This window comes from Anopheles nili, chromosome 3 (assembly GCF_943737925.1).
Source record: "Anopheles nili chromosome 3, idAnoNiliSN_F5_01, whole genome shotgun sequence".
In the NCBI taxonomy this organism is placed as follows: domain Eukaryota; kingdom Metazoa; phylum Arthropoda; class Insecta; order Diptera; family Culicidae; genus Anopheles; species Anopheles nili.
In genome coordinates this window covers 21,665,001-21,893,653 of record NC_071292.1, presented here as the reverse complement: position 1 = coordinate 21,893,653, position 228,653 = coordinate 21,665,001, and the positions used below count along the sequence as shown (strand labels likewise).

General features: G+C 45.8%; 12 protein-coding genes and 7 non-coding genes across 19 annotated transcripts in view; 11 read left to right on the top strand and 8 right to left on the bottom strand.

Moving 5' to 3' along the window:
• The first annotated feature begins 13,259 nt into the window (after positions 1–13,259).
• LOC128722704 (polypeptide N-acetylgalactosaminyltransferase 5) lies at positions 13,260–53,923 on the top strand. Its single transcript, XM_053816380.1, has 10 exons — positions 13,260–13,451; positions 36,921–37,167; positions 43,245–43,374; positions 46,310–46,598; positions 46,752–46,948; positions 47,028–47,205; positions 47,404–47,584; positions 53,012–53,151; positions 53,397–53,630; positions 53,750–53,923. The coding sequence occupies exons 1-10, from the start codon at positions 13,260–13,262 to the stop codon at positions 53,921–53,923; spliced, it is 1,962 nt and encodes a 653-aa protein (XP_053672355.1).
• Positions 53,924–60,517: 6,594 nt separating this feature from the next.
• On the top strand, positions 60,518–61,270 carry LOC128724953 (transcription initiation factor TFIID subunit 10-like). The gene is made up of 3 exons (XM_053818674.1): positions 60,518–60,717; positions 60,797–60,861; positions 60,938–61,270. The coding sequence occupies exons 1-3, from the start codon at positions 60,595–60,597 to the stop codon at positions 61,167–61,169; spliced, it is 420 nt and encodes a 139-aa protein (XP_053674649.1). The 5' UTR covers positions 60,518–60,594; the 3' UTR covers positions 61,170–61,270.
• A 1,346-nt stretch (positions 61,271–62,616) lies between these two features.
• Positions 62,617–86,371, bottom strand: LOC128725126 (uncharacterized). Its single transcript, XM_053818847.1, has 6 exons — positions 86,282–86,371; positions 69,589–71,850; positions 68,715–69,000; positions 68,499–68,639; positions 68,174–68,396; positions 62,617–65,421 (listed from the first exon to the last, which is right to left on the bottom strand). Exons 2-6 carry the CDS (start codon positions 71,736–71,738, stop codon positions 63,422–63,424), a joined length of 4,800 nt encoding a protein of 1,599 aa, XP_053674822.1. The 5' UTR covers positions 71,739–71,850; positions 86,282–86,371; the 3' UTR covers positions 62,617–63,421.
• A 5,636-nt stretch (positions 86,372–92,007) lies between these two features.
• Trnac-gca (transfer RNA cysteine (anticodon GCA)) lies at positions 92,008–92,079 on the top strand. The gene has a single exon. It is a non-coding gene; the product is annotated as a tRNA-Cys (tRNA).
• Positions 92,080–92,903: 824 nt separating this feature from the next.
• LOC128723900 (forkhead box protein I1c-like) lies at positions 92,904–112,128 on the top strand. The gene is made up of 10 exons (XM_053817665.1): positions 92,904–92,988; positions 96,700–96,776; positions 108,008–108,068; positions 108,856–109,327; positions 109,393–109,498; positions 110,932–111,305; positions 111,389–111,467; positions 111,549–111,624; positions 111,875–111,955; positions 112,031–112,128. The coding sequence occupies exons 1-10, from the start codon at positions 92,904–92,906 to the stop codon at positions 112,126–112,128; spliced, it is 1,509 nt and encodes a 502-aa protein (XP_053673640.1).
• On the bottom strand, positions 100,275–100,346 carry Trnad-guc (transfer RNA aspartic acid (anticodon GUC)). The gene has a single exon. It is a non-coding gene; the product is annotated as a tRNA-Asp (tRNA).
• Positions 112,129–114,312: 2,184 nt separating the features above from the next.
• Positions 114,313–114,392, bottom strand: Trnal-uag (transfer RNA leucine (anticodon UAG)). The gene has a single exon. It is a non-coding gene; the product is annotated as a tRNA-Leu (tRNA).
• Positions 114,393–120,641: 6,249 nt separating this feature from the next.
• On the top strand, positions 120,642–123,279 carry LOC128725127 (glycine--tRNA ligase). The gene is made up of 4 exons (XM_053818848.1): positions 120,642–120,883; positions 120,967–122,647; positions 122,715–122,902; positions 122,974–123,279. The coding sequence occupies exons 1-4, from the start codon at positions 120,824–120,826 to the stop codon at positions 123,082–123,084; spliced, it is 2,040 nt and encodes a 679-aa protein (XP_053674823.1). The 5' UTR covers positions 120,642–120,823; the 3' UTR covers positions 123,085–123,279.
• A 183-nt stretch (positions 123,280–123,462) lies between these two features.
• Trnae-cuc (transfer RNA glutamic acid (anticodon CUC)) lies at positions 123,463–123,534 on the bottom strand. Its single transcript has one exon. It is a non-coding gene; the product is annotated as a tRNA-Glu (tRNA).
• A 420-nt stretch (positions 123,535–123,954) lies between these two features.
• Positions 123,955–125,396, bottom strand: LOC128725132 (short-chain specific acyl-CoA dehydrogenase, mitochondrial-like). Its single transcript, XM_053818853.1, has 2 exons — positions 125,305–125,396; positions 123,955–125,246 (listed from the first exon to the last, which is right to left on the bottom strand). The coding sequence occupies exons 1-2, from the start codon at positions 125,324–125,326 to the stop codon at positions 124,054–124,056; spliced, it is 1,215 nt and encodes a 404-aa protein (XP_053674828.1). The 5' UTR covers positions 125,327–125,396; the 3' UTR covers positions 123,955–124,053.
• A 471-nt stretch (positions 125,397–125,867) lies between these two features.
• Positions 125,868–128,079, top strand: LOC128725130 (probable ATP-dependent RNA helicase pitchoune). Its single transcript, XM_053818850.1, has 5 exons — positions 125,868–125,933; positions 126,033–126,155; positions 126,235–126,924; positions 126,998–127,299; positions 127,371–128,079. Exons 1-5 carry the CDS (start codon positions 125,870–125,872, stop codon positions 128,019–128,021), a joined length of 1,830 nt encoding a protein of 609 aa, XP_053674825.1. The 5' UTR covers positions 125,868–125,869; the 3' UTR covers positions 128,022–128,079.
• Positions 128,080–128,128: 49 nt separating this feature from the next.
• LOC128725133 (BLOC-1-related complex subunit 8 homolog) lies at positions 128,129–128,904 on the bottom strand. The gene is made up of 3 exons (XM_053818854.1): positions 128,847–128,904; positions 128,593–128,770; positions 128,129–128,536 (listed from the first exon to the last, which is right to left on the bottom strand). Exons 1-3 carry the CDS (start codon positions 128,902–128,904, stop codon positions 128,194–128,196), a joined length of 579 nt encoding a protein of 192 aa, XP_053674829.1. The 3' UTR covers positions 128,129–128,193.
• Positions 128,905–129,435: 531 nt separating this feature from the next.
• On the top strand, positions 129,436–131,643 carry LOC128725131 (COP9 signalosome complex subunit 2). Its single transcript, XM_053818851.1, has 4 exons — positions 129,436–129,492; positions 129,674–129,994; positions 130,054–130,868; positions 130,945–131,643. Exons 1-4 carry the CDS (start codon positions 129,436–129,438, stop codon positions 131,087–131,089), a joined length of 1,338 nt encoding a protein of 445 aa, XP_053674826.1. The 3' UTR covers positions 131,090–131,643.
• Positions 131,644–136,136: 4,493 nt separating this feature from the next.
• LOC128725129 (very long-chain-fatty-acid--CoA ligase bubblegum) lies at positions 136,137–148,832 on the top strand. Its single transcript, XM_053818849.1, has 9 exons — positions 136,137–136,295; positions 141,147–141,582; positions 141,659–141,869; positions 146,169–146,270; positions 146,349–146,749; positions 146,815–147,265; positions 147,344–147,613; positions 147,690–147,810; positions 147,883–148,832. The coding sequence occupies exons 2-9, from the start codon at positions 141,197–141,199 to the stop codon at positions 147,954–147,956; spliced, it is 2,016 nt and encodes a 671-aa protein (XP_053674824.1). The 5' UTR covers positions 136,137–136,295; positions 141,147–141,196; the 3' UTR covers positions 147,957–148,832.
• Positions 148,833–149,833: 1,001 nt separating this feature from the next.
• Positions 149,834–159,318, bottom strand: LOC128723899 (insulin-like growth factor-binding protein complex acid labile subunit). Its single transcript, XM_053817664.1, has 4 exons — positions 158,431–159,318; positions 157,771–158,328; positions 157,507–157,698; positions 149,834–150,126 (listed from the first exon to the last, which is right to left on the bottom strand). Exons 1-4 carry the CDS (start codon positions 159,316–159,318, stop codon positions 150,022–150,024), a joined length of 1,743 nt encoding a protein of 580 aa, XP_053673639.1. The 3' UTR covers positions 149,834–150,021.
• Trnah-gug (transfer RNA histidin (anticodon GUG)) lies at positions 156,702–156,773 on the top strand. Its single transcript has one exon. It is a non-coding gene; the product is annotated as a tRNA-His (tRNA).
• Positions 159,319–165,868: 6,550 nt separating the features above from the next.
• Trnae-cuc (transfer RNA glutamic acid (anticodon CUC)) lies at positions 165,869–165,940 on the bottom strand. Its single transcript has one exon. It is a non-coding gene; the product is annotated as a tRNA-Glu (tRNA).
• A 32,597-nt stretch (positions 165,941–198,537) lies between these two features.
• LOC128727539 (neuronal acetylcholine receptor subunit alpha-7-like) overlaps positions 198,538–228,653 on the top strand; it is a 47,589-nt gene continuing 17,473 nt past the window's right edge. Inside the window, exons 1-5 of the mRNA XM_053821461.1 lie at positions 198,538–198,688; positions 214,708–214,847; positions 218,961–219,005; positions 227,256–227,365; positions 228,098–228,278. Of these exons, the coding sequence (XP_053677436.1) occupies positions 198,538–198,688; positions 214,708–214,847; positions 218,961–219,005; positions 227,256–227,365; positions 228,098–228,278 (627 nt within the window). The remainder of the gene's footprint in view (positions 198,689–214,707; positions 214,848–218,960; positions 219,006–227,255; positions 227,366–228,097; positions 228,279–228,653) is intronic.
• Trnap-agg (transfer RNA proline (anticodon AGG)) lies at positions 200,567–200,638 on the top strand. Its single transcript has one exon. It is a non-coding gene; the product is annotated as a tRNA-Pro (tRNA).

The following is a 228,653-nucleotide window of genomic DNA, read 5'->3' as shown; positions in this document are numbered from 1 at the left end:
CAATACAAATACGGCTCTTCACCTTCAGTGACGCGAGTTGTCAATCGATCTGGTTTGCGCACGTCATTGACTCTCTTCGTCCAGCTCACCATAGTCCACCTTATTCCGCAAATAAACGTGTTTCGTTCGGGTTTGCGCACAACCGCCGTCGCGTGCGTGCGCGAATTAGCCAGCGTGGCTGCTGTGCTCATCGTCGGCGCTTTTTTTTTATTTGATGCTTAGTGTTAATGAACCAACAACCGCCGGCTTGGTAGTGGGGTAGTTTCAACGTGTCCGCTTGGCCAGTATTTGTTTGTTGCTGTTCGCAACCAACAGGTGATTAGGTGAACGTGGCGTTTGTTGAGAATTGTTTGCCTTTTTAGATTTCAATACAATTCTTCATGACCAGCGAACCGATAAGAACCGATAAGACATGTAGATAAAATGTGGAATCGTGGAGTCCACGAAGCGTTTTTTTAAACTATGACTCAACTATTAGTTCACACTGCTTGCGTGGACGAATGTTTTATTCCAGCGATCCAAACAGCACCACCACATATCGCGGTAGACACGTTCATTCACCAGCAGAACCGGTGGTACACGTAGTCAAAACCGGCTAGTCTCCCGGATTGTGGTAGTATTGGCCTGGCGATCGATTCAGTTGTGTTGGAACGGCCGTTTGACGTTTATGCTCAACCACCCTCCGGTGGCCGGTGAATTCATTTCGTTCGCACACGTGCTTTTTGCCAAGTTGTCGCGTGCGTTCGCATGAATTTTCCGCCATGCTTTTCCATTTCCCTTTCCAATGGGTCTTTTTTTACTGGTCCCAAAAATAAACTGAAACACGCGCGCAGAGTCGTCCTCAGCGTTATTTTTATTCTCTGTGGTATAATCTTTTCGAAAAACGCCACTTTGATGTAGATTTGTACGCATTTTGATCCCATAATCGGGGGTAGGTCGTTTGGGAGAGCTAATGGCACGGAATGGTATCGTTCGCGACCGGAGCAATCCGTTCTCGGCTGGAACGCACTCTAAGAAAGGGAGTGGATTTTCTTTTATCGCTGCTCCCTTGCCCAACGGGTGGCCCCTACGTGACGTTCGCTGACGAAAACATATGGTACGGTGGGGCGAACCAAGTACCTGGCTTGTCTGTTTGTGCATGCACTCTTGAAACCGGCTTCCTTCACCACGGGGAATGGTTTTGCGGTTAGAGCACCGAGGGGACACGTACCCGGGGAACCTGTTTCGAAAGTGTGCTGCGTCCGGATCGAACCCACCCGCGATACTGAAACAATGTTTGGCCAACTTTTGCCTACTTCTGCGAGCTTTTCTTTGGTCCAAAATGGTCGTTTCGCCATTTCGAAACGCGCCCAGCACCCGACCGTATTGTTTATTGCCCATTTTCCACCCAAGCCGCTGGTTCTGTCCTCCATCCGCAAACCGTAACGGTATTCAAATCCTTGACAATAAGCAAACAACCTACCACTCTCTGGGCGGTGGCTGATAAGAGAGCGAAAGTTTAAACGATGCAGAAGAAAATTGTACATCACATGATGTATGTGTTTATCTTTTAATGTTGGGACCTATAACAACACAGCACACAATCCGTGACACGCGCGCCTGGTTTATGTAGTAATGAAACCTGCTCTAGGAAAGGGACTTCTTTGTGCTTTGCATAGATGTGGGTAGCCCCTTAATAGCCATGGATAACTCGTACAACATTTTCTTATGTAGTATTTTTGCCATTTCAAAGAACGTTTCATAAATTGTGAATGCTTTTGTTGAGTATAACCTTTAAAATGTCAAAAGGCAGTTAGAGTAATGTTAACGTTTTTTTGTTTTACGTCTATGTGAAGGAAAAAAGCCAAAAGTCATATTAGATATATTTTTATCCAGTCTTAGAATATCGCTGAAGTTAAATCTCTCCCGTCAAGTGTGGAATGATTTATTTCGATAATCGAGCAACGATCGCGCAATGGCGACAGCTAGAGGAGGAGAATTTCGAAAGATCTGCACGTCTACCGTCTAGTCTTTCACCATCGAGAAGTGATCGATAGTAGTGCATTGTACTAATGATAATCTACGACCATCCTACTAACACCCGCAATCATACGTAACACCGGAGGAAAGAGAACGGATGAAGCGTATCATTTCGAAATGTGTTTTATTTGACAAGCGGTACTACTCGTGCTCGTACTGTTGGTGTTGCTGCAGATTTTGCTTAACTCCTTAGTGTCCAAGGGAAGTGTTTTAAGTCTAACCTTTCGATGTACGTTTATCATTGGACCATAAGTTTATTTGAACTTGGATGTAAATTATCATTGAAAAGATCCGAGATTATTTTTTTTATAGACAGAAATTAGTTCTGTGTTTTCAAAAAGTAGTATACCTAAAGTTGAAGCGTATACGTATTTTAATTATACGTGCAATAGCATACATTTTTTTGTTAGTTTTTGATTTTAAAATAAATTTGTGAACTAGTCAATACGATGATAATCTAATGTGTTTGCTTGAGTGCCCTTTTTCTTCCTTCCGAATTAACGTCCTTCGCAATGAAGGGTTAAAGTTCGTCTGAAAGGGCTCGAAAAGAAAATTCCTTGTCCGTTCGATATAGCCATAGCACCAATACACAAGTGCAACTGGTTATAAATTTTCCGCCCGCTACTTGCCTGCCCGGTCGATGATATGATGCCATCGAAAGCCGTGAAATTACGATACCACGATGACCCTTGCTAGGCGGCGACGGAAAGTGAGTCTAGTTTTCCGGAACGCGGACCAACACGATAGAGAATGATAGCGAGGGATGTGTGCGCTTGCGGGTGCTTAGACGCGGCGTCAAACCGTATGGGAGTGAAGATTCGTAGATCGTTAAGGGTAGGTGTTAAATGCGTACACGCTAGGCTTTTACGGTGGCATGTTTGCTACTTAGCAGCGGGCTTTTCCGCCTCGGGAATTCCCGTGCGGAAAGTGGAAACGTGCGCAATCGTTACCGTGCGTCATAAATCGCGCGAAAATATGACGCTCGTCAGTGGTACGGATACGGTGGCGATGCGCGTTCTTTCCCTTTGGAGCCGTGGGTGCTTGGACATTTATTTGTGGGATTTATAGTTTCCCAGCTCACGTTTCGTGGGGCGCGAAAATTTCGTGCCGTTTGTCCCATTCTTACGATTTGCTGGTGAAGCTAGCGAGCCTTCCGAATGTGCCCAGCAGATTGAAGATGAGCTTAAGTTTTTTCTTTGCTTTCTCGGAAAGCGAGAATTGGCATCATGTTCCGATAACGACGTTGGAGCAATGGATTCGATCCAAATTGATTGGTATTTCAGTGCAATCGCACCCTTCGCGATGATATATAGCAATGAACTGCGGTTACACGAGCTTTTTACACCAACGTTTCAACGTTCAATGGATGCCTTAATTGGGCTTTCAGTATCCTTGAGCCGCACATTCAGCGCAGATTGTGCTGATTGCATAGAGTTCTGTGTGTGTGTTGTTTAATTTCTGCTCGTGGCAAGAATATTAAAAATACATTTGTTAAAGTTAGGAAAGAGCTATATTGCTGCTTTATTGCGATAAGTTCAAGCCCTTTTCAGTAATAAAACCCTACTTTAACGTCATATTTAATTCAGCAGCGTTTAGAAACCCGTTGGGACGTTTTGCCACGTAGAAAATGTTTTAAAATTGTGGGTAAGGATGCCGAAACCTAAAACAAAAAATGGTTTTCGCATAGCATGCAGCATACTTGACATTATTCCCGTATCCGTGAATAAAAGTAAATGATATCGTTGATTGAGCGGTGGCACAGGTAACAAAATGAGAAATTTATCGATTTATCTGCACGGTCCATGAGCTACGAAAGGTCGAAGCATCTTTTGCTACCCTTTGCTACCCTGTGCTTCAAAAAGAAAATCTTCCTACGGGTGGGTTTGGGTTTTCGTCTTTGACGCATAAAGGTTTTTTTATCCTTCTGACCTGCTGACCTCCTTGGTATGCGACCATTGTCTTCTAAGGTTCCGATTTAGAGCTTTTGTTTTCTTTATCACAGAAGAAAAAGGATATTACTAATGGAACAACAACCCAGCTGATTTTACAGGCGCTTCAAGAAAGATAGCAATTTGTGCTTTGTCATCAACGTTATTGAAATAAAAATTAAAATATGTTAGGAATGTTTGGCTCTTATCGTGCTCAGTCCCTTGGATATATTGTGTGTTTTGGTCTGATTATCCTTGTAAAAAAGATTATTGAGCTTAGTGTTGGCCTATTTTTTGTTTTGATCGTTTCCAAAATATGACTTGCTTTTTATTTTGTTTTCTAATATATCGAAAAAAACTTTACTTAATCATGGTGATATAAATAATTTTCGGGTATTTTGAGGCATTTCTAGAAGCTACTGCCAGTTTAAAGAAAGTCAAGTTTGTTTTTCATGTTTATGTTTTAGTAATGCAGTATTCTATAGTATTATGTTTTAGCAATGTAGTTGCTATACTGTCGTTGTTGGCGTTGCATACGGTTGTTTTAAATTTCTTACCACATACAAATGGTCACCATCACAGTAAATTGGGCAATAAAATTAAGGAAATTGAACCCAAACAGCTTGAGTGATGTGAAAAAAAGAAATTCCTTTTGAAATGAACAATTTTAGATGATAAATGTAAAAAGAGTGGATAGTCTTTTGGAAACATATTTCGCATTCCTAATTTGTCGACATGATATGGAATTTTGATATTGCCGATAATTAAAGTTTGCAGGCTAGAAATTGTAGGAAAAAGAATTTATATAGATAAAGGTCGTTATCGATTTTGTTTTTATAACTTAAAGAACCGTCGTAGCATATGAACCCACTCGTACGAACACGTAACAGAGTAAACGCAGGGCGGCTTATGTTGGACAAAAGCCAATAAAATCGTGGTGGTTCTCTCGGTTTACGAGCAAGAATTTTAAGCATTCTTTCTTTCGCTATCCCAAGATTGTTTAACGATAATGCGTCCTCACACAATGCAAAAGGAAGCGTCGCTTTGCATAACAGCACCGAGCTGGCTCCGGCGGTTGACCAGCAACTGCGAAAAGAGCAGCATCCCTTTTTGCCACCGAATGCTGGCAGGATACGTAAGTCGCTGGCTTGGAATGAAGAAAAATAGTCGTTTATGCGTGTGTAGGCTTATGGTGCTGTTTGTTTAGGATGAAAGACAGTATAATTATTCCCCGCATGTATCCGCTGTAATTAATTTATGCCCAGCTGGGCGCATGGCGCTACGCATGGTGACACATAGGCATTCTGTCGCGTTTTGTCGTAATTAAGCCTCTAAGACGTCCCGGCAAGGCATGCACCGGTCCCGGGGCAGAGTTCTTAATCGCGCCGAGTGAACAACTTAAGAGCATTACTAATGCTAGTCATGCCATGCCGGGATCGGATTATACTGCGTTTGTGCGCGAGCATGAGTGTGTGGTGTTGCAAAAATGCGGCATTATGTGGAGAACGCGGTGCGGTTGGAAGTTAAAAATATGCATAACAAAAAAAAAACGACGAATGAAAATTCATCCACAGCCGCCTCACAATGGTGGTGGATGGAAAGTCAAACTGCTGTCATAGAAGAATATTTCGTAGGGCGCCCGCGTTGATATGGTGAGGATTTTTCAAATATGAACATTCCGTGCTTCCGGTGTTGTTCTTAGCTTTCCATCAGCGACCCGCCAAGCCCACGTGCGTTTCCTAGTAAATGTGTTTTCTTTTGTGTGACCTTTTTCTCTCTGAAGCGCTACACAGAGCGGCATTACATAGGATGGGAAGGATAAAAGGAAACTCTGCGTGAGCTGGGCAGTGATGTTTGCCGATAGTAGTTCACATTTGAAATTCAGCCGAACGCAGGCGTTGGTCTACACTCGGGAAAGTGATTTCGTTCCCCTTTTTAAAAGTGGAACGAACGCGTTTGTATTGTCCAATTTTTCCTTCGTTTCAACGTCCATCGTAAAGTCGCTTGTTTATTCCTCGCACACTCTCGTTTGCTGTGCACGGGCAGGAAACGTGAGCTTTTGGACGTTGTCCACGTGTGTTTTCGAATGATGGGTCACATGTCACGGCGGCACAACTGTAACTGGTTCTAGGGTCGGTTCGATTCTACTCTACGGATAGCTAGTTTATTTTTTTCCAAACTTTTCGCTCAAACAAACGCTCTGTTTTTCATCGTAACATCGTATTTTTAGCTATTGCTTGGTGTATTTTCTTTTCAAACATACGCAGCAATTATATAAAACTGTGTTGTTATATATTGCATGTTCGAAAGTCTATTACTAGTTTGGCGTAATTTTAGCACTTCAGTCGAGCATGTTATTTTGCTCACTGTTTCTTGAGTGTAAAATATCACGAACGTGATTGAGTGAGCAAATGCTCGAAACATAGGGCTAGCGGAGGCATTACATCTTTTCACAATGCTGCGAGACTATGCAATTCCGACACGTTCCGCCTTGAATTCTGGCCGAGGCGAGAAACACAACCCCCGTTGGCCTGTGGACGCCGTAATGGAACCGCCCGTTTTCCGTGCGTGTCATTCGTCTGTCCGAATTTTCCGAACCCCCAGCGTCCAACCGAAAGCTGGCGATCGTGCCAGTGTAAGCAGAAATTGGCGCAAGAATGAGAAGAATCGCCAACTAGCATGCTGCAGCTGCACACTAATCTGGCCCGTCCGACTGTTCACATGGCGTTCACACAGCAATCGCAAAATAAAAGAAAGTTTAACTGTTTCCATTTTCCGCATTCTTCTATTTATCTATCGTTCGGCTGCAGCAAAGCGGTAAGCTTCTCGCCGCAGAGCCGCCAGCTGGACAATTGCTGAAATTCACACAAAATATATTTCACCGGAACTGAAATGAACATATCGGCTAGAGGGCTTTGCTCCTTCCGCTTCCACTAGGTGCCACTTTTCCGATCCAACACCGTTTGCAATTTCAGCCCTTCACGGAGCCAGAAGATGGGTACGTTCGAATTTTCGATTTCCCAACTGCCGGTGCCTTCCGAAATGCACTTTAAGTGCAATGGGAGGGCAGCACCGTCGAGCAGCTGTAGTAATTTATTTGATTCCGAACGTAAGTAATATCGTTTCCGTGCCACAGTTCGAAAAGCTGGAGGGTAGCTGACCAAGCCTTTGGTTGTTTGGTAGCGGCGGGCGAGACCACCACGCGAACATCTGTTTCCAAGTGCGGATTGGCCAATTTTTCCCGTGGGAACTGATTAGATTTGCGAGTATGCCTCAATTTCGTGATCTTGCTTTTGGGGATGCAATACTAAAATGCAAGATCGAATAATAGATTTTATTAAAACTATTGCTTTGATATAAAACATCCGATAAAGTTTTTTTCAACAACAGGAATCTACATTCACTACATCTGTGGTACCATTATCACCAGGGTTTTACGATTTAAGTAACAATGTGTTACAGATGGGAATTATTTGCGATGCACTTCCACTGCACGGTAATCATAAAACTCCTGCTCTGCTGTGTGCCCGATAAGCCTCCTGGAAGGATGCTTCGTCATACGGCAATTTACAAACATTTCATATCAAGCAAAACACCGCAACGAAGAAGATAAGAGCGGCTTTACAATAAATAGGTTACCATTTCGCCTCGGCCCGGCTCCTTGCGCAGGTTGGGAACGGTTTGCATACCGGTATACATGCCTCTGGTTGTGGCGTTGGGTGTTAGTGAGCAAATAGATTGTCCGTGACGTTTATATTAAGCCGAGACTTCGTCCCGAAGGTGGAAGGAGGGAGCAATGCAACAGTTTCGAGATGAACTTTACCGGAATCTACAGATAGACGCCCGCTAAAACATACCTACACAAACGCGCACATAAATGTGTAATCATACGGATGTAAAGCTCTTCTGCTGGTCGGGTGTAAGGTGATGAAGGAGCTGTTTTAATTTACATACCGAAGTAGATGACACTGCCTACAGCCATTCTCGAAATCGCCGAACTGGCTGAAATGTGATTTCTGTGGCTCTTTTTTGCGCAAGGGGTGCTTTTTCCTTTCAGTAGTTTTTATTTTCATTCGTTGTAAATAGACTGATGGTGGAGAGGAAAAGTTGAATGAGGTCACGATAGTACAAGGTGATCGTGACAGTTTGAATAGAGCCAAGTATCACGTTCGTTATTAAAGCAACATGATACAATGTTGGCCTCGAATGATGTAATCAGAGTTCTGTGTTGGTTTTAAAGTTGACTGAGTAACACGTTTTTAAACAGTTTTTCGAACATTTTACACGACATTCCATGATAACACCAATGGGCACTATCGTTCAATACACGAACGTTGAAAAACAGCAAAAACGGTTGATTTAGTTTCGCTGTCTAATGTGCAATGTTGTGCCTGTAGTTTATTTATGCACTATATTTGAAGAGCTATTTTGATCGCACCGAATGCGCTTGTACGCTTGTACCGAATTTTGCGGAAAACTGCTTCAATTTAGTTCATGTAACAACGCGTTGTTACACATAATTCATGAACAAAGCTTGTCACCCACAGCTCCTTCCATCATTGGCGAATCGAAACACAAAATCTCATCACACGCACCGTTGGAGATAGGTCGGAAAATAGCAACTATATATGTTTTTGTTGTTCGGGACCTCCGGCCTTCTGGACTGTGTTCAGACTAGATGGTGTTACTCATGACATGGCGTGAAAGACAGAGATAGTAGTACGAAGCTTTTAGGGAACGGATATTCTGTTCTGTTTGTGATGAAATGGTCAAAAATTCCTTTCTTCAACCGAACTTGTTTATTAAGTGCTCTGTATTTTGAATACAGATTAAGGTTTCGTGGCAGGAATGGTCAAAGATATACGTATTAATGAACTATCCACCTAGCAGTAAAATTAGTAAACAGATCAGGAAAGTAATATTTGAATCGAGTAGCTTCATAATGTATGTAGGATTGTTGCAAAACGTTCTGCTAGTTAACGTTAACTGTTGATCAAGTTTGGTTTCGAAATTAATTTATTTAGATTAAAATCGTCACTTTTTTCCTTAATTCTTTTAATTCGTTGTCTTTTTCAAAAGAGGCACTAACTTTGACTGAGGTGTTTTTTTATGTGATTCATGTCATTATTATTATAGCAGGTGCTAAAAAACAACTCATTAAGTTCAGAGAGAAACAAACAAAAAAAACGAATACCTGCCGTGGCTCCCGCAGAAATGCATTCAATCTACTGTTGAGTCATTTTTTTCTTCGATGCTCATGGTTTATGTTGAAACTAGACGCTTACTGCCAGGTCTGTAACTATGCTCGCGCTCCAGTGGTCATGTATTTGCATAAAATTACAGCCGTCGCCGCGCGGCTTTTATTTAAATATCTTCAATCTCCTGAATAATCGCATCGCGTATCTGCGGCCGCTTTCCCGGTGTGCCATTCCGTTATTCGTTTTTCGCGATGGATGCTTTATGTGCTTCGCTGGGGCCGAAGCGTTTCCTCTGCCAAAAACTGTCCCCGAGCCTGCAGCTCTCTGTCTATCCCGGTGTTTGGCTAGGTTTGCATACGTACCGTTGAAACGGATGATTATTTTTTTTTCTTCCCTTCGGTGACCTACCTGCCCTAGATAGAACTATTTGCCTTACCGTTTGATGCTTTTTCGGTCGTAAAAACAACCCAGCTAGAGTTGCACATTTGCCGCGAGATGCATTTTCTCGGACCGTCCGTTGTTTGTACCCCTTTTCTCTCATCCCATTGGTCATGCTTTGCTTTTTTCCCTCTCGCAACCATTACAACCGGGTTCTTACGTTTAATGGCTTGGATTACGTTGGTCGTGTAACTCACCGGGAAAAGGTGGGTCGTAGTTTTCCTTCGTCAGGACCTTGGTGTGTGTGTGTGTGTCTGCTTTGGTGGATTTTTTTCCCATCCATTGTATAGAACAAAAAATATACTATGCACAATGTTCCGGTTCGTAACCGGTTGTTCCGTTCTGCGGGCACGAAAATCCTGCAAATTTGTTTCGCAAGCGAAAACGGTGTCTTTCATGGCATCCGGACCATAAATTAACCGTGCTTTTTAATGTGCTGTTCCGGAGGCATTGTAATGTTCGCGTTGCACTACGCGGGTGATTGAAAAACTGCACACTTCCTGTTCTTCATCATAGATGTAACAAAGAAAGGATGTAACGATGTGAAAGGAAAGTAAGAAATTTGTAATGCATTTTTGATATCAAATTTGCCAACAATTGCGGTGCAAATTGTTATGTTGTATTTTTTGTTACCAAAAAGTAATTTATGCATACTAATTGGTTATCAGTTTAGCTATTATGTTTCACGTAAATATGCTTTGATTAAAAACCTTAAGCTATTTGAAAGTTGCAAATGATTTATTACGGCAGTTAACTATGCTTTCACTCATTTTAAGGGGTTATAAATGGAGGCAAAAATGTAGTATTGTGAGAATATTCATCTAGGCAATCATTTTATTCGAACTATAATACATTTCATTTGTTTTGAATATGAGGAGTTTTACGTTTTTTCCGTGTTTAATTTTGACATTTCCTTTGTTTTTCTTGGTTCTGATTCGTACGTTCATTTGTAGCGTGCATTAATCAATGATTTGGAGCAACATAGACATACATAATTACGTAATTGTATTTAGCTTATTTAATGCAACAGATCCGTGGGGATAAAATGATACTGATTAAGACAAAAACACTTTCTTGATTAAATGTCCGTATTGACGTGAATTCTATTGTGGTTTTATGTCTCATTTCATTACAGATCAGCTTACACATCCTATTGGCGCTCGATAAACATCGTTGGAGAGAACAGAGAGAAAGAAAGTCAGCATAATGAAAATGCTCTCGTTTCCTGTTCGTGTTTTAGGCATTGAAACAAAAGTTTTCCGAAGCTCAGAGAAACAAAAAAGAAAAATCACCGCATTACCATCAACGTGTGGGCGATAATCATCACCATCATGATCATCATGACCGTCGTTACCACCATTGGCAGACATTAAACCGAGAGCAGCGTTGACCAACACAACGTGCAGGCGTTACGGCAAACCTCCACCGCTAATTATTCATCGGAAATGCATTAAAATTCATTCGGTAGCCACATGGTGCTCTTTACCCAATGTTTTGTGGGCTCCATGTGTCGAGCCACACGAGCCGGGAGAGGGCATATTCCACCACCAACGGTGGACTCCAAGTTGGACCGGTGTCGTAAATGTTTGGTCCCAGTAGGGTACCGGTCGAGGCTTAAGGAAGGCAAACTGGACTGTATGACAATCGGAAAAATAATTCACTCTCTTTGTATCATTCACCATTGTTTCAGTGCTGAGGCTGAGCTGGTTCTTTCAGCTGTGCAATACATTTTCCACTCCGGTGCATTGGCACACTAATGTAAACCATTCAGACTATCGTATAAGTACATCTTGCAATGAACAATTGTTGAAGAAAGCATACGTTACGATACTGCAAAATGGCCTATCGTATTTGCATGTTCTTCCTCAATACAGTACAACCTGGAAGAGTTTAAACATTTCAATACAGCTTTCTAATGTGAACTAGTATGCTCCAATTTAAATAAAATAATTTTTCGTTGTCTACAATCACGTTAACATATTGGAAGTCTCTAAGTTCATATATTTTATTATGCCAAGCATACGGAATCAATTAACCCGTTGGTGTGCTGTATTTCCATTTTATCTGTTCAATTACTGCCAAATAACAACGGTACAAACAAAGGTACTATGAACAATGATTATGACTTGAATGGCTTCTCGTAGCAGGAAATTTAATTGTTTTTCAATTAAAACTTGCATTTCAAAAGCCCCTATCGTTGGCCCCTATGGCATTTACTTATTTATCTCTTCATGGCTGTTAATTATGTCGAGCATAAACACACTAGCCAGAACATGGATACGCTGCATAAACAAAATAAATATCTTCCCAAAAACACTCTAGAGAATCCAGTCATTTTCCCCATGCTATGCTGGGTTCATTGTTTTAGTTTGATTTTCGTGGTAATTTATTAATGATTGCATCAATATCGCCCACTAGTGTTTGTGTGTGGTATGTCGAAGTTGTTTCCTACAATTTTTTAGTCCTTTTCGATTTTATAACATAAATATTGATTATTTATACATCGCAGTCATGCTTTCAGTCATTGATCTGGCTCGGAACCTTCGTTTCGAAGCATGCATTTTTTCGTATATGCATTGCATTTCCGCACGAGCTTTGCGTGCAATTTTTACATTGTCGTAAATGAATTCTCCGGAAGCAGCACGTTGGTTTAAATATTTGGTCGGATTGAAAGCAGAAGCATGCCTGCGTGAAAATTGCAACTACTTCGGTTTCGGTGATGTCTGCACCGCCGGTGAAAGCTGGTTTGCCGGTGTTGCTTTTGGAGTGCCTTGTGCTTGGCGATAAATATTTCATTTAGTTTGCAAACATTTAATTGCCTTCCGGGAAACGAGTTTACTTGTTATTATTTTTTTTTCATTTACTGATTAACTTACAGCAAACGCCGGTGCTCGAGTTGCATATCGCACCAAACGGGTGCAAAATATGTTTACTCACCTCTTCACACAGGTTCAGCATCGAATAGTTTCCTCCATGTCTGGCAAAAGTAGGAGGAAATTTTTCGATCAAGCTTTTCAGCTGTCCTTGCTGCGATGTTTTGCGTTTTAGTTTTTAATTGGGTTCAACTGCAATTGAATGCATTATTAGACGATTGGTTTTGATTGACTATATTAGCTCAAAAATGTGTTCCCTTCAATTCTTCTTGGGTGCATTGTATTGAAACAATTCGTAATTTAAGAATTTTACACGAGTTTTCTGATTTATAATAATTTTTCATTTGGCTGACGAACTGCATTTGTTTTTCAAACAGCATTCGTTTATTATTAGCGCTGCGAAAAAGTGATACGTATGGTTCATATCTAGCCATGTAGTGTGTGAATAAAAGTACGGAAAAGTGTCATTTGTGTTTACGTGTGCAGCTGATGCGGATAGTTTTCGCAGTCAAAATAATGCGTTCTTGTACTGATACATTCTGACAGAATCGTTGAAGAACAATTCATGCATTCCTCCTGCAACAGGAAGTTACATGCGAATCTAGTTCGATGTCATATTGCGTGGTAGCGAACAACGGCGGCCCTTTAATGCATGTGCTTGTGTAGTATCGCGAGTGTAAGTGTGTGTGCGCTTGAAGCGATCGTCGGTGCAATTGTATGTGCGCCTGTGCGTGAATTGTTGTGCCCCATTTCACCGCCTGGCGAGCAGGAGCGAATAGCCGGGAAATTTCCGAAAAATTAATATGTCCACCGTCAACCTCAGCAGAATGTTCCGGGGCAAGTTCCGCACGAACACCTGCCGGATCGTGGTGCTGACTTCGCTCGTATGGCTGCTAATCGATGTGATACTGATAGTGAAATACGCCGACTGCCCCAGCACGGGCAGCGGGTCCAGCTGGCTATGCAAGCGGAACGGGGCAGAGTACGATGCGGAAGTAAGTATTTTTAACATTATTGCACCAAATAGACCTGATGACGAATTGTTCTGTTTCATACTATGATATTGAAACCGTATTCTGATGGCATTCTGTGAAATGCTGAAAACATAATTCAATAAATGCTTGGGGTTTGGGTGACGGTGTCGTTTATGTGTACGCAGGTCTTCCATATACGATCCTTTCCATTTACTTCAAAGCGAAATCTGTGTGTTTATAAATCTCGCATTTTCACAGCAGGACCACAGAGGATAATTTATGTCGACACCTGTCAAAGGTCGGCCTTCGTGTCGACTAAGTGCGCATTGACAAGTGATGAAGGTAGCAGTAGCTAAGGGCTAGTTTCGCCTTTTCGATACTATATGGCATTTAAAACTTTTGTAGATTATACTTATACTATTCATATTTTTTTCTGACATAATCTAATCTGTAATATTCATGATTTACATGCTTTATATTAATTACATAGTTGTTTTAATTAAGTAATCTGTATATCAAATGAGCCGTCTATGTCAGAGAATGTATCGAAACGTGGTAATATAAAACGGTTCCAAAATTCTACGGAGTGAGTTTGAAGAGTAAGAATAACCTCTAGAGAAAGTGAATGAGAAAGAGAGAAAAGCACACACATTTTATCTTTCTCATTCAGAAGATATTATTGCGTTTTATCTTCGTTGGAAAAATGGATGTGATACTATCGATCACAGTACCTTTAGGACCGGAAAGGATCAAACTCGGGCTTGGACGAAAGAGGTAAGGCGGTAACGGCCACGAGATGTATTTTTAGGTCGGAACATCAGGATCCAATCGCTATCGGATGTTTGGTCCTTTTCGTTCTCGGCTTGCGGTTCCATTTGGCTGCTGTGAAAATTACATAAATCAATAACTAAACCCTTCTTTTCCCATCGTGCCGACACGATGCTGAGGCGGATGTTCTACGAGCAGCTATTGTCGAAGGTGGGGAGCTTGTACCGGTTGATTAATCTAGGAAAGTTTCAAATTGGATGGAGAGTAAACCATTGCATGGACGGACACGACCGAGTCGGGGATAGATAAGCAAATTTTTAACTCAATATTTAGAGTTTTGGGCTTCGTTGGTGTATGCTGGTAAGCTCTCAAGATCCATAGTCTCTGAGTGAGCTTCTGAGAGCGTTTGAATCGTTATATTGAAACTGGATGGAATAGAACGAATTTCTAGATGTTATGGATTGATGGCCTGTGATAAATACGATGTAGCTGTATATATTGTCGATTTTATTCACCGTTATAAAAGTTTTATAAAATGCTTTTTAGAAACTTATTATAAGTAATACAGGTTTGGAAACTTTTTCATCTTAAAAGTTTGCCAGATTTGCCAGCTATTTTTTCCCCACAAGAATGCATAACCTAGAAATCTAAAATACACAAATTCCGTAGCATCAATCTGAATTATATTAAAACCGAAAAAAAAGTCCATTTACTTTCTGCAGACAACGACTGCAGAAAGTTAATTTTCCTGGACCAGTCGAAGGATGGCATTTTTAATCGTCCACCGAACCAAACAGCTGCACACCAACTGTTACGCGTGGCCGGTGCTGTCGCTGCCGTCGTCGTAAAATCATCCTCTTGTGTTTAAGCGAGCCCAGAAAAAAAACGAGATGAAAAGAAATAATTTCGCACGAATACCACACGAAAACGTACTCGGGAAAGCTTGAGCCTTTAGACGAGATCGAGTGTCATAGAATAAAATCTCGTTGCGGTCACATCAGCCTGCGCATGTAATAATGCTGCTCTCCCTGCGACGTAACACGCGGGGGCGTTTGCAATAAATGATGATTCAGAAAGAGTTTGTGAGTGGCTGCGGTCGGACGAGAAGGGTAATACTTCACAAGAAGTCCCCGACTTCATTAGCATAAATTATGAGTGGGATGGTCGCACCAGTCGGGTTTCCTTCCAATGTTTTTCTTTGCAAATTTTTTTTTGTCGAAAAGATTTTCCCTTCGTTGTTTTGGCCATGAGCTTTTCTGTTGAGCAGGCTTCTGTTGGGAAGCCAGGAAGATGTTGCAAATGACATGCTTTAATTGTTTACGCTTCCTAGAAAAAATGTCTACACAAGAAGATCACTTGCGAGTTGTTTTTCCTTGTAATCTAAATGCAAAAGTATTTTCTAATAAATTAATAAATTAGATAATAAGTTCATATGTGCAGCATAACATGTTTACGGTTCACGTTATATTTAAATTTACAATGTTTTACTAACCAAAAGTAACTTTTTTTCATTTATTAAAACAAGTTTTGTTTAACTCTATATATTGTTAGAAATTATGTATATTGAACATTAAGTAACTTCCAGAAAGCTAGTTAGTTTAATTTATCATTGAATCGCGTATCATGTACAAATGATTTGCACGTACAGTAAAGTAGTTGCAAGTCCCGGGCTCATGCTCGCCATCGCACAATTGTGGGCCGTTATGGCACCTGCATCTACACCTACATCTGCACCTACAAGGATACGACTCATTCAAAAGGACACTCGAAAACGAACTGTTGCACAGAAAATGGTGCTGCTGACGTCGGAGTGCGTTTTGGCTCTGCTTTGCGCGGCCAGCGTAATCAAGTTATTGCGACTGCACTTGACGCAAAATGTAGCCTTCACCACCCCACCTACTGTAGTTGCTTTCTCTCGGGGTGGGCTCGGCTCGTCGGTTTTGCGTGCCTTGCAAGCGGCAAATAGAGACGCAAATGTTTTGCCGTTTAATTAGTGCGGAAATAAACGTACATAAACGCACATTGAATGCATAATTTCCCGAGTGCACGCCGTTGCGATTGTGAGCAGGAGTGGGATGTTACGTGCGTTCGCAGGAATCCCTGGCCAGTCCATCTCTCTGGCAATGGTGAGCCTTGTGTTTGGCTGCTGGCTGCTGATCGGACACGATGGCATCTTAGCTTTTAGAGTGTGTCGAAACAGGAAAATTTTCAACCGGTATGTCACGAGGGACGACGGCGACTGACAAGCGCAGTTGCAGTTGAAAGGTAGAATAGGTAGAAAAAATTTCTTTTCAAAACAGCGGTAGTGATGCTTCAACTCGCATGCTTTACCTACTGTGTTGCTACCAAAGGCGATGGCTAAAATGAATTTCAACGTGGACCACTATTATTAATACAAGGGTGGAGATTATGTTTCGAACACGGTATGCAACATTAAGGTATACGAATATGCTAATGGACTAGTTGGAGAGGTATGCAATGGTATATTTGTTGCTATTATTATTGCTTCGTGTTTACTTTTAATCGGGTTCGCTATTACAGAATACTATTGAAAATATGTCGGTATTTACCAGTTGACAAATCAAAGTTAATTCTTTAAAACGAATGGCTGCAACATTCCTTGACATTTTTGGAAATAAGATCGCATTAATCCTTTAATTATATTTTATCTCTCCATTTAAAACAAATGACAAGGGCCGTGATACGGAATCCCAACGGGAATTCGTAACGAATAAAGCAGCCCAAACTTGATGCGGCCTTTTCAAGACTGTGCCTGTTATCACAGCTAACTTTATGTCTTCTGGTCTATTGTGTCCTTGAGCAGGAAGTCTGCAGAAAATTGTGATCATATTTCAATAACGTTGGAATTACCCTCCATTACCTACAAAGGTAGTTAAATTGTAATCCACTGCACGGCACGAATTTCGGTATAAAAGGTGTATTAGGTGGTATTTATCTTTGTAATGTTTGTCGAAAGTGGATGGACAAAATGAATTACCCTCACCGCCGGTACACTCCTTTTCGTTCCATTTGAATATGGAAGCAACATTATGCTCGGTCGCGCCAAACTGTCAACCCATACCGGTGGGGCATAAATTTCAGCTTATAGGTGGCTGAGATAAAACGAAAGGCTCCCTACGGCCCCTGATCTCGCGCTACTCACCTCAAGAACAATCAAGCCACGAGCAGCAACAGTGGCATTCGCAAGAGACGGCAGCAAGTAAATTATGATAATTTTTCCGCTCGCCATATAAAAACGTATAACCCTGCGGGGGCAGTGCTGCCGCAGGACGTGGAAAGAGATTAAAAACGTAAGATACAGGGATGCAGACCGAAAGGCAAGCAGTTTTTTTTCCATGCTGGTTGTCCTTTGTACAACTGGGTTTGGTCAGGTGACTGGCAATCAAAATGAATCTCTACCACCATCTTTCTTTCATCGTTTACTGGAGGGGTTGCACAAGTACCGGGAAAATCACACGCAGAAAAACAGCCGAAGACACACTTTGAGTTTCTTAACAGCATGTCTGGCTTTTTGAATATTTTTGTTGCAAGCGAAATCAGGCTCCATTGCGTACTCCAGGATTCTACACCCTCGAATTGACGAGCGTGCCGCGAAGATGAAATGGAAAACTTAGTTTAATTCTCCAATGCTTTGTTGTGTGTATTCTTTTGTTCACTACCATCACACTACTGCTCGGATACGGGATGATTTTAAAATGTTTTTATTTTGTAGTTTATGGCTAATATCAGACCGTCCCTTGTATCATACGTGCTAGTCTTGAAAAGTGACTCAATAAAGCTTATCGATAAGCGTTGTTCGAATTTCTTTTATGGTGGCAATTTTTTTAAATTTATTGTTACTAAATTTAGTAACATTAATTTACTTTTTAAATTTGTTTGCGTTTATTTACACTAGCTTGTAATTTGCTGTTTACGTGTATACGAACACAAGTATGTCTCATTATAGGTATAGTATTTGATAAACTTGATGGAAGAGGATAACATTGACTCCGAATGGCGTCTTCTCGATCCATTACGTAATTACAAACGTTCCAAAAGGACACGGTGGCCGCCATACAGTGAAATTGTTATATATTTTGGGTCTTTAAATTTCTCCGGTCATTACATTCAAGTTCTTTTTTATGACCGGCCATAATCTAGCAAGGCGTGGCTGCGTGGTATATGATATCCGTTTATTTGGCAAGAAATAATTTTCATAAGAAATAAAACGATGGATTCCTCACCGAGAAGCCTAAAACTTATATCACTCGGCAATTGTCTAGTTTGTCTTTCGTTGATATGGCTTTTAGTGATAAGATTAATTTTATGTAATTCTTTTGCGATGCGATAGCAATAATCTTTAAATTCTCTTCGGTGCGCTAATCTTGAAAACCCACCGCGTTGTCTGGCTCGGACATACAACCCTCTAAAACAGCGTTGAAATTGATCGTAAATCAGGCCATCGATTGTGCGCCTGCGAGAAGAGCCATTTCGGTAGTAAAAACGCTTACGTTGCTCGCTTTGCCGGAGTCATTTTTATGCTCTGCCCGCGGAATGAGCTGGCGCTTGGTTTTAAATTGTAATGGCCCTCATAATGTCGGTGTACATCTGCGCGATAACGACAGCTTGGTATCGACGTGCAAATTGGATGTAGCAAAAATGCCCTAATGTTTTTTTTTTGCTTTTGCTGATAGGTCTGTTTTTGTAGTATTTATTCGAAGAAACCCTCTCAAAAACTGCAAAATTCATCCATTTCTATTATGCTTACAAATTTTTGTACGTTTGAAGATTGTTTTGCTGAAGGTTTTTGTTGTTTGTATCAAATACTAAGGTTTTTAGATTCTTAGACGTTTTCCCAAGTACAGTTCCCAAGTATTGCGGAACTTTTCTTAACGAGTATACGCAAGAAGTAAACACCTTTTGATTACTCGGAAAAAACGTGCACAACAACTCAATGTCGTTTATAGGTGCTTTTGCTTAATTGACAACACTTTTTTTTTAAATTGCTAACAGCGTTTATAATTACGCATTCCGAAACGTGCCATCGGCCTAACTCCAGCAAGAAGAAAAGCGATCCTTCGTGTTTCTTCCGTTCGATGAGAACAATCCAACACCGTCACGGTGTAGCCGGTTTTGACAAATTTACTCTGAAATATCGTTCGGGTGATTGTCAATTACCATCAACGGGTTGCAAATTGGATTTGCTTCATAAAGTTCATCTCGTTTTCTATTTCAACTCCCACTCGTCCTCGACTTTGGCTTGTGCGAGTTGGGCTTTGCAAGATGGTCAAAATGAGTGAAGTTTTCCATGCCTCAGCCGCGCTGAAAATTGGGCACAACATTTCCATCGGACGGCCCGAGACAAGGCTGACAGCGATGAAAACGGGACAGGACGGGGAAACAATGTTTCGTTTAATTTACCTTCTTTTCTTCTCTTGATTGCCTTCGCCGTTTAACTCCCTGTGCAACGTGGTAGCACCGGTAGAAGTGCCAGCGTTCAGTTCATTTCCCGCCAGATGTCACCAGTGATGGCGGCGGTGAGCCAGTGTAGCTGTTTTCAACGCGTTGGTTGCTAGGGGTAGCAAAAATTCAATCAAAACTTTTTCCCGACTCCATGTATCAGAGTCAGGCGTGAAGTGGAGAAGAAGATGACCATTAAGCGTGTGGACAAGCACTGGAATTTGACCATGGACGCCGAACCAGGATACCAAGTTAACCGGTCTCGCTTATCAAGACCTCCGAAACAGGAGCCTGTTTGCAACTTGTTTCGAGTCCTTGATTATGATGGAAATTGATTTTTTGTTCTTGTCAACCGATCCGGATGTGTTTTCAGCTCACTCAGCTTCAGAAAGCGTCTGTTGGCTTCCTGTTGCGAAGGGGAATGATATCTTATCTGCAGGACGTACACAAAATTCTCGCAGTTTTAGTTTTACGAACAATGACAAATTGTTGCTGTAAAAATTATTGAAACAATTAATTTGTCCACTTATAATTTTAATTTAATACCGATCGTTCTGACGTGTCATGATTTTCATCATAATAAACATAATTGAGAATGTTTGAAATGCTCTATTTCTATCTACAATTTCACCTGTGTTTTTGACTTCAATTTGTTACACTTCATTTTTGTTTATCTTTTCTATGACCAAGGTATATCATTCATGGAAATTAGTCGCAGTAGTTGTTGAAACATTGTTATTTTCATAGTTTTGTTTTGTATTATTTTACCAATTATGCATGGAAGCGAAATTAATCCCATGAATTATATTTATGTTTGTTATCAAGTTTTTTTTATTTCGTCCTGCCTTTTGACATTATTTTATTTTTTTTATCAGTTCTTTTAATTATAACGGATCAAGTAAAGCGAAAGTAAGGTAAATGATTTCGTAGCATTTATGTTCTTTTAGTTCGACCTTTTTGGTACATTTTGACAGTGTTCGAAACCAATAATTTTAAGCTAACCCATATAAACATATAAAATTGATGATAAATTGAATACTAAATCCAATCAAAATAATAGTTGGTATTTTTCGAGCCAATAGTATATATTCGGACAATTGTAGTTTTCGCTTTCAATAGATGTTTATCAAAGTATGCCAAAGATCGAATCAATCGAAGATTTCGTTAAAATGCCTCTGACCCATGGCATTAAAACACATAGCGGTGAACTATAATAACACTGGCAGTAATATAAAGTTCATTAATTTTAAAAGCTTTCACATCAACGATCATTCACATCTCACGTGGCAATGTTCCTTACACGAAGAAATAAAAATAAGTGGACAAAGCAAAGCTGTACTGTTTGATGGAAGTCTTTTTACAATGTTTGGCCTGGCGTGGCACCCGTCTCGCTAATGTTCCGTTCAATAAATTGTGAAGCCATAGCGAGGGTGAGTAGCGTAGAGGAAAATAAAATCGAATCGAAAAAAGAACAATCGGCTCCGCTCGAACGGTGGAGGATCGAATTATGGAAAACGAAATGGAAAATTGTATTGTTGAACCGCAGCCGCGAAAATTTTTCCACTCGCTTATACGCTTCTTCTATTCGATGACCGACAAGCATCATCATGATCGTTGATTATTCCACGGCATTAACTCGAATGACTTACGGCGCAGCCAGAAGAAGCACTTGCTCCAACGGGAAAGCGAAAATAGGAGAGGTTTCTGGTAGCTGTGGCCAGTAGCAGTAGCACCATTGTTATAAATCTTCCATCATTTTTCACTGGATTTTTCCAATTCCATAGTCGCACCTGATCGAACGAGATACTAAGGTGAATGATGAAAATGGATCATAAAAAGCTTTGAATGGTTACGCTTCAACGAAATTCAACATTGAACCGGTGTAATGAAAACAGTGCTTGAAAAGCTTGCTCGTTTTAAGTCGAGTTAAGCCATGCTAGAGTTAATTATTCCTTTTTTGTTTAAGTTTTGTTTTTGCTCACTATCTTAAAAATGCATATATTATAACAAATGGAATAGAAAACAGGGTAAAAAACTTAATATGGTAAAGATAAAAACTTAATACAAATGCATTATAAATTGACTTTCATCGAATATGAAATATGTAGCTACGTTTTTGTATTTATAATATTTTTTCCCTAATGAAAGTTGTAAATCATTGTTTATTGTTGGCCACTTGCCTTTGCGTTCCCACTTGCATCTCCCATTCTCCCGACCAAAATGTGTGCCACCAAATTTCAGATGCATTCAGAAATTTCATTTGTTTCCCTCAAAGTTCCTCATTGAAATAACAAATTAGTTTTCGTTCTCACCGTTCCAATCTGGAACGTAAAGTTAGGCCATGAAAAGGGCGTTTCTTTAAATGCCTGGCCCACTAGAAAAGCGGATAAACCAGACCAGGGGACCAGTCGGGACTGGAATCAAAGCGGCTAGTCGTTACTACCCGTGAACTGTAATTCTCATAGTAATTTTTTTAATATGATTTAGATTGCATTAGGCACAATCAATTCATAATTTTGCTAGATTAATCTGAAAATGATTGCATCCCCGTAGCGTGTCGTTTGGGAACTGTGAATTGCTACAAACATTTGGAATAGAAGAACTTCTTATTTTGTCATAGAATATCGTGCATATCTCCATTCGGTTATATGCAAACGAAACGCGAGTAGAAGGAGAAAGTGATTATTTCAACGTGTGATCTATGATCCGCGATAAATGAACCACTTTGTACGATACCTCACTGCGGATGCGAAAGTATATATGCGGCTGTATCCATCGCAATGCAATTACCGGCGAACGGTTGTTTAATTAACACCATTTCGCCTTTTGATGGCGTTTTGACGAAAGCATGAATGAGTGATGCATTTATGATGCGCTTTTCGCCACCGGCACTGTGTAGTGACTGTGCGGGTGTGAGCGATAAATATTTAATTGTAATTATAACAACAGTAGAACATTGTTAGAGTACTCACTCATACACTAGGCGCTACACATTTTAAGCAGATTTGCATTCGCTGTTGTTAGGCGTTTTAAATTGACGCGCACAGGAAAAAAATATTTAAAGTTCACGTTTAAGTTGTATTCACCGAACAATGCTGAAACGTGAACGTTTCGATTAAGACAAATTCACTTGCGTAAACATACCAGTCTGATTCATTCGAATGTGTTGGGTGGAGTTGATGAACTGGAATTATATGTCAAGAGCATACTCTCACATCACTTTTCAACGAGCAACGGGAAAAAACAATATGGCATTCGGTGGTTTTTATTACGTTTTTATAAAAAAAAAACACACACACAGTTTTTGTTGAAGTTTTTTGTCAAAGCGAATTATGTTTCCAAATGAGCGTACAAATTCCGGGGTTTTCACCACGTAACCGACACATTTTGTACTGACGTGTCTATTGTCAGGTTGGCATGATCTCAGCTTGGCTTGGCACTACAGTCGTTGCACCTGATTAAACACCTTTTCAGACTCAGCCCTAAATCGGGTCTAGAGTTTGGTACGTTGCGTCGCATTGTAATTCAGTACTGCTTGGTGAGAATTTGTGAGCCCTCCAGACAGCAGAATCGTCCATCCATTTTCTAGTGTCTTCGTGTGAAGCTAGTTGGTAACATGTTTCACCGTCGGTCCATCGTCCAGGGACTGCCCCTGCTACTGGTGACTTTCAGTTCGATCGGGGGCATTTTATCCGAAGATGTGAAACCATCCAAAGATGTTAAAAACATGCCAGAAATTGACATTTCGCCGATTGCGAATATGTTGGAAGGTCACATCGGCAAATTCAGGAGGCTGCGTGAAGATCTGAAGGCACTCCAAAACAGTAAGGACGCCCAGAACCCGATTGCGTTCTTCCGCGAAAGCATGCGCATTATGGAGGGCCTACAGTCGCTGGGTAAGGAATGGAAGGATATCGAAAAGCTGCATGATGATCCCAATCGGAAGTTCCAAGCCGTGCTGGATGAGATGGACCCGTTGTGTGCCCAGCGAAAACAGCGTGTGCCGTCCATGGAGAAGGGGTTGCGCTGCTTTTACACCAACATGGGCGGACAACCGTACTATCGCATTGGACCGCTTAAGCAAGAACAACTGAATACGGTTCCGTTCCGCGCAACGCTGTTTCGCGATTTTCTCACCCCGGAGGAGGTACGTAAGGTGGCCAAGAATCGTACCTTCGGACCGAATATATTGCGCCGCATGAAGTCGATCTGGCCGACAGTGCACAACGTGGCCGTTCGGGAAGTGAGGAAAAATGGATACAACGGTTCGAATTTGAAACTGTCTTCTCCCAGCATAATGGTCTATGTAAGCATATTCGGTCATGTTCAGCGTTTGGTTTGCTATGCCAGGACATTTTTTATGATACATTTCTATACCTGTTTCAGCTTGACACGTACGACAGTGCCGGCACGACACTGTTCCCTGGGGGAGAATTTACGGTGGCACCTACCAGCGGAAGTCTACTCTTGTCAACTGTGCATCCTTCGGTTTGCCCGTCCGCTAATACATTGCAAGTCATCACCAATTTTAGTATCATTTATAAAACGAAGACCAAATAAAACGTGTTAATTCCTTCATATTGAAATATTTTATATTGAGTTCACGTGTTCAAAGCACAATTGATGAAAATGTAAAATTTTATGATATATTTTCTATTCTGTTTCATATGAAAAATGGAAACGAGTCATGGCACTGTCAGTTGAAGCAATTGTCAACTTGGTGTGAAATATTTCATCTCCGCCGAGAATAGGCAAAACCATGCGCAATTTTGCCATACCGAATGTAGCATTTTCGAGCAGTAGCTTTTTTTTGAACAGTGATGTGTTGTGGCTGCTGAAGTAATATAAAAATTAGTTGAATTATTAAAACAAGCTTATAACTCGCGCTGAAGATAAAAAAAACCGGAAACATATCCATTGAATTTTAGTAAAAAGAAAAACTTCAAGCTGATCGACTCAATGCAATCACCTAATTCATCTATCCATTTCTCCCTATAATAATGTTGCATGAGGCTTCATCAAGATGAACATTCTTTCTTACTGTTCTCGGTTTGCTGCTTTATGACCCTGCATTTCGCTTTCATAAAATGCTCTCTCTTCAGTTTCAATTTGAATATCATCATCATATAACAGCAGCAACGACGAATCACCTTCGTCAAATTGGTACTCTTTGCTGCATCACGCCCGGTAGAAAGAATCATCCCTAATCCCATATCATGCGCGCACCTCCCGATTGACTTCCACACTAGCAAATTTTCCTTCATGGAATACTATTGGCGTTGGCTGGTTTTTCTTTCATTCCTCCTTGTAGAGTATCGTGTTGATTGGTTTGTTTTTCGACGTTTGATCCACCTGTGCCACGAGTCGGTATGATAAGGGAAGTTAGGATGAAAACGCTGCTTCATACATTTATGCTTTCATCAATCAAGAGTACCGTTTCGGGGCAAACAAATTTTATCAATTTGAAATGAAATAGAGTTCATGAAAGAATCGACGCAAATGCTGTTCGATTGTATTATTTTGCAAATATTTTATATCCTAGATGTCTGATATAATTTTACTTTCTGCAACAATTGCACATTAATTTAAAGAAACGACGCGGTCTGAGTATAATTATACCTGGCAGGAAAATGGGATATTCATGTACTACGCTTATTGACTGACTCGCTGACGATCGTCTGCTCTGGTGCATTTTTCTGTGCTGTTTTTTTTTCGTTCCTAATTCGTACATTTTTCCTAATTTGTTCTCCTAAACACAGTCTGTCAATCTACTTAATCCAATTGCTTTCTAACGCTCAAGCCACGTAAGTGTTCTTTTGCAGCGTAAAGGCCACGGAGCGCACGTAAAAGCTTTTCCATGCTTTAAACATTAAAATTTGATTTTAGACCATTTTTTCACAACACACTATCGTGAGCTTTATCATCATCAGCAGTTCACCGTGGAAAACCGGTGGTATGCGGTGTTTCATGAAAAATATATGCATTTTCCCTGTGTTAACAGAAGAAACACACATTGAGTGATTAGAAACATGCTGAGCGAAATAAGGTTGGTTTTTGCTAATTTACACTTGAACACGTCAAGTGGCCCTGCGTTAGCGGTTTGGCTGCGGAACCATTGCGCGCAGATTAGGGCCGCAGCAAATGAAAGAACCTCCATCCTTGTCTGTGTCACCGCCGACTGTTGGGGGTGGGAGGTTTGATGGGAGAAGGGTGGGTGGAGGCAAACACAAATTAAAGAGCAAAGCGATGTGGAAATTCATTTTTCCATTTCAGCTCAGCTCACACATACACTCCGCAGCGCTCGGGACAAGCAGAACGCAACTGCTAATGCGAACTCAGCCGCGAGGGCCGATGGGCTGCAAATGAATCCGGTGTGCTCGGGCATCCAACGTCAGGTGGCACGTACCAAGGCGGGCGGAATAAAACGTTTGCTTTTCCTCATTTCAATTTCTGACAATTTTCTCCACATTTAACACCGGAGCCGTCCGTTTCATGAAATGAACGCAGTGGCAGTGAGCTTTCGTACGGTGGTCGTCCGGCCGTCCGGGCATGGGTCGGGATCCCGGACGGATCGCTTTTCCGGAGCTATGGCCACTGAGCTAGGATGCCGAGACAACATGACAGTTTTTCCTTCACACGGGGGATCTTCAGCAGTATGGCGAATAATCGGCTTTTGCAAACATTTCCGTCGGTTCCGTCCCACGTCAAGCTGGGGCTTATTTTTCATCAGTAGCAGCAGCAGCGACTTTAGAACCCTATTTCTACCTCGCATACCGATGTGGTTATATTATTTACATGAATTTAACTAAAGCTAGTGCAACCGTTTTGCGTGTTTTTAAATAATATGTTTTATTTTTCAATCCATAACGGGTACAGTAGCGAAGGCCGTGTTTTTTTCTCATTCTGTTACGTTTAGCGTTGACCATGATGGATGATTTGAAGCAAAATTTATATTGTACTTTTGCAGTTATTACAATTTTTTTGGTTTCATATTTAGCATAGCTTTATTCATTTATCCTTTTTCTGAAATCAATACAATCAAAAGCCTATACGAGTTTTTTTTAATATATTTATAGCGAAATGCATACTTAAACTAGATGCCGTGCTTTAATTGTTGTGAAGCTAATCCTAAGATTAATCTTTCAATTTCCTTTAATCTACGTCTGAGAAATGACAAAAGTGATGTCAAATCGGTACAATGGATCAATTATCGCCTAATTTAATGCATAGCGGAATTAAAGGAAACATCTTAATGCTACTATATCGGTTACGTTAAGAAAAAAATGAAAGCCAACTCCAAAACTCCCATGAAACGTTGATAATAATTCCGTCCATCACCGTTAAACGGCTCAAAACGTTTGCCAGCCAATTTATCGCACGAACGGTTGCTTGGTAGCCGTTTAAAACGTTTTATTTGCATTGTACTGGGGCCACATGCTGTAACAATTTTATTTCAATTTCTTTCCTCATCGACGGCTAGTGGCTGGAGACGCCCTGAAGCGCGAGAGCTGCCGTGTTCATACGCCAAACCATTCATCTTTTTAAATAAAATTTATCACCATAAACTTCGAGCCTCAGCAGCGAAGCCGGTACAACACACGGTGGATTTTATTTGCTGCCGCAACCTCGTGCGGCTGTTCGTTTGCGATTCGCCATTTGTGCGAGAGTAAATTCTTCCCATCCACTGCCGCCAGTAGGCTGGCAGCACAGAGAGACGACGATACGGTGGTGGAAGATTTATTTCGTTCGATTTTCGTTTCATTCGACTATAAAAGCTTTCTTGCAACGCCGCAGCCGGAGGTGCGCGAGCGGCAGGGGAGTGTTTTGTGAGTGAAATGTGGCCGTGGAAAAGTGAAAAGTGTTTTGTCAGTTTCGCGCGAACGGTGCTTTTCCCCCGCCCGCAACCCCGTGAACAATTCAAATGTGATTTTAAATCGTGAAACGGCAAATAAATTTCTTAAGGGGAAGTGAGACACACCGCCCCGTCTTTAGGCGTAAACGCGACAATCTTATTTTATCGTCCACCGAGGCGCGTTCGACCTCGTGTTTTATTGTGACGCTCCTGGCGCAAGTATCAAAGAAAGCACGCCTGCTTGATGATGGTAGAAATAGCAAAGCCGACTTGAGCAGCATAATGCTGAAGCTGTTTATCAGTATTTCCAATGCCTTGGTTTGAGTAAAGGTCTTCGTTTGGCACTAAGTTATTGAAAACATTTGTCGCTTGCGTGCAGATTACATCCTCAACGGTATAGTGATAAAAAGACGCACAAAACTCCGCAATTATGCTTTGTATTTGTGTACACATTTCAACATAACTTTGGCCTTTTTTTGTATTTCCGCATTTTCTCTTTGTTTTTGTCTTTGAAGTACACATTTTGTGTCTCAAGTCTATTTTTATGTTCCCTCATTTAGCTTTTTCTTATTATGTACAGACTGTTTTGAAGCGTTAATCATTTCTCGAGCACAAAAAACAGGATGCAAATTAACTCGAGTTTTTTCTCTTTCAGATTGTTTTTGCTTTCTTTGCCATGCATTTGGTTGGCTTCATTATTTTTGCGCCTAATACCGTGGCAGGTGGAAATGACTTTACATTTCCCGGAACGTTGCCGAATGTTTCATTATTCGTTTTCATTATATTTTGAAGATTTTTCTGCTTACCTCACTGTGTTCTATGCTGCCATGTTAGCGATGCTATTTTTTAAAATGAACCAGCTTCTTAAATCATACAGTTTGTTTTTCACTGTGATGAGCGTGGTGAATTGGTTCTAAAAGTAATTTTATTTTTGGCTATTCTTTGTTAATTATATTTTTGGTTCAAGAAAATGCATTTCCATGTAAAGCGAGGGAAAAAAATTTCAAACAATACGAGCCTTATTCGATTCCTGAATCTGAACAATCTGAAAATAATTTCATCGAGCTCACTAGGTTGCAAGTGCTAAGCATACCGCGCTTAATAGTATATATTTTTGGCAGAAAATAGTTCTATCGCAGAAAGAACTCGAATCGTGTAGAAGTTTTTATCCAATTACTGAATTTCCTACCATTTTGCTGTCGTGAGCAGTAAATATGTATTTTCATTGAAAATACTGTGCTGAAATATTGATAAACACCCGATGAGTCGGTCCAAATTAATTAAAATTAAACACAAAGCTTCTATTCTGCTGCGGGGTCCCTGCTTTGCAGTTCTTGCTTAAAGCGTCTCATTTTCTCGTTTTCCTTCCAAGCACGATTAAGGCGCATTTTTGGGCAACTTTGTGTCCCGAAACCAGCTTCCGTTTCTTGAAGCTACCCTTGCCTAGCTCTCCATTCAGGAATACAATACATTAGAGCCTGTCACGGCGTAAGTCACGTCCTAATGATTTTTGGTTGATGTTTATTTGGTTAATTAATTAGTACATGGATGTTGCCAGAAAATTTACTCTCAGAGAGTGTTTAGAAGGACGAATTGTTCCTTTAGCAGGAGAAGCACCAGTATTTGAGCTAGCATAGCATTCTGTTAGTATACAATTTTATGGAACGTGATGGGATAAGAGTATCAATATCATCCAATAGTAAACTTAATCATGTACCGTATTTTCGATTCATTTTTTTTAACAATTAGTATATGAAAGCATTTTGAATACTATCATGTATAAAAATATCTTTAAGTATAAACAAGATTGGTTTATAAAAATAACTTAAACGTAAGAGACATTCCGGTGGCTGTTTTCAGAGCTCAATGGCCAACCCGCAGGGGAAAATGTAAACGAATTCAAAGCATGATGTAAAAGATCAATCACAAACATACTGTATCAGTTGCTATATTTTGCGGTAAACGGACGCCAGTCTGTTGCACCGAGAGTTTCAGTAGGTTAAGTAACGGTGTCAGGCGCTCGGGAAAGCAGATCAAAATCATAACGCATAACCTTGGCCGCCGCTAGTGGCTGCATGACGAATCACAACCCCTGTTGTGACACCGGTATATGTGTAACGGAATATCTGCACATGCAAGAATATTCACGGCCACTGTTACACGGGACGGACAAGTTCGCAGGCATAATAAGGCTGGTAATGGGAAGCAATGCAGTGCTGCATCGGCCCGGCATCTATTATACTCACTCACCGATGCAGCTTTTCCCACGAGTTTATTTGATGCTAAATTCTGTTACTCGCTCGCCGGTAGCATGGTTGTTTGCGTTTCTCTTGTCTTGCTTTACGAGAAAATATACGACTCAAATGCGGTGCAATTATGCTGTGATGAAGCATATGTGCCATGTACGTTGGGATAAACAGCAATTTTTAGATGCGCCTTACGATATTCATAATGCTTCGTTGAGTTTTTAGTTTGTGGCATAATGTTCACCACAATAAACTAGGACCAATGAATTGTCTGCTGTATTTATCCACTGGAGTGGTAAGAGCTAATGCTTACTATAAGCATATTTGTAATTTTGATTAAATGGATTTCTGAAGCAATGTTCTTCTAACTTATAAATCCGGCGAGTCAAAAGTACTTCTGATTAAATATAGTGTTAAATAATTTTTAAGGTTTCACATAAACAATAACTTCGTACTGAATGAGTATAAATAATATTTTATTTATTTTCAAAAGGCGTTATAAAAAGGAAAAATATTAAAACATCGTCAATATCGTTTAAGTATTCCTTTTGAACAAACAAACATTCCGTTAGGGTTATTTTATCGTATCGTGAAAATGGAGATAAAAATGCTCGTAATTTCCGGATTTTGTGCTGATCCTTTTTTGTGCATTCTTTCGTCCTGGAACATAATTTCGCATTAGCATTTGGCGTTCCGGTGGTGTGAAGCAAAAAATACAAACAAGAAAGGGATAATTCCCTAATGAGTGATAAAAAGCTGTATTTTATGCTTTGCTTTTCCATTTTTTCTATGTGAAAAAGAAAATTTCGGCATAAAAATGCAAGACGAAAACAAGCGCTTGAAAAGTCGTCCGACGAGTGAACGCGAGCTGATGCTCCCGATAGTAATGGGTGAAGTTTTGCTTGAATTAATGCTACCGTAGGGGATGATAATGCTGGTGCCCGATGCTCCAACATTTGCCGTGGTTAAGGCTACAATGGCTTTGCGGTTTCAAGTGCACACCCAGTGCCGCTTGAAGCTTTTCCCGGATCAGAAGCAGATAAAACAGGCTAGAACGCTCACTACGGTGGTAAAAATAAAAGCTACCGCATGCAACAGAGTTCCCGGTGTTTATTATACGGGAAGTATTTTCATGTTAACTTCTTGAAAAAGATTCCGTTCTGCATACACCGTCTGTGTGTTTGGGTGTTCTCAAATAATTTGAATAACAGCTCTTGATTTTCCATAATAAACATCATTAAAAAAACGATTCATATTTTAAGCTTCAACTCTCAGATAAAAAATTGTCTTCGATAGCAACTACCTCTCCGAGCACGGTAATTAATAGAGTTATAAAGTACGAGTGAGCGAACACTCAAACTAATTAATTGAAACATGCACGAAGATGCGCACCGAGATGGATGAATGTCCTGCCCGAGGGATTAATGCTGCGTATTCGCCTATCCATATTTACATGGATTGAAAAGCACAGAGCTGCACCGGTATGAAAGATCAATACGGAAATAAAAGGTCAATAACGAAATGTGTGCACGTGCCTCAACTGACGGAAAACGGAATCACGCATTCTGTGTTGAAAATATCCAATTTGCGATGGAGTGCAGCGCAAAACGCTTCCACCGGGAGATTGGCAAACATTTGCACACTTTTTGTTCCTGGTACTTCCAAAACGGCAGCATATTGCCGAGTGACGAATGTGAAGGTTTTCCGCGAAGCAAAAAAAAAGCTTCGATTTTTCGACGCTTTACCTTTGTTCCAGTGCATCCTTCATTTTTCAAACATAAGTCACTTGGGGAGTCGATGGTGAGGAAAAGAGAGTAAGCTGCTCTGTGTTTCCCAGCACAGAGATACCTTCCCACCGTGAGGCAACTGTATCATTGTCAATGTTGTGGTTTGATGACATACGAAGTGCTCGTTGCTCGGTTAAACAGCCCTGCAGTGGTGCATTATTCACCGAGGTGTACCGAGGCGCTGTTTATGAAGGCTTCTGAGCTCGGCACTGCACAGCAAAATGGTCTTTGTTTGAATTAAGCATTTCACAAAATTCAACCATTGTTTCGTATTTTGAAGTACTGAAAGCTGTAGAACTAAGAACATCCTGAATGTACAAGAAAAGATATTCCATATCATCCTGATGAAGATGCTGCAGTGTGAAGGGGAAATATTTAGAAGCTTTTAAAATATTACTTTAACAATTTATATGATATTAGCATATGAAGTTTTGGTTTTATTTATAGTTACTTTCATTACGCATTTAAATCAGTCATTTACAATTTAAATTTGCATATTCTCATTTATTTTATATGTTAAATTAAATATTTTCTCCTGTCGTCAAGTCGTTTCGTTAGTTCATTAATATTTGTTCTCGCTTGCTTAACTGCCAGGGAGAGTGTTACAGAAAATGAAAGGAAATCTATTATTTCCATTATCAAAATGCCATTAAAATGACAATTTTCTCTGCTCGCTCAACCATTATCGACGGTCTGTAACCAGCAATGGGACACTCCGGAAACGGACATTACACTTTCGTTTTAAGCTGCAGGTCATCCTGTACCGCTTCGGAGCAAAATCACAGGTTGCGTTAGCCTATTTCACTCGAAAGTGCATTAGGAACCGAAGAGAACCTCCCAGTTGGATGTGGCCCCGAGCACACTAGCACAGAGTAAATTAATTAATGAAGATTTACCGACCAATTGAGTTCGCTTGGAATTGTTGCGGAATCGTCCTTTACACCGAACGTCGATGCTCCCGGTCGTATCGTATGCAATGGAATTGTCGTCTAGCTCGTTCCCTGATGTTGATTAAGTACGGCACGGGTGAGACAACCCATGCGTTTCCTTTAACTGCTCTTTTCCCCAAGGCGACGGGTGGGCAGATATTTTTGAGCTTTTCCAATGTGACGTAGATTCCAGACCTACGATTGCCGTCTGAAGGGGCGTCATGCTGTGTGCTTTGCGTATGAAACAAGTCTCCCTATCCCATTACGAAGCGCTTCCCGCGGTCTCTGACTGGAACGTCGCCCAGGTCACAGATTGGATTTATTAAATCAGCACCGGCTCTCCCTTGGCGGAGGACGAAAGGATGCGTTAACGCTCGTTTTTCACGGTAGCTGTTGGCTAGCCTGTCTTGTTCGATGTGCGCAGTTTACACCGAGGGGCTAAGAAACGAGCTTTCGCATGTTTCGTTCCGGAGCTGCTGCGGATCATCGTCTTGTGATTTTGAATCGAAAGCAAAAGCACCAGAGACAAGTGTGAACATGACTACGGCTGTACATGAGACCAAATAGGGAATCTCCTTTGGTTAGCACTGCATTAAAACCAAGCTGTATTGCAACGTTTGTGTGGATGTACAATACACAGCCTTTTGCGTAGATGTGGCAACTGCACAAAGCTGTCCTTTTGTGATCGTAAAATTCAAATATTTTATGTATATTACAAATTCAAATATTATTAATACTTAAATAAAATTGATAATATTATTGTAAGCATAAATTGATTATTAATATATTAATAGATGAGTTTAAGTTACATGAGTACATGTTATAAAGCTTTGATAAAGCTTAGTAGTCAGTATCTCATAGAACATTTGCAAACCTCAGTAATACTCCCTAGCCAATTCCCAATGTTTAATTTCAATGGAATTAGGTGGAATTAAATTTCAGTTCGCCCATCATCAAGCATAATAAGCTCGGGAAGGTGCCGCTTAATGAAGGGTGTCCAAACAATCGATGCCCAAAAACGGCTTCCAAACAGGCAAGTCAATTTCCACAACTTCACACATCCACAAAAGCGAGCCATGCATTCAACTGCATTCGATGGTAAACGGTCAGAAAATCACTCACGCCGCTCTTCCATACACACCAATATAAACTTTTCCAGCCGGTGTTCATCGCGTCGAAAAATTAAATCAGCTAACCTTAATTAATAGATCTGCAACTGACGCAACGGAACCGTGGGTTGTGTTGGGGCTGATGATTTCGGGAATTTAATTTGTTTCCGCCCCCTATCAGCAATACCCTTCCACCCTCAGTTGATGGCAACTGATGATGGCCTTTAAGTTGACCCATTTTGTTCCACAAATCCCCGGTTCCGGTGGCGAGCGGGATGCAAATTCGAATGGCTAACAATGCAAGGGCCTGATTAAAGGATGTGATAAAACAAATTGCTCATTATGTCTGCAGGCCAGCTTTAGTGCAGCAGAATGAAATAGCCGCGAAGCCTACTTATAGGACATTTCGGGTTTTGTTGGTTCGAATGGGTTCGAGATCGGGCTGCCTGAATGAAAGGATCGATTGCCTTTGGTGTTGATTTCGTCATGCGTTTATTTAATCGATTCACCCACTACTCCGATAGGCCATTGCACTGCTTTAACAATCATCGCGAAATCTGACACTCATGGTTATAGAATCCTTTAACATCACTTGTTAAATGAATTAATAATTGTATCTAATTTATGATTGGTATACGATAGCTATTTTACCAGAATTAAATGCTTGCAGCTTTACTAATACTTGCGAAAGTGAGCTGATGATGTATTAAGCTACAATGGAAGCTATTATGAATTTTTTAAATGAAATTGATAATCGGTTTCAATATCGGGATGCTTAAAGAAACATGTCAAATTAAAGACATTTAAAGATCTGGTTTTTTTTTTCATCTTAAAGACATTTATTTTGCGACACTGTATGTTTTCCTATCAAGAAGAAAAACACTCCAGGTCACGAAAGTTATACACACATCCCGTTTTCTGTTAACACTGGAGAATTCGCTTGAGTATCTCGGCACCAAACAAGACACCATCATCCACTCCTTCAGCATGATGTCTCCGAGATCGTGCAGCGATGCAATTTTCGATACAATCGAATTTCTTCTACCGTCGTATGCGCTTCGGAATGCTTGATTTCCTTGATCATTGATTTATTTGCCGTAGGCTACAAAAAGCCGGTGGCGAATTCGAGGCGCCCCCTCTTCCCTCTGGCAATACCGCACGGTGGAAACGGGCGCACGTGCATGGGAAGAAACATATGGCTGTGCGAGCGCCGTGGAAAAGCCACGATGCAGGAATCTGGCAATAGTAACACACCAAATCGGAAACGCATAAGAAGAACAGAAGCGCGATTCTCCGTCGTGGCGAGGAAAATTAAATTTCCATGTGTTTGCTGAAGCTGAAGCGTAAGCCCTTCTCAAAAAGAAACCGAATGCCTGCCATTTGAGACAGGTGACTGCTTTGTGCGCAACTTGTATATCGGTTCGTGTTTTATTCTCTGAACTATTTCGTTATTCTCCAACAAAAGAATAAAATACGCGTTTTTTTTTTTGTCAATTGAATTCTGTCAACCGCCAGACATGTCTCAGTTTTTTCGTAAAAGCCAAAATTAAAATATCTCTTATTTGTAAATAGTTTCGTTCCTATCTCTAATAAATTTCTGTCAATTCTTGAAATTGCCAGCATCGTAAGGGGAGAGTTATGGACCGTGGAAAACACGGTCTATTTATTCGTTCGTTTTCTAAACATCAATCTTTTCCAGATAAAACAATCGAAATTTTCTTTGTAAACGAAACTGTCTTATCCATAACCAAGGTATTAATATGAAAAAAAAACCATTAGCTACCTTTCGTCCAAATTAAGGATGCATTCAAAACTTTTCCGATGTATCATGAATAACACAGAGCGAAAATTCGTAAAACAAATCTGGAAGCTTCTTAGCTATTCATAGCTCTTACCGTGAGCTTCCCCAAAGCCACCACGTCATGCACAGGAGCAGTTGTATCCACTTATCGCACCGCAAACTTCATAAACTATTCATTTATGCACTTTCGGTCTTTTTGGGAATTGAGAGGTAGTCTGGCTAGAATAGTGGCCAATAGTGCAAACATGCTACCTATTGTTGATGGAACCGCCATTGAGTACTAAACACCGCATGATGCTTCGAACATTCGGAACTCACAACAAAGATTATGCATCTCTGGATGCGTTTTCTTAAGCTGCCTTCCCTGCTTGCCTTTGTATTCGTGTAGAAATTATTCCGAAGCGGAAGTTAAGTACAAAAGCTTGTACGGCGTTCGCAAAGTTTTCCATGCGATTTCGTCGCTGGATTATTTATGCCGAACCGCAAACAGTAGCTTAGAATAAATACTAATGTAGCGAGTGAGAGATAGAAGGAAAGTAATAGAGAGAGAGAGAGAGAGAAATAAAGAAAGAGATAGAAAGGAAGAGTAAAGATGAGTTTTTGTTACTAACGTCCTTCACGCGTGTGCACTCGTTTATTAACCGTAACATCCTTCGGGGAGTTACGCGTGCTCGAATGTAAGGGTGAGCAAGTGGTGATATGTTTTATGCATTAGCTTCTAACAGATTTCCAACAAGCTTTGGTAAGATATCAGCAAAGACTTGCGGATGACTTTTAGCTTTAGCTAGATGGCTTTTCATTACACTTCCCGTGTTGCGCACTTGTATGGAAGTCCTTAAATGTCACTCGGTGGAAAGTTGATCCTGCAGCTCTTGAAATGTCAATATACGAAGCAATTTTTGAAATGAAATGTCAAACTGTATTTATGCTTCTATATCACTTCCTTACCATAAGCATGTTTTTACAGAAGTAAATAGAATTTGTCAAAGGTGTTTCCAGCTCCAGGACGCATCTGTCACGTTGGAAACTTTTAATTATTTCTTTTAATTTTTCTACCAATTTCCTCTTGCATTCCAAACTAACTCTATGGCCCATTCGCTACCGGACTTCGATAATGATGGTGCTGATGGCTGCTAACTTCCTTTCGTCACCTTTGCCTGATGTTCGCTGTGTCGAACGCGTAAAGTTTTTGAACGCATTTTTTTTTTGTCATCGAAAAGTTTATCCTACCTTTTAGATAGCAATATCTGCTACGCAGATATGCTCCTCGCTATAGTTGTTCATCATTGTACATATTTACACCACACAGTAACGTTTTTGTGAGAATGTTTATATAATTGATATAAACGCACAATTTGATGATAATCCTTGGGATATATTTTTAATTTGGTTATTTATTCTCCCCTTTAAATGTTGGATGGAGCGACAAATGGAACTTTTCCTATTACGCGCGGGACTATAAAAATCGCCCTCATCAACGTTGTGGTAGAACGTGCGCTAATGTGTCTGAATTTTTCATTTCCCTGTTCGATTTTCAGGTGCCTCATGCAGCCCGCCAGTCCCAGCAACAGCGGCGAGCGGCCGCCCCGGAGGACGACGATCCCATCGTGGACGTGGAGGAGATCGACACCAACTCGAACAACTTAGGTGACCCCGGTGGTTATGGCGGTGGTGGTGGCCACGACACCGACAGTTCAATGCCCCGCACGTATCGGCCACAGGAGCTGAAAAAGTGGCGTCCGGCGCCAACGGTGGGCGAAAACTATGGCCGACCTGGCGAAATGGGTAAGTTCCAAACGCGCTTTCGGACGCCGATCGGGTGTCGTTGTCGTGTGACGTTGGGGACTTAGGGACATACCGTGCTTCGGGCTATGACTGGGATGGGATAGCTTAACTTTTCGAACTCCCCAACGGGCCAACCGGATCGGTGGAAAACCATGAACCTAAGGTTGGACGGCGCGAGCGTTACTTCGACCGGGTGGTATCATATTAAATTTTCTCTCATTTTCCGTCGCTTCCAATCTCCGCTGTCGAGCTTCGGGAATGTTTTATTTATGCCATTTCTTGGCGGCAATTCATTATTAGCGATACTGTTGCCACTTCGTACACTTTTCCGTTTGATGTTTCGTTGAATGGAGGTTGTATTCATTAACCAGCCGTTCCTAATTTGCTGCCCTGCACCACTGTTGTCCGCCTGGGCGAGCTTTCCGGGGAGGTGGGGGAGGAAAAGTTTCGCGAGAATTATCTTCCCGAGCTTCGGTCGCGCGCGCTTCAACCGTACAGAGCACATGCGATATCCCCGGACTAGTTCCAGCCTTTACCGCACTCGCCCCGTACGCCAGAGGGAAGGCGAAGCACATTTTCCACTAGCGCCATCATGGAACCGGCGTCCACGACAAGGGTACGTTTGGACGCACGGCGCAACCGCACTTTGGGGGGGGGTTGGATTGAGGCCCGAAAATCGGTCGGTGGGTGGAAAAAGTTTTCCCATTAATTCCGTCTCTTAACGCGCTTCGTTGGGCTTTTGTTCCCTCTGTCTATGTGTGTGATTTTTTCTCCCTCTCTCTCTCTCTCTCTCTCTCTCTCTGGTGTTCACCGCTCCATCGACGGGTGAAGGGCGGAGATCGGTGGCCGCCTGTTGAACACCCAGCGGAAGCCATTGTCGTCGCCGCAGTGTCGATGATGAGCGCTCGCGTCCCAATAATGTCGGGCTAATTTTTCAACGATCCATTGTGTACGGCGGAAGTAACGGAACTGGATGGGTGGAAAAATCCCGCCTAGCGTGAAAAATATGCTTGTCCATTTCGGCACCCCTTCTCTCTTTCTCTCTCTCACACACACACATATACAAACCCACTTCCCGTCCGCCATAATCTGGAGTGGGGTGCACGTGTTTTGGGTGGAATGGAAAATCTTATAAATAAAAATGAATGTTTGTATGTATATATATATATATATATGTGCCTATGCGCGCGCTTCAATGGGGTTTCCACTGAACCGATTTGCATCAAACTTGGTACATAGGTGCATAATGGTCTCGGATTTAGGCGTTTGATTTTTATTTTTTTTTAGAGCCCCCCAAAAGGGGGGCTCCCATACAACCCCAATTCGCGAATATTCATTTAAAAATACAAATGATGCCCGATTAAGCTGAAATTTGGTACATAAATGTTTCATTACTTTAAACAAATACTGGCAAAATTTCAGCCTCCTCAATTAAGAACAAAGGGGGGCTCCCGTACAACCCCCCTTCAAAAAGTGAATATTATTCGCTTAAAATTATAGTCGTAGCCCGATTTTGTTGAAATTTGGTGCATAAACGTTTCATTACTAAAAACTAATACTCGCAAAATTTGAGCCATCTCAATGGGGAACAAAGGGGGGTCCCATCTAAACCCCCCATTCAAAAATGAATATTATCCGCTTAAAATTTTATATGACGCCTGATTTGGCTGAAATTTGGTACATAGATGTTATATTAGCTTAAATCAACCCCGGCAAAATTTTAGCCTCTTCAATGAAGAACAAAGGGGGGCTGTCATACAACCCCCCCCCCCACCCCCACCCCGTTTAACAAATCAGAAAATATCACTTTGAAGTACATATGTCGTCGAAATCAACTATAATTTTATCACTTAATACAAAGACTTTCTAAATTTCAGTTCTACAAGCGGATAACCAAATGGTTGTCCCTCTCCCTCTACCAAATACATAAAAAGTATTGAAAAATACACATGGCATCCAATTCGATTGAAACACGCTACAAATGCTTCTTCCTATTCATAACGCGACGAAGATTTATTTACGCCAGTGGGAAACAAAGGGAGGTTTCCAAAGAACCTCCTGTCTGTATTACCAAGAAAATAATTCGGTCATAGCAATAAAGCTTGGTCCGGATGATTTTAGGTGAGGATGATTCTGTTTACACAAAATTTTAAAAACAAGAGCTCCCATACGAGCTCTTCCTATTAGAGTATTGGAAAATATGGTCAAGCATGGCAATCATGTCTGATTTAAATGAATTGAGGCAAATTCTTAAAAATGTCAATATTTACTGGAAAATTAGAATGGAACGTTGCAGCTCTTTCGGTTGGAGACAATTTGGAGAGAGGTCATACAATACCTGTTCGGAATATTGAAAAAAAAAATGCCCAAAGTAACAAATATCGTCAAATTTAACAACAACTTTTCATGTACGCCTTAACACAGTCCATACAACAAGTTATAAAATATTATATTCTGCTATGCGGAAATGGGTGGATGGAAATCTAATTTATTGTTATGTTCAAATATCGCTCAATGATAAAAATGGTTTTTTGTTTATTCTTCTTTACAAGTGACTTTTACATTATGGTCGGGAAAGGAATTTCCATTATCAGAATAAAAGAAATTAACAAAAATGTAAAGTCGTCAACAAACAGTCCAGTTTCCTGCAACTTTTCTCTCTTCAAACATTTATTTAGACACTAAACTGGGCTTAGAAAGTCAACTCATTTTCTTCTCATGCATGTTTACATTTAAAAGTGTACAATATTTTGCAACACATAGCGCTATGTCGTTATTAAGTAAGATTCAGTTTTTAATTGTGTTGAGTAATGTGGTTGGAAATGTGGTTGGTGTAATAAATTTAAATATCGATTTCAGAGCGTAATGCTTACAAACATGAAATGAAGTTTTGAAAGAGAACAGCAATACAGATCAAATATAAAGGAAAATGGAAAACTGTTTCCAGGTAGCTTCAGTGACAAAATAAGAATAAGTGTTAGAAAAGTAGAAAGATTTTGAACGTCATACATGCTCAGGATGGAACAACATGCTACATTTCCTCATTGCTATGTAAATAAATTTATGTGACGGATCCAAGACAAATGATACTGTATAAAAAAGTATTTCCGAAAGAATTAAAGAGGAAAACACAAGGCATAAAAAATATGTTTTACTAATTTGATGACGTGCAAAATGCGAAAGATTATGAAGCTAAATGGAAGTTGTGAAACAACAAGAGTAGAAAGGATTTTATAAAAAAAATCCTTTTCTTGAAAAAATCCTTTTCTTGAAAAAATCCTTTTCTTCATAGCTAAGATGGTTAAAAGGCTCGATTTGTTATAAAACAGTGAACGATATTTTGAAAAAGCCAGGTACAACCAATTGGAAGGGATATGCCTAGAGGACCAGCGAGAGATGAATTGATTGAAATAGAAAACCTTCAAAGACGAAGCTAGGAATAACGTTTATAGAATGAATGCAACTAAATAAGAAAAAATAAAAAGGACATTAAAAATTGAATTACCCAAGCATACGTAAAATGCCCCTTTATTTTTCCTCAAACTACGTCGACCCGAATGAAATCGGGTTTATCAGCTAGTTGAAAATAAAGCTGCTCAATTTATCGACATTTTCATGACCGAACGACTGGAGTGGTAAATGGCTTTTATGTGAAGTGTACTGATGGGATATGCATTTTCTCTTCTTTTTCTTCTTCTTCCACTACTTATACTACTTTTTTTTTCGCTCCCTACATGTGCTTTATTAAAACGCGCACAAATTGGTATTGGTACTCAGCATTCACACAGCGGCTGGATGGTAAGCGGAATGCAATTTTCATGCGCCGGGGTATCTTTATGCGACATGTGTTGGATATCGAAATTAAGCCCATCGATCACGCGGGGCAGCCTATTGTGTGCTGGGCGTACAACAATGTACCCACCGCGAGCGAACTAATCGAAACCGGGAAGTATTTAATGAAATTGCCCGAAGCATGGAGTTTATGATCATGGGAATAATTTGCTCTAAACTGTGTGATGCACTTTTGTAACGTCGGTAATTAGAATGTTCTCTGTCCCGGTTTCGAGAGTCCGTGCCTAGTCAGCGCAGAAGCCGGTGCCGGAAAAAGTTTGCCCATGAAGGATGTACCAAATTTATTATCTTCCGCCAGCTAATACCACCAAGCTTTATCCGTTTGGCGTCGGAGTTTTGGGTGGTGGGAAAGCACACGAACGACCTCCACGAAGTCATTTGACGCGCTGTGTTTGTCGGGGACGCGCTGTGTTTGCGAGAAAGCCAGTTCCCCATGCTTGCAGCGAACTTCCCCCAATTTTTGTGTTTGTGCGCATTGTGCGTGAAGTGATAAAGTGATCATCATTTTATGGTGGAAGTTGTCCTTCGTTACGCCTCCGTTCTGTGCACCCTTCGCACGACATTTCCCGCTCAGTTTGGTAAATTCTCCCAAGCTTATGAGGCTCATCGTGCTGAGCGGCAGAGAATTAAGCTCGTTTTGTGTTTCCTCGGGTCGGGTTCTCATTTTACCGCCGGGAGGTAATGAATTTTCACACGTTTTAACTCCGCAATTCCCTCGTCATACACTCACACACCCACACGAAGGGTTCACCTTGCCCGATTATGAACGAAGCGAGCGGTGTGATGTGTCTAAAGTTTCGGCGCACATCTCACCACACGCGAACCATGGCTTGCACGTTCGATGATTGAAAATGTGAAAATTTCCGTCGACAAGCCATCGAAGAAGATGGCGAGCGCTAGGGGATGCTTTCGAATGGGAAAGGGTTTCCGGCGAACAAAACGCCCTTTCGTAGCCTTGTCCCAAGCGTTGTCCCAGTCGGGGAGCGTAGGGGAAGGTAATTGTGTAATGAAACGTGCTGTGAAGGGCTTCCTTGCTGGGGCTTCTTATAACATTATGGCGTGTCTTTGCGCCCGCAACGGAATCCTTTTCAGCTTTGTGCCCGAGCATCGCTCCGGGATGTTGAAGCGAGTTAAACAAATTTCCTCATACATTCCAGTTACGACGCTTGCCAGTTTTCCGTTAATGTGTTTCGTTCTTACTCTTCCACACTTCGCCCCACCGTGCACCATTTATCTATCGCTTGCCTCACCTGCTGAGCTTTTCGTTTCGCCGCGGTCGTAGGTGGCCGATGGGAGGGATGAAGCAAAAAAAAAAAAAGAAGAGGGAGCAGATTGATTAAGAGCATAATTTATCGCTCATCGCTTGCGGGCATTTGAACCTCTTCTAGAGCGACGTGGCCTCTTGCCACCCATGTACACCGCCACCGGCCCGGCCCGGTATGACCTCGTGTCAGCTAGGTCGTGGAAATTCTGAAGCAACAAATCCACCACCCAGCAGCAGCAAGCACCAGCTGCCACGGGCATTTTCGCTACGTCGATCAGCACGATCTGCTGCATGCTTTTTTCACCCCCATCTGGTTGGCTTCCCGTGGGGCTAAAATCAACATTCACCGCAAAACCTCAGCCCCGGCGGGGCGACCCCGGGAACGTCGTCGGTGCCAACATCGGGAGGAATTAATCTCCTTTTCGTGGCCTGGCCACGGTTCGGGGTTGGCGTCGGTGGTCGGTGTTATTCGATCGTACCCGAAATGTCATTAATCACTCGTTCCGTTGGTGGAGACGCGATTTCTTGTGCATGGTTTTCTTTTTTTTTGTGGCCTTTTGGTTCTTGTGGACACCACCCCGTTCGTGGGTGGGGAGGGGGACAGACGAAAGCTCTGGCAAATGGGAAAAAAGGACTCGCACCGGAACCGGAAAGGAAAGAATACATCGTTGAAAGCTTGCAGCAAGAAGCGATGCTTTACCGAACATGCGGTTCAGCACCTCACCGAAAGGGCGACCAAAAAAACATAGCCTTAATTTAAATCAAGTTTAGCGCCCTCTTTTCGCGCTCGGGGTTCATTCGGTTCGGTTCCTTCCCGCGTCACAAGCGCTTGTGATTGTCATTTTTCATTCACCGTCCGTATGATTCTTTTTTCATCTACTCCTCCGCATAGCGATTTCCCCACGTCAGCACTTTTATTGAAATTGTGTGTGTTTCCTTTCTGTTCGCTTCCGCTCCACAGGTAAACCGGTGAAAATTCCGTCTAACCAGCAGGAGCTGATGAAGGAAAAGTTCAAAGAGAATCAATTCAATCTCCTCGCCAGTGACATGATCTGGCTAAATCGATCGCTCACCGATGTGCGCCACCACGAGTAAGTATACGGCTGGGGCTGGGGCTGGGTGGTAAGTGGAAGGTAAAAGAGACGTATCAGCAACAACAAAAAAATAATAAAGGGCGGGAATTTAACTGCCAGTTAAAGGCGGCTCGTGTCGTGTAGCGGCTTTAATGTCATCGCTCGGTTAGCGCGCCGTCAGGACACGCCGTAGTGTAGCGAATGCGCGCTAAGCGCCGATTGGGGTTTTTATTTTATGCTTTGTTTGTCGGAGGCATTTGCCTTTCCGACGCGTAATAGATAAACCCCGGGAGCGATTTCGCGCATCATTAACCGACCACCGATCGATGATGGGTTTTGTTCATTAATCTTACATGATTTATGGCTGTGTTATGAGATTGCTTTCTAATTTCACCCCCCACAATCAAAGCGATGGCCATTTATCCGTTCCATCTGAAGCTTGCACCAATTTGGTTGCAAATATTTGTTCCCTTATTTTTGCAAATGAAAGTGCTTTTGTGCATAACCCCCCCGTGTGTGCCGCCTTGCTGTGGCTCTATAAATAATTGCTTAGGCTCGATAATTTATTGTGCATACCTTCGTGCCGGTGACATATTGGAAAATGGTATCGAACAACGCTCTTTCAAAAAATCCAATGCCGCCGTCGCATTCTTAGCACACGGAGGCGATTGCCCGCTCCGACGGTGTAAGCGATACATTCATCAATGGGATGGATCGATTGCGGAACATTCCGGGGCACGGTTTTGGTGGCGGTTTGCGAAATGAATAATGGCATATTGCAGGCAAATAATGGTATCCCATAAATGACAAATGCAAAACAGTGGCGGGCTCACCGGGAAACCCCACAACTCCGGAAAAGAGATGTTGAGACGTCTAATAACAATCGCCCTCGTGCTGATGCTGCTGCTGCTGCTGCTGCTGTGGAAGCAAATTTCCCACGAATGATCCATCCTTTTTGTGTCGCGGTCGTCCTGTTGCGGTTATCTGACCCCCGTACCCTTTGCGGGTTGCGAATTGCGAGGCTCGTATTCTTTTATTCCCTTCCGAAATAAGCATTTTCCCGCATGGGTCGGATTCCAAACGAAACGGCCAAGATACATGTTCGGTTCACCTCACACGAACGTGTTGTCTCCGGTCCCATGTGGAGGAGAAATGAAAGTTGCTCATCGATGGTTTCCTTTTTTTTGTTGTTGCTGCCTTCTCTCACTTCACCGTCGTTATCAAATAAAGCACTTGCTTCGTGCAGTCCCCACCGGCCGTAAATAGACCCGAATGGCAGGAAACTAGCTGGCAACCGCACATAACACACTAGCCGTACCTAGCCCTCTCGTTTTTTTTTGGTTCGGCTTGAGTCTGCGGGCTAGACTTTGAGCGGATTTCGCAAACCTGGTTAAAAACCTATCCATTATTCACGACGCCCAAAATTGGAAGAAGGTGCTGTTCGCGTGCGGAGCCCGTATGCCGGTGGAGCCGGTCGAAAGTGCGCACCTCAGCACAATAGACACCAGGATGCGGCATCCCGACGACATTTTGATGCTTGAGGGAGCCAACCCGGCCGGCCGGTTCGCGGGAAACGCCACAGCCACGTATCGTTCCCGTCACGAGAACACCATGCAGGCCGACTCTGCATGACGGCGGTATCGTGCTGCTCGCATGGCTCATTTTGATTGGCCGTCCTTTTTTTTTTGTTCGTTCATCATCCTTGTCTCGTGCATGCCTCGCCAGCTGGGCCCTCGGTCCGTCCCGGTCGTGGCAGTTTGTGGCATTAATTCTTGCCTACTTTCAAGTGCACTCTAAAGCTAGTGAGACGGCATGGAAGAAGGAAGCTAGTTCGTAAAGTTGACTTAACGAAGTCAATCTCTGGGTGTGCTCGCACCGTTCGGCAGCTCTGTGATGTGATACGTTCACGGCCGCATGCATATCTATCAACAACAGGTCCCAAGAGCATCAGCTGCTCCGACTTTATCCTGCTCCTGTTCATGATAAGTCGTTTGGGTGTTGAGTTGTGTTTAATTTTGGCTACCGTTCTAGTTCGCGTATCTCTAGGGGAAAATGCTGCCGAAAAAAAAGCCCCTCAACGCTGCACGTAGATTTACTCAAACTTCCGATTGCTCGAGGGCCTCGAGGGTCGCCTAAAATGTCGCCGTGTTTTGTTTGGTATCTTGTTCAGGTACCAGGAAAGAGTGCCAAATAACATGCGATACCCATTCACGAGGACGTCCGGCCGTAGCCGGGGTCTGTGCGATCCGACCGCTTGTGGCCGTACTACAGTGCAAACAGTGGACCGGACCTACCGACCGAAGGACGTGTCTTGGCTTTGCCGACGTTCTGTTTGCAAAGCGTAGTACCCTATCGGGGGCAGTTTCGTACGGCACGCTCACTCCCGGACCTGAAACGTCGCATTTCGGTTGGCAGTGGATCAGCATTTCGCAGCTATCTCGAGGGTTCGATCTGAACAGCCCGCAGCATTGACGAGTGTCCGGCGACGGTGGGGTTTATCCTCTGGTTCTAGTTACAAAACAGACGGTGAGCTGCGGATTTATGTATCGGATTGCTTCACCCGAAATGGGTTGGGAGCGGGTTTTGCTGCATGTTTGTGTCTTTCCTTTACGGCACGATGGTTTTTTCAGCTAGATTGGCGCATCAATTTGATGAATAAGCGTTCATTCAATTGCGAATGTTCAAAGACAGAAATAGCCTAGTTTTTATTCCGTAGAATCGCTCTATCTATGGAGATTGAAACATGTTTAATGAGTACACGGTGTTTTCCCGAAACTCGATAGAAAAGCATATCTTCTCACTGCTATAGGTAAAAATTAAAAACAGATATACAAGAGGCGTATAAAACTATAAACTGTAGTGCTCTTCCCAGCTCCTGTACATAAAAGCGACCAAATGCAAAAGCAACTGAAGTGCACGCATTTACTCATTTTATTCGTCCTTGTTCCGCCAGCTGCAAGAAGAAACACTACTCAGCGAAGCTGCCGACGACCTCCATAGTGATCGTGTTCCACAACGAAGCCTGGAGCACGCTGCTGCGTACGATATGGAGCGTGATAAATCGGTCGCCGCGGCCCCTGCTGAAGGAAATCATCCTAGTCGATGACGCGAGCGAGCGAGAACATTTAGGCCGCCAGCTGGAAGAGTACGTCCGCACGCTGCCCGTGCCCACGTTCGTCCTGCGGACCGGCAAACGGTCCGGTCTGATCCGTGCCAGACTGCTCGGTGCCAAGCACGTCAAGGTAAGCCCGGCAAAGAGGAAACACGAATCGAGAACACCCGATGAAAGTGTGCCAACTATTCTCCGGTGGTGTTGTGTGTGTGTGTGTGTTTTCTGTGAAAAAAAAAACATTCGTGCTAAATAATTCGACGCGTCCATCTTTTACCCATCCCAGGGGCAAGTGATCACTTTCCTGGATGCGCACTGTGAGTGCACGGAAGGCTGGCTGGAGCCGCTTTTGGCGCGCATCGTCCTCGACCGCAAGACAGTCGTTTGCCCCATCATCGACGTGATATCGGACGAAACGTTCGAGTACGTGACGGCGTCCGATCAAACGTGGGGTGGCTTCAACTGGAAGCTGAATTTCCGTTGGTAAGGCGGCATACTAGCTACGGGACAACGCTCCGCATCCGCGACAAATGGCATTAATGAAGGATCCGTGTCGTTGCAGGTACCGCGTGCCGGCCCGGGAAATGCAACGGCGTAATCACGACCGGACCGCGCCACTGCGGACACCGACCATGGCGGGTGGGTTGTTCTCGATCGATCGGGATTATTTCTACGAAATTGGCTCGTACGACGAGGGCATGGATATTTGGGGTGGCGAAAATCTGGAAATGTCCTTCCGGGTAAGTGCTTTCCACCGGCCAACCGGCTTTGCCCGTTGTTCCGTTCGTGATCTATTCCAGGTTGCAGCAGGTTCAGGAAGCATCCCGTCCAGAGCACGTGCGGCCTGCAGAATCGCGCTAGCATTAATTTTGCCGGCATCTTTAATTTTGTGCGACCGCTCTCGAGCAGATAATAATGTTGCTTGGTTTATCCGTCAGATATGGCAATGTGGTGGCATCCTTGAGATCGCCCCGTGCTCGCACGTGGGGCACGTGTTCCGCGACAAATCACCGTACACGTTCCCTGGTGGCGTGGCGAACATTGTGCTGAAAAACGCGGCCCGCGTCGCCGAGGTGTGGCTAGACGAGTGGAAAGAGTTTTACTATCAGATGAGTCCAGGTTTGGCAAACGTTTTGTGTTCTTTTAATTGTGCTAATTTTTAACCCCGAACTTTCATGATCAGCTGGGTATTTTTTTATCGTCTTACAATCTATTTCATCTCCTTCCGCTTCCTTTATACAAAACATATCCTACTCGTCCGGACGATTTTATCGTTTTACCTGCTCTTCTAACGTTACTTTATGCTTAAAACTACCCCATTGCAATTTCGCATACATGCAACGATTGCTCCAAAGAATATTTTTTACAACGAGTATATAAATACAATTTCTTGAAAAATTTTCCCTATGAAACTGAAATGTCGTTTCATCGACGGAATTTAAGGGAGGGATATGATATGATGTTTCCAGTATTGCATCGCTTTTACGGTGCATAAGCAAAACCTGCAAAAAATCTACGAAAATGTTTCTATTTTGCGACTATTTAGTGATGACTGGAACGACGAATAACTAACAAGAATGCCCTAGCCGCAACCAGTAGAATTCAAGTAACAAAACGTGTGCCTGCTTATCATTCGCCAAATAGTCTTCACCACCCGTAGCCGTGTGACAACTTTGGTTAACATGCTAAAACGATAGATAGATTGCGCTAACAGACCATAAGATTTCATGTAGGCTGTGTCCCTAGCCCAACGCTACTGGAATGGAATAGTATGCACTTCGCCATCGCGTCGTCAGCGGCGCGTCAAACTGCGCGTGAAAGTGAACAACAGCCGCTTAGCCGTACCAACTGTATTAACCACATCGTAAAACCCTATGAAATGTAGACTAACCTATTAACCGATTGGATTCGTTTCTTTTTTCTCTCTTTTTTCTTCCCCCTTTTGCATCCCGTGTGTGTTTGTGTGCGTGCGATATTGCTTCACCCTCTCCTTAAACTGCATTCGCGCCTATACGCGGGGCAAAAATAAAAAATACGCGTACGGTGTCTAATGAAACGAAAACTTATCTTGCGTAACATTAAATTTGAAAAAAAAAAAAACAACAATAAATCACCCGGAAATGCGACCAACCAACACGCTAAACCACCACCACCACCACTAACAAACATTGTTGCTATAACAACGGCGCCATAAAAATGCATAATCGACCGCCGCCGTGTACCGCTCGTGCTGCGCTTGGGTAAATCTCATCAACCTCAACCGACCCGTCCCGGCAACGTACCAACCAATCAATCGCATGCGAAATGGAAAATATTGTGCGCCGCATCGTCTACGCGGCTGGACGAAAATAAACAACATCCGGTCCCGGTCCCTGCCCGGTGCTCACCACCCGTGGGTGCAACGTTGGAACGCCGGTCGTCATCACTCGTCCTACGCACCCCGTTTGCTGTTGTGGTCCTTCGCTCGCGCGCGCGCGCTCCCTTTCCCACAGGTGTGGATGTGCGGTGGTACGCTGGAGATTGCGCCCTGCTCCCGTGTGGGCCACGTATTCCGGAAGTCAACGCCGTACTCGTTCCCGGGCGGCACCTCGCAGATAGTTAACAAAAACAATGCACGCCTGGCCGAAGTGTGGCTCGATGGTTGGAGTGAATTTTACTACAACATTAACCCAGGTTCTGACTCTCGTTTACCAATATGTTTAATCCGCTCGTCCTCGCTTCTCGTTCACTATTTTTTTTGTTGTCACGTTTGTCTCGGCGCACCCGCACATTATGTATTTTTTTTTTTGCTATTGTTTGTTAGTTTAAGCTAGAGAAATGCTGCTGCACCGGTCTTGTATGGCACGAATGTTATATCAACGAATGTTCGACCCCCCATTGTCACGATTATTTTATTTGGCTTATTGTGTTGGCATGTGTTTGCTTTTTCTTTCTTGGTGTATAGGCTTATGTAAAATGGCTTACTGTTAACATATGCTCGTGTTACTTCCGTAGTTCTTTAGTGGTGCGGGAATATTACTTCTAATTTTGACAAAATCTACACTCCCATACGGATGCTGAACACCTTTTGTGCTGGGATTATTGTTTGCCACTATTTTAAGCTTTTGCATTTCTTCAATCCGCGCATAAAACAAAACAAAACCCCGTTGCAATCGCAAGCCATGCAAAAGGTCGCATAGACAGGTGGCGTGTTTGCGTATTGCTTCTTTTACACATGGCATTCAAACCGTCACATTTTGCCTCAAAAATTCCCACATTCAGGTGATCCTGGCGCGTGCTCACAGGTTCGGTTTGTTTTGCCGCGCTGGCAAAGCACACGACCGCCACGAGGAGACAAAGGAGTGAGTGGGTGGATGGATGGCTTTTCCAGTCCAAAGGTTAGCAAGCGAAACAAAATAGCATAACATGGGTAATGTTGAAGGCGTTCGTCTAATTTCACGTCCCCGGTAGCGCTATGGTGTGCCGTGTGTCGTGGCAGGATTTGCCGAAGCTAGCCTGCCGTGTCCGCTCCGTGCACGATGACGTTCTCCACCTACACTCTCCCTCTACACTACCGTCCGTCTTCACCCCCCTGAGTGGGGGCGTGAGTGAGTGCTGTTTGCAGTGGAAACGTTCACCGACAGTATTTCACCGTTGCATCTGGCGGCACTAATTGACTTTTGCACTTGAGGAAGCAGAAGCAGTTGAGTATGTAAAGAATGCACAAATACAATGAGAGCTCAAACGGGCTTTCTGAGGAGAGCGAAAAGATGTGTGCGCTTCTGTGTGGGAATATTTAAACAAGCACACGGAAAGTGCAAACGTTTGTACCGTTGTTGAACGTTCGTATTGAGCGTCGTCCTTCCTAAGTCCTGTACGTGGGAGAAGGATGTGTGGCTTTCGAAGGCGTTGCCGTTCCCTTTGAGCTAACTCGTAGGCTTAGATTCGGGAACCACGAGAGGGACCACCGAAGTGGAACATCGTATTGACGAACGACACACAAAAAATGGTAGAATAAAAACAAACTCCACAACATCACGAATCGTACGGCACTCCCGGTGGGAATTTGCAATTGGCATTTACCTAGGGGGGAAAACGTTGAGCACAAAAAAAAAGCAAAACAACATACACACGAGCAAACACACATTTGTTCTTCATCCCATCCCATGAGCTCCGGGACGATGCTTTTTTTCGGTTCGATCGTGGGGCAAATCCACGTTGTTGGAGTTTGCAAATTTTCCGAATGCGTGTGACGTTTGTGAGAAAGTTCGGGCTGGCTGGCAGCAACGATGGAAATCTCGTTAAAAAACGTGTTGCGATTCGATGACAAAATTGTCACCGAGAACAAAAAAAAAAGGGAAAAAAAGAAAGCAGGAAAGCGATGCATATGGAGCAAAATGGCACAAAATGAAACCATTGCTTAGCAGCGCCTGACAACAGCACCGTCGAGTGGACTCTAGAATCAAATGTCGCTTTTGCATGCCACGCAAGCGATCAGAACTGGAGAGGGAACATGAACGAAAAGGGTAACACCGGCGGGGGATGTCCTTGAATTGGGGAAATTTTGCAACTCCAAAACCGTCAACAGATGTCACCGGAGATAGACGTACGGTGTCTGATGAATTTTGCCAAGCTTTCATAGACGATTAATACGTCAATCAGAAAGAAAAGCAAGATAATCCGTTAAGCGAAACTATAAACTATCGAATGTGGTATTGAAAAAAAAAAAACGAACTAATTGTGTCTGATTCGCCTAAGTTCTCTATGAACATATCGATGGAGACGCCTGGTCATTTGTGGATTATTGCATTAAACGATTACGTGATTTCGAGTTCCCAACAGAAAACGGGCATGTGTGCGCGTGTGACAATAGCAAAAGTTGAATCGAAATGTCGTGAATGTTTCATTATCCAATCGCTCATCGAAGAGCGTGCATTAAAAATGCATACAAAACTCAGTCTCGCTATGCGATGGAGACGCCTGGTGCGGCACGTGTACCCGTTCATGTGGTTCGGCATAACCTACCGTGCGCCTAATGGTCGTAAATTAATTCACCCAAATCTTTCTACTGTACACAAAGCACCCACCCTCTCGGTCCCCCATGGTAACACTAACGACCGAGTTCCTCGAGCTTCGGGAAAAGAGTGTAAAATACCGCTGATAGCCATCTGATGACGTTACGGGCCCGTCGGGCTGGTCGTCTTCACTGGGAGTATCGTCGTTTCCTTTTATCGGGTTAACAGGGTGTGGAGGTTTCGATTTTTCTTTACGCTTCAACCGAATCGCTCCCGGCCGCCCATCGCTCGTGCGCTCGATCCCGCGGATGGCTTCGAAATGGTTCGATCCATTCGCCACCGCTCGATGGTCCTTAGGAGTAATTGGATTTTCAAGCCAAATTGTATTTGATTGAGAGGTAACTTGACACAAGACGCACGGCTGCGTCCCATTCAGGTGTTGGGATACAAACTGTGAATAATTTATTTACTTTGGCATTTTACCCGCTACTTCGGGCTCGAGTTTTGAGGAAACCACCGGAGCTACAAAAGTGCCATTGAGCTGCCATTCCTAGAGCAGCCGTATTTTTTCGCTCCGCAAGCATAAAATGTGGTAACATTCAGATTTTTTGTTGTCGCCGTTTTTCTAACCATTCCGTCGTCTTGAGAGATTAAAACTAGAAGAATAATAGAAAATAAGATTATGATTCATCGATTTTCAATACGAAAGAATTTCGTTTCATTGTCATACTTAGCATTTATTTATTATTCGTGTACGAATGCAATTGCTTTAAACGCTATTTGTTTCTAAATCTGTTATGGTTTGCGTAAGTGTATATGTACATTTATTCATTGTCAGTTCAAAACTCAAATATTTCGTACACAAACAATTCCAAAAACGGGTATATTTTTTATCCTAAGTAATTAGTTAAATTGTCTTATATTTACTTTGGACGTTTATGGTTTAGTTCTTTTTACTGTACAAAGTTTATTGAAACATCTCGCTACAAAAAGTGTAAATTTCGTAGCATTTTGGTTTTGATTTTTTGTTGTTATGATGGTACGTTTTGCTTTTATACATTGACATAAAATCGTACGAAAATGACAATGTACGAAGCATCGAAAGATTTTTTTGTAATATATTCTATTGTACACAAATTTATCTTTTGTTTTTTAATAGAAACAATATAAGTGCTTCTTTGTACTTAAATATGTATGTACACATTTGTTGTATATTCGTTGTACACACCTGCTCCTTTCCCATTATCCTCCATTTGCTCCTAACTTTGCCTTATTCGCATTCGCTTATAACCACTCATCCCTGCAATTCGATTCATATCTACTCATCCCTGTTCATTTCCCTGTATCATGCATCCGCGAGCGTTTAACGCCATTACTGTAAACTTAAGCACCCACTCGTGAATTTTCATCGTGTATCATATTTAAACTTGCTTTATCTCTCTTTCATTTCCCTTTTTCTATCTCTCTTTCAACCCAATTAACCGAAGTAAACAAAAAACAAATAAAGAATGATCATACTAACCCGCTATCGTCTATTTCGCCGACACGCCAGGTGCCCGTAAAGCGTCCGCCGGGGACGTCAGTGAACGACGGGCCCTTCGAGAGCGGCTAAAGTGCAAGAGCTTCCGCTGGTACCTGGAAAACATCTACCCAGAAAGTCAGATGCCCCTGGACTACTATTTCCTCGGGGAGGTAAGTGTCTGCTGTCACATTAGGCTAGACGTGGGATGCGTTTCTTTCGCGTTCGTTCTTGTTTGAAAGTTTTATTGTGATATTTATGTCGTTTTTATGGCAAGTTAGGTCTAGTTTTTTTTTAATTTCGTATCCTATTTCTTAAAGGGTGTATTTCACGTTCTTAACTGTATGAAGGTAGAACAATTTGCCTTATGGAATGAAAACATTTGCTTGATCTAACGTGCTCCGGTTTTTTTTTTCAGATTCGTAACGTGGACGCCGAAAATTGTCTCGACACGATGGGGCGTAAGTCGAACGAAAAAATTGGCAGCAGTTACTGCCACGGGCTCGGTGGTAACCAGGTGTTCGCGTACACCAAGCGCCACCAGATCATGTCGGACGACAACTGTCTCGATGCATCGAATGCACTTGGACCGGTGAATCTGGTCCGCTGCCACGGAATGGGTGGCAATCAGGAGTGGATATACGATGAAGAGGTAAGACGAGCTCATGCACTATTTCAAAAAAAGCACTTCTGCATCTTTCTCTCTTTTCCCAACACCCGTAAGCGAAAGTTACGACCTTTACTAACCTTTTGTACGCTTACCGTTTGCAGGAAAAGACTATCAAACACGTCAACAGTGGCAACTGCTTAACGCGTCCCACCCGTGAGGACCCATCGACCCCACTGTTGCGACCGTGCAACTACTCCAAGGGCCAACAGTGGCTGATGCAGTCCAAGTTCAAGTGGCAAGCCCACCACGACAATCGCATCGGCGAGGACAGATAAGACGCACTGTCTCGTGTTCGATCCGGTGTCGCAACTGTCGGCGGCACACCCGACCAACGGCAAACCGGCCCGATCGAACGCCATACGAAACCATCGACGGTTGCAGATCCCCAGCAGTAGCCGGAAGGATCAACCGGTCGCGGTTGGTGAAAGAGCGTATCGTGTAAATTATAATGCTATGGAAGCTACCGGTGCACCCGTGACACGAGACTCGTTCTAGCCATTTGTGTCGATGTTCCTGCTGCAAACCGGGTACTTGAAGACAATGTATCATTAGACGAAGCCGGGCGTGTTTTGTAACGTACCGAGGAAAAGCAAACAAACAGAAGATCAACCAACTCCTCCTTCATTGCGAGGTTGGGTGTGTGTAATACGTGTCTGTCAGAATTCCATTTTTTTGTAGCATAATTTTATCGCATCAGCAAAACGGATATGTGTTCGGTTTACGGCGCACGTAAAGCTCATTTTTATGGTCCAATTTTATTGTTTTCCAGTTTTAATTTCTGTATGGCTTACTTGCTTGTTTTCAATGTAACTTTTGTTGTCGTTCGTAGATCCTAACTGGTGCTAAGTCAAGGTTTAGCACACCTCGTACATATTTTTATGCAAAATTAGCAACGTACGTGTTGCCCTACAAGCGGATGTTTTGCCTTACTAAGCGGACATTTTATGTGTGTGTTCTTTCTCTGCATAAATTGTGAGAAAACGAGGGCCCAAGCTCGATGCCTTCGCTAACATGCGTTGAGCTTTGACACCCGTGCCCGCCATGTGTAAAAAGATATTGTGTTAACTTCCTTCAAAGTATATGTTTTGCGGAAAAATTAAAAAAAACATTTGTTAGAGCATAATTTGATATTCAAAAGCCACACCAAACCGCCAAACAACCCAACCATGTTAGCGATACGTATTTTGAGATATTCAGTGATGTTGAATCGTTAGGGAAATATTATGAAGCACATTTCTAGAGGCGTAATGATCTGATCAGATAATTATTCGTTGCAATGTTAAACAAGCACAAAAGGGTTTACTCAATAATGAGCACATATCAGTCGGGAAAGAAAATCTGTGGCAAATTTAAGTTTAAAACAAATGTTCTGTTTATATCTGATTTCAAGCGCATACATGCAGCTGGCGCCAGTTGTACATCATGTGTTGCTTGTTGGCAATTGTTTTTATCAAGAGACACGCGTTTTCCCGATGTTTTTGTTAATTTTGCCGCCGTACATATGCGATTGGACGTACAAGCATGCTGGCACAAAGTGTCACTAGCCTGCCACCAATCGCAAAGATTACACATACAAATCGAAAAATTGGACCATTTGCATTTAGAAAATAGAAAATCGATGTTTCGGCGGCAATATACAGCAACCAGAACAAAACACTGCATAATGGAATTGTTCGTCCTAGCTCCGGAAACAATAAAAAAAACCATAAAACAGAAGAATATCCGCCGCTTAAACCGACCACTCACTCAACGTTGTAAGTAAAGCACTAGGACAAACGAAATAATATTGTATATAAATAAGCATAAAAGAATCGATGAGAAAGGCATACAGGCGACCGAGCGGAGTTAGAAAATACATCGCTACCAGCGAGAAATGATATCATTTATATGTAGTAGAGAGAATCCTTGAAAATAGCGTAAACTAAACACAGCAGGAAGTCATCAATTCTTGTTCAAATAGCAACTTTACCGTAGCAAGGGCAGCCGTGATCAACCGAATGTTAGGAATAGAGAAATGCTAACCTACCCTATGCGAATGAAATGAATGTGACGTGAAGAAACTTAGTAAAGTATGAAAGAGGCGTGGAAGAATGTGCAAATGAGATATAGGTATAAAATTTGTAAAAACAAAACACTATGTTGAAAGGCTCTTCATGAAAAGTAATGAGCAAAGTGCAACCATCGAAAAAGCACACCAAGTGGCGCACAATCGATTCTACTATGGATGTGGCATATGCGTATATGCGAATGACGCAAGGATCGCAAAAGACGCGAACAAGGAATTTTCCGCTCGATTGTGAACAAATCTATCGATGCTAAGACCGGGTTTATGCATCTTATATCAGCTCTTCCTCTGGTTTTTGTTTGTTGGTTAAACGCTAACTATACAAGGCTGTCACGATTTGGTTTTACTGTAGCCCTTTTGCGTTCTTTCGCAACGAGCAGTGTTTGCGGAAAAGCACAAAACTAAAAAACGCAAACACTCGTAGGCGAACTTTTTACCGAATTAAACGCATTCATATCTGTTATTGTACCAATCGTCTGGTGGATAAATTCTTCCGTTAATTGTTCTAGAAACTTTGCATTAAAAAATATTACTTTAAAAATGTATTATACGCGGATTATCCGTTGCAGGATCAGTAGCCGTCTTACGATAATTACGATAATGTGTTTGTACTTTTTGTTTTAACAACGTGAGTGTTTAGCGACACAAGTCAAACCCCAATAGCGCTAACGGACTGGATTTTGTATCGTTTTTAAAAAGCATCTCGCTCGCTCACTCGCTTTTACATGGTTTGTGCATTAGGTTTAGGCGTTTTATTTGTAAGCAACGATCGTGTTGCGTACGCTGCGCGCATAGAATACAGAGTCAGAGGGTGGCATTCGACGCCATCCGTGAAACAGAGCTTGCTTAGTGAGTATAGGTTTACTGCTTCCTCAGTTTTGCTTTTAATCCTACGATTTACTACTTCAGGGTGGCGGTGTGCAATTTATTAACGTAAGGGTACATTTGTTTTGCGACAGCAATTTCTATTTTATACATTTTTTCGTCCTCTGCCTAATTTGTCCTTACCGTGCATTACTAGTACTGCATCCTTCGTACTCTATGCTGTGTTTGTCGTATGTCGAGATTATGTTTCGGCAGCGTCACACTGGCATGACTTCTCTCGATCCTTTTAACCATAGTACATTTGTTTAATGTGTAAGAATTAAGGGCGAAGGTTATTGAAACCTGTCATACAATGAACTCGTCCTTTGCTCCCTTTCCCCAAACGATCGTTAAGTTGCCTTTCCATAACGAAGAAGATAGATACGAATTGTTTTTTAATGAATTGTTTACAACGCTCCTTCGTCAGTTCAGTATTAATGTATACAGATAGCATATCTCTATCCACGCATGCGCCCGCCTATTGGTTCAAGATCAGTTTTTTTACAAACACAGCACTGTCAGATACATTCCCCCTTAATTTGCGATCACAGATGGATGAAAAAGATCACAGAAGAAACGAGTTTTGGTGCTTTTTGTTTGTGCTAAGATCTGGTGTGAAGGGCAGTGGTGAGCAAAAAATCCCCCACACCACAGGTCAGGCTAGAGAACCGATCAATTTCTAATTCTTTAAACTCGGGTATTACTAAAACCGAATGGTTTATCGTTATTGTTTGCACATTTACAGCACCAACATTGGCTTTCTTTTCTAAACGACAAATAAACGGGCCCAACCCTTAAGAGTAGCATGGTTTTAAACGAGGTATAGAAGGACGAATGAACAGACCAACCAGCAGCGTTACAAACTGTGAAAACAATTGCGGCATATCATCCTAAAACACACGCTTATGCTACATCATCATGTGCGTCCGTTTGGTTGGTAGGAGGGAAACGGCAAGCCAACAAGAACCCGTTCCGAAGAATGATCAGATATATCAAGGACCTTTGCGAGATAACTCCAAAGCACACAGGACGATAAATGCGCGTTGATGAGGCTGCTGTGAGCACTATCGCTTTATATTTTCGACCGCCGTTTCGTTCAATTGCGAAATGGAATGGAAGTGTTATTTGTGAGGCGTTTTCCTTTCCCTACTGTTAGAATCGATTTACTTTATTGGTTTGTTTCAATGCAACGGAAACGATCGCGCTTCGTATCGTTGTTAAAATTACTACCCTTTTTCCACACGATAGCCAGCGGAGCTAACGGAATAAGAGAAAGGAATCCACCTCCTGCACACTAGATAAGGCAAAGGGATCAGCAAGTAAAACGTACGTCCAGGAATTTTGCAGAATGGTAGAAAAATAGCGCGCGCGAGAGAGAGAACAGAGAGAATAAAAGAAAAAGGAACGGCTATTAAATGCAACCCGATCGAAACAAGCATAGGTACCGAAATTATGTGCTGGAAATGCACTTGTGTGTTCCAGAGTGCGACTATTTTTTATTTACTACTATTATGTACGAGTCAAGCGAACGAGTAAAAAAAGGAAATGGAACAGTATCATCAGGAACGTACGTTTGCATTCGAAGAGAAGTGTGTTCGGTCGTGGAAAGAACCCCTAAAATGCGTGCGTTTTGAACTTTTTCAGCAATGCCACAGCTCGCTCCTGCTGCTTTCCATCCTGGGCAAGCACCAGCGCTTGGAGGTGCTTCAGCAGCTCGACTGCATTGCTGCCCCTCAGCTCGTCCCGTTTAATCAGCTCGTCCACCAGCGCCTCATAGCCAGCAACCGGTTCGTGTTTGAAGTGCACGGCTCCCAGAAATCGGATTGTAAAACCGGCGTCATAATAGTGCCCCGGTAGCTGCACTTTATCGACGATCGCACGGTACGGATCGGCACTGTACGTCATGAGCCTTCCAAAGTTTGCACTGGCCTTAGTCACCTGACCAGCGACGATGTTGTTCGCCACCAGCTGGATGAGGCTGTTCACGTTCTGCTGCCGCTGTTGCGCGAGTATATCCACGCTTTCGTTCAGCTTCTTCTCGATCTCCTTGATCTTGCGCTGCAGTTCGTTCAGCCTGAACCGGTGCTGTGAGTTGGATTGCTTTGTCAACTGCTCGAGTCGCAAGGCTAGATCACGCTTTCCCAGGACGTAGCGATTCTGCATCAGCTCGTACTCGCGTGCGTCGATTCCGACGAGGTTCCGCTTCATGTTGTGGTAGCTGGTTTGCAGTCTGCTCACGGAAAGGCGCAATCGATTGATTTCGTGCCTGCAACCGTCATCGGTTGTTGGTGGGTTGGTTGATTCTGCGTTGCCTTCCGTCTCGTCGAATTCTTCCGCGATCGGTGGTTGCTCAATCTCATCAAGTAGATCGAATATCGCGTCGAGCTCATCGATTGCCAGAGTGCATTTCCGTGCCGGTGGCTTTCGCTGATCATTTCTTGTCTGCTGGGATTCGACGGGTCCGATCAGTAGTGTTACACTCACCACGGCCAATGCAATTCGTATCCACGCTGCAAGGGCACGATCGATCCGTTTGGCAGGATGCATTGTGGAGACTCGGTTCTGAACACTCCGTTGTTACCGTTGATTTGGAGCCCTGGTACCTTCTCACTGACTACAATCCAGCGCGTGAAGGATGCTTTCGTGCTCTGCTGATAACGACACGATCGTGGGGAAGTACACTGTGTCTGGGGAAGTGTGGACGATTGATAACGAATGTCGATCGAGCTTGCAATCAAACCGATTGGAAAGAAATACTAATAAACTCATCATTGCATAAAATACAAACAATATTATAACAATATTAAAATGAAAATTCAAAGTAATCAAAAATAAAAAGTTCTAAATTATATTACACATTTTTGAAACGCGAATATTTAAAATATATTCTATGGTTTTCGAAAAATAAACAATGAAAAAAGATAAGAATCGTGGTATTTGTTTAAATTCACAATCGAAAATCAAAATCGTACTCAAAAGCGAGGTCCGAAATGCATCAAAACGAGATGCAAAGCGCAAAAATTATACTAGACGACGGCACTCGGATTGTGGGCAATAATATGAATCATAGCAGCTTCTCTCTCGCACGCGCGCTATCTCGTTTGCTCTGCACATTGCTATACGCTGACCTGTTGCGCTTTGCCCGGCGCGCGAGTGCAAGTGTACTCACCAGCGACCGACGGGTAGCCTGCTGCGTGTTCTGCGCTCCTGTTACAAATCGGAAGATTTTTGCTTCGTTTTGAAACGCGTTTTTCGACGCCGTCGGGCGTCGCCGCTCGCGATGCGATGAATTTGATCATGCGTGTGTTAGTTTGTATGGCATACAAACGCTTTCGGTCATAAAGGTCGGTCCTTTTTACTTTATATAATATATATTCAACGTAACAGCATATCTGTATGATAATTATTGATAAAAAAGCCGAAATAAGTCAATATTTTAGCTCATTATTGCAGTAATTCAACAGTTTGTGGCGTATTTCATTGGCTCGTTCAATGACTATGATCGGAAAACACAAAATATCACTAAAATCCTTTGGGTGATTTTACTTCGAAAATATTACCCATAACGTCATGAAAATAATGATTTAGAAGTAATTATACTTGAAGAAAATATGAATTACATACTATCCCCAGGAATTAATTAAACTCTTTGATATTCGCTACCCATTCCAAACATCGCCAATGGCCAAAACATCGCAAATGCAAGAGGTTCTTTTATGGATGTGATATCATTTAATTCAGCTTGAAAGATACTCTGATTTCTATATGTAACACTTACAAAATATTTTTCGGATATTTATTGGTTCGATTCATAAGAATTGAACACGATTTTTCCGGGAAAAATATATTTAAAGGCATCGGGAAATGAATGAAAACAAATCGCTTGGCAGCACTGCTTTTGGCAACGAATGTCAACATAGGACTAAACAAAACGGCTTGTTGAAAAAATACTACGTTTCGGTTGCTACGTACATTCTCCGAGTTTACAAGATAATTACTGAAGATTTGTTTGCAGAAATGGGTGATAACTTCGGAATTCATCGTGGCCCGGCCAAGAAGAATGTGGAAGCGGTGGAGGATCGCACCCAGGGCCAGATTCTGAGCGATTTCATGATGCAGCTCGAAGAATACACACCCACGGTAAGTTGGTTCCGGGAGTGAAATGGTTCTCCACACATAAAAGCATAAACCAGCTCACTCATCACTCACGTGTTTTCAGATTCCCGATGGAGTGACTTCTTACTATCTAAATTCGTCGGGTTTTGAGGGCGCAGATCCGAGAATGTAAGTAAAACAGCACCATCATAACATCCTGTCGAATCTTCCCAAAGCACCCTCCTAAAATGGCGACTCTTTGCAGCGTTCGCTTGATCTCCATCGCGGCCCAGAAGTTCGTTTCCGATGTGGCAAACGATGCGCTGCAGCACTGCAAGACTCGCACGAATAGTGCACCCAGTTCCGGACACGGTTCATCGAAAAATCAGAACCAGAAGTCGTCCAAGGACCGAAAGTACACACTCACGATGGAGGACTTGCAGCCGGCACTGAACGATTACGGTATAACCGTTCGCAAGGCGCACTACTTCGTGTAGACTTTGATTTAAACGTTTCCCGGCACACACTATAGAAGCAGTGTGGGGTCATGGTTTACTTTTACATTAACATTCTTGTATATTTATAAATTCCATAATGGAAAAATAATAAAAAAAAGTTATAAAAATTAACCCATAATTAACCCTTGATCGACAATCCGTCTTTTAATTATTGGAATCAATTCGGTGACGGTTAATTCAGCTGCCTAGCTCAATAGCTCGTTATCAATAAAAGAGTTTAAAGCCGATGAAACTCTGGGTCACTGCTGAACGTGTACTAGGAACATACCCACCTAAAATCAAGCCTCGGAACCTGCACAAAGGCAACAAAGCTTTCCATCGAACATGAGATTAAAGTTAAGTAAATTTCGTGATATATTTTCTCTTCTCTTGGATTTCTACAATTCTTGTCTCTTATAATTGCATTGTTTCTGTTACCACGTAGTCGACTGTTTCGTTTTTGTTGGTAAGGATACTCTCCTCCGCTCCTTGCTGATGTACGGCCTTGTCTGTGTGTATGATCCTGGATACTTGTTGCATTAAGGATGCGCATTTCCATTCGCTGTTGTGATTGTTGGTTACCATTTCCCTCGATTGCGCTTTTATTTGCTTCCTGTAACCGGCCAGAAACGGCGTGCCCATAGCAATCAAAGAGTAATGATAATTTTCAAACGTACTTTGCATAATCAATATGTGCTAGTAATAGATCAAATGTTTGCGTTCTCAACAGTGCTGGCTTCTGATTTAGGTTAATGTTTGCGTAATGTATATATATGTATATGTCGGTTTCCGTTGTTGCATCAACGTTTTGCGTATCTTTGCACCGAACGATTTGGCTGTACTCAATGAGCATTCGGTCGATGCGCTCCTGGTAAATTATTTGCCGTCTTGTCTATGAGTGTGTTTAAGGTTACTTGAAACATGTAGTTTTTTTTAGTAATTTCATTGTAACATCTGTTGCATTTCTGCATCGCATCGTAATCCCGTATGAAGTCTCAGATACCAGTTTTTTTTGTTTTGTAAAATGATATTGGATTAAGATTTTTGAACTGGTGCGCACGTGTTAGTTTGGTTGTATCTTCAGCAATTTGTTTTCCCTTATTTTTCGCTGCAAAAGAGCCATCGAATTTGGGTTTCTATTAAAGCATGGGAATGGTACTCTTCCATCCGTTAGTTCCAGTATTTGTTTAAATTTGTTAAAGTTTTCCCGATTGGATGACATTTTATCGTCTCGTTCTCTCTAATGATTTGTTTTGTTTCGTGTTCTTGTCTTCCGTGTGCTAAAATGAGCTCTAATTAATATGAAAAGTTCTAATACACATCTTCGTAACACATATACGATTTTTACTCTTATTCTCTTCTCTCCCGCCAAGACTGCTCCCTGCTTTTCTCCAACAGCTAAGTGTCCTACAGTGTTTACCCTGCTTCATTATCTAGCTTCCCTCCACAGACGGGCACCTATTCGATTCCGGAAGGATTACCGCGTCGCCCATCCCATATTTCTTTAAATCGTTCCATAAGGTTTGTATGTGTGTTTTATTCTACCTTATCCCAAGATCCCATTTGAAATTCTATCACTTTCGGCACACGCGTACACGAAACAACGGTACGCGGGCACAATTATCCCTCTCTTTTTTCCTATTTATCATAAACAGATATATAATGTGGGTATGTATATATGTAGAATCATAACCATAGTAATAATGATAGTATTATCTTTCATGTTCCACAACCCCGTGGGGCATATGTAGCTATAGTAGCAAGGGGAGCACAACAATACATTCACTGACGAAATTAACCTTGGCCTAGTCACCTATCGTTCCTCTCGACACTCAGCAAGCAGAATCGGGTTTTTTTTTTCGCAAATTTTGTTATTTTTTCAGTTCCGGTAAATCACACGAGACATACACAAAACACGAACGTGCAACAGGCGATTATGGTTTCAACAAGTTTAGCCGACCGTACGTTGTGTAAGGGCCAACATCAAACAGCGGCCCTGATTAGCGGTGACAAAGAATGATCCCAAGTCATTCGAACCATTAGTCGCGTTAGAAAACCCCGACAAGACTGCTCAGCAGGATGAGAAGATGGATGTGTAGGAAAGGATCAAGATCCTAGCATGCCACGTATGTATGTATTGTTGCCGCTCGGCTAACCACACGCGATACAGCTTTCTACAGCCGGGCGTTCATTCTGCTACGAATACTACTATTATTATTATTATTGATATTTGACTCGGTACGCGACGCTGGTTACGAAGATGATGGCGAGGACGCAGGGGACGATGAGAATGATTTTGCCGCGCCACCCATAGCGTCACATTCCTTGTTTTCTACCGCTAAGATCACATGTTTGCCACCGTGCGCTTTTGCGGTGACATCCACTCTGCCCGTTCCCGAAGCGTCCCCGCCAAGCGATCCCGATGCACTGGAGAACGCAGACGAAATAGAGGAACCACCCGAACCCGGGTGGTTGTTAGGGGAGTTCGACCGCGGTGGCACCGGTTCGCTCATCGACACCGTCCCGTTGGCCAACCCGGACGAACCCGGTAACACCGTACGGGAAGCAATCGCATTGTAGCATATCTCCGGCAGGCTGGTGCTCTGTTGAATGCGGTTTGTGCTGGAATCGAAGTGCAACTTGTGAATCTTCTTTACGGGCAGCAGAGTGGAACCACCCGTGCTTGCTCCTCCTCCACTGCCACTGGTTGGTACGATCGCGACCGTCGTTGGTGGTGATCCTGCTGGCGAGGATCCTGTACCATTCGCCGAGCTTCCAATCGTAACCACCGTGTTGGTTGCCGGTGTTGCGCTCACCGGAGAGTACCTTTGGCGTTGCAGGTGGTTACGGTGCTGCTGCTGGAAGCTGCCACTGCTAGCGTTTGTGCTGCAGCTGTTGTTCCGGCTGCTGCTACTGCTGCTACACAGATCGTACTCGTCGGTCGGAATGTTCCCGCCATGTGCCAATCCTACCATGCTTTGCGCTCCTGCTGGTCCTCCCCCACCAGTCGAGCTACTTCCCGCGCCATCAATGTTGTTGATGCTCTTGCTATTACTGCCACCGGCAGTGCGACGGTTTCGGCCAGCTACTCGACCTGCTTCCCCGCCACTACCACTACCGTTTCCCGTGCTGATCACCTCGTTCATGATGTCGATCTTCGAGTCGTAGATCAACTGGCGGATCTTCTGATTGTTATCCTGTATCATGTCCTCGAGTGAGTAGTGGTAATCATTATCCCCGACGTGCGATGGGACGACTGCAGTAGCTGCCACAGTCGGGCGATGATGCCTACGGCTAACCGCCCGTCCCGCCATCCATCCACTACCGCACGAGGCGTTGCCCAACATGCCGGTAAAGTAGTTGCTGTTGCTCACACCATTGTTCAGCTTGTTGATGTGGATGATTTTGTAGTGCGAATCGCGCGGATCTTGGCTTAGATTCTTCATCAGCAGCGTCTCGTATTCGCAGGCACTCGCGGATCCCGAGCCACCGCTTCCCGATCCAAGGCCGCTACCGCTGCTGCCACCGTTCATCTGCGCACCACTCTTGCAGCCGAGCAGGAGTTTCCTCTTGCGGCGATGCTTTCGATTGTTTTTAAGGCTATAGTTCTGATGATCGTCTTCGGCCGAGTCACCACCACCGTCTAGCGCGTCGTTGAAATGGAGCGGAACTCCCTCGAACCCGATACCACCGTTCCCGGAAGTGACGTCCGATCTTCGGGCGCCACCGATGTCGGTGAGAAGTTCGTCTTCGTTGGCGTACCCACCACTCAACCGGTTCGGCTGCTGGTGGCAGAGACGGTACTTGCCGAGGTGCTTGTCGTACATGAACCGCGTCGTTGGCTTAATGATGGGTTTGAGCGGAATGTCCGCGATGCCTCCGCCAATCGAACCAGGCCCAGTTAAGACGGACTTGAAGGACTTGGGCGTATCTCCGCTCGCAAGCAGTGCCGTCCCGAGATGAAGTTTTCCCGAGGGCAGTTCACCGTCGTCGTCATCGTCATCGCCGTCCACCAGCGGGGGCGGACCATTGATGTAGTTGATGTGGATAGGCGATATCTGCGGTTCGGGACTGGCGTGATCATCGTTGGGCGTGAAGTAAACTGATGCCTTGCTCTCGTCGACGCTCTTGGCGGAGAAGTTCTCCAAGTACTTCAGCGCGTAATCGGCACCAATCACTTTCGCCTGTGGGTTTTCGACGCCCTCCATCTGTGAAAGCTTCTCGATTTTCGCCTTCAAATACACCTCAAATCCTGTTGCCGCAACGTCAGCGCGAAGAGGAAGAGAAAGAGAAAAAAATAAACCAATGTTAGCGCATCCATGCTTCCAGTTGGACCACACCACAATATCTTCGTATATGATTCTTCGATTACTTGCACCGAGCACTCGTCAGCAGCGACCGGGCTATGAAATATAGAGCTATGGAATGATTTAATATTTTGTACATTGAAATAAAGTCCTCCACAAATGTGCCAATTGTTGTCGTCATTCTATGTGAATAGGTGCTCTAGGTATGAATATTTTCTTTAATATAAGTTTGTACCCAGTAATTTTAAAACGTTGTTATCCGCATGCTTCATATAGTAAACGATTCACTTTACACAAGTAGTTTTCTAGGCACATACTAGTTATAATTGTTTAACAAACAAAACAAAAATTTCTTGCAACTAAAAATTGGTATATTTTTTTAAAGTAGCCCCAATTTTGTAGAAATCCAAAAATATTTAACAATTAAAAAACCTACTTTTGTATGTATCTTTCTATAATTTTTTGTGTTGCCAATATTAAAACTTTTTTAAAAATAATATTTAAAACATTATTTGACAACATTTTTAAATTGGTAGTATTAGTATGATGTATAAATGAAAAATAATTACACATTTTATACAGTTACAGCTTTTGTTATCGAATTGATTACGTATAACCAGTAGAAAATTGAATAAGCGGAAGACATACGCATTTCATTCATCGTTCGAAAAGCATTAGTTCTCCAAGGAAGTCATTATGTAAAGTCGTAATGATATATATTTCCCCAACCATTTCACAATGAATACACAACCCGCAAATAACAAATTCTTTGGAAAAAAACTTTAACCTCGACCAGGACGACTTGAGGTAATACATCACCTGCCTGGTGCTGATGTGTCAAGCGGAGTTCAAGGATTTTTATCCACTATTCGAGTATGTATCTACGTAGCAAGCAAGGTTACGCCAGCAAGAATAACAAAAGGTACATCGATTGCTAGTGGGAGCAAAAGAGACACGAAACATACTTCGAACAAATGCAGTGACTCAGGCGCAAGCTTTACTCCTTTTCCATGTCCTTTTTCGTAAATGAAACTAGCATTTACCATTATTGCACCGGGGTCAAGGTTAATGGTTTCTGTTTTCGTAATCGAGCTGCTTATTGCGCCTTTCAAGTACCCGTGCGGGGCAGGGATAGTCCCGAACTGAGCGCACGTGGGGGAATTGACCGGGATACTTTTCTACAACAGACATAGTACATGCACATGTTCTTATGATGGCAATAACGTACGATACCCGTGAGAAGGTTTACCTTAGTTATTGTTTTTCTAGAGTACCGGTAACGATCGAGCACGGGACAATATTTACGAGTTGAGGACGTTTAGTTTGAAAAGGACACGCTTTCTGTCACTATCAAAAACAGCAACTAATGTGTCCTGTCAGGGGCATGAGGTTTTTTTCTTGTTCCGCCAACTGTACCTCGAGCACAGGGAAACAAGTCAACCATTGCAATAAAACGAAAATCTGTTTTTTCAATGTATAGGCACTATGATGGAAATGAAAGCGTTAATAAAAAGCATTTCAAGCCAAATGATTTAGTAACTGAGAGCGCATGTTAGGTCCGGTAAAGCGTTTGCCCAACAGCAAAATGTAATATATTATATACCGTAAGGAAGTATTGGAAAAACTATTACAAATAATTACATGATATAAGCGTTATACAAAAGCTTTCCCTTCATGCGTTATTGCCCGGTTCCGTAGAAGGTAAAACATAGATTAACATATAAAATATACTTAAGGACGCAGTACACAATCAACCCGCCCCCATCGACAGACATTTCATGTTGTCCCATTCGGGTAGAATATATGAAAAAAAGATGCAAAATAAAGAAGAAAAAAGATACCAAACAAATGCATCGCCGTACTTTACCATGAATCATCGTAAATTATTGTGCTCTAATCCACCATCAGTCACCGTCGTCGGTTCTTTGGAACGAGGACGACAATATCGGCGAGGATGCGGGACGGAATCGCTGTTCGTCGAGGATCGTTTCGGTTCGGCTGTCGTTTGTATTGCTGTTAAGCTATTATCCAGGGTATATGCGGAAAACCGCAACCCCATTGATGGTGTTCCCGTATCTATTTGCTTTATGGACACATAGTTTCCACCACATGCATTTTGATACTTGTAGTATAATATATCAAGCAAAAAGGAAAAATACATAACTGCATTCTACTTCATTTGTTCACGCTTTTGTCTGAAATCCTTTCAAGGATCAAAATATTGGCGAAAGGATTAGTTTTAACGAAAAATTCATTAGGAGGCTTTTAAAATTTGGTAATTTGGTCGTTCCTTCTCAGATCGTAATGTGAGCCTAGTTCGTAACGAACCCATCGTCACAGATCGCCAGATTAGTAGTAGCAATAGCGTAATAGCGACAGGGCACCGTGTCAGCCGATCGGACAATAAACATTCGGTTCCCAAGGTGCACACGTATGGTTGATTAAAAAAAGAAAGAAACAAAAAAAAAGAAATTCCATTCCATCCAACGATAGGATGCATCCGCACGTTGGAATGGGGAAGGGTTAATAAAACAAGAACAAACAAATAGGAATAAGAATACTACTGAACTATTCGTGAGCTAACTACAGTCTACTGGCTTCATAAAGCAGAGTTAAAACACTACAGCTAGCTACGCATAAGTTATCCTAGTAGCACTTTTCCCATGATTCGGTGTAAATCCGACGAACCATACTTACCATCGAAATCCTCATCTTCTTCGTTGCGACCGCGACAATTCTCGAAGTAGAAGCTGGGCAAATTTTCCAGAACCTTGTTTAGCGTCTGCTGTTGGTATTTGTAGCCTTCGCGTAACCGTAGTGCCTGGTGTGCACTGAATTTTCGTATCTTGTTACGCTGGAACACGTAGTTCTCTCGCACCCATGTCAGCTGGCTGGTGGAGTAGTCACGTACGCGGCGAACCTAGGGATCAAAATGATGACAAAGATCGTTCCCGGTGTGAAAAAGTCGTTTGATAAGGAATCACGTTCGGAGCCTGCGGTGAGCATGCAATTTGTTACCCACCTGATCGTAGTACTGATCTCGAAGCGTAGTAAGATGGTGTGTACCAATGTCACGAATTTCGCGTAAGTGTTTCGATTGGGTCGAGTAACTGCTCTGGATCCAATCGACCTGCTGCGCACAGTTGTCCTTGATACGATGAACCTACAAAATGGAACAGAGAGTGAGTAATGTGAAATCATCAGTCTACCAAACCTCTCAATCCCTGTCTACACTAACCTGTTGCGTGTAGTTATCACGCAGACGCTCCAGTTGTTGGCTCTTATAGTGTTCGATGTTATCGAGCATAGCATAGATCTGGCGCGCTTTGGAGGACGTTTTGTCGTTTTTGTAACAATAACTGCAACAATTCTGGCAGATGAGTTCGATAATGCGGAAGCGTATGAAAATACGCCGGATGCCTTGGAAGATGAGTGTAAGTGCCAGGAAGGACGCTGCCGAGATAGCACCAGTAATGATGCTACCAATCTTAACACGATAGAACACGATTGGATCGATGTAAAGACTACGGAACGTTAGATGAAATAGAAAAATTAAAAAAAAAATAACAATAATTAGTAGAAAGGGATCTCTCTTTTATAAAAGTGTTACTTATTTCATGTTTATTATTCATAGCAGAAGACTTCCACTTATCAAATTCAATAGTGAACGTAAAAAGATGGATGGTATCGACAAAACTGTCGTAACAGCATTGCTTTAGCAAACATTGGAGTTGGCAGCCATGCAATGCAGTAACTCGAGAAGCATGAGCAAAGTACCAATGCAAAGCTGCAATCGATAAGCCAACGAAGCCGTCAGATTATGGCCTTTATCAATGTAATGCACAGGTGAGCAGCATTCGTGATGCGCAAATAAATATTGCCCTCTACATCCTTTCACAATGAAAATTCAATTTCACTCCAAATAATAATTCTTTGCTAAATGAAGGATACTAACTGTTCAAAGTTACCAAGCTGTCATAATGTTGCCTTAAAAATGTGTTCGAAAAGACAACACTTGCCGGTGTGTTCTCTCTTTTATTTGCATCGTTAACCCCATGGGCACGAAGTTAATCGATGACCCAGATCCCAACCAATAAGCCTACAAAACTTACCGAATATCAGCCGTTACGTTGCCCATAATATTGATCGCGTAACACGTGTACAGCCCACTGTCACGTCGGGAAATGTTGTGAATTCGCAAAAAGCCATTCTCCAGCAGCGTTATGCCCATTCCTCCTACTTCATGCATCCCATCACCCGTCACGTTGTCCATCGTGAGCATCTGAAATTCGACAGCCTGCTGGTACTTTCTGCTACCCCCGTCCGGCCCGGAATCGTCATCCGAATCGAACAGCAGCGACTTTTGGTCCTGCTCCTGACTGTGGCGAAGAATCTCGTTCTTGGGCGTTATCCAGATGATGTCTGGTGGAGGATTTCCAGTAAACACACACTCCAGGACGGCGTCCGATTTGAGCAGATGCATCCTGCTCTCCGACGACCTCAGCAGCTCTGGCTTGAAGCAACTGATGTGCTGTAGCACGCGCACGATGTCACCCGGATAGCCGTTGCGGCACTTCAGCTCGGACAAACGAAGTAGATCGTAGATCTTCTGCGTGTTGTTCTCCGCCTGCAGCTCGTCGATCCAGCTCAGAATCCAGTACATGTGGCAATCACAACCGTAGTCGTTGTCGAGGAAGTTCGCATACTGCAGTTCGTGCAGCGTGCGAATCTGCTCCGGGATGTACATAATGTAGTTGCTACCGACGTCCAGATAGCGCAACCGGCGCAGCTCTCCGATCTCCTTCGGCAAGCTTGTCAGTCTATTGTTCGACAGCAGCAGCGTCTCCAGACTGGGCACGTTGCGGAACACACACGGTTCGATCTCTTTCAGTCGGGTGTTGTTACGTATGGACAGGTAGCGCAGGTTGCGCAGGACTTCTTTATTCACCGTGTGGTTGTTGCGCGAGACCCAGTTGCTCAGTGTTTCCAGGTTGGTAGCGTCGAGGTGCAACCGCACCAAGTTATACTGGTTTGCGAAGATCGAGTTCGGCAGCGAACGCATTAGGTTGTTGCTCAAGTCCAGCGAACGCAACGAGCGTAACGCCGAAAAAACCGTCGACGGAAGGATGTAGATCTGGTTCTGATTAACGTTCAGGTAGCGCAGTTCGTCAAGCGTATCGAACGCGTTACGATCGATGAAAACTAGCTTGTTGCTTGACAGATCGAGCGACTGCAACCGGCGCAACCCATACAGCGCATTTTTAGAGATCTTTTCGATAATGTTTCCGTTCAGGCGCAACACACGCAGCTGCTTGTTGAGCAGGAAGAAGTTATCCAGAAACGAAACGAGCATGTTGCTGGACAGATCCAACACCTCCAGCGAGCGCAGCTCTTTAAACACTTGAAACGGCACCACGTACAGCCGATTGTTTGCTAGGTGCAGCTCAGTAAGATTTCCCAGCCCAGCGAAACTGTTGCGCGGAAGATCATGGATCGTATTGTTCACGAGATTCAGCACTCGCAGCTTACCGAGCGGCCGGAACAAGTGCAGCGGCAGCTCGCTCAGCCGATTGCTGTGCAGGTCCAGCTCGATCAGATTCGGCAGATCGTAGAAAATATCACTCGTAAGATTGTGTAATTGATTCGCGGACAGCTGCAGCAGCTTTAGCCGCTCCAGTCTGCTAAAATAGTCTCTCCTTATCGTGCTAAGTAAATTTGCGCTTATGTCTAGTATCTGAAGGTTGCTGAACTTCCGATCATCCCGCGCGAAAGTTAGGGTCAGCTGATGTTCTGTCACATTGCTGTCCCGCCAGCGCACGATCTCCAGGTAGTTTTCGTTCTTGAGCGCCAGCAGATCGGCGGTCGGATTGAGCACCGGAACCCGCTCGAGCAGCATGCCCTTGTATGAGTTAACCGGCCGCAGGTACTCCTCGTTCACCGCCCGCAAGCTCGTGTCGGAGCAACTCAGCACCTTCAGAAAGCTATTTACATCTTCGGTGTCGTCATTGTAGGTTGGATAATCGGATAGGAGCGGCGATTCCGCCGTTGGCACCAGCGGTGTCAGATCGATCCGACGGTGGCCAACGCCGGCGTCGACGTCTATGTCGTCGGCGTCCGTTTCCGGGGCGGACAGCTGCGTCGCGAAGTAGCTTCCCGAGACGCTGCCGTACGAGGACGTTAGGGCACATTTTGTCTGATCCGTCACGCGTACAATGAGGAACAGCTGGGTTAATATCAAGACGACTTGCGTATGCAGATGCATCTTGATTGAAGTGGTAATAGTTTGCAGTAGGATTCGCTGTCGTAAAGATTACTCGAGAGTCGTTGAATCCATTGAGCTACAAGAAACCACTGAGGCATCTTTTAAATTATATCTGAGAGAACAAACGAGAAAGAAAAAGGAATAGTATCGGATTAGTTGTTGATTGAAGGATCAAGTAAGAACGGTTATAAATCATCGATGAGCTATTAAGAATACATGTCACTCCCATTGTATGTCCATGTCCCTGGATATGGTCATGAGCATGGGGTTTAAACTTATATAAATTCCGAATCAATATCTTTACATAAAGTTCTCAATACTGCACAAATAAGCTAGCCGTAAACGTTCCATCAAGGGACACACTCGCAAATTTATTCCAAAATACTGCAAGTTCATAAAACGACAAATAATGTACCCGAAACAAGCAAAAAAAAACACTTAAATTCAATTTCACATTCCACACTGTATGGATTTACTGTCGCGTCACGCACAAAATGGCAGACCCACAAAAAAAACAGACCACCCGCACAAAGTTCTCGAAGCTATACACATTAGTATTCAAATCGGACATTTCCGGCCGTGCGAAAGTGGCGGGTATTATTTCGTGCGGCTTTTCTTCCGCAAAGCATGGCACGAAAATTCATTCAGAGGAGCCTTAACGAGCAAATGGGTTCGGGGTGCTCGTAATGCGGGTCAAAGAGGTTCGTGCCGCTTTGTGTACGGTAAGGATTCTCCATTTGGAGGGTTTGGCTCTTTGGTGTGAAAAATGCTTGGCGTGCTTTGGGGCATAAACTATGGCGTTCGCCAAGTGCGTCCTGCGGTGTCATAAGGTATGCAAAATGAGACGATACGGATGTCAGCGGCTTGCTCTATACACTACACACGAGTACATAAGCCTGTCACAGGACATTGCGAGGGTAAGCTTCAATTATGTTGAATTAAAAGGGTTTGACAGTGTGGCAACCTGTCGTTTCACTAAAACATATCCTACCTACTGTATGAGGATCTAAAAAGAGCAACAGAAAAAAGAATGTCCATTTTAAGCTTCTTTGACGATCAAAAACAAAGCTATCAAATTTGTTACCTACAATTATATAGCATTTACTCACACTGGAAAATAATCTCACTTAATGAATTTTCCTAGGTCGTGTTATCATTCAATTATCTTTTCTTTTACATCAATATGAACAACGAAACTCCTTGTTCACAATAACTTGTTATGAATTCAGCCTACACTTTAGATCCCACTGTAAAATAACAAGCTTTAATGATAATGCATTATCTTCATGCATTTTATGAAAAGGAAAATGAACGTGGGACTGAGTTCAGAAGCGTACGAAGATGATAAACCTATCGTCGCGTTCAAACTATACATACGTAATGGCCATTAGTCTCCCTAACGATGGGTACGCATCAGCTTCGTTTCAACGGACGCTCCAAAACATAGATATGTCACAAGCGCTCTTGCTGCATCTGTACCAGAAATCAAATAAAATTCCGGGCTTATCAAGAACGGTCGGTGTCAATTTTATGACTGGCACATAATTGACTCATCTGTCACATCAGTCTGATCGTGGTTAATAAAATTCCATCTCCAAACACGGACCCGGTCCAGTGGGACTCATGATCTGCTCAAGCCACTCGCTCCAGAGCTGTTCAAATTGTCGACAGAAGTAACACAGCAGCAACCTTCCCGCGCTGTGGCGGAAAGCTCCCGAGGGGGAAGCAATGAATTTCAATTTAATACACGTCGACCACGCGTATTTCGCAATATTCGATTCGCACCGTTGCCTCGAGACAGAGAGACAGGGCGAAACATAATACCGGGCAATAGGAAACGAGTCAGCGTGATGCTCTGTCCTTCCGGGTGGATTTTTGCGGTCTTGTCGAGTGATATGTTTGCTCGAGCGATCTCATGCGCTCGGAAACCAGTAAATACTTTGGTAAGCAATTTTTATGCTTTATTTTTCACTGCACTATTCTCGCGATTACTTGGGCGAAATTTATGTTCGAGTTTATACAGCTCTACCGTCACCCGTCTATGGTTTTGGAGTTCAACGAACCAAAGCTCCGATGACAGGCAAAGAGGATCTATCGATCGATTTTATGTTTTATGTATGCCCACCATTCCACAGGACAAAGTCAAGAGAAGGTGAAAAGATTGTCCGATGCACGAAATTCCATGGTGTGAAGTTATCAAACCATTCCGTAGAATTGCCAGGCCGTGATGACCAGCAATGTTGCACGCACCTTTCATTCGTCCATCTTCACCGCAGCAAGTATTCGAGAAGGAAATCATCAGTCATTAGAGGCAAAATATTGGGCAGATAAACGTGCCACCGCATAACAAAAGACAAAATCGATCGAAACGATTTGTGTCGTTAATGATAGTTAGCAACAACAGACATGCATTAGTGTGATGAATTGAATTGGATGTATTATTCAGAAGGAGTCCACGTCACGACAAACACAAACATCATATTCTAATGTAAAGCAGCATTGGTGCGTTGAGTAAATTTAGTGTATATTTCAAAATGTTATGTTGAAAGAAAACTCATGATAAACGATATAGAGCCTAGCAATGATTCGACTAAAAGCAGAAGCCAACACTTTGAGGGGTGTGAAATATAAATATTTCTCTTAGTTCAATTAAAAAAAACGTTCCAATCGTTGTAATAACATTACGAGCAGTCTACAGTGATAATTTATTAGTTTATGATGGTTTCATGAATTGTGAATGCTAAATAAATTATCGATTTCATGTATATTTATGAGCTATTTCCTTAGTGATTGTGCCGTGACAAGAACAGTTCTATAAACTCTTTTTGTAGAAAATTCAAATTCAAAAGGGATATTCAAATAAAACAACAATTATACTGTTCATTTACATAGGTTAAGAATATTCAATTTTTAATATATATCGTTTCACACACACACACACACACACACACACATATATATATATATATATATATATATATATATATATATATATATATATATATATATATATATATATATATATATATATATTATATATATATATATATATATATATATATATATATATATATATATATATATAGATATATATATATATATATATATATATATATATATATATATATATATATATATATATATATATATATATATATATATATATATATATATATATATATATATTATATATATATATATATATATATATATATATATATATATATATAAAACTTATAGTATAGTAGAGAGTAAGTTCACGATCTCTTGATAAATAACAGTCCAATTTTCAAAAATATCGACACGGCATTGCCATATCACTTTAAAAAGAATATTTCTCACAAAATAACCTACACTAAACGGTAAATCAAACATCAAAAGAAAGCAATATCTCAACCATGCTACTAGCGCATGAAACATACGTATACCCCTCTCTATCCCAGTCATCTGCGATTGATTGATGCTCTACTTATTTCAAAGAGTGATGACGAACGATTACATCTGTGATGTGTTTTACAATTGAGCACGCAATTTTCTATGAAGTAATATCAATATTTTCACTTTGCGATTCAAAACGAATAGAGAACTATTTCAAAATGATGGATGTGTATATACTAAACTTTCGTTTGATCAAATTTATAATGCTTTCACATGAATTTACCATTTATATTGGAACAGCTATGATAGTAGAGAGACTACGAAAACAAAATGACTTCCATAGAACGACATTAAAACATCAATACATATTCCTCTGTTCCATTAAACTACTAAAGAATGCATTACAAAGTTGATATACATAAATCCGTGAATTCCAGGAAATATTGTTTACAATTTTTTGAATATAATATAATTGAAAGATATTAGGTTTGGATATTAAATAAAGTCATCTAACTATGTATTTAACTCTTAACTTTCTAATTTTATCATCTATTTAAATACTCGAATTATTTTTTTAAAATTTGTTACATTATTTTTATGCGAGAAAAACTACTTATTTCAATAGAATCTACAGTAATCCTTTACTGTTCATTGCTGCCATTCAAATACAACATACGTTCTGCTCCAGTTTTCCATTTGCCATTTAAGATTTCAATTGATCATCGTACACTCGTAACATACCTTATTTCATTTAAATGCCACTTAAATGTCGAAGCTACATCATATCAGAAGCGAATTCATCATATAAGCAAATCCAAAATAAAAAAGCAGACTACTTCTCCTATTTCTACTTCATTCTAACCTAAAAATGTTTTCTACTTTCTTCACAACTCTTAAACACATTCTTAAGACTTAAGAAAGCACGGAATTCCCAGTTATGATTTAGTTTAGATGTTACATTAAATGTGCATGCACGCTGAGAGCCGGATTAAATCTAGCGTCACATTAAATCAATTTCCGTGTGAAAATATTAATGCAGTTAGACTCGATTCAACCGGCTCGATTTCTGTTCCACCATTCCAATTATCAATTTGCGACGTGGATGAGAGGAGGAATATCTCCGGTCGAGGTCGAGGATAAATTAACGGAAATCATTTTCCAGATTGTGATAGGATACTATCCCGCAGAAAAGTGCCAGCTACCAGCAACCAGGCGTCTCCACGAGTCGACGCTAGCTTTTCGATACAGCAAACAACCGCAGAACCTGGTAGCCCGGAAACGGAAGCCAGCGGGATCATTTCCGCGGTTTCTTTAGCGCATCAAGGGAGAGAAACATTACTTTAGATTTCCGAACGGAAAAACGAAGAGTACATTGAACTTCAGTGGGTCTGACTTTAATGGTTTGAAATTTTCTACCTGTTATGCATCCTGAAATGTCGCTATCTACAAGCTGATTCAGTAAACTGCTTATTTACAAATTATATAAGCTTATAAAGCTTATATAACAAATCCGAATGTCTGTTATGGAACAACAGATCAAAATTTTTTTGATTGTCGCTACATAATATTAGACGAAACGTGACGATTAATGTGTTGTTCGCTACGCTACTAATCCCCTACCACTGAAACTGATAATTATCACAAGTTTCAAGCCCTTGAAATCGAACGCCACTTACTTGATAATGAGAATAGCTGGCGAAAACATTTTTACATTTCATTACTCGTACACAAGTTCGTGTCGACAAGATAAATGTAAACGTCTGCAGATATATTCTCTATAACCTTAAATTCAATGACAATAAATTAAAAACTTCATTTTTTATCATCATTTGCTACAAAACATCTTTCAATTAAATACTATGAAAACAAATTTTACATCATAAATATTGCAGTTGTAAGAAGCACTGGAACAATAAATTGATGAAATTAATCTCGCATAAACAATCATAACATCGCTAGAGAAAATGGAGGAAATAAATGCTGGAAGCCATAATAACAACTGCCATCAATATTTACTCAATAAAAGAGCACGCGTTGCATAACCCATTTTGTTTTATAATGCATTTCCGCTATAAAGATTTCTCGGGGGAACGCACCTTACAGTTTTTCTCATTGTCTCAGTTCGAGAATAAATGTACTATAAGACCTAAAAAAATATAAAGCTAAAGCTTGGCTTCCTATGTATAAACGTTGAAAATTGCATGCCACTTAGGATAAATTAACTTGGTTATTGGATCGAACGATTTCCAATGAAGATTGGAATGAATCTCTCTGAAGTATCAATAAATCAGATACCTTTGGGTCACTAACGAAAGTGGATGGACAATATAATTACGTCAAAAGATGCGAAGGAAAACGATTTCAAAATTTGCTAACACCATTAACTGAGCCTCATTAACTGAGATTATGTTTTGTTACTGATTTACATCAGTAGACGCATCATCGAGATTATTGATTCAATTTTCCATCTGCGCTCTACGGTATCAATAACATACCATGAAAAATATGATTGATGGCATGCCACGGAATGTAGTGTTGCAATTTATTTAATTTTTATATTTTTAAGCACATTTATCTACCGCTATTTTAATATAAGACATATAGATATATATTCCCCGTACATGTTAAAGCACCAAACCAAAACACACGCCAAACAAACTTAACCGTGACCCTCAAAAGTTAATGTAAAAAAAGCCAACCGTCCTCACTGCTCTGCACACAAGGACATGTATTTTTTCGTGCTCTTTTACGATGAGATTGTTTAGATTGATCTGGAATGCGCTTCCATCGCGCGGTTGTGTGAGTGTAAGCGATGGTAACCCTTGCAGCACTTCCCACACTTTTAGTGCAACTTTTATCACAAGGCACCGGGCGCCTCCATATTTCGATAGTGCGCATGATTCCACTGGCTTCACTTCTCGATCCTTCCGCAGTTTTTATTCTACCCACACCTTACACCCACGCAGTGTTTAAAGCTGAGCAATAGTGCAGCTTGCCCGCCCATGTCGATGTGAAACGTGGAACTGTGTAAGTGAATCGACCTGCATAAGACGCCGTTTCTACCATGCGCCATCCAAGGTTGCGAAGGTTTCCACGAAGTTTGTAGTCGCATGCACTCGCATAGGTCGATGCAATGTTCAATAAAAATCTAAAACAGAATCAATAACCGCTTTTGGCGCAAACGGAGACAAGCAACAGATTTAGTGTATTATTATTTTAATATTTTACTTATGGTTTTAAACGCAATCTTGATAAATCGATTCATTTAATGCATTGCGTAAAATGTATAAAATGTTTTTTACCGAAAAATCAATCTTCTGATTGAGCGGTATCGATTCGGTGGAGAAAGCGTGCAGGAAATAATCCTCTTACAGGCTCGCGACCACCTACGCTTCTACTAGACATTCAAAAACAATTCCTTTATTACGTCACTGCGACCTGCAGAAAATACAACGTAATAGTCTGTACTCGAGATAGAGAAAATATATACTTGAAATTCAGAAAAAGTGAAGAAAAAATATGAAAAATTATGTAATTTCACAAAAACAGTAAATAAAAATTAAAATCAAGTTGAAAATGAATGCACAAACAACGAAGAAATATTCAGAATGAAATTCGCCATAAACATCACACGTAAGTTTATTCTTGTTGTAGTTTAAAAAATAAAACTTTATGAAGTGGTAAAATTGATTTTTCTTCGCAATATTTAGTTGTATGAAATATAAACATGACATATGGTGATAGCATATGACATTCTTGCAAATATATAAAATCTGCCTCATTCCTTCACTTCCCAGGTTGTTTCCCCCTTGTCTCGATCATGTCACGTTTCATTTGCAGCATCAGCGACCCGTAAAGAAATGGTGACGACAGACTCACGGAATAAAGTAGACGTGAGAGCTTTCACCGTTGGTTGACTGAAAATAGATTCAACTGCGTCTATCTCGAACGGACCGAGTTTACCAACGGAAACATAATACGCTTCTTGTGCGACAACATATGAAAAACTCAACAAGGAACCAACGCAAAATGTTTGGATGACCAACGAAAAGCCAACTGTTTAGCAAAAACTGCTGGGTATTTGTTAGATGGAAACCTAAGCTTTTATTCTCTTCATTTGCTGGACATATTCCGAACGATCGTTAAATCCATTTAACAAGTTACGAAGGTAACTCAAATTATTACGGTACACGATGTGGATTGTTATAACATCTTCTCAACCGAGCAGGATTTCTGACATTTTAATGGCGCTGTTGCCACTCAGCTGGAAGTTCATCATTTCCACCATCATTGACGGTGGGCAGCCGGTACCACCCAGCCTGAAACGAAATTTCAGTTCTATTTTTACCTTGAAAGCCCAGAAAGAATACAACACAGGCTCCGGTACGATAAAAATGACACCTTTCAAGAACACCCAGCCGTCCGAGCGAGATGTTGCTGCGAGAGGAAATCTATTGCTCCGATCGTTTAACTAAATCGTAACATTTGCACACCAAGCTATAGCCGGCAGTCCATCGCACAGTTCTCGTACCATCCATGGTCACGTCTACGAATCTGTCACGCTTTGTCGGCAATTACGTGATTTGTTTTTTTTTTTCCTCTTATCCTATCTCTCACCGAGCAACGGATTATGATTTCTTGGAATCGGTGACACCTTTTTGGCGGTGAAGAGATTTTCTTCCATTTTGTGGCGAACAGAATATTATTCTGGAGGCAATGTTCGTGCAAATACATAAGGCAGGTGTTTACAATCAAAATTTTGCAATCATGTTCTTTAAACACAAGCAACGTTGTCTTGTTTTCTTCGATACAAATTCAACCAACCTAATGAAACCGTTTTCCCAAGGCATGCGACAAATTGATTGCGTCATTGCGTTTAATTACACACCATTTCTAACCAACATCATTAGTATCCGTTCTTCAAATAGATCACGTTCGCGAAATTCAAATACGCGTTCGAGAGATATCCCAACGATACAAATTCCGATCGGAGCAGCGAAATCGTCAATTGATGCTAAGTAAATATTGAAGCTCTCAAAGCAGCTGAAATCGCGCGAAACTAAAACTAAAGCAAACTCTTCAATGAAACTGCCAGAAGCAACGATACCAAACAAAGATATTTAGCCAGTTAATAGCTGTTTATAAATTTTTTTTTAAGAAAGCACTTAAGTAGTTATACGAATGTTTTATAAAGAAAAATGAATCAAACTCGGAACATTATGATAAGCTTGCTGAATAAGCCTCTGGACACATAATTTCATTTATGACTCGATGTACGCGGAACAATGCCGAAACATAATGCGCATAACTTATCACCGACGAACAGATCTTCAAAAGCCAGTGCGAAACGACAATCATTTCATCTCGCCTGTCACCTAAAAGCCGGTACGGTTCTTAGAGGCTTAATTTATTCTGTACCCATTTCTGCACCGCAACCGTCCGTTAGAGCAATATACATAAAAAAACGGAGCGATAGCACTTACTACGCTAATTTGAGGTAGCGTCAATTGCCTCATCATCATTATCTAGAACGCACATATTTCTCGAGGTTCGCAACCGCCATAATGGGCGGTCGAAAGCTAACAAAGTGGTGACAATTTCATCTTATCTATCAAGGGTGGGAGAAAATGAAGGTTGTGTAGAAACCCTCTCAACGATGGGGCACACTTTCAACAAAACTATTTGCGAATCGACAATGAGGCCGCACGCACACGAATTGCAAGCCACAGAGTGTTTCGGTGGACAGTACATTCGAAGAACAAATGGGACCCCGACACGCTAGAAGAAGATCCTGACGTCGGACGCGACACACGGGCGCAATTAAACCACGCACGTATCGCAATTGAAACACGCACTTGAGCTGCGTCACCGGGAAGGTAAGGAAGACAACAAAACGGTACCAAATTCGCAAACGCGTACGTGCCCTGTTTCACCCTTACTCGAGCGACCGCTCGGTGGTGTCACGTTATTTGCAGGCATCGTGACATTTCGTCGCCTCAGCCAACGAACATCGGCGCTGTAGAAAGGGCAAATAAACAAACTACCGAAATAAACAACACCTGTGTCCCTCGTACGCTCCCACGGTCCTCGGATACTCACAATGGTCACACCTCGTCCTTAAGCGCGAGTGTTTATTTTTATTGAACATCGGCCGAAACCGTTCTCTACCAATCGGCGCAAACTGTTGGGTGAATGCTTCGTCGGTGTGGTCAGCCAGGTCCACGGAAATGGTTCAAGCCCCCGGAAGACCAAACAACCGGCCGGCATTACGGTCGAGGTACGGCGATGATGGATGCGCTTCTCACCACGCATGGGTTGAATGAGTGAGGCGAGATCTAACGAGAGCGCGAACTTATTCGCGGCTCTTTCACGCGGATATCATCCTACAAAGAACAGACGGTGAAGCAACAAACACAACCCTCTCATGTATGGGAAGAGGATGCAATAAGTTGCCTACGTATGCTCGAGGCTGATGAGCACCGATCAAAACAACCCCGGAGAGTGCATTTTCAACGGAGCACTCTCAGCTGTGACGTTGATGTGATTGCATTTTGCTTCCACCCTACTGCGGGGATCGCGCGGAGGACATCAAGTCGTCTCCGGTGTTTCACTGGGAAGGGAGAAATAGCTGTAATAATAGCCCCTCGGTTGCAATCTCACTCCCGTCGACAATAGCGTCACGGATTGCATTTCCTGCGTCCCGACACCGGGTGCATCCGTGGCGTAATGCTGTTGGGAGTGCTTTGTTGCTGTTAGAAAATAATAGTACCCGAGTCGACAAGGAAGACAACCGAGCGCGTTTGACGGCAACTACTTCGCTCGCTATTATCCATTCGAGGCCACGATTAATCAGACGGCGGCGCCACTGGCGAGCGATTTCTCGCCCGTGAGGGCGGATAAAACACAAAGAAAAGGGAAACCATGTCGCTGTCGTTACACCCCCGGTGCCAACGAATGCACGACATTTTTCATAATCATTCGATAAGATGCTAGGCAATGAGAGCTGACATTGAAACGTAAACGTATTTTACGAGCCCGCAGGACTTTCTCAGACACAAGACATTTCTGCACCAATCAATATGGTGTGGATAGAAAAATATTTTATTTGTCAAGCTGCGGTATAAGTGAAAATTCACAATCATGCATTTGATAGAGCAATCCAACAACCTACAGAATATAATATCTTCTCATTGTTGTTAGATAGAAATTTTTATCTTTATTTTTGTTTGTAGCCAGCTTATCTAAGATCTATAACAATGAGATGCTGCAAATAATTTCTCCAAAGAACACACTCTTCAACGTCCTGGTTGGCTTTCAACAGCACCATTGTTAGCTAGAAATGCTCACAAACACCAGTAACGACGTTTATCGAGGCAAGACCTTGAAAAATGCGCTCTCACCTCCGGTATGTGACTGCTTCATGTGCTAGTATGTTCCAAAAAAAGCACATAACATTACATAATGCCTTTTCCACGTTGCAGGGGAAAAACGCTTCACATGGTCTCAAAAAAAGGCAGCGTTTTGGCAAGAAAGAAACCTGTGACGGCTTCAACTATCCTACACATATGCCCCAGTGCCGTTGATATTTTCCCAACACATTTCTTGCAGGTATATCCCTCTGGAACTCCAACAATCCACATGCCTTCAACATTCTTTCGGGCTTTCAAACTCTTACCTCAGTAGAAGAATGAAAACAAGTAACAAAAGCCAAAGGAAAGTTGAGAAGTTTGTGCAGGCATTAGACAACACGAACATTAGCTAATTGCCACCATATGAACTCATCAATTTATGTTACGTCAAGGTACGCGTGTTTATCGATTAAACTCACATACACGAGGGATGCCATTGTCCTTTTTTCATTGGCTGGCGAAATGCGTAACTTTCCCGTGAATGCAAGGTCATTAATTTTCAGCACATTTACTCGAAATTGCTCAAAATTGACGCAAACGGAGGCGGCTATATAATTTTTTCACACTCAAACGCAATACCGCAGGTAAAATTGGCGTCACAAACTGGCTTTTGTCGTGCGCTGCCCTTGAAGCTAATTAAGTTTGGCACACGGCAACAGAACCCCTCTAATACCGCTACTTGACAAATGGGATAGCGTATGCCGAGCATTTCACGAGGGATAGCACAACAAACCGGGGCCTTTCCGCGTTTCCAAACGCCTCTTCAGGCTGAAATCGGACAAGTGTTTCCACTTCCACTTAGCGACACAAGTATCGGTAGGGTTTTCAAAAGCCATTCAATACCCATCCACCATCCGATAGTACGCGATTCGGTTGTTGTGGATCGGGTTGTTGCTTACTAAACATTGTATTATCCTTCCAACTCATTGCAAAGAAAAATTTCGCGTCCACCAAACGTGTTAGCGTTTGAAGACTTTGTAAATTTGTTGTTAATTATCGCCCAGAATTGTTGACTGTGATAGTACCAAGAGCACATGATTCTCATAAAGTACAACGAATTGATAACATTTCTTTTCAGCTATTGGAAACCGATATGACGAAAACGTAAACTCCTCTAAAATTTATTGCAAGTAATTTCAAGACAGTTTTTATGACATGTATTAATTCTACTTTATTCGACGCACATAACATTGAACTATATGTTTTTACCGGTATGATGCTGATTGAAAGTGAATAAAATGTACGATGTAACGAAATAAGAGCAATCGTATATCAAGTTATATCTCATATTCGCTGGCGACGATCTCACCAACACGACGGTGATGCTTTCAATCTTTTCGCTGCCAACCGCGTGAATGTGTCGTAGTCTTTTGCCCGGGCTCTAATTGCGTGCATGCTCGCGTTTTTGCTGCGCATCATCATCATGTCCGGGCACCACAAGCATGTCGCTGCGCACATAGGTCAACGAGAGCCACCCGGCGTAAACAACGGCCAACGAAACGGGAAGCATGTGCTCAACATACATAAATAAGGGCGGAACTGACTTACTGATGGCACTGGAACGATCCCAGGTCATACAAAGTCAACGGCAGATAGTCCATCATGCGTGTAAGGCGCATGGTGATCCTACGTCAGTGAAGATCCGGGAACCGTTGTTGTTCTTATCAGTTGTTACCCCACCAGCTGGAGGTTTTATGCACAACCACGAAATGGTGGGATGAATTTATGTTGGAACCTATTTATGTTTCTTAACATCTCTTTCCCCAAAACAATACATGCAGGATCTAGTTTTTCGGAACAGACTGATGAACGTAATGAAATTTATCAAATTTGTGCCGTAAAAATGACTAGATAACTAAGCTGACAAATGGATGTGCTAAACGAGACACGAAGCGATCCCAGCATTAGATCCACATCATGGGCAGTAAACTGAAACACTCTCCAGTCAAACGAAAACCAAGAGAACGAATAGCTCTTCTATTTTCAGCTGCACTCATGGAAAGCACGTCAGTCAATAAAAATAACACTATACGTGTGACAAGCACTACGGCCATGCGGACCAAATAGTGCTCTCTTTTTTATCTTATCTGAATTCATAGTCTCGTGCGGCGATGAGCTGCAATCTAGATTTAAAGTGGCACGTACAAGACACAGTACATGCCTGGTTTTGCAGTCCTGTTCAAGTTTCTTTGTATGAACGGGAGTATACATTCTACGTCTACGTGCCTTCCTTTCCACTGTTGCTGCACCAGACGGACCAATTTCGTTTTATAAATGATGTTAGATGAAGTCAAATAGAGCCAATTATTCGGTCGGTTATCTTTTTTCCCACAGTCCATCGATGCGATTGCTCGCGTATTATGACGCAACAGCGATAGTGAACCGGTCAGGTGGAAATCACAGTTAAACGCACGATTGCCAATATCAAGATCAATCGAAAATGCGCCTGGCGATAAGATGGATCGTTGTTGTTTTAACAATTACCGGAACGACATTCGATTGAAACGTTTATTATGGCACGTCGTTTCGCTCATTATTATGGCGATAGATTTTAATTTGCTCTACCGCCGGTGCATTGTTAATTTACGTTTTGTTTAAGCAAATTTAAACAAACACCTGTTCAAATTGTACGGTTTCTGGTAGTAAATATGGAATGCTTTGTACATGGCGGCATCCATTGGTCCCAAAGAAAACCCCCTTGCAACTCCGGTGGGTAAAAGATGTGTCGATAGTCTGACTGCGTTGATAACAGCCCGTGTTGCTGTGTCTCCCCTTTAAGGGAAACTAATACGCTTACGAATGTTTGGACTGCGTGCATTTATACGATAACATAGCGCCGATCAAACTGGTCCACCGTAATAACAGGGTGGTGTAAGGCGGCGTCGATGTTTTCCCCACCATCACAAACTGCTGGCACAATCGGGGTCTAGTTTTTCCAACCATGACCGCCATGAAAGGGAAATAAATCGACGCGCACACGTGACACGCAAAACCACTGTCCTTCCTCGGGCTTCTTCATGAAACCCGCCTGCCCGTGTGCGTGTACTTACGCAGCGATGGGCAGCGGCTCATTACATACCGCGGAATTGAGACTATCGTGCGCTGGTGTGTACCGACCGAAGGAGAAGGGTCTCGGCCTATCGCATTACGGCCTGCTGTCTGTTTGAACGGAGTAGTGCGCTACCACTACTGGTGCCACTCCGGTAGTAAGATGGGTTTCGCCTTGCTGTGACCGTGGTTCGCAGCAACCGAAGCAGTGAGTTCTAAAAGTAAGCGACGAGGCCACGTGATCTCTCCGAAACTGCATCGTACGGTGCCACGGAGACGAACCGCTTACGGCATGCATATCGACTCGGCTGCGATGCAATCTGTGAACGCCTTTCCAGCATTGGCCGCTACAACATTATGCCAGCTTTATCCGAAAGGAATTTGAGGCCTCATATCTTGAACTCGTGCTTTTCGATTAAAATAAGACAAAAAAACACGCAGCCAGCGGCGCACAATTACAGCGTGCACCCATACCGTTCCGGTTCGCTGACCACGCTGAGCCGTTTTACTAATTTTCTCGGCATTTTCCGTCACACCGTCCTACCGGGCATTACCCGGGTGTTGGACAACGAGCCTAAAGTTGCCGGGTTTGATTGTTCCGTCACATGGACGACTAAACAATCGATGTTATGTCACTCAGTTGATCGACCTACTAATCGTACGAATCCAACAACAAAAAAACAGTCACACACACATCGATCTAGTTACCTGAGCTAAACGCCGTCTCCGTCGCAGACCTTCCACGCGACCACACTTTGGGTGCGTGGTTCTACTGCAGCGACGACCCGACCGTTGTCCCCAACGATGGGTAAGACAACGTCGACGATGCCGCGGACGAGTGCGCGGCCATATTTGATTCCGGTGGCTCCCTTGTCTTTTCGTTCACTCTTGTTGTTTTACACGCGGAAAACGAGAAATTCCGGACACGGTCGGAAGGACGGTTCTCGTCGCACGCTGATTCGATATGCTAACGGTGGTGGTAAGTAGAATTAGAATTATTGCGCAAATTGTTCACAACGCACTTTTAACAGCACTTGAATCACTCTGCCGTGTTGTCACGGCCCACGGTGCACTTTTCTTCGGGAACTCATTCCACAAGACCGTTGCTTGCCACAAAAATTCACCGATTACTTGATTTTCACTCTGTGCAACCAGAATGGGGAGGAAGAAAACATGATATTAAAAATACAACCACAAAGCGTGATCTGGATGCCACGGAAGACGCTTCCTAATCGCTCGTTATGCAAACACTCAACAGCTTTTTTGGGATAACGACACTGGAAATTAGAAAACTTTTCCCACAACCGTACAAGCTCTGGGAGGGGGAGAATATTTTTCTTCTGCAACACACAACCTGGCACTTCTTGTAACTGATGTGGTGGCTGCTTTGATGATGTTTTTCTTTTTCGTTCGAGACGTCAAAAATGCTGCTGCTGAAGTTATTTTCTCCGCGTTGCTTGACCCGGAGATAGCTGCCTGCTCACTCGCACTCACGTTTTTGCGCCCAGCCTGCCACTCGGTCCTTCTCTCTCTTTCTCCCTTAAAATACGCATTCTATTTTTCGTCCACACGCTCTCCACCCATTGGGGTGGCTGTTTGGAGAGAGGCAGCTTCACAAAATATAAACCGATTCTCAACGGGCAAAATCGCGGTCGAGCAGCGGTTGAGCAACGGTTGAGCAGGCGACTTTGCTCGACCGCGCGATCGGGAAAAACGAGCGCCTTCGTGCCTCTTCGGGTTGCTTTCGGTACGTTTTTTCTAGTTCGGTGGTTTTTCTTTCATTCGCCCTTCCCCGCATTCTAGAGAGATCGACCCGCTCTCTCTCTCCTTAAGCCAAACACATGCAGTTTTGGGTTATGCGTAGTGTTTACGTTTATTCATTTTCTTCCTGCATGGCTTACACACGTGAGGTTATTCCACAGGCTTGAATGCAACGGCGGCGTCATTGAGACGGCTTCAAATTTGCTAGGTAGTACGGTAGCACAACTGTAGCCCAGCGTTTGTAGATATCGTTCAGCGGCATTCGAATTGGCGGTATGCATCAGATTCCATCTTAGGCAGTCTTTTTAAACAGCATATGCGGCGAATAAATGATGTTGATTTTTTCCTCTCATCGCGTAGAAGCCAACATATAATCAGAAAACATGGATTAGTAGATGTAATCATATGTTTAAGAACAATGCTTATAAGCTTACCTGTGTAGTTTAACCCAGAAACGACAAGTCCTCAAGAACAACACTTTCACACTGCGGTGGTTGGTTTAGACTGAAAATTCTCTAAGTCCCCTTCGCTGGCGCGTCATTCAACCACCGAATGTGGAAGCACGCGCACACTCTGACAAAACAGCCTGCGCTGTTGCACACATGCAAACCAAAACGGGTCGAGCAATGAATTTATGCTCAACACATGCTCAATTTCCAGTTCGGCTAGCGTTGTGAAAGCGAGAAGCAGATAGGAGAGAGCTTTTGTCTCTTTCTGGCTACCAGAGATCTTCGCCAAAATGCTTCCTGGGTTGCTCAATTGCTTCTCTCCTAACTGGCGCACACGTCAATAAAGACAGCTGTGGAGCGAAAGGAAGAGAGCAAAAGATACGTAAAATGGTAACATAACCACCGCTCGGCAAAGCAATACCAGTGGAGAACCCATGGGTCGAATTTCGCAATGCAGAAAGGCAGAACCACTAAACCCACGAGACGGTTCCAGAATGCACGGGACGAATTTTTCGTACCGTTTCGTCAGGCTGCATGTGTGGCTGCATGCATGGCCAGGATGAAAATTTGAACGCACATTCCACCACAGGGAAGCTGATGGCGGAGTGTCTGCGTGAGCTGTTGTGTAATGCAGTTTCTCCAATGCCTCTTTCACGGCCGAGGCACGTCAGCAGCCCCAACCAAGTTGTCCCCTTCAATTTTCTCTCACTCACTGCGTTTCTGTACTGTTTAAAGCAAGGACACGCAGCGCGATGCTGACATCTAGGTACTTGCAGAGATCCACGTACCTAAAGAAACTGCAGGCCGTCACGCGTGTGATAACGCTATGCTCCCAATAAAAATCCTATCGATATGCAATGCTCAGAAACGATCCTTAACGCAGCACACTTTTTGCAACCATGAGGCAATAAATAACACACATTCGAGAAACGTCCTTCGCTACTATCACTGGGCGTTTGTTTGCTAACAACGCAAAAATCACTGGTTCATTACCCGTATCGCAAAGCCGTTTCCGTGGTTACATCGCTTACGGGAAGGTATTTGTTAACCGAGAGGAAAAAAGCACATAATACACGCAGCACTAATCCACGCTAGCTCATCGTATAGAGATAAAAAGCACAAACGTTGCAACCAATTAGATTACTTACATACAACGTGCGCCCCACGCGAGCAACGTCGTTAGCGTGACGATATTAAAGAGATTCTGACTACAAGAATCGTGACGGCCGAGGAAACCACAATTACACGAAAGAAATTTTTCACGAAAAGAAAAAGCGAACCGATATTTTGACATTAACATTATAGGGGTGGGTTTGACAGCTATTCACGCCAGCAACTGTCAGGGCTGAAAACAAATGCTTAAGCGACCACGATTGTCAATGAATAATTTTCAAAATTGCATTTTAAATCCTTTTAACAGATGAAATTTCAATAAAAACCATTAAATATCAAAAAACCATTTTCGTTGCAACTTCTAGATGCCAGGAAAAAAAAATAAATTGAGCAGTTCTCTTGTGCGGGTATTTTGTATCAACTAAGCCCTAACCTTAAGTTTTCTTTTCAGATTTGCAGCAGTCCTGAATATGTTGAATTATCTAAATAAAGTGAACAAAAACGTAGTATACTCTACTCATAAATATTTTTATTCAAGTCATTTAACAAGCGATTCTTAAATCCATTTGTCATTCATTGTAATTTAAGTGTTTCAAGTTTGTGCTTAACTGTGTGTTGCTTGTAGGTACGCCTTCCAAAATAATGGGCGGGGCTTAAACCGGAGCATGCGCTTAGAAAAAATGCACACAGGTGGAAATAATTTTCATTATCCTTAAATGAAATACGTTAAAGTTCATAATGATATGATCTGTATATTTACAATCGCAACCAAGACCACTTATTTTCAGAAACCCATCAAATCGCTTTTTCTATACCATTTGTGTGCCATAAATGGCAATTCCAGGGAATGGCGAACTGGTTTCGATTAATTCAGCCATGTTGCAGTTCTGCACTTCTGTGTGGTCAACGATGCAGTTATGGCCGAAACACGCACGATGCATGAAGACTGGATATAAAATGGGCGGAATTCAATAGGGGTTTTGTAGGTCGGGAGAGATGAAGAAAATTACTCAAGATTGAAATACGATAATCGAAGACAAATCGGAGTAATGTTTAGACTAGACATATACCATCGAGACTGGCAGACGGTGTGTGTTTGCTGCAACAGTCATTAGCACTGCCGGAATCAAATATCATGGCATACGTTTCGTCAAACTAGATCAATGATAACATAAGAGATGCACCGCATATTAAACTATCCACAACTAAATGGTATGTGTATGGCAAATTAGGCGAAATCGAGTACGACAAAGCTTTCAGAAAACAGTAAACGTTGTTTTTAGCTGCACACTACTGTTCGAAAAATTTACGCTGTGATATTATGACTTTATGCTGTTATAACACAAACATGTTTTTATTTCATTCAATATGATTCAAATATATTTATTTACCTGTCTTCTAGTCCCCACAATAAATATTGCATTTTTCTTATAGTATAAATGTTTTAATTTTAATTATATTTTATATAAAACTTGAAATTTCAATGTGTTCAAATGTCGCTGAGCTATCATGTATTTCAGCTAAATTTTAAGTACACACTTAGCAGTATAAAATTCATGTGAGCCCTTATCTCTTTTGATGTATATGGTTTAGATAGGAAGAGTATCTTGACGGCCTCGTAAAGCTTTATATAAATTTTATTTTAAAACAAGTAACAGAACACTTATTCTTCATTCGTCCGTTAGAGTGCTGGCGTCAATGACAAATGCAACTTTGCTACTTTTGGGGGTTAAAATAGTTTCTTTCTCACTGCCTCAAGGCTGAAGAGCCCTAAAATAATAGCAACCCTTGAAAAAGCTGCCAAATTTGAAAAAAATCTCAAAGCATGCTGTGGGGTCGTTGTGTAGGACGTTTCGTATATGGTGTTGCTTACATGCGCACTCAAAATTAAGATCAAAATATTTAAAAACACTTTGCAAACGATGCACTGCACAGTAAGAAAGAAATTATACATGCTTTCAAAATGTTTCCTATATTTCATCAGAGAAGCGCTCTCAGTGTTGTCTGCGCAGCGAACTGTAATGTAGTGTAAAAATTGGCTATATTTTACTGGAATATAATGTTTTTCCCGCCGAAACGGTCAGAAACGATTTTCCAAGGCCAGTTCGTTGAGGCTTGATCGTATTTCTGACACTCATAAAAACACATTCTGTTGAATAAACAACAACGACGCTTAGTTGAATTTTCTGGGAATTTTTATGCAGTACCAAAGCTTAAACTGGTTTTAATAGTAAGCAAATCATAAGTTTTTTGCTTTCATTTGTTTGATGTCCATGATATCAATGTGCAATCAAAACGTTTTCAATTGACCTGCGCACCCAAGAAGGGCTGATTTTTGCCTTCGTAGACAGAAATGTAGCGGCATAGGCTTACTTTGCCCTACCTCAACTCGATTCCATTCTCATTCCTTGCGAAAATGTTCGCATAGGGGCTTTGCTGTGCGCTAAGGCCTAAAATGTTATTATTATAGGTAAATGAAAACAAACCTCCGGCGGTTAATGTGGGGAAGTATGTCAATGGATTTGTGGGTCAATTGCTCAAAGAGTCTCAGCTGGAACACTTTCCAGTACCTTAGAAAACCTCCCCCTTCCACATTTTCTTGAAAGCAAATATAGCATACAAAATTTGAATGTTTTCATAAATCCATTGAATTGAACCTGTTGATTCACATGGCCAATTCAGTAGAATTATCATAATTTTACTTGCTAATATTTGCATCAAAGTAATAGATGCGTTGTAGTATTTTTAACACAAAAATTGAACAATTTTGTGATCACACTATTTAGGTCAAAAGATAGATCGATTACATCCGAAAACAGTGTGAGTAGCTATAACAAATAGTTGAAGAATTATATTTACGTGCAATCTTCGTTTCACTGTGATGTAACCATGATATAACCACACGTCGTTTTATTTGGGGGAGGATACGGTGGGGATTTTTATGCGACAACATGATTTGAAAAATTAGTATTAGGCGTACACTGTAAATAAGAACAACAAATTAAAATTGATTGAATTCGTAAACCTATATAAAAATAATGAAATAGTTGGGATAGAAACAAATCACAGCCGCAAACATTTGTTTGTGCAATAAAACCTGGTTTGCCTCATGGGGGTATAGCTCAGTGGTAGAGCATTCGACTGCAGATCGAGAGGTCCCCGGTTCAAACCCGGGTGCCCCCTCAGGGAAAACTTTTTTTCTTGCTATTAATATCCTTGTTGGAAAATTTAGTATACTTTTGTTTAAATGTTTGAATGGTGCATATACTTTGAAACTTTTGCAAACATTGCATTCATTTCATTTTACTGGAAGACAATAGTTCCTGGGAAATTGAAATGTTTGGGCTGTTTGACGCCAAAACTCATCCTTCAAAAGGCGTAATATATTAAACTATATTATCATAAAAGTTTGTATTAACAACTGAGGATATTGTCAATAGTCCCTCGTCGATATTCTGTTTTGATTTTAAACTGACTGCATATATAGCGTGATCACGATCGAGCCTGCCAACGCGTATCATATGCACAGGTATAGACGATGGGGGCTGCAAAGCGGCGCATGAGGTGGCGGAGGAGCACAAAAATGAAAAGCTGGTAACCCACTTTTTAAGCCGTACAGTCGCTGCGTGTCTAGTGTGGCAAATTCTAGCGTACCTAGGCGTTAGTGATGATTTTACTGCCACATGGTGGGCCAGGTGGGCAGCAAGCAAACCTGCGACAACCACAAGAAAATCGCGAAACCTGCCATTTTCTTCCGCTCGCAGCTGTTTAACGCCACCGTTGCCGCTCCCGTGGTTACTACCCTCGCAAGTCGCTGGGTTGTGCCGGGTCTGCATTTTCCAGCACCCCTGGGGCAAGCAGGGAAAAAGCTTCCTAGTTTCCTTCACCCTAGCCACCGCTGCAGGGCCGGTTTGGCAGAGTTTGTTTAAGACTTTGGACTGTGCGAACCTGGCAGGGCATGTCTGTGGCGGACGGACTCGGCATGTGACACCTACAAGAAATAGAACATGGCCAGTCATGCACCATCAGCAAACTTTGAGTGGCTAGCGTTCAAAATGCGGATCGATCGTGAATTCCGCCATGAAGGATATGGTATAAAATATGGTAAATTCGAATTTAAAATGGCAGGAAAATGCAGCACGTTTTAGGCAAAGCGATATGATAGAAATCTCTTCGTTCGTAAATGAAATCCGCAACGAATTAGCTTCGTTACAAGCATTATGATGAAGAAATTCATCTAACCCGGAATGATCCTGTATTGAGATTAGCCCCATATTGTGATAAATACCCATTCATTGATTCATTGATTAAGTTTAACAAGTCTGATCTATTAAGGATCAGAAGCAATTGGATACTCAAATCTACACCGGACCAAGGACACCCAGAATTCGAAAATTACTCTACCGATAGCATTGCCCAGCTCGCTACACTACGTCCTGTTCGGTGAGGAGCTAACAAATTCGAGGAAAGCTTAGAAAAAGGGGAAAATTCGCAAGCCAACGTGTGAGCCAGGAAAAAGAGTCACCCGCGCGCGCACTGCGTTTCCTTTGACTTTGCGCTTTCGCTCTCGCTCATTGCTTTTCTCTCTCTCTCTCTCTCATGTTCACTCACTGTTTCACTCGCTCGCTCCTTGCGCTCTCTCGCTCTTACTCGCTATCGAGCGGCCGCGGTTGGTAAAAGCGAAACAGCGAACGCGACCACCGCTGAGTAGGCTGGCAGTTTTCATTAAGTAAACAACACTCAGTGAGCGCAGCAGGGCTTCGTTCGTTCCGGCACCAGCAACAGCAGCAGCAGCAGCAGCTTCAGCAGGTTGGGATCTAGTTCTGCCACGGCGGATCGTACGTGGGTCGTTTTAAATTCCAACGGCACCGCATCGTGTGCTTTAAAGTTTGTACGAGTTACATGTGCAACACAGATATCATTTCCACCCACGTGGGTGCAGTGGAAAGTGAAGTACTAGAAAATTTAAATTTTTGGGCGCAGTGCTCATATCAGACGTGAAAATATTTATACGATCAGAAGGGGAAAGAAATTTCCACCTGTGAAATTTAATAGAAAATAGCGCCTGTGTGAAATGTGCTGCATGTAAACGGTGTTATATTTGAACTTCATCCTTACGCTTGCTCAATCCGCTTTCGTACCACCATATCGAACTGCAAATGCGGGTGAATCCGAAAAACGTGTCATAAGACTAGCAGTGCATTGAACAGACCTGTGGTGAAAATGCCAAATGGGCAGTAAACTTAACGCTATCGAAAATCGATGAAATTGGCTAACACAGCTAGTTCGACCATCGCGCGATCGAGTTTTCAGAGTGAATTCGTTAAAGTAAAGTGCGTGCAATTGCACTAATTGCACTACAAAATTAAAACCAATTTCCATCCTGTCAGTGCATTTTCGTGAGTGCAGCTTCAGTTCGCGGTTGGTGTACGAAGGGGTTGTACAAACATTTCGACCATACTCATCGGAAGTGAAATCGACTACAGTAAGTACTGAACACATTGTGCAACTAAATGGTATTAATTGTACGATGATGCTGCATTTATACCACCCATTTTGAGTGTGTTAATCTTACTCTCGTCAAAACGCTTGAATTTCATGCGAATTAACACCACGTCGTTCGCTTTTTTTGTTTCACTCTCGTTGCTATCTCCTACATAGTATCATTTTCTATTGAAAACTGCACCACCGCACGATGTGTGTGTGTGCGATTTATCGCCAACACCTTTTGTTCCCGCCATATGCACATCTGCAGTTGCACACGTACGGCGACGCATCGCGTAGGTACGAACCTCTGCAATGCACTTCTGCAGCGATTCTTTATCACGGTTGGCGTCCGGGTGCAGCCCTGATGCACTTGCCAGCCGCGTTTGTGACTCGGAAATGCGTCGTCAAAGGCGTTCGGTGGCCATGGTATCAAAGGGAGCACGGCTTGGCCCAAGAAGAAACTTGGCACGTGTTTCGGAATGCCATTTTGCGCACAGAAATTTGTGCTACCACAAAGGTCTGCTGGATCGCAAACGGTTTTGCATAATTTAAATCACGATCTGAGCTGAACACGATCAATTGAACAGACTGTCATAACCATCTTACGGTGGCTTACGGTAGCCCGTGCTGCTTAACCGGGGCGGTTGTTATTTGTTTTCAAATTATTAAAACACTTTAGCCCCAAAACAAACTCCGACGGATGGTTGGGCGTAATTTACGCGGTTCCTTGCGCCGGGCGATTAAACTCAGCGCGCCATCATCCTTAATCGATACGATTCCGTCCCGTTGATTTCTATACAAACAAATATCAATTACCGCTTGTCACAAAAACATCCACGCAAATCCCGTACGAGTATTACAATCCACAGAGTTCAACCAAACATTCGACCCGCCGGTATAGGGAAGATGCAGGCAGAAAGTCCCAAAGTTGATAAGAGCCACCAATCGGCAGGAAACTTTGACCGATCACAAAAAAGTGCCCTCCCCAAAAGGAAAGGAATTATGAAAAGCAAACAAACAAACAAATAAATGCCCCCGAAGGGAAAGGCGAACGAACGGAGATTTTTCTTCTCGTTTGATTTTGGGTTCCGCCTCAATTCGACGGAGCGTGCAAGGAATCATATTTTTTGTTGGTTTTGAGGGGCCATCTTTCAACAGTCATTCAAGCTTGATAATGATTCGCATGATATAGATGGGATGAAATGGAAGAGCTTGAATTCTAACGCATTCGTTTGCTTAAACAGCTTTCTAGAATGTGCAGGAGTTACGAGGGACACGAAGAAATTCAAGAGACTATTCCCATTCGAACGCTGGAATTACAATTTTCGCCGAAAAGCAATGATTGTACGAAAGAATACGCTTCATAGAAGAACGAACTGATAAAGCACGTCTCCAGAGCTTGAACACACAAAAGTAGGAAACCTGCTGAAGCCACTCACAGAGCTAATACATGCTCATGTAGATCGTTTCATTAATTTTGCACTACCTCTGTTCATTCCACTTTGGAAATTGATTTAACTTGGGCTTTAATTGATTGTGAGCTGTTTCGTTTCTGCCCAGGTCGCCAGTTTACGCCAGTAATTGCCAATTTGTGAATGCCCTTCGTTTCGATTTCACGTGCCCAGCAAATTGGGCATGCTAATGGTTGGTAATGAGATCATTGAGGAGTAAGTTTTCTTACTAGACGATTTAATCCAGCTCGTTGTGCTGGTTTAACATTGAATAGGGCTCTGACTAACCTGAGGGTAAAAAGCACCAGTCTTCGGTATTAATATCCCCTTCAATCACCAGGTCTGTTCGACGCAGATTTGGGAAAGAGCAAAGGTCTCTTTTTGCACAAGCGATCTTTTCCTTCCGGCGCTGAACAGCAGCGGTGCGTGTGGAAAAGTATTATGTTTCTCCGCCAGCAGCAAGGATCGCAAAAGGATACTTTTTCTCGCAATCGAATCTAATTAACCGTTTCATTCCGTTTTGGAATATTCATTTAAACTCTTCTCATGTAACAGGTGGCTTTCTTATCCCTTTGCTTTTTTTAGATTTGTTTGAAATCGTACTGTCTTTTTGACAAACTGTTTAATTGCATTTATTGCTGTATTTTCAGTTGAATAAAAACATATTTAAGTTATTTTTTTTTATTCGAAAAACATAAAATCTTTAATTCACGGACTTTAAATGCACTGACTCTTTCATTTTTTTTAATGGAGTACTGGGGTTTACTAGAATTCACTGGGATCTAACACGGGAAAAGACGGTACCCTGAAAGTTGAAGCACTTAAGCTCGATCTCAATTAACACACCTGTTTTCTCATTTTCCAGTGTTGGCGACAACCGCCAACAGCGACATGGCGCCGCCGGACGGGCCCATGCAATATGACACAAAATGGTCTCCGATGGTAAGTAATACTATATGCTTAATTAACTTTCAAATCGGTCAGTTAGCCCCATGATCCTTCTGGATAATGTATAGCAATGGAAAGCTCTATTTTTCTCCATGCTGTATGATAATTTTTGTCAACAAATTGTCATCCAGTACCCTAAAGAATGATCTTCGAAAAGATGCGCTTTTTGTCAAGTGCCTCATTGATTATAACACCATTTTGGGTGATTTGATTATGCGTCCTTCAACCCAACTACGAGAGTTTGCTTTGGTCACACCTATAATCCTTAAATCAAATTCCCGATTACGATGGATCTTGACATGGAAACGCCCGGAGAGCAGCAGCACCCTGTGTTCGCCCCGCCGGCAATTATTTAAATTTATTCGGATTGTTTATTTATTTGGTTTAATTTATGTTCACTTCCAAACTCACAACAAACAATCACGTGAAAATTTGCAAACAAAAACGCACCCCTCGTGGTGGAAGCGGAAGAAGTCGGTGGCCAGGAAGCAGGTCCCCGACACTCGGGCATTGCCGGGTTGTAAAGTGTTGTTATTTACTTGGACGCTTCTCAGCGGACCGGAATCTGTGAGCAGCGGGTAAGCTTGCGTCTCCATCCATCGCCGGTTGCTGATTGAGGCTCGTTTGAGGTTACTCACGATCACGTTTACGTGTGAGCTTGGAAGTGCTTGGAAGTAGGGATGATAAAACGCGTCACTTGCATAAATTGATAAACTCAAACTCGCAAACTCGTAAGAGTATCGCACAATATGCGTTTCGGTAAAGAGATGGTTTAATGTTCATATGTTTAAAGCCATAAGATGTCACAGACAAATTTAATTGGCTGTCTAAATAAGTTCATTTTTACCATCATTGAATATCCTTTTAATAGAAACAAATAGGAAAATGTAGCATTAAGCACCTGGACTGTCTAAATAAGTTCATTTTTACCATCATTGAATATCCTTTTAATAAAAAAATAATAAAATGTAGCATTGAACACCTGGTCTTATACGTAAAACTCCGTTGGAGCGGTTGATTTTACATGTAAAATTCCCTCATCCTTCCATTAACGCTGCAAACCCAAAAACAGCTCGTACCCTAATTAAAGCCACATTATCCTTCACCGACCAAGTGATCCTTCCAACCCACTCAACGCCCCCCCGGGCAGACAGCCAGGTTCCATTCCAGGTGTACATTTCACACCTGACGCCTGGGGCGCCGTGAACCACGTTACCATGGCACGTGTACATGGGTTCAGCCGCACGCGCAGATCCTTCGAACCGACCGAAAACCAGGAAACCCGATACACCAGGGCGCAACTACTCGGCACGCGCCGCACGCTCGAAAAAGGGATCACAGTTCGCCCGTTTTCCACCATCCGCGAGGAGCGCATTTTCCCGGCGGGGGAGGAAAGGTCCTATTGGCTCGGGTCGATTGGGCGGAACATTTTCATTAACCTATTACCATCGCTGGAGAAGGAGGTGATTTTTGTTTTTTTCGCCACAGATCCTTCGCGTCTGCCGCTTGCAAGGGCTCATATAAAAGAAAAGCAATGAAAAATCCACGATTCGAGGATAATTCGCAGGCGAAACCTGATCGTTCCACCCGCTAGGGGGGCAAAAAAGGCCCGATAAGGTCGGCTTTCGGGATAATGTCCCTTTGCCAGCGGGTCGGTGGAAGCAAAACGAGCGAAACCGGGAGGGCCATTTAAAATGTATAAAAATAACGTCATCTAAATTACATCATTAATTCCCACCCGACAACAATGCGGCCCCCATGCGTGCGATGCGTGTGCTCGCGCGAGTCGGACGTTGGCGTGAATTTAAGATATGTGTCACGCACGGTGAAGTGTGATAGCGACGAGGTGGGAGTTGGGGGAAATGTAGAACGAAAGACCTAATTCTGGTGTGGAGACGTGTGCGAGAGAGCAAGTGATGTGGACCGGCATATGTGTGCTGATGGTTTTTCCTTTTTTTGATTCGTTTGGGCAGATTTTTTGTAGTCGATGCAGACATGATGGTGGGTGGAAGGATCACGATGGTCACAGGAGCATGGGAGAAGGGAGAAGGAGCGTTCCTGCACAGGTGGCATCGGTAGACGGGGACCGGAAATTTATAGGATCGAAAAATTGAACGCCCTAGCCTCTGCACACGAGCACGCGTACTGCTTTTGCTCTTTTTTCTTTTTCTTTTTTTTGAGGTCTCTCTAAGGAAGGGAACTGTGAGGTGGCCTTATGGTGGCCTTTTCAAAACAATGTCATTGGGTAACCTAACCTATAAATATTGGTTTCCCTTCGCTCACCACTGCCACGCGTCGCACGCGCCAATGTGAAGCGGCTAAGTAAGCTAATTTCCGCCACAATTCATCGCCCGATCGTGCGTGCCGCAGCGAGAAGGGAAATGGTATTTGGGATTGTTTTTTTTTTCGCCTTTTCAATCATAATTTCTGCCACACGTTGCCCTGTTCTGCTCCCTAGGCTGTGGTATTTGTGTTTTGTTTGCACAAACGCGAGTGGCGCTTCGCTAAAAGCTTCGATTTCGGTGTGGGATGCTGTCGTGAAGGGAAAATGAAGCAACGCGTGAGATCACGGTGGGTTTTCGTGAACTCAACCTCCACGTGCTTTATTGTCAGTACGAAACGTCTAATAACGGGTCAAACTTTTTCCCTAATCCAAACCCTAAACAACAGGGAGGTTGATTTGGTCCCCAGAATGGTTTGGACGTATGTGCAAGGATCTCTGTGCCCGTGCAAGTGGGAAATTTCTCAGAACTCGTGCTAAACATACACACCCGCAGGGCGCGTTCATTATCCTCGACGGCATGATGGATCGAGCCAATCGACGGCGAGTTCAAACCGGGCGCACCCGGTGGAATTGAACCTGTTGGTGAATTGTAAAATTAAGTAGCCGTTTGGAGAGTAAATAAAAATTAGGCAATGATTTACGCACTCCCGCGCGCGTGAGTTTCCTTTTAACGCCGGGTGTCGGTAATCATAAATTTTCTTCGAGTTGTTGCGCGTTGTTATTGCTGCTGGCACTTTCGCTCTGGCAGGATCGCGGCCAAAAAAAATGGCCTAAAATTCGATGGACCCCCACGGGAGGAAAACCGGCCATTAAAACTAGCCGCGCTTCCTTAGACTGAGACGGCAAGTGAGTGAGGAAAGAAAGTGTGGGTCAGTAAATTGGGGGCCAGAGTTTACGATCGAGTTTTTCCCCCCTCTCCGCAACACAGCGGTTGACAAATGAGTTGCCGCACTAAAACCACGGAGCACACACACACACACGGGGGGGGATTATGGCTTTGCAGAGTCGTAATTTACACCCATTTACACCCGCCTGGGGCTAGCGAAAGTTTAATTCTAAACACATGTTTGACACGGCCGTTTAACACCGTGCTACAATGCGCGTTACGTCGATTAAACGAAGGGATGTTGCAAATGAATCAGTTGTGTGCGGAAAATGCGAAGAGTGATCAAAAAAATCGCTTGTGCGAAGAAGAAAAAAGTTTCCCTCTCCCCGACGGGGAATCGAACCCCGGTCTCCCGCGTGACAGGCGGGGATACTGACCACTATACTATCGAGGACCTTGCATGAGAGCTGCTTAAAGCTAAACAGAAACTGTGTTCCATAGTTAATGTGCATGGAAAACTAGTCACTTTGATTCCCACCTGCCTGTAGCAATTGACCAATGCTTGAATTGGCTTTTCCGATGTGGGATGGTCCAAAAACCGGTTGCCTCACCAAGTTTTATGGTGGGAGATATAAAACATGATTGACCGGCTCATGGTGCTCTACCAACGCCCTTCGGAATTCTGTCCAAAGGGGGCGTGTTCTTTTTGAAAAAGCGTTTTGCTCCTGTTTCCAGAATCCCTATCGCCATAGCTTCCATTGCACCTGTAATTTAAATCAATAAATTTTGACAATTCAACAATTACACGCGAGCCAAACAAAGGAATAATTAAAACATACAAATCAATTAAAAAGGGTTCAACAGTAGCAGCATCCGGGGTAATGTAATCTACAGAGACCGTGAACATATCGGCTCGTTGCTGCCGTTATTGCCCAACGGACAGATACGCGCTTTAATGGAACGTTACTTCAAATAAGCAGCATCATATCTCACGTAAACCGATTGAGAATAGCGTACCAGCATGCGCCGGAGCCAACCATCCTCAACCACACGGAGAGGCCTGCGAGTGGCCGGGGACTGGCTTTTGATAAATCGCTGCAGCTAAAATTAACACCCATTCTTCCGTGTCGTGTTTTTCCGGCCCAACTCCTCTCCCTGGTTACTCCCTGCATCGCAAAGCGCAGCTAAGCGGTGTCATCGGACACAATGTAAATGAGCCAAACGACGGCTATTAGTTCGCTGTCAGGGCGGCACCTTCACGCGACGTCCCTTAAGTTTTCCGCCCCGGGGTTTCCTCCGCGAACAATTGGAAACCGATCCGTCTCGCGCCCAGCGTGTCGGAAGTGGCCTGTGCACTCTTGCCTTCCGGAAGAGGACGAGCATACGGCGGCATCTAAAAGCGAGGAAAACTCGCAGAAGGTGGCACAAACCTTCGGTCGCCCCATTAGCTGCACGATCCGATCGAGCCGACAGGCGATCACACGCGCATACCAACGCAGTCGCATCCCAGGCAGCTCGGAAAACTCAGGGCATGGAGGTGTTTTTATGCGTGTGTGTGCGAGTGCGAGTGTGTTGCATGCTCTGCTGCTCTCGGAGTCCGAAGTGTCCGATCCGGCTCGATAGGCGACATTAGACTGCCATTTATTTTCGCCCGACTCGACCCGCGACCCGTCCAAGCCCCGTCCCGTCGCCCGTCCGAGGTCCCACTTTCGCAAGGACCCGCCAGAGGTCGCCTGGGTCGGGTGGGCCTCTTCACCGAAAACGCACCCAGCTGTTCCGAATATTTCAATGAGCACCACTTGGAACGGCGAGCCGGACGGGGCGAAAAACAAAAAAAAAATTGAAGAAGAAAGAATGCCTCTGCGGGCGATGTTTTCCAACTTCCTTGGAGGTTCCGTTCTCGTCCCTTGCGCCTCCCCCACGGTCGGGTGGGCGACTCCTACGCAGTAAAAATAGTGTCTCTACCGGCCCGAACCGTCATCGGTGTCGCTTCCGAGCGTGTCTGTCGTGTCTCACGGGGCTTTCGAGGGCGCCGTTTTCCAACCCGCGAACAAAAGTGTGTAATTTTCCGCGGTCCACTGGACAAGCCAGTCAGTCCCCCGAGAGAGACAGAGAGAGATGGGATGGAAAACTGTTCAAAAAGCTAGAAGAGAAGCAATCCTGCCCGTCACCGATGACGATCGCGCATCATGATGCCGTACATAATCGGGTGTCGTAAAATATGAAGTGATAATGTTTTCCGTAACCTTGTCATACACGGATACACCCTCGTGTAGCGCTTCAATCATGAACCCGCGGGCCCGGAGAGCGCTGGGAAGTGATCGATTTTCCCCCTGATTCAGCCAGCGCTGGTGTTGAACACGAGGGAAAACGTGTGTAATTTTAATAACCTCGCTGCGTGGTAAAATTTAAGCAGCTCTTGTGTGATGCGATCGCAGCGCCGTATTACTCCTTCCGATCGGTAATGGGCTCGCAGGAAGTTTTTTCAACCATTTCGTACCGCGTCCCGGTTCCGGTGGGTTTCTGCTGAACGGGTGATTTTCCACGATTTTCCAAGCGCCCAAACGGTGGAACAAATATCACTCCAAAAATGATGACGGAAATACGATCACCAGGCTGGTGGGGGAGGTGTCGTTAATTTTCAACAAATTAAAAAGTATTAAAACACCTCCCAACCACCGCACTCGCCTGGTTTTCAGTACCGTCAAGAAGAAAAGCCAAGAGGTGCCATAAAATCATCACCAGCTCGCTGCGAGAGGGCGCATGATGATCGTAATTCATCCACCGCTTGACGGGTGGCGTTAGCAGCGCGGCAAAGGATCGTTAGTGGAGCAGGCGGTTGGACATTCCTTAAATTAATAAACTTTAATAGCGCACGCGTGATAATTGATGCACTGAAGCGAGGAGACAAACGCCAACGGTTCCTCGCCAGCTTCCATTAAATGGCCGCCGGAGAGGGCTTTGGCCGCGTGTTCTCTTCGGTGTTACCTTTCGTTCGGAATCGAACCGCACAACCTGTCGACGCCATAAATAGCTATTAATAGGGCAGGGAGATAAAAGAAAAAGATCCCGAACACACACACAGTTTGTCATCGATTGCACATTCCGCGATGACAATTGTTTGTTATTTCTGCCGGCGCGCATGCGGCGTGAATCATACGCGTGCATTTTTCCTTCGCACATACGAACGCACATACGAACCGTTCCTTAGCCCGGAGACCCACCATTGCTTGGGGGATTAGTGCGGAAATGTAAAATCCCAAACGCAGCGACGGAAAGCCCGCCTTATCCCGTCTGTCACGGCCGCGTTTGGTGCGGTTTGGGTGGGTTTTGTCACTCCGTGGTCGCTCTTTCGGGGCCCTTGAAATAACCGGGACCCGTCTGCAGCTGCGGTGTCGATCGTTGCACCGGCTCGAATTTCCGGTACAGTTCGATGCAACGGCACGTCATTTGAGATTGGTTCCCGCAACCGAGAGAGAGAGAGAGTGAGAAAACGGATAGAAAAAGTGAAACAATTTGTCGCCACTTCGACATGGCTCAGTCACCAGTGGGAAGGGTTTTGCATTTTTTTCTCCCTCACGATAATTGCCTGCCCGCTCGCGCGTGTGTGTGTGTGTTTGAAAAAAGGCGAAAGAGTCCCCCCGGCCTGGAAGGATTTGTCACGGTCGATCGGAACGCTGCACCGTGGCCGTGGCCCGTTATCAGCGAAACACATCTCCTTCGAGCGCGAGGTAGCTCGATCGATTCGCTGCCGTTTGCGATAAGGACGACGGCGACGGAACTGCGTGGAAAATGCGTCACCGAGAGTAACTGCGCCGCGGAATTGGGCCACCAACAACCGGTTGTGGTCGCTCGTCGGGTTTGCGGGGCGAGAAGTTTTAATCGCTAGATGTAATTCCCATTTTACACCCGTGTCAGCGTGAAGAAACCAGTCGCATTCCTGATGAGTTCCATATTTTTTTTTCTTCATTTTTTGTGTTCCTTTTTGCGGCGACCCCTTTTGGAAGGACGTTTAGATAAGCGCGGTGCTCATGCGCGCTGGTAACAGGCAAACCGATAGGCAAAGGACTGGCTAATTTATGAACCTGCCAACCTGCACTACACTGCATAAAAGCGGGAAATGTCGTCCTCAAAACCGCGCACACCATTATCACGCGCGAACATCGTGTGCAATGTCAAATATGCCTAAACAAAAAAGACTCCACTCGTGGTGGGAAACGAAAACAAGCCTGTAAACGAGAGGCTAAAAGGATAGAGAAGAACAAAAAAAAACCACCAATAATCAACTCACCCACCTCGGCCACTTTTCCCTCCTGGCCGTTTTGTTTTCCGGGAACGTGCAGCATTTGGGTGTAAGATTTATGGCGTTGCTTTGCACTCTTAAATTAGAAATTGTACAACAAAATCGCCATAAAAATTGGCGACCACTCGAGCAAGCGAGAGGGGTCGGGAAAATAAAACGAGTTGCGGGGGGGGGGGGGTGGTTTATGTTTCCTTTATTTTGATTCCGCTCCGAGCGAGGGTGGCGTTTGCTTTTTGTTTTATCGAGCTGCGCCATATGAAATGAAAACAAAATTTCGGTCAGAAGGTCAGCTCCCACCACCCGTCGGTCATCCGGTTCGGTAATGCTTCCTAATTCCACCATCCCCGAAAAGGGCGCCCTTCGAAGGCGAAGGCGAGATCATGCCCCCTGCATGCATCTCCCTTTACGGCGGGCCGTGCCGCGATCGTTGTTATCAATCTAAATTATTTGACGGAAACAAATGTAAATATTTTCGTTCGCTGCACCGTAAAACAGTTCACCGCGCATCGTGTTAGCTCGTAATTTAGTGACACACTCGCTCTTTATTTTAGCTTCTCGCGGTCAACGGCCCGGCGCCAGCATTTTCCGCCTAAGTGTACCACGCCGGTGCGGGTTTGTCGATCAATCATGCAGGCGATTGGCGATTGAGCCGAAAAAATGGATTCCGTTTTTGTTTTCCCGGCCCGCGGGCTACGTTCTGGGCGGTTGCTTTCCGTAAACGAGAAATAGACAATTTTTCTTTTGAGTTTTGCAGTGTGATATAAGCTCGGTTGTAGAACATTAGCTTTCCATGTCCGCTGTGCCGATCGTCGCTCGCGTCCACACGTACGGCCCACAAAATCGATCTTCCGTCGTACACGTTGACGAAGCATCTCTCTCTCTCTCTCGTGTTCTTGGCTTTCCTTCAGATGAAAATGTCGGTCAAAAAATTACCCCACCATCGGCGTGATTAAGCGCCCGAATTAGCGCGGGAGCAGAATGTTTCCACCGAATCGACGGCCCCCGGATTGCCACGCCAAGTCACCGACGGCGAGCGAGGCCATTAATCACGGGCTAATGGATCAAAAAACCACGCTCGTCGGCATTTGTCGACAGCACCAGAGGCCAGGAATGCTTGATTTCGGTGCTCTGGTCCGTGGTGTGGGTGTGTGAGAGGGTTTGTGTTGCAATTGATGGGGTAAAAGGACATGATTTGCACGTATCTGAAAATATGTTATCGCACGAGTGGAATGGTAGATTTTCGGTACGTTTTTTACATCGACTCAGATGATTATTAACCCTAGTTCTTGCAACGTATTTCCGCAACGCACGGATGTAATGTGAGTAAAAGGATACAATACTCTTGCTAGGATTTTGCTGGAAAAAGAAAATGAAAAAGAAAAGAAAGATCGTTTTTTGATACGCCCTCATTTTCCTGCCTTTTTCATACCGGTTCTCAAATGAAGCAATGTGCAATGCGAGTCTCCATGCGGATCGGTTTGGTTGCTACCTCGGTGGTCGCGTGCTTGAAGCTTGAAGGCTCAAATGTTCCTGGAATAGCGAGAGGGCGCCCTAAGGCAAACTGAATGGAATGGCTCGTGGCATTTGGCATGTTCCATGCAGTTCTTATCCATCAACCCTTCGGCTCAGGTAGAAGAGCGTCTCAGGTGGACACATGGTGGATCACCTATCTGAACCCACTTCATTTTGCTGAACCACGCCACGTCAACAATCGCCGTGAGAAAGTAGAACACCACCCCGAACGGGCGAACCGCGTATTGTCGATCAACAATGAAAAATTAAACGACCCACCGCGGTACAATTAAATCTTTATCGCAACCCAACCATCAAGGACATCACACCGAAGCGTCGTGTCGTCGCGAAGCTTAAAAATTAATGCTACGAAAGATCGTGAAGTAAAAATAAATGACGCGATCGGGCGGCGAGTTTGCAAGCGAAAAATGGTTCAAGGAACCAACCGCAATGCGCACCCTTAGCTGCCATCTTCCATCCCGTCCGCCATCAGGGGGAGAAAGCCATCGAGAGAACAACAACAAACACCACCCGATGCCCGTGAAAAATGCACCCGAAATACGTGCGCTAATTTTTAATTGCAAAATAATTGTTTACCCCCCAAGGCGGGATGCAGTTCTGCACAGTGTGTGTGTGTGTGTATGGCTGGGTTTTTTTCCCCTTCAGCTCCGCTTAATGGCTGACCATGTCTAGGAGAGATAAAAACCGAAGGAAAAATGCCCCACCACACGCATTTAACCGCGTCCTGAGTGTCATTTACGATATGGCGTTTTTTTGGTCATGGGGAAAAATGAATTGGTTGCTGAGAATATTTTTAAATTCAACCAATACCGTGCGTGGGTTTTTCATTGTGACACGCTTCTGCGTTCATTTCGAGTGCTTGGCATTGCTAGCTTAATGTTAGAATAATTGCCCGGTGAGCCATCCTTTAGAGCGGGCTGGAGATAAACCGCGATCAGGGATTTCCATTGACGTAGTAATTCGAAGTTGTTTTCGGTTTCAAACATTTATCGAAGCAGCAAAGTCCTTTTCGTGCACTTTGCTCGCAGTACGCCACACAAAACGGCAGCGTACGATTCCGAGAAGCGATTAGAAACGACGAAGCAACGCGAAGAACCAATGAACTTCCGTGAAGGCACGTGCCTTTCAAACCATTTTCCAGCCGACCGACCACATCACAACAGATGCACGCCTGCAGCCTGCAGTTGCACTGGCGCAACCGATGACGACGATGATCGGCCCGAGGAACTCCCGGGGCGCTAAACTGGGCAGATGCAGGATGGTTTTTTTTTACCTCTCTTTCGCAAAATCGCGCACCGGCACGAAATCACGTTGGCCACTCGCGTCCAATTTTCTTCCGGTGGAAAATGGGCTACCAACGTGAGCACGCCGAGCGGGCACGCATGAAAAACTTCCCTGTCCCAGTCTGTGGATCGTGCAATCGGTTTGAATTACTCCAAGTGAATTAAGATCGACTTGTGTGCCGTTTCGATGACGATCGATCGCGGTATGCCGGCGGGCTGCCGGTGCGAAAGGAAAAAACAACAAACCAAACAAAGATCTTCGATCCGCGACCGCAAATGACCGACCACGGCCCGAGGTCCGATCCCGGTGGCCCCCGTAAATGGCCCCCATCGCGATTGGGAGTGATTTATGAGGGCGCGCAATTAAATCACACCGCCCGAAAGTCATTCTTCGGCCCGGTTCCTCGGTCCGATGGTCCTTCGCCAGCGCAGCACGCTCCGAGGCGCGATATTGATTTCTTTCTTTTCTTGCATGGCTCGCGCATTTTCCGCGACGGTCGGCGGCTCCATTTTGTTTTCGTGCAACGACTGAGCTTACTCCCGAGGGTGTGTGTGTGTGTGTGTGTATGGCAGATTCGCGCATCATCATCATCTTTGGTGTACTCAGTGCTCGGTGTGCTGAGTAGGCAACGGAGCATAATTTGCACCATCCGGTACCCGTGGCAACGCTTCTTCGACGGTTGCTAGATCTTTTTTCTTGAGAAGAAGGTGCAACAAGGCGTTTTGGTCACTAAACGGAATGCAGCAGCAAATAATAAAAAGGCTGTAGAAGCAGCATTTTTGCTGCTGTTAAGATGACTTGCATAATTTAAATGGAATTGAAGATTTTTTTTAAATTGATATGATGCAATGGTGCTGCTAAACGTTGTTCATAAATCGCACGGATTAAAATAGTGATTTTGCTGCAATAAATATTTGTTAAATCACCCCTTCATTTCTAAGAAATGTCTTTATTATCGCTCTAACTCGTCCGTATGATTTATTAACTCGTTACAGAACATCATCAGCATGCCGACCAAAATCAAGCAGGAGAACTTCAACGTGCTAAGTCACCTCGGTAAGTCCAATCCCCACAAAATTCCCATCCCTTCGTGAGCTTCCCGACAAAACCCTTCCACCGGGCGATTGGCGAATCCTCGACGAACCACAAATCTAGGTTTCTCGGACAACTCAGTCTCCTGGCGCTATCGCAAGCGCAGTAAAAGGACGCCACTGGTGTAGGCTAGCTAGCCGGCAGCTAAATAGACATAGAATTGCCATTGACACCAGTGGCGAGCTAAGTGGAGCATCTCGGAACTCGCGCATCGCGCATGGAGCGCAAAGAAAAGCGTAAGAAAATGATGCTATCAGCCTGCGCTGACCCGCGGTGAACTGTTTTCAATCGCTTATCAACACGTACGCTGGCGGGGTTGCTCTTTCGCCGAAGATGAGCCAGCCCTGCCAGCAGAATGAATCTGCGATCCGGCGAATGGGAAGCTGTTGCGTAAATGCCGTCGGGACGTAAGGACGTGGACCGTCGGGTGCATCTGGGTGTGCCACGGGGAGTGCACGCTCGTGCCGCCACATGTCCGGAACGATAGGGTATGATGGGGGGGGGGGGGGTTGAAGCTCAACGAAATAAGAAGAAAAAGAAAGCCCCTGGCTTCTCTGAACACGAGCCTGATCATCCTCGATGACTGGCAGCATCTCTCGCGAGCATCGACAAGGGAACAGCTATTCTGTAACAGTTCCAGCTCATGATAACAGGGAGCCCCTTCTTTTCAATTTTGGCAGTCACCCTCGTTACACTCTTGCAACCCACCCCCAGCCAACGAGTATGTTGCTAACAATGCGCTTTTTTACAGACGTTTACCACCCAATTGCGGTGTCTCTGCCAGCGTACGATCAGGTGAAGTCTTCATCACCCGCCTCCCTACAACAGCTGCCAACCGTGATCGAGCGGCTGCATGAGGAAACGGGCAGCTCCCCGGACCACCAGCACCACCCACAACACCATCAACAACAACACCAGCAACAGCAGCAGCAACAGCAGCAACTCCACCACAACATAGGCTCGTTGGTGTTATCCTCCAAACCGGCGGATGATCTACCGAGCAACAGTCTCGTACCGGATGATCTACGTGGTGGCCCAATGCCGGCGACTTTACCGCAACCAAACTCCACCAACAACTCCAGCAACGGCCAGAACAACAACAATAATAACAACAGTCACACCCCGAATCAGAATCAACCCAACGGCAACCAGAGTTCCTCGGGAGGTACCAGTAATGGTGGAGGATCTACGGTCAGCAATGGAAGCACAACTAACAGCAGCAGGTCAGTGGAAAGCAGCTGATCACCTGATGCTGATGTAACCTAACTAACACGCTGTCCTTCCTCAGTCTTTCCACGTATGATTGCAGTTCCACCACCAGCCCAACAGGTAGCCGGAACTCGAATGTTAAGCCACCGTACAGCTATGTGGCGTTGATTGCGATGGCGATACAGGTTAGTGGAGTTGATGCACCGAAAAGGGCAGATTAGAAGGGTTTAGAGTGGTGTTGAAAGTATCCGATCGTTTTGTGCTAGAGTGGGTTTTTCGTGTGGACAATGTTTCGTAACTCTTTCGCGATCTAAAGCACAACGTCCTGTCATAAACCACGCCGTGTCCGGACGTTGATTGTCGTTTGGTTGCATGACGAATGGGATCGCGACGATTACGCGCTAAGACGCGACCCAAAATGCAATCCATCTTACTTGCCAGCAGAAGCTTTTCCTTTCCTTTTTCCACCCGGTGCGCAAACGCCATTCTCCCCTGCGCAACCAACGGGGGTTGTGACAAATTTTCCGCCAAACCCGTTGAGCATCAGCATAAAAACGGGCGTTAGTAAACTGCACGATATGATTGATCGTATGCGCGTCCAAGGATCGGTGCGATATCACTTGCACCAACAAAAACACCGCTCCTTTGTGAACCATATCGTTGCAATTATGAGCAAAACGGCGCAAAAAGCATGAATCGTGAGGAAACAAAAAAAAAAGGCCGCACCATGAGACGTGATCGTGCGATGTGATCGCAATACGTCTTCACGGTCTTTCGTAAGACGCGTGAGTGTCAACCATCTATCCCCGGGCATCCATTACCATCAGGGTCTCTGGCTTTTCGTTCACTTCTCGCGAAGGTTGGCTTTTGGTTTCCCGGGCGAGGCACACCAATGGGATGCCCAATCAAGCTGTTTGAGTGATGGCTTCGGCCAGAAGTTATATCCTCCCCACGCCCGGTTCGTGTCCTGGGCAAGCGGCCGGGAAGCGGCACAATTTATAAATCGCACTTTAATCTCCGCCTGCCGACGTGCCGAGGAGGTGTTTCGGAAAATGAGCACGATTATTAACGCATATCGTAGTTTATATATATATCATCGAATGTCGGCACTGGCAGGCGTTTGCGCTTCACGTTCACGTTTCCGTTTGTGGGATGGGCAGGCGAAAAACCCGTGCGAGAAAAATAGAAACATTATAACAAATCTCCCGGCTTTTATATGCTGCCCGTGGGTTCTAATGGGAATGGGAAAGTGAGGGCGCTTAATTAATACGGGCCCCCTTCTCGACTTAAGCGAGCAATCTGTTACACGCCACCGCGAAGAAGCCGACTGTACTGAGCGAGGGCACGGAATGGAAAGAGGCACAACTCGGTGGCCCACGCATTTTCCGAGGGCAGCCAGGCAACGGTAACGTTTTTTTTCTTTCTCGCCGTGGGTGGACAATATTGAGCGCAATTAAAAACCCCAATCGAAGCGAGTCTCGAATTTACGCGAACACGTGGCAAACGTGGAAAGGATCGGCCGATCGGTAAACTCCATAATGGATGGCTAATCTGGATGCGGTTTGAACGTGTTTTGTTTTTTTTTTCTTCTTCTTTTCGCCCTATTCCACCCACCCAGAGCTCGCAGATGAAACGTGCGACGTTGAGCGAAATCTACGGTTACATCACCTCGCGGTTTCCGTACTACGAGAAGAACAAGAAAGGCTGGCAAAACTCGATCCGGCACAACCTCAGCCTGAACGAGTGCTTCGTGAAGATCCCGCGTGAGGGCGGTGGCGAACGAAAGGGCAACTACTGGACGCTGGATCCGCAGTACGAGGACATGTTCGAGAATGGGAACTACAAGCGCCGCCGGCGGATGAAGCGCCCGTACCGTACCGGGCATTATTCGAAGATGTTTGGTGACTCGTACGTGACCAATCCGGGCAATTTTGGTCATCGACCGGTGTTCGCGCAGAATCCGTACCAAACGTACCCACGGTACGATGCCGGGTAGGTAGCGGCGAGAGTGGTGGTTTACGTGGCGTGATAATAAGGGTGGCATTGCTTCCGGTTGCGATCTTTCCGTTGTGCAGGGCGCCCTGGATGCCGACGACCCAGCTTGGCAGCTATACGTCGTGTTCGACGCGAACGAACTACTCCTACTCGACACCGGTGAGTTAGCGCACGTCCGCTCAATGTGCCGCAGGTTGCCGCAATAGATATGATCCCCTTGTCAACCATTCCATTATCTAGTATAATTTTTCGCAGCTCCAGCAAACGGTGCAGCCTGTCACGATCAACACCTACGGGCCGTTGTCGAACAATTTAGGTGAGTGAGTGCCATTTTTAATGGAAATGGGAGTGGGAATTGTTACCATGGAAATTGGTTACTTTGATCCCAACCTAAGTAGGCCAAAGACCTATCTAAGGGATCAGGAAACCTCTTAAAGTACGTTTGAATGTCAAAAAGATCAGTATTGTCAATCTTCTGTAGATTTTTTTACTGGTTAACTGTTACTTAAGTATTTGTTTTTAACTCCCCTTAAAACTTGTTTCCTTCTGCTTCTGCTCTCCACCAGATACCTTCGCCGTGTCCGGCAGCACCACACCTCCCTGCGGACGTCGCTTCGAACCGCACTATCCCTACTGGGACACGACATGTAAGTACCTGTGCGGCTCCATTCTGACACCACACGTCAAGGATCTAACCATCACAGTCGACCCATCCCACACAGTGCCACTGCCGGTGGTGAAGGACGAACCGTCGAATCAGATGAGCGTCACCTCAACGCAGCAGAACACCTACCAGAAGTCCTACCTACCCCAGCCCTAACGGCAGCTATCCAACGTGGTCAACGCCTCAAGGATCGGGCAGGATTCAAGCGACAGGAGCATCGACGGCACCACCGGAAACTACATGCGTCACCTGTGGCAGCTGTCCACGTCCTACCGCCGGCGGGTGTTGTTGGCTGACAGTTTAAAGGACTTCTAAAGTGTGCCCTTTGGAGGACTCAGAAGGTCCTGTGTACAGTTTATCAATCAGCGCTACACGAGCGGTGAAACTTATCCCATTACACAACTGTATTCGATGTAAGCTGTATAAATTTGCTTCCATTTGCGTCTCCATCGCGTCCGCACAAGGATAAGCGGATAAGGATAAGTCGGTGCGGAACGCCCAGCGGGGTAAAAAAAAGGATTACACTCACGAACACTTCCGGTACGGGAAAATTAGATCATAAACCAAGTTTATAAGGCGCAAGGTGTAAGAGCCCAAAAACCCGCGAAAAAAAAAACAGGATAACTTCACGCAAGCAGGACCTCTGCTTTGGTTTTGTTTTCTTTCACTCTCTCTCTCTATCTCTCTGTCTTTTTTTTCTATTTATTGTACGCCAAAAGTCCTATTTTTAAACATTTCGCGATCGCAGGCTAGGCATGCTAAATTGGCCGTCCAGAAAAATTATCTCCCCCTCCCAAAAAAGCTCGATCGTCCTGGCAAAGTCCTGGGTCCGGGAGCGAGATTAGCTTAAAGGATCGAACCGCCACCGCCAGGCAGAAAGGCGGATCGCACCATTTCGTAGTGTAACAGCCACACGTGTGTGTGTGTGTGGAAAACGCTAGTTGTACAATAAACCACCTACCTTATTAAAAACCGATAACGAAGCACTTTACTTCACAATTGTTCCGGTGCGAGCTGGGCGTGCAAAGTATATCACAGGGATCCGCCTTGGGTCGTGGCGAGGTGCCCAACAAATATGTCAACGCATTCGTCGCATCAATCGACGGCGGTTTCGTGGAGCCGTGGGGGTGGTGGGTTGGTTTCCACCGGGGGAGGAGGCGATTAATTTCCGAAGAAATGATTATTAATCATAAAGCTGTCGGCCGGCTGTCGTCGGCAATTTTTGTCGCGGGTTTTTTTTTGTCTTCGCTCTCTCTCTCTCGCTCTCTCTTTCTGTTCTTTCGCCGTTCCCCTTTTCCCAGCAGCGCAATTCGACCTGCGCGAATCTGCGCCCCCATTGGGAGGGTTTTCTGAAGGCCCACCACCGTCGTATAGGGCGTTCATGGGCGCGAGGACACCGACCGGATCTTGCTGCTGTTGCTGGTGCTGCCTGGGTGAGATGAGAAATTGCACTTTAAGCGCTTTTGATCGTGACTGCGAACCACGGGTCGTGTTGGAACGCACGCGCAAATGGCGCAAAAAAAGGGCCAATTGACTCCCTTCTCTCTCTCTCTCTCCAGCATGCCCCTTCTCGTCCCAGAATTTATGGTTAGGAAAGTACGGGAAAAACTGCGGGCAGGCGTTCGGGGTTCCACAATCGATCTCGTGTTCGCGCAGCCGCTTCTCTCGCAGCATAATGTGTATATTTATGACGGCTTCTTCGCGGACCGTCGCAGGCAATTGGACACCGACAAATGAGAGCCGCCGGGCGCAGCATAAATATATTTATGTGAGTGTGTGGCGCGAGGGATGCTGCTACCGCTGCGTAACGGCTGAAGGTTTCCCGAGAGGGCGTGGAGGGGGGGGGGGTGCCCATTTTCGTCCTCGCGTTAAGTCATGATTTATGCGCGAAAGGGGTTTTGCCTCGGGGGATCAAATTTCACCTTACGGCCGGATCTTTGAGTGGCTCTTTTGCGTGTGAAGGCTGATGAAGACGTTTTGTTTCTCGATTTTTTCTTTTTCTTTCGTTGTACGTTTTTCACACTTGCGCACTCCCGAGGTGGCAATCGTGCCTATAGAAAAGCCCAGCAGCTGTACAAATGCATCGATTGTGGCAGTGGAAATGTACGAAGGATTATGCACGCGAGTAAATCAATGTTGCAAATGTAAGCGAGAGACTTGTGGGAAACCTTTATCATATATAAAATGTTGAGAAATTGTGTTAAAAGAAATTTGAGAGCTTAGCTATACTACTTTATTTTCTGTTCTCGTGGTAATTTAGCTAAAACATTATACAATAAAAAAAACTATTCAAAGGATATTGTGTGCATGCGGATAGATGCAAATCATAAAAAAGTATTTTGACAGCGGTGGGATTCGAACCCACGCCATTTCTGACTGGTGCCTAAAACCAGCGCCTTAGACCGCTCGGCCACGCTGCCCTCCGGGGCTGCGCAGTGTTCATTACTGTAGAGCTATAAGGGGTAATCAAGCGGTGTTTACATAATCATTACATTATCAGCATAAAATGCCCTTTCATGCATTTCATGTAAATCATGCATTTCGTTTACCTACCGTTTGATGTTCCCAGTCTTCCAAGTAGAATTAACGTAAATCATACCCTTACCAATGTTTTTTTGTTCATAAAAACGCTTCTTTTCACAACCCCTTTCTTGAGAAACGATCGCATTTTCATCAAATAAAGCTCCAGCAGCTAGGAAAACGTAGATTCTCCATCCGCTCTTGGTTACGAGTGCCCACAAATCATTCATCAATCGCAGTACAAAACCGTTCGCGATGGTAAGGGACGTTTTCTAAAGAAGAAAAAACAGACATATCACTAATTAAGCCTCATCATTTATTGTTTTGGAAAACGTTCACTACCCACCGGAAACGGGACCGAACGGATAACTACTTCCCACCAGGCGCACGGCAGCATATGCTCCCATTAGTCAAGATGCCCTCGCTGGATTTGCTCTAAGCGCGCTGGACCCATAATCACGCCGATATCGTATTCATTTTCGTACCAGTTTTCTCGCCTCCTACTGGCCTCTTTCGGAAAGGCCCTGTCCCGGTACCTCGAATGCACCTCCCCCATATCGAATTAACCCTCGCATGATGGATGGTAATGTGACAAATATTTAATAATATTTAAGTTGTTTGGTATTTTTACTCTCCGAGCCGAAAGGCAAAATAAACAAATTAGCTCTCTCGTCCCCCTTTACCCGTGCCGGTGCGCGTAACTGCACCGGCGATGCATTTTTGGTGCATTTTTCAGCATCCCTGTCGCGAGGCTTCCGACGGTAGATGAATTATCGTCCACCGTCAAAGCCGAGAAGCTACCAAGAATCCCTGTCTCACACGCGAAGGGTGGCTCACTACTTTTCAGGGCAATATTTCCCTCGGGAGGGAGAAAAAAGCCCGCTCAAATGGAATCACCCTCAAGCAAGCGGACGCGATCGCACGATGATGTACGATGCACTCTTGACTGCAGTCTCTTGCAGTCGATCGTACAAACCCTTGGAATATTTGGAGATTTTTCCCGAAACAAAAAGCCACTTTACCGCGTTCCCTGTGGCCCGTTCCGGTCGGTGCGGGTGCACGTTCCCAACAACCGCCCGGTGACGACAGCGTTTAACGCGCGTGAACACGTGTTTTCATAAATGCATGTAATTTATTTCCGTCCATCCGAGCCGAGAGGCGAGAGGTTGGGTTTTTGGAGGGTGGAAAAAAAATCCAAGCCCGAGAGGCGGTCGAGTGCCGATCCTCGTGGCCGGTTAGTGGAAATTTGCTTCCAACGAAACGATCACTTTTCTGTCCTTTAGTACGTGCAACAACCATCTTTATCTGATGCTATGAATAAACCATTTCTGAGTTGAGTGTAAGGATTCTAAAACCTCTTTCGGAACACTTCTACGATTAAATATTCATTTAATTCGAGAATATTGATCGCAATATCCTTGATTGATGCAATGAAAGGCTTGATCAGATAGCTATTGAAAGTACTCTCATTGTTTTAGGGCTACAACAGACATTCAAAATGGAGAATGAATAATTACAAAGTCAATACGGATGCCTCCAACCCTTACACGGAACCAGAACTAGCCTCGAAAAATGTAGTCTCTCCCGGACATTTTCGCGTCTTTCAATCCAACCGGCCATCGCCGGATGAAATCTCTTCCAACTGCGTGGCAAAGTGGAAACAACGTGATCTTGACCGACGAGGGACGGCACTCGCACGGGGGCCACGGTGATACCGATCCGGTGATAACCTTTCCGTGCTAAGGACGCCCCTGCTTCGCTCTTGCTCGATCGAGGCCCGTGGACGTGATATGCGTCATGTGGCGCTGGGTGGACGCTTTGCTTAGACGGAATTCAGCCGACCTCCGGCCCTGATAAGGGCTACGTTTATCGCACGGAGGCTCCGTCAGGTTTCCCTGGGCGGGGGGTCGTTGGTGTGATCGACACCAATTCCGTGGCAATAGGATCGGGAAGATCGATTCGCCAGAAAATGGCATGAGCCGTTGCAGTTGGTGGGTTGCATCAGACGTTCCTCGATCGGTTGAATGGCGAATTTCTTTATGGTGAAATTATTGCCCATCAACTTCTATAGGTTCCTGCAATGAATACATTTGAAAGGCTCCACAGCGTTGATCATTGATTACATCATTGTAATTAGAAAGCGCATGTTATCAACACAAGAAGTGTAAGGAGCTTCCTTCAAAATTTTAAACAACAACAGGTGTTTATGGGTGCTAATTACATTAATTAATTCCCCCATTAACAACCCCGGAACGATTTTCCCACTTTCAAATGATGCCGAGTGTTTACGCACTGCAGTATCAAATAAAACGCCGATGACAGTGTTTGCAACAGGATACCGGAAACGCATCACAATCGGAGTGCATAAACAAATCAGTCAACGGCTGCTGCAAGGCTGCTAATTACTGGAACTGCAACTGATGCAACCGGTCTGTGAGTGGGTGGGACGACCAGGCGACGGAAAGCTGCCATCAGGGAACACCCAAGTGATGTTCCTTGAACCACGTCCTGGTTGCAGCCCGGCAGGCTAATCTGCACTTGGCATCTGTATTTAGCAAAACATCTCAACCATCGCGATCGCGAACCAGTGTCCTATGGCGATCATAACAATCTCTCTCCCCGTGCAATCCCCGGGACGGCATCGAGCGTTGGGTAAAAAAGGAGAGCAAAATAAACTACGGCATAACAAGCCGTTAATTACCGGGCTCTAGAGCGGCTAGAAATTGAAGAAGGACGAGGCGGAGGAAATCAAACCATCATGCAGGGATGCAATTTGATTGGCGCGGTGCACTCGAATTGATCTTCTGATAAGAGCTTGGCATATGGGAATGGGCGCAGATAGCAGGATTTCCGAAGTCCAGTGCACTAGCTGCTTGAAATGCGTCATAACTGTTTAAACACGTGCCATTTGATTGGGCTGTGTTTTGACTTTTGAAAAAAAAAAACGGATAATCCAAATTAAAGTGTCACTATCCTGCTGCTGAAGGGTTTTTAGTTTTGCTTGAAAATTGAAATAAAGTCGTTTTTGTATTTTTCTTATTCGTTTTATATGCGATTTTACTTAAAGCTCACCATATGTGTAAAGAAAACGAATGAAGAAATACTCTGTTTGTCTTAAGACTTTTTCAATTTGTATCCTATATACAATCGAAACCAAAACGATCGTGTCGTGAGACAGTTTGCTTATAAAAATAACCCTTTCAAACGTATAATTTTTAAGCAAAATATTATGAAATATGCAGACATCACACCGCAATAAAATACCCTCTAGTCAACAAGAATCCCGTTGACACAAAAATAAACACTCCCAAAAACCGCTGGCCATCGTGGCCAAAACATTTATTTGTCCAGTCTTACCTAATCCTTCCCAATCCCGATGATGATGCTCAGACGATGGTCTACCTTGAGACTAGTGTGTCTTGCTTCGGTACTAAATCATGATTAACTAACCGGACGCTGCATCGAACGGAACATGCGAAACAAAATGCACCTGAGTGTTGACGAGATTATACACTGTGTTGTGCAGATTAGCTAAACGCAAATAATCAATCAAGCTAGACTGACACGGCATTTGTTAGAACTGCCCAGAGCTTTGAGGGCATTTCTAATAACTAAAGCTACAGATTACATTAACCAAAAGGACAACTTCATCGGTGGCGCGAACCAGCAACATACGGTTACCGTGAAGTCATAACAACGTCCCGTGCACCTTTCGGGAAGCGGTACGGATTGCGAGAAGCTGTACCAGTACCGAACCCGAAACACGTGCGAAGAGGAAAACAAAAAATATTAGTACCTAAACCTGTCACCAACCAGTCAATGGTGGGCTAAATTATGTTCGACTAAGCGCGCCCATCATCACCCAAATCTTCCGCCGCACATGCCACCCTTGCGAGACATCTCCGTGCGGTTTAGGCGACTCATTGCCACCGCCGAAACGCCGCGTGTTTGTAAATATTCCGTATTATGTTTGGTAAACTTTTTTGGCATGTTTACTAAGTTCGACCATTGCGCGCGTTGCAACGTCACCCATCGTTACCATGGCAGCGCGGCAGATTATGCTAACTAGAGTAGGTAGGTTCTCTTGGCTTAGAAGCCAGCTTTGAGAATCCTGGCGGCTGATGAATGGCTGAATCGAATTACCAAAAAACCGGCCCTTGTGGATCGATTTCGTTAAACAAAAAAATTACCAACAACAACAAAAAAACACTCCACACGCGATAAGTAATGGAGCCGTAAATTGAATGTTATTTGATTGTTGTTATTGTGGCGAAAAAATAAACGTAAATCACTTTCAGCTTCGCGATTCTTATCCACGCCTAACCTCTCCCGCGGTTGCTTACAAAACAGAGGGGCTCGAGCTGTTTACTACGCCATTCAAAAGTTGAACAAAAATATGTAATTATTATTATTTTTTTCTCTGTTACTATTTTCTTCTGCTGTGCGCTCCTTCGGGAAGGAACCCAGCCGTGTAGCGTGACCGCAGGGTGCGGAGATTGTATTTCGAGGCGAGTGTTATGTTTGTGTGTTTAAATGTCTACATATTTTGAAAAACATAAAATCCGCACAAACCGAACCAATTCCAAATCCAAACCCCAGCCACCACATCTTCGCCCAAGCTGCGAGATCCGGTAAAACTGGCTGCTGAAGCCGGGTAGCCCTCTGACAAATGTTTGTAAAATATTTCAGCTTTATTTTTTGTTTACTATGCTCTGCCCAGTCAGTTCCACGTCGGTGGTAGCAGTAGCTCGATGGTTTTTTTTTCTCTTTGTTTTCATTATTTGGACGATTATTGTTCCCTTTTTTGCTGTTCTTCTTTTTGTCAACCAAACTCATGTTGAGCAAGGTTATGGTTATGGTGGCTTAAAGATGATTTGCATGATTGAGTGGCTGCAAGTGCATCGGGTCGCTTTCCGTTCGATTCATCTTGTGAAGGTGGGAGGCAGGATTAGTGCTACCAGGCGTTCGAGTTGATTAACATACGTTGGGTGTGGTTTTAAAATCAATAAAAAAATTTCTGTTCTGCCTGTTACTTTAACAATAACAGCCTTCGACATATTCAGCTTAGCGAACAAAAGAATGCTGAAAATGAATTGTCCTTATAGGAGATTCCTATTCTTTTAACAAATAATTATTCTAATCTTTAAGATTCCCCTATGGTTATGCATTTGATGAGATAATAACTTGATTTAATACTAGATATAACTGTCGATGTATATGTCCGTAGAATGGAGTAGGCTCTAATTTATATACCTTAATGGCGTGTTAGACTTATAGTTCATCAAAAAAGTGATCAGTTTTGTGAAGTTCCTTATTATTTTCTTTTAAACTACATTAAGAAAATAACTGCTGTATTTGAAAAACATTTGAAACCTGACCAACAAAGCCCTGCAAAAATGTTTCGTTCTTGAGTTGCTTCAATACGATAGTTCTGTTAAGAGAAATGAAGAACGTTTAATTGATGATAAGAATATTATGTTTATGAGTTCAGCATCCTTGAAGGATGTTCGTTTATTAAAAAAAGGACGAAATGTGTTTCAGAAGGTATTCAAATTTAAATTTCAAATAGTAAGCCATTTGTGACAGCATATGTTGCCAGCATGATTTGACAGCACTACAGGGCCCTTCAAACGGTGCGAGATGTACACGAGATAATGAGTAATAATTTTCACAACTATGTATTCAAAAATAGGCATTAAATTAATTGTTTTGATTGAATTTCAACAATTGATTTAATCACAGTCAACTAGTTGGATGAATTTCAAAGAAAATTTGATAAAATCACACTTTATTTAAGGCGAGACATTCTCGTGCTGTCAACAACAAAAAACCTTCATGCGTAGAGAAACGTCATCAAAATAAAAAATACGAGTGCAAAATAGGAAAGCATGCCGGTGAAAAACTGCTGAAATAAATGTTCCGAATTCGTGATTAACGTGGCTTAAAGTGTGCCCCCAAACGTGGTTCCTCACGTCCGCTGCTGTTGGTGACAATTGTTCCAACGGATGGTGAAGGATTCTGTTCGTAAATGTCCACTCAGCTCTTTCTCAACTCCCTCAGTAGATTAGTGCCGAAAGGCAGTTCCCGAACAGTGCGCCATCTCTGCCAAGGACCCTATCCGGCCAGCGTCCGTGTCGTTGCTAGTTTGCACACACTATCCACATACCTCCAGCAACACGATCTTCACCGTAACGAGTGGAATCGTGCGGAACAACGGCGTTTGTACACGGTAGCAGCCAACCAACGTGACTCGACCAGCACCAAACCGTTCCATTGGGGATCGAACAAAAAACATCGAGACGTAAAGCTACGCCTGCAGCTGTTGGAAAATATGACTGATCCAAAGATTGAGGCCGAGCTGGCGCCTTTGCGCGAGGCCGTAAAAGAACAGGTATGCATACATTACGCACGAAGCGTTTGTTTGTTTGGCATGTTTTCTAATGATGCAACGTATTGGCTGCCTTGCGTTTGTAGGGTGATCTGGTGCGAAAGCTTAAGAGCGAAGGTGCTCCGGAAATTGACGTTAAGAAAGCGGTCAATGAGCTGAAGGCCCGGAAGAAGGTGCTCGAGGATCGCGAGTTGAGCCTAGCGCCACAGGTGGCCAGCTTTGACCGGGCGCGCATGGAAGATTTGCTCAAGCGGCGGTTCTTCTACGACCAAAGCTTTGCCATCTACGGTGGCATTACGGGCCAGTACGATTTCGGTCCGATGGGATGTGCGCTCAAGTCGAACATGATCAACACGTGGCGGCAGTTTTTCGTCCTCGAGGAGCAAATGCTCGAGGTGGACTGTTCGATTCTAACGCCCGAACCCGTCCTAAAGGCATCTGGCCACGTGGATCGTTTCGCGGATCTCATGACCAAGGACGTGAAGAACGGCGAGTGCTTCCGGTTGGATCATCTGATCAAGAATCACCTGGAGAAGTTGGCCGCTGCGAAGGACGCCACGGTGGAGCTGAAGGACGAGTGCGCCGACATCGTGATCAAGCTGGACGGTATGACGAAGGACGAGATGGCGGCCATCTTGCGCAAGTTCAACATGAAATCGCCTATTACTGGCAACGATCTGACGGAGCCGATCGAATTCAATCTGATGTTTGGCACGCAAATTGGCCCCACAGGCCTGGTGAAGGGCTTTCTGCGCCCCGAGACGGCCCAAGGCATCTTTGTGAACTTCAAGCGGTTGCTAGAGTTCAATCAGGGTCGGTTGCCGTTCGCAGCGGCACAAATCGGAAACAGCTTCCGTAACGAAATATCTCCCCGTTCCGGGTTGATTCGGGTGCGCGAGTTCACGATGTGCGAGATTGAGCATTTCTGCGATCCGCTTGCGAAGGACCACCCGAAGTTCGAGAACGTGGCCGACACGGTAATGACGCTGTACTCCGCCTGCAACCAGATGGACGGCAAGAGCGCCCAACAGATCCGGATCGGAGATGCCGTAGCCAGTGGGCTAGTTGCGAACGAAACGCTCGGCTACTTTATGGCGCGCATCCAGCTGTTCCTGCACCGTATCGGAATCCTGCCAGACAGGTTGCGTTTCCGACAGCACATGGGTAACGAGATGGCGCATTACGCGTGCGATTGCTGGGACGCGGAATGCCTGACGAGCTACGGATGGATCGAGTGTGTTGGCTGTGCTGATCGGTCAGCGTACGATCTCACGCAGCACACGAACGCAACGGGCGTGAAGCTGGTCGCGGAAAAGAAACTTCCGGCACCGAAGACAATCGAAGTGACGGAAGTTGTACCGAACAAGGCCGCCATCGGTAAGGCGTTCAAAAAGGATGCAAAGGCTATCACGGAGGCGCTCGCTAAGCTCAGCCTCGACGAGGTGGAAGGCATCGGGCGGAATCTGGGAGCGAGCGGAGAGCACACGCTCGCGGTTAATGGAGCCGAGGTGAAGCTTACCGGTGATCTGATCGCGGTAAAAACAAACTCGAAAACCGTCCACGTGGAGGAAATTACGCCCAGCGTGATAGAGCCCTCGTTTGGCATTGGACGAATTATGTACTCGCTGCTGGAGCACAGCTTCCGGATGCGCGAAGGGGATGAGCAGCGCAGCTACTTCTCGTTGCCGCCGGTGGTGGCTCCGCTCAAATGTTCCGTACTTCCGCTGAGTAATAATGCCGAGTTTGCTCCGTTCGTGAAGAAGATTTGTAAGTCACCCTCGAACAGAGTGCAGCAGAAATGTTTCATGTAAATTAACTTTTTCTTTTCTTCCAGCTTGCGCCCTTACGTCAGTGGATGTGTCGCATAAGGTGGACGATTCCAGTGGCTCGATCGGTCGTCGTTACGCACGCACGGACGAGATCGCCATCCCGTACGGCATCACGATCGACTTTGATACGCTCAAGGAACCGCACACGGTAACACTGCGTGAACGTGACTCGATGAAGCAAGTGCGCATTGGGGTAAGTTTGCTATATGGCCACCCTCTTTTGAAACCGACCCAGTTATCAATGATTTCGTTGTATGATTTCAGTTGGACGAGGTTGCAAACACTATCCGCGATCTAGCAACCGGTCGTGGCAGTTGGGAACAAGTTGAATTGAAGTATCCTAGGTTTGAGCAGCAGGAAGCATCGGCCAAGTAAACATCACTTGCACTTGGACATCGGAAGAAAGCGCAATGTTTGAAGCTAAAATGACATTAAAACTACTTGCCTTTGATCCAGTGATCAGTTTGCGCATCAACACTTATGCATTTTATGTAATGTTTGAGCTTTAGTTTGGCAACAGGCTTTTGTCAAGAAGTTGAAACAGTGAAACAATTGATTTGTTAGCATTTAACCTCAGAATAAAGTTACATCCGCGACGCTACAAATTGTGTTTGTAATAAATTATGAATTAAAGAAAGATTGTTTCCTTTAAATAATCGAAGAGATTCAAAATGAAATGATGTAAACTAAAAAGAAAGTTATAATAAACCTCCGATGAAAAAAAGAGGCTTCAGTGTATCAACAAAAAAGAGTTTCCCATACCGGGAATCGAACCCGGGCCTTCCGGGTGAGAGCCGGATATCCTAACCACTAGACAATATGGGACTGATGAAAATGCCTTCAGATAGCACGGTTTTGAATATTCTTAGAAATCTCTAATAACAGGACATTCAAATATATTTGGATAAATTAATAAAATGCTTAGCATTTACTTAACAGGCTCTACAACCGCCTCGAGGTTTTGACTACTGCAAAAGAAACTCGAAACGCTCATTTTCTTATGTTTCCGATCAATTATGCTGGTCTTTTAAGCAGACTCGTCAAAGCCATGACTCCATCGCAGATTGGAAATACCACGCATCCTGTGTCCACGTGGGTGACCGCGGTATGTACAAAAGGACTATATGATTTGGATCGTTAACATGACCAGCATTTTTTTAAAGAAACAAACGTCGTTCATTCGTATATTTGTATATTTTTACCATTCCTATGAGCTTTAAAAAGTAATCTAAAAATACACCCTTGAGTCTTTCAGACATTTCCTGTTAACCATATATGTAAAAATAATAAAGAGCACAATTGAATTGTGCTCGTCCGACAAAATATTCGGTTATACCGGTTATATCACTCCAGTTCTTTGATCGTCTGATCCGCAACGATCATCTTTTGAACGTCAGTTACTCCACCATATATTTCAGTAATACGTGCATCTCGGTACAATCGTTCAGCCGGCAAATTTTTCACATAGCCCATCCCACCAAGAATCTGCTGACAGCCATGAGCCGCGAACGTTGCCGTTTCTCCTGCTAGCCATTTGGCCATAGAACAGCTTTTCGTTGCACGTTGTCCGCGATCAATTTCACCAGCAGCTTTTCGAACTAGCAAGCGAGCCGTTTCAATTCTTATAGAAATCTCGGCTATTCTCGTACGCACGGCAGGAAGATCAATCAGGGTGCCACCGAATGCTGCACGATGATTCGCGTACTCTACAGCCGTCTCAAGAGCAGCTTGGCCTATTCCAATGGCTTGCGAAGCTATCCCGATTCGAGCACGATCGAGTTGTTCCATGGCAATTCGCATTCCGCCCCCAATCGAACCTAGAATGTTAGCTTCTGGTACACGCACATTGTCTAGTACCAAATCGCAAGTTGATGTTCCACGAATTCCTAGTTTATCCTGCGGTGGACCTCTATACAATCCATCTAAATTGCCATCATTGAAATCAATTAGAAATGCCGTAATCCCTTTGTGTCTTAGCGAAGAATCCACGGTGGCAAATACAATTCCCGCTACAGCTTCAATGCCAGATGTTACCCAAGCCTTCGTACCATTCAATATCCAACTGCCATTAGAATCTTTCTTCGCTGTCGTCGCCAAAGCAGCTACGTCAGAGCCCGCACCGGCTTCGCTGAGTGCGAATGCTCCGATGGTTTTACTATCGTATTTGTTAAAAAATCTCTCACGTTGTTCATCCGTACCAAGGCGATTCAACAGGTTGGCGTAAAGGCAGTTATGAATAGATACAATCGAACCAGTGCTTCCACATCCCCTAGAAAGTTCTTCCACGATGATTGATAACGAGAGCATATCCATCCCAGAGCCACCATAGTTTGGAGACACAGTCACCCTCATCAGTCCTAGTTTTGCCAGCTTGGCAATATGTTCCGCGGGAAACGTTCCATTGCGATCAATCGCACTTGCCGCCGGTTTCAATTCATGATCACTAAATCGCCGACATAGCTGTTGAATTTCCTTATGCTCCCGGGATAGCTCACAGACACTGAATTGGCGTGATAAGACCAAACGGGTTCCAGATGCTGTAAAAATAGATAATTCTTATCTGTTGCTGGTGGATAAACAAAAAATATACCTTACCAGTAGACAGCTTACGAAACATTGTAGGGGTAAAATCTCTTTATATCAAATATTTAAGCTAATTTCTATTGACATTCGTTACGAGTAAAGCCAATGCACTAAACTTTATGACCAATGCCCTTTGCATTTTAAACAAAAATGCAAATTGACCGTATTTTCGACACAGCACTTTGTGTTGCTCGTAGGATGCAACGTAATTTGTTTTGCTATTAAAAAAAATGAATACAAACTGTGTTGACGTACTTTTGCAGTGATGGTTGAGGTAATTTATCCAATAAATTTACAACTTTGAAAAGCCACACATTTGTAAAAGTTATTCCATATTTTTAAGCTAATTGATTAAATTAATATTCAATAAAATATATAAACTTAACCGTGAGCTCGACGTTTTAGATCCATGAATACGTATCTTTCATATTTTGACAACAGTCATTACAACTCAATATCAACATCAATTGTCAATGCTGGCGCACGTGTATGCGACTAGGTTCTCGAAAAACGTGTAAAATTGAGTGTATTTCTGAATAATTTATAGTATTAATTGTTGTTGCTTAAGATTTCCACCATGGGCAAGAAGAGTAAGGTGAAGATTCCTGCCGTGGTAAATGGAAATGCGAAAAACGGACATGGTAAGTGAGCTTCACCACGCTACCGGCTGTTGCTTACATGCGCTTTTGCTTTGCAACGCGTTTTTATGTAAATAATACTAATTTTCAATTTACCTCTAGCATCAGTAGAGGATTTAGACGATATCTACGAACAGGAGGAGCCCTCCTCCAAGGGAAAGCAAAATTTAAAGAAAAAAACTAAGAAACCTGTTCCAGTAACGAACGACTTGCAAAGTGGACGAGGTTTGTGGTTTTTTTATTTGGTGTGGCGTGATTGAAGCAACTTCAAGATCTGAGCATTGCATCTTATACTTGCTTTCAGGTGTAAAGCGTCCTCAAGAGGATACAGATGATGAGGAAGAAAATGAAGAACAAGCTTCGGATAGTGACCAGCTGGGCGATGAAGAGGAAACGCCAGAAGAACCTACTCCGCAAGTAACTAGCAATACGGCGTATGAGATTCTACTCGGTAATCGGGAGTTCAAATCTCTCGAAGGAAACGTATCGGACAACACTATGAAAGCGATTGCCGAAATGGGATTCACAAAAATGACGGAAATTCAGGCGAAAGCGATTCCGCCGCTACTAGAAGGTCGTGATTTGGTTGGATCGGCAAAAACTGGCAGCGGTAAAACATTGGCCTTCCTTATCCCGGCGGTCGAGTTGATTCATAAGCTGCGATTCAAGCCTCGAAATGGAGCTGGCATTATTATTATTTCGCCTACTCGCGAATTGGCCATGCAGATCTTTGGTGTGCTTAAAGAGCTCATGACCCACCATTGCCAGACGTATGGACTGCTCATGGGTGGTGCCAGCCGTCACACGGAGAACGAAAAGTTAGCCAAGGGAATCAATATCATTGTTGCAACGCCGGGACGTTTGTTGGATCATTTGAAATCAACGCCAAACTTTTTGTACAAGAACCTACAGTGTTTGATAATTGATGAGTGCGATCGCATCCTTGAGATAGGATTTGAAGAGGATTTGAAACAGATCATCAGCATTTTGCCAAGTATGTCAACAAATGCATGGTGCATGAAAAGGTTTGTGAAATGTATTAATTGTATTATTATGCTTTATTTTAGAAAAACGGCAAACCATGCTCTTTTCTGCCACACAATCATCCCGCATGGATGAGTTGGGAAGGTTGGCTTTGAAGTCGGAGCCGATCTATGTTGGCGTCGACGATAACAAGAAGGAAGCGACCGTAACCGGATTAGAACAGGGTTACATTGTATGTCCGTCGGAAAAGCGATTGCTGGTGCTGTTTACTTTCCTGAAAAAGAATCGCAAGAAGAAGGTCATGGTGTTCTTTTCCTCTTGTCTTTCGGTGAAGTTCCATCATGAGCTGTTCAACTACATCGATCTTCCGGTGATATCGATCCATGTACGTGTACATACAATTCAAGATATAGTACCAATGGTGACTTAATAAATTTTTCATGTTTATCTTTTTAGGGAAAGCAAAAGCAAGCGAAACGTACTTCGGTGTTCTTCCAGTTCTGTAACGCCGAGACGGGTATTTTATTGTGTACCGATGTTGCTGCGCGTGGGCTTGATATTCCGGCGGTAGACTGGATTGTTCAATACGATCCACCTAACGACACGAAGGAATACATTCACCGTGTGGGGCGAACGGCTCGTGGTGAAGACCTTTGTGGCCACGCGCTGCTGATGCTGCGTCCTGAAGAGCTTGGTTACTTGAAGTATCTGAAGCAAGCAAAGGTGCCGCTGAATGAGTTCGAGTTTTCGTGGAACAAAATAGCCGATATTCAATTGCAGCTGGAGAATCTGATGTCGAAGAACTACTTCCTCAATCAGTCGGGCAAGCTAGCGTTCAAGACATACGTTCGGGCGTATGAAGGACACCACATGAAAGACGTTTTTAACCTAAGTAACCTCGATCTGGTTCAGGTGGCGAAAAATTTCGGCTTTACGCAACCTCCGTATGTTGATTTTGGTAAGAGTTTCAAGTTGCATCATCCAGAACGCCGACCGGGTAATCGTGGCCAGGGATACCTGAAAACGCTCAATAAGGATAAAAAAGAAAAGTTGAACATTAAGCACATCAGCGATAGGAAGCAATTGAAAAAAATGAAAATCGAATGAACGTCGACGACAATTATCGGTGAATAAACTCATTTTATGTATGTGTTCTTGAATGGGAACAAAATCATAATACTTTATTGTTGCGTCTCTTTTCGAGATAGGGATAAACTAAAACATCACAGATTGGAATAAAAGGAACGTAATTTGACCTAGCGTTATGGTACATTTCGTTTCAGTGTAGCGTAGTGTATGATCTTTGCAATTCCGCAGGACCCCCTGTGGCATTCGACGTTCCCGGTGGATTATTGTTGATGTTGCTGTTTGAATTTCTCGCCTGTGACATCATATGCTCCACTCGGTTAGTCGTTTCTCGCACAACCCCAGACAGATCGGTCAGATCCGGTAAATCTAGCGTGATATGGGCCGAAAGCCTTTTGTACACGGAACTGTTCGTGTCTCGCTTGGGCCTCCTTGATTCGACATACTTTAGCTGTTGTTTGAGGAAGATGGCATTTTTCAACAGCTCTTGGACATTTTTCAAGGAAGTATCAGCTGCTTCAATGTCCTTGACGGCACTGTTGAAAAAATATCATAGATGAGTTTGAGACGGAATGTATACACTATTACTAACCTGATTGCATATTCCATATCGTAGCACTTTCCCTGCAAATCTTGTTGCAGTTGTACTACTTCCGCCCGACGGTCCACTATCAGCGGTATAACTTTCCGAACATGCTCTTGAATGCGATAGAACGCAAGGCTCGGTTCGTTGGCGACTATGTGCATGTTTTCCGATATTTTTTCGGTAGCTACGGTACAGATTGAAAAGCAATAATACCTCGTAAACCAATATTCTTCAATACATAATAAATGCCACAATCTTACTCTTTTTCACTTTTGCATGCAATTCGGGATCGTTTACAGAAGACATATTTCGATTCATAAAGGCAACCGAAATAACAGGGAAAATTGGTAGTATACCAAAAAACGATTTGTTTTATATTTACGTAAATATGACACCTAGATACGTAGGGAGATTTGTATACAAACAGAGAAGGGTGAGAGAACTGATATTCATTTAAAACAATTTCAATAAGATCATGTTATAGTTACATCAATATGGATTTCTTATGAATAAAATAATGTTTAAAAATCAATGTATACTGAGAAAATCTTATATTAGTATAAATTGTTTATGTTTATTTAATTAGAAGAATTTTCGTTTTAAGCATACCTACCCCCAAGCTCATAATGGGTGTCAAAATACAGCCCACAACACGGCTGTCACCGGTGACAATACCCCGCTGAAAACGAACGCGACTTTTCTCCTAACTTTTCCAAACCCACTTTTTCACCAAAGTACTGCTGAATTTCTGTACATTTGCGTTACCTTTACATCAGGCAAGGTTCAATAAAATCGAGGGCACTCTAGTACAGCGTGTAAAGGAGGTCTGTTAGAATATAGAGTCCAACTATGTCAGACATCGACGACGATTTCATGTGCGACGATGACGATGATGATTACGGATTGGTAAGTTCGGCAAAACCGATGCAATGTTATGATGAGGCCGGTCGAGTCGTTCTTTGTTCGTTATCGAGTAACCAGCGACCGTAAACATATCAGCATACTGGGAATATCTGGAAGTTTCGCTAGAAATAGCTAGATTCAGGCAATAATGTCGAAAGAATATCTTTTCTTTGGTCGCTTGCAGGAATATTCGGAAGACAGTAACTCGGAACCGGATGTGGATCTTGAAAACCAGTACTACAATAGCAAGGCACTGAAAGAGGAAGCTCCGCAAGATGCGCTGAAATCATTTCAAAAAGTGCTAGATCTGGAAAATGGCGAAAAAGGCGAATGGGGTTTCAAAGCCCTCAAACAAATGATCAAACTGAATTTTAAGCTGCAAAACTACCAAGAGATGATGGCGCGCTACAAACAACTGCTAACGTACATTAAGAGTGCCGTCACGAGGAATCATTCGGAGAAATCCATCAACTCAATTTTGGATTACATCTCGACATCGAAAAATGTAAGAACCGGCATTTGATGTCGTTGCACATGAAACTATCAATTTGAGAATTTTTTCAGATGGAACTACTTCAAAATTTTTACGAAACGACTCTAGAAGCATTGAAAGACGCCAAAAACGATCGATTGTGGTTCAAAACGAACACTAAACTTGGCAAGTTGTACTTCGATCGGAACGATTTCGGAAAGCTGCAGAAGATCCTAAAACAACTGCACCAATCGTGCCAGACCGACGATGGAGAGGATGATCTGAAAAAGGGGACACAGCTGCTTGAGATATACGCGCTTGAAATCCAAATGTACACAGTCCAAAAGAACAACAAAAAACTGAAGGCGTTGTACGAGCAATCGTTGCACATCAAATCGGCCATTCCGCATCCGCTGATTATGGGCGTGATTCGAGAGTGCGGTGGCAAGATGCATCTGCGTGAGGGGGAGTTTGAAAAAGCACACACGGATTTCTTCGAGGCTTTCAAGAACTACGATGAATCGGGATCCTCCCGGCGCACCACCTGCCTAAAGTATCTGGTGCTGGCAAACATGTTGATGAAGTCCGGCATCAATCCGTTTGATTCGCAGGAAGCGAAACCATACAAGAACGATCCGGAGATTCTTGCCATGACGAACCTGGTGATGGCGTACCAGAACAACGACATTATGGAGTTCGAGTCGATTTTACGCAACAACCGCAACAACATCATGGCCGATCAGTTCATACGCGAGCACATCGAGGATCTGTTACGAAACATTCGCACGCAGGTGTTGATAAAGCTGATCCGCCCGTACACGAAGATTACCATATCCTTCATTTCGAATGAGCTCAACATCGAACCGGCAGAAGTCGAAAGTTTGCTGGTGTCCTGCATATTAGATAAGTAAGGGATCTCCAGCTTTTTATAATGGTTTTTGACTTTCATACTTAAATTCCACCCCCATGTGATTGTTTTCTAGCACGATTCAAGGTCGCATTGATCAGGTGAACCAAGTCCTGGAACTCAGCAAAGAAGCACGATGTGGCGAACGGGATATCGCCATCGAGAAGCTCGCCACACAGATCAATTCTGTGCAGGCGGCTATCATCAATAAGATGGCCTGAAGTCAGGCTGATTGAATCGCCCTACCGATGACGATGATGATGTAAAAAATGGCCCAGCGTCGCTTAGAGCATCATTTAGAGGAGAGATCAACAGACGTGCGTTGGTTTCCGGCTGATGAAAACCGCGATCCGAGCACGAACGGAGAGCAAATATTTAAAGTGTTCAGCATAGTCGAGTGTCCACGAGGGTATATTGCTGCTCACGGTATACTGTGATCTCGGGTGAAATCGCCTCACGCATCGGATGTCGGAAGAAATCTCGTTGCGCCTCGTCGTTGACGTTTTCACGACAGCGGGCGGAGTGTTTTCCTTTTTTAATAGCAATCCGGCCTTGTAATGATTCATTGTTTTATTGATATTCATTTTCACCCGTGATCCAGAGCTATAGTTTGAGACAGAGAAGGGCAGAACGGTTTGAATGATTAATGGCACAACATACAGTTAAAGGGTGTGCAAAATTCACTGCTTCAGGTGATACGGCTACCCAATCACGCGACAACAGGGAGAATACGTGCATGTAAGCAGAACAATAATTGAGTAATAAACCCATGCGAATGCAGATTGTTACATAAATAGGCTTGCTCTCCATGCTGTTAATACATCCGATCAATTTTTCCTCTTGGCGGGCTCATGATCTCCAACCATTTTTTTAAAAATCAAGGTAGTTTTTGATCTTACTGCTTCTGAAAGTTAATGCATGAGTTTTGTCGTGATAAGTATGGCAACTACGTGAAGTGATGTAGGAGTAGAGTTTTTGTATAAAAATCATTCCATGCTGTTATCTAAAAACATTGAAACAGCCATATCATGTTCCACCTAAATTGCCAAATCGTTCATTAGGGCCGAATAAAAAGCTACTACAATCGCATGGGCTGATTTTTTGTTGCATTATCGAGCTCCGATGGTCAACGGTCGCACGAAAAAGGTCGCCAAAGTGCACCGGTCAGCATAATGGTTGAACGTGTCAAATTTATGGCTTAAAGCGATGCATCGTTGTTTTCATCGACATGCCGCTACACGATATGCCCGACCATAATTGCACATTAGGAAGTGTTCCGGCAACGTGTTGACAACGCGCCGAACGAGGCCAAGCGGTAGTGCATGTTATATTCCCTTGAACGATCGAGCACGCGCTAATGAGAGCCGGTGGAGTAGTTACCGGTTGTTTTTCGAAAAAGCTCGCACGTGTGTAAGTGTTTGCTAAAAACGGCAGCTTAAGTACATCGAACTTACAAAAGAAGAAGAAAAAAGTAAAGCAAAAAACGTACGCCTGTGAGAGGCTGCAGCATCCACGGCAGCGAGGAGGCGAACAAAACGTAACGAGAGCAAACAAGACGCCTGTGATTAGAAGAGAAGCGCGCGCGATCGAAGTAGCCAGACCCGGCTTGGCGCCCTCGAAGTGATCCAACGGACGCGCACACTTAGTCGATTCGCACAACCCGCCACGCACAGTTCGTTCCCGATTCGTGTACGGCCGTCCGGTCGCGAGTGCGTGTCACGTTTGAGTGCATTGAGCGATAAAAGCCGTTTCAGGAAGCCGACGCAGCAGTGTTAGGCGCGTGCTTAGAAAAAAACGCATGCAAATAGCAACAGAACTGTCGGGCTTTTGTGTGTGACGTGTGGGCTTGTGTGTACAAGTGTCCTTAATTTTTGTTTTGTAAGCTCCTTGAAGAGGTGTCCGTTTTCGGGAGGTGTGCTTGGCCACTAAATTCGTCCCAACACGCAGACTGATCGACGCTTCAGCTGATCGACGAAACGCTCATCGGCGTGGCTCGATCGCGATCGCGACACACCGTCAAAGGTGCTTGTTCATCTCGAAGGCCACGAGGTCGAACCGCGCGCCATAAAAATACAGGTAACGCTTTTGTGTAGGGCTCGCGAGCTAGAGTGAGAGTGGGATCGATAACGCGGTGGCTTCGAGTTAGATCGCGAGAGCGATAGAGCGACGGAAACGGAACCATTTTTAGGCTCTTGTTTTTTGTGAAGCCCACGTTAACGCGAGTTACGCGAGAGTGCGCGAGAGCGAATAGCATTAAAAAGCTCGATCGAGCGGAGGCTCATTCGATCGTTAGATCGATCGAAAGCTTGCGAGTGAACGGGACGACATCTCCTTCCTTTGTCTTTCTAATCTTATCGATGCTTCCTAATTACCTCGAGTTTAGAATATTCAGAATATTTGCGTTCGATCTTGGCGTCTGCCTTGACTGGACAGTTGGCCACGACGCGCAGCAGTTGAAGTGGCTCGAATGTTTGCAAATGCTAATGAACACGTTGCTTTCGGCAAATTAGATTTTAACATTCGGTCAAAGGTCGTTCGCTTCAACAAATTAGAGACAAAAACGGACGAAATACCTCTGAGAAGGCATGCTCATCCTCAACGTTTCTTACCGACTTATTGATTGCCTTTTTTCTTCTAATTTCTGGAACGCCCAGAAGTTCCTTAATTACTATTTTTACGACATTATTTTTTACACCTGCTACGCGTTTCAATCTTGGAGTCTGAACCCTTGTTTAGGTTATGTTTTTGAAGCACAATGTATAATTACATGAACGTCGACTCTTACCGTTTGTGCGTCACATTTGATAATTATTTAAATGCGCACGTGTTCGTAGATAACATGTGAAGTGAACGAAATTGATCGTGAAACCATATTGGACAGGCCCCCGGTAGACAAGACGCAGATTCCCATTGTTTTGGACAGATATCGCAACGGTCAACCGATCGGATGATTCGTTGTCGTAATTGCATGTTTTTGGGGTACTGATAAATAGTGTGTGTTAACCAAAAAAAAGCTACAATAACTGCGTATCAATTTCCACCCCAATTGGAATATCATCACATGCTGCGAGGATGTTGGATTAGAAACTAGGGTGGAAAATCAGGTCATCCTAGCGAATGTCGGTCAAAACTAGAAAGCGAATTGCGCTTTGCCATACAGTGTCCTTTTGCGGAGTCAAGTTCAAACAGTGCGATGATCTGGCGGTTTTGAGAGCAGCATTTTGTTTTTTGTTTTTGTTTTTTTTTGAGTATTCTTTTCTAAAATGCAGCTGATAAGCCTTACACACTTGAGGACCGTTTTCTAATCGCTCATAACCTTTGGCGCTAGGAGCAGGAAACCGAACATTGAACCGATCCTACTGTTGGGTAGCTGATCGAGGGAATGATCGTTGCTGAAGCCGAGATTGTCTTTGCAGCTGGTAGCAGAAAGTGACCATTCTTGCAGCTCATATTTTTTGATTATTTTCCAAAATAGGGTATTCATTTTATTAAGTTTACTAGGTTTTCATCATAATTTGCTCAACGAAATGTTACGTTTTCAAATCACTCACATGTTAACATAACACACCTGTTCCAAACACAGCAATGTAACCAAAGTTTTTTTTTTATTGAAAAAGCCATAAATTTAGAATGGAGCGATGTTGGTTATTATCTAGGAAAATATTCCCTTAGTTTGGGTCATTCGGTCGATGGGATTGATTAGAATTATCTTCAGCTTCGCAATAGTGCTTTGATGCGTGTGTGGGGGTCATAATTTATTATCTGATACGATTAATATCATAAATGTAAAAGAAGTTGAAAAAAGGGCCCGGGTTGGTGTCTATATATTGCCGAGGCATAGACGATCGATAGCTTAGTATTGATTTATCTTTTTTTTTATCGATGTACAATGTAGCCTGTTGACGCAATTCAGAGGGTATGAGCTCTGATAAGAACAAACCATAGACAATCGATCAGTATCTGGGTTGCAAGGGGGGTCCCACATCGAGAGACCTTTAGTTGTGGTGAACTCTTCTATCGGTGTGCCACGATTTCATACCCGTTGTGAAGAACATTATCAGAAACAGCATTAAAATGAGCATCTTACTAAAAGTATTTTGAAAGGACAAATAAGTCTGACTGATACTGATGAAGTCTGTCACTAGCCTTCTTATTTTTTTGGACAAACATCTGCAACTTATGTGACTATAAGTAAGTTAAGCTCTGTAATATATGTATCACTAATCTGCTAATTATGCGTCAATCTTGAACGTAATGCACCACAGCAGAGCAAAGGTGCAGAGAGCATCATGTTGAATGAAGGAAAAAAAGTGCCTCAGCTCATCATTTTCCAGCGTGTGATCGTAAATTTCACTCTTCACTGATTATGCCTCCGTGGTAAAAAAACGTATAAAAAAGCATCCGGGAAAGCATGAGAGCCTTCCAAATTTAACCTCGAGCGTGTGGAAAGAATCCTGACCAGGGACGAAAGCGGATGGTACTTTATTTTCGTTTTCTATGCCGGTTCGTGTGCGTTATCTGGCGTCTCGAATCCGGTGCAGCGATGGTACAGCTGCACGTTGTTGAGTGATGGTATTCCGCTTTTCGATGCCGGGTTTTTCTTTATCAGCAAACACCATCGACTAGTAAGGGCTGCTGCTACACACATGGCGCAAAGCAGCCAAGATGAGGCGATGATGGAGAGACGGAAGTTCGCACAGCTTAGTTTTCGGAGCGTGTTATCTCTGCTAAGCGAGGTTAAGCGAAGCCGTAGTTAAAATATCGCCAACTAATAGCCCTCGACCCTGGGGAGTTAATATTTACCCCTCTAATCGTCCTCTGGGAGTCCCGAGATGTAGTAAAACATGAAGAAAATACGCTCTCGGAGCTGCTGATTAAGAATCCACAGTTGCAACTGCTTACAGATCGAACTGTACGATGTACAAAAGAGTGTTGATTAAATTGAGAGAAACAAAAAAGAAAAAGCAAAAACACTCCAACCCAGATGGTTCATCAAAAATCGACTGAAAACGTCATCTCACGAATTGATTTCCCGATGCAAGGGTGGCGTGTTGGTGCTGCCCGTATCAGTGACCAAGGGTCGGATGGCGCAGGGCAGGTCGTGGAGGACGTAGCGGAGGCTATTGGTGATTAGATTACCCGATTCGAGCGGGCTCACGTCGCGGGAACATTCCGGGACACCGGACCCAGGATCGATGCCTTCGTGGCGGGATCGAGCCAGGACTGGTGTTTAGTTTCCCAGTGGCGTGCTCGTAGATCGCAGGTGTGGTGTGCTGTGGAGGCGTTGTCCGGTTGTGATTGAAGTGTCGGCTAGTTTGTGTCTTAGGTTGAGGACCGAGGCGAAATTTCACGTCCATCTTAAGTCGCTAGCCGAGCTTTGGTGGTGAGACTCGTGGCACTGCTCGGGACCTTTCACGTATCGGGCAAGTTAGTGTGATTGCTTTTCAGAAAAGGGGTTTTTGGGGGTTATAAGTGTTACGCAAGATCGCGCATTTGGGATGTACAAGATCATGGAAAACGCGTTCGTTTCATATATACACAGTATATCCCTTGAAATTCCATATTAAGCTTAAATTCAGGCTTAGTATATGGGTACTTACTATTAGTTTGAAAGCTGGAGCACTATAAAGGTAATAGAGTCTAGGCCAGCAGGTAATAGAGTTTCGTTTGATACGTGTGAAACCGATCATTTTTGTACAAATATATTTGGAGTACAATCTTGTTCTGGATCTGCTGTAATATAGCTGTTATATAAACGCTTTTCATGATTGAGTTGAGTAATACCGACTCTATTGTGGAGGACATTTCGCTTAACGGTTGAAATTATCGCTGCACACACGAAGGCTCGTCCCGTGAGATTCAGTCTCGGTAGCTGGCACAAGCAACACCTGCTCGCGTTCGATTGGGCAGGTTCAACATTATCGCTTATCAGCGGGTACGTTTCGATAGCGCTCATACAAGCGAGTTGCGCGCGAGATGCAGAGAGATGAAGTACTATCATTCGGTTGTTACGTAAACGACATCTTGCGCTTTCGACCAGATCACCAGTCAAAGGAGCAAAGTTCACAGTCCACAACCTTGATAGTAGAACACGATTTTCTTGGTCGCTCGAGTGCACTTTTGTTGCTAGACGATGATAATCGCACCGGTTTTTTTTCGAGATCCTCCATGGTCACGTCGTTGCAAAGTGAAATTTGGAAAGGATACAATTTTGGGGGGCCAAATTGAAGCTCAGTTTTAGGCGCACGCTTTGCTATTAATTAGCCATTAATGAGGGGGTATCAAACCGTCATTGATTGCGTTATCTGCTGCCTGTACCATTGACATTGACCGGTGGAGGGGTGTCGCTGATTGTTTCTTTTTTTTTCTCCATCTCTCTCACCCTCTCTCTGTTTGTGTTCCTTTAAGCTGTTGAGTGTTAACGCCTGTTGGACACAAGTACGACACGCTGGGGCCGTCGAAAATGACTGTTTTGATTATCGGGGCACGCATTTCGCAGGTGACTGGCACCGGTCGTTGAACAGCGACTAACGACTTATCGTACCGAGGGGCCTGGTGCAAGAGCGTGCCATGTCAACAGGGCGAGTTTATGAAAGCGCCGATTGGTGACGGATTTCCCAATTATTTATGAGCCCGCTGGTTGGCGATCCTTTCTCGCACAGTCACGGTGGATGGTGAGGCGAGTAGTGGGGCGTTTGCAATGCTTTTGTATCGTGTTGCATTTCCAAAGGGGAATTAGCTAATGCCTTTCAATTAGTTGAGTAAGCTCAGCACAAATTGTGTGCGGAAGTATTTTTTATTCAAATCATTTCAATTGTAAAACATATCGCAATCGTAATCGTAATGATGAAATAATACTGTGCATTTTCTTGGATAGAACGATATCTATTCTTTAAATTGCTTTTACTTTTAACAAGGTACTGTGGAGTTCCAAGTCCAGATGTGCTTGCCGATTTGCTATCGTAAAATCATTCTTTTTATGGCTCAACAGCGTATTAAACGGTAGCGAGCTCGTTGAAGGATTAATATTATCTTTGCGGAAGTGTTGGCCTACCGAATGGGCTGGAGCTGGCTGGTGTGTGCAATCATTCATCAGTAGTGATAAAAATGGAATTAAACACTGTGCATGTACACAATGTATTGCCCCTCCGGTAACATGTGGATAACGCCATGTGTTTCCGGTATTGTGGTAGGCACCGAAAATGGGGTTGATTTTCGCCAGCAAATGAATTTTACATATCTTCACACCGTTAACAACGCGAAAACCCCATGCGGTGGAATCGCCATGCAGGAACGATCGAATTCCAATTATTTTCATCTGAGCATGTGCCCTCGTTGCCGGTGGAGGCGTTCCGTCTCGCGTGAACCTCTTTCTACCTTACTTCAAGTCCTTATCGCCCTTATCGCACGCTCGGCCACGGGGATGAGATTGCTTAAATTGCACTGTCCATTTTGGTGAAATAGATACGCAAAGCAGGCACAGGTGCAGCGGTCAGCTGACAGAGGGGAACGGATTGGGCAGCGGACGGTTCGCGAATCAATCGATTAACGCGTGAATTAATACAATTCAATTGCCGTTTCGTGTGCACAGCAATCTAGCGGCTGATTGCATTATCGGCGACGGTCGCAACGGCCTGAAATGTCGATACCGAACCGAAGGGTTCTATTTTCAGCTCGGAACACGATACAGTACCACGCGGGCACCAATGACCAGCCAGAAAGGCGATTAATGGTGGCGAGGGTAGATTAAATGTCTATTTTAAATATACGAATCATTACAAACCGATTTACATTATTTTGAGTAGAATTTTTTGTTTCGTTTTCCGAGATGTGCAGTTTTATTTACCAAGCTTTAAGCTTACTATTCCTGGAAAATGAGCGCAAAATTGCAGTGGGATATATTGATCATAAAGAACAGTTTGTTTGCATCGTGCATAAAATTTCGAATACACCAAAATGGCGACCAAACCATTAAAAGCCATCATGATGGTGAATTCACGGCAAGTGCCATCAACGAAATTGCATTGCTGCTCGTTCCGGTTGATTGATTTGTCTGCCCTGGCGCTGCCGCTTGATATGATGGTTTTGGATGATTTGCTGGCAGATTACTTCTGGCATGATCATAAAAATAGACCCTTTCCAGCAGGGGTCGTATGTTGGCGGTAAAAAGATGAGAGAATAAAAAAAAAGAAACCCCTCAAAGTTCTAAAAGTCTAAACGCGGGACGGTTTGGGAGCTTTTTATTTGCCCTGCACCGCATCTTACCGGCCAAACGGAGCGCAGTAAAGAAACGACTGCTTCCTCATTTCGTGTGCAACCGGAACTGATGGCATCCGGATTACTTTCGCCCCGTGCCACCATTATGCGATTTGGTAACTCGTTCCTTCGCCCGTCCTTGTTGCTGTTTGTGGCATACGCCGCAGCCCTCCTGCCAGTTGATGGCCTGTGAAAGAGGTAGAAGTTTTGGAGCGGTTTTCCGGGAAATTTGACCCCTCACGCTTGCTTCCTATTCCCCAGGATCTCCTCAGGGAAGCGCGGGAAACTGGTGACCGGGGAAAGTTTACGGAAGTCGAAGTTGGGCTACCTCGTTTGGGCTTGCATCAAACACATCCTCCCACTACACACACACTTATACACACACACACACATGCCGGCAACCGGCGGTGATGCGCTGCAGAATCCTGTCGGTGCTCATAAATAGGGATTTTAGGGGTTTACAATCGCGCCCAACGGTCGTCTGTCTCTCCGGTCGAGTGTACACCGGTCTTTCGTCCTTCGCTTTCTCTCTCTCTCTTTCGCTCGCCTGTGACCGGTGGTGCATGGTCCAGCTGCAAGTGCAAATATTGGACGACCCGGTGCCGCAGCACCGGCTGCATATGCTGCATTTTATCCCATTTTATCATCAAACGCGAAGCGCCATCGAAGATTGCCATCGAAGGGGATGGTGTTTGCCAAACAGCCCCGCCGAGCAGCGGTGGTGGGAGGCGGAGGTGGGATGAAGTGGTGCGATTTTTCGACAAAGTGCTCGAGAATCTAGCCCGGAAGCCCGGATGCCAAACAGCCCCGGAAATACGTCCCTGCAGCCCTCCGGTGACAAACTGTGTAACAGGAACTATTAGTCTTGGTTATGCGCTGTTTCGAAATCGGCGATGCATCATCGTCCTTGCGGGTGAGCGCGTTGTTGGGGGGCCCCCGGAGGGAGACGTCTATGGACCGTGTTTGCGAACCGCGTTGGCGTCGTGAAGAGGCTGCCCATCAGCAGTCGACCACCGCGCCCGAAATGTGCTCAAAATGTGCTCGAAACGTTGCGCAATAACCGACGGTGGGTTTTTTGTTTTCCACCCTCGTTTTTCATGTTTCCACTTTTCGCCTCCGTGGGCACTGCGGGCTCTTGCAGGCTGCGTGGGTGGCTTGATCGACGAGGCACTTGGTGTTGCTGGGGATGATAAAACTTATTACCGCTGTCCACGCGCCAGTGGCATGCATTGGTGATGGTCTGTAGCAGCAGCAGCAACAGCAGCAACAGCAGCTGCAACCGGTGCAACAGCTCTCGATGCGTTGTTCGCGGATCAACCGAAGCCTGTGGGTTGGATGTACCGGCGTGCACTGACGTTGATGGTGATTACACGTTATCAATCAAACTCGGGTGTCAGTTGGGGGGTGCGTTTTTCTTTTTACACGTTATTGTTGTTGTTGTTTGCCCACCAACAAGGATCATGATGTTTTACATTCCGGCCAATACAATGTGGGTTTTTTTCTGGCCTTTTTCTTGTGGGTAGGTCATGCAACAGGATAACTCGCAAGGGAGATGATGGATGCATTGTGGGATACAATAAATACGTCAGAGAGAAGTATTTTGGGGTGAAGTTTTCCGAGTAACCGAAAAAAAATAGCTGGATATCGTTAAGTAATAATTTGATACTTTGAGGATTGAGGTTAGCTTTAAGAGTGGCTTTTTGTGCAATAACCGTTGTTGGTTAATTTCCCACGCTAGTCGGTATGTCAACTCATGGGCTACCGTTTTGTGACGTCAAACGCGTGCCCATGGTGCTGTATGATTCAGCACGATTGCTACATATCAATTAGGTTTTAATCGTACGATTGGGCTCGATCGTTAGATAGCGGTTATTTACGTGTATCGGGTTAATTATAAGGTGCGATGCAAGCGGAGTGGATTAGGGACGCTCACACTCACGCACTCTAATTAATTACATCTGTCATCGGGTGGCTTCAGCCCGTAACGTAACTAATAACGTCAATTCGTTCGCCCGTCCCCAGACCGACTCGTCGCACGTAGGCACTGATCTGCGCCGTGGTTTGTGCTCAAAATGTCCGGTGATTCGAATGGAAAATTCCCGGCACCACCGTCGGGACCGACGGGCCGCATCCTGCCGGCAGACAGCTACATCTCGACTGACCCAGCTGTACCGGTGAAGCTGCGCATCGCCAAAGAGGGCCTAGCTTCGCTCGATCCCCTCTCCGTGCCGGATCTGATGAACCGAACCGTACGGGACCACCCCGACCATCCGGCGATGGTGTTCCGGAACGCGCAGAAACAGTGGCAAACGGTGTCGTACCGCGAGTACCGCGACCGCGTTCATCACATGGCAAAGGTGTTCGTTAAGCTAGGGCTCGAACCGCACCACACCGTGGCCGTGCTGGCGTTCAACAGCCCGGAGTGGTTCGTCTCCGAACTATCCGCCATCCATGCCGGGTAAGGCGAGCGCCGGAAGGCTTGCTGCGTACGCGTGAATTAATCGCGAACCCGTTTTCTCACCCATTTTCCGCAGGGGCATCATCACCGGCGTCTACACGACGAACTCACCCGAATCGGTCCAGCACGTCCTGGAGAGCTCCCGGGCCCAGATCGTGGTCGTGGACGATGCGAAGCAGATGGAGAAAATCTACTCGATCCGGGCGAACCTACCGAACCTGAAAACCGTCATCCAGACCATGCCACCGTACGCACCGTACGTCAAGCGCGAGGACGGCTACTATCGTGTAAGTTCCATCCGAATACGCTCATGAATAGTTTTCCGGGGACTATTTGGGGGGGGTGTATGTGTGTGTGTGTGTGATTTTTTTCCTTTTTTTGTATCACCACCACCTCCCCCAAAAGCGCTCTCATGTTGATCGTTTCCCGGCTGCGTTTTTGCTGCCGTTTTGCTGGGTCGTGTTTTTATTGCCATTTCGATTCGCGCCGTACCGTGCCCAAGAGTGTCAAGCCAGCAGTTTTTGGTCGAGCTGAGCGGTTTTTGTGTGCTATCGTGTGCGCCATGGGTTGGTTTTTTGTTGCTGTGGCGTCGTTTGGAGTTCGTGTGCAACATTTGCCAGACTTTGCACCAGCGGCGGAGCATTTGTATGCGTTTTTATTCCTCTGGAGGCACCTATGTAAATCAACAGTTTCAACTGATTCGTGCCCCGTATCGTAGTTAGGTGATTTATCTGTTTTTTTTTCTTTACATGTGTGTGTGTGTGTGTGTGTGTGTGTGTGTGTTTGCTCACATTCGTTCTTAATGGCTTCGGATTAGGGTCAATGGGGATCATGAATCAACTATGACCCGCTCTTGGACCGATGTCGATAAGCTGTTCTGGAATCCTTGTAATGTATGTTTGAAGCAACTTCTGGCTCTTGTGGGTAAAGCACCTTAAGATCATATATCATTTAATTTTTGATCATATGTTGGGTCAAATAGCAACATTCAAGTGGTCCAAGGAACCGTCTGGTTGATCGCATTTTGTAATCATATTTTACCCTTTGATATCTGTCGACTCCATCAAAGAACAAAGCCTATTGTAGTCAATCAGTTCAAGTACAAGCCAATATATTGGCATCAGTAGGTATAAGGCGAATGATTCGTTGAACTTTAAAATTTTCATGCTTTCCTCACAGCTAGACATGGATGCTTTTTACTCACTGAACCTTGAAATAACCCGAAGCATACGGATATGCTCTACCCTTGTCGTAAGAAACGTTCGTTTTTCGCCCAGGCAGGAAGAAAAACCATTTTCGCCGTCAGTACACCCGCTGAAAACTAACCCCACCAGCCGGTAGTGAGGTGTTTTCAATTCAATTAGAATGTTTATTGGAATTTTCATTATCATCGAGTGAGACCGGATGGAGCCGATGAGGTGGCCGGGGTGAACCGATAAGAGTCAAATTATGGCGCAATTCGCAACCCTAACCGGAATATCGGGGAGCAGAGAAATGTCGGTTAATAGGTTTCATCTGTTCCCTGTGGCAACAGTTGGAAGGTGGGAAAGGTTCCGTGTGAGTTGGAAAAAAGTCGTTTAAAAAATAATTCCGAATGGACTGAGTGGGTGGGTTTTCAACATTTCCTGTTTGCCGACATGTTCAGTAGCATCCGGGGGGGTTTTCCCCCTTTTTTTCAAGCATATAGCTGATTTTATTTTGAAGCGAACGGAAGAGGACGTGTGGCTAAAAATTAGCAAACAGCACGGACGAGCCCTTCAAATCTCATTGGGATAATTAAGCAAATAGCAGTGGATTGAGATTTTTCTCACGTAATCTGTTTTTCTCGTTTGTATTCGGTGGCTTGGTTCGTAGTTTGATACCAATGAATGTGACTGTGAATGCCTAATACTGTGCGTTTAGCTGCTAATGTCAATCTTAAAGCTTTGCCTATTTTGCACTATGCTATGGAACGTGGGATAATCGCCGGAAACGGGTAGCAGGAAGGTTTAATTTTTCATATTTTTAATTTGATTTGCGACTGGTAGAAAAGTTAACCACCGGTTAGCCAACGCGTTCCGTTCTGCACCGGTGGAAGAAAAATCGCGTAGCTGCCTCCAACGGAGCACATAAAAAATATACAGCGTCATTAATCACGGTGCACGACCTAAGGAAGCCCCACGGTTTAAACCATCGGCAGCCTCCCCGGCGTGCCCTAGATTATTTCCCTTTTTTTTTCTCTCCCTTTCGAACCATCCTTGAAGCGAACCATCAGGTGGGTGGGTGGTGATGGAACGACGACGAAACATTAACGATGATGACACCTGCGATGCGACGCATTTTGACTATCCGCAGCATCCGCCATAATGGCGTCATATAAACGGGCGCCTTTTTTGGGCCTGCTGATCCTGCCGATGAAAACTCAGCTACCAACAGATGGCGGTTTTGGCGTGGTTTCCTCACCATGAAGCGTGGGTGTGGCGAAGTAACGGAACCACGGCAAGCGGAACCATTCTTCCGCTCTGCGACCGTGTGGTGGAGACGCCTGGTCCCTGGTTACATTGGGCTGAAATATTCTCACTTGTCATTTCACTTTCGATTCCGTGCGCGCTGCGGCCGGGTGAAAATCTGTGCCACACGACATTGTCGCATCATCGCTTCCACCACCACCACCACCATCATCATCATCATAATCATCGCCAGCATCGACCCCCGGACCCGGAGGGAAGGTTATGGAACATATTTCAGCAGCCTTAAAAATCTGTCATTGGAGGACAGTATTTCACACGCCGGCGTTCGATCAGGCAAGAAGTACCCTCACTCCCAACCATCGGCAGTGGGCCGATTCTTGGTGGTTCGATTTTTCCCGCCAAGCTCTCGACAGTGTTGCGGATGTGGCGCTGCGGATGTTGCCGGTACGGTTGCGGACCCATCGGCCGAGGAACACCCACCGCGTCGCGAGGCAAAGTAAAACGGCCCAATATATCATAAATAATCGTACGAAATAAATCACACCATCGCCCCTCGGGTTTCGGTGGGATGTTGCTTATTTCCAAAGGGCCCAGCCCGAATTGCGGGTGGTGCCCGCTTTGGTACAAGCTCGACGGCAAATTGCTAGCAATTCATGGGTGGTCCGGAAACAGCGCGCCAGATTTTTGCGCCTCACTTGGTTGCTGCTGCGGCAAGACGCTGCAGCACGTTGACGCTTTCGGTGAGTGGTGGCACCGATCCAATCATGTTCAAATTTCGCCTCAACCCCCTAGCGACCGGACGTGGCCCGTTTTCCGTTGCGATCGCGTCGCGGGGCGAATGGGCTGCCTGGATACAAATAGTCAATTTCTCTCCCCTGTTTGATTGATATGTTTGGCTAGGATGGGTGGACGCGAGGATGGCTTCTTCGTCGTCTTGCAGGACTGTTGTCGGTGCAATATTGGCGCTTGGGAAGCGTATGAAATTACTACGTAATGCTCATAACGCGCACAAGTCGAGCACGGGTCGAGTGATGGTCCAGTGAAGCGGAACCACTTCAAGTGGTGAGTGGATATATTTGCATATAGCGACAAGTCAAAGGCGACTCACGGAAAGACACATTTTCCTCTCGATGGCAGCTGCCAAGCTGAAGTGCGCCAGTTTGCTCGATTTCGTATGGGGTTGGGTTTATTTAATCACTTGTTTCGTTTCGTTGAACGGAGGCAAGCTTTTGTCATTACGAAAGGGTGTTTGCTTGTGAGTGGAGAAAATGTTTGTGGTTAAAAATAGTCCCTTATCGTACGTGATCTTAGTTGAGCGAATAATCACCCTACACGTCGTCGGAATCAACTTCGATGTCGTCCCAGCGTTCTACGATGCTTCCCCTACGGAACTTAAAACGGGACAAAGGAGCTTTTGGTAAAAGCGGTGGGAACAAAGCAATATCTTTAAAATGTCGGTAGTCTCCATTCGATGCGCGTTCCATACTTATCGTAAACAAGCGTAGAAAACATCGTTGGATTTTATCGATTGCTTGCGTAAGACGCCAATTGTCTCGTGGGGATTGCTAATGAATGGGATGCGAAATGCGAACGATCACACGCGAGCGCACGTATGTGTGTAGAAGATTTTCCGGAAATTGTGTGGCGGTTCCTCGTGCCGCAGGTAAACAATGGTGGAAGGAAAACAACTGAAGCAGAAATAAAAAAAAATCACCCGGAATGCGCCCAAAATGAGTTTTTGTCGGGACGTGGCTGAACTGTGACACACAATTCACCAAACTGTAGGGTGAATTCTCGTTCAGCCTTTCTGCCACTGCGTTTTGTTTCAGTAAAATCGGTAGAAAATTGCACGCATTGTGAGCTGCTTCACGTTCGCATGAGAAAATGTGCTCGTGGACTAGGCTGAATGGGCTCGTTTCTGTTTCTAGGAAGCTCACGAAAAAAGAGAGATATTACGTGTTTGAAACGTATTCCATTATGAGGTGAATTCTTTTGGGAAAATAAATCAAAACAACCCGCACACATTGTGTGATAGTTCAAAGGCTTTGCGCTCTGTTGTTTGTGAGGTTTTTTTTGTGACAATTGTACGCCTTTATTGAAGGTTCTATTCGTTTTTCTTTAAATATATCCTAACAGTGGTCGGAATTGGAAGAAATGAACGTGGAGGATGTGGAAGAGGAGTTCAACAATCGGCTGGCGAACATTGCCATCAATCAGTGCTGCTGCCTGGTGTACACGGTACGTGTTCTATTCCCCTTAAGTTGAATGCAACGGTGCAAATAACTTACATCCGTGCAATTGGCGCTTCTCTTCCAGTCTGGTACGGTCGGTAACCCAAAGGGCGTTATGCTGAGCCACGACAACTTCACCTGGGACTCGTACGCGATCGGCAAGCGGCTGCATCAGATCCGGTACGCCGAGGAGGTGCTCGTATCCTTCCTACCGCTTAGCCACGTCGCCGCCCAGATGGTGGACATTTTCCTGACGCTGCAGTTCGCCTGTACCGTGTACTTTGCCGACAAGGACGCGATGAAGGGCACGCTGCTGAACACGCTGCAGGAGGCGAAACCAACGCGCATGCTGGCAGTACCGCGCGTGTACGAGAAGATCCAGGAGAAGATGTTGGCGATAGGTGCGCAAAGTGGTGCCGCGAAAAAGATGGTGGCGAGTTGGGCGAAGAGCGTCACGCTGCAACATCATCTGGATGCTATGGAGGGGTAGGTATAATCTGCAAAAACACACACAATATCGGTTTGTAACGATGCGTTTTTTGTATCTGCAGCAAACCAACCAACTCCTGGCAGTACCGTTTGGTGAGAAACTTCATCCTGTCGAAGGTAAAGGACGCGCTAGGATTCAGCCGCTGTCTGACACTGGCTACGGCCGCTGCTCCTATGGATCGCGAGACGAAGAAGTACTTCATGAGCCTTGATCTGCCGATCAACGAAGCGTTCGGCATGTCGGAATCGTCCGGTGCTCACTCGCTGACCGCTCCAGACAGTTACAACTTCGACACGATCGGTAAACCCCTCGGAGGTTGCGAGACGAAGATCGATAAGCCTGACGAGCGAGGACACGGTGAAATTTGCATGCGAGGTCGCCATATTCTTATGGGGTACATCGGTGAAGAGGCCAAAACGCGGGAAGCCATCGACGATGATGGTTGGCTGCATTCTGGTGACGTGGGTTACATTGACGATCCTGGATTCATGTATATCACGGGACGCATCAAGGTACTTGTCAAGGGGTTGGGTATGCTGTTTTTCCCGATCAAGCCTCATTTTACGATCGTGTCCTTGTGCTTCCTGCAGGAGCTCATCATCACCGCGGGCGGTGAGAACATACCACCGGTGCACGTGGAGAATCTCGTCAAGAATGAGCTACCGTTCGTGAGCAACGCGTTCCTCGTGGGCGACAAGCGCAAGTTCCTTACCATGCTGATCACACTCAAGACACAGATGAACCTGGACACCGGAGCGCCGAAAGACGAACTAACCCCGGAAACGATCACGGCACTCAAGGAGATTGGCTTGGAGTATGGCAAGCTGAGCGAGATCCATGCAGCTGGTCCCTGCCCAAAGGTGGGTACTAGGTGGCTGAGTTTTTGACTAGGGCTTATTGAAAGATGATATTTGGGTTTTCTTCAACCGTTGCCAGGTGCTCAAGGCAATCCAGGAAGGTATCGATCGTGCAAACGCCAAGGCTATCTCGAACGCACAGCGAATTCAAAAGTTTGCGCTGTTGAAGGCTGACTTTTCCGTGCCCGGCGGTGAGCTCGGTAAGTTTTCCCGTCACCGTTCGATGTAAAGCGGAACGTTCTCTTAACAACCCTTTTAAATCGCTTATCCAGGTCCTACGTTGAAGGTGAAACGTAACGTCGTGGTGGAAAATAACAAGGACGTCATTGAGAAGTTCTACGCTTAAAAAGAATGAAACGGAAACACCTAACCCAGGACTCGTTCGTTGACTTTTCAAACAACTTGTGCAATTTACGATAAGTTTTCTGTCCCTTTGTTATTTTGCTATTCTTTTCCCCCTCTTTTTTTATGTATCGCTGTGAAGTGATTATTTTCCCCATTTTAGCTATAGAAGAGCTAACGATGTTGCAATCATCCTTAAATTGCATTCGTTAATTACTAAATCGTTAAATTACAACAAAAAAAACACACACACACATACATTTCCGTTCCAGCTGATGGAAGGAAATCGATGGGACAAGTGCGACACTATTATTACTAAGGCATTCCGGATGCGGAAAACACCCGACGGAAAAACAATGCCACGTACCGCTACGTTGTAGCTGATAGTTAGACAGTAGTGCTACCTTCTACGAATTTGGTCTGAAATTGTTTCATTTTCGTTCGGTTTTGCTGTTTGGTTTATCGTAAGAGATTGGTGATATTATGTAGATGCTTTCGCGACGGAGCGAAAAGAACAGCAACAAGCCCGTGTTGCCATCAGAAATATGACAACGGCCGGCTGCAGCTCTAGTGTAGGACGCGTTGGTAGAAAATGGTTCGTTTTTTCTCTTTTCGTTGGACTGTTTAGGTTGTTGTTGTTGTTGTTATTTGTTATGTGGTAACATTATGTACAAAGACGTTCGTTTGGATTCGTATCCAGTGCATTTAGTCAGTTAGTTTCTTCACTGTAATCGCCACGCAGGCGAGAAGAGAAACCAATCATTCCCAGCAAAGAGCATAGAGTACGCGGTTGCTGTGAATAGATCCACTCGATCAGCAACTGCGTCTGCAGGCAGATTTGAGACTTACGAAAGGAGAAATAAAATGTTATACTGATACTTTCTAAATCGTGCTTTTCTCAATAACTGACCGAAAAACGAACAATTTAAAAAGTGAATATGTTTGAACCTGATTCGCTTGTTAGTCATAGTTTCCATCAAGCCCGCCCTTAAGGATGTTGGCTGTTTATCATTTAAAGTACACCGCAGGATAAACCGCCTGATGCTAGAGCGTGCTATTAAAGCAGCAAGGAGTGCCCTTCGTCAACCTGCAGCCGGAGGAACCTCACGAAGGCAGAAAGGAATGGGAACCACTCCGGGAACCATCGGTATTTGCAGCGTGGAGTTTAAAGCGCGTGCTCGGATCCGTTCTAGGGCAAAAGTCGAAAAATTTCGCCACCCATGTGAAACCCTGCCCGGTATCGTCGACGAGCCGCAGCAGCTATCGGGGCTGAAGTTCAAGCGGAAACATTCAAGAAGGTTTTATGAAGGGCCGTAGCGCTATCTGGGACATCGGATAACTTTTCGGGGAGCTTGTGTGTGTGTGTATGTGTTTTTCTGGAGAGAGGGAATTTTGATTTTAATTTAATTTTTACTCTGGCGGTACGAAGAGGAACCAATAGGGCAATGGTTAGGAAGTGGTTTTGCGAAACCAGTATATGATTGAAAACAGAAATTTTCCACCACCGTTTCCACCGGCTGCCGTTGTATGGGTTATCATTTGGGCTATTGTATTTTGAGGGTAAATATTTGCCGTTGGTTTTTACAATGATTGTGGTAGGAAAGTTGGTTGTGGAATTACGGCAGAAAATGCTTTAGAATGCGATAATCCTCGTGTTAGTTGAATTCGTTTTTGCGTTAGAACCATAGCGTCGAAAGAGATGATTAATCTACGACATATTAATAAGAACGTTTTTCCCTCAATCACATACTACATTTGATGTGCCGCTCGGTAATTGGTTCTGCTTCGAGCACAACCATTATTGTGATATGTGGCCAACGCCACAGCGAATGCCCGAGCGAATGAAAATCAAAATACCGCTCGCCCGGGAATGGTTTGAAGTTTTGCTTTGTTTTATTATTGCGTTCTGCCTACTTTACCGGCACAGAGAGATGCGAAAGGACAGCACTTTAATTAGCTTCAGGAGCGAGGAAACAACTTTCGTTTCGTCCGTCGGGTGGTCTCCCCTCGCAGCAGGATTCCCGTTTGGGTCGCGTTTGTTCTTTTCCCCGACCCCTCCACGTCAATAATTATTTCATTCCATCGTACTCATTTATCGTTCGCGTTCCGTTCGCCTCCATCACTTTCCCGATGGTGGTTCCTGGGTCGTACTCTTCCGGCGTGTTGTACTCGAGCTGGACCGATTTTTCCGTTGTTTTTGTTGATTTATTTTTATTTTGGCACCGAGAGTGGAAAATGATTTTTCGCCCCGAATTCACAGGAATGGTTGGACGGCAGCAAGGATACCGTTTCCGTTGACAGCGCCATGACAGACAGAGAGAGAGAGAGAGAGAGAGAGACGTGAACGGTGGATAGAACGGAGTAACCCGGTGTCGGTTGCCAAGCGACCGCGGTCGGAAATGTTGCCTCAACGATGGTGTTGTGTGCCAGGGTTTTCATTTTCCACCAGAGCAGCCACATTCGTTTGTGACCATTGGCAAAAGCGTACCGCGTCGGTGGTCGGTGCGTTTGGACGTTGACGTTAACGATGTTTGTGGCGGTTGTTTTTTGTACGTTTTCCGTGCACGGGTGCGTGTTGAAACGAACGTATCGCCGGTTTCCCGGGTATCAATGACAATTATCGCCGCCGGTTGTCCAAGTCCAGGGCAGGTTTCGTGTCGAGCAACAGCGTGTATTTTCCCCCGTCCCGTAGATACACGCGATCGTTTTCCAAACCACCCGCCAAACAGCGTTCGACCAGCGTTCAACGAGCGTTCCAACCAGCGTGTTAAGCGAAACACGGTATGAAAAGTGAGAGGAGAAGAACACAAAAAAACGTTGTTAGTTAAGCAAAAAAGCGTGGAATTCATCTCGGCCGACTCAACGGCAAGCAAACGGGGGAAATAAATCAATTAGCCTGTTATCGGATCGAGCTGCAGCGGAACAGAAACTGCCACGGGACGTTAGAGCAAAGCGAGAGCTATTCTAGGTGTTGATTCCCCGAGACACCGAGCACCGGGGCATCATTATCAACAGTAACAGCAACAGCAACAACAATATCACCGCCCTGCTGTCATTCTGTCCGTCTGGCTCTATCGGGAGCTCTATCTGTCTGGGCCTTTTTTGGCCCGGAAAATTCACCCCAACCCGCGTCAGCAGCTGGTGGCCGGATCGGAAAAGCATCCTGGCTTTGCTGAGTTTCATTCCAGGGACCGGAAAGAAATAGTTTAAATTGAGTAACGAGATAACGCGAACGAGCGGATGGATTTCAGTGAATTAAATGTATAATTTTAATCAATTTCCCTACCGGAATGAGCCGTCACGGGTTGGTCTCTTGCTTTTGCGCTTTTAAGGGGCACCGGGTTTATAGCCGCCGTCAAGCGTTGAAATTGATTTGCTCCGCATTTAAGCTAAGATTTGGAGCAATTTCGTTCGCTCATGAGACAATTGATGGCGTCCACGGGTGCGCCATCGGTAAACATTTCCTTGATTATTATGGGCACTAAACCGGTGCTGGTTCGAAATTTTTCGAAAGCATTTCCCAGCCCAGCACAGCGCGCTGCACGATGTTGCCACGGAAGCGTCTCTTCCCTTTTCATGCGGTAGCAAAATTTACATACTTGGACAGCTTGTGGCATGCAAAAAAGTTCGGGGTCGCGTTGTGTTTTTACAGCTTCACCCTCGTTTAGTTCCCCTCTAGCCGGTGCTTCCCGGGCAACCCGAGTTCCCTGTCGTCGACCGTGGGTTACGGAAGGTCCTCCGGATTTGCTGCATTATCAATCGCATTGAACCGCATTACCATTTCTTTGTCGTTTGCTTTTTATCTGCCCCGTTGGTTGGGCCGACTGTTCGAACGGTTCGCTCCCGCCGGGTTGGCCGTTGAGTATTATTGTCTAGTTAGGGTGGGCTGGAGGGATGCAAAAAAAAAGAGGAAAAGAAGGAACCCGAGCGCGCGCGCGCGCGCTCTGGAAACTGCGAAACTATCGGCGATCGGTGATTTTTCTTCCGTTTTCCTGCCGCGTGGACGGAGAAGCACAAAATGGGGTCACGTAGCCACCGAGGCGGGCCGGCTTGAGCACAATACAATAAGAAACGAAAGACGCAAACAAAAATCGAGTAAATAAAGCGAAACTTTCCTTTCAAATGCGCGCGCGCAATCTTTGCCCGGGAAAGGGAATAAATTTGCTCCTCCACGAGTGAAAAAAGAAAATAAACCCATTCCCGTAAGGGGGTAACCCCAGGGTTGTCGGTTAGAAAGGGGGGGGCTTTTCCGGTGGCTAAAGAGGTTTTCCCGGCCGGCCGATCCCCGAGGAAAGCAAACAATGGATCGCCCCCTGCCCCCTTTCGTCCCCCATCAGGTCATTCCCGGGCACCTACGGAAGGGATCAGCGAAGAGGTCCTTTCCGAGTGGTCCGAGTGCGGGGACACTACGGCATAGATTAGAGGAGGAACTTGAAGGTGGGGGGAGAGTCATCCCTTAGTGATAAAAATAACAAACATCTGTTTTTCGCAACCAGACCCTCGGCACTCGGGTTCACACCGACGGATCCACGCCCGAGCCAGCCGTGTGTGTGCGGTGTTTCGAAGATTCTTTTGAAACTCTGATCCCTGCCCGTATTTCGATTCCTTGCGCTTAACCCGAAGGCTCTAAAGCACAGATAAGACGAAAGAAAGCACACGAGAGAGAAAGAGAGAGAAAGAGAGAGCAATGAAAGGGGTAAAGAAAAGGAATGAAAATAAATAGGATAGGTCTTTGGCGGCCATGTTTAATAGACTTTAAACTTTGCTGGCGCAGCGTCTTTCACCAGGCCACGCTCTAGTGTGTGTGTGTGTGTGTGTGTGTGTGTGAGGCTTTGAGAAATTGTAACCGGAATCGTCCGGTTGGTGGAGGGTCACACCAGGACACACCGGAGACCGGGGTTCGACCCGTCGGCTTTCACCCCGGAGCCTTTAAACGACTGCTGCGGGGGTAAATTAGTGAAAGATAAATATCGTGCTCCGGTGGATGGGAAAAGAAGCACGAAAGCACGCAGAAAGGAAAGCGTCTCATCTGCTGCCAGATCCTACTTAGTCCACCGGGACAGGGGTGGATGAAGCAGTTTGATGGAGTTCTCGGCATCCTCGTGTCATGTCACTTTTTTATCCGCCAAAGCACGGGACATTAGTCCGTGCAGCTAATTTGTCTCCCGGGACGTGTGGGTGCTCGGTGGGCGCTTTGGGGAGGAACATATTTGTAATGATTAGCGTCCTCTACCCCACCCATCCCCCGTTTCAGTCCACCCACCCAAAAAGGTGCAGGGAAAGATCGATCTGCTCATACTGCGAACTGCTGCACGGCGCAACAAAGTTCAGCTTCCTCAGTCGTTCACGTGCGTTCCCGGGAGGAACTCGGTCCAGCTGTGCCGTTGAGCCCGATCCAAGCTAGCTGTAGGGTGTGCCTCGAAACTTTCGTCTGCTAATTGGCCCCCGCTCGGTTGGCAACAGGGATTTGGAACGCTTTCCCAGCGAAACGAACCGATGGAAAAGGGGAATTGCGTTGCGTTGGGAATGCCCGTTCTTGCCGCTTCTTCTGGTTGGTGCGCTTCCCGAAAAAGGATGCGAGCGTGCATTGTGTTTGTTTTCGAGCAACATAATTTACATAACGATTGCGACGCCACATGTGCCAGGCCGTGGCCATTTTCAGGCCCCACCTTTCGGGGTGTAATGAAGCAGTTTAATTTAGCATTACAATGCGCTTGGATCGGGTTTTCGCGCGGCACGAACGGAGCCTTTTTCTCGAAACCACCCAGCCGGGATGGGAGCCGTGGCGCGATTTAATTAAATGGCGATTACGGGCTTGCTTACGTACACCGATAATCGTTTTCCAGCGGCGGGTTTTCCGAGAAAATGGTTTTGTTTTTGTTTGCACCGAATGTTAAGTGCTTCTGTGGGTGGGTTTGGGTTGGTGCGAATGGATTTCGAAATGCCAATTCACTGGAAAAAGGGAGCGAGAGTGCTGTCTATGCTTCCCCAGACACTGAGTAGCTGGGTGCTAATAAGTGAATATTCATGAACATACGTACAATGCACCTTATGCGATTGATTATCCCACCACAGACGAAACGAATCCCTCGTAACGCGAGTCAATGTCAATGAGCTGGTGGAGAAAGGCAAAACTAAAATTCAACACTTTCCCAAATTACCATCGCAAATCCGCATGCCCGACGAGCGTACCCGATCGTTCGCAAAAACAGAACATGCATCCGTACGCGGATCCGATTCCGATACGCTAATGAAGGACTTTTACCATAGTTTGCTACTACGCCCGGGCGCGAAGGAAAAACAACCCATCGGTTGGCCATCCTTCCAGGTTGGCCGGGCATGTTGGTAAACTTTTCCAAACCCATTACCGACCGGCCACGGACAACGCGAACCGAGCACCGGAACGCTGGACGTGATTTAATTATCTGACTGCGCGTTCGGTTCGGTTCGATTGGGAGCCCGTTAGGATTCCTGTCCCGGTTCGTAGCCACCGTGGCGCAATAATTAGTGGGGCGTTGCTGTATGCTCTCGGATGCGGTATGTGTATGTGTGTGCGTGTGGGAAAATTAGATTGCCTTACGAGAGTCGACGGGAAAAGCTCGGAAATGGACCGGGAGCAGAAGCCAAACGAACAAACGATTAATTATTAACATTTGGACCGATGGCCCCGATAGGTTCTTCTGGGTGGGCTGGCCGAACACCGAAACACGATGCTAATGCCGGTGGAATGTGGGCTTTCAGCGGCGATTTCGTGATCGATTAATTATTAGAGTGGTCAATTCATTCCCGCGCTCGCGTCGAACGCCGGCAAATGGGTTTGAACTGTAGGGAACGCGTCCCGCCCAAAGCACACGATGCCGGTGCCGGATTAGCAGACGTGAATAGGGGACGAATTCAATGTCAGTCGTGCTTTTCGGCATTCGGAAAAAACAGAAACGCAAAAACATTTCCCCAAAAGCGCGTCCTTCATCGCGTGCTTTCATGTGTGCCAACGACACACATCCGATTCCGGGAAAACCTTTGGCCTTCGTTCCGATCCGTTCCGTTCCGATCGGCTGAAGCGCAGTTTCGGGCGTCCCCGCCCGAATCATGCCCTCGAATGGTGCTTTATGCGATTCGTAACTTATCTGACACTTGTGCTTCCGGTTCATTAAGCCCCGGGGCAGCCATCGGCAGACTGGCGTAATAAAAACTTATCGCTCCGTGGCGGTTTTACTTTCGCGCGTCGAACAGTTTTCGCCATGCTTCTCCGTGTGGGTGGTGGGTGCTAGGTTTTTTTTTTGCTTGTTGCTCTTGTTCTTTTGCTCCTTTGCCGCCCGTCACGGATCACCGAGCGCGTGGAGGGTTTGGCCGAAATTTATTACGAATCCGGAAGTCACATCCGGCGCGCCACTCAAAGGCCTTCCCGGACGCTCGGATCCTGAACGTCGGGTGGTTTTTGGGTGGAAAATGACTTTTGCTAAGCTTCCGGTTTTGGTTTATTTTCCGGGCCCGTCTGATCCACCGGGTGGCCTCGGATTGAGCGCTCTGAAATGCCGACTTAGGAGCATGCTGTTCGCTCTCTACGGTCGCCTTCCATCTTTAGCGCGGATCGAGGTGGAAATAAAAACCAAGAAACTACTAGTGCTGGCTGGCGCTGCCGCTATTTGTCGAATGGATGATTGCGACTGCAGATGAGCCGGTGAAGGATTGCAATATTTCCTGGCCAAATGTTTTCGCTGGCACTTTGTGTGTGTGTGTGTGTGTGAGCTTTCAGTTGTTGCGGAGAAATATTCCCCGCCGAGATTAAAGTGCCCGCGCGGAATGTAGGTCAGCGGATATAAAAATGTGACCTGAACGGGAGTGGGGGAAAACCACATAATTTGCCTGCTCATCGCACTCCATCCGACCGGAATGGCGCAGTTTGTCGAGATTAGGAAAGAAAATGAATGTCTGCCAGGAAAAGAAGAAAAAAAAGTACGTCCTTCGCTGGTTTCTTTTTGCTTGACAATGTCTTCCATTCTCTGGTGTACCACCCCCTAAACTATCTTTTCTTTGCTCACCTGCTGCTTTCGTTATCCTTGACTGAGCATCTATTCGGGTCGAAGAAAAGGGCTCGGAGAAGGTTAAAAAAAAGAAGAGAAAATTGTTTTCCTACAAGAAAAGAAAGTTAGCATTGCCGTGACCAGGATTCGAACTTTAATCGCTTCGGGCTTCATAGCGAGGTCTTTTCCACCAAACGTAAAGGAGATAGGAGTTACTTTCGTGCGGGTTGATCGTTTGTACCAACCGAACCAAACCATAAGTAAATAGTGATTATTCAGCACGAAAGATAGCGCCGGTTGGCACCACTCATGCAGGGAATGCAATTCTTGTTTTTTTTTCTCTTTTCACTCCCTCCACCAGTGGACGAATGAATGGTACCAACAAAACGATGCATTCAAAAGTGCAAAGACAGCAGCCAGAACCGTACGTCCATACGGCGTTGCTGCCGAAATGGAAAGCGTTGCGTTTGTAGCGAAACTGGCGCCAAAAGCGCTGTTGTATGTTTATCGTTTGCGGTTTATCGAACTGAGGGTGGGCCAGCAGACAACTATAAATACGGGCGGCTGCGCAGAAAAAAAAAACAAATGAATGCATGGTCGACCGTGACTTTTGCTTCGCTTCATGTGGTTTGAAAATAAAAAGGCAAATCAATGTACGTTTGTTATGATTATCGGGTTACGATTTTGTTTTTCAAACAAACGGCCCTCTATCACCACCCTCAGTAGCCGTGATCGTCTAGTGGTTAGGACCCTACGTTGTGGCCGTAGTAACCCAGGTTCGAATCCTGGTCACGGCAATGTTTTAATGTGAAGCTTTTCTCCTTGGCCTTCATTAAAAAAATCGGTATCAGTTATGGGGAAGAAACTCTTCTCCAGGAGTGATAAGGAGGACAGTTGTTGAAGTCACAACGGAGAGAAAATTGACAGAAGAGAACATTGTCACGGTGGGGGAAGATAGAGTTTTTTGTAGTAAAGCAAAATGGCTAAACTATGAGACAACACTGCGGGGAACTTTTACATACATGTTACTTCCTGTTTTTTTTGAGAATTTACCTCGATACGAGCTGTTAGTAAACACAGACGACGGTTAGTTTAAAATACACATTTTTATTAGTACTTTCGCTTGAGGATCACACATGGATCCCCGTTACATATAATACACTCAAAGAATACCGGACGGATGAACAGAAAGCACCAAATCATCCAACATGGACGCTGCCAACCCTTGCGCGATCCTTATCGCCTAGCGAACACTCACAATATGAAGCCACTCGCACACGACGTACGAGCTATCACGAGTACTGAAGGACGCACGAATGCAAATCCATCCATCACCAGAGCCACAAATGAGTCACATTCGGCGGTACACTACTTTATCGTGGGTGTGTACTGTCGTACACATCCTTGGGGCACGTTGAGAAAGAAGCTGAGCGCACCCGAGGTACCGGAAGTTGGTGCGTTAGACATGGCCTCCCTGCTGGAACCGGAGTAGTGCCGTGCGGCTTCCTCGTGTTCCTCGTTGCTACTTACGTGCTGATCAAGGCGCCATTTCTCGCTCTGGTGTTCCGAGTGCCGCAGCAGCAGTTGGATCAGCTTGAACGCACCGAACACCGCGATCGCTCCCGACATCAGCCAGATCACGGTCGATTTGGTGTCGAAGTTATCCTGGATGGGGCGTGTGTCGACGTGTCCTTCATGGAAGAACCGGTATTGGTTCAACTCCTGCAAAAGAGGATGGCAACAACGGTTCGTTAAAGAGTTCCCTTGACTTTAAGGAACCATTTGGCGAGGTACCTTTTCACTATCGACGGGCTTCGGTGGAGGTTCAACCACCACGATATCGCGGTTCTTGCCATGCTCATCCGTACACTCAATGCCAGTCACCGTCAGGATGTGGCCAGTGTCCTGCACGAGGTAGTTCTTGCCGTAGATCACGTTCTTGCTGTGGTGCGCTAGCTCTTGCACCAGGAACCGGCACTCCCAGGGGTTGTCGTGGAGCTCGACGAGAGCGAGTCCCTCGAGCAGCGATGCGTTCAACTTGTGGAACCCATTCCAGCTCATGTTAAGCACGCTAAGGTGCGTAAGCGACCACAGAAAGCCATCTTCGGTGAGCTGATTCCGTGACAGATCGAGTGTGTGCAGTTTTTGCAGGTCCTCAAACACGTCCCGTTCGATATCGGCAATGGCGTTGTCGGACAGGTTGAGCCGCACCAGCTGTGGTGTGATGCTGGACAGCTTCAGCCCCACGTACTCCAGCGCATTCCCGGAGAGATCGAGATCGTGAAGATTAGCGCAATCCTTTAGCACATATTTGCCGACCGTTGCCAGCCGGTTGTGGCTGATGTTGAGCGCCTGACGATGGAAAAGATAACAGAGAGTAGGTTTAGGTTTCGAGAACAGGTCTTACGTGCACCGTGAGATAACGGCGTGGTGCGCACGTAGGATAAGTCTCACCTCCAGATCGTACAGCCCCTTGAGGCTGTAGTCCTCTAGTTGCTCGATCTGATTATAGCTTAGATCCAACACCCGCAGATCGCCGTTGTTCTTGAAGCTCAGATTGCCGATCGTTTCCAGCTCGTTGTTGCTGATGTTGAAGAACGCCAATCGTGGCAGACTTCCGAGCAAATCAGGTGCGAGAACACTGAGCTGATTGTCCTGCAGTTGTACCACCTTCAGGTGACCGTTTCCGATGAACGCGAACGGGTTTACCGTTCGGATGCGGTTGTGATGAAAGGCTACATGTGTCAGCTTCGTCAACCCTCGAAGCATGCTCTCACCGATGCTGGTGAGCTGGTTCTTGCCAAGATTGAGATACTTAAGCTGTGCCACCGGCTTGAATGTGCCCTCGGGAATGTTGGCGATGAAATTGACCGCCAGGTTAAGCTTCACCAGCGACGGGTACCGGTGCAACGAGAACTCGTCGATCGTGCGAATTAGATTTCGCCGCAGATCGAGCACCTGAAGCGTGTCGAGATTGTGATCGCTCCACGACTTCACCGAGGTGAGGTTGTTTCGGGACAGATTAAGTGTCTCAATGTTCCGCAACCCATTCAGCGCAAAGTCCTGCAGGTTGTTGACGCGACTGTCACAGATCTCGAGCGTCCGGAGATCGTTAAAGCGGATGAAGATCGCGTTCGGTAGTTCCTGCAGGTAGCAGTGATTGATCTCAATCGTCAGCGGGTTCTGGTTGTGCTCACGAATGTTACGCAGATCCTCCACGTAGCACGCCGACAGCGAAACGGACTCGGTCTCTTCGTCTAGCTCAACGTCGGCTTCTCCGTACGGGATGCCGTTACATCGCCACAGCAAACCCACAGCAAGTAGCAACACCCGGAGCAGCATGGTTGGCTTTCAACCAAAAACCTCCAACTGACCACGCCCGCCCGCACACAATGGAAAAGTCCGGAAAAGCGGCCTACCGTACCGGGGGTGCACACTTGCGGGTATTAATTTTTGGCGCTTATGTCACGCCGGAGCGTTCGGCTCGCGCTACACCGCAGAACCGGCGTTCAAAACTTTGCCAATTTTATTTAAATTATTTAACACCACTCATTTGCACTACCAGCCGGACACGTTTTCGCTCTCTCTCTCTCTCTCTTTCTCTCTCACTCTCTCTGTTTCTTCCCGGCTCAACGTCGTGTGAAAAATAAACAAACTTTTCGTTGCCCGTTTCACACACTTTTTGTCCGCTTGTGGCCAGGTCCACCTAAGGGGTATTTTTTTCCCGTTTCCTTCCGCGATGGGTGCGATCGGATCCCGGGTTTTCCACAGCACCCAGGTTTTCGAAAGCTTGCTATTCACTGGTGACCAGTTTGTGACCGAATCGCGGTCCGTTTCTAACCGCTGATGGGTCGAATGGAAAGTGAAAAGTTTTGCACCACTCCACGAAGGGTTGCACGTTAAAACTAGAGTTCCTTTAAACGTGAAGAGACACACGCGCACACAAACACGTGGAAACGCACGGGGGAAAAAAAACACGTCGGTTGGTGATCTTTTCTCGCGATGGCGAAGAACGTTACCGGATCGCTCCGACGGCTTCTATCAACTGTCAACGGTGGCCGTATTTATGTGTCCGCGATCGTTTGTTGCTCGGGTTTTTGGGACTGTCGGGGAACACCGGGTGGGACGTTTTGGCGGCGAAAAAGATAATGCCCGTCAGACAAGTGCCTATTTTTATGGTGCGGCTTTGCGTCGCAGGGATTTCGCGGCCATCCCGCGTACGCCAAGGGCGACAGAGAATGAGAGAGAGAGAGCGCGTACAGAGAGATAAAGAGAGAGCTCATGATGAGGATCAAAGAAAAGCGTGACAAAGAGCGGGAAAGGCCGCTGGCGAGAGACATATGATGCGATATCGAGAGATATAGTGCCGGCGTAGTTAGGGACATTACCACGGTTAAGTGGGTTTACTTGTACGAAAGCGGGGGAAACCGGAGGATAAAATTAGTCATTTAAGAAGGTCATGCTTATGATGGTTTACGATGAATGAAAATCCCTTTCCGAGTAGCAGCAACGAAACGAAACGTGCGACTAGGCGAAACTTGACGCGTTGGGGTTGTGCTGCGTGAAATAATGCGGTTTGGATGCTGTACTTAAAAATAACTCTTGATAAAGCGGCATGATAAAGCATTCGATTACAGCCAATTACAGCGGAAGTTTTACTGAAGAGAAAGTGGGAGAATAGTTTATTATTCACACCAAACTAATAATTTCTTTTGTTAACGGTGATTTGAAATGATTTTGATTTTTTTTTTCACGTCAAATATTTGAAGATCAAACCCATTGTGGTGAAGGGTTTTTTTTCCAACTTTTCTACACCTTTCTCGTGTGTGTGCGTCCTGTCCCACACAAAACGCTGGCTTTAATTTCATTTCGGGTCCACTCACGCAAACCCTTGTTGCCACTGTTCGTTCTCTCATTAGGACGCCAGCTGACACCGCCACTTGAGCCGTTTGGCCACAATGGCCAAGAGACAACCGCCCAGGGAAGCCGACGAAGCATCCAACAGCTACGTCACACGTAATTTATAGCCACACGCGTGGTCGCGTATCTCGCCCGCTCGCTCGAAACGCCCAAGGCAAACAAACAAACCGAAACGCGACGCGGAACGACGACGGACAACAAACATCAATCCGTGCAGGTGGCTTTAGGGGTGGATCGCGGTGCCAGGTGTTAGGAATTGCTGGAGCAGGTTTTCCCCCCATCAGAGAAGAGCCTCGGGTGGTTTGGCGGAGTGTCAACAGACCGAACAACCCGCGTGGAGGGCGTCGGTCAAGATCATGCTCGAGCCGGGTGGAATCTTGGCGAATGGCGAATTCCAACACCGGATGTGCATGGGTGTGCGCGAGAGAAGAAGAGATCATAAACACACATAAAGTGCTCGAAAAGGGGTCGGAAATGATGCGGTGAGAGAAGAAAATAAACAAACAGTGCCTAAGAACGAGGGCAAAGGAGAAAGATAATGAGCGAATGAATGGCAAATAGAGCCCACTAACACGGTCTAATTAGCGGGCTGAGGAGCATCAAACAGAAGGACCCGAGCTGGCCTGCCCATTCGAGACAATGTTGCGAGTCACACGCGTGTGTGTGTACGGACATGCACACGCGCAAGGGGCCACCATTAGAAAGCAATTATGCTAGCGTGATAATATTTTGTTTTGGCCGCTTCTTATCACTTCCTTCACTCGCTTTCACTGCACACACACTCTGGGGCACTTTTCTCGAGCAGCTGGTCCGCTCGGGTGCAGTGAACAATTAAACCGGATGCAGCAGGGATCCTTGAGCGTGCTGGTCCTTCGGTGTAAGGGCGGTGTGGGATTTAACTGATAACAATGGCGTGGGCGAGTGTTGATTTTACACTGGTGTTTGCAAATGAACTCAAATATGCACGCCAATTGTGCAGTTAATGGCTTGCTAATACGTTGATGGCCCTTTGAAGGCGGCATAAGCAATTAACCGCGTTTGGCTCGACGCCAAATTTGATTGGGTTCCGTTCCCGGTTGGATAATTTGTACTCGATTGCGCTTAATGGCACACTGTTGCGGTGAATTTGCAAGATGGAGAAGCTTTTTTATTCTCTTTCAATTAGAGGATTAAATTCTCAACATCCCATCGGAACGCCAGCTTGACAGCTTTCCGAAACACTTACACACGGTGCACAAGGTTGTGTCTCGATGCGAGTAAAAACCGTCATTTGAAGGTCCTGCACGTTAGAGCGGCCACAACCAAAAGGCAGAAAGTTGCTGGCATTAGTGCACCGAAGCGAAACTATAAAAGCTCGGCCCATCGGCCCACGTGGCAGCCTGGAGCAAGAGATTACACATCAATCAACGGTGGCGGTACAATTAACGGAACGCCGTCAAGCCGTTCGCGCATGAGTGAGATGCATCGTGGCGTGCGTAAGTCCAAGTTCCCGCGCGGAAAGCCTCCTTCCAACGGTGCCAACCTTCATTAGACGTCGCACGCGCGCCTTAATGACGCTAAAAACCAAACCCCACCCACTGGGGCCACCGAAATTCCTCATTCCGCACCGTGCGCTTCGCTGTTGATGGACGTGGAAAACGTTGCAACCGGATGTCACCGCACCGTGGCCGGGAAACACTAATGCCGTGGCGCCCGGGCGCTCGTTTACACTGGTGCAAAATCTTTCTTTGCCCATACGCCGCGCGCTAGCCAGATTCCGTGGCCGATCATTTATCTTCCAGGCTTTTGCCGTTCTGACGGACGCAGCCAAACGCGCAACCGCCGGCCCGTGAGCCACCGGGCGCCTCCATTAGCATTTGTGTCAGCGAAGCGGTGTGGGCGGGCGAAAAATAAATGGCACATCCAAAACTGTGGAGACTCGCGCTCGGATCGTGCGATAGTTTGCATACATGAATGGTGAATTAAGTTTTGTGCGATCGTCTGCCCGCGCGAATCGCTACGCGGGTGGCAATAATGGTGTGGGTGGGGTGGCGCACGTTTCGACGGTAGAATCATGTTTTGCGAATATATTTCCCACTTCTCTCGTGCTTCGGACTGACTGGCGCGGTTTCCGATTGACTTCGCGAGCGTGCCCACTGTGGTGCCATGCGCTTGGTGTCGCTTTGTTTCGCAACTTCGCCAGAGGTCACGCCCAGGGGGCAAGCATTACATCACACTCTCCCCGGTTGGCAACGTTGGGAGCGTGCGGCCCGAGCGAAGAATTACAGCGCACTAGAGGATTAATATCGTGTTTAATTTTGTCAACCGTCATAAAGCTCCCGTCGTGGGCGTTTGTCGAGCGAAACGTGTCACCTTCCGTTGGGGTGACGCTCGGCCGGAATGAAGCCGAAGCTTGGGCATGAGTTTGAGTCTGTCAGCATGCATTCAGTCGGGCGAAAGTTGATTCAGTTATGCAGGTGGTTGTGATGGTTTGGCTTTTTTTTTTGTTTGTTTTCTCTCCCTCATTCGAGCTCTCGTGTCTCGAAATTAACGCAATTCGCTCGGACGGCAGTGTGGCGAATAACAACAAGGCACAAGCGGCGTTCGTTTGGCGTCCAGAAAGTCTACAACCACCTCCCACTTGCCAGTGGGTGAACGATTGTGTTGAAGACGCGAAGAGCCGAAAATCATAAATCAATCACGTGACTTTCGTTCACCGGAAATGTCAGCTGCTGTCATGCCCCGGGCCCGGGTGCGCTTGGGGACGCGTTCCGACAGATTGTGAGCTCCGTGTGCTCCGGTGTACTTTTGCAGGCATGGCGGCATGTTTTCCCTTTCAGCGTAAGCACACCGGTGCCGAATGCGGCCAGGAAGGTTGCTTCCGCTTAATGGAGCCATCTGTATTTATGGAATAATTGAATGTGTTCTGGGGAAGCTGTGTTTCATTCGTTCGTACGAAGCTAGATCGAAGACAAAGTGGCTGGTAGCGTGACATAATGGATTGATTCTGCGAATGGTAATAATTTCAACGTTTGGAACGTGCGTTCGATGTGTTTTCTTTAAAATCGTGCAACTATTAGGCCGTATTTATGTTGCTCTTGCCAGTCGATTTGCTATTGCTATCCAGCTGCTCAACGCAAAGCAAACCACTTAACTACTTCATACAGCCGAACAGTCGAAATGCTTGCGAAATGAGTGGCTTCTCCGCCGAGTATACCGAGTATTGCAAACGGCTAGAATGAAATCGTTCATTATTGAACCCGGGAGGGGCTGCCAAAACCAAACAAAACCAACCACCGGCCTACAGCCCACGATGGGAAATAGGAAAACGCAAAAGTTTTCCCGAATTGATTAGCCCCACACTTATTGGAAATTGTCTCGCCGGCTCGTAGCTATCCTTCGCGCCGGGCGGCTGGGATCGATTCATTTGCTCGGCCAAACTTCGCCACCATTTTGGCCTCCCGGTTCGGCCACGTGGAAGTGTGAAATTGAAATCGATTTTGAGACAACCTCTTCAAATCGATAAACTTTCCACCGTAGCTGGGAAGGGGGGGCACGACGAATCAAGCTTAAGCCGGAAATGGAGGCGCGCCACTCGGGCGAGTTCAAACGGTTCTGAACTTCCTTGCCGCGGCGTAAGCACGGCATTGCGATATCTGTTACCGTCATTACGATTAGGGTGCGAGTGTTTTTAGGCGCAAAGTTTATCAATTTGCCTTCAACGGGTGCCGCTGCGTGGATCTCTGTTCTTTATTGGCTTTATCGGTTCACAGCGGGGAACTGCGGGCAGGCTGTACTTACCCGTGGATTTTGCTTCACTTTCACACCCGAAACCCGGTCCGTTTGCTATCCAGCAACGGTGTTAAAGGCTTGCTTTTCTTACGGTCGGGTTGGAAAAGGTGTGCCACAGATTAGGCGCTAAACGTCGAAGTGATGTGTTGTGGTGCCGTGGTGGAAAAATATGCCTTAACACGCGGGACCTTTTCCACGAGTTCCTGCGGGGTCGTATGGCTTATTGCAGCGATAGGTTGCTTCGAGGCTGCCTTGTGGGAGATACACCATCCGTTTAGGATCCATTCCTTCGCCATTTATCTACCAATTTTGGGTTTCCTTCTCACACAGATTTCACTTGACTCCTTCCGCGAGGAGCGCTATCCCGATGAAAAGGATATGTTATCGTTGCGATCCCGCAACGCTTCACTATCCGCAGAAGGGTGTGCGAGTGAAAGAGCGTGCGTATGAGAGGATGAGTGATTGCGATTGACCATTTGCGTTTTATTCGCTTGCGAACGGCAAGAGCGGCAAGGTCGGCCATCTGTGCTCTGGGCAGGAAGGTACGCCCTTCGGGAGGCCTGCCGATACTTCTCAATAACGGTGCTAAATTTATGAATGAAAATAAAGCATAAAAAATGGGTATGCTACCGGGAAGGATCTGCCACATTCTCGGAAGGAATCGGGGAAGGATACTTTACGAGCCATGCGGGGGCCTCGGTTATGGCCTTATCGGTCGGCGGTTCGAGTGAGGGTAAGTGCATGAAAATCTAATAATTCTCATCGGTGGAATTGAATTTATAAGCCCATATTTTTTCCATTTGCGGCAGGTAGCGGCATCCGGATGTGTTTGAGCTTTTGATGCGCATTAGCCGCTTCCCTTGCTCGCTGAAGGGTGGCATGTGTGGTGCCTTCGGGGTTGCGTTATAAGAATTGAATTAATAAAATATCTTACTTTGATTGCAAATGAAACGTTACGCAACACCATCGGCATCCTTAAAGTGTTTTTTTCTGCACAAAGAAAATGGTTTCCAAGTTGTTTCTTCGTTCAACAAGTATGGTACATAAAATATTTCAAAATAACTTTCTATGCTAATCGAATGCGTACTGCCTTTTGTTAATAAGTTTGTCAAAGTATTTATACCGATACAATTTTGATGATTTAAAAATATGGTTTACTACAATTTAATGAAGTATAAGATTTCATCAAAAATAAATGTTATTCCCATACCGGGAATCGAACCCGGGCCTTCCGGGTGAGAGCCGGATATCCTAACCACTAGACAATATGGGATGGTTGCTTCTCTGGCTCTACTTTAGCCCCCAGTGGTTGTGGAAATTGATGAAAATTTACTCGTTTGCCCGTCAACTCTACGCCAGGGCGGATGACGTGATGCAATAATCTATTCTTGACACGTTCGGTGGAGGGGTAGCCACACTATCGCTCCGTTTACATGTGCAGCAACGCACATGGCGCCATTTTTATTGCACTGCACTTCATGGTGCGATCGTAAACATAAACGGAACAAACTGCCGAATAGCTAGTTCGTGGTTATTAAAACCCATCGCCCTATACGTGGGTTCAGGCCTAAGCGCACAAAGAATGCTGCTTCAAAGGTTGGCACAAAACAAAAATCGTGTGGGCTGCGAGATTTATTTATTTGCTGAACGCTTCAACGAAAGAGTAGAGAAATTGCACGTTACGTTTTAATACATTTCTTTTCCGTGGCCGCATTGGAAGTATTTCCATATATTTCAGGCAACGCCCTCGTGCTTCATTCGTATCCTTTTTCACATCCACCTTATCCGCTGGTGCGCTCGCTGGGATGGATAATCATCTCATCATGCTAATTAGTTTTAAACGCTTCCATGAAACTGGCGCAACATAATTTTGTGAGCAAATGCCGAAAACGAATACCCCCGGCCGTGGCGTTCGTTCTGGCGTTTTGCGAACGCTTTGCGTCAACATTTCCGCGGTTTGCGTATCGCGCGAATTTCCTCCGTTCTTGTGAGCGTTCTCGCAGGAAATGGCACCCCCGCGTTGGGGAAGGATGCTTCGCGGGGTTGGCATTCCGAGGGCGAACATACTCCACTCCACGTGCGTGAAATTCGTTCGCTTAGATACCGCTAGCCCTGTGCGTGTGTATCGCCATTTAGGCCGCTAGCGAGGCGTGAAGAGCCACCCCGTGCTTTCATCCTTTTTAGTGCGCTACATTTCAATGCACCCGGTTCGCGAAGGGCAAAAGTTTAATAAGCCCGCGTTGCTCAAACTCGTGTCGGTTCTTCTGCAAGGAAGGCTGATCGTTAAGCCGAGTGTGGGATTGAATGATTTGCGAGCTGAACAACTCGCTCGAAATATGGTCGAAATGGTGCCACGGGAAATGAACCACATTGAGTGAGTCATAGCTGGAATTGTGATGTTTTTTTTATATAAATTTTAGTCATATTCTTTAGGATCGAAAAAATATAAAAAATATATTACACTTGTATTATTTTGCTAAAACATGAAGTTATTATTTCTATATTAAATGCTTTTATTAACAAAAGCTGTCAATTATTTTTGTACTAAGTTTTACTAGAGAATATAAACGTAGACATTCAGCACGTTCAAACCTATACAGCATTTTCTGTAGATTATGAATGTGGAGTTTTACACAAAAATAATAACGAAATTGACTTGATCATTCGACTAACCTGAATTATAAAGCATGCAGAAAGGCAAACTTCCTCTAGCAATTTCCGTCAAATTGCAAATAGGTGTCAATCTAATTTAAAAATGCATCTATTATTTAAAAAATCGCCTTCACCGGCATCATACCTGCAGCTGCACGAACGATGTTTGAACAGCTCGTACAAACGCTCGCCCCAATGCAAGGAAGGATCAGCACGCAAAAGCTCAATTTTCCCATTAACTCTGCCAACATGACAGGGACACTGTGGGACGGACGCGGAAGCGCATCGTGTGCCATCGTGCAATTAATCCGCCGGCCGGGGATCGCCAGTAAATCGTACATGATTCACATGATTCACGCAGGGTGAGGCTGCAGTAATTCTGATTGTCGTCTTAGCATCGCCCGAGTGCGCTTGTACGGGTGCACTGAACAAGAGGCGAGAGATTCAATTTCGAGCAGTATTTGGGTGAAAAATTAAACGATGCAGTTCCGCTGGAACTGCTCTTAAAACCGGATATCATGGCTGGGACGAACTTCCGAGGCGACTGTATCGTACCGCCGGCTGAGTGGACATGAATTAGTAATCGGATTATGGAAAACGGATTTTTAGCCACTACTGCAGCTTGGCTAGCCTCTCGTTCGGATGAAGCAACCGGCACCAAGAGAGAGAGAGAGAGAGAGAGAGAGAGAGAGAAAGAGAGAGAGAGAGCGAGCAAGGAAGGAAGCAAGAAAAAGCGATGACGAGATGGTAGTCGATTTTTGGAGCCCAAGCTAACTGCCATAATGATGATCCTGATGAGAGGCACGGATGCAGAAAACCTCTGTGCGAGTCTGTTTGCATACGGCATTACGGAAGAGTCATTGGTTCTGCTTTTGGTCAGCTTTATGGTAAGTCAATTTGTTCTTAGCCGTCGGCTGGCTTTTCTCATTTCCCGGCTGCCTTGGGTTGACGTCTGCGGTGGATGAAGAAGGGACATCGGATGGGGCGTTGGAGGGTGCAGATTATTGAATCGTGCTGGAGGAGATTAATACGAAGCTCGATCAAATATGTTGCGCCAGTTCGAGCTCGATACCAAGAAGAAAAGTCTTCAAAACCATGAGGAATATTTGTTCCACAGAAGCAGCTAGACACGGGAATGAATGCTTGTTAAAAAAAGTAATTCCAAATTGAAATGAGCTCAATCAATAATAATTTCATGGCGATAAAGTAATTTTACGTTGAATATGTATTAAATTTATGTCATTTGAAACATTAAGTTTGCTCAATGTTGCGAAGCCTTCTTTTATCTTGAAATTAATGAAGTATTTAGTAATGTACCAAAATATAAAAATAATATTGCAACAGAAAAAAAGGGCTCATGAAATCATGGTAAACTTTCTTTTAACAATATGCAACAGTTAAATGCAGTTGTGCTGAAACCAAGTGATAGATGGTGATCGTTTGCACAGGAACCGCCTAATAGCATAGTTCTTGTGATCTGGAAATCAATTCGAACGACCCCCTGGCCGGCTAATGAATCTCCATCAACTCGACAACCAAGCAAAGGACCAAACCGGCCATAATCTGTCCACTCGCTTGCACTGCCACCAGACGAACGCGTTCGCCCTTCGAATGGGGGGCAGATTACTTAAAAATTTAAACTCGGCCTAATTAGGTTAAATATTGCATCAGCTTGCCTGCAAGCCGTAGGCTTACGGGTGCAAATCCGGCATGGTTTAATGATGGGGCCAGTTTTTGCCCTCGTGCCAACGTCCGGTGCATCCAGCAAAGGGCACGGTAATGCACTTTCCACCATCATCCGAATCGAGGTGGGTTTCCACCGCCCGTACGCTGATGGATGCAGTCCATTAACCATTAGTGCTATTCATCATCCGCCTTCGTCCAGAACAGACCATGTGGGTGTCGAGGTGTATGTGTGTGTGTGTGGTTGGGGTGGCTATCAACGCTACAATATATACACATTTCCCGACAGTAAGCCCTGACAAGTAACGATATTATCATGCCAGCGGCCGATCCGGCGAGTCGCATCCTTGGCATACCGTCGCACTGGTGTCGTTCTCGCCTCACCAACACCGGTGTGTTCTGGACATGGGGCTATCGTGGGAGCGTGGCATGGTGGTGACGGGTACCAGCCGGAAAAGTCGGGAAAGTAGCTACTGACAGCGATTTTCGTTAAGAAGATGGAAACTCTTTCGCGCACCGGGGCGCCTGCTCCTTCACCGGTACCGTTAGGTGATGAAATTGTGTTCATGTGTGCATGTGTGTAGGCGTGCGTGTGATTCTTCCTCCACAGCTGTCAATCTTCGGGTGCTTTCCGTCCTCACTGTTGGTCGGGAAAAACCAACACGAGCTGGCGAAGAAAACGGCATCGCCTAGCGGATTTATGATTTATCGTTGCTACATATTTCGGATCATAATTTGACCGACCGCGATCGCACACCCACGCCTTCGCTTCGTTTTGCCGTTTTCGATCTTCCTCACACACACACACACACACACACATATATATATATATATATATAGACATATACTTGAGGCGCCAGCTCTCCTAACCCGACTCGTCACGCGTGATCTTTCGTTTTTCTTTTCGCAAGGACCATTTCTTCCCAAGAATCTCGCAGGAAGCCCGCGAATGTGCGCGCGCGGCGAATATAAACATATCAGCGGCGTTAATTTTTAATCACGCATAAAATTTTCATGGCTCCCACGTACCCCTCTATCCGGTTTCGCGTTTGAGGGTGGAATGGGATTTCCGCGCAACCTCTTCCACCTCTCTCCGTTCACTAGAACAGTGCAGTGCGTGGAGAAGTTCGCCAGAAGCGGGAACAACCTCAGATAACGCGACGCCCTGACACATACACACCCACACATACATGCACCCTCGTAAACATGCCCGTACCATGGTACCGCGCACCACGCACTTTTCCGCCACGTGTCAACGTGATTCGGTGGAAATTCGGCACCATTCGGTGCCTTTCACGGCGCCATCTCGCGAGCCAGGCGCATAACTTTGCGCGTGGTCCAACCACGCGGTCGGTGGCGCAATCGAGCCGAACCTTATCCTTAGCCCCTCGCGTGGGGGGTAACGAGGCGACGGCGCGCCATCCTGCTTTACGAGGCCATTAAAATACAAACGATGTGTCATATTTTCACGCAAACTTGTGCCACCTGTCGAAAGCCTGGTGTCCTGAAGCAAGGCACGCTCATTGACGTAAGTGAGCGTGTGCGTGTTGGCGTGAACGATTGCTTGTACCGTTGGCAGGTTTACAAGGCGTGTTGCCCACCCCGACGGGTTTGATCTTTGCGCTAGCTGTGGGGGTGACACCCGCGAGGGGCCGGAAAATTGCGAGGACAAGGTGAGACCCGAGGACGTGTGAAATATGTGCGCCTTTAAGCGTGTGTGGTTGAAATGTCTTAACTCGTGCCGCACCGATGATGTAACAGCGTCCTGTCAGAGTCCTGGCTGGGCTTTCTCCATGGCTCTTTTCTGAAAAAGGGCTGCTGGTTCGGTTTCGAGCCCATGGCTGGAGGGATCGAAACCACCAATGGCGACACATATCAATGCAGCGTTATGATAATTCAATGTTAATAGCGCCCCAGGACCGTTCGATATCCTTCCCGGGGGAGCGCTTGCGGGGATTGATGCTTGATGGCTTTACGGACCATTCCCGGGCTAGGTGGCTAATGTTGCGTGAAATAATTATGGTATTGTGGGTGAATTTTTGCCCCCCCCCCCGCGGTTTTGCCTGCTCAGTGGCGCTTTGTGGTGTGCGGTGTAACGGTGAGATTTTATGCGATTTTTGGGTTAGTTTTCCGCTCATTAATGCGGCTTCATCTATAACCTAAGGGGTTGCCTGATGGAAAATCTCTTACGGTGATTTGTGATAAATCAAATAAAACCAACCCACGTTCATTTGATCCATAATTTTATTGATATTGCGTAACAATTGAATGTAATGGTTGTAGCAAACCAAAAATTGATAGTATCAGCATGCAGCAATTCTTATATTGATTAAATAATAAACCTGTATCTCGACGCTCTGAATCGATGAAGTGGATTAGCTCGATTTAAACATCAACTACCACTTCACCCCGTATCGATGATATCAGGCTTCCCGAGGTCAAAATCTGTGCCAGCACTCTCGAGGGACTTTTTCGATTTTGAAACCGATGCTACCCACCCACAGGACGAATGCATTCTCTCTTTTTTTATGAAAATGAAAGCTCGTGTACCATCGAGTTGTATGGTGGTACACGAGTTTCATCGCTGCTCGAACGAGACTACATACCGCACGGCCACTTGAAGGGGTAAAACTCACCCAATATGTGTGGCCCTGGCTGTGAGTATGCTCGATGCCATTGCTGCACATATTCTCGAGTGCAAATTTCGTGCATAATAAGGCGTGTAATAATTTGTTCGCTCTCTTTCGTCGCTTTTCGCTCACCGAAATAAGGAAGAATTCATCGTGATGCATGCAGTAGGGGTGACCGGAGTCGTCCCGTTTTTCCGGCTATTTTCTCCCCCAGCCATGCCCACGGGGGTGACGGTGGCTTCGTAGCAAATAAGCTGCTGCATTACCAGCCCGAATTTATGCCAGCCAACTTTTCTGACCTCTCCTAGCCCTAAGGTGGAAGGGCTCTCGGTAGCAGATGTGCCGAGTGCATCTGCAAACTGCACCGCATGTGCGCTTATGGTGTTTCCGGAAGCAGTTTTTCGACTGCCCGACACTAAAATGTTCCACATGCTGGTTGGGAATTTCGTTCACTCATCGAGCACGAGGGTGTGGGTTCGTTTTTTTTCCGGTCCATTGCCGGGATCGTTTCGGTTTGTTCGAGTGTGTAGCATTTCACGCGAATTTTTCAAAAGTTTTCCATCCCAGTTTGTCGGGCGCTGCGGCTTCGCTGGCTCTGCTGGCCAACAATTATTCAGTCCTCCCACTCCTGAGGGTAGCGTCTTGTTTCTCCCATTTCTGTTGACTTCTGGCCTGCATTGCATGAACAAAATGAAGGAAGTTTCGGAAACGCTTGGACTGGAGTTTTTCTGGCTTAGCGCCGCGAGGGTGTTTATTTTTAAAAACTCAAATCGGGACGCCCAGGAACGAAGAATTTCATAAAGATCCGTTTGTCGGTTCATTTGTGGCTTGTCGGAACTGCAGGGAAACGTTTGTTATTCGCATTCCACAGGAAAGAATTTCGTGCTGCTAGCAGCGATTGTGGAGCGCAAGATGTTCCGCATTCCTTTCGCATTTGCATAATTATGTGCAGGTGACTTTTGTTGTCACAAAACGGAAGCGTTGATGAAGGTTGGGTTGATGTTATTCATAAACATACGGGCTTACAGCGTCAAAAGGCTAATAGTTTCTTTCATTGCTTGCTTCAGGAGCAAATATTTAAATATTACATTAAGTAGTACAAACTTTAAGTGAGATTGAAATAATTACATTGCTCAGTTTAGATATTATTAAACGTAGAACATCGTGAAGCGTAAAAAAAACGTAAGAATTTACAAAAAATTAGCATAATTTACAGCATTAATGCTTTTGACAAAAGTTTTGCAAATCAAGTATAGTTTTCCTTGGATAACTCACTCAAAACGACTATTCAGATGTTCAACAGGAAATCAACATCTCTGATGCAAACGAAAAAATCCCTTACACGAGCGTTTCAAATATATACCTCACTTCGCAACCTGCAACAGAAACGTTCAACCATGGTTTCATGTTTTAAAGATAACCGTAAAAGGTAAGAAAACCACACTGAAGTGATAATGTGCTGCAAACTGCGGATTTGGCAGCCAACCACCTTCACTCGCGTTTTGCTTCCGTGTTTCGTGCGGCGCATTTTTGGGCGCGTTCAATGGCGTGCGCTGTGAAAATGAACTTCAAGTTGCAGACAAACAGGGAATGAAAACAAGAACAAAAAACAAAATCTTCCTTGCACTTTGACGAAAAGATGGTCAAAAATACGAATTTGTACTTTCAATCGTAGGAAGTTTTCGAACATGATGAAAACCTAACAAATAATTACGAGCAGCTCATACTACAACGAAGCTGTTTTTAGTAACTTCAGTGAAGTTTTTAAATAAATAAGAAAAGATTAAAAACAAAGATTGAAAAAGGAGAAAGAGAAGGTTTTCGAAATATGGATTTTGATACTAATGGAGACGCATGGTACTTTGTAAACGCATGATACTTTGGTACGAATTTTTTATTTTAGAAATCTGCTTTGAGCGGTGTTTTTACATATTTTGCTACTATTGGAACAACCGATGCCGATGGAGACGCATGGTGTTTTGTAAGTGAAACTGATATAAGAGGAGACAAAAAAATAAATTGACCTAGAAATAGTATTTTTTAAAATAAGACAAATTTATCTTAATAATAGTATGTTAGTAACTATCATAGCCAATAAAAAACATTTAATCTACTAATTTATTAAAACATTAAAGCATTTATTCAATTTAAATCATTTAATAAATTTAAAACAATTAATTTTTGATTCAAGTAACCCATACTTATACAATGGCGTTATTTGTCCAGTTCCAATTGGCTCTGAATATCCCGCAGTGCATCGTCCAAAGTAGTTCTTTTGCTGCACTAGAGGAGGACCTGAACTGTAAAAAAAAACAATAAAAGCCGAAGAAGAAAAATTCACCCGCTGAGTCGGCCACAATGCATATGGTCGATGGTTGGGATTTTCCGCGGTCCAAAAGTCACCATCATTTCGTGATCATATCTGGAGCACGCGATGCCACCGATTGCAGTTACCGTGTGGCTTTAGGAAAAAAAAACCCCTTCCAACTATGCTCGAGGGAAGTGGACAAAATTTATGAAGCACCGCATTAAGAACCGCCCTAGTGTCCGCATGGGCGGCGTGGGCCGTCCGGGGGATAGATTTGTGGCAGAAGTTGGTTTGGAATATTTATTTGCGTTCGTTACATCGCGCCAGCTTTGGTTCTGGCCCACGTTCGGTGGAAGCCTGCCATGTAAATGCGGCACTTCCGGGTAGGGCGTGGTGCATCGCGTTAGTTTTTTCTCTAAATTTTCTCACCCTTTTCGTAACCATGCCGCGGCTATTTTCTCACGAGGCATCCGTTTGGATGCCTCTACATATTTCGGAAAGAGTGTGCGAAGGACTATGCCACTCGATGGGAGTCAAAGCCATAGAAGGAGGATCTGTTGCGGTGCATTAAAAAGCATAAAAGTTGGCCCGTAGCTTAATCGAATGGCGAAGGAAATGGCCATCGCGAGCGCGAGAATGCACGATTTGGCTTACTCGCTCGGTGGTTGTGGTGGATGCGCCAAGAGGACTAACCAGAAGACTGGCTCCATTGAATGGTCACGGAAGGTCTGGGTTCGCTGCAGATGGTCGATCTGATATTGGTGAACGAAGAAGGCAGAAGGTCCTTTTTTGTGTGTTTGCAAAGGAAATGACTTTTGGGCCATGAAAGCGATTTCGTGCAGTAAGCAGTACGCCGAAGCGTGGATAATGTAAAGGGTGGCGTGATTTAGAGAGCAGTCCGGCTCGTTCAGATTGGGTCGGCTAGCCGTATGGGTCAGAGACTGTTTAAGGGCTCTTTGTTTGGGGATATTTTATTCGCGAGCATTATCGGGCTTAGAATGCAACAAAAGTCTGATGGAAAAGTGATTAGCTTCAGTACCAAAATTATTGAATTTTTGATAAAAATATTATCAAAAACCTTTTTTTTTTAAACCTGTTCTATAAATGTTGTGGGTTTAATCATCGTTTGTTACAAATAAATAAAATACTTTCCAACATCAGCTCTAATTTGTGATAAAACATCGACTTTATCTCAAAGATAGTCAAGGCATCGCTATCAATCCGCTTCTCAAAGTACTTTAAAATGAACGATCCAAGTACCGTGCCACGGACTAGTGGAACGTTTGATGAGCAGCACAAGGCTTGCAAACAGCTAGTAGCTCAAAGCAAAACTTCCTGAAAGCCTGTCTGACGAACGTCCAATTACAGACAGCCGCTAGAGCAAGCAACCATGTCCCTTCGACGCCCCTTTCAAAACATTCCATTTTCCCGCAAAAGTTAAACCAAACCCGGAACGCATTCCGGTGCCGGTTCGTCCCGGGCCCGTCGTGTTGCATATTTGAAAAATGGCACAAATAAACTCCGGAACCATTTTACCACGAACGCCCGGCTCTCGGGGCGCCAGTGTAACGGCAGGCGCACGGGAGATGTGTTTGATTACTATTTGGCGCAAACTCTGCCACTCAGCTCGGCCAACGTAATACCGAATGCAAATTGAACTTTCACCGAAAGCGAGCCCGATGGCTACCGGAAAAGCGATGGCGCTGACGCGAGGGCGCGCGGTGCACTAAAATGTGTGTCGTAAATTCATTACCCAGCGCGACCGGCAAAGCAGGCCCAGGGTGAATTGCAAAAAATAGGCCCAGTTACCGCTGCCAAAAAGTGCGAACGAACTCGATGCACCCATCAACCTCTCCATACTCTATTTCCAGCAGCCTCATTCCCGAACCCAGAAAGGGTGCGTTTGTTTTAGCTTCAACGAGGGCCATAAAGCCACCAGGAATGGTACGGAATCGCGTCGTATTTCGTGTACGCTGCACCATTGGCCCAAGGGTGCGTTTGGATGCACCGGCACGAAAGGGCTTTGGGCGTGAAAATGGCACGCATGCGAGAATGTGGAACAAACGGGTCACATGTCAGCCCGGGTTTCGTCTTCGTTGTCAGCGTCGCACCCGGTTGTGTCAACCCGGCCATTGCGATTTGGGTCGAGAATCCCAATCACACTAGGCGCTTGGGGGTGGCAAAGGTTGGAAAAATGCACCCCATCCCATGGGCCATAGGTTTCTGTTTCGGTTCTACACTGCACTCGAAGTGGTGGCGTCACGTCGAACGCGCGTGAATGTGTGCGAGTGTTTGAAATGGAATTTTTAAATTGTTCAATTTTAATTAAGTTTCGAGACAAAATGAAAAGGGAGTGAGACAGCTGGAGCAAACGCAAGCAAAGGAAATGAGTGAACAGCGATGGTAGCAGCAGGGCCTACGAGACGGGGAAAACTATCACATCGTTCGCTTTTCCGGTTCTCTTCTAGCTGGGGGCAAGTGTCGAAAAATGTGCGATTTTATAAATGGTTTAATTAGGTCACGAAGGGGCGCTCGCAGTGTGCCACCATTTGGCTGGATTAGAGAACGACAGAGTGTGAGAGCAGAAGTGTAGTGGATGGAAAGGACGTAAGATTTTCCAGCCAGCCAGCTCGAATGGGTATTTTTTTTTCTTCACTCACTTGCTGCCTGTCCGTACTCCTTTTCCCACTCCTGTGGTCGTTTTTACTGAGCCGGATAGAGTGTGAACTGCCGGAACGTGCCACGGAAGCTAAGCACCGGACGGGGGCCGCCCTTTTCTCGAGTGTTTTCTTCACCGGGAAAAAGCTCGCCACACGCTTAATGCAAGCCGTGCTGGGAATTTGTTTGCGCGAAAGTACGCAGCCACTCGGGATGGCTCGGGCTCGGAGTGCGGAATTAAGTTACGCTTGGGTTTATACTTTTCACGCTCCCGCCAGTGTTTTATTCCTCGTTTTGCTTCGTTTGGGCTCGCATTTTGTTTGTTTCCCCTCGGTTCTCGGGTTCCGTGTAGCCATCGACGGGTTGGGGGCGATTTTGGTCTCGCGCCTTGCGAGACCCACGGCCGCAGATCGCGGTAATTTTAAATGCTATTTCCAAGTCTGTGAGCAGCACGCTTTTGGCAGCCGGAAGCTTCACATCGAACATTCTGTGGATCGGTCTAATTCGCTGTTAAACAACGCTACAAGGCCACTTAATCTCTCCGCAGTCGATCGAGCGGCGTACGAAATTCATGCACGCGGATGAGTCGAATAAATTGAAACACATTCGGCGGGACATTTGCGTGCGGGCCCCGGGAAATCGGCTGGTGGCGATTTAATTGTTTAACAGTGAGCTAATTAAAACTAGCCCCCGTGTGCCTGGGCTGGTGGTGTAAACGGGCAAACGGGAGAAAACTGGCGAAGAAAATGCGAGAAGGACGAGCGTTTCTTTTGGACGCAATTCAGGCCACCCTCGGGGATCGGTCTCGTAAAGTTCGGGCACGCTCATCCGCATCAAACCGCTCCCGTTTCTCGACACACCGACCCACTGGCACGCTCGCAATCATTTATTCAACGGGCGCCACATAAACGGGCCTAATTAAGTTGCCCATAAAACGTGCCCCATTCGAACGGTCATAACTTTTTACACCAACCACCGTCACAGTGCTCGAACGAGTGGCTGGCTAGCTGGAACCGGTGGCGGGGTTTTTCCAGATGCTTCTTCGCTTGCCAGTCAGAACCGTGAGCCTTCTCACGGTTGCGGTGAAACCCGTTTAAAGGAAACGGTGCTGCTGTTTGATTTTTCTCGCACGCAGCCGTTAGAACCCGTGCTCCATCCACTAGGCATCGAACACACACACACACATATCCACACGTGAGTGAAATAAAAGCCCCACACGGGAGGGAGTTCGTGTTGCAGTCACGACTCACAGCAGCTCAAACCTGGTACAGCGCCGGGCATTACGATTTCGGGACGGTTGCTTTCCGAGCGGTTCGATTTGTGGACGAACACGCCTTGTGGTTCGCGTTTCCAGTGAGATGAGAGCGGGTGGTAAATTAACGTAGTAAATTGCTTTCCAAACCGACCCGCCTTGACGGCCATTAGCAAGCGTGGGGATGCTGGGAAGATGGACCGTCGAACAGCTGAGCCAGTGGTGGTTTGTCGTTTTTCACGTACGCCAGCCCAACTGGTTGGGGGGTTGTTTAAAAGAGAAAAAAAATATGCTGCGACTGCTTCCATTCGCTGTCAGTGGGAAGCTTTTATGCGCTAGTTAGTTGTTGCTTAATTTGTGCAATAAGCACTCTTGGCAGGACGATCTGTGCCGCTTTTCCGGAGTCATAAACCTTTTGGAAATCTTCCAGATCGTACGTGTAAATATCTAGTGGCATTGGTATGGTTGAACAATGCGAATTGTCCTTCCTTGATGAGCATTTCTTATTTAAGCAAGCATATTATGGTCAATGAATTCTAAATTAAAAAAATAAAGTCTGTAAATAGAACATAGTGCATTGAATATTACAAAATGCCTTTTTTTAGATAGATAGAAATTTGTTATGAACTCGTTCATATTGAGGAATTGTCACTCGAGGTTTATGGTTTGATGAAAGTGGATAAGATTCATATTTAATGTCATACATATTCTATATATATCATATAGCAATGAAAAAAATAATCGTAATAGCATTTTTATTAATGAACTTCTGCATCAGTTTCAAAAAGTTTCATCAAAATGATTAGGTATGAACTATTTTATTTGCTGTGTAAGTAACCATCGATTGCATTGTTGATGATTAAAGTATGTCATTACAAGGATTGTCCATTACATGCCGTAGATAACGCTGACGTTAGCAATAAAGCCATTCGAAATTCCGACAGAACATGCAATGTAATTCATGAACGTAATAAGGGACACTTAAAAATCGCAGCGTTCCACCCGTTCCATGGGTGTCCCGTGTTGCCAACACCATGCCACCCCGATCGGAATGCCTGTTGCCTGTTTCCCAGCCAAAAATGCGATCGCAATCGCAACAGCGCTGGCAGAAATCATCGTCACATTCGGAGCCAGGCAGTGGGGACACGAGAACTGGGTTTTAGGGCGTTAAATTTTCAGCAATATTAGACAATATCCGGCAGCGGGTGCGTTGGTTGCTCGAGTTATTTTACCGCCGCCTGTTTTATGGCGACGAGCGGCAACCCAGCCAGAAGGCAACAGTCACAAGCTTCCGCATACCAACCAGACTGACCGTGGGAGTGGGAAATGGGTGGTTGTGAATTTGTGTCCGTGTGTGTGTGTGTGTCCACCCGGCGTCTGTAGGGATGGCAACAAGCGGCCTGGGGCTCGAAAAGGCGGCCTCAGAGCAGCCGCACGAAAGACGTGCACACGCCGGGGACAGGAAACCGAAGATGGGAGCAAAAAAGATGGGACAGAAATTTGAATTTCTAATTTTATTACCCCGCCATCGTTCGACTGGGAAGCCACCGTTTCGAACCCAGCGCTCCCATTGCCAATGCCGAATGGTGCACAGGCATGTGAGGCCACGCGGGGGACTTTTCTCCGGCCACTGCCAGGGTGCCTAATGGTGTTATTTACTTCACATTACCCATCATGGTAGGCGCACCCGGAATGCTGGTGGGGCGGCGGCAACCCAACCCGTTTTTCTTCGGCTCGCGGTCCCGGTCCGGAACGAGCCAAGCGACCGGAACGGATCGGTCACGTGGGTGCGAAAAAAGGCGGACGCCACCGCGGGCCGCACGTCGAGTGTTTAATTTTCGCCAACAACGCTCCGGTCGGCACCATTGGTGGTGGGAAGCGATAAAAGAAATGAGGGAGGGGGGGAGAGGAAATGAGTGGGTGCGAATGAAAAAAAAATAGCAGAACAAACAGCTCTCCTTCCTCCAAAACAAGGGATGTGCGTGCGTGCGTGCGAAGCGAAACGTCGTTAAAGTTGCGTTGTTTTCCACGGGACGCAGCGCTACCGAGCTGCCAAAATGGGGACGCCCTGGGTACTCGGATGCTGGGATGAGTGGGGCGCTCACGAGTGGCACCCGTGGTTTTTCCAGACACTCAGCTGGTGTTCATGCGGCGAGTTGATGAATTCGTTTTATGAATCGAATTCGGAAACTTGTTGAGAATTGCGCCGACAGCCGTCAGCGAGATCGTCAACGTCATTGAGCAACAGCGCATCGTCGGAGCGGGCACACATACACCCCCTTTGGAGGTGTGTGTACGTGTGCGTGTGTGCTCATCCAACAAACCCACACCCACTACTGGCTCGTCAGTGTGTGTTTGTGTGGGTGGAGGTCCTTGTTGGCCGTGACGTTGTCTCGCCTGCCTCAACTGTACGAGACAGGACGCTCGCTGGCTTGGGTCCGGGTGTATGTGGCGCTTGTTTTTTTGTTGTTTGTGCGTCGGGAATTCGGGCATCCGGGCCGTGGCGCAGGTGCACTCGAGCTCGAGCGGAACGGTGTGCGAGAGCGAGAGCGTACGCACGAGAGCAGGGCTACACGGGAGCGCCTGCCGTGATGGCGCGCGAGCCTGTACTAAACGTCCCGCTCGATCCCGGCGTGTACTAAATGGTCCTTAGCGAGCCGCGTCCCGAGCCCGGCTAGGATAAAGCTGAATGGGGATGCTTACCGTTTCGGGTTTCGTCCCGAGAGACCCGAGTGGGCCACGAACCGTTAGAACCGTGCTCACGGGCGGCCTTGTCCGCGTCAGCGCCGCGTGATCGGCCGACCTATTGCCCGACTTCTGGGGTGGTTCGAGGACCCGAACCAGCTGAAGCAGGATGGCCACCCGTGGTCGCGCGGGTGCACAAGCGAGTGAGCTGAAAAACGCCACCAACCGTGAGCCTGGTCGGGTTCGGGTTGGCGCGAGATCGGTACCCGAATCCCGAGCAGTGGTCGGCCGCAATCGGCACGAAAAAAGGGCCAACCCCGTGTGGCAGCATCACTCCGGGAGCTACCGTCCCAGTTGGTGTTCCGGTTTAGAGTCGTGCTGTTGTTTTTGTATAGATTTGTTACTTAATGCTTTAAATATATATATGTGCAGTGAGGGTATACTTTTCCTTTTATGATTTCCACGGGCGAAAACCGCGAGCGTTGTAGGCGAGCGCAAACCAAAGCAAAGCAAAGCAAAGCAAGTGCAAGATCAAAGTGAGCCACCAAACATGATGCGGCCGGAGCGAAAAGCGGGAACGCGATCGACCGGGCACGAGTGAACGAGTGGTGCCGTAAGGGGCGTGGGTTAGGACGTGGACCGGCCAAGGGATGCGTGGCGCTGGGCCGGATCTTGGCCGGGGCTCTCCTCGGTGAAACGTCGACAACGAGCCATCCCTTAAGGTGCGGAAAGGTGCGTTGGGAATTCACCAGCGCACTCGTGGAACCCGCGGACTCTAAGTGGGGAGTTTTTTTTTGGGGCTGGGCTTCACGCTGGGTGGGGGGAGAGGGGGAAACATAAAGCAGCTTTTCCGCCCGCCATCGAACGAACAGCTTGAGCCCGTTGAACCGATGGGAAAAAGGCTCAAGGCACCAGAGCAACCTGGCGCATGAAAGTGAGGCAGTGTGAGAGCGCTTGCTAGCTAAAGAGAAGGCGAAAGAGCGAGCGAGAGAGAGAGAGAGAGAGAGAGAGTGAGTGAGTGAGAGAGTATGGGAGGTGGTCGAGAAAAAGAATGAACTGTGAATGGGCAACCTGCTCCCATCGGGCCCGAGCGCCAAGGAGCTGAATAGCGAAGCGCTAACCGACCGATGAAACGCGCGAGTAGGCGTCCTTCGAGGGAACCTGAACGGGAAGCGAAAAGCGCCTTTTCCCCGGGGTGCCCTGAACAAAAGCACCGGAAAAGCAGCACCGACGCTACCACGGGCCAACCAGGTACCGGAGCGTTCCCGTATCGTTCCCAGGGCCCGTTCGAGAATGGAAACGAGGGTGTAAAAAATGTTCCAACACGGTCAGCGCCTATCGACATCCATCCGCTGGTGGAAAACTTTAGGGAAATTTGCTAGGGAATTTTGGGAGTGAGTTGTAGGACGTACAAGATATTAAAAAAAAACGCCACCGAACGGAAACGAACAAAACTCGATCCATGGGGAATGTTCTTTAGTCAACCACCTTCTCTCTCTCAAACACGCACACACACACACACACATACACATGGACCCATCCATACATAGAGAGTGCGTAGCCAGCTATGGACGTTTGTGCGCGTTTGTGGTAATAGCACCTGCCATCGCGCTGAAGCAACCAGTGTGCCAGCGATGGAGGCGCCCAGTAGGCCTCCGGTGTAGACTGGCTGCGTGCTGAGTGAGGGTTTGCTGTTGCGAAATGAACCTTCACGTGGTAACAGGGTGCAAAAGTCGGCTTGTGAGAGCGCTCCGTGGCTTGTGAAAGGATATTTCGTGAATGTGATTTGGGGCAGGAAAATGCTATGAAAAGTCACCAGAACACACAAATTGTGCCGTTGCAATGTTGGACATAATCCACGCAACCAGCGCTCGCACGGGTCATTGAGCATTGCACGGGAGCGCAAGGACGAACGACGGGTGTTGCAAGAGTGCTCCGATCGACGACGGTGGGAAGGGATTTCAATTAAAAGCTAACGCGTGATTTTCATTTTCATTTTACCTCCGATACAGTGCGTTTGTGGAATTGTTCTCCGCCGATTCGCCTCCTCGACACCCGTGCACTGGGGTGAGCATGCTAGTGCGAGTGATTTAATTACGCGCAAATAAACCCGAGAAGCTGCCAGAGAGGCGTTGGAACCGTGCGCGAGTGAGAGCGAGAGAGAGTGCGTGAGCGAAAAATTTCCATAAAGCGTGAGCAATAGCAAAGCGATTGTGACCGTGCGAGAGAAGCATGCAAATCGGCAGCTCCACCAACAAGTGTGCTCCCGGGCGCAACGAGCCACAATAACCAGCGAGCCCGCACCGATACAGGGGGAGGTTTGCTGGCGAGCTGGCTCACATTGAATTGGTGCCGTGGTAAAAACAACACCCCTGCACCCCTTTTTGCAGGGGTACCGTCGTCCTCGACGCGTCCGAACGGCTTTGACCGAACGGACCTGCCCGAATACGGCCGGACTGACCAGGTGGCCTAAAGGAACAACCTGGCGTGAGACGGTCGGGTGCGCTGGATAGACGCGTGAACCAGCCCGCTGGTAGTGTGTGTGCGATGGTGTTCGTGTGCGTGTGCCACCGTTGAAAGCGAGCGCCACCCGCAACCGTGTGATCCTAGCGCTAGGACACACGCGATGAGCAGCACGAGTGAGAACGGAACCGGGTGAGAAGGTGCGCTCAAAACTCACCGAAAACGGCCGTCCAAATGATGGCGGTGAGATCGAACCCGATCGGGATGGCTTTCGAGTGACGCTGCGTGTGAGAAGCGCGACCTGCGTGTGTGGTGAGGTGCGATTGTGGCGCTTTTAGTCGTCGAAGCGAAACGTAGCGACCGGTGGTGGCTCACCGGAACTGGCTCCGCGATCGGGCTCCGTGTGTGCGTCGTGCGTGCGTGAATGTGCCTGTGCGTGAAACGGAGGCTTCTTGTGTGAGCCGTATGAGGTGAGCGATGAGCGTTGGTTTTGTTGTTGATCGAAGAGGCGAGTGGTTGCCCGGAACGGATACGACTAGCCGATAGGTGGTGAGCGTGATAGTGAGAAAAGTGAACGAATCGTGTGAGGCGTGACAAAAGAGATCTCCAGGTCCCAAGCTGGGTGAGCTGGAGCCTGGTTTGGACTCATTCTCGGGCGAGCACCACCAAATCGGAAAGGTAATAAGCGTGAGAAAATCGGTGAGGAATATCGAGGATCAAATGCGCCCCGAGTGGTCCGAATCTTGATTACCACACTTCCATGGCGTGGTGAATGTTGGTGGCTTATCGTTAAAAGGAGCTTTCAAGAGTCTAGAAGAGGGCAAGAATTGATAACTGAAGGTTTTTGCTTTAGAACGTCTTGTAAAGTGTCGTTAATTATTCATTTTTTTGTTTTGTATGAAAAACAACCTCGTTGTTATAACCTTCTCGCTAGAGAAGTGTAAATTGCTTTTGTCCCATGAAAAAATCGTTGATAAATCCGCTTTCCTTTTCTTTCACTTTTTACCTCATATACCCGTATGGAGCCAATTTCGAAATTTTCCACAAATTTTCAATCCAAATTTGCATACTTCTCGCAAAAGTTTGCCCTTGCCGACAGCCCTGCAGGGGCCACCCTCGTCGTACCGTTTCTCCTTCTAGTTTTTCTCTCTCGTTTTCCATCCACTCGCCTAATGTCCTTGCCAATGTGTCTCCTGTGAGTTGTAGAACAAAAGAACACCGTTAAAATCACGGCCACCTACACACGCGTCGCTCTCGGGCACACGAATGCTCCACTAACACCATTACCCACTGGGAGGTGCGTGGGTGGGATCATACGATGTATGAGCAGTCTAGCAGGCGAACGAAGGACTGAGTGTGTGAGAGAAAGCGAAAGAAGATGCGAATAGGTATTACGTGAGGTGGCGAGGAATATTCCATCCACAGCCCGCTAGTGCACTGGTTTGGTGGCAAATTTACGGCGCGTTTTATGCCAAGGCGAACGTGCAATCATTTGCGTCCCGCCGGAATGCCGTTTCATCATGCTATGTACTGGTGCCGTTTCGTCTCTTTCGTCCTGGTTGTTAGCTATCTCATTCCCGTTCTTCATTCACTAAAAGTTGGGCTCCGTTCATTTGGAAAATCTTTCCCATCGGAGGGTGCCCCAGCCCGGCCAAACATTGAACGGGAGCGAAAGTATGCCAGCGTGAGGGCCGTGTAGAGGCAGGAGGAGCAGAAAAGTCCTTTTAGGGAGCGGGCGGTTGGTTGGTAATGAGTGATGGACACGACCTGTACCACTGTCGCTGTGTGACCAGGGGCTAGCGCTAAATTATGGCATAAAAAAGATGGGGAAAAATTGAATTCGAATGGATATGGCTTGATACGAAAAGCTTCTTGGCAGGATGCTCGACGCCACACTGAAAAATGATCAATATATCCGCTGCTATCGGTCGCTGCTCGCCTGTTGGTCACGGATATCCTTTTTTGGATTTTTACCCTACGAATTGAAGCATTGTTTTCCACTGTACTTGGGGCAAAAATGGTACCTTTAGCTCATGTTCGAGGGTTTCTCATTTTTGTTTGCTTTTTGCTGCTTTTTCTTGAACTGATAAGAACGTTCGGGGTCGCGTTCACACACAACGAACCGATCGTTGAGCATGAGGTGACGTGCGGGCGAATGAACCACCAGCGTACGATTTTTCACATTGCTGCAGCTCTCGAAGGATGCGAATGAACCGATGAGTGTACGCTTCGTAGTGTACGTGTTTGAATTTTCCTCGCTTCTTTTCTTCGATTTTGATACGTTTTCCAGCACACCCACCCACACACGGGTGGTCATGTTCGTGTACTACCCCAACACTGACACACTTCTGTGGGGAAATCCTGACCGATCCTTGAGTGCGACACCGTTGTGTGAGTTCCCTTTTTTCCGAAGATTTCTCTCTCGCAGTTTGATACCGCGACTCGCCGAAGGGTGACATGAGGGTGTGATGTTGAAATCGTTGGAAAAACAGCTTACCGAACGTCTACGGCTGTGTTGGTGACTGGCTGACTCGGGTTCGCGCTCCTTGTCGAGTCTCGCCCACCCTTGCAGCTCCGTTCGCTGCCTCCTCGGACTGGGCGAACAATGGAACAAGCGAAAATTTGTCCTTCAAAAGTGCGTTCTAAAAACTCGCTCGTCCTTTCTCCAGCTACGACGTGCCGTGTTTCTTTTTCCACTCGAATGGGTAGGAATGGTCGTCCGCTCGCTTCATGTTTTGTTCGTTTCATTTATCCAACGCTCTGCAATAATCATTCAAACTCCGATGCCTTCGTGGTGGAATGGTAAAAGGATGCTGTGACACATTTTGTGACCACAACGTGCCTCTGTACTGCTGGATATGTGCAGGCGGAGAATAAGCATCGCTGGTACTCGTCCTTAAAGCGATTGTGATAAATCGCTCTCTCACACTCGAGGTTGCATTGAACGATAAATATTCCAGCCCTTTCCATCACGTGGTGTTACATCGCTCACTGCGGAGGAAGGCAAACGCCTTTAATTCGTAAATCCATTTTCAACTTCTGCAAGCAAACGGGAAAAAGAAAAAATAGCACAACCTTTCACTTGGTGAGCTCCGCGGGGATTATCCTGACGGTATTTTGCTTCTGCATCGAGCAAAATCAGACGCTTGAATGTGCACGATGGCCATAAAGCAACTGAAAAAAACGTGCATAAATCGAACTATTGTGGCACACGTTGTTGGCCGAATGCCAGAAAAGGGGAAATAAACGTTCAACAGGCTAAGCGACATCGTGCAGCCCGCATTCTGGTGGTGATGCGATGGGGGCTTGTTTTCGAGATTATATTATGTGTGACTTTCCCGGTGACGGTTTGATATTTCAGCAACAAGTGCACCGATACCAGGCGAGGATTTGGGTGGAAATCCTTGAAAGTTTGTTTCCTTCTGGAAATGCAATGAATTTGTATCAGCAGCTGTACTAAAGTGTTGGTTATGGTATTCAAAGAATGAATGAATAATTTGGAGGTGATATTAATCTTACTAATATTTCAATATGTATCTTTTAAAATCAATTCTTGAACTTACTTCAAAAACATTCACAAAGAATACAAAACAACAGATATTTCTAAACTAAGCTAAAAAAATGTTAAATTATCTTTACATTATGACATAAAATGCATCGAACGGTAAAACAAGAAATATAAAGCTACCTTTTAATTGTAAATTATTAAACGTTGCGCCATCGGTTGTTTCCCGACTGCGTTCGTTCGATGTTGGTTATCAAATTACGAATGGCTGCTTTCGCTCCCAAAAAAAAGAGGGCTAATTTTTCTGAACATTTTTTTTCCTCTCCCAATTCAATAGACCTCTATCAATTGAAACCCTCCTCATGGTAAATGTACTACGGCAGCTGCTTGTTTTTTTTTTTTCCTACTCAGCTATCAAACCAAATGAACCACTCGACACCCCCCTCGAGGGACGACCGGGAATCAGTTAATTAGCGGCCGGGTTGGTTCGATTTATTCCACCATTGCGGCCGCTCAGTCAATCAGTGAACGGGGACCCCGGAACAGGCCGACAGTCGATTGGTTAGCTTTGAATCAGGTCAGCCTCCTGCGGTCACACGGTGGTTCTGGTTCGGGAAATCGAATTCTATCACACAAAACGAGGAACTCCCCGTGCGCGCGGAAGGCGGACGTAGGAAAAACACCGTTAGGAGGACGGCAAGAAAATAATGGCACCACGGTCCGAGTGCGCGAGCGAGAGAGAAGGCAAGTGCAAATCCATCGAGTCGAGCGAATGCATATTGTTGCTCGTCATTTTGCATCCCAAACACGTCCAGTCATTCGTGTATAATTTTGTCACCGGAGCGCCGAAGCTCGGATCCATCGTCCTTCCGGTACGTGTCCGGGTCTCGTCCTTTTTTGGATTTTTTTCCCTTCGCTCACCCGTCCCCGGTGGTGCCACCATTACCGTTACATTACTGTGGCACGTCCGCCCAGTACCCGGTCACGGGGGGACTGTTGCATGCTTCCGCATTCCAGCATCGAATGCCATCGTATCACGTGACTCGGCCCGGTGGCTGGGTTTGCGAGTTTACTCACGGACCTGTTAGTCTGCCTAGCTGTTTGCTTCGCATGAGTATGCAAATTCCATGCCTTGCTCGGGTGGGGATGTGATGATGGGCGATGCCAGTGAGGGACGACAGAGGGCAGCAACCAAAAAAAGTACAACAAAAAAAATATAACAGAGACATGCTTATATCAGATCATCTTTAGACCCGATCTGGAAGGCTTTCACTGGTGCACTGCGGGGGCTCCGTTGTCCGTTGTTGGCAGTTTTCGTGGAATCACCGCACCGTGAGGTTGGAGTTTTCCAACACCGGCAATACGTGTGGCTCGTTTTTTATGTATCCATTTGGATCCGAGCGGCACATTTTCGAGGGGAGAAATCGAGCGAAAAGCAACAACATGCCATCTGCATTAGAAGCAGTCGGGGCGGGGGAGCTTTTATTGCTTTATTTTTTGTTCGCGTTTTTGTCGACGAACCCAAAAACGCTCCCTAACCCTTAATCTGACGCATGCTCGGGCGCTGTTGTTGTTTGTTCAACGTGTGCACACTGAGGTGTGTTTTGTGAATTCCCGCACTGCAATCATTCCAATCAGTGTTATTATTCATAACGCATTAAAATAATCCACTGCCCGAGTAGCGGTTCCCTGCCACGGGAGGATTCGGAATAATTTTGCGTTTAATTGCACGCCCACGAGCGAAAGGGATGCCGTCATCGTCATTTGAATACGTCATCGATTGATCGGATGCAACACTTGCTCATAAATATTTGATCATAGCAAGCCCTGCAAAAGCCCGGGGGTGAAAAACATGTGCCACCCGCCTCCGTTCGGTCATTTGTTGAGCGATGAAATTTATGCAAACTGTGCAAAAACATCCCCTTTCTCGGGTGTCGTCAAAATGCTGCGGAAGGGGTTGCACAAAAAGAAAGGGAGCAGAATTCATCACCACGTTCATGTCCCGCCAGCTGACGCCACCCCACCTAATGCGGGTGTGGTTGTTGCAGCTGCAACAGCGGAATGTTTCTGATTTTTTTGTGTGTGTTTGTGTGTGTGTTTGTGTGGGTGTGTGTGCTCTGTTTTTGCACTGCACGCGCCCTTGCGAGTGGGTGAGAAGAACAGTGTTATCGGACGCCGGAGAGCCTCAGCTCGGCCGGTGCATAATTAATCACACACCGCCCGAGCACAAAACCAACCGAGCGGTTTAGTCAGCACTGGGGCCTGTTTCATGTGCACCGAACCAGCGGTCGATTTGGTGGCGAGAATTAAAAATTGATTTAATCAATTAGGAATGTACCGAATGGTTCGGTAATAGATTCGCCTGCATCTGCGATCTCCTGGGAAGCGAGTACGTATCGGCATTCGTTGGCAAATGCAAACTCTGTTGAAAATAAACTTCAATCCAGCTGACCTCGCTCGACTTCGGAATGGTCCCGGTAGGTCGTCGGAGTGCACGTTAGCTTCTGCGGTTAAAGATAATATGAAAGTCTTTGGTTTTAAGTTCATTAATAGGTGATGCAGCAAAGTGCATCGATGGTCGACCCACCGGGGCTCGGGTTGCAGGAATGAAAATCTGGTCATTTGTGGCACGGGTTAGTGAATTTTTGATGCCGTTTTCAACGGCCAATCGTATGCAGGTGTTAACTCTCTATTTGGCCATGCATAAATGACGCCACTCGTGTGAGGGAAGGCCATGCTATGATGATCGAGAGGAACGACTAAAGTTAGTGATGCATTTTTCAGAGCGACTTAATAATGGACTGCCTCTAGAGTGGGTGATGTAAGGGGGTAATATATGTTCACGAAGTCCAACGCCGGTATAGTTCGAGCAGTACGGTCTTTGATTCATTTTTCATCTCTTCTGTAAGTTCGTATTTGTTTTGGAAAAGTGATACGAAGATGAACGCTTCAAAAAACGATCAAACTTGTACCCACCACTATCTGTTTCGTAACTTGGTGAAGTTCGTTCTCTTGAAGTTATGGAATAGTTGTAGTTGAAGTGCACAAAGTGATGTAACTTTCGGTGGCGCATATACTTCGTTTTGTAATCAGCATTTTTAAAAATCAAGCTCTTATTTGAGGTGCGTACAAAAGAGCTTGCTCCACGCTGCGTCTCCTTCAATCAATATTTCATCGTACGTCTTCCCACGGCTGCTGTTGCTTCTATTTCGGGCCGTGTTCTATCTGCACGCTCGCTAAGAAAACAAAAAAAAAAGAGTGAACGAAGCACAATCCCTCAGGAGCCACCGGGATGGCGTGAGTTGACAAATGAGGCACCCCTTGCGGGGCCAATAGGTGGCCTGGGTGTAGGCAAGCGAACGGCAAGCGACGTCATTCCGAGCAAGTGTTGTTACAAGCGGTGGCATCCGTTCACGCACATGTTTCCAATTTTTCGCATGCTTTTCCACCGTGTCGTTTGCAGTTCGCACTCGCTACCAAACGGGAGCTGAGGATGGAGTTGGAAAAGTTGGTCTCATTTGTGCTATTTTTCGATGACGTCGTTACAAACGACGGTTGGTGGTGATGTCAGGGTGGCTTTCGTACGACAGCATTTCACCCCCCAAACGAGTGATCGGAGCGTCGTTTTCACCGACACCGTGCATCCTTGTGACGTTATGTAACGATGCGGGAACCATTCCTAGGTTAGTTGGAATGGGAAAAACGCGATACCGATCGAATGAGTAGTGCGCAGTGTAGCTTGCGAGTGGGAAAACTAACTGACTGTGACTCGGTTGGTGTGAAGTATTTTGATTTGAAAGGAAACGCCTAGAGAAGTCATTTGTGAAAAGTCGCTAGCGAACCGCATCGTTATGACAGGTGTGTTTTTGTGACTAAAGCTTAATAAAATGTTAAATATCTTTTGCACAATAGTGAATGTTTAAGTACAAAGGCACACCTTTGTGTACGAATATTTTCCTTTTATTTTAAAATAAATTGTTTTGAGCCAAAAAGTTCAGCCACTACTTCCATGAGCTCAATATCTGATAGTCATAAAAACCGAAAACACGGCTTCTACTCATGTGCTCTTAATCTATCAAACAAGATACGGACAGACGCACGGTGTTTTTGCCCAAATTTCATCTTCATTATGCTCGTCTATACAACACCTCCTGTTCGTTCGGTGGATGAGTACACGATGAAAAATACATCATCTTGTATCACCACCCACAATCGCTTACACCCAAACACAGGCCCAAACACGGCTGCTCGTCTTCTGTGGTCTAGGCTCTTGCCACATCGGTACGGTAGCCGAAATGATTAAATCACCATTATTGGTTAAACATTCCGTGCCGTGTGTGAGCCATTTTGGGAGAACCATCGCAACCACCGATAGGACACCACGGTGTGCCAGCCTGGGAGGTCAACGCAATCAACCTGACTTCCGATCTGGCAACCAAACGTCGACAACGATTCTGGGCGAGTGTTCGTTCACCGATAGCCGGATCCGTCCGGATAGAGGGTTGTAATATTTAAATTTCCATCCCAAGCCCTTCAACCTTCGGTCCACCCGCCCGGAGAAACACGGCACGAAGTGTCAATTGAATAATGGCAGCGCTGGCAGCCGAAGTACTCAAACAGAGCCGAGCGCAAACTTTGTGGACACGTTTGTCTTTGCCAGTGCCGGAGCCGTTTCTTCTGTGGGTTGGCTTTTGAAAGGCGCACTACGGCACCCGAACCCAGGTCAGGGTAAGGCAAACGGACAACTTTCCAGCGGCAAGACGAGGCCTAAGTGAGCTATTCTCTCGCAGCCGTGTACCATGTTCATATCATTGCCATCATCGTCCCATCACGACGTTTCACGAACGCTACAGGGCCAGAAGACCGGATGGTCCGGGTACTGGGTGGTGTGCCCGCACACGTTACACGGTAATGGGGTCTCCTGCCTGGCTCCCGGGGCCATCTTATCCGACCGACACCCGCAAACCCCGGGACGAAATCGTAATGGTGATGAAGTTTCAACCCCACCCGGCGGGCGGATATCATTTTCCACGAATTTTAAATGAGTACGGGCTGCCGTCGTCGATCTCGTTAGTTGCACAGGCGGGCACAGGAATAATTGATTATTATTTGCGGGAACCGACCGGTGGTGCAGGGGAAAGCAATTGTTCCCCCTCACACACACGTACACACTCACACGTGCATGGGGTGGGCGAAAGAATAATGCATCGGTTCAAATGAGGCTTCAGAAACTTGAGCGAACCAAACTAATTGTTCCGGGCAAGTGTGGCGCTTTGTTTTCCCGAGAAGTGTAATGAAAGCCAGATTCATTGCGGGTTGGCTCGAGTTACTTTTCCAGCGCCCCCTCCCCCTCTCCCTCCCTTTGGGAAAGTCCTCCCAGAGAGAGTGGGTGGCACAACGGTACCGTTGTGCGCCGCGTGGAAAGTTGGGAACAAATTTGAATGAATTCATCCCGCGAAAGTTTTTCGGCAGCTTTTTGTGTGTCAATGCAATGCGGAGAAAACCGGATGTTTTATGCGCTGCCGGGCGCGGCGAGCTAACTTAGATTGGGCCGCCGCGGTGGATATGTGTGGAAATTGTGAAATGGCACGAAAGTTTTGGGGAAAAATGGCACACAAAATCTCGCTCTTTGAGCAGATTCGAGGGTACTTGGATATTCAGCCAATGGAAGATTTTCAAATTGAGTGATATTCTGAGCTTTATTTTGAGATTCCTAATTTAAGAAGAATTTAAGACTATAAGGAAAAAAAAGAAAGCTAATTATTTAGTGTTGATTGGGCAAATCATTTGGTCTAAAATTTATTCACAAACCGAGCAGACTTCATAGCAGGTAGCAAAGCACACGAAGCATTTGCCCTACTTGCACCGAACGGTTGCTAAAGGCTCGCTAATTTTCCGCACTTTTTCAAGCGCACGTTCCAGGCAGCTGCCACGCGGCTGGAAAATTCCCAAAATCCCAAATCGTTCCGCTGCACGTCCAATTATCGCGCCAGCATTAGACTAATTCCACCCCCCGCATTCGTGCACCGCTGATGGCGCAATTCTGCTTAACGCTGATTCACCCATAAATTCGCCATCGGCCTCATCTTCATCAACATTATCATCATCCCCATCAACGCACCTCGCGGCTTTCCTTCTGCTTGTTCGTCCTTTCGCCAGCTCACCTTGCCTGGCCGGTGGGTCATTGAAAAAGTTTTCTTTCTGCCCACCGTCCGTAAAGTCCACTTCGTTTCCTTTCGATGCGGCTTTCTGCTTCGAGGGATAGCTTTGAGAGGCTTGAGTGGAAATGCTCGCCCCGGCGTAGTGCTGATGAGGATGAAAAACACAACTGTAAGGAAACGTTGAAAAAGGAACCGTGGCAGATAGGTAGTGGCTAGCGAGAACAGTGGAACAGTGTGGAAAAGTTTTCTCTTTTCTGCTCGTTTCAGCGAGGAATGGATCTGCTTTTTTCTTTGCCTGAGTGTACATAATTCACGCGCACGTTTTCCTTTGATTTGCGTTCGCATGCGAAACGCGTCAGTTCGCGCGGTGAATAGAGGATTGCCTGAAGTTTTACTTGCGTATCTGTTTTTTTGTTGTCTCTCGTGTTCGCGATGGTGCAGCTGAACGCCTTCTCGGAACCGGAGAGATGAGGATGAGGTGAAAGGTTCAATCGCAAATTTTCTTTCCAAATCTAAGACATTCTTTGCAGTTTGAGTCAGGATTTCCCTCTCGTTCACAATGGCAAGCTTTTCCGCTGCCGAACGCTGCTGAAGCATACCCGATAAGAATTTTTTTTTTCTCTCTCTCATTTCCCGCGGCCACAGATAGATGCCGCTTTGTGGTATGCAGTTGAATTATTTTTTCTACAATTTGTATAAATCTAAAGGGGGAAAAAACTACGCCCTTCAATCGCAGCTTGGCGTGGCACAAGGAGGAATAGCGAGCATAACATTTTAATTGAATAACACTCCCTACTTAGCGCATAAGTTGGATGCACTTTTCCGGACTAAGTGGCAATGTGTCATACGGATGAAAAGCCGTCCAAATGAGCTGCGGCCGAATGCTTCCCACGAGGTGATGAGGTTACGGTGAGGCGGAAAATCCTAGCAACGAATTCCTGGCAAACCGTACGAAGCGGCCGGATGGAAGAGACCAGCTTGCCACGAGTTTCCCCATGGGGAAAGTTTTGCCCCTGAATGCGGTATAATCAAGCGCGCTTGAGTGCATCTTGTTTGTGGTGGAAAATTCAAGAGGCTGTGCAAAGTATTGTTTCGAAACGCGTAGAAGCATCACGGGACGGTTTTGAAATAGTTTTTCTAAAGTATTTTTTAGCGTGGCGGCAAGCATTTTGTGCTTGTTGCTCATTTACTGTACAAAGTGATGATAACTCGATCACTCGAAGCATGGTACAGTGGATCTTTTCATCTTTCAAGCAAAAATATTGGTGTACAACCTTTATGACCTTAAATTGAATATAAAAAGGAAATGTATTTAATTATCTATCCACAAAATATCGTGAGACAAAACTAATCCACCAAAATATCAGTACCGCCGCACAACTATTCCATTCACAAATCGCAATCCAAAAATGCCGTTTTAACGGCGCCAACAGAATCTGTCTCAGCCTTTTCAATTTCTTTTCACTTGTACCTTATCCATGGCTTACCGATATCCATGGGAACTCCGATGCCGATGCAATGAATACCATCCTACGAAACATCCTCCCGGGCAGCTGTCTGCGGCATCCCATCGTCGACGTTGCTCGCTCACAGACGAGCCGTTTAATTGACAGGTAAAACCGAGATTTTCGTCGAATTTTCCTCCCCCAGTGGCTGGTGAGTGGGCGAAACCGGGTGCAATAATTCACCTCCCAGTACGGCCGTGTCTCACCCGACGAAGGCACGGTCACAGGATGCTGGAAGGACGATGAAACCGGTGGCCTCGTCGTTGTCAGGTCAGCGGTCCATTTATGGCCAATAATGATTGTGCGATTGTGTTTTCTCCGGCAGGCAAAAAAAGAAGAAGCACACAGTTGACTTTTCGCCATCGGGGCCAGGACTTTTCAGCACCGTCTATTTATAGCCGGCCCGGATCGATCGGTAACAGTTGGCAACAGGAACCCTCGTGCTCGTCGCTCTCGTGTCCTGGCTCGCTAACCCACCGGAGTTGGCTTGAGTTCGATGTGTCGTTGTTAAATGGCTTGCTAAAACTGTTGTCCCCCAAACCAGCTGATTCCGGACACTGTTCCTGCCGTGTCTTGCAGCTGGATGTGTGCATTTATGTTTCTTTTTCTTCCTACCAAACTTGCAGCGCATGCAACACACCGTGCTCGATATATGCGACCGACCGAGACGGAGCGGTGTCATCGTCCATTTTTTGAACGGACGTTTTTCGGACCAGATCTAGAACGTGCTCCTTGAGTCGGCTACGGTGCAGAGAAGGTTTGGTAGTGGAGAAAAATGCTTAGACAAAAAAAAACGCTACTCCTTCACAAACCGGAGCACGAATGCACGGCCAGCGTCTGAAGATGGTCCCGAAATGGGACTCGAGCGCTCGTTCGCGTTCCTTTCCGATGTCCAAGTGAAGTTGCCTTTGTGTGACTGTACCGGGGTGCCCTTTTAGCCCCGGAGACGGTGGTTCCCACAAGCAGGTTCCAGTAGAAGCTGTAAACTTCCCAAAATTCTTACCCATCCTTGTGCGCTTCCAGTCGTTTTACTTCGAACCTTGATGGTCTCCTTCGGTGGGGCACTTTTTGCGCCACTCGACCAACACAACGACCACGCTCAAGCAGCGTACCAGCATAAACGGGACTCTCGGCAGAGCAATCCTCCCGAAGAAAGGGGATGCTATTAACCCAATGCGCTACGTTCCGAGCCCGTGGGGAGTCTTCGATGGTGGGAGAAGATGTGATTACGACGGGAAAACCCGACACAAAGGGGAGGGCCATTTTTCAACCCCGTGCCCTAGATTTGGTGCCCTCGTGGTCGAACAAAGAGTTCGCTCATTCCGCTCATCTGGCGCCGGCCAAAAAGGGGGCCAGACAGACAGGTTGTCAGGCTGCCCCGGTGGAGTACTTCGTTCGGTGGCCCGCTGCCGTGGAGGTCACATTCGAGTGGGGGGGCATTTGGTTGCGATTTTCTTCAGACGGATTCGCGCACAGATTCATATTTTATCACTTTCACAATGTTTCATGCCTCTTGAGTTTGATTTCTTTTTGTTTAAATTTCATCCATCCGTTTATAACACTTTCCGGGGGTGAATGTTTTAAATGCAACTTTATGTCGAGCTTTAATGCTCTTTCTTGGATAGTATGTAATTGTTCCAATATTTCTATGGTATGAAGAATTTTCCCATAATTTATTTCCAATCTAAATTTCTCAAACGGTCTAAATCCGTTCAATGCTCATTGCTTCTAGTTCAGATTTCATATCATGCATGTTGGCGGCAGCATTTTAACCGAACTTTTAGCAATTACCACCAAAATGACTTATTGATTGCTTTTATTGTTTAAAGTTTGCATATTTTCCGCCTTCCCTCGAAGCTACTTCACAGGCTTGAAGGGCCATATTCGCTGGCTCGGAACATTCGCAAATTCCACTAAATCAGTCACTGCGGGGCACCAATTTAATTTCCCGTAAACAATGTGAAGCCTCGTTTCGCTTCGCAAACCGCTCGAGAGCTGGCACGAGGAACGGGATGGCATTTTTGGCACCGGGTTCGGAAATCGACTTCGGCGGACGGAAAAGTTCATTCCCAATCTGTCCACGCGGTAGCACACAATGGGTGGGATTCGCATTGTCCTACCCTTTTTGCACCGCTCCGGGGGTAGATTTATGGACGTGTCTAACTGTGTCTCTCTGTTGTTGTTCTTCTCTTCACCAGCGCCCGAGTTTGGATAATGTTTGGAGACAACTTCCACGGCCATAAATCAACGCACGCAGGGACGCACGAGTCACACCGTGCCAGCAACAGCAGCAGCAGCAGCAGCAGCAGCAGTAGCAGCAGGAGCAGCAGTAGCAATCGCACCGATCGATCGGCCACTCCGGTTCGGGGCTAGACCACTCTAGCGCCTCCAAGCCCGGACCCGCCGCGAGAAGGGGTGAAAAAAATGAAAACTGCCATCACGAATGCCATTGCCGTCGCCATCGCTGGGAATGCGAATACACGGTTGCACCGGAAGCGATTATTTGCGAACGTCGTCGCCGTCGTGGTGATTAATCGAACGAAGCTGAAAAGTTGAAAGCGAGCAGCGACCCAGACACACCTACAACGCGCACGCACACCGACACACACATACACAAACACACACACATATACGCAAACACAAATACACTGCCCACTAGCTGCAGCACGCGCTGGCACTCGAGAGGTGGCGACTAACCGGAACTCGTCTGTAGAAAAGGACGAAGGTTAAGCTCAGCGAAAGAAAGTAGTACGAAGCGTACTTAAGCTCCCAAAAACCCACCCCCACCCACCAGAGAAGTAGAAGCGCTAACGACGCTTCGCAAAAGGCACTATTTTCTAATTGCTTCCTTCACGCCCGCTCCCAGACCGAGTAAGGGGCACGCGCGGGCGGTCGAATCCCGAATCGGTGTGGGGATTTTTTGATTTTGTTTGTTTGGCCAAAAACTCGAACCCCAATTCGAATCGAACTGTTTTTCCCGCCGCACACAACCAGCCCACCGGGAAACGGAAGTAATATCAGCTGGAGCGATATCGAAGCAGAAGAAGAAGGAGCAAGGACACGCGCGTACACCCATACCGCACCCACACAGACACACTCGCGCGAGTGAAACGCAAGCAATAGCCGACCGCCGACTTCCGGAAACGTTCGAAATTAGCCCAACTTCCCCAGCGGCGAAAACTCTTTCCCTGCGCAAGCAATTCGCTTCGATTTGCGTTCCTGGCAAACAGGAAATACCCACCACCCGACCACCGCTTCCCGGATCTACGGTTCGGTGCAGCTGCCCGGATGCCGGGCAGTTGGCGTCTTTTCGCTTTGCGACCGAACGAAGCATTCGCGTAGTGTTAAAACTGTTTGAATATTACTAATAATAGCAACTAGCGAAAGAAATTAAACACTAATAGTAGATATTGAAGGAGAAAAAAAAAACACGGTATCGAACCAGTAAACGATAATAGTACTACTAACACTAACTAGCGATAGTAATATGATCAATACTCTAGCCGTAGTGCGTGAGCCTGAAATAAGAAAGCACCAGTTAGCAAGGTACGGTTCTCGGAGGGTGCCAGCTCCATCACACGAATCGTACCCAACTAGTCGCTGAAGTAAGAAAGAAAAGGTCGCAGAAGAAGGACAGGACGCCCTATTTTCCCCCGGGGGGAAGAAAATCCCGCGAGGACACGCGAAAAACGCAGTGACAGAAAATCGTGTGCGTGCTAGCCGGGTTGCATACATTTGGGCGTACCAGCAGATTCCACGTGATCGTATCGCTACGTCAGCGGATCTCGTGTGGCTGCCACGTCCCGGTTACGATGCGTGGCATCCCTCGACGGAACAACACCCGGGACACGATCATCCAGTAGAGTTTCCGGTTAGTGAAGCCATGTTGCGCCAGCTCGAACCGGGCTCGAATTGGTAGACCTGCAGTAGCATCGCCCGCCATATTGTGTTGGCGGTACAACAAAGCGTGAACGAGGGTGTCCCACAGAGCGCACGGCCGCAAGGAATTAAGGACCAACAACCAACCCCCTGAAACGGGGGGCGTGCGAAGCGAGAATTGAATAGACAAGGCTTGTACCGGACGCGTCGGTGGAGCCGACCGGTTTCGGGTGGCCCGTTGAGACGAAGGGACGAAGAGCGGACCAGCGGGGGGAAGGGCGCGAGTGGACACGCCCGCCATTCGGGGACCAACGGCCGCAACCACCCGCGGAGCCCTCTCCCACCTTCCTGTCCCGCTCACCCACACACACACACACACACATCCACCCCACGGAACAGTGACGTAACCGGGCAGGGACCCGGGGGGGACGAGACGCGAGACGGCGGCGAGACGGAAGTGACCCGACGTGTGACCCGATCTCGAACCCGATGAAGAAGATACTGATCATCGTGATCAAGATGATCAAGATGATATCGAAAATCATTATGCTGAATCGGTATCACAACTTCCAGTGCTACAAACAGCTGCGGATATACAAGTGGATCATCGTGCTGATGTTGATAGCGAACTCCTCGATCTGTAAGTACTTCTTTTTTATACTCTTTTTTGCATTTTATGTATGATGTGTGTTATAGCATTGATGGAAGGGATGAAATCATCTCTGGTGTACGTTACCAGAGTCCAGTAGGTGATTTTTTTTGCAGTGAATTAGTTTTGAAATTTGTAAGGAAGTACAAACATTGTCGTAAATTGACCAATCGGTTTTTAACCTGAAAAATAACGTGACAGCTTTCTGAAATTAATTTTCCATCTTGTTTTGTGCAGCATTTGCTGCATAGCTCAGCTGGAAAAAATCAAAAATAAATGGGTGTGTAAATTGTACTGAGCCAAGCATGAGAGATTGTTTAAGATAAATTAATTAAATTAAATTTCTACTCATTTCCATGATTCATACGATTGACTTGCAGTTACATTGTAGTGGTTCTAACCACGACTATTCTGGGGATTCCCTAGCAAGCGAATCCGATTGCCACAATCTTCTTTATGCTCCCTTATGCTGCTGATTGTGCAGTGAATTGAAGTTATCAGTTGCACACACGCCTTATGCTGTTCTTATCGACGTACTCCGCTGTTAAAGTCTCTCCGACACTCGTCAGTCGCTCCTAAAAGGCGTAGTAATGCGGAACTCGACCATTTTATTCGCGATCTGTGCGTTGGTGGCCGCAGTTAGTGGCGGGATTCGGCCCAAGCGCCAGTTTTTCGCTCCGGCCGCGGAGTGTGTCATATCCTCGACTGAGGTAGATGAACTGGTGCAGCTTACCAAGCTGGTACAGGGCCGACGAGCATCCCGGAAGCGTCCTGTGGCCACCGCCCCCGGGATTGAACCGACAGACGAATGCAGTCGCAAGCTGCGCGAGCTTCGGACGTCGATTCAGGACGTGGTCTCGCGATTTGGTACCATGCAGCAGTCCTTACCCGTCGATGAGTACGAGCTGCTGAAAGCTCAGCAGGAGCAGGAGCTTACGGATATGTTGCGCCGAGTGGACAACCTCGAGCGGGACTCCGAACAGCGGTTCCAGGTGGAGCTCGAAAAGTTGCGTAACAGCCTGCAGGAGTTGAAGCGTCGGCTCAACGACAACCTACGTCTGTTGGAGCAAGAAAGGGCAGCTGGCCGGAGGGTTCAGGAGGCACTTTGTGTGGGGTACATCCAGACTGGGAACATCGAGGAGGCCAACCGGACGTACCGTGCCATGAACGGAAGCTACGAGATGGTGCGGCTCGTGAATGATACGTACCAGGCTGACGCGAGTATGGTGGATCCTTTGGTGCAATTTTTCGATGCACTTCGCGACAGTGCCCAAGAGTTTGGTACGATCGGTGGTTTTGAAGAATTGCACGCGCAGGCCGAACGGAACAACCAGCTGGATCACGAGCGGAGCAAAACCATCTTTTTCTCGTTGGTGGGCTTGCAAAACTTTTACACGGATCCAGCAGATAGGGCACGTGTAGATGCGTTGCGCGTGAAGATGATCGAAAAATTGAATACTTTCCTAGGAAAGAAATCACGCTAGGAATGTAGCCCTCTTCTGCAATATGAGTTTACAGAACGTTGCCTAAAACGTGCAACAAATATACGTAATCGGTTGCTTCAGGTTCAAAAGTATATTACATTAAACATAGCGTGAGTGTAATAAAATTATAAACATTAAAACATTACAAACTCCTTACGATATCGTCGCTGTTGTACATGCAAACGTACGTGAGAATGAGAGAGAGAACGATATGTGCTCATCTCACTCTCAAACGCTCTCCTCCATTCCGGTGGTTATGAGAAAATGCATGCCGCGAAATGAAAAAGTGCTCTCTCACTTGTTGTTTCACTCTCTCATTTTCAACGCACCGTATCATGTGAGAGCGGTAATTTTTGTTGCGTGCACAGTGTCGGTTCATTCAACGGGCTCGTTGGTCTAGGGGTATGATTTTCGCTTAGGGTGCGAGAGGTCCCGGGTTCAAATCCCGGACGAGCCCACCTGCTTGAAGCAACCTAAACTTTTTTACTGTACAAAACAGCGACAAAGGAAGAAAATGCAATCACATTTACGCCGTGTGCAATAATTTGGTGTATTCTTTTTATACATATTATCTAAAGCATATTGCAGCGCGCGTTCAACTGTGGACTTTTTTCCTCATCACCACTGCTTCCTTTCAACACATCCTGCAAAATGTGGCCAGCCAAGACAAATTGGAGAGCTTACCATTGTGGTCGCCCAAAAGTGGGCCTGCTTACGTCAACCGCTAAGCCCGGGAACACCTTTCAACGCGTTGTTCCGCTCGGTTTGGCCACCCCGTACGGAAAAAAAGGGACGATCCACCCATCCCAGACCGGTTCCAGCGCGTCGGCGCGAGTATCACGTTACACACCACCCAGTTTGCAAGGTGGCTTTCGTCCACCGTCAGCCGAGGGTCCATTAAACGGATTCGTTACTTATTCATGGCACCCCGGTTGTACCCCGGTGTAATAATACTCATGCGGTAAGCCCGTCCGGAGCCGCACCCCGGTTGCGCATGTCATCGGAAGGGCGCAAAAAATCGGCATCCCTCAGAAGGAGACGCTCACCGAATATGACGTTCGGCTTTCATTATTAATGCTCCACCCGCCTCCAAATGGCCACGGATTGTTCTGGCACGTGAGCAGTGTGAACGGGGTGTTTTTGGGAGGAGTGATGAGCAAAACAAAAAAAGAAGGGCCAATAAATACGCGAACACCCAGGGCGGCCATTACGAGGACGTGAACCCGGAGAAAAGCGTACGAACACCTGGCCCAGTTGTTTATTTGTGCACGATTGGCTGCAATCTGCTAAAAATACGTCCGTCCAACGCCAACCGAAAGCCCCGGGAATAGCTCCCGGGGAACGTCTGGAACGCTGCCAGCACTGAAACCGCCCGCCCCCCAGGAAGACGTCGGCGAGTCCTGGAATGTTCGTGCGCTTTTCCTCGGAATGCAACAGGAGAATGGGTGGCCGGTGGCTTCCTGTTGCTTCGAATTCCAACCCCTGTCCGTAGCAGACGGATAGCTGGATGAGCAGATCGGATGGCTTCAATAGGCTCGGCCTGGCTGGTCGGCATCGAGCCAAGAGGCTAATCGGCAAGAACAAGGACGTGCCGGAGTGGATTTATGAGGACCGCGGGCCACTCCTGCCACTCTCGATGCAGAAAAGGAAACCGATCGGGTCCAATCGAGTGGCACATCGAGCTATTTATAATGGCACACGGATCCATCGGCATCATCGACGACGAAGTGGTTGCCGTGATTCCGGAGCTTTTAGAAAGAGCTTTCTAGAAGGCGTGTGGTCGAAAGGGGAGGCAATAAAACACTCGCACATTTCGAACCGGCCCTTTAGATCGCCCCTTTTATCGGCCGGCCACTTTACACGCTGGAGTGCGCTCTCGTACACACATGTCTATACTCTGTTGTTGTTTTTTTCCTGTTTGCATCAACTTTGAAGCCCTGGCTGACGGAACGGGGGTCACAAGAGTGTGCCATTCGAGAGCACTTAAATGGGCGTAATTTGTGCATTTTTGGGGCGCACAATCGAAGCAACAAATCCCCAACACGAACCGTCGGTAAAGTTGCACTCCATTTTCTGCTCCCAAATAGTTGCAGCGCTTGTAAAACATTCCGAGCGAGCACGAACGAGCGACGGAAACTTTGTGACCGTTTATTGTCGCAAAAGCTCCACAAATGCCCCGTAAGGACCAAGTTCGCCACACCTTGTGCAAACAAATTTGCCACGGTTGCCACCGGCATTGTTCGCTGCAGTTGACGTTCGCTCGACGAAGCAAGCCGGTAGTTGGTCCCTTTTTGGGGCAATTTGTTGCCATTTAGAGTAACCGGAGGCTGCTTACATTTGGCCGGGCCACGTGGCCAGCGAAACCACGCGGGATATTAACATTGTCAACAGTTGCGGTGAAAAACACGAACGAGCCGTGCATGGCTTTGGCCGTGTGGCGTACGTAAGCTCTTTGCGAGCAACTTCCGACGTGTGAGATTACGTCCACAAAAATGGGGAACCTTTTAAAGCGGGAATTCGAGCTTTGAGGTATGCTGGGAGGTGTCGTTTTCCACGATGACTTTTCTTTCCTGTTCCTACACACCGGCAGCCACATGCCTAATGGACACATTAGAATGCGTCCGCAAACAGGACGGAAACCGGGACGGAAACTGGGTATCCTGCGTAGGGTGTCCTCGGCAAGTAAGGCATCTTAATTAGCCGAAAGCCCGGTCGTCCTTTCCGTACACCCGGATATTGTGTCATCCCATTCATTTGCCAGCCGACCCGGATCCTGGAGGGACGTGCTGCCACGTCCAGTGCCTCGGAGCACCCGGAGGGCGTTGTTTTATCTTCACGTACGCGTGCCCAAGCCCTCCCGACGGGGACATTCGGTCCGGATGGGCGCGTGTGGTACGTGTTCATTAGATGGCAATCGCTCCCGGGCAGCCTTTGCTTCGTCCTGTCGACTCGAGTGTCCACCCCCGGCGTTGGGCGGACGTTATTTAATATTCATTTTAAAACGCACGGTTGTGTAACGGACCAGTGCACACGCGATGCAGAACCCACCGATGCCACCGTGAGCGCGTTCCGGGTCCATTATGGCCGGTAATCGATGGGTGCGATTTAAGACCACCGCCCGGTGCCAATAGGGAAGCGACAACATTTATGGAACAATTACCACCAAGTGCAGCGTTTGGCTGCTGCGAGAACGATTGGATGGGAACCGGCTGGCGTGCCGGAAACGCCGTGCCGCGCCGTGTGCTCGGTGCGCTCATTAAAATAATTAAAACATAAACAAACCCCTGGGGGTGGTTCACGCGGAACGTGGAAAGCGCCCGGTGTCGGTTTGCCAACACAATTTCAACTGGCCACGACCAGTTGGGCGGCGTGGTTCTACCGCAAACGCTCGGTTGCGGGTGGTAGCATTTTATTTGCGAGTTCGTTCGTCCTCGCATTCTCGAATAGTGTCGCACGGCACGGCTGGACGATGTGAGGTCCTGTTTATTTTGTGCCACCAGCGCCGAAAATTGCCCCGTGGCTTGGTGCAGAATTAAAGCCCACTTAAACAGTAATCGAGTGGCCAGCTTTTGGGGCTAGCTGAGCATTACTACATGACTTGTAGTGGACCGCTAAAAATTACAATGGAGAGAGAGAGAGAAAGTTGGTATATTCAATCTTCACAAATTCGTTTTATCCTGCGATTTGAATGTTTGCAAATTTCAAGCGCCTTAATGTATGCAACAATCATGAAACCTAAAAGGGACGAAACGAGCTAACTGTTGAGATTTGTAACAGGATCACATGACAAAAAGAGGTTACCTTTCTTGGACATCATCGACACTGCGGTTGCATTAGTAAATTCATTAGTATTGGTTTTTTTGGGCATTTTCTACTGACATGAAACAACCATTGGGTTATCAGCTTTTGCATCCAATTATAGTTCTCGAACATGAAATGGAAGTATCATTTCCGATCGACTTATCAGTGCATGTGTGAGAGTCATCTGATCGCTGTGGGAGCGAGACAACCCCATCTTCGATTAGATCAAACGCGTACAGTCTCCTTGAAGCATGATCTCCTGTTACTATCGAAGAATAACTCCCAGCAAAATCTCTCTTTTTGTGATAAACGTGACAAATGAGATTATTTTCCAGCGGGTTCTCCAGCTGGATCAGCCTCCTAGAGTCCGTGAGTTACGTGATACATCTAAAGGATGCTTAGTTTTGAATTAGAGTGTCGCTTCTTTTTTGTTGAGTGGTACCTTTTTAAGCAAAAGTTTTATCGCTTGAAGCCAGAAAAAGATTCATATTATGTACCATGTAATAAGCTACATTCTCACGTGCGTATAGTTCTACTTTAGAACTTATGTTTAAAAAGATCCGTAAAGCTCTGAGCAGAATCAATTTCACAAAAAGGTACCTTTCTCGCGTGGCGACTCGATTTAAGCCATATATTCATTTGGCTTCTAGCCCGAAACGGCTAGAACATGCATACGAAAATACGGATTAAATGCTAAAAGTACATGTATGTCGCCCACGCCCCAGGATCCTTCCAACGGGAGCTACAAGGAGAAGCAAAAAAAAATCACCTTGTAACAGCCCCGTTGCCAATGCCAGATTCTATCCAGTGCTTTCTTTTTCCTTTCTTCCTCCTCCCAAACCCCGTTGGCAATTGTTGTGCGACAGGACGAACCCACGGTACCAAGGACGACCGTTGCCTCGTCGCTTCGGTCTAACTAATGAAAGCTTTAACGTTTCTGGCAAAAGTGGGCCACCGGAGTGGGCCGAATGCGGCCACCGGAAGCCCGTGGGTGAAGTAGAGGAGGGATGGGGAAGTGGTTTCCCGGGGGGCGGGCAAAAACGGAGACAATAATAAAACGAACAAACGGAATCATAAAACTATGCAACCCGCTGCGGGAAATCTTCCCGAATATGCACCCGACCGAGCTACGGCTGGGAGGGCTTTTTCACACAATCGTGTTCGCTTTTTATTTTCACATTTATATATTTTTTCCCCCACTCCCAGGCATGTGTGTGTGTGTGTGGGTGTGTGTGTGTGGGAGTGTTGCTTTCGTCCTTCGGTGGGAAGGGCTTTTGCTGTGCGAAATCGCATCTTCCATCGGGAAGCTGGAGCGCACAATGCACGCGCTGGCGCTGGAAAACATGGCCGTTTTTGCAATCGGTCGACGCTGCACTGGCTTGTGGATGTGTGCACCGACCGGAAACAGGGGGAAAGGGGTAGTGGGCAGAGAGGAAGGACAGCTTCTTTGTCTTCCGGCCGCAGCTGCGCCCCGGTTTGCAAGGGCGCGCGATGTGGTTTAGCCGCAACGCCTGCGAGGCATTCGCTTCGCTTCGCTTCGATGTGCGGGCCTGCAGCGGTGCAAGTGCAAGCGCACCAGCATGATGGGGTGGTCTTGTGCAGCCCGTGGGTGGTGTGGGTGCCATATTTTTTACCCACCCACCTAGTCCGCCCCGCACGCCTAGGTAATGTGCATAAATTGGCACAAATTTAATCAACACGATGGCACGGCTCTAGCTCGTCCGAGGTCGTCCGGTGAGTCCGTGAGTCTGTGGCAAGGGGGAGGCGGGGGGAGGGGGGGGAGGGTTCTGGGGACATAACTCGAACGGTGACACGCTGCGAGAGGTAAAAGAAGTGTCCCTTTTTCACTTCCGCCCTCTCGAGGGATCACAGTTTGAGGCCCCAGACCGCATGGCAGTCTGGCATTAATCGTCGATTCGCAAAGGACCTCAATGGAAGGTCCTTGCGGGCTGCTCTCCTTTCCCTTTGTTTGCCATCTCTCCCTTCCTCTTCCCCTCCCTTCCCATCACCCACTTTCACCATAGCCTCGTGCAATTAATTGCATTACACGCTCTATTTATTCATTTGCTACATCATAATTAATACGCATGGGTGGCGCAGCGTTGCGTAGCGAAGACACACGTTCCTTCTTTGCAGGGCGCTCGAGGGCTTGCGACTGATAATGACCACTCGCGTGCCGATGCCCATTCATGAGGGGCTCGAGCTAATCGTGTAAAAATGATAATCGATCCACTCGAGCGGGATCACTGTGATAGGTGAGCCTCGGGTGTGAGGCCACTAGTTTAGTGGCCGACGCAGCTCTGGCAGAACGCCACGCAAGGACGGATCGTCTCTTATTAAAGTGCACTCATAAACGCGCGTACGCTGGGGCTCAATTTAGATCAAATTGTTTTCGAGCATCTTTTGAGGCACAAACAAGCGAGCCGTGATTGAGCCTTTGACAGCCCACATGGGAATTGAGGTTCAATCATGCTCAGAAGGACGGTGCGAAAGGACGTGCGAAGAATTTAATTCACCAGCAACCGCACAATGCCACGCCTTAGGTAGACTGCGTAAGGGGTTCTAAATGGGTTTATTTGTTGAAGCTAGCAAACAGAAGGTGAAAGCAGATGAAGAAGCTAGAAAAGGTACACAATCACCGCCGGGGAACTCTATCCGGTTGCGTTACGGTGTGGAATAACGTTTTACAGAATGCTGTGGACGATTCTGTTGAATAGTGTGCAATGAATTAAATATCCCCAGTAATGGAGCTGGTGAGATCTGACGTTGCATCACGATGTCACACAGAATTACTGACCATAAAGTGCTTAACTATCGCTCAGATAGTGATAGAGCTACGAGGCTAAAGATGGATGGACATGATCCAACAGCTACTATCTGTTTGTCTCCCACGGAACTTGACGAGCCGGTGATTATTGTTTTAAATCGGTTCATTCAAAGCTGACTCGGTCTAAAGACGCAGTTAGCAATTAATAAAACTCAACTTGATCGTCGGACCAGCTCTCTTACAATTACTGTATTCAAGCTTCACAGCCTTAGATCCTATGCTGTGGAACGTATGTTGGAAAGCCCTGGGTGAACTGAGCCAGAACAAAAGGACCAATAAACGAGTTGTCTTTACAATGGCACTTCTCGTCCAACGGGTTCGTCCTTCTGAACGCAGTGTATCAATCCACAACACACGCCTGCACCACCCAACGGGGCTGGTTTCGCACCAGAACAGATCCGTTCACTTCCTTCCGGGCGGGCAGGATCCTGGATCCGTTTCCGAAACAAAGCAAACCGATTAGCCACCCCGATCGGGCGCTGCAAAACCGGGCGCACCGGATGGGAATAATCCCAGTCATCGATCCGAGTTGCATAACGCGCAAGGATTTCGTCCCAAGCCGCCAGCCAGCGTCCGTGCACTTTAGACTGGGGGTATTAAAATGAATGACCATCATCAATCATTGTCGATGGAGCCGACCGTGACTGGGCGGTGACGTGACGGAGGCTTCAAGTTTGTTGCTTACTTTTTTTTTGCCACCGAGATTGTCCACAGGAAAATCCCACCCACCGATATCAGCCTGTGCTTTTCCGAAGGACTAACTCCCCCCATAACAGCTCGATCGGTAAGAGCACCCCCAATAGCGTGACCCAACAATGACACTTTGTATCGGGTGCGCTTATTTACGGGCTTTTTTTTTTTTTTGATCGAGCTTTAGCCCCATTGGAGGGCTTGTTCTGCTTAAAGAACTTCATCACGTCTCCCAGCGCCATCCGGTCGGAGTGTGCGCCATCGCATAAATTCAATAAAAATTGCACCCTCTCGCGGGTGGCCACCCCACCACCTGAAAAGGGGCACCACTGAAGGTCACGTCAATTTCCGACGAAAATGTCGACAGCTTCTATCACCCTGCGGGCGCCTCGGAACGACGACGTGCGTTGGATGTTGCGACCCCCCCAAAAAAAAAAAGAGGAAAAGAAAAGAAGCTCGACTCAACCGCAACTTAAAGCCGACGATTCCACAGGAGCGCAAGGATTCGTGCCGTAGCATGCTTGTGGTGGCGTTTAATTTTCGTTCCCAAAAGCACGATAGCACAGGGAGCCTTCCAGAAGGGTCTCTTAAAGCTCACCTCATCTCGTGCCACGAGGGTGGGAGGCTTTTGCTGCCTTTTAATCTCATCTCTCGGCGTGCACGCGCTCCAGCCGGCATTGATTGGATCTGCTTTCTGTGGGCTCCCAAATCGTTCGTTCGTTCGCTCACGCTCACCCATTTTGTTTCCTCACATTTTCCTCTCCAGCATGCGAGCGGTGAGGTCGCTCTTCATTTTGCGTGGGTGAGCTTTTGCTCTTGCTCATTACAACGGAGAGAGTCCTTACACGCGGCGTGAAAAAGACGGTTAACGAAAAGACGCACAGAACGGCAGCCTTCTAATGCTAAGCCTTTCTAATCGGACCGGATCAATGGTTCGATGGCCATTGAAAAGCCGCCATTTCTACGCAGCCTACTGGGTACTGGGAACATTCGGGCCGTCCTGTCACCAAGCATAAGTGTAATGTATCTAACAAACAAACAGACAAAAAAATCACACTCCCACAAACCTACTTAAAAATCACAAAAAAGCTCTTCCTTCGCCGACCATACGCGGGCGGGTTTTAATACGGTAAGCAAAAGCGGCACCCAAATCGATACTACGCCGCTGGGCCTTCAAAACCCGACGCGCGGCGCCAGGAAAACGGTTTTCCTCGGAAAGGTGGAAAAGATCCCCGGGTTTGAGCTCGAGAGCCGGCACAAACGGGCCACCCTCTGGGGTAAGTAATGACTTCAACCCGAACCCGGTCCCAATGAGCGGCCTGGGTGCCCGATGAGATGGGGCCAGTTTTTTAGCCGCCTTCTGACAGGGCTCTTCCCCCCCCTTCGCCCCCTCCTTCACCCACTCCCGCACCACGGGCCCGAGAAAGTTAAAATGGAGTTGGAGATGGAGTTTATGTTTGTACAAAGAAAAAGACAGGCCATAAAACCCCATTCACTCACACACACACACACACACACCACCCACGGTGTGGCACCTGCCTTCTCAACCCTCTCAACCACCTTCACCCCTTTGGCCAAAGTGGGACAGTGGCATGATGGCACGGCGCGGCGAGGTCTGAGTCGTTGAGCCGTGATTCCTCGTGAGCCCCGAGACGGGTTGTATTTAATAATGCACATGTTTCTGCTACCTGAAGGCTACGGCATCCTTTCGCCCCGTTGACGGATGGAAAGGAGGAGAGAGAGAGAGGGGGGGGGGGGGGGCGTGGGAGCAACCTTTTCCATTATCTACGATGGCCTGTGTTTACCTTTTTCTGGTGGAGGTGACACGCGCTGGAACGGTGGACGAGCGACAGCGAGTTTCATTACGGGCTGAAACAAGCATCCGGCCGTTCCGTCCTTTCCCCTGTGATGAGTCCTGGGGGGGCGTGGGGGGGGGGGTTTGGGTGGCTGACGTTTTCTTCGCCCGCTGCCGCATGGGCGTGTTATTTGACATGGAAACAAATAAAAACGCGGGTGCCCGCGTGCCTTGAAACGGGATGGATGGATGCAGCCACGAACCATGCACACGGCACGGCACTTGAAAGGTGGAGAAAATGAACACACACACACGCACGCGTGGGCGTGCACACACACACACCCACACACTCGTACGGGTGTGCGCCCGCGCACAAGCACGCAAACACAAAAAACAAATTAGCGGTCGCACGTGGCCGCTGGGAGGTCTCGAGGACATGCTTCATGCTTGCGTGAAGTATTTTTCGTTTTAATGGCATCATTTAGCTGGGTCGAGCTGGGATGCGTAGATTGGGAAGGGTTTGATTGTTTCCGCACGTACGCGTACGGTCGCTGTTTAGAGTTTGGGGGTTTAATCAAAACCCTCAAGCGTGACGGTGAAGCTCACTCCGAACGCGTTGAACCGTTCTTCAATGCAAGCTGGTAGCGGACAGCAAGGCAAATTTCCGTCCACATTAAAGACGCGGAGATGTATTGCATGCCGCAGTGGTTTGAAGTTTAATGAACAGTAAATTAAAGACGAACTTTAGAAAAGACCACACTGGTTGAAATCAATTCAATTGCTGCGTTTATGAGCTCCGTGACCACCTACCAGTCTTTTAAATGTGTTTAGCGTCCAACGGAAAGAATCCAAAAGCACGCTATTTTTTAAATCTCTTTCTCCTGCTGCAAACCCACCCTGCTTTGTGTGGCTCAAAGGGACGAATGCTAGAAAGAGAAACAGATGGTGCGTTAGAGCGAGAGCAGGAAAGAAAGGAGAGCACAAAAATCTCTGCTTTGATCGATTTGGCTCCCGGATGCTGTGACACAGAATTAAGAACTTCCTGCCCGGCGGAGACGAAATCGCACCGGGTCCGGGACTTTCGTTCCCAACCGGACGCAGCTCAACGCCAGGATCCTGGGTGGAAGGAGCACGTACGGGGGGGAGGATGAGGTGGCACAGAGAGTGGCACTTTGAGCTCAGCATTTCTGCCGCAGTCAGCCGCTGCGTAATCAGCATGTCGTCGCAAACGGCAAACGGCAGCGTTCCGGCGACAGCGCCGAGCGACGAGAACCGAGGCCCACGATGACAGGTTGGGCTCGAGAGCGAACCTCCGGCTCCTTCTTGGCCGTGCTTGATTGGGACCGTGAGATGGTGTGGTGTGGGAGGGGGGAAGGGGGTGATGGGTGATGGGAGGGGAGGATAAAAAACAGCCAAGCAAAGCTGGCAGCACTCGAAGGGAAGCGATGGAGGCGCCTGGTGCTTGCTTTTACCTCGGGTGAAACGGACGAAAGATCACCGGCACGAGTGGGCAGGTTGTTGCGAAAAACCTTTTTGAGTAAATAAAGTATGATAGAAAAATAACAGTAGCGCCCTTCCCTCCTGCCGCCCCGCCACCCCCACCTGGTGTCCCCGATTTTTTTTTCTTCCACGTAGCCGCGCCATTGCGCTTCGGGGCCAGTTCTGCAGCCCCGCAACCAAACGGAAGAACCGGAGTCTGCCGGGTGTGGTGGTATTTTTTATCATTTCCCTGCGAAAACGGCGGTTGGAAAGTGGGGATGCTTCGAATGGAAATACAACAACAACGTGGAGGGAACCCACACTGACGAGAACTGACTGGTGGTTGGGGGATTTTGGCCACGTGCCCCCCACCCCAAGCCCAACGGAGAGCAATGGAAAATCAGCGAGTAGTGCAGAAAGTGAGGAAAAGCACAGTAGGCTTTGGAAGGGGAAAAATCACCCGCGCCTACACGAGCGAGCGAGGGGATCCGATTTTTCCTTGCTTTTCGCCTTCTTTTTTTCCGCTTTCGTCACCCTTTAGCTGCCATCCTTTCTCGGCGTTTTGCCACCCCGCCTGACTGTTTGTTGCTGCTGTTGCTGTTGTTGTTGGAGCCTCGAGGCGACCCAGGCCCCAGCCTCCTAAGCCTCTCGTGTGCTTCTGCAGCCCAAGCGCAACAGCTGCCGGAATCCAGCCGCCGGGGGAGTTTCATTCTCTGCTGCTGTCCATTCCTGGCTTCAACCCACCTTCGCACACGTGCGCCACCGGTCCACGTGCAAATGGGGGAGGGGGCGAAGGAAATGAAGGAGTTAAAAAATCACCTCGCACACCCACACTAGCTGCTGGCAGGGCGCATAATGAGGCCCCGGCGGACGAATCAAGACCGAGCTCGAACCAAACCGGTTCCGTTTCGGGATCACTTCCGGCTCAACGGACGGTGGGTGGGGGGAAGGGCTTTCGCCTTCTTTTTCGTTTCGCCCAACAGCACAGACGGTAATGAAACGGGTGTGCGAGGGTGGCTCTCGAAAGGATGCAACATATTGGTGGTGGGTGACGGCACGGCGCGAATAAATGAGTTAGAGCTCGAAGGACCTCCGGGGTGACCTCGCGTCTTCTCTCGCACACCACAGGTGAGACGTGGAACGTGATAGGATCATTAGTTTAATGACCTCATCCTGTTTGTGGTACTGCGCTGCAAGCCCCCCCGAGAGTGGGAGCACTTCGTATCGAGTGAGCTGCACTTCGTCGCGTTTTTTTTTCTTTTAATTTGCTGTCCCCCCCATGGTTGTCCTGCTTTGGTTGCGCGGCGGAAACCGGAACAACGCGCCGGTAGCATGCACCTTGGCGGCCTTAATGAGGCCGAGACCGGCGTCCACCGGATGGTGATGCTCGATGGTAGAGCGACATAGTGCGGTCGAAAGGATAAAATGTCCCGAATCGGTGTGGTTCATTTTTATCGATAGATAATAGCTCACATCCGCCATTGTTGGTGAGGCGCAGTAGTTTGCCGGTTGGTGCGAGAGGGCGAGCTCATCTTCCTCCCACACGGTTGAAGAGTGCAAGAAGAGCTGGAGCAAGATTTCAATTACGAGCGATCCATTTCCGGTCCGGATTGGGTCCGATTGCGAGCCAGCGTTGCGAGGTGGTTTTGTTGCGCGAACCAGTCACGTTTCACCCTCGACCGGAAAGGTGAATCTCGTTCCGTCCATTTATTTATTCCGAGAAATAATCGATGCCCCCTCCGAAACTGGACAGGGACCGAGTTTCGGTGCGTGGAAAGCGAAACAACCTGGTGGGGGTGTTGTGTTTGCTGGTGTTTTTCTTTTTGCTGTTCCTTTTTTCCTCGTTCCTTGTTGGTTCGAGTTGTTCTGGGCACACGTTCGCTTCGCTTTCGTACTCCCAGGTGCATAGTTGGGCCGGGGATGGGACTGTGGGGGAAAATAAAGCAGGATTCGCCCGTCCATCATGTACGCGAGCGCTGTGTCCGGTGAGCCCGCACCGAACGGGGAAAAGCCGGAAGAAGAGCGATGGAAAAAGAAAACATCCTGTGCCACCGCTCGAGGGACTTTGGGTGGAATGTCATCGATGAGGCACGTGCCCGGTTGGTCCAGTCAATAAGACCCTCCAGTGGTTGAGACGGACGGGAAGATTGGCCAACGCTAAAGGGTGCCCAAAAGCAGGCCCATTTCCCTCTCGCGTCACGCATCCCACCGAAGATGAGCCCATTCAATGCGGGGACATGAATATTTGCCCCTTCACTGCCCCGTACGGCTGAGCCGAGCTGGACGACGGAAAAGCCGGAAAAGTGTCCTTTTTATGGGACGCCGGAATCGCCAAATTACCTACTTCTTTCCGCACGGGTTCCTCGGAAGCCTCCGAGAGAAGTGGTTCAGGGGATGAATTATGAGTGACTTTAGGCCCATTTTGTGGCGCCCTCTGGTTGCGAGGGTGCTTTATCGCGCTTTGTTGAAGGTTTTCCACCCAACTCTTCTGCACTAACGGATAAAGCACTTGGATCGAGTGTTGTTTACCCAGCGGGACACTGGTGGCATGGCGTGGCATTCTTGCGAACCCAAACCGCTCATGATGGCGATTTGGAATTTGGTTGGAGTTATTTTGTGGATTGAAAGAATCCGTTGCTTTGTTGCCGTTGGTTTTGCCCGCAAATAACTCCGCCGATATTGAGCGGATGGTTTTCGGCGGTTTTGTTCGGAGAGGATTGCGCGAACATTTTCACTAGCTTTTCACGGAATAAAATTAATCAATTCGCTTTCGAGTGAGACGGTAAAATAATAAAAAAGCACAACCACGCCTCGAATCGCAACTCACCGGGGGTTTCTCTTATGGAAAGTAGTGCTAATTATTCAATCGTATACTACGCTCGGTCGGTAACATTCCGTCCGTTGGCATCATTAATTCACTTCAGGCTGCGTCGTGATGGAGACGCCTGGTCACCCGTCAGAGGCATATGGCTGCGTGCTGTCGCACAGCAGCCGGCACGTTCGAAAAAGGACGCGAACGTGGTCGAACATTTGAGCCTCGGGATTCTTAAATCCGAATCTTTACGACACAGGGTTTTGTGAACCGAATGAAACGCCACAAGGCGGCCGGTGCTCTCAATCTGCTGGAAAGAAACCGCAGCCAACCAAAGCACAAAAAAAAGACCAAATGAAACGAAAAAAGGTAATCCCGTGGAAAATTGGACGAACAACCGTTTTCGTGGCCCCTCAGTTGAACCGGTGGGGAATCCTTTTTATTTACCCGTGTGGGTGGTGGGTGGGCAAGCATTATGAACATGTTACACTCGATTATCGTGTGTGTTTACTCATACGCACAAAAACACACACACACACACACCGGTGGAAGGACGAACCGGAATCTGTGCGCGAGAATTCGGTACGTTCGACCATTAGGACTGCGGAAAGTGCCACAACCTGTGCCGCAGCTAAACGAGGCTGAGCAGGGACGGGGATTTCATTTGCTCCCTTCGCAGTCGCACTAATAAAAGGGATTTTTCCTAATTTCCGGCAGTGCCGTGCGCACACGCTGTCGCAGCGGCTCTAGTGGCCGTGGGGGTGAGGTTTCGTTTCCCTTGTGGAACTCGAAAGGCACCCGAAATGAAGTTATTTATTTCAATTCGTGCGGATTATGGCGCGTAATTATTTGCCAGCCAAGACGCCAGTCCGTAGCGGGAGCCCGGTGGCACGTCGCGAGTAGGTAATGAATTTTCATCCAAAAAGGGTTGCGCACACTTGAAAGAAAACACCCCCTCACGTTCGAGATGTTTTTAATACGCCCTCTAACGGAACACCGATTTATTCCGCTCCTGGGAGGTTGGCGCTTTCATCATTATCATATTTAGCCGACTTACTTCCACAATGGCCTTTTGTCTTACTCTTTCTCTCTTTCTCTCTTTCTCTCTTTTTCCTCTTCCAGTGTGCATGGCCGGATACAACGAGAAGCGACTGCTGCACGATCTGCTCGACTCGTACAACATCCTGGAACGACCGGTGGTGAACGAATCGGATCCCCTTCAGTTGAGTTTTGGTTTGACGCTGATGCAAATCATTGACGTGGTAAGTTCGGTATGCGACGGTGACGTGACATTGGCGTTTATTGCGCGTTTGCAACGTGATTTTTCGCACGACCCCGTTGTTCGTGGTCTCGTAGCGAACCGATTTATTTATCTCCCGCTGTTTGCAGCCCATTTGGCGTGCCCTCTTCAAAGCCAATGTACTGGATCCAATCCCCTTCACTAAACTACCAGCCATGGTCGCCATTACTACCATTTCGGGTTCACGTGGGCCGTTCGGGAAGAAGTTTTCCGTCCTCCTTTAGCAAAACGTCCTCCTTTAGCTCGTTCGCCAAATAAATAGCCCACGATTCGATTAGCCCTCCATTCGCTTCCGGCTGATCGGGCTGATGAGCTGTGAGCGTGGTGGCGTCGGGCGAGTTGAAACGCGCGCGGTGCAAAAAATAACGTGACGCTTTGTTGGAATGGTCGTTTTCATCCACCCCCGCTTTTCTTCGTTTCCCACTCCTCCATTGGGATCGTTAGCGTTAAAGCTCGTTAAAACGGAAACGCTAGGGAGGCATCTAGCCGGGCCGTAGCCCTTCGCCATCTTCGGCCACGGGTCATTAAAACTTCAAACGCCTCCTCGGGAAGGATGTTCCCTTTTTTTTGGCGTTGTTGGCTATGTTCTTCTCGGCTTCTTCTGTTCCCTTTTGTCCGGCGTTCGTACTTTACACGACATTGTACGATGGCGGGAAAATCTACCTGCAACGAAGCTAAAAATATATATATATATCTATACATCCTGCCCATCTAATCGCCGTCGTGTGTGCCTTGGATGGATTATTTTATTTCTCGTGTATATTTTCCCATCCCCCCCCCCCCGTGTTTGGTATGGAACCTGTGTTGGAACGGAATCTGCGCTGGCGATAAAAGTAAATAAATTCATACTTTTATTACCTTCACGTGCGCTCGGGATGTGGCGCTGGTTGGCTGCCCTAAATCTACCGAATGTGACCGATCCGGATATTGGCGTGCGGTGGTAAAAATGGCGCTTAGATAAACGAAATATGCTGCTGGCCGGTGGATGAAGAATTTTGGGAGAAGGGGCGTCGGTTTTCCACGGTGCCTGAAATAAATTCGACGGCGCAGATATTGATTATTTCACCGTGGTCGCTTTTGGGCAAACCAGCCCCGGAACGGTTCCGGGGTGGATGAATAATTGAGCAAAATCAAACATTTGCTTTGATCGCTCTGAATAATGTCCCGGCTGTGCGTCGTGTCAATTGAGTTTCAGGATGAGGTTGAATGCGCTAGCGGAATTAATATGCAACCGAAAATATACATTTTATTTCGTTTCGGTATGCAGCATCGTTGATCGTGATTGAAATTTGGAGCTGGAGTGAAATAATTTAATATCATAAAAAATATGTTTCATTCCATAGAGTTTAGATTGCTGGACTGTTTATGTTGTTCAAAAAACTCTCATTTGAAGTATTCGGTAAATTTATAGAAAATGCAATGATTATTCAAAAAAAAACATGAAATTTATCATTTTGGCAAAGATGCCAATTAAACGATAATCTTCACGGGGAAACTCGTAAGGCTTTTAGATGGAGACTATTTTTATTTTTTCAACATCAACCCCACGATGTTTCGTGCTTGGGCGATCGCTTTTATCGATCTGCGTTCGGAAAAATCCCGATTCCGCGCAATAAAACACAATAATCTCCACAAATTGCCGTCATCATTCACGAAGGATTATTATAATTACCTTCGTTATGAACCCAATAAAACTGTATCGCGCCAGATAGTTTATCTGGCCGGTTTTACTTTGCCCGTCCTGCTCACACCATGCTATGTTTGATCGAACCCTTGTAAGTGGCCCTGCAACAGTGTGCAGATCGTAAGCCTCCCGGCTCGAACCGGGATGGTGCTTCTTTTTTCTGCTATTCCTTTCTGCCCTTTGGCGGCCCACCCAATCCCGTCCGGTAAATCGATCGGTCCTCTTCTGCAACTAACCCGGAACGGATAACCCGAGCGCGAGTGTCGCTGCGCTTTTTCCTCATTTTTTTATGCTTCTCTTTTCCTTGCGTTACACGACTGTACCCGCGCCGGATTCATTTTTCATTCGTTCCAGGAAGGGGCGAGGTTATCAAAAATGATTTTACATGCACATTTAGGGGCTGTAGTGGATTTGGGGATGGAAAATTTTATTATGACCCTTTCGTGCGGCTCTCCCTTTTCCCTTAGGCTCTCGCATGCCCTACGCCGATGGGTTGAGCTTTTTGGGATGGTCCGGTTTTGCCGGTTCTTCTTCACCGGGTGGCATATAATATTCACTTTAACGAAACGTCGTTTTTTTTTCGATACTCCTCGCAAAAACACAAAACCCGAGAGAGAGTCCCCGGGAAGGCATGGACCTAGGGCAGACAGGAGAACACAAGAAGCAGCTGGGAAAAGGACGATGGACGCAAGACATCCGGTGGCGCTTCGAGGCGTGCGTGCAGTGCGCTTGCGTTTGTAAATTTTTAAACAAACGGCTCTCACTCTCTCGTTCACTAGCTCTATCCGGTTTTGTGCTCTCGCGCCACCAGTGCTCTTATATCGTTCAGAAAAGGACTCTCTCTCTCTCTCGCTCTCGCTCTCCCCGTTGAAGCTTGCTCGAGGATCCCAGCTCAAGTTCGGATGGGCTTACAAACCCGACCCGGACCCTTCTCGCGGGCGATGGCGGGAATGCCCATTTTCATCACTAGGAGAGTGCTTCAGATTAAGGGCTTTGTCCGAAGTGCGATATGGGAGCTGTAATTGAGATGCAAATAGTCGGCGCCTTCCGTCCTCCCACGCCGACACCTCACCGCGCTCACCGTTGGCCTTTTTGAGGCCACGTTTTCTTTCACGTCTTGCTCTGCTTCGAATCCGAGCGAAGAAAGCACACGGGCTCCGGTTGTACGGTTGTATAACAACGTACGTTCCCCTGTCCGGGGGTGACGGACGATGTAACCAGCTGCGAGGAGGACTCGTTGTCCTCGTTTTGTGTTGTGTCTTTTTTTCTCTCTCTCTCTCCTCACTCCCGTTACTTTCTCGTGTAAGTAACGAGAAAACTACCAGCACCACTGTTATCCGTGCGACGCGTCCTCTAGTTCTCCATGTGCCGGATGACGGTGGCACGGAGTTTGCATAATTGATTTTCCCAAACAAATTTCCCAGCCCCCCAGGATCCTGTTTGGTTCCCGTTTCTGGGAATGCATTTTGACGTCTCGGAGCCGAAAGGATTCTGAGCCGATTCTCCGGGTGCGGGAAACAGCGAACCGGGTAAACGGGCACGGGTTTGACCTCGTTCAATTAGCACTCCCGGGATCGGAAACGGCAAATAGGGGCGCGAGTATCGAGTATCAGTAGCTACGTGGCCCGTTCACCTGCAACCGATTGTAACCGATCCAGTCCGCTGATCGGCAACAGGACAGTTCCATTACTGAACCTACTGAACGGTTGTTCCTGTCGGTGAGGGGCCGATTTGACGATGCAATTACACGTTTGTCAGGTGCAGTCGTGGAGGAAAAATCAATACCCGGGACTTTCCCGAGAGACGGGTGGCCAGGAAATGTTGAATTTTGCGAACGCTTCACCGAAACTGTGTTTGCGCAGATGATTAAACGCTCAAATGTGTTTGTGCTTCATTAAGCGCTGCTAGTTACACTTTGGCTATGGGCTTTGGTGGAGGGAAGGTCGCTTCCATGGCAGGGGTCATGGAAAGGGTCAAGTGGTCATTATCGTTTTAGAGAAAATTTAATTCATCAGCAGCGAGTTTTTCGAAACATTATTTTAGCTCCCAAAGCTATATTTTCCTAGTTATTTTGAGCAAAACGTACACGTCAAGTTAGGTATAACGTGAAAGAATACAAATTGCCTAAAATTGAAAGTTCTCGAAATCAAGGATAATATTTAAACTCTACTCATTTTCATAAAAAGACAACAAAATACTAGAGGGTGAAAACGATGGCTCTAATGAAACTGCTTCCTAAAAGTTGTTCCACAACATCCGTCACATAATCCCATGCTTGTAAATGTGTTTACCACGATGGGACGGATACGTTAATCCCACCAGCAGCACATTTCTCCTGCATCCGTATCTGATACAATGCCTTTTTTTCGCTTTTCTCTCTTTTACTTTCAGGACGAAAAGAACCAGCTGCTCGTGACGAACATTTGGCTGAAGCTCGTAAGTAAGACCGGCGGGCGCGTGTTTCCTGCGGTGGTTCGGAATCGTCACGCGGCCGAATGGAGTTCGCCTCCCCTGCGCATCTCAGTACCGATCTTTACCGACCTTCGCCGCAGCAATCGCCAACCGGAACCACCTGGGCTGGACGGTTTTCCCGGGGATCGGATGGGATTGCAGGGGACGACATCCTCCATTTGCGTTACCGAACGATTACGCTGCCACCCCAAAGAGATTCACGCGGTCACACCTAATCTCTGTTAGCCCGTTGGGGTTTTATTTTGTTTTTCGCATTTTTTTTGTTTTTCACGTACCGCTTATCTGTTGGGTGAGTTCGTGGTACACGTTTAAAAAAAAAGAAGGGCCGATTCCCGAACCACACGCTGCTCGATTGCCACAAAATGGGTTTCACTCGGGCAACGCGTGGCACGGGACGGAGATAGACAACCCTGACCGATCCTGGAGTGTCCCGTCGTCTGTCGCAAAAGGTCCTGGAAGTCCCGGGAATCACTTCCCGATAAGGGGAAAATAAGCCAGCACCGGAAGGGCCATCCAAACGGCAGTCACTTCTCGCACTCCTGTCGCAGCCCTGAAGGCACTCGGAGCATCCTTGAGAAAAAAAAACAAGAGAATGGAGCATAAGCAAAAGTGGCACAAACAACCGGCGGGCAGGCGGTCAGCCTGCCATCGTTACGTGTCGATTGGTGCCGAAGGCGATAAGGCCGGTCACGTTTGCCGAAACGGGGGAGCCAATTTTTCAATCGCCTCGAAGCGGAAACGATTTTAACCTGATTACTTGTTCCGGCCGCTGGAGTCGAGCAAAAGCAAAAACATAACGAAAAAAAAACCACCCGCTCGAGGCCGTTGCGTTAGGTCACAAGAAAAATGGGCGCTCTTTGCTCGCTTATCGTCGATCCGAAAGACGAGCTTATGTGCGGGCGCATTCGGTGTTTATAACACCGGGTGGAGTGCTTTCGATTGCGAAGTATCCACCAGGCGAGACCACCGGAGCTGGCGTGTACCGTAAAAAGTCGGCCATGGATGGATGCTTCCTTGGAATCGGCTTCATTCCCAAGCCCACTACTCCTCGAGCCTCATCGAGCGCCAGCAAAGCGAGAACAAAGCGAAACCTTAGCTGCCAACTGACGCGTCAGTTTGGGCTGCGTGCTGACTGAACGGTTAGCAGCCAGCTCTGAGGCTGGCGCTCTTTAATAAATAAAATATGAGCCTGGCAATTTGTTTCGACAGGTTCGACTTCCGCTCCGTGTGGGCAAGAATGCAGATCCACCGGCACGCGGTACTCCCGTGCCCGTCCGGGCAGATACGGGCTTTTATTTATGTCTTACTCGGGTGAGAGTGTGCGCGAGTCTTTTTACGTGGCCAAGAGTCGAGCACCAGGTCCTGGCACCTCTCCATTTGTCCTTCCGTGACCGCGAATCACGCTTCCGGGACCCAGGCTTCCTGGGACACCACCACAAAAACCATAATATGATGTGCAATTTATTGCGCTTTTCGTGAAATATAATCTTATTTGGCTCGCTCGCTACCGTTCCTTCCCGGTGGCCGACGCAGGAGCTGATGTTTCCTTTTTCTTGCTCTTGCCCTTGCTGGTGCCCTTTTCCCTAACCACACTTGCTACAAGACGATTCGGCTGCCGAGCCTGAGAGCTACCATCGCCGCGTACGCTGCGGTTGGAGGCGCAATCATTTGTGGTGATTTTTGACCGGCATTTTTGCCGGAGTGGCATATTTTCGTTTACTTATTTATGGCCTCTGCCCTGGTGATGTTTCCGTTGCTGCTCTGAAGCAAAAAAAAAAGACCGTGGACCATCAAAGAACAGGACGAGTATCTAAGTGAGTAGCGGAAATGGTCGTGAGATGGAAAAGAAAAAAAAAAGGAAATCCTCTCGCCTCAGATCGCGTGATGAAAGGGCGTCGGTTTTCTTTCACCCGGTTCTACTTTAGTTTTTCCCGTTGCTATGTCTGCGAAAAGTGCCGACAGTCCTCGCGAGGCTGGTCGGTGAGCTGATAATGTGCTTTTAATAATCAGTCGATCTGCTCTAACCAAAGCGCCAGGTGTCTCTGGAAGACGGGAATTGCCGGCATCATTACCTTTCTAGTTCTTAGCGGTAATTTGCTGACATTTGGTGATTTCATTATGGGCTTGTGCTTTACTTTGGTGTTTTACTTATACTGTACACTTTGGTGACACTTTGTATGGCATAGTTTGACTAAGAAGGGTAATATTAGTTAGTTTGTTTTTGCTTGCTTACAGTCCCAAAATGTATCAAGTACACATATAAAAACTAGATACAAAACAGATATTAGCTATTATGTTTTTCTTATTATAATGTACGAAAACAAATCGATAACATATATTTAACGATCGATTTTAGCGGTATCGATTGTATCGATGGAGACGCATGGTACTTTGTGATAAACATGTAAACTTAGAAATATGACCACGTGAATATTAGTTCTACCGATATTTTTGTAGAAACTGCAAATGTTTTGTTTATTTCCTTTATATATTTTGCTAGCATTAGAATAAGAACCTGTGGAGCCTAATGTTTAAAGCCTAATGCTTTAAACTTGATACCGATGGAGACGCATGGTACTTTGTGGTAAATAAGTTATCTTGAATGCAATCTCTAAATTATTGATTTTTAAAACCAAAGTATAATGTTTTTTGCACGAGTACATGGAGAAAGTAATATACTTTACACCATAACCATAGCCCATTTTTACACGGTGGTGTCTTTTGGGTATCTCGCATCAAAAATCATCTTTCATGAGTGCTTGTATAAAATATTGTTAACATAGAGACATAGAGACAAACACTTTTGATCTCGATTTGTTTCTGCATTCTCACTTGTGGTAAAACATTTAAATTCTTCAGATCTTATCTGATCTTCTTCAAAAGCCACACGCCTTACCACCGCATGATACCGATGCTACGAATTTCGTTACAAACTGGGAATTACAATTTTCTAGCAAACACACACAGCCACACTCAAAATATACGCTAGAAACGCTAGCGTGATTCTTCCGCACCGAAAGCGCCCGGAAATCCCCAGCATTTAGTTAATAAATATTCCACCCTCGTGGCCGAGCTGGCATCAATGGGCGAAACCACACGCTGCTGCACCTGACGGTGTACCCTTCCGAGTGCAGGAACTATCGCTTTGAAGTGCGCTCGTCCAATTTCCTCTCGGCGGTCTTCTCCACCGCGATCTATGATTTATGGCGGCCAACCGGTGGAAGTTAGGTGGGCTGCAAGAACGAGGCATATAAATTACATCTGGCAGAGCCCTAGTCCCGGGGCCGTAGACCGGGGAGCATGATCATAAGGCTTCACCATCCGTCACGGTGGTTTACGAGAGCACACGTTTCATCTTGGCGCCGGTTCTCGCCAGCATTCGGGAGCGCGTATTTGAGTGAGAGAAAAGTGAGCAAAAGGGTGCGTCGCTCGGGATGGCTGGTATCAATTACGCACACTTTTTTCCCGTTTTTCCGAGGCGACTTCGAGCTAATCCTGGGCCCCGGGCTAGGATGCCAGCTCGCTGAGTGGTTCTACCCGGCTGATGAACCAGTGGAAATGACCACCGGGAGATAGAACTCCGAGACCGGTACGAGACGAGCTCATGCAAAACTCATTAATCTCCGCCTTCCGGAGGGGTGGCCATCACCGGGTGGGGTTGCGGCCGCCTGCCAAAAACCACCGTCCCAGTCGACGGGCGGCGACTTCAGGAGCTCATATAATTTGATTACGGCCGGAACCGGTGCCGGAGCCAAAGCCATCGTTCATCGGTTTGGCCTTGCCACGGTGATGAATGTGTTTAATGACGTGTTGCACTTCCCTTTTGCCCCACGGGAGATCTCGGTTCGTCCTCGAATCACGCTCGATCCGGTGGAGATTAACTGGCTTCTTGCAAGGAAAGGACCACCGGTGCGACACCGGACGGATTCGCTTGACCTTCGCCGTCAGCCGCTTGGATATTAATTATCCAGCCGGATGATGCCAAACGTTGCAAGGCTCCGTTCGCCCTCAAGAGACTTCTCTCTTTTCCTCTCTCTCTCTCTCTCTCTCTCTGCCTCACTTTATTTTTCCTACAAGCGTCACGATGTCACGCAAACTATTTTCCAGGCCCTGGGCAATCGAAGGGCACTTTTCACGTTCTTGAACCGGGACTAAAATGGCTTTTCTGATCCCGAGAGGCATCGTCGGTCGTACCGGGAACTGGGACAAAATCCGATCGACTCGGCGTATGCTAATTCGGGACAGTTTCCAGTTTCCCAGTTTGCTTAAATGGCTCCACCTTGAGCAAAAAACAAAATCCACATTAAAAAGAGGAAAGCAAGGGAACCGAAAGGAAAATCAAACCTTAGCAATGTAGCAGACGAAAAAAAAGGTCATCCCCGGGCCCGAGCCGGCTGATACCTTTGGAAGAGAGGGAGCAAAGTTTGATCGTGAAAAATCGGAACTTTTTCACGTGGTGGAAGTTATGCAGGAGAGGAAGAAAAAAAGAAATAACCACCCGGAAATGGATGTGCGGGAAGGGGCTAGTTTAAAATTCTGACGGTCAAGGGAAAAGTTTTCCACTTTGGTGAAACTCTAATTTCATCGATGAATTTCGATGCCACCGAAATGGGACAGAGGATAAAGGCACCGCTGGAAGGCAACCAGCTGTGATGGCATTTCCGCGGGGCTTGAGTTTCCTCAGTTTCCCGGGAGAGTTTACCCGTCTCGATTTTTTTCCAATTTCTGTTTGATTGTATTTTAATCAAAATCCGCTTTTAATTGTGTTCCTTTGGTGGTAGCTAGGGATCTCTTTTCAATCGGTATGAAAGTTGCCGTCTATCGTTGATTTTAGACACATTTGCAAAGCAATAAGGAACGTAAGCGAAAAGGGTTTTTGTACACCAAAAAATAATATGCATGTCCTGAAATGCCACGTGCTTTAGAATAGTAAAGGTTTCATTGTAGCGTAAAACAATGCATATTTTTTAGCGGAATGTTACCTCAAACTCAAACGTCAAATTGTTAATGTGTACTTTATTGATTTTCGGCATATGATTTGCCGACAAATCCGCTTTCCCACCCGGCAGCGAAACAAAGTGTCCTTTCGAACGCACAACACATGTTGTCTAGTGCGCGCTCGCTATGAAAGTGTCACCGCTTTTCACCACACGTGCGTGGCGTCGTGTTTATCGAGCGGAAAGCAAATAACCGTTTCCCAAAACCGGCGGAACCGTGTTCAAACTTGTCCAGCCACCGGCCAACTACAGCGTGGCCATCCGTGTACGAATGATTGAAGCACGAATAGCGAGAGGGAATGTGCAAAAGCAGAAGCAGGACAACGCAAGCAAAAAAGATGGCAGATAAAACGCGCCATCGAATGCGTTACAACGCGTGTGCGCTTGTCGCTGACAGCATCCCCGATCGATGGATGACCCAGTGGGCGAATATTTATAAAGCGAATTCAATCAAACGCACGTCGAAAAAAGCGGCACGGCCGCTGGAAGGACAAAACAACTTGCAGACAAAAAAACTCAACGAACTGTCCTTGTTTTTCCTCTTCTCGGGTGTGATTTCGTTGAGGGACAGCTTGCGAAAGGCCGCACACACTCGCAGAAACAATCGGGAGCAAATTGCCATTTTCCAATCGAGACTCGGTGAAGCTTTCGCATCCTATCGCCAAGGGCTACGACCTTTGGTGGGTGTCCGTTTCGCTCCCCACGAGTGGGTCGCGCTTTGGAAGGCGTGTGGGGTTTGGTTTCCTATCTCGCCACCGTTATTTTCCACGTTTCGTACCATTGCACAGATTTTCCATCACACCACGAGACAATTTTGTTCGCTTTTTCTCTGCTCGTACGCAATATTCGTTTTGGGATTTTTTCCCCGCCCAAATGTCCAAGCGAGTGGAGTGTTTGTTTTTATCGGAACTAGCTCGAGCCTGGCATGTTTGCTGTAAGTGGCGATCGTTTGCTATCGGTGAAGTGAAAGAGTTACCACCCCTTAGACGGGTGAGGATGGAACGTTTTGTTTTCACAAGAGGTGATGTGACAACCGGTACAATATTAGCACTTCGAGTAGGCACTGTTCATGAGTTGTGCCATTCGTATAACGGTTGCTATGGTTTTTCCACATATGCATGCATTGGAGCTATGCATTGGAGCTATATTTTTTAACATCGTTTACATTCACAGGTAGAAAATGGAAAAGTAATAAGAAAAATATATATTAATAATTGTTACAAATTTAATTACAATATAGGTATATGTTTCTAATATTTTAGATTAAATTATATCAAAGAATATTAACAACATGCCAAAAGAATTAAAATTATAAGATAAAAATCCTTCACAAGATTAGCTGGCATGTTTTGGTCCAAATTTTTCCGATACTAATCCTTAATCTCAGGATTATCAACGACTCCTGATACTTCCTTGAAAATGGCCCCTTTAACCTCTCAAGCCGTGTTCTTAAAGCTGATGTTTTCTCCGCGCAACGCTTTCTCTCGCTCTCGGTCATCAGTTCTTATCCTTCTCGAGCGGTCGCTCGTATTTCGGCCCCGATTAAAATTCCGCCCAAGCACAACTATTAATTTTCGCCAAGCTAATACACACAATTGAGCTTCCGCATGCCCTCCAGCCTAATCCAAAGGCCAAAGTATGGATTGCACTTATTCAATTGCTCGCCGATCATGCCCCGGCCCATTATGACACCCCCACTTTAGCGTGATTCTTGCGGGTGGAATTTAAAATTAGATTAGTTTTCCTCGCAGCCCGGCTCGTTCGGCCCTTTAGGTGGGGTGATTCTTACTTTTTGTTGCTTTTCGAACAGCACATTCTTTTACCACCACCCAAAGGGCCGCGATTGCGAGGCGAGATGATCACAATTTCTTCATTTTCTCCCTCACACTCGTTCGCCTCACGGAAGCCCCAAATACGTCTTCCGGTGCACGTGATCGAATTAAACATTCGGCCGGCGTAGTGCCGTTTGTGCTCCACGAGATGGCCGCCAGCGGGCTCGAGGGCTGGGCAATTGGCCCGTGAAAGTTAGTACCGACCGACCCGGGTGCCCTTTCATTTCCCGAGCCGGGTTTCACCCCTGAGGGAAACGGAAGGCGGTCAGCAGCCTAGGGCGCACCGGAACTACGGCTCGAAGCCGGATCGATTTCATCACGGCACCATCCGAATGAATCATTCATGTACCTCGGTAAACACTCCCGCCAGCGTTGGGAGTGCAAATTTGAATATTTCCATGCCGGCCACCTTCCGACCGATGATACTCCTTCTGGATGATGGCCGGAAGGGTAGGGTGAGTGGGCGAAGAAGGACGAGGATTAGATAACAAGTGACAAACCCTCGTCTCGTGCCACTCGCGTTGACCTCGGCCCCGTGGGAAAGGTGGCTCGGAAAAGGACCAGCGTTTCGAGGGGAGCGAGGTGGGATAGAAAACTAGCGTGGGCGGGAAAACGAGTTTCCTGGAAACCCGATAGGCCCGGACGAGGCCATACCGGGAGGGACAATGGAAAAGAATCGGAACCGAAACCGTCGTTCCTTTGGTGACTTTCTGCGACTGTACGAGGCGGACCCCAGGGTCAGGACCCCCTGGAAGGCCTCTCCGGCAGGACAGTGGGTGAGCGCGGCACCGGGTTGACATGTTTCATTTTCTTACACAACTTTCCTCGATCCGTGTCCATTTTGCCCACCCATTCCCATTCCCACAGCCCGCGTGTGCGTGGACGTTATTATCTGCTAACTCACCGTTTGCTCCACAGTGACTCCTAGGCGGACCCGTTGATTAAATATTTCTTCTCTGTTTTCTTTCTTTTTCTCTCTTTCTCTTTCCCCCATCCTGTCGCTAACCTCCATCTCATTTTCCATCTCGTCCCATGTGTCTTCGACCGGATATTGTTTGTGTGTATGCGTGTGCGTGTTGTGTGCCGTATCCTGCCGCTGTCTTTGGCGGTGAACGACTGCGTTAAAACTGAGAAACCAAACTAAACAAAACTTGCTACCATAAACAAAAATGAACCACTTTTTAAATAATCGATAACAAAACAAAAACTAACCAACGTCATGATAAAAAAAATTGGAAAAACATTATCAAACAAAACTCTCGTCTCAACATATAAAATGGAACAAAACAAAATTCAAAACCAACAAAACGATAATGAACGAATTCGACACGAAACCGAAACTGTTTGGCCCATTTTGTGTTGTTGCTGTTGTTGTAAACACTCAGGAATGGAATGATATGAATTTAAGGTGGAACACATCGGAATATGGTGGTGTGCGAGATCTGCGGATACCACCGCATCGGATATGGAAACCAGATGTTTTGATGTACAACAGGTTGTTATTGACTCTTTTACTCACCTCCTCTAACTCCCACGCTACCGAAATCAAAACAACTAAACAAGAAAATTAAATGCAAAATTTCATCCACCAAACCACCACCTTTTCCGCCAACCACGCCATTAAGCACCACCCCCATTCACACGTTGACACCTCTCGAACACTTTGACACCGACACAGGGCCAGCAAACTGCAACCTGCAACCACCGCCTGTTGGGACAACCTTTGGCAAAGTAGCATTCTGTTCTGGGACGCATTCGGTTTCTTCTTCTTCTTGCGGGCTTTGGTTTGGGATTTTTTCATTCACCAAAATTCTGCCAAAAGGCAATTTTAGTTCATTGTTTTCTAGCACGAATTCTCGTTCCTTCTCAAAATGTATACGGTCTCACAGGCTCCGGAACACACTGATTTAATGTGGGCTTTCAGTTAATGTTGCGTTCCATTTCCACCACATTACAGCGAATCTCACACCCACGGCACAGATGACTCCCAGTCCGGCTATTTACGCCACTTCCCGACAATCCCGCCCCCAACCAAACACCTAATTAACAAAGCAAAAAAAAAAACAAGAAACATTAAATAAAAATTTCTTCCAAAATTGTTTCGATTTCAAAAGTAAAAAAAAAACAATACTTCTACTACTACTACAACTTCTTTCATCTTCCCGACAACCGAACAACCGAGCGGCAGTTGAAATGTACTCATCATTACCGTATATTTATATTTTAGTGCTGATGAAGGCTTTGATGGCACATACCCAACAAACGTAGTCGTACGCAATAATGGTTCTTGTTTGTATGTGCCACCAGGAATCTTCAAATCAACATGTAAAATAGATATAACGTGGTTTCCATTTGACGATCAAAGATGTGAAATGAAATTTGGTAGTTGGACATATGATGGTTTCCAGGTAAAGTTGATGCTTACAAATTGTACAGATGATTGATTTATTTAGCTGCAAAACAAAACCAAAAAAAAAATACTACTTTGAAACAAACTTACATACCTAGCAGTAACAATGCCACTTACTTACATTACCCGTTTGTAATGCAAATTACGAGACCTATATGAGTACTTGCAAGATGCATTTAGAATCCAGCTGCAGCATCGGAGCGCTAGGAAGCCAATTCTCGCGCGCGGAATAGGGTCTCACGGTTCCTCGGCCCCAGGAACGGCTGATATGAGCCAACATCAGTAGGGTGTGGCGTTGTGTAATACGTCCTTGTACGCCTGCGGATAGCAGGGGCAGGCCCTTTAAAAGGGGCTCCTTTACCTGGCCCGCGCG

Bases quoted from the DNA above. Each gene is read 5' to 3' on its own strand.
- LOC128722704 (XM_053816380.1), top strand. From the start codon at position 13,260: ATGTCCACCGTCAACCTCAGCAGAATGTTCCGGGGCAAGTTCCGCACG. The intron at 47,585-53,011 runs GTTTGGCAAACG...CCGACACGCCAG, and splicing joins TTACTATCAGATGAGTCCAG to GTGCCCGTAAAGCGTCCGCC. The intron at 53,631-53,749 runs GTAAGACGAGCT...TACCGTTTGCAG, and splicing joins AGTGGATATACGATGAAGAG to GAAAAGACTATCAAACACGT.
- LOC128724953 (XM_053818674.1), top strand. From the start codon at position 60,595: ATGGGTGATAACTTCGGAATTCATCGTGGCCCGGCCAAGAAGAATGTG. The intron at 60,718-60,796 runs GTAAGTTGGTTC...ACGTGTTTTCAG, and splicing joins TCGAAGAATACACACCCACG to ATTCCCGATGGAGTGACTTC. The intron at 60,862-60,937 runs GTAAGTAAAACA...GACTCTTTGCAG, and splicing joins GAGGGCGCAGATCCGAGAAT to CGTTCGCTTGATCTCCATCG.
- LOC128725126 (XM_053818847.1), bottom strand. From the start codon at position 71,738: ATGCATCTGCATACGCAAGTCGTCTTGATATTAACCCAGCTGTTCCTC. The intron at 68,640-68,714 runs GTTAGTGTAGAC...TCCATTTTGTAG, and splicing joins GTGATAACTACACGCAACAG to GTTCATCGTATCAAGGACAA. The intron at 68,397-68,498 runs GTGGGTAACAAA...TTTGATCCCTAG, and splicing joins GAGATCAGTACTACGATCAG to GTTCGCCGCGTACGTGACTA.
- LOC128723900 (XM_053817665.1), top strand. From the start codon at position 92,904: ATGGCCAGTCATGCACCATCAGCAAACTTTGAGTGGCTAGCGTTCAAA. The intron at 109,499-110,931 runs GTTAGTGGAGTT...CCACCCACCCAG, and splicing joins TGATTGCGATGGCGATACAG to AGCTCGCAGATGAAACGTGC. The intron at 111,625-111,874 runs GTGAGTGAGTGC...GCTCTCCACCAG, and splicing joins GCCGTTGTCGAACAATTTAG to ATACCTTCGCCGTGTCCGGC.
- LOC128725127 (XM_053818848.1), top strand. From the start codon at position 120,824: ATGACTGATCCAAAGATTGAGGCCGAGCTGGCGCCTTTGCGCGAGGCC. The intron at 122,648-122,714 runs GTAAGTCACCCT...CTTTTCTTCCAG, and splicing joins TCCGTTCGTGAAGAAGATTT to CTTGCGCCCTTACGTCAGTG. The intron at 122,903-122,973 runs GTAAGTTTGCTA...GTATGATTTCAG, and splicing joins TGAAGCAAGTGCGCATTGGG to TTGGACGAGGTTGCAAACAC.
- LOC128725132 (XM_053818853.1), bottom strand. From the start codon at position 125,326: ATGTTTCGTAAGCTGTCTACTG. The intron at 125,247-125,304 runs GTAAGGTATATT...CTATTTTTACAG, and splicing joins GTTTCGTAAGCTGTCTACTG to CATCTGGAACCCGTTTGGTC.
- LOC128725130 (XM_053818850.1), top strand. From the start codon at position 125,870: ATGGGCAAGAAGAGTAAGGTGAAGATTCCTGCCGTGGTAAATGGAAAT. The intron at 125,934-126,032 runs GTAAGTGAGCTT...ATTTACCTCTAG, and splicing joins AAATGCGAAAAACGGACATG to CATCAGTAGAGGATTTAGAC. The intron at 126,156-126,234 runs GTTTGTGGTTTT...ACTTGCTTTCAG, and splicing joins CGACTTGCAAAGTGGACGAG to GTGTAAAGCGTCCTCAAGAG.
- LOC128725133 (XM_053818854.1), bottom strand. From the start codon at position 128,904: ATGAATCGAAATATGTCTTCTGTAAACGATCCCGAATTGCATGCAAAA. The intron at 128,771-128,846 runs GTAAGATTGTGG...TCTGTACCGTAG, and splicing joins GCATGCAAAAGTGAAAAAGA to CTACCGAAAAAATATCGGAA. The intron at 128,537-128,592 runs GTTAGTAATAGT...TTTTTTCAACAG, and splicing joins GATATGGAATATGCAATCAG to TGCCGTCAAGGACATTGAAG.
- LOC128725131 (XM_053818851.1), top strand. From the start codon at position 129,436: ATGTCAGACATCGACGACGATTTCATGTGCGACGATGACGATGATGAT. The intron at 129,493-129,673 runs GTAAGTTCGGCA...GGTCGCTTGCAG, and splicing joins ACGATGATGATTACGGATTG to GAATATTCGGAAGACAGTAA. The intron at 129,995-130,053 runs GTAAGAACCGGC...GAATTTTTTCAG, and splicing joins ACATCTCGACATCGAAAAAT to ATGGAACTACTTCAAAATTT.
- LOC128725129 (XM_053818849.1), top strand. From the start codon at position 141,197: ATGTCCGGTGATTCGAATGGAAAATTCCCGGCACCACCGTCGGGACCG. The intron at 146,750-146,814 runs GTAGGTATAATC...TTGTATCTGCAG, and splicing joins CATCTGGATGCTATGGAGGG to CAAACCAACCAACTCCTGGC. The intron at 147,614-147,689 runs GTGGGTACTAGG...AACCGTTGCCAG, and splicing joins CAGCTGGTCCCTGCCCAAAG to GTGCTCAAGGCAATCCAGGA.
- LOC128723899 (XM_053817664.1), bottom strand. From the start codon at position 159,318: ATGCTGCTCCGGGTGTTGCTACTTGCTGTGGGTTTGCTGTGGCGATGT. The intron at 157,699-157,770 runs GTACCTCGCCAA...CCTCTTTTGCAG, and splicing joins AGCCCGTCGATAGTGAAAAG to GAGTTGAACCAATACCGGTT. The intron at 150,127-157,506 runs GTAAGTAGCAAC...AAATCGGTCCAG, and splicing joins AATGGCGCCTTGATCAGCAC to CTCGAGTACAACACGCCGGA.